Genomic DNA, 288358 nt, shown 5'->3' on the forward strand with positions numbered 1-288358 from the left:
ATAAGGTGGATGCACAACTGGTTGAAAAAAACCGTACTCCAAGAACTATTATCAATGGGTCACTCAAACAGAGAGGATGTATCTAGTGGGATCCCACAGAGTCTTATCCTAGGGCCAGTAATATTCAATATTTTCTTTAATTTTGGGTAATGGAGTAGAGTATATGCATATACAATTTGCAAAAGACACCAAGCTGGGTGTGGTTGTGAGCACTTTGGAAGAAAGAATTAGAATTCAAAATGACCTTGACAAATTGTAGAACTGGTCTGAGATCAACAAGATGAAATTCATTAAAGACAAGTGCAGATTACTACATTTAGGAAGGGAAAATCAACTCTACAAATGCAAAATGGAGAATAACTGGTTAGACTGTAGGACTGCAGAAAAGGATCTGGAGTTTATAGTTTCTCACAAGCTGAATATGAGTAAACTGTGTGGTGCTTGTTGGAGGGCTTTCCCTTCATCCTTTCCCCTGGTTCTTGTCACACAGATAGAAAGCAGAAGACCAGAAGTCCGAAGTGCAGACAACTCAATGTTTTTTGGGGTTGGTTCCAAGCAAGCATATTCCTAGCTCTACACACCGTCTGTTTTCCCCGTGTTCCGGTCCCAGCTCTGACGCCGCAGAGTGTTTACTCCATGTGCCCCCTCCCAGCTCTGATGCTGCAGAGCCTAGCCTGTGTTCCTATTCCAACCTCCTCCTCCTCAGCAGGCCCAAATATACCTGCAGTGCTTGCCTCTAGTCACACTCCTTACAACTTATGGTCCTGTTCCATTTTTTAGGGTCGTGAGTTGGGGTCTTCGTCCCACCCCTTTTGTACCCATGGCAGGGGTAAAGAGTGAGGTTGGGTTCTGGCCAAGGCCAGGCATTTCTTTGGCTTTTAGTGTTTCTTATGACTCCCCCCACAACCCCTCCTAACTGATTGCTTGATCTTGCCTTGAGGTAAGGAGTTGAGGCAATTTTCAAGTGTGTACTCATATATTACATTCTCACCATGCCCAGTAACACTTTAGCTGTATCCCTTATCTTTTCCCATCGTACTAAAAGTCTCAGCTGGTTGTGGGAAATACAACACAGTCTTTTTGTCCATTGTTCTTCACACATATTAGTATAAGAGTATCAAAATGTCAAGCCCAAAATTCTCTCTCAGGGTGGCAAACAAGCCTATATACTAACAGTGCTGTTGCATAAAGGACTAATAACATTCTGAAATGTAGTAACAGGACTATTGCATAACAGACGTGGAAGGTAATTCTGCTCTACTTGGCGATGGTGAAGCCTCAGCTGCAGTGTTTGATCAGTTTTGGGTTCCACACTTTCTACAGTTTGTCCACCTCCTGCTTAGAGTTCAGAGGAGAGCAACAAAAATGATAAAAGTTTAGAAAATGCGACCTAGGAAAAAAGGTTTTTTAAAAAAAAATAGGTATATTTAGTCTTTTAAAAAAAGACAACTGAAAGGGGACCTGATCACAGCCCTTAACATATCTAAAGACTTATCAATTGTTTTCCATGTCCACTAAAGCTAAAACAAGAAGGGGCTTAATCAGCAGCAAGGAAGATTTAGGTTAGACGTTAGGAAAAATCTTCTAAATATAAGGGATAGTTAAGAAATGGAATAGGTTATCAAGGGAGGTTGTGGAATCCCTGTCATTGGAGGTTTTTAAGAACAGGTTAGACAAACATCTGTCTGGGATAGTCTAGGTATTCTTTGAAAATAAGATCTTATAATTAGAAATGTTGAGAATGTTAACTAAAGGCAGCTCTACCACTTCACCTATAATACAGAATACAAGGGATTTTCTTGGACTGTAGTTAATCCTTGGGCCACAGCTGAGAGATATGTGCATTACTTAACATATAACAACTTATATAGGCAATATTTACCACCTAATCAGAATTGTACGTCAATCTCTGGAGATAATCATTAATGTTTTCCATTGCACATCATTAGAAATTTAACAAATGTAACTGATAAATCTAAGGGCAATATTCAAACATTAGCTTTCATGGCTCTACTCTCCCCTTAGTTGTAGTACCCAAAATACCTAAAGAAATTGACCTAAACAAATATCTACAAATTGAGTTGAAAAATAGTTCCCTTTAGTAGAGCTGGTAAGATAAACTTTGGAATCATGTTGTCAAAATATGCAGTTCCATAAAAATCTAAATGCTTTGCAAAACTGGATTGATTTCGCCAGTACTTTGTTTCGGAAGGAAAGTGAAGGAAGAAGTTTAAGTTGCAGGAATGAAACATTTCAATTTTTTTTGTTTTCAAACTTTTCATTTTGATTTGTTATATTGTGTATTATATAATACAAGATTAAAAAGTCTAAATCATAATTAGACATTTGTCAACCCAAAATAAAAATTTACACAATTTTCCTTTGGAGAATTTTGCATTTTGTTTAAGATTTAGATAGAACAAAGAGAATTTTAAAATCTCAAAGTGTTTAAAAACAGAGCTTCCATCCACTGCAGTTTGACTTTATAGGGCCAAATTCTGCCTTCATATGTGCATGATGACTCCCATAAAATTCAAGAGACACTTAGTGTGAAGGAACACACCCTCCCACTGGCTGGGAGGAGGCTAACAAGCTCTTCTGAGCCTGTGCTGCGCTAACAAGACACACCTGCATAACTTGTTCCTCATAAATAGCTCAGTGGTTTGAGTATTGGCCTGCTAAACCCAGGGTTGTGAGTTCAATCCTTGAGGGGGCCATTTAGGGATCTGGGGCAAAAATCTGTCTGAGGATTGGTCCTGCTTTGAGCAGGGAGTTGGACTAGATGACCTCCTGAGGTCCCTTCCAACCCTGATATTCTATGATTCTAGCCTATGAAAGGGCTTAAAAGGGAAAGCTTAGCATAGAAAGGGGTGGTGACCCAGAAGGCTGTTCCTCGACAGGTGTGCCTCTATAACTAGCAGTCCCGATGTGGAAGACACAGCCCCAGGACACATTGCTTCCAGAGCTGTCCCAGCTGATAGCCAAGCAATGTGCCTCAGGAAGAGGGGTAGGAGGTAAACCCTATGAAGGGGCAATAGATGCTCAGAGACTGAGCCCATAAAGCCCTATGCAGGGGCTGTCTGAGAGGCTGGCCCATATTCCAGCCAGACTCTCCTCTCTTGCCGGGGAAGGGAGGAAGAAGAACCAGCCCTCCTCCAGGGAGCGATGACCCCAGAGAACTCCCCCTAAGTCTAGCCACTGGGAAAGTACAGAGGTAAATGAAGAAGAGTGGGACTGCAGGGGGTGGGAGTGGAATTCTAGAGAGTTCCACTTCCTCTTACACCTAGAGGGAACATCCAAAGCCAGACTTTAGCCTCTCTCTCTATATATATAGGAGAACCAGGCAGAGGAAAAGACGGGCCAGCGATGGAGAAATAGAACTCAGGAACAGGTTTGCTGGGTTGGAAAATGAAGATGGAGCACAGCAGGTGCTCGCTGAAGGAGAGAGGGCAAGGAAAAAGAGGCGAGCGAGGCTAGTCCTGCAGAAGGAGGGAGGAGTCAAGTGAGGCGACACCAGTATGAGCCCTAGGAGGATTGCCGAGGGCGATTACGAATCGAGAGGACTTGCGGCCAGCTGGTGCGGGGATAGACCGAAGAATGCACACTGTCGCCAGGAAAAGGCAAGTCTACGTGATTGGAGACTCTTTTACTGAGAAGAATAGACAGGCCTGTAACTACACCTGATCGGGAGAACAGAAAGGTGTGTCTGTCTACCGGGGCTAAGGTACAGGATGTGAACTGAGGCTGAAAAGGATCCTAGCGGGAGGCGGGAAAGAATCCGTTGATTGGGTCTTCATTGGGAACGAATGATACGGCTAGTCACTCGCTGGACTGTATCAAGGAGGACTATGGTCAGACTGGGGAAGACGCTCAAGGAAATCGAGGCTCAGGTGATCTTCAGTGGGATTCTGCCGTTGTTCTGGAGCGGGGCGACAAAGGAGCGACAAGATTATGATAGATTAACAATGGCTCAGGCAGTGGTGCTATAAGGAGGGCTTTGGGATGTACGGTCATTGGGAAGCGTTTACGGACAGACAACTGTTCGCTCGGGATGGACTTCATCTAAGTAAGGAGGGAAATAGACTTCTGGATGGAGGATCGCCGACTTCATTAAGAGAGCTTTAAACTAGGAAGTTGGGGGAGATGGTTGGGAGATGTTCAGAGATCTCCACGCCGGATTTAACCTGAGAGGGAAAGTAACAAATGAGAGGGGATACCCTTGTGGACCGAAGAATTGACCCAAGGAGGAAAAGCGGAGTTTGAAACTAGACTAACGGGTGATGCTGGTGGTAAGAGGTCTGTGCACAGACGGGGAAAGAATGTCAACTGACCCAAACGCCAAAATTAAAATGTCTGTACCATAATGCGAGGAGCCTAGTAACAAGATGGAGGAATGAGCTACTGGTGCAGGAGTGAAACCGGATATTAAGAGGATAACAGAAACCTGGTGGAATAGTACTCATGACTGGAGTAACAGTATGAAGGCTATGTGCTGTTTAGAAAAGACAGAAGAAAGGCAAGTGGGTGGAGTAGCCTTGTACATCAATGATGAGGTGAACTGTAAACGAATAAGAGTGATGGAGGATAAGACGGAGCCTGTCTGGTAAATCAACGGTAAAAGCTACTAAGCTTTCCCTGAGATAGTGCTGGGTGTGCGTGCGGCGGGATCTGATTGGATATAGGACCTCTTTAAGAAGAAACACAAAGGGGGTGATTATGGGAGACTTCAACTTCCCGGATATAGACTGGAGGACAAGTACTTGCAAGAATAATAGGGTCAGATTTTTCTGGATGTGATAGCGGGATGGATTTCTTCATCAAGTAGTTGAGTACCTACGAGAGGGGATGCATTTTAGATTGGTTTTGGTGAGCAGTGAGGACTCGTAGAAGAAATGGTGGTTAGGGAACAAACCTTGGTTCGAGTGTCATGAGCTGATTCCATTCAAATTAGATGGAAGGATAAACAAACGTAGATCTGGGATTAGGGTTTTCGACTTCTCGAGGCGCTAATTTTAAAGAGTTAAGGAATTAGTTAGGGAAGTGGATGGAAAGGATTATAAATGCGGAGGAGGCCTGAATTTACTTAAAGTCGCAGCTGCGGAACTGTCGAAGCCTGCATCCCAAGAAAGGGAAAAAAACCATGGGCAGGAGTTGTAGGCAAGCTTGGATGAGCAGCAACTCAGAGAGGGATAGGAAAAAGCAGAAAGCTTACAGGGAGTGAAGAAAGGCGGATTAGCAAGGGAAGCTACCTAGTGAGGTCAGAACATGTAGGGATAAAGTGAGAAAGGCTAAAAGCGCGTAGAACTGGACCTTGCAAAGGGAATAAAACCAATAGTAAAAGGTTCTACAGCCACATAAATAAGAAAACAAAGAAAGAAGAAGTGGGGCGCCTATACACTGAGGATGGAACGGAGGTTAAGGATAACCTAGCATGGCAATATCAAATAAGTACTTGCCTCGGTCTTAATAAACTAGTGAGGAGTTTAGGGATTAATGGAGGGATGATAAACGGGGATGGATATGGAATGTGATATTACCGCATCTGAGGTGAAGGCCAAACTTGAACAGCTTAATGGGAACAAATCGAGGGCCCGACAATCTCCATCTGAGGATATTAAAGGAACTGGCGCGTGAAATTGCGAGCCGTTAGCGAGAATTTTTACATCAGTAAACTGGGGGTTGTACCGTTACGTGGAATGCAACGTAGTTCCTATTTTAAGAAAGGGATATAAAAGTGATCGGGTAATTATAGGCCTGTAAGCTTGAACGTCAGTGTGGAAGGTTTTGGAAAAAATTTTAAGGGAGAAAGTAGTTAAGATCATTGAAGGTCAATGGTAATTGGGACGAATTGCAACATGGATTACAAAGGTAGATCGTGCCAAACCAACTGATCTCTTCTTTAGAGTGGTCGGTTACTTAGACAAAGAAATGCGGTAGATCTAATTTACCTTCATTTCCGTAAGGCGTTTGACACGGTTCCGCATGGGGAACTGTTAAGTTAAATGGAAAGATGGGGATGAATATGAAGTTGTAAGGTGGATAAGGGACTGGTTAAAGGGAGACTCAGCGGGTCGTACTGAAGGGTGAATTGGCAGGAGAGTTACTAGTGGAGTCCCTCAAGGATCGGTTTTGGGACCGATCTTATTTAACCTTTGTTAACTGATTTCAATAACTCAGTCATGGGTTAGGGGTTGTTATAAATGTGTATGGGTAGGGTTTTGTGGCCTGCCTTGTGCAGGAGGTCAGACTAGATGATCATATTGGTCCCTTCTGACCTATGAGTCTATAATAGAATTTTAAAAAACCTAATTCCATTCTGGTAACAGCACCACAGAAACAGATGCGGGTGGGCGGGGGGAGAAAGTAATTCCCAGTAAGTACTTTATCTTTCAGGTTAGCATTAAATACTTTAAAAGTTCAACATTTTTATTTGAGCTGCAAACTATTTAGGTTCATTGTTATTTGTTGATCCTATTCAAGATACAACTCTGTCCAATTATAGCTGATAATTTTCATAATCTAGTGAATGCAATATCATATGAACCTGATTCATTTTGTGCAGACTTCACTCTTATGTGCTAATCTTTACTGTGGTTCAGATGTATCTAAACATGCTCTTAAAAGAAAAAAAATTCCTTTAAAGAGAAACTGTCAAGTATGTTAATTCCGGGTTGGAGAACATGAGGATTTCTGCCATTCTTTTTAATCTCTGTGTTCTCCTTCCCCACATAGCAATCTTATACCCCACCACAATATCTTCATTCTGCTTAAAGTAGAACAGATGGGGCTCTCCCACTAAAATTGACTGCTGTCACAAGAACTTGTTTTTATTTGGAGTGGACAGAGGCAAGGGGACAGAAGCAGAGGGATTTATGAGTGATGCAATTCTTGCAAGTATCATTAATACGACTCCCATCTCATCCATGCTCACGATCCAAACTCTGATCTGGACACTAACAGAGTACAAATTTAATTTTGTTTCCCCCACCACAGTGAGCAGTTGATGCTTCTGAACTACATGCTACACCAAAATAGGAAAATGCAGTTTAATGTTGAAATGACTCAAGACAAAGCATTTTGGGTCAAATGAAACAGCTTAATTTCAGAAATGTCTAAATATTTTGTTCTGATGCTTGCTAACTTTTTTTTAAAATTTTTCACTTAACAGAAATGAAAAATTTCAGGCTGGTTTTTTTTTATGCTGATTTGGGACAAAAACAATTCATATTCTGTGTGATAGGTTAAAATTACAGTAAGGGACACTATACAAACATAGAACCCAACAGTAAATATAGGAACAAAGTGTGCATTTACACCAAACCTCCACAAGTATCAGGAGAACTGCAAGGCACAAGAGCAAAGGCTGAATGCTTTCAGCCACTGAGAAAATGTGGGTAACTAGTGCTTTAGGCCCCAATTCATGAAACCACTTCAGCATGTGCTAAAGTTCCACTGGAACTTTATGCACTTAAGTACTTTCCTGAAAGGAACAACAGTTATTTTTAACTTTCTGGTCTTTTGGAAGCAAACTATAAAAATCCTTCCTCTAGATAAGAAATCTTTAAAATTTTGGATGGATTTCATCTGAAAGTTTCTTAAAAGTTCTTCTGCAGTGTCTCACTTTAAGCCACTCATTAGCACACATGACCTGTGTTCCCTCTAAGCTGCATGGCTGGGTGGCCGCCTAGGAGAGATTCGAGTTCTGTGCAGTTGATTAGCGGAGCCACACACATCCAGCAGGGTGTATTCAGGTGCCCCTCCTGCTGCTGCTTTGTAGCCACATTGCTCCTGCAGCTGCTCCCAGGACCCTCCTGTTGGTAAGTCGAGTGAGGGGTGGAGGCAGGTTCTGATGTCAGGGTGTCCCCCTCTCCCTGCACACCATCTCTGCAGAGCAGGGGAGAGGGGAAAGCCTAGCTCAGGACCCGGAGCTGCTGAGATCTGAATGACTCAAGCCTCCGGACAGTGCCTTTCTTAGAGACAGTGCACAGTCTGAGACTTCCCCAGCAGCCAGCTCACAGTCAGTCTCTCTCTCTCAGGGTCTCACACACTCATCTCCCAACACATATTTCTGTTGTTGTTACTTCTTGGTACTTCCTGCTAAACAATGCACACATTTTCTGTAATTTTATTCTTTCAAAGTGTGTTATTTTAGTGTTTGACTGGTCTATGCATTTCATAATTATTTCTCTTACATTTTAATTCTTTGAGTAGAGAGTTCTAAAATGCCTAATCTGTCCTGGCTGGAGTAATTATCCCTATGGTAACTTTTTAAAAAATGATATCTAAGTTTCTTTGTTTCTACTGGTGGTGCACATCCCTCAGTGCACGTAACAAATTATTCCGCACATGGATGAAAAAAAATTAGAGGAAATATTGCTCATGACTATTTCTTAGTAGTCAGTTCCTTTCTACCTTTTTTTTTTTTTAATATTTTCTCTCTCTGCAAGCCATTGCCACCTCTTTGCCACTTTATTTTTATTGAGAGTCTTTTCTTCAAGTTTCATCCATTGAAACTGGTGATATGTTAAGTGAACCAGATATTATCTCCTGCTATAAAACTGTTTAGACTGCTGAGAAAGTGAAGAAACAAATGTATTACTGGGATGTTACAGGAAAGTTGAAAGTAGTCCCAACTTTTGAATTTGTCAGTCTTTAAAAAGACTTCTCAGAATGACATGTGGGCAGACATACATGAATATGCACTGTATAGGCACACACACCTTAGGTTAATCAGTGTCAGAGACAATTTTACTGTCCATAGTCTTTCTATATTACGAGAATTCCATAGGAAAACCCTTTATGCATTTCTCACCACTTCCCCCCATCTTGAGCTACAGTCAAAACAAAGCACTTTTTAAATTGTCACTACATCAAATTATCCCATTCTGCTTCTCATCTAGATTAATACCAGATTCTGTCAGAGGACACAATTTAAAACATAGCTTTCAATTTTCTCTTGTTTTCAGATTTCCTTACTTTGAACATCTTAGTTATAAAAGGATGACTCTTGTTTGAGGGGAGACAAATCCATTAGTAACACAAAGTTCTAGAAGCACAATTGTGATTAAGCAACAGCACAGTTTCCTTTCTTCAGCATTGCAACTTTTCACAGGGATGACTTACAGCGGAATAAAGGACAGAGGCAAAATGAATGTTGAGATAACTGGATACTTAGAATTATTAATTTTATTTGTATTCACTAGTGCAACACAAAGAAAGAATCTTTACATATAGGTTTTTAACTCAACTTTACAAGCAAATTCCAATATACAGTATTTTCTCTGAATTGATTTTAAAAAATAAAACTAAGAAAACCAACACTGTAGATATTAAGGATATTTTTGTAGATAATACTGAATTTAAGACTTTAAATACCAACACTGGAGTTAATGTTTTTATTGTGGTGCTTTAAGTAGGCAGTGAGCAGCTTTACCACAACAGTGATTGAAGTACTCTTGAATTTCCTTGATGGCATGGTTGTAGGTTACAATACTCATGCCTACCAACATGATCATCTATTATAATTCACTCTCCTTCGTGCCAGCCACTATGAGATGAAAAAGAACAGCCATGGAAGCCCAGTTCAAGAGTGGATTTCCATTTTAATGTTACGAGAATGTCCATATTAAGAGTATGATGTGCTGTGCAAAAACTGAAACTTCCCCCACCCCACACATGAAATAAACCAGTATATGGATGTCTTAGAGTAATGACATGCAAATAACAAAATAAACCACTCAAATGGTAGTCAACTCTTCTAGCTTCTTTACAATAAGTCAGCAGTTAAGACCAAAAATGGACTGCCTTTTACTGATCTATGATGCAGTCTAGTTGAACCTCTTTGCAGTCTGATTTTGAACTCTAGAACCATTTTTCTATGAACAGTGTGAAAAGACTTTCAGCGGCAATGGTAAATGATAACTTTCACCAACCCCCTGCGTTAGTATTGCATATGGTTCTTCATTAACATCTCCACAATATATTCTAGGAACATTATTCTCCAAGGGCTAAATATTAGTCCCATGAAAGTTTTGCCATTGACTTCAAATGGGATTAAGGAAGTACTGGGTGGGGGTGGGGTGGGGAGAAAGGGTCTTGAGTTGCATTGGTGTTAAAATTCCATGATTAAAAAAATAAAATCAATACACAATGAAAACGTGCTACAGTATATGGATATTCTCACATGCTAGAGTGTATATTAATTCTGTTAGGTGATATAAAGATTATCTTGGAAACAGCAACACTTGCAGGAAAATTATGTTCAAACAAAAAAGCCACACACAACAGGAGGCATTTAGATTATTTTAGGCACAACTCCAAGCAATAAAGCTCATTTAAAGTGCAATTTATTTTTTCTTCTCCTTTTGTGTTTTCACTTGTTAAAATATGCAATTTGTTTTGTTTCTTCTTTATACACATATATTGAACAGTAGTTTAATACTTTTGTGAGTACTGCACAGAAGAATGTCTGAGACCTGAAACGGATGAAAAAGTCAGCAATAACCAATTTTAGAAACCTAAAAAAGTTCAGATACATCTAACCCTTAATTTTATTCATTTAGAATCATCTACACCACTACTGATGAAACATCTCCACCTTTAAATAAAGTAGCTTCTTTCATTTCAGACCTGAAGAGTTCCACACAGCACCAGCACTTTTTTCCCTTTCACAGGAGTGAGACTTCAGTTTCACCTCATTACCTCTCTTCCAGTTGTTCATTAACTAATAAGCTTTACCCCATACTCTGGACTTTCTGTACATACATTGGAACCATCCTTGGTAAAGTCATGATAGTAGCAGAAATATGTACTTATGTTTAGGTGAATGAATGTTTAGCAGAATTTCAATTTAACACAACTACAATTTAGATTAGCATCATGGTCTTGAACATATAGCAACTCTGCTACCCATGGATCCATTTCTTATTTACTAGTCTGTTAGGATAAAAAAGGGAGTGTGAATGTGTGTATATATTTTTCACATCAAGGAATACATGTTATTAAAGTTTCTGTAGAAACAGAAAGAACCACAACAAATTTTTTTGGCAAAAAAAATTTGATCGTAAACCATTTTGTATTTCTATGAAAACCTTGATGGGCTCTTTTCCTTGTAACTTAAAATCAGTGAAAGTGCAGATTAAAAAAAAAAAACAACTTTATTTTACTCTCTCTTTAAAAGTAAATCAGATTGGTGAAAACTTGGTCGGGGGGGGGGGAAGGGAGGAAGAAAAGGGGAGTCAGATAACCCACTCTGAAATCTCTCTACACCAACAGCATTCCTTTAAATGAAAATAGTTGCTCCATAGACAAACTGTATAACGTTAAAAATAAAATCACCTTTCCTTTAAGGAAAGTCAGCTTTCAAATTTCCATAAAAATCTATACAGACCTGAAAATGAACCAAGAACCTGACCATTTCATCAGCAGTTTCAGACTCTGGAGAAACAGTCAACTGTCAGGAATTAATTTTATGAATATATACAAAATCAATTTTATTTACTCCTCACATATTAAGGCCTATTCTGCTTCTGGACGGCAAACAAGATACTCAGGACCTTTCTAGAAAGAAAAAAACTTAATAATCATTATAACAGTAGTGTTGTGCTTAGCCTTATTTTGATCAATTTATATAACAATTACTGCAATATTAATGCCAAAGTAGATTTTTTATATGAATTAACAAAAAACGTGGTTCAGTTTTATTTCAGAACTGTATAACCAGATGTGAAATGAACAGATTAAACTAAGTGTACTTACGGATTTCTTTTGCTTCACTGCTGATTAAAAGAGAACAATGTTAGCACTTTGCTTGCATTGTTCATGTTCCATCTATTCAAAAGTTTAGGTCACTTGTTATTTTTTCACTGGGGATAGCCATTCTTGGCTTAAGAAGGGCCAAAGTTTATTACTGAAGATTCCTGTGGACATATACATACACAATATATTCCCTGGAAAAGTGTACGGTAATACATCTTCCTTCAGCAAAGGCCTAAAACTGTTATTGTGTGTTGTTTCTCTGTTTTATTACACACTGGAGAGTAAGTTTTTGAAAATACTAATTCTGACAGTGTTCTGCTGCTTGAGTCTCAGGCACATATAAACTGAAGAAAACAAGATGCTATGATTTTGTGGGATACAAGGGTAAATTTTTGGAACACTTTGCTGGATATGCACTTAATCTATAGTGTGTGCATTTACAAACTTTATGCCCCCACAGCTGCCATCTGACAATATTTAAAGACCACCTTCAGAGAGAATACCTACCCAGAGAGAGCAGAAATATCTTACCTTATTTTATTTACCCACCGAGTTCCTTCCCAGGGGGGAAAAAAAAAGTACCCTTCTCTGAAATACTCAGAGTACCAGATCTGATTACGACATCACAGGATTGCTCAAAGCAAAGTCGTGGGTTTCAGTAAAAAGTAGTTTAAAAAAAGTTTTATTATGTAAAATAATTTCAAATCCCTACATCTACACCCAAGTTTTGTGCAAACATTTCAAGTCAGATACTTCACAGTCTTCCAATAGTAAACAGGAAGTCAATAAATACAAAAATACTACAATAAAGTTAAAAGTTCTTAATTAAAACGTATGTTATGAAACTCTCAGCATAGGTGTCATGGAGCCTCTATCCCCAAGGTGCATAATGAGCCATCTCAAAAGCACCTGCATTAGCAGGTTTTTGCACAAGTATCCTTAGCACTCTGTTTCAAAAATTTACCCAATAACGGCTATTAAATAACACAAAAGCATATTACACTTTCACTAGAACGCATGGATGGATTGATATTTCTGTGCAGTAAGAGCCATTTCACCCTGTGAGATCTGCTTGCCATCTGTGAATGGTGAAGATGAGCTCAAAAGCAAATACAACAACATTCTGATACCGGTAGGAAAATGAATCTAGATTAAAACAATATTAAATACATGTCACTAGAGTCATGAGATAATTTTGAAAATATGAAGATTTTGCATAGACCTCTGGAATACAGAGACAAATTATGGCCAGGAAAAGATATGCTAATAGATTAGGTCTCTATATTATTTTCCACTGCTATAAACCTAACTGGTAGTCAGAACCAAAAGATTAGATAGAATAGTGATTTCCTTCTCTGATAGTCCACATTAATAAAAACAAGAAATGATTTCTGCAAGCAACCTGCTCTCTTCAAATGCTTGGTGAAGCACCCTGGAGAAGTGTTTAGTGGTCATCACAGGCTTCAGCATTTGTTAAGTATTGAGAGAGAAGGGTAATGTAATCAAGTTGCTAATGCAGGCCACAGGTATAGTTAAATATAAATCATTATGTTCTCTTAAGAGAAGCTGCAGAGTTTTTGATAGCATCAACTTCCAAACAGGTCAGATTGGAATAGGCAAATATTAATAACAGATTCCACTTTTAATATTCATTCAGGATTTGGATAAAGCCATAACTAAAGCAGTCAATATGTGCTAAGCAATTGATGTACGATTCATTCCAATGAGACGTGCATATGGATGTCATGTTTTTAATGTGTCTTTGGTTTAGGGAGGCGGGAATGCCGATTAGAGACCAAACTATCCCCAGTACGCAAACCAGTATTCTGATTTTGCACATTTTCCTTTCTTTGTACCAGCGGCCTTGGGATGTTAGTCTTGGAATGGGAGTTCTGAGGTTCCAGAGATATAAGCATTGGGCTGCTTATTTGTTTAGATTTAACAAAGGAAACAGTTGGTGGGCGCAGTTTAGAAATTCTCTGACTCGGTTTACTCTTTAGGTGTGTCTGACTAGACGTTGGTTGTCGCTGTGTTGCACTACTTGGTGATGGTAGCTCAGCCTTGGAAGCAATGGAGCAGTTTGGGGATGATGCAGTATTGGCTATTGAAGGAGGCACTAAAGCATTCTGGTTTGGGGGCTCTGAAGCTCTTAAAGTCTTTGGCTGAGAAGCCTGGTTTGGGGATGAAGGTTGACTTTTCGCAGCTAACTTAGTCTGCACATCCATTTGGGTAGGTGTCTGACAAGAAGAGGGAAGAGATTGTAGTGTACTATCTTTATTACTAGCCAGCTCTCCAGGTTCTTTCGCACTCTTTTTAATCTTCAAATTGTCCTCAACAGGTTCACTCTCATTCAGGTCTTTTATATTTAAACGTTTACTCAGTAAAATGTTCAACTCATTCAGGCTATTTGTGTGAGAGCCATTTGCAGCATTTTGGTTGTGGTGATCACCGTTTTCATGCAGGCCCTGTTTAGGGTATTCACTGTGGGCCTCGATATGTGGTATTTTTATTAATTTTCCCTGGGCGAGGTCTGTGGAACTGGGAAGGCTGCTGGAAGGCTGTAGTACTTGAGGCTGTTAAAAAGAAAATACATTAACATATTAGACTATGTATAGTGTTAACATTTTAAACTCAAGATGTGCTGATCTGGTGCTTGACGCTTACATATTCAGTTTTTGTGTTAAGACGTTAACTTCGTCAAACCAGGGGGATCCATGGGATACATACAAGTTGGACTGGTAAATTATGCACAAAAGAATTATGCCAGCATTAAAATATACATATCAAAACAAAATGAAAGACAAGGAAAGAAACATTGATTGATTTAAAGCAAAGGATATGAAAGAGATTGTCAACTAACAATTGTATGTTTTGTTCTTTAATTGTATTGCACTGTAGTAACAGAGCTATGTCTGAGTACTAGTAAATTCAGATGCAAGTGCCTTTAATAGCTAATAAAATTTGTTATATTACATCTATCTTATCTTCTGCTCAATGCACATTCCAATTAGCTATCCCAAGCCTTTCATCAATTTTAAAGATTTTTAAGAGTAGGTAAGGATTTTACTGGAAAAATTTGTGTTTGAAGTGCATTCTAAAGACACCACTTCTAAAGATTTAATTTTCTTGGCGAGCTGAGGACAGAAGACTTGATATAAAGCTTGTCCTAATTAGGTTATTGACTAGATTTATATAGCTGCTTCATCCTAAAGGCCATTCAAATGAACTGATGGAGATACACCATGTAATATCTTTTTGTTGAATGTATTGCATTCATCACCAGATAAGCAGGGTTTAATGAAGACTCTACATTTTATCTGAAGGGAGAGTCTAGTATTATAAACAATAGAATTGCCAGTATCACTTCTGGGGCTAGGGTGACCAGACGTCATGATAAAATCGGGACTGTCCCAATTTTGAGGAGTTTGTTCTATGTCCCAACCAGAGTACAGTCGGGATGCTATTTGTCTTGATCCTTTGTTTCCTCATCTTTGGTGGCAATTCAGCGAAGAGTCCTTCAGTCGCAGATGGTCTTCAGCATTATTTCAGCAGTGGGTGCTTCTGTTTTTGGCAGCAAGATTTATTACCCACTGCCAAAATACTGCCAAAGACTGTCCGTGACTGAAGGGCTCACCGCCGAATTCCCAGACGGGTGAGTGTTAAAAAAAACAAAAAAAACCCCACAACAACAACGGCCCCCCGCGGCGGTCCCGATATTTTCCCCTTAACATCTGGTCTAAACTAAACTCTTCTGTATGGAAATCAACAAAAACCTCGTCAACTTTGTACACTGATTTTAAAAGAACTGCTCAAGATTCTGTAATTCACAGCATTTTTTCCCCAACAAAACCTACCATACTGCCCTTAAGCTATTAAAATTCAACATCTGATTTGGATAATTTTCTACTTTTCCTTTTTAAGAGATGAACTACAGTAAAATCTCATTTTGAAGACGGCTTAAACAGAGAAGCAGAAAATCATTCTTCCAAAACACACTTGTTTTTGTCTGATTCTATGTACATAGTAATAGTGTCATACATACACCACTACAATGAATCAATAAAGCAGGAGCAACATTTCTCATTAGGCTACCTTGACTGAACTTTTTAATCACTATTACACTGAAGACGAGGATTATTTGGGGTTTTTTGCCTTTATTTTTAATACTTGCTCAAACAAACTAAATACATTGCAAAGATAGTTCAGACTGCTACCCAGATTAACAAGCACCTCAGCTTTCATTGGCTCTCTGACATGTACTTGGTAGGCTCACTCTTCAATGGGGTACAGAGTACCTCCATTATAATTCTCCATAAAGAGCAAATTTAAGGGGAAAAATAGATCAGTAGAATTTACTAATCTAATTCTGATTTACTGGAGATTTTTCCTTTGGATTCACGAACTCCATCTTTAGCCAAGGTTAAACTAGAGATTGGACCAGTGACAACAATGACTGAAAAACAGATAAATACAGAGACACTAAACACAGTGAAAACTGGTACTTGTATAAAGAAGAAAAAAGTGCGATAAATTGGAGAGAGATGAAGAGCATCAAAACATTACTGTCACAGTAAATTATTTTTCCCTCCACTGATTAACATCACCAAATTTTAGAGCAGTGTAGTAAACTTCAGCATTATCTTTCCTACCAAGCAATTCTACTACAGATACAAAAAAGGATGTTTCATAAGCTATTAGCAATTTTTAAATACACAAATTAAAGTTTAAAGAATAAATCCTGGCAAATCTGTCAGTTTTTCAATCTTAATGTAATGGATATGGATTGGTACCTGTACCTCAAACTAAAACCTGTTATTCCAGAGAAGACTTGCACAACAAAGAGGGAGTGATGTTAGCCCAATAATTCATTGTTTTGAGAACCCATTTATAAATTTTAAAAAACTTGAGAAAATTCTTGAGCACAGACACAAGTAGTCAGAATAGAACCATTCACAATGCATGTGTGCTAAAGAACCAAAATACTTGAACAAAATTAAGATTTTCTAATTCAATTTAGAAAAAAACAAAATGATTATTTTTTAATGGCACAAAGTATTTTGTCAATGTTTATCATACCCAAACAGCTGTTCACATTTCCCCTGCATTTTTAGTAATAAAGGAAATAAAACCAAATATGTTATGCGTGAACATTAAATTACATACTGAGCTATGTGCTAAACTATCCTAAAATAACTGATAGTCAAATGTTAATCAAAAAGTGTAGTCTATGAAATGTAACAGTGAAAGGGACAACCTTCATCCCCCACTTAAACTTACATTCTTACAATGTGTGTAAGCATATCTGAAATACTAGTTAGAAACTGACCTTTTATTTGTGCTGTATCTGGGCTGCCATTTTATAAAATAACACAAAAATATTGCTTAAATTGAGTAATGGCATGGTAAGCACTTGCATTTGGGATTACAGAAACTGCATGGAAGATATTAGCTAAATGCATAAAGACATACATCCCTAAGACATCTTTCATAACAAAAGAATGCCAACAGTTGACCCAAAAGTGCAAAGCAGCATTAGATCTCAGCAAACTATGAATCTTATGACACAGCTTTAACACAGATGGCTTTGACATCTTCCAGTAAATTTCCAAGTACTAAAAATGTGGCCCTCTGTTTAAAATGAATCACAAGGAGCCTAACACTGATCTCACAAATATGACTTCAGTGGTTACTCCTGATTTATACGACTGGAAGATCAGAAGAAGACTGAAATCAGCAATAAATAGTTGATCACAGAAGGGGAGGTTACCTGTAGCTGGAGATTCTTCGAGATGTGTGATCCCTATCTGTATTCCACTGAAGGTTATGCGCCTGCACCATGCACCTGGAGCCAGAGCTTTTCAAAGTAGTAGTGTCTGTTGTTCCAGGCATGCACCCTTGCATTACCTGGTGGTTTCACCTGAGGTGATAAAGGGCAGAGTGGACTACCAGTGTCTCCAGTTCCTTCTCCACTGCAGATCTACCAGATCCGCAGCACAGAAGGAGGGCGAATCTGGAATACTGATAGGGACCACATATCTCAAAGAACCTCCAGTTACAGGTCAGTTACCTCTCCTTCTTCAAGTGATGATCCCTATTGTATTCCACTGAGTGTGATTAACAAGTAGTACCTAGCTAGGAGAAGAGTGTGAGAAATATGACAGAACTGTGGAACGGAGAACCGCTGCGCCAAACGAGGCATCCATTGCAGAATCATGCACTAGAGCATAATGAGAAAAAAAGGCGTGCATTGAACTCCACGTGACTGCCTTACATGTGTCCACAATGGGCACATCATAGAGTGCGACAGTACTTGATGATGCCTGCACTATTGTAGAATGGGCCTGTATCTCATCTGGTGGGGACAGTCCTGAGTAATGCACCCTGAAACCCACTTTGAGATTCTCTGGGTGGAAATGGCCTGTCTAAGTCTCTCTATGGCCACGAATATCCTAGGAGACATCCAGAAGGGCTTCATCCATTGTAGGTAAAAGTCCAGGACACTACAGACACTGAGGAAGTGAAGCTGCTGTTCCTCATTTGAGGCATGCGGTTTGGGAAAGGAGGTTGGCAAATGTTTGGGTTGGTTGAGGTGGAAGCAGGAAACCACTTTTGGTAGAAATTTGGGATGCAACCACAGCAAAAAACTTTATCCTTATAAAACACAGTGAAAGAGGGGGTTTGCCATCATGGCTCCCGGTTCGCCAGCCCTCCTTGCATACTAGGAAAGCGATCTTTATGGAAAGAAGGGAAAGGAGGCTAGGGGTTCAAAGACAGAGTTCATTAATGATGTAAAGACTAGGTTGAGGTACCTCTGTGGAGCAATAGGCTGGATTGGCAGGCTTTTAGATACCAGGTCCTTCCAGAACCAGGAAGTCAAAGGGTGGGTTAAAACGGAATGACCCTCCACCAGAGGGTGGAAAGCACTATTAACCACTGCATGCACCCTGCTGGAGTTGAGAGCAAGTCCCGACCCCTTCAGATAGAGGAAGCAGTCCGAGAGCATTGGGATGCCAATAGCCTCATGAACAATACCTTTTCGTTGGGCAGAAGATGAAGTGTGCTCACTTAGCTCAGTAGGATAATCTTCTGTAGTCCTTCCAGCTATTAGAGAGGACCTCACGTACTGCTAACGAACATTCTCGTGCCAGCAGAGATGTCCATCCAAAAAACCAGGCTGTCAAGTGAAGCGTCTGTGGATCGGGGTGTTTGAGTTTGTCGTTGCATTGTTTGAGCACTTCCAGAACATTAGGAGCAGGAGTGGAGGATGTTTTGATATGCAGAAAAGCACAGGAAACCAGAACTGGCGAGGCCAGAATGGAGTGATCAGGATGATGGTTGCCCTCTCCCTCAGAGTTTGCGAAGGATTTGCAGTATGAGTGGTAGAGGAGGGAAGGCATAGTTCACCTGGTTCAACCAGTTGATGACCAGCGTGTCAACAGTACTGAATGCACTTGATGCTGGTGTGAGATTCAAAAAGAGGTTCCTGCTTGAAGTTCCCCATTGATCAAAAATGTCCATGATGACAGTGTTGTGCAGTTCCCATTCATGGTCGGTTGCAAAGTTCCTGCTGAGAGCATCAGCAATCAACTTCTGAGTCCCTGGTACGTAAGCCACTGGCAAGAGGATAGTGTGCAGCGTGCCTTTTCCAGAGGTGCACTGCTTCTGCACACAGCACTGGGGACCTTGTGCCTCCTTGCTTGTTTATGTAGTGGTGTTATACAACATGACAAGAGTGGATGGATGGTAGATAAAAATATGTGGCATGCCTTGCTTACTGCCTGAAGTTCCAAGATGCTGATGTGAATCTTGGTTTCTCAAGCGGTCCAAGTTCCTTGCATCATGCGATCTCCCATGTGTGCTCCCCAGTACATCAAGTGAGGCATCTGTTATGGCGGTCACACTCAGTGAGGATAGAAGGAAGGGCATTCCAGATCAGACTTGGAGAAGGAGGTGACCTCTGGAGGAATGATGAGAATGATATCCATGGGTTGGTGAATGGGGGAGTAAGCACCTTGCAGCCATAGTTGTAAACCGCGGAAGCGCAGGTGAGCAAAGGCTGTGATATATGTGCATGCTGCCATATGGCAGAGGAGGGAAAGGGAAGTTCTGGCTGAGACGTCACTGAAGCGATCAGGTCCAGTAGACTTTGGAACCTGTTTTTTGGCAGGTAAGTGCATGTGGAGACCACACTGATGCATGTTCCAACGAACTCCTGGGATCATGTAGGGTGAAAAGTTGATTTTTTTTGATGTTCAAACTCACCCCTAGAGCTGGGAAGATCGATTCCCCAACTTCTTTTCTGGATTGCATTGTCAGTAGCCAGTCATTCAGGTAAGGGAAGACAAGGATTCCTTGCCATTGGAGGTGAGCTGCTACCATGAAGAAAACTTCTGTGAAGACTCGTGGACCAGTGGTGAGTCCAAATGGGAGGGCTCTGTATCAGAAGTGTCGCAGACCCACTGTGAATATTAGGAACCATCTGTGGGTTGAGTGAATGTTGATGTGGAAGTAAGCATCCTGTATATCAAAAGCTGTAAAACAATGGCCATGAGCAGTACAATTTTCATTTTGGTGCTGGCGTATATATGCCTAGAGATTGTGGTGTGGATCTACAGAGTCTTTCAGGGAATATAAGGAATCACTCATCTTCTAGTTGAAGAGGTCCTCTTCAAAAGGAGGTCTTCAGTTGTGCTCTGTACCTTTCTAGGGAAGCCTGAGGTATGTAGCCAGGATTCTCTCCTCATGACTATTCCAGTCACCATTGTACATGAAGACATGTTTGCGGAAACCACCACAGCCTGAAGTATAGTCCTGGAGACCAACTTGCCCTCCTCCAAAATAGCCTAGAAAATGTGCATGATCCTATTGAAGTTTATCTGTAAAATCTGCCATCTGCCCATAGTTCAAAAAGTCATATTTGGCCATCAGTGCTAGGTAGTTCAAGATACAGAACTGGAGGCTGGCTGAGTAAAAAACCTTTTTACCCATAAGAGACAGCCTCTTGCCAGTCAAGGGGCTGGAACACGGATGCTGTTGTCTGGCCTGCTCCATAGCAGCCTGGATCACCAAGGAATTAGGCAGAGGGTATGAGAACAGAAACTCGGACCCCTTTTCTGCCTCTTTCGGGGTGGAGATGCAGGTGTCCATGGTGTGCCATTTGGACAATGGCGTTGATCGACATGCAAGATGTCTAGTAGTTGGTGCAGAGGGTCCTGCACCTCCTTCAGTGGGATCTGAAGAGCACTGTTCATTCTCCTGAGCAGCTCCTGAAACTGACAGTAGTTGTCTAGGGAAGAGGAGGGCGTTGATGACACAGCTGAATCTGGGGATGACTAGGGGAACCTCTCCAGATCTGTCAGTACCATCTGAGCTGGGCTGACTGGCTTATCGTCCAGCCCCAGTTCCAAACATCTACTCGATAAAGGAGAGGGTGGTGAGACAGGGGATTCTTCCCAGGTTGAACCAGATGATGGCCAACCTAGTTGGTCCTGCTGTTTCTGCAGTGATGCCCATGAAGCCAGGCACCAGTGGCTCCTGTGTTGAGGCAAAGAAGGGTATGTCATGGTGCCATTGGAACTCTCTGATAAGCATGCCTTCAGAATGGAAGCAGCGGATCATGAGGAGCGTCCAAAGCCTTAGACTCAGAGGAACCAGAGTCTTGTGCAAATGGGGGTGTCTACAAGACTGATGGAACAGGGTGTGCTGCAGGAACAAGACCAGAGGGCGGCAGATCCAATGTCGGAGAGAAGGCCCTCTTAGCAGGTGAATGGACTGGAACTTGTGGAGACCTCATCTGATCTCGGGCAAACCATTCATGAGGACCAGGAGCACATCAGATTCACCACAGAGGGAACTGGGGAAGATAAAGTGGCCTGCCTCAATATCGACGATTCATGTTGTGCCAGAGGAGTCGATGCAGGAGAGAGGAAGAATTCAGGAACTAGGACTGTTGAATCTAGCAAACAATGCGACTACTTACTTCTTGCTCTTGTGAGCCTTGGAACATGCCACTCCTTAGTGGCTAGAACTGGTGGACAGTGCAGTCTCTTTCTTGGATCTGGAGGAAGACTTATTGCCATACTTATGTGCATGCTTCCGTGTTTCATGGCTAGGCCCCAGTGTGGGGTCCATAACGCTGGTCCCGTCGGATCCGGACTGGAACTCAGTGATAGGAGGTGCACTTCTGGATTGTGCAGGCCAACTAAAGGGGGAGGGAGTTCACCAGCCAGGATCAAACTGCCATCCCATGGAGACCTCCCTTAGGTGTGTAAGACCCTACCTTCCTGGGTATGGGCAGGGAAGGAGAGGCAGATACTGCACCTGGATACGATGTGAGCTTCCCCCAAGCAGTACAGACAGTATTGGAGCTCATTGCTGAGCAAAAACAAGCGAGGGCAGGAACTGCAGACCTTGAATCCCAACATCTTCAGCACAATCCAGTATCCAGACACTGGGGCAGGGGAGGGGGGGAAGAAAAGAGGGTTAGCAGGAAACCGACAAAGCAGCATCCCAAAGTCCTTACTCCTACAAAAATTACCTCGAACACAAACTACTACAAAACCAGTAAAATCTGAATTATATACAAGAATAAAAACAGTTTTTCGGGAAAGTTTGGAAAGCAGAAGCTCTAACTTGGACCTTGTGGTGGTGAGAAGAAAATGAAGCCGCAGTCAGTCCTCCACACTCTTTAGTGCTTCGAGTGAAATCATGAGGCAATGCATGGGCGCATGCATAGACCAATGGACTCTACTACTCCAAGTTCATGCAAGTAATCCTCAGTGGCATACAATAAGGATTATCATTCAAAGAAGACTGATGGACTTCAGTCAGAGAAAATTCAAACGTATGAGTGTGTGTGTGTGTGTGTGTGTGTGTGTACGTACACTTAAAGTTAATATATATCCAGTAGCATAAATAGTAATGCTTAACTTTACTCAGCAGATTGACTTATCTAGTTAAAAAGTAAGCATCACATTTAATCTGCTAATACAGGTACTTGTAGTGCAATGACCAATTAGGTCAGAGAAAAGGAAAGATACCAGTTTGAATTAACGTTAGGGTAATTGAAAGCAAGGGTATGGGGCAGCCAAAATATTTACACATCACTTTGTAATCTATCTGGCTCCAACAGCAACTACACTTTTCCAGTCCAGAATTGCTTCTTTTGTGCCAAATTAAAGAGTATACCTTAGGCTTCATCCAAAATTCAGCAGTCATTGTAAACAACAGATGACAGGTTCTATTTATGTATTTATTTTACTGGTATCCAACAGAATTATAACTGGATGTCACTCAGATCAAAGTGTGTTAACATTCAAGATAGTGTGTAAGAAAACTATATATAAATGGGCGGGCTACTTTTGAAAGGAGTTAAGTAATGTTCACAACATTTTATATATTTGCATGTTGTTCCTTTGTAGTATAAACAGAGGGGGAACATTAGTATATGAAATTAGTAATAGACTGTGATTAAGTGATTAGCTACGAGAAGTCTAGTACCAGTCTCCCAATGAAATACGAACAAGAAAAAAATTCAATGTCCTGTCCATTAACAATAGTATTTTACTGCATAGAACACATTCAGAAGCTTTCCATTGCTCTACATGATCACAAATACTGGAGTCTATTTCAGGCAGTGATTTATCATGACCAAGTATAGAGGATTATACTAATAGGCTTTATATTTGTTTGATGTACACAGTGGCCAAGTGCATAGATATTTAATTACTACATTATTTTAGCCTCCTATGAATGTCATAAAGTTACTATGTAACTGAAGAAAGTCACTCCTCAAAACTTCAAGTACAGTATGTAGTAAGATTTGTGCACACATTCTATTATAACAACGCGAGTGAAAGACTTATTTCTGTAATGGCAAGAGTGTCTAGAATTTTGCACCCATCAGTGCATTGTTAGGTGCACCAATTACAAATGATTAAATGCAATCTCTGCCACAATAGCAGAAACATATAAAGCACAATTACTCTTAACTCTTCCAGAAGAAATCTTCATGGTGTCACAGCCAGAAAGAAACATTTAATTTATTCAATGAAAAGAATCTCCACTAAAACATTTGTATTAACTGAGTGACAATGATATTCCAGCACTGAGACAATTTGCAAATAAGCTTAGTGTCATTTATGAATACAAAATATTTAAGACAATGTGAGCACGAAAAAGACAGAAATAAAGCACCATTACTTTAAGAAGTGACAGAGTCCTGTAGCATCTTATAGACTAACAGACGTATTGGAGTATAAGCTTTAAGGTTCATTGTGCTAATAATCTTATTATATTTAAAAGACGTAGTGGTATCTCTGATCTCAATTCTAGATATAATGTTTTTATGGAACAAATAAAGCAGCGTTTTTCTCATTAATATTTTGAAGTGGGGAAAATGGTGCAATAAATAACTTGACTGCATGCACGGCTTTGATAGGCATGCATCATGCTGGGAGCGAAAACAGAGATGTGCGAGGAGGAGATGGGAAGAAATCTGAAGTTGTACTGTACCACGCTTTATCACAGAAGTAATGGACTAACTTCTCAACTCCTTGCCAATGGCAAAATGGGAAAGCAGAGACAAGAAAAAAGACAAGGACAATGATGTCAGAGGACCAAGACGCAACAATGAGCACTTGCCATGACTGAATTGTAACTTTTCCCCTTCATTTGCATGTCCCCAGTTTCCAACAAAGATAGTAGTGTGGCTTAAGAGACTGCTCTACACGTAATACCCATAGTAAGACATTTACCAAAAAAAGTCCTTACTCCTTGAACTTTAGGGCTTTCATACATTTAATCTCTTATGGTGAGTATTTAATGTAATGTGTTATAGTGAATGTGCATGCTTATAAATTTATACATACACATGCACATCTCACACAAAGTGATCAAGTACATAATGTGATAAATTGCAGACCCATACAATAAACTCCATTTACCACGTAATTTTGACTATGTTACTTTCACTGCCTATTAATTTATCTTCTTGGGGCCTCCCTTGTAACATTCAACTCCTTTGAGCAGATTTAACTTTATTTTGGCTGTCTAAAATCAAATTGCCACGAAAATGTTTCTGCCCAAATGAGGAATTTCCTTCCTTCCTGTTATCCTGGGCCAGATGTGAAATATATTCTCTTGAGAGGGCAAATATTCAATATTTTGCAACCTTTCAGGTGAAGAAATAATTTTACACCATCAGGAAGTGGTCATTTACAGCTTCCCAGTGAGACAACTTCTGCTTCTATCCATGGAAAGAACCACAATATCAGATCTTAAAATCAGGACATTTTTATCCATGGAAAAATGTTTAGAGTTTGTTTTTTTTAATTAGCTAGATTGTGTACCATAGTACTCAAGGCTATAAGGGAGCCTCACTTTACAGACATATAAAAAACACTATCCCAATTTCTTTAAACCTTACCAGAAAAATTATATTAGAAATCTGTCAGATGCGTAGCATATGCAGAATACTTAATAGTATGGTATAATAAAGGTTGCTTGGAACAACATTTGGGATGGTTTCTGTAAACTCCATTGTTTCTTCACCTGAGAGCAATAACACCACTGCAATGCATAGCAATAAAACTTTACCACGTCACAGCATATATTTTGTGTATCTGGCAGATGTGTGTGCACATATAAAGGATTTGATTAAATCTTTGTTTGTAAATATATGTTACGAACAAGTATAATCACATTTTAAATGCTTCCGAGTCTCTTGCTCTCCAAGTTTGACACTTTTCTTAAAGAATACCTACATCACATTTTCCCTTAAAATTAATGTTTTAAAAAGTTATTTTCACAATACTAAAATCAAGGTATAGACAACATACACCCAAATGCACTGTAGTATAACCGTGTCACAGAATATTTACAGTATTTAAATTATTCCCTCACTATACCAAGCAGATAGCATCCAGGGTTCAGCAGTTTTTTTAAGCAGTCTCATTTTGCTAAGAGTGTCAGTTTGTGTAGCTTTCAGAACTGCAACGCATCCTAAATGGCTAATAAGGATTAATACTTTTAACCTGGCAAAGAAATTTACTGTTTTTTGTAGAACATCTCATGAGGTTACATGTGCATTTGTTTTTTAAAATTAGGGAAAAAAAATCAAATCTTGGCAAAACACTATTGAAATAATTTATAATCAAAATGCACATAACTTATTCTTGTTGATGGAATAAAGCCCATATTGCTTAGCTTTCTTTCACCTACAATTCATATAGAGTCTAAAAAAAACTCTGACAAGTGTCTAGTAACTAAAGATGTCCTGAGAACTTGTGCCCTGCATCAGTACAATGTTATCTGTGTAACCGACCCCCTTCCTTCAAAAAAACCCAAAACTCTGGCTTTTCAGTTAAATGTGCTCCTGTTGCAATGAGTACTTAAACCAGTTGCCTCGAGAAATTACAACAATATGCTTGGGTTTCAAAATGCTCTGTGAATCATTACTCTGTTTTAATCCTAAAAACTAAATTTCCAGTGTTTCTGTCATTAATGATATGCTTCTCTGAAATCCCCAAATTCTGATAACATTTTTAAACTGGATTGGGGCGAGTTCACATAAACCACCCCACAGTAGTATGCCACAGTAGTAGCAACTGATTGTATGTTATTACCAAGAAAAAAACGCTGTAGGGAACATGTAAGATTTGAGCACTCACGACACGCAGTATTGGGAGCTATAGGAATATAATAAGATATCCAAATTTTGTTCCTGGAAATGGCATATAAACAAATAATCTTTTACTGGACAAATGATTACACAGTCTAAAATGCTAAATTCTATCACAGAATGTGGAAATGATATTCAGAGTTAATGATTCTGAAATATTTACTTTCACTTTAGTGTTAATTTTCTGTAAAACTCAAAACATACACCCAACAATATGTTCATTAACATTGTGCAATATTAAGGACGGTACATTTGGCAAGTTAAGCACTAAAGTCTGTTAGCTTGATTGTTAGCGCTAACCATCTGGGTGGACTGTAAACGTAATTGGATTGCAAGATTTTTGTAGCAAAAACTTATTTGTTCTATAAAGTAGCAATACACTGGAACTGTGTAAATAACAGACTATTTCATAGCTTTATATATCCTGATAGTCTAAATTGTATGCATCTGCAAACAGACTGCTGTCATTATCAGAGGGTATACTGTGAAGTTCTGAAGGTTGGTAAAATTTTGAAACATCCACAACTGGCAGTAGATTGCAGATGATACTTCTAAGTTAGCCTCCAGAATAAATAGTTACTAAAAGAAATTGTTTGAAGAGAACTATGGGAATCAAATATCTCCAAACAGAAATACAGCTGAGTTAAACCAAGCGTACATCATGTTCCCCTACAATTTATGCAATAGAACAGTGACACTAACTGCAATATAGGCTCTATCTATTGGTGACACCAAGTCCCATACCTGGTCTTATACTACCGCTTTTGGAATTACATCCTGGCAGATGCTATGTTCTGGAAATAACATTATTGTGCTACAAATAGTGATTAGATAGGGCTACAAATGTTATTCCTGGTAATGTTGTCTTCTGGATGGAATGCTTTCAAAAATTATGCCAGAGAGCACTGGTTTGGCAAGTGTGCTGGCAAAAACTGTATGCTTTAAGATATACACAGAAACATGATTATTTATCATCTCCACACTTCTAGTTCCAGTATATACCTTCCTGACCAAGCCTAACAGTAAGACTTGCAGCAACAAAGCCAGGAGCACCCAGACAATTATAGAAAACAGATTTATCCTTCTGAATAATATGCCTATTACCCTTCATCCTAATTAGTCTATTACTGACTTTCATCTGTTGTCTTTGCAGAAAGCAAGCAGCAATGTGTTCACATGTAACAACAGAGCATGTAACCTAAGATCAAAGCACATACAAAATTGATTCTTTTAGGGCAGCTTCATACAGCATTACTGATTTTGTTAAAAAAAAAAAAAACAACACACAAAAAACTCCGTGCTAATGTTAAAGGAGAAAAGATATGGGGCTGAATTGCACAGAGAACAGGTAATGGAATACAGAGCTTTTCATCACTAGTTAAATGATCAGTATGAGTAGCTGATAGTCTTAGTCCAGTTCCTAATGCGTGAGTTCCTGGCACTTCAGAAGTCACCATTCACAGAACTTGACTTCCTTGTTGGTATGCTCAGAAGCATTGTGAACTGAATACACGGAGTCAGATCCATCCCCTCACTCCTACAAGTGATCTTTGCAGACTCTGGCGGACACATTGGTGGGGCAGTACAAGAATCATGCTCTGCTACTGCTTGTGCTACACCTGTGAATAGAACATTTCAGCCTACTGCCATTAGCAAACTTGACACCTTCTGTGAACACTAAATTACACAAGAAAAATATGAGAAAACAGGTCTGACTAGCACCTGGAGAAGATCTGTTATGAAGAACTTAACCTTTATTCATGCTGAATTGTTTAAATGAGTATTTTTCACAAAAATGTCAAAATAGTATTTTACATTTCTTTAAAATATATTAAATGTCATAAGATTTTCCTTGTGAACTATTTTTTACAATTATTTCAGTAGATGTTTAATTTAGATTTAATAGTTTTCCAGGATGTAATTTACTTTTAAATTTCACAGAAATTTAAACATTAATGTGTGTTAATAACTATATATATTTGTTTACTGTATTTCGGATCCAAACACACTCTTGGGTATAGCTGAACATCAAACTCACTGTAATTTGCAAATTATAGTAAATTTGTATGAATAAAGTGTAATCTTTAGTAATTGGTTATATTTCTTTTGCCGCATCCAGAAGATCATTCAAAATACTGAAGCTCAAAAAGATTTACCATTTTTCTATTATCTATGTAAGCACACAGTTGAAAATCAGTTTTGTTTTTTGTATTCCAGATTCAAGGCAATAGAACAATTTTAGCTTGTACTTTAGCTCAAGCAGTAGCTAGCACAAAAGCAACATTAGTAAATCATGCATGGTTTGGAACAGCCATTCACAGCCCGTCAGATGTCTTTACACAACAAACATTTTAGAGAAAAATATTAGTTTCGAAAAAGCCATCTTAAAAAATTATAAAAAGCCCTCTCTTGGGTTACTGTGAGAATGACCCTACTTTTCTCACCAAGATTTTACTAAGGTACACATTGCATACATGTACACATCTGAGTATGGACACATGCAGAGTTTATGAGTGAAAGACCACACACAAACAGGACAGCATGATACAACCATAGAAAGGAAAGGAATACAGGAAGCAAGATATATGTTAGACAAGATTTGAAAGAAGGGCTTAAGAACAAAACATATTAAATCAGCCTTGAATAACTTCTATAAAGCTTTAACTTGTAGCTGCTAGTGACTGCAGGAAGCACTTAGGTTAGGTCACAGACTGTCATATATGCCTGTAAATTTCTGCTGGGAAAGAAGGACATGATCAACAGTGCGTGCAAAGGGAAAGTTTCTACTGGAACACAGTGAGGGAAATGAGTGAGAGGTACAGACTCACTCTGTCTGCGTTGCGGTGGAACAATCCGAGGGATGCCCTGGAATGAGCCCTGCCAGGGAGAGAAGGAGGGAGCAGAATACCCACCCTGTGCAGAAAAAGAGGGGGAAAAGGTATAATAAAAAAAAGAGAACAGGGGAAAATAAGACACCAAAAAGCCACACTGGTCCTTTTTCTAATAAATACAATGTTATTGTCATTTACAATTCTTCTCTTTTGCTAAACTTAACACCACAAATTACTAAAACCATTAGCTAACCTAGACAAGTTACGATTCCCTCATTAGACTAGGCAGAACCCTTACTCTCCTTCTGTATGACAGCGTATCAGTGATCCTGTGCTTTAGAAAATCTATTTAAAAATATATATATATATTGGCATACATTTTGTGTAACATGGTTTTAGGAGTTAATTTTTTATGCTGAAAATAGCCCCAACTCAGACAAGACAAGGAAAGAATAGTTTTTTCTTATAACATTTATAGACAAAAAGTTCTATTTCAAAGCACCTCGATGTAAGTCACAATAAGCCTGTTCAACCATTTTATTTAATTGTAAAGACATATGAGCTTTAGCTTGCAACAAATATACTAATGGAGAGAAGGTTTTCTGACATGCTTAACAATGGGCTTTAGTCCGCATCCTTCAGATCTGGGTATGAACAGTTTTTACTGAATGTGAAAGAGCATGAGCGAAGTTTGCCAGCGTCTTGCCTGAATCCTTCATTACCGGATCATAATGTCACAACATAATGTGACATTATGATCCGGTAATGAAGGGTTCAGGCAACATAATGTCACAACATATTATATAAAGCTATCTTTAAATGTTCTCTGAAAATGCAAGATTTGTTCTACCATATCCCTAGATGGTTATTTATCTGGCATGCAGCTGTAAGTGTTATTGATGTATTTCAGTTCAAGTTCTTTGTGGACCTAGATGATATGCTAGTGACAGCCTATGACAAACATTTTTTTTTAATGAAGCTCAGCATTTTCTCCACAACCTTACCTTTAAAAGAAATCCATCCAAACTGGAACTTCCCTCTCCCTCAAGTCATGAAATAATCCAGGCTTCCTATCTCATCCCACAAACCAAAGTAATTTTCCATCAACTACGTATAAAATTAAAATTTAAAACTTTTGTTTTCCACAGATTGTGTAGTATGGAGACATTCGTGTTATGACTTCGAGAAGACTCGCCACTATGAACTGGTAGCTTTTACTAACAGACAATGGATACAAGATTATGAAACTGGAAAAAAGAATTTGTATACCGGAAAGAAGAAAAGTGATTTCCAGAATGTCTCAAGGCACAGATTTTTTTTCCCCCTGAAAATCTTTCCAATTTTTGAACTGTTGCAGTACGAGGCATCCCTTTCAAGATATTTCTACAAAAATACTCTTCTTTATTTAGTCCAATGATAGTCTAATTATGAAGATGATGATCAAAAGGTCAAGAAACATTTTGACAGTCTCATTAATTTCACTTATTGCTATTCAGATTTCATTATAAGAATGTCAAAAAGCTGCAGGTTGAAAAGTATTGTGATATTACCACACATGTTCGATCAATTTAGAATTTGCCAACAATAGCATCTTTATGGTCTGACATCAGACTGTAGATTATTTTTCAAGAGGTGCTGCCTGAGTATTCAGAAACTGATGAGATAAAAGTATCTAAGAACTGATCAAACACATTTTAACTTACAAGGTCATAGCTAGACACACTGAGTATGTAAACATTTATGGAGCCTTCCATAAGTGGTCATTAAGGCCCACACATGTTTTGGCCAAGGAGTAGACTTATATGATGGCAACTTCTGCTTGCTGCAGGTCCAGCAATGTTATCAGCACAATATGGACCGTATCCACTGACGTTGACGTTGGAATGAAAAAAATATTCACATAAACAAGGTACAATCAATGACAGAAAAATTACAATGTTAAAACACATGATGTCCAACAGCTGCACGCAAAAGAATGAAACATTTTCTACAATCACTAGGAAAAAGGCCACCTAAATACACAGTTCAGAGCTCACTCTAGCTGCTTCACATAGGTAGGCCCATGAAACAAATTTTCACTGACTCCTGTCTATGGTTACTATAATCTCAACACTGTTGACAGGGCTGGCCTTTTGAGGATCTTCGATATTGGTGGAGGAAGGTGAGATACATCCAAATGTAACTAACTTGAAAGAAATAACTCATTTAATATAGAGTTGGGAAGATTTTGGGGCCCCAATTTCTCCAGGAGAAATTAAGCTCAGCTGTTTGTGTGTGGTTAACAGATTTAAAAGTGAACTGAGCCTCTGTAGGAATTTTTAGCACTAACATAATACATTATAAAAATGAATTGTTCAGTTTTGTAAGGCAGGTAATTATTATTAATCCCTATTTTACAAATGGAAAAACTAAAGGAAGGTTAAATGATTTGACTAAGGCACAACAGTTGGAGTTACAGTTAGTCTATTTTAGATCTGGACCTCTACAATAAAGATTTCCTGTTTTGAGTTATTTACCTACATATTTCTGGTCCTCTGCTGGAAGTGGTTATTTAAAGCATCTTAGTGTGCCAAACAGGATATTAATCTTGCTCTGGGAAAGAGCCCGCTGGGTGTTGTTATGCTAAAGGTTTATTTTTGGGTAAAATGTGCTTAATCTCATGAGACGGGACAGTCTACTAACTCCAAATGTCACAACATTTATTTTAGTGTAAGTAAATATATCTTGCTGTTTTCTAATGTCCTTTTAATGGGTTTATACATTATATTGTATACACCAATCGTCCAATTTTAAATAAAGATGGAAAATAGCAAAGAAGATATTTTAAGGGGACATTGTCAAGACAGAAGTTGTGTAGGGAGTATTTCAATAGCTAATGGGAGAAGAATTTGCTTTTTAACAATAGCGTTTACAACTAAGATGTTTCAGCAGGCAACTATTTAGCCATACTATCTACATAATAATTCACTGGAGAGTGGGAAAAAAACAACAGAAACAAAGAACATCTGCTAAGATGACAATGCCTCAGGCAGCATAGAACAGGGAGCAGAAAAGATCAAAAAAGCTGCTGATAAACATTTCTATTTGTATTACAGCAGATTTTCCAAAATAATAACTTAGTCTGGCAGTGCCCCATTAAATATGGAAAAAAGTCACATGCGGGCTCGCAATCCGTGTCCCAGGGTTTAGCCAAGCAGAATTATCTCATTATAAACTTCTTAAAACAAGCATGCCACACTGAAAAAGAAAAATGGAAACATCACTTACCTTAGCTTTTCTAAACGTGTTTTATGGATTTTCCCGGATCACAGAGCCTTTGTGTGAGACTGGTGAAACTTAAGCTACAGTAGCTCAAGGTTTCAGGGCAGTCATAGCAGATAGAATATAAACCGAATGCCTTATGGGCTGTCACGTTCCTCTCCCTGTTGAGTAAAATGCTGTTCTCCGAAAGCACCAGATATGTTCATTGATTGCATGGGAGCAGAAACATCCAGAAAAAAAAGGCAAATTCAATGTAATCATTGTAAGATAAGTCTCAGAAAAAAGCAAAAGGTATGAAACAAAGTAACCTACACACTCTAAATTGAAGGGAGTGGGCCTGTGGGAATCCTCCCCAAAGATGCTGCTAGCTTCATCCCCTACTTTTCACAAAAGACCTTGGTCTTGACCACTTACGAGATAGGGTAAGCTGTAAGGGATTTGCCACATCCTCACAAGTCAAAAACAAGGTGTAAGGGCAAGGCAACACTCTTGAATGGCAATTCTTGGGCCATGTAATTTTCAGTCATGCGCCTTGTACACTTCTGGACCAATATTAACTGAAAGCCAGCTGTTTTTGGCAAAGAGCTAGGGAAAGTTAGGATCCTCTCTTGCAGAGTCACTACTGTGACTCTTCCACGTGAACATTCACTTAATATCTGCAGAGTCCTGGAGCTCATGCACACTCAAACTATATATAGTCACCACTCTGATGCTTAGCCTTTCCTCACTCAAGGGACTGGAATAGCTGAGGGGATAGGGATGAGGACCAGAGCTTCTTAAGGAAGCTTTATGCAGCATGGATACTGGCTGTGTCGGAGCCCCTTGAGCAAGAGATGTCAGGGTAAAGGTGTCAAGGGCAGAACTTCCTGCACATGAGTGCCAAGTCTCGGTAATGAGCCTCAGCTTCAAAACAAAAAAAGGACTTGAGCGCTCCAAGAGAACATACGCCTGTTAATACAGGGCAAGAAGAATACTTAGGAACTTCTATTGTGTGGTAATCTCACAAAGGAACAGAAGTTACCGACTCTAATTTCCAAGGCTATAGCAATATCCATATCCCCATCTCTGTTTCAAGCACATGAATACAGGAGGGGAAATACAGATGTACCAATATTGGGCTGCCTGGAATCAGGGCCTTCAAGAATATCAGGGAGCAACTGCCCCCCCATGTGTCTCCTAACCCAGTGAGCTCCACAGAGTCCCCACCTCGTATAATAATTAGTGCCAAACAACCAGGAGCACCTGCTTGGTGGAGATGCAAGATGCTTCAGGGGGCAGCTTCCCTTCTTAGCTTAGCAAGGAGGCAGAGCCTGCACTGATACAGGTAGTATTGGCATTGCATCATGATGCTGAATGGCCTTTAGCTTTGAGAGTTTATCCTTCAAAGCACTCCAGGATGGCCTTGGTCTACACTTACAGTGGGCTCCATGAGTTGCCTAAGGAGGGCTTGAAGGACTCTCCACATTTTTGAAGTGCTGGGGATGACATCTGCACATGCACTGGGCACTCCTGCACATTGCAAGTGACTCAGAGGCAGACATGCAACATACACGATTCTGTTCTAAACATTGTTCTGATTCACGAACAAGATTTGAAACTGCTGAGTAGTCAATCTTCTTTGGACACCATATCTAATAGAAGTATAAGGAAGTGATGCAACAAGGGAAATAACAGACAACCAGAGAAACCAATGTTGAGCATAAATATAACCACTGAATTAAGACATATGCTGAGCTACAAAACAGAAGAGCAAGTACCAATACACTCAGCTTTAATCCTACCTTAAATCATACCAAAGTGTCCGTCTCTCCCACCCTCAGAAAAGATCTAGATGCCAACCCAAAAAGCAGGCACCAAGATATTGTAGAGGTATGCTGAGACAACTAATTCAAAGGCTTCAGGAGACGTAGAAATCTGAACCAGACCTGACTAGAAGGCAAAGTCGGAACAGATAAAGGATAGGATACCTCAGCTAGGATCTAGAGGAGAATTGGAGCAATAGCCAATGTTGTGCTTGTTCTTATCAAGACTTTATTTGCCAGCAAGAATCAACAAGAGACTGATGAAAAAGTTTAGAAGGGTGAATTTATTCTTGGCAGAGGGAAGCACATGGCTGCAAGTTGGGGAAGTAGCTTCTATTCTTCCCCATCTACTGCTTCAGGATAGAAAAAAAAATACTTGAGAGCTAGAAGAGTTCCTTCCATCAGTCTTATGCCAAAGAGCTGAGACCCACGAGTGATAATCGTACACAGATTGAATCATTAGCAAATTTATTTTTTCCTGTTTCTTAGGAAGTACATATAACTGTCCTCATAAATACAAGTCAAACAATTTGTCATCAACAGATTTTAAAAATGATTTAATGAATAGGCTTTTAAAATTCAGTAGCTGTTTAACATTACAGATAGTAAGACCACAGTGTCTTGAATCAATGCATGCAGTGGGTAGAGACCAATATATTTAATCAAAGTATTTCTAGTAAGTTTGAACTTTCATAAGTCAAGTGCTGAACACTTTTTTAAAAAGGTAAACAAACTGTAAAATTAATTTTTGTCTTTGTTCTCAGGGACTGAATACCTATCGCTACTTTCAACAGAAAGTTACCTTGCTCTGACTCCAAAGCACAAAGTTCATTATAAACCAGCCTTGCAAAATTCTACTTGCCCACTTCCTTGAGGCATGTAAAATGTTTTGTTTTTCTTTTTCATTATTGTTGTAAAACAAATCATAGGTAAGGAGATTGCATACCTCCAGTGGTAACCTCCCCTGATAGTTTTTTGAAGTTATGAACTATCCTGAAATTATGCCAGGACATGGACCAGCCCATGTATCTTTAATAACCAGAGATCAAACTACACTGAAGTTGTTGGCCATTACCCCAATCACAGTTTTTAATTGTGGTAGCTAACATCAAATACAAAAGTCTTCAAACATACACAAGACTAAAAATATAACTTTTCTTTGTTGTGCCTAGATGCACCAAGATTCATAACAGTGATCTTACATTATATATCACATCTGCTGCAGTATCTAGGCTTTAGGCAGCAATCTGAAGACAGCAGAAGCCTAACTTCCAATATATTTCTATCTTGTGCATTAACATCAAGCCCTTTAATATTAAACATAACTTCCTATGAATTACTGTATATACTCGTTCATAAGCCAAATTTTTTTATAGTAAAAAAGGGAAGCATCAGAGAATGGGGTCGTCTTATGAACGAGTGTAGACAGGGAGAGGTGGGACACAGCCCCTCCCCCCAACAGAGGGAGCAAGGAGAGGCAGCACAGCCAGAAGGGAAGAGGTGGAGCAGGCTGCGGCCGCGCCGCCCAGTCTGGTCCGCCGGAGCAGGCTGCAGCCGCGCCGCTCAGCCTGCTGGAGCAGCTTCAGCCAGGCCAGAGACATCCTCTCCAGATAAGGTGGGAAGAAATGGGATGGGGAGAGTATGGAGGTCCCGGGCTAGGGGTGAGGTCATGTGGGGGTGGTGACAGGGGTTACTCCCCTGACCCCCAGCTTCTCCCCACCCCCCAAAATTTCCCCACCAGTTGCTGTCCTGGCCCTTCAGGGTAAGCAACTGGCACACTGGGACATTTTGTTTCACTTAGGTTTACCTCCGTGCTTATGGACTCTCGAGGTAAACAAACCATCTTGGCCCACCAGGAGCTTATCCTAATGTCCCGGGAGCCAAAGTTTGCTAACCCGTGAATTATAGGGTCGGCTTATTTTCCATTTTTACTTATCCATGGGGGGAAACGGGGGAGGGGAGGGGAGGAGGTCGGCTTATATATGAACCGGTTTATGATCGAGTATACCTAGGGGTTTTGTTTTACTACTTAAATGATAGTTTTAAAAGATAAAGATTAATGGAACAAGTGGATAAGATACAGGAGATCATCATGGTAGCTCCTTAAGGAACTACCGTGATCTACTGCATCAATGAATATGTGGAAGGCTTTATTCTATGGATTATCAATATAATACAGATAGTAATGGTTCTCTCTAAGCAATTATGGTCTACTGCGCGAATTGGGGCCTACATTGGTAATATAATATGCTATATAATCAGTACCCTATATACCATGAATGCAAAATATGTGTGATAAAAATCATGAAAGTGACCAGGCAGGCACACTAACTGCTTTTTAAATAGTGATGTTTCAGTCCTTAACTATTTTAAAGAAAAAGTATTCCAAGTCTTTATGCCTTATGAATGAGTTAGAGGTGAAAAGAATAAATTTAAAACTACAAACCTTGAAACTGATTGTGCAACTTGACTTAGAAAACAGAAGAACTAAATTTGGTTTCTGAAAGTGTCTTTTAGTAGAGATCTTGAATGAATAAGCCCGGCACAAACAGTGATGATCCCTAACATGCTAATAGAAACAGATATGCTATAGTGAAATGGCCGTGGTAATGGTCACCACTCTTTTAAAAAGGAGTTTGTTTTTACGTTGTCTTCAGTAATTACATTTTTAGGGTTAATTTAAGATGGTTTATCCTTCAGTGCATTCCATCCTTCCACTTTTTATTTTTTTATTGGTAAGTGGATGTGTCGTCTGATTAAACAAAGTTATTTAGCAGTTCCTTGTTAAATTAGAATTCTGTTATGCAGTACTTTAAAACAGGGAGCTGCAGCATCACCACCACTGCTAGTATAGTTTATTCTTTTATTTATTCCTTTTATTATTTTATTCTTACACCTACGCTTTGAGATCCTCTACACTAATTAAATGTTTGATATTTAAGTTCTATTTCCTAAAATATTGCTAGGGACTGTGATTATGATTTCAGATTAATACTCACTCTATAGCAGTGTTTCCCAAACTTGGGACGCTGCTTGTGTAGGGAAAGCCCCTGGGCCGGGCCAGTTTTTTGTTTTTTTTTGTTTTTTTTTTTTACCTGCCCCGTCTGCAGGTCTGGCTGATCGCGGCTCCCACCCGCCACGGTTTGCTGCTCCAGGCCAATGAGAGTTGCTGGAAGCGGTGCGGGCCGAGGGACAGACAGCATCTCCCATTGGCCTGGAGTAGCGAACCATGGCCAGTGGGAGCCACGAACGGCTGGACCTGCGGCCAAGGCAGGTAAACAATCCGGCCTGGCCCGCCAGGAGCTTTCCCTACAGAAGCAGCATCCCAAGTCTGGGAAACACTGCTCTATAGGAGCTGTTGTAACACAGGACTACCAGAGTTGCCAGGATTTATAAATCAGTATTATAATTTTAAAAGTCAACGTACACTGACAGACGGAGCTCTCTGACCTTCATATTTGACAACATTAAGGATTTGAGAATTAAAGTGTCCAGCGGAATTATACTTTTGCTACAGGATATTCAAATTTCACTCTGTTCTGCAAAATATAGTCCATTTGAAAAAACGGAATTTAGTAAATATTCACAACATTTCACAATTAATACCAGGTTTAGCAGTACTGAATTTGAATTCCAGGAAGCAAGCATCATGCATTTAAGGCTATTATTTCAGGCTGAATATGAAAGTTAATAAAGCAAAAGAAGTTATTAAAAAACTACACTGTTTTGTGATGAGAAAAGATATTTTATTATGGTCTCTAATGCCATTTCTTTTTATTGTATTCCTCCATCATGAAAATACAGCTTATTGTCTCTTTCTTTTGCAAGTGATATTTTTATATAATTTGGTTCCAGCTCAATTGTGATTTTATGCCAATATTCTATATTTATAATTCAACTTAGCCATGCAAGGGAGTACACAAACATTCATATTAACAGAGGGATTATAAAATTGCTGTCACTGTGAAATCAAGCTAAAAAAGTTTTGCACGCACATCTTCCATTGTAATTGATACAGTCACTGTTTAGCAAATCATTCCAATGCAATAAAACACAAGCTTTAAAAATGTGGGTTTTGTACTTGGGTTACAATGTGAGGGGAAGAGGAGAAAATGGATTGAGAATATTTATTTTGAATTGACTTATCTAAAATGAGGGGGTCAAAAAAAATTAAATTTCAATGAAATAGTGCCCTAGTGCTTACTGTGGCCATGTCTATTTGTATAGCTTATCTGTTTCCTATTTGGTTCCAAGGACAAACATAGAAGGTAAAGAACATTTTATTGCTAAGCTAAGATAGGCCTACATAGATTCCCAAAAAACTAAATTTAAAAACCAACTTTGTTAGGAATTAGAATTTGATTCACGAAAACAAGAAAATTACAGGTAAAGTGGGGTGGTAAAATGTGAATGGTGCATAAGGACCACAGGCTGATTTTCACAATAAAAAAAATGGTGCTTAACTCCCCTAGGCTCCCTTGAAAATCAAAGCTATACAGGATAACCGTAACAAAGGATTCATCAGAAGATATCAACTTACTTAGTTTTGGACTGATAACCAGGCCATCAATATATGTAGACAAATTTAGTACAAAAGTATTTAGTATTAGTTAAATCTGTTTTTTCCCCCCTGCTTCGCCTTTTCATCCATTATATACATCAGAAAATTAAACTAAAAGGCAAAATTCAGTCAGTGTTTTCCAGTTACAAACCAAAAGCCACAGGGTGCTGTGCTATTGCTAGTTAATATTTTAACAGAGTGGCACCCACAATGTGGCTCAAGAACCATGAATTTTCTGTGAAACTTTGGCTGGTGACCATCCATCTCACCAAGGACCAAAGGTACTTGCTCTCTTCACTTCCAATTGCTGTAATTAAGGCTGCGATTCTGTCAGAGAAGTCACGGAAGACATGGATTCTGTGACTTTGCGTGACCTTCACAGCTGCAGCAACCTGTGCAGTTGGCTGCGAGGCACCTGAGCAGCTGGCCCCAGGGCCAGCCACATCAGCCCATTAGTGCCAAGATCTAGTCACATCTTTCTTCACGTCCTCTTTGACAACATAGAGTTCCACTTGGCGAATATCCTTCAGTTTTAAAGGGCCTTTCCTTCAGAAGTAAAAGTCATTCATAGGAACCACTTCATCCACAACTGAAATGCAAAAATCTCCATGACAGACTGTAGAATGTATCCTATGTAGTGCTGATGTGTGTTAAGCAATACATCAAGACAAGAAGAACCCCATCAACTGAAATTACAGAGAATATAGGTAAACAGAAAGTAATTACCCAAACTGGAATTTGGCCAGGACACCAAGGTTAACACCTCTCTTATAAGAAGTGCCATAGTCGGCCCTATAATCATTGTGCCAATTTCTGTCTCATTATAGAGAAAGATAGGCAGTGTCATCATAATTGTGCACATCAGAGGGATACGATCTTTTCTGTCTAAACGTTTTCTACCCAATAGTTACAAGTAACAGCAAGGTTACAAACACTGAAAGTTAGCAAGAAAACTTTTTCTGGCTTACTTTGAATATTTGACAACACATTGTGAATAGTCATTTTCATTTTTCCCTTGGTCAGTTTTCCCTCTTCCTGTTAAGATCCTTATAAATATCAAGAGGGGAGCTCAAACTTATACTATTTTTTATTATTTTATGGCTAGAGAGAAATATTCTTTAAAAAATAGAACATCCTATTTAATTCATATTTGATTAAAACTGGAATTTTAAAAAAGTTTCCAAGAAGTTCAAGCTGACAGCCTGTCTTTAAAACACAGAGTATTACACAACATTTCCCTTCGCTTCTGGGCTCACTCCTCAGATCCTGAATATTAATATTACCTTTAGAGTTTAATTTAGGCAATAGGTGAAAATTAGACTACAAATGCAGTTCTACGCCCAGCAGTTAATTGTGGAGACGTTGTTATAAAGGAGAAACCATTGCATTTTGCCCTAATACGCACTCATTCATATTGATTAAGGATATATACAGTATCTGAGCCAACTCTGACACTATATTACTGATTTGTCTGTGCTATTAAAGTCTCATCAATGTTCCTATAAACATGCATCAAATCAAAAAAAGTATACATAACTCATTTTTTATTTGTTTTTCAAAATCATTAGATTATAGATTCTTTACCTGCAAGATTATATTAAGACATTTGATATGTAGGATCATTGAAAATGGTTACTTCCTACAGGAGTGGGGCTCATTGAAATGACTGTTAATATGGATCCCCACTCTTGGAATCAATGAGCTTCTAGTGCAGGAGCTTGGATCCTTCTAGGTAACAGTGTCCACTGGACCACTCACCCTCCACCTTCTCCTCTGGGTCCAAATTTTTAAGGAGCATGGTCCCAACTACTCCTGCAGTTTCTTCCACTGATTCAGAAATTTTCATAGGAAAAACTCTAAAGTAGCATGGAATTGTTGATCCTTATAATAGATGATCAACTCAAACAGCCACATAGCAAGGAACTTCCTTTTTTTGTGAATTACCCATATGATTCCTCCTTTTTTGAAGATTAACAAGAAGTTATGAACTGCCAAGAGGAAGGTCTGAAAAGTATTAATTAAAAGTTACTGCAAGATTGCTCCTCTGAATTGGGCATCTAATGTACAGCCCAAAGCAAGACTATAGCGTTGCAGAAGTGTGTACATAGCATATTTCAGTGATGGGCAAAGTGCACATGTATATTGTAGAAGTTGCCTCAAACTTAGCCGAGTGTGCTCAGATACCTTCATGTGGCTGAATGCCTGCCAAGTACCAACAAGCATATAAATACAACCTAATACATTTGGACTCCTTCGAGCAGAGAGGTCACAAAAACGTCTAGAGAACTTACGCATAGATTCAGTACTAGAATTTGATCTCCCTTCAAGTGAACTAGACTTGGCACAATTTACAAGTAGATTAATTATGGGAGTGTGATCACAGACTACTTTAGAAAGGAATTAGGAGTGAGCACTCAGGACTAAAATTTTTATGGACATGGTACAGAAAGGAAAAAGCATGAGGACTATAAATCACTAACTTGTGGTTGTGATATGAGTATGAGGAATACTGTCTTCAAGAAAACAGTCTGACAAAGTTCAGATTCAGATCTCATATGAGAAGTACTGTATGCATCAGAGGAAATATCATAGAGTTACCCTTTCAGAAACTTAATTGTTATACGGTGAATGAAGATTGCTTTCCACAGTCTGATGCAAAGATGGGCAGACATGGCACCCAAGTAGAGCCTGACAAAACTCAAAGAGAGCTTTGACTGTTCCAAAAGTAGTAGCCTGCTCAAAATGACTACAATAGGATCAAGAGATCTAGTATACTAGGAATTGAGACATGTGGTTCCAACATTACTTCCTGAGAGTTAAAGAACCAAAAAGTACTGAACTCAGGCCAGAGCTAGCAACAGAATCTTGCTTTCAATCTGCCTGAATTAGCAATATCTTTTGGGAGCACCAAAATTGGAGAGAACATGTAGGTGAACTTTTGATCCCAGTCCAAGAGATAATCTGCCAGTGACACTGGGTTGAACCCACACTAGATTACTCCCTTAGTGAGCTAGCAAGATTGGGCACCACATAACGGCTGGGGTAACATCAAGGTGGTGTCTTGACAACTTTGGATCAAATCGGAGGGAAAATAGCCCTGCAAGACAGAAACTAATCCTGTAGAATCCACAATCCTGAATAATTGGATTGTCTCTGTGAAGACCTTAGATCAGTCCTGAGGCCTCACTGAACAATACTTCAGATAGCAAAATAAATGAAAAGGGAACTACTTCTATGGGATGGTCATCCTTCATCTGCCACAGCTGAAAATCTCAAAGTGACCTGAGAAAGCACAGTTATAGACAGGAACAACCATCAGGACTATAAATCACTGTCTCTGGGAGGACACGCTAAGGCATCCATACTATCACCATGGGCACAGTACACCTTCTTTAGTCAACACTTCATAGGACTCAGACATACTCTGAAAACAGTATCACAGAGGTGCATGAAGCCACAAGGCACTACGACAGTAGGAAAAATCCTCAACATACTCAAGCCTACAATATAAGAGTATGTTGTGCCCTGGCTGCTATGGTACCTATGCTCTGGCAATGTAAAGGAGTGGATTTCATCCTGACCAAAGGAGTGAACAGGTCAGGAGATTCATAGGTGGCCTGAGAATTTTTGATTTTTCCTAATGTGCCAGATACATGCCTCGAACATGGACATTTGTAATGGAAATTTTGTCACTGCACGAAGTGCACAGCTTGAAGCCAGCCTCTCTTAGCTACCTTATCCATGCCAGTGGCCACAGACAACAAAAACACATATAAGATAGAAGTAATCAACCTAACAAAATTGAAACATGGAAAAATGAAGCCATATAAGAGGGCTAGATTCCAACCTAAATACAGACTAGACATTTCCAAAAAACAAGTTCCCAAAGGGACAGAAATATGACACACCCCGTAAGTGGAACATCAAGGATATTGATGATTCAAGTAGTGAAAAAGTCAGACGGAAGTGAAGGGTGGTTAAAGGTTATACTCTCTTTTCTATCCTCAGTACTTAAAGCAAGGAAGAAGAGGGATAGTGAACATAGCCCCAGACACTGCTTGCTGGAGGCTTCTCAGCTTGCACATTGGTGTTGTTCCTGTCCCGGTAATGGGAATCTAAATTGGCAATTCTTAGAACTTTTTTTTATTTTGTAATCCTACACCAAATTCTCCTAACAACTTTTACAAATGTAAAAGTGATTTGTGTCTAAGTTGTATACACTGGTGTCAGAATGAAACCTGAATAATTGTTACTGAGCCATTTAAGAAAATTACTAGAACTATCTAGAGCAGTGATTGACAAACCTGTCCTTGGGTCATTTGCTGGCAGCTCACAGCGCTAGCTGGTCACATAGTGCTGCCAGCGCCTCATTTCTGGGTGTTAAGATGGCAGAATACAACATTAAGTACATTCCTAAAATTATTGGTATAGCTGCCTCAAAAATATAATGCAGTTGGAAATGTGAGAGAAGGTTCCTCCATGCACTTGCACATGGGAGGGAAGATTGTCTCTCTATTACCATAACCTCCACCCTTTAAATATTTGAAAACCCATGATGCTAAACTCTTCAGTGAATAAATGAGAAAGAGGACAACTTCTGTTACATTCATGAATTAAGTTCAGGTCAATACATTGTTACTGTTTGTCAGGACAAGTGAGCACAGAGACACTGAAATTTACCACAAAGAAATTGGATCAAATAAGAATATCTTGTACTATAAACATTCTGTTTTAAAAAGTGTTTTAATGTGTGATCAGAGATAAAGCGTTGGCCCAACAGAATTAAATTGTAATTAAAATTAAAAAGACGTATTTTCTATTATTGCCTCATTTTATTTATTAATTAGTAAACACATGCTCTAAAATATGGCCCAAATAAGGAGAAAGAAAAGACATGATTGGAGACTGAACTCTGAAAAGAATGTCAAATACCTGCTGCAGAATTACAAGGATATAAAAATGCAATAATCAGTCTTACCCAGCAGGGAAAATCTTTAGAGAAGACCAGAGGCACATGGAGTGGTATAAAATAAGAATGAATCAGAGAATGAAACACACAAAATCTTACTTGAGAGGGAGAATGCAAGTGTTACTCACAGAACTTCTCCTGCAGGAGGTTTGTGTGAATTTGTCAGCATATGTGCACATCGTCCCTTTAGGATTTTGGCCATCTTTGTGACAGTTACACCTAGTGGCCTTAGCCCCCATCAAAGAAAAGAAAACAATGAATATATTACACATTTTTTACAATGAAACACAAAATGTGAATGGTATTTTGGTAATAAGACTCAAGTTTAATGTTCAACCATTATGTGGCATATTGCCAAGTGATGTAATGATTTTAGTTGGGGAACTTGTATTTAAAGTCCTACACCACTGAATCTTTTCCAAAATAATTCTTTTAAATAATTTAGAATTGAAGTTCAGGTTTTAGGTGGGGAAGTGGGTTATGTTCACTTAAATTTCTAAAGACTGCCCACACAGGGGATTTAATACAGAGTAAGCTAAAGTGTGAATTTAAAGTACACTAACTATTCTGCATTAACATGTCATGTAGACAGTCTTATAGAGTACTGAAAATGCCTGGGTGTGGTACAGCTTGGTACAAACTTCTACTAGCTCAGTTGCTATTGTATGAAGCTAAACTGCACAAAGGTACTTTTATAGTCTACATGGAGTGTTAGTGTGGAATAGTTAGTGCACTTTAAAATTCACACCCTAGTTTACTCCGCACTAACTTCCCATGAACATAAGCCCTACATTACTATATTCAGTGCATCTTCAAATAATTATGATCACAAGATCTGTTCTTCTTTAGAATACAGTTCCCGTCTACATCCCAACATTTGTCAGTTGCTGTAACAACTAGGTACACAACTCAGCAAGAAGGTAAATATAATTTGAAGGTCTAACAACTATAGGTAAGTCTGATTTTTTTTTAAAATTTTATTCATTTGTTTCTTTGTTATAGTATTACCTGGAATTCCATGATTTAAAGTGAAAAAATAAAAATAAAAAACTAACTTTTCATTTCCCGTTCAGAGAAAGTGAATATATTCCACATATACAGGCCAGGGCAGTTTCAATGTGCATAGGTACACACACACATTTGCAAACAGAGATGGAGATACTATCCATGTGAAAAACTGCAGAGTCATATGATAAATCAATACATCATGCATCTTTGACCACTTCCTTTTCCCTCAACCCACCAATCTTTCCCCTTAGGACTTAGTCTAAAATTATAAAATCTGTGAAAGTCTTTAAACAGCCATAATTTCTTGCCTCCCTCCAATTAACCTGCTACAGAATTATTTCTTCCTTCTCTTCAAAAGGAGAATCCCTCTCCAAAATGACATGTTCTTAACATCTCATCTTCGAGGACAAGGCTGGTGACAAGTTTAAGATCAAATACCTTGAAATTCTTAACGGCTAGAAATGGGAGCTTTATATCATCTGAAAGTAAAATATTTCTATGTAGCCCAGTGAAGTTTCATGATATCAAACCTCAAAGTTGGAATACTTATATATTCAGAAATGCTACTGTATTTATTAGGTTTCTGTAATGTTATCAGTCATTTTTCTCCCTCGGCCTGAAGTTTTGTTCTTATTGTAACTAAGGGGCCTGACTTTGCAGGTGAAGGAATAAGACAAATAGTCCTGATAAAATTTTAAAAGCCTCCAACATTTCTAAAGAAGTTCCTCTGAAATATAAGGAACGTACAGAATGTGTGATAGTGTAGTATAAATTTTATAAGCATTTGCTTGGAAAAACTCATACTTTACATATATAACAATATGAAATATATGATGGTATGGTAAACACACACACGCTCCTTACTTTAAGTTTATCTCCACAAGGAATTGCATTTATATGATAATTAAAAATATAAAGGATGTTATTCTCCATCAAATTCTATAGGGTTCTATAAAAACATCTCTAAAAAACTTTGTTTCTCCATATTAAATTCTGTTAATCTTTTTCATAAGGGCGTGGTAGGTGTATCAGTGCCTAGTTAGATATTTTTATACAGGGAAGGGATGCTAAAAATCTTCCACTGGTTGACAAGACAAATGCTTATATATCTCCACCCATGATAGAAAAAATAAAGCCAGATTACAAAGCTTTCTGCTGTGTAATCTGTACAGAAAACTATGAATCCCTAAATAAACTTTTAATTTGACATCCAGTGTCAACCTTAACGCATCCATGATCTGAACTATCACGGTTAATAAGAATTATTTTTTCCTTACGAAAACAAAAGCTGAAAGTGATGATTAATATAAAATCTCCCTCATTATACTCAGTCAAGGCAAGTGTTTTGATTGCGTGAAGATGGAGGATTTGAAGACTGGACAGAGGTTCACTCACTTTTTACTCACATCACAGAAGTCTCTTAAAAAAAAAAAAGTTCTAAACAAGCCAAGCTTCCATCCTCTCTTGAAAGTCTTCCCACCCCCTATTAAAGTATAGCTGGACTGGTCAAAAATGTCAAATCAGCTAGGCTCATCTGGGGATCAAACAGCTGATTATTTACCTAATTATTTAAGCAAATAGCATCCAAACCTATAGGGATCCCCCCTCACCGCCCAACAATAAGAGCTGTGTAAAACAAGATAATTGCTATAACCTGGCAATCTGTGCTGCAGTGACAGGCAAAGCATAATCCGGAATTAGCCCAGAACAGCAGTAAAAGAAAAAAAAATAGATGTACTGAACTTTTACTAAGGAGTAGCTGTTTTTTTTTAAATCATGAACAAGGTTGTATTTACTGCCTACTTAGGAGCCATTAACTACACTGATGGCCTAAGATTAAAAATTAGTGGGTGTCTTAATATGCACTTTAGTAAATCTATGTGGGGAAAGAACATAATTTTTCATTTTACTGTTACACCTGTTCATTGCTTTAAAAAAGCCTCAGAGAACAGTTACAGCTATATTCACTTTCTGTAACTTCAGTCATGCATATAACAAATACTCTTAGTTTAGTGAGGCACTTTTCAATTCCAATATTAGTTGAAAAATTATTTAAAAATTACTTGGCCAATCATTTTTTAAATTTTCTTTATTTAAGCTGTGTGTGTTATTAATCGGGTTATCATCCATTACCATCTTGTTTATCCTTCATCCTGCACCAAGCCATAAATAATAAATAAGGCTATGTTTTAGTCACTGGTATTTTTACTAAAAGTCATGGACAGGTCACAGGACAAACAAAAATTCAGGGGCCCATGACCTGTCTATGACTTTTACTAAAAATACCCGCCCTGACTAAAACTTGGGCGAAGGGCAATGGGCGCTTGGGGGGCGGGAGGCAGTCTGGGGGCGCCATGAGTGCTGGGGCCCAGGACCCCCATTGGTGCTGGGGGAAGGGTGGGTTGACAGGGCTAGCAGGGGCTTCCTAGCCAGTTCTACATCCCTGCAGCTCCTAGGTGGCGGAGGCAGGGGCCAGGGTCAGCGGCTATGATGCTCCCGCCACAAGTGCGAGCTGCCGCAGCTCCCATTGGCCGGGAACCTCAACCAATGAGAGCTACAGGGACGGGGCCTGCAGGCGCAGACAGTAAAGAGACCTTCCACCCCTCCACCACCTAGGAGCTACAGGGGGGCCATGCCAGTGGGAGCAGGGGAGTCCCCTGCCCCGAGGTAAGCACCAACCCTCTGCCCCTAGCCCTGAGCCCCCTCCCACATACTCAAAGCCTTGCTGCTGGCCCAGGGGCTGCCCATCTCAGGCAGCCCCTGAGCCAGCACCAGCCGCTGCAGAAGTCATGGAGGTCACGGAAATTCATGGAATCAGTTACTTCCGTGCCCTCCATGACACACTCGCAGCCTTAATAAACAACATCTTTGTGATCGTGTAAGTATAAACACTGAAGTCAAAAATCTAGCCCACTTAAAAGTCTTCAGGAAAATTACTATACAAATTATGCTCTGCAATGCGTACACGTCTATTATTAAAATGTTTTCATTAGCAAAACACATAGTTATACTTACAAGCTGGTGCTCTAATCGTTTGATTGTTTCATCTTTTTTCTTCAGATCTTCTTTAAGCTGCCTGATCTCATTTAGCAGATCTTCAGTCTGACATATGAAGTAACAGAAAAATAGGTAACATGAAGTTTTCTACAGGGGGGATAGATAACTATCTAATTTAACATCTCCCCAGGAAACAGTCAATCAAATGCTGCTGAAGCACCAGCAGGAAAATATGCATTAATCACGATGAATTCCTCCTAAAATATGTTAGACTCTGCTTTCATCTCATTGTCCACATGCTGACATGGGCTATCTGTACATAAGCTGAATGTTCAGCTAAAAACAGTGGAGAATCTTGGCTGAACTGAACTTCTTTATTCCAAGACACAGGGTTGAGTAAACACACTGTCTCCTGTTAAATTTTTAATGTACGCAAGTTCCAATAAAAGTATTTTAAGCTCCTTTTTATTCACAATGGCTTTATGATCTTTCAAAATTACATAAGCTGTTGAGAAAGAAAAATCAACACTGAGAATTACTGCATATTTATAACCCTGTTTATCTAACAATAAGCAGCAATACTGTAATTTGTGTCAATTGCAATTTGAAAATTATCACATGAAAGTAGACTAATAGAACAGAACGAAAATAACAATAAATCACACTTTATAAAAAATTAGCAAACAAGGATAACTATTTCTTGCACTGGGTAGAAACTCCTGTTGAGCTGAATTTTAACTTGGATCAAACAGGAGACATAAGACTTAAAGAGAAAAATGTTTATGCAATGTTTTCAAGGATTTTTAATCTTGATAGCTATGAAATTGAGTTTTCTTAACTTCTTTTCCTTTCTGAGGTATTTTTAAGTATTTATCAGTGAATTAATCACAGTGTTCAGCTACACAAGGCATTGTGGGGGCATATTTTCAGTTAATATTTGCATATGATTTCAATTTAGTAAAGACTGTTTTTATCTGCTATGGTAGGATGAAACACTTAGATTCAAAGATACATTATGGTAATGCAAACTAGACGCAGCTACTCATTAAAAAGAAGATTATTTAAAAGTCACAAGAACTGAATGTCAATTAAACCTGGTGTGGTTTTGAAAACAGAAGGCAATACTTTCTTTTTCTAGGAATTATTCATGTTTCAAGACTATATTTCTGAAAGACCCGAGATAGTAGATGCAGTGTAACTAGCTCAAAAGATGACCACAGTACAAGCAGCAGAAATACAATTATATTGCATGGAGTGCCTGAAACATAAGTATTTTATGTCCCAGTCTTGCTGTTGGTGACTCCTTGCAGCCATGACTTAAATGGAACTTTACAAAGGCGCAAGAGTCCATCTGTGCAGAGCCAGCTACAGGACTATATTCTAAAATGCAGGCCCTTTCCAGTAGATAGCCAAATCTAAAAAATAGTCCTCTAATTTTATATGTTTCTTATTTCTGGTCCATTTTTAAAAATGAATCCTACACTATCAGTTTCTTGCAGCTGCTGCCTATAGACACTGGTGGATTTTATATCAATTAAGTGAAACATACTCAAATACTACAGCGATGGACAACAGTATAAAATATTTTTTTTATAAAGCAGCACCCAAAACACATACCAGATCAACTGAAATGGAAAAGGAAAACCAGTTCTCTTTTGGGCCACTCAACTTCATCAGTGTTCCTTTTAAATATCTATTGCAATCAACTCACATCCTTGATTTTATTGTGTTTTCAAAGTTCTTCCTGTAGAAAAACCTGCACTAATGACTGGAAGACCCCACTGCAAGTTCTAGAACTTTGCATATTGGTGGATAAGTGAACAAAAAAAAATTGTAAATATAACAAAATACATAGATAAGTACTTTAATTGCACTGTAATCATACTTCAAAATAAAATAGAATATTATTTTACAGAAGTAATAAAAGCTTAGCAATGTGACTACAATTTAGCATTCATGAAAATGCTTGCGGAGAAGGAGAGAGAGGACCATATTTGGGGAAGATTCTCTGGTGGTGTAAATTGTCATAGGTTCTAAGGCCTGGCTCGTTTCTGTGAAAATTACGGGACATATAGATCAGTAAATATTTAGGATAAAGACAATCTATAAAATTAAAACAAAGAACTTCACATGCTGTTATTGTAACATGTCAACTGCAAATATGAAAAGGAATTATTGAAAAAATGATCAACTTGTGTCAATTTGAAAAAACTTTAGATAGTATAAAAAACAGGTCAGCAGCTTTTGGGGTTTGTTTGTTTTGAAGTGTAGGAACCAAGGTGTAACAAAATACTACACAAGAAATGGTAAAAAATATACTTTGTAGCTTATTTTCAAGATATATTGCCATATGCAAGAATATAATTTATCCATCTGTGGCTTAGCTATTAAAAAATTAAAGAGGTAATTTATTACAATGTCAAAGAATGTATTACCCCACTGAGCTGATAAGACCATTATAAATATAAGAACGGTTTCTCACCTCAGTTTTATACTGCCTTATTTGATCTGGAAATACTAACTTTACAGTCATGTGCAGTACTGATAAACACAAAGTTATGCTATTCTGCAATACAATCAATGTTAATTTACCTTATATATAGGCTCAACATCCTGTGGTTCTGGGCTTGATGGTATTGAGAGAGGGATATCCTGAAGACAGACATTCTCATCATTCTGCCAGAGAAAAAGAAAAGAATGAAGGCCCATTCAGTTTGTTTGCTGAATAGCTAATTCCCAAAGTCAGTTTCAGACACCAAAGTATAAACACTGTGAGCTTTGCTATTATATTAAAAGAGTTGAGATTAACTTTTTCAATACTACCTAGGATGTCTGCCATAAATAAGAATCAAGAACAACATTTCAAAACTAAAACAAACTTTATAAAAATAAGAGAAACCCTTAACATGCTTTTTTAGATCACATTTTCATGACATTCTTCCTTGCTCTTCTTGTACTACCATTTGCATTGCATTTCCACTATTCTTACAAAGCAAAATAAACTGCAGTTATGCAGTTCTGGAACAAAATGTATTTTTAATGCTGTGACACCGAACTTATATTTACTATTGTATTGTTTAGCTGGTACCATCTCTTCACTTACAATCTGTGCCTTATAGAAGAATGGTCTGTCAAAACATCTCCCTAATATTACAGTGAACCACATACATGTTATTACTCAGAACAAGAAACCTGTCCCCCAATGGTTCCAAATACCTGTCCAGAAAAATAATTAGTGAGAGGGACACAGTGGAGTGGTAGACCAAAGAGCCCTGAACTAGCGTACCTTGTTATTGAAAACCAGGCTACATTTGCAATGTTTCACTTTTCAGAATCCTATGCATCCGAGTTCTGTCTCCATTTAACAGTTGCAATAATTAGGGGAAAAAATATAACACGACTAAGCAATATTAAAATGTGACTCGCACCTAAATTATACTAAAATAGTTCTTACTTCAACTAGAGATTATTTCTTAAACTCAAAAATATTTTTGCTTCTTAATAGGTTGACTAACACAGAATGAATCTACAACTATCAGACCCTATTTTTTTTAAATGAGCCCAATATGGTGCACAGTGAAAGAGCACATTTTATTTTTAGCACTGCATTCTGAAATTAAGCACAGCCACTACAACTGCAAAGATCATGAAAAGATGACAAAAGATAATTGCATAACTGCTTCCTGAAGCATTTAAACAGCCATGACAAACAGCTGATAATGTGAAATGTTCTGTACCAGTGATACTGTCTTGAAAAGTCAGTTATGTCAAAGAATAAATCAGACAAAATCATTGGAGAGAGATTCTCATGTCACATTACCACTTTTGTATTACAATGCTTCATATGTTGCCTCAAATCATTACATACCACCACAACAAACATTACAATGCAACACCCTATTTTAAGATTCTTCAAGGCTTCACTCCTGCTCCCGTGCTATGGAGAAAAAGGGTTCTCTTTCTGCCTAGCTCACTAGCTTCTGAAAGGGATGGAGATTATTTGTGGTTGCTATCCCAGTCACTTGGAAGGATGAAGAGAGATCCTGTCTGTTTCTCAATATTTGCTCAGTGATCCCCACGTGCCCAGGTAGCATTTGGAGAACTGTAATTTTCCAGGTTATCCTTCAATTTGCTTGTAACCAGGCAAAACAAAGAGTTCTAGTCACACTACTAGATTCCATGAGTGCAAATGTCCCTCTACAGCCACAGACTGATTAAAAACCCTAATGGGTCTTACTAAAATAATTGCCATAGATATGCGTATTTTGCCCCCTAATCCATGTGAATTACTTCCCATAGAATTTTACAATTAAATTACACAGGGCACTTGCCACTGAAGGAAGAGAGATCTTCAGATGCTTTTTATAAAAAATAGCGAAAAAGTTATATGGAAGCAATTACAATGTAGTTTGAACTGGTAAAGTATTTTAATGAGAGTCCCCTTTACATGTTTGCTTCTCCATTTGCCAGCATCCCTCTGGCAGCAACAGCCATATATCACAACCCTCAGCATCCTTAAACACTGTAGAAATTACCACATATTTTTTGTAAAAAATAGTTTTGCTATAATAAAGTTTAAACTGAATTTACGCTCACAAGATACACCTGCTCCTTACAATACCCTCTCTTCTACTCTTTTTACCATCTGACTATTGATTCTCCACAGGGTCAAATTTCATGTCAGCTTTTCTTACTGAAGGTTTTTGACCACTTGGTGGAGACTAATTTAGCTTAAGCATCACAGGGCATATAGAGTGCCGTTCACTTCATCAGCTGCTGCTTGTTCCTTCTGCACAGCTTGCTAATACATGTGCAATATGCTTATATGGGCAGATGAGAGAGTCCACTTTGATCAAGATATTTGTAAGATGATTTTTATTGTAATATTATTGTACAAAAACATTTTAAAAGGAGTAAGGTACTGCTAGGCCTCAGTAACAAGCAAGCAGTATCTGGTGAATTTCATTAAAAGGCATTTGCAGTGTAATGCTAAGTTAAATGGTTATGCTTTTTCAAATAGTTATACGCACTTAGAAGAAAGGGTACACACAGAAACAGGTATCAGTTGACGCCTGGAAATGAATACTATTTAAAATTAGATTAATTTGCATACATTTTAAAAAAGACGGTCACAGGGGCCTGGAATAATGCTTGCCACCTGCAGATCCAGACAACTAAAGAGGAATTCTAGTTAAAACTACTGACTTCATTACAAAGGGAATTAATGTGCGTAGGATATGTCACATCAGCAACAAGAGGTTTGTATGTGTTCTAGTAGTTATCAATTTTGTAACCCTTATCATACACTTTTATATATTCAGAATCAAAGCACGATGCAAGTTCATTTTCGCTGCTCTTCCCATGATCAGGTGAATCACTTCCAATGCTTACAGTACACAGGTCTAACAATAAACACCCATTGGAACCTCAGCACACTATTCTGCACAATATTAATGACTACAAATATAGTTATTTTAGAAGGAGTTCCACGTTTTCCTTCTTTCCTCTTTCTTTTCAGCTGTACTGTCAATATGAAAAGTTTAGCACCAGAAGGAGCACCATTTTCCCTATGTAAAGGGAGGGAGCTTCAAATAGGATTAGCAAGAATAACTATAACTAGTATTAAGGTATACTGCATTTTGACTGGCTAGATATAATATTTAGTCATGTGTCAACTTTTGGGAAATTTGAATAACGGAATATAAACCTTTATTTTCAGAAACGTAATAATGCATTAAATAAAGCTGTTCTCTTATGCTGTCATGTGACAGTGGACCTAAGTTTAGTAAGTCAACCACCAACATATATCAAACAGCAACATGCATACAAATATTAGTTCTTTATTCAACTGACGTTTTCTAAATAACTGGAATATTTTATTGCTTATCTAGGAATGTCAACAGGTTAAATGTACATTTCTACAATAGGCGTGTGTAAATATAATTGGGATAGTCGCATTTGTGCCTAATGTAGCTACTCAATAAAACACTTCTTTGCAATGAGGACAGCTTCAGTACAATTTGATGTAAATTCAAAGAAACTGGAAAGCGCAGCGTAAAAACAAATACTTTCCAAATATGCCTAATTTGAATTTTACAGAGTAAAAACCAAATCAGCAGCAACACAAGACAATTTTACCTAATTCTTAATTGAAAGTTGATTCTGGAAAGCGGTGCTGTTAGAGAGAACAGAAAATTAATCCAATACTATTCGTAACTATTTTCTAATTAATTTAAAGTGTGTGATAAACAGCTTATAAGTCTCAAATTCCAGTAGTCCTATTATGATTACTTCTGACATTTATTCACGTTTAGACAAGGAAACACACTAATTGTGCTTGTGTTCTACACAGTGGAACATCTCACATTTAATTAGCCACGTAGAAAGCTGAAAACTAAACTTATAACAGAACAGTTTCTACACAGCCTATTGCTTGGTTTAAATATCAATGCAATCTGTTTTGACAAAAGAACGATCATTGCTGCTTTAGATCCACATCCTTCTGTTTAAGGATGGTCTTTTTCTGTTGACTATGACTACCAGTAATCTGAGACACTAGTTTTCCATACACATTTTCAATTTCATTATTTTTGTTGGAATTTTTCTCTTCCGATTTGTTTCACTGGACTTTTACATCCTGACTCAACAAGGTACTTAAGCATGTGGCTACCTTTTAGAAGCCTCGTTGTAGTCAATTGGACTAGTCACGTGCTTAAAGTTAGGTATGTATTAAAGTAACTTGTTGAATCAGAACCTCAGAGCTGAAATCAGAAGTAGTCCCAAGTAAGTCATGACGCTTGGAAAAGTATCCTATCCACACATCTTATTTGTAGCGATAAAATCATAATACATGTGCTCTCCCACGCCATCTTCCTGCTGGAAAAACTAACATAGTTAAAAGACAAAAGGCTGCCCCCCGCCACCCATCATAATTGCTATATTTTTGGAGAGCAACATCCATATTTTCATAAGTAACTTTTACCACTTTAAACGCAATGTGTTTATTTTGTACAATACAAGTTTGATGGCAACAGAGTAAGACTCAAAAGACAGTTCTTTTTGCAGTGTCCTGGGATTAAGTCTAAGCAGTCAGCTCTCATCAGTTTAAATTAAGAACTGAGCTCACTACAACATTGCAGTCACAATGGCTATTACTTAGAGTGACATTTGAATTTATTCATGACATTTTAATTTCAGTTTTAAAGTGGAATATGAAGCAGAATGCACACAAAGTTAATTTCATTCCAAAGAAATCTGCATTTTTGTTACAGATTACATTACAGATCAGCTGATTTTATTGTCTTAGAATGGCCTTAATGAATGTTATGGGTTTAATTTTAAATGCTATACACCTAGATATAATACTTAATAGACCTTTATTTCAGAAATTAAAATTTTCTTTAATGCAACTTCTGTCACTCTAAATGATTTAATGTACTTTTATAGTATATTTGAAATAAATATAACAAATACTGAAGTGCTTATTTTAAATTTTCAAGCCTGCATCTGTAATGGTCACATCTATACTTTAGGGTGGGAAGAAGTATTCAATATAAAATATTGACGGTTAATAACAGAGTACTTCACTTGCCTCTAATTCTGATTTCCCCTAAGATACTATAAAAACCTCATTTGACTAAAATTGTGCAGGTCAGATCCCTGAATAGGCACTAAGACACAGTAAGAAAGATTTGGCCTCCCATTTCTTTTTTTTTTTTTTTTTTTTTTTTTTTTTTTTTTTTTTTTTAAGAGAAACAAGGTGGGGGAGGTATTTTGTTGGATCAACTTCTGTTGGTGAGACACACAAGCTTTCCCCATTTTATATTAACAATATTACAGTTCAATTTACTTGACACATGTCAGAGTGTGACTTCTGCTGTTTCATTTGGTACTTGATATATAATTTTTTACTTTTTTTCACATGCATCTACACTGAGAAACAACACATTTAGTAAGAGAGAAAAAAAAGTACTTTAAAAACATTTACACTGTTATTCCATTCCTTTCAAAAAGGAAAAGAATGTAATCTCTAAAAGACCAGGAGAGTTAAAAGACAGATGTCGTCCTCCTCATAATAAGCCATCATAAATGACTAGATCTCAGAGTCTGTACTGATTATTACCTCAGTCAGGTAAACTAATCATTACACCTTGGGGATTCTCTGCAAATATTTCATTATACCAATTAAAATACAGGACTGAGATTTGCAGTTTGTACAGAGATTAAAAATGTTTGTCAGTTTCCTGCTCTTGAGTGAGGCTAAGCTTTTGAAGCTTTCAGCAGAGAAAGGCAAATATAGGGCTAAGGTAAAATCTAACTACCATCATCTGCCTTAGTATTTCATATATAGTTTCACTTGGACTATTTACCCATTTTCTCTTTGCGGCCTACAAAAGAAGAGGAGATCTATGCATTAAGGTTCCAATTCAGCAAATCAATGGGACTAGTCACATGCTTAAAGATAGGCACTTGCTTAAGTATTTTGCTGAATCAGAACTTCAGACTGCTAGAGAATAATGATCCTATTTAGTATCACCAGTTAAAATCAAGAATTCTTTGGAAAAGATACCATAGCTAAATACATTACTGTTCCCCGAACTTTTCCTATTTACCAATCACAGAAGTCTTGTACTCCACTAAAATAAATAAATAAAACTTAAACTGGTGACTTCAGTTTAAGTTTTTAATTTATTTTTTGCTAAAATTTCGCCTCATTTGTTAGAAATAGCAGTGGTTGAGTTCATATTGATATCACTGTAAACTTAAAAATTAACCAAATAAAGTGTATCTCAAAACTCAATTTCTTCTTCTTTTGTGTGACATTTATTTATACATACATTTCACTGCATTTATAAAAATCAACTGCATATAGTCATTAAAACCACTAGGACAAAATCATTCCTATACTAACAAAAATACTCTGCTTGTAAGAATCTACCGGGACAGATGTGATTCTTATAAAAGGAGTGCATTGTATTTTTAAACAAACAGAATGGGGCAAATTAAATCAGGCTTAAAAAAAAAAAAAAAATCTTACCTCTGACTAGTATGAGTTCTGTCCAAGATCACATTGTGAAAATGAATTAAGGTAAACTAAATTCTATTTGGATGAGTCACCACTAATGAGAATCCCTAACCCAAATAACGACCTCATCATTAACACCTTAAAAGCTAACAGTAAAAACATAACAAAACCCACATCTGTGTTTCTCACAACACCAAAGCTCAAGTAGAACTGAATAAAGATACTTATACTGTTTATATATAATGCTTTCATGAAAAGTGTTTCATAAAATATTTTAAAATAATTGTTTTAGGCTTTTGGCTCCTTTGTTATTAATGCTGTCTGTACTGTGATCTTTCATGCATATTAACCAGTGAATGAAGGTAAAAATCTCTGTGCCACTCCTGGGTTGCGTATTTTCTCATAACCACCTCTAAGTTTCCATACAAACAAGAATCTACATCCAAAAACAAACAAACAAAACTTAGCACTAACAGCACATCTGAATTCTCTCATCCAACAGTTGAGAGAAGTGAAATAGTCAGTAGCATTTTGTGGATCTAACTAGTCCAAAGTACCACACCCTTAAATTTGTTAGGAGTAGGCTTCATAGCTCAAATTATGGGGTTTTAAGACCGTTGCTGACATGCAACAACAAAATAGCAATACTTTTGAATAAAAGCAAGATTTCATATTACTGTTACTTCTGATGGATTGTTTTAAAAGAAATTTCAGATCTCCTTTATACATCATAAAGTAGTAAAAACAGGGCTCAAACCCATTCTCCCTTTTGCAGCTTATATGATATCTAATTTTCTAAAGTTGTTTGCTTATTTTAAGGCTTTTCAGTATATATGGAAGGTCCAATATAACTGTAATTTCTAACATTTAGTCGAATTATAAAATATTGCCTTCAAAAGGCAGAGAATAGCAGTTATGTTGTGCGCAATCAGCAATGAAGTTGATATGCTCAGCTACTACCCAAAGTAGCAATTATTTAACATAGGGGAGAATTAACAGAAAATATTGGACTCACTAATAGGAAAAGTTAATGTAGTATACAAGTTCCAGTTACTGATTTCCATAGTGCTATTTTCTAACAAATTCTGAAGTAACCTACGGCTTTAAAAACTAACATCAAGAATACCACCCCTTACCCAATTTACTAGTTTAACTAAAACCACATACAGGTTTATTTAGAGAGCCAGGCTCTGAGGATCTGTGAAGCCTGTGATGTTCCCTGCTTATCTTGAGAGCCAAAAATATTAGGGTTAATCTCAGTTTTCCTTGTGAAGACAGCCTTGAAAATAAGTCAACCATTGGAGTTGATGGTTTGCCTCATCTACTTCTAGGTCCATGAAAAACTCAACTACCAGTCCGTTAATCTGAGAGGAACCCAGACAAATTCACAGCTGAGAGGACAGCATTGCTCATGTTTCCTGCTGAAGGCTATGAGCTTGTTGCAAACTACTTTCCAGCAAGCCACCTTCAGCCATTCTGACTCTAGAACTGACCAATCAGCACAGTGTCTGGCTACAAAGAAGGGCAGCTTGATAACAAGTAATCTACAAGACCATTTTACTTTCATAGCGCAAGGAATTTAGCCATTCTAATCCTTGCTCTGTAGCTTTAATCCAATCCAAACCTTTCTTAGTTTCCTCCATCCATAAAATGGGGATAGTTACTTACCTGGAAGGGGTGTTATGATCAATAATTTGCAACATGTTTTTCCAGTTAGTTACTGTTGTTCTGCCACTTAGTTATCATATATAAAGTACTACAAAATCCTTCAGTGGCTGGGGGCTTATAGCTCCCAGTTCTATCGTTTATTTGAACATTTATCCTTGTAAAACTCTAAATGTTTTCACTTCTACTGCTGTGTTTACCTGAAGATTTCCTAACATTTTCACATTTTTGATAGTCAAATTTCAAATTGCCCCAACATATCCACCTGAAAATTCTGAAGCCTAGCCCAGTCCCACACATAATAATGTAGATCGGTAGTGCTCAAGTTTTAGCAACCTGAGGACCCCAATTTTGACTTAAAATTTTCGTAGACCTCCAAGCCCCCCAACTCAGCCCCAGGCCCTGCCTCCACTCCACCCCTCCACCTCCTCTTCCCCACCTTTTTCTAACCCCTGCCCTGAGCACACCACCTCCCCACTCCTTCCGCTCCCTCCCAGCACGTCCTGCATGACACTGAACAGCTGTTCCCCGGTGTGCAGGAGGTGCTGGGAGAAAAGGGGAGGAGTTGATCAGTGGGGCCTGTGGAGCCCTTGGAGTGCCATCTGCGGACCCTAATTTGAGAAACTCTGGTGTAGATGATGGATAGGCATCAATTATGTTGGAACAGAAGAAAACAAAGGCCCTTTCAAAAACGCTGAAGCTAGTTTTTTTTATTTTTATTTTTATTTTTTTTAAGTGGGGGAAAGAAAAGTCTCTTGCCACAGTCTGCAAGAGAGACAAAAACAGCCATTACAAATACAGCAATTCTTAACTACATTCACCCCAATCCTTAAATAAAATTAACCTTTAGAAAATAAACACGTGTCCGTTAAAAAAATCCAAACTCAGAACAGAAATAATTATCTTTGCCAGAATTGAGCAGCATCAAAGGAGCTCTGGGCATCTCATGAACAGGAGGAAAAAAAAAAAAAAGAAAAGAAAAAAAAAAAAGGTGCAGCATTTCTGCATTGGAACGTCTCCTGTTGTGCATTGGAACTTCCTCCTACTCCTGTTGTGGAGGATATGGTAGCTTCATAGGACATGCCTGGTCTCCCCTATGGATCCTCACCAACCCCCATTCTATTTTTCTGTGCATAAGCTGTAGAGACCAGTTTCAGTTTCATACTGCCATTGCTTAGAAGGTTGAAGGCTCTCATTGTGCAGTGAAGGGGAATCAACATACGGATAAAAAAACCTCCAGAGAGAAACAGAGTTCTGTTAATTTGTTCTTCCTAGGTGTTTGAATCTCACACTAACTACAGCAAAACATTCTAGACTAGAAATGCAGATTGACACAAACACTAAACCTTTGTGCTTCTATCACTGACTTGTAAATCAACAGTATGCTCCTACTTTGCAGTCTTCCCAACTGAATAATTTATCTAAAAGATTCTTTTTTCTCTGAAGAAATTTTTCAAAGACACACAAATTATGACTATGCTGTCATTTCAAACCAAAAAAAACTCGCCGAACTTTTCCTCTGCTCTGACCTGTCATTCTGCTTTAAAACTGCCATACCACTTACTTGTGAATGCCTAGATTCCGGAAAAAAATGAATATGAATATTTTCATAAGACAAGAGATGTACTAAGGAAGTGTTATAAACAGTATTAAAAGCATAATCTCAAAAAAGTCATTGGAAAAAAATGAACAGCAGCAAGGGATCCCATTTAAGTAAAAATATAGAAATTGTACCTAAGGAAAGCACATTTTGTGGATTCACAATACGGATAAAGGACATACATCTGACTAGACATAGGGCTGAATTAACACAATAAAGGAGCCTAGATACGTCTCCATATGTGGGTTTCTCTTTGACCTGTCACTGTGAGGGGCTCAAGTCCCCCTTACCAATTCCATCCTTTGTCCATATGGCCTATATTGAATTCTTCGTATGTTTTCCAGTGAAGCTGAAAAAGACATGACTCTTTTGGTAAATCAGAATTTCATTTTACACAGTGCAGTGTTGTTATCCCCCACTATTGAATCAGCATCTGTGAGGTCACAGACTAACTCACACTGAGTGAAACTAGTACTGGTATCCCAGAAAAGTGACTTCGAAAACTTCTTGTTGAAATGAGAATTTTAAAAATTGGAAGTTTTGAATCTAGAGGTGTATCCCCAGCAGAGTACACCAATGTTTCTTTTTGGAATTTTATTTTTATAATTAAAATACTTAAACTTGTTTTAAAATAAAGGTATTTGGCTAGACCACAATTGGTTGTTAGAGAAGAAACCAAGGCAGTAAATTAATATAATACTATATTTAAGATGAAATTAACTGCTGCTACTAGTCTGTTATGATCTAATATATATACATAGGTGTGATGGTGTATGCTTCCCACACTCACCCTGAAGGGGTTAACATAGGCCAGATGGGCCAATTAACCTGTTAGGCTGCAAACAGGAGGACATTTAGGCTGAGAGAAAAGCCCTAATCTACAGCACATGTTCCACAAATACAAAAGATAATGAAAATAAGCCATTTTAGTAAAGTACATTGAACAACCTGTTTTTCCCACAGAAAACCCATTTCAGATAGTTTATAAATACCAGCATTGTTATTTAGCAATGTTGTATTTTCTGTTGCTTGTTTTCTAACGACTTTCTCAAGGAACAAGTCTCAAAAGGGCGGGGGGGGGAGGGGAGGGGCTAATACATAGGAATTGAATGGTTTTTGGTTTTGGTGGTTTTTTTCAGAATTCTGCTGGGAGGCAGCTAATCTAACAGAGAACTCAGATTAAGGAAGCATTGTTAGGTAAGTAATCAGGTTTAGGTTTAAGTAAATCATAGAATGATAGTAAGGACATTTTCAAGCATAATACATTCTCAAAGAAAATTTAACACTTGTTCATGTTACTAGTATCTAAAGGTGAGCAGAAAGCAAGTGGCAGTTCTGTTTATTTCAACAATAGGAACAAACAGAAAGGCATTCAACACCAACAACCCAAAATAAACACTTTTAGCTACCCCCAAAGACTGGGACAAAAGTCCCCACTCTACCTAAAATCCTTGTATACCCTAAAGTCACAACGAGCAAATCCCACATTAATCAACATTTCCCATAAATCTTTCTTAATATATTACACAGTTTTTCAAAATTTTGACAACACAAAGGATAATAAATTGATCCAGAAGGGTTTTGCAGATGCTATGGCTTCACTTTTTTGTTGGGTGTTTCAATGAAGTGTGCACCAGGTTTTTTGCAACAAGATTATGTGCCAACCAGGAACTGAACTGAGGCTATAAATTCACTTCACAACTGCCAAAGAACAATTAGGCTATGTCTACATTACAGACTTTACAGCGTATCCCATGTAGCCACTCTGCCAACAGGAGAGAGTTCTCCCATCAGCATAATTAAACCACTCCCACTGAGCAGCTGTAGCTATGTCGGCAGGAAAGCGCTGTCCACACAGGTACTTCTGTCGGTGCAACTTTTGTTGGTCAGGGTTTTTTTTTTTCCCCCAACCCCTGACCAACAAAAGTTTTACCCACAAAAGTGTTAGTGTAGACATAGCCTTAGACTATTGATTCCTACCTATCAGTGCCAAATCTGAAGCACTGCTTTTAGAGGTTTACCGGTTTCCCATTAGCAATCTCTTGAAAATCCAGGAATCATTAAAACCATTTTAAAGGCTTTTCAGAGTCAAGGAATGCAACATTTTAGACAGCATATCACATTTTCTTAACTCCTTCACAAATTTATATGTGTATGTATTTTAAATTTTATATTTGTAATAACCAAATGATTACCCTTTGGTACAACAGTGTATGTGAAACAACTAGTGGAGCCTGTCCTACAAGCCCAGGTTTAGAGTGATAATTAAATGTGATCAGCTGTAGTCACGCAAAAGCCATGTTGGAAGTTATTACTCTTACAATCAAGTAGACTTCCTATGAATGACGGGAAATAACTTTCAGAAGCGGGGGTGTGACCCAAGTCTAAAGTCAAATATACTGTTGTTGAACTGCTATGCAATATGCAAGCTTAGCCAGGGAGGGGCAACTAAGTAAATCATCTCCTGTAAACTGAATCATAGTAAAAATGGAAGCTACCGCCTTGTTCACAATTCACACAGCTTAGTCCATAGAGAACAAAAAGTGTTGTATTCTTTTATACAGCTTTGAAGAGCCCAGAGAGATTTAATTCAAAAGCATATATCCCTGAACGATTGCCACACCACTCACAAGGTATAATGAGGACACTTAAAAGGGGCAAAATTTTCCCTACACACCTAAGTGACTTAGGACCCTGAGTCATAGTGAAAGCCAATGGGCACTTTTGCAAATTTTGCCCAAGAAACCATTTTGAGAGGACTCTGACACTTCTTAGATCTGTAGACACAGCCACATCTGAGAGTTTACTGTGAGCTTTACCTATGTCTAAAATGAAGACAAACTTTCAAATATTAAAACTAAATGGAGAAGTAAGTTAAGAAAAGTGACAGTATTAAGCTAATAAAGTGATATTTTCCCACATTTCAGAAAAGTTTCTGGCAGATCTCCCAGCTCTGCTAATCTCTTCACAAGATCTGTTCCTAAAACTTTGCTGAATAATTAATGGGAGCTGGAGTAGGATGAGAAATGTGGGCATGGGAGGCACAGCAGCCAGTCAAGGGAGCTGTTGAAGGTGGTGGGCAACATTGGTGTAAATCAAAGGGTTCTAGTATGACACATGCTGCAATCCTTTGTTTACGTAGCTGTTCTAACACACCAGTTCAATGGTATATCAGCGTTAGAGAGTTAGTTCAGGGTGACGAGTGAAGTAATAGAAAAAATTTGTTGCTAATGTGATAAATAAAACTTCTGTTTACTCTTGGGTCTGAAACTAGGTTAGATAGGACAACAAAATCTAAAATTTTCTGACAAAGTCAACTACAAATGTGAGTCTTCAACAGCTCTCTTTACAATGCATCTTAAAATGTAACTGGAATATTGTGAATGTGTGATACAGTAGTTGAAATCGTTCTTTGTAAATAATCAATCAAATGTCTTTAAATGAAATAATCTTACCAACAACATCTTCTTCACAACTTTTAACATCCAATTGGGGAACGCGCACACACAATTCATGTTTAGAGCTAATGCAATACTACCTCAAGGAACAAGGAGTTTAACTTGCACTATGTAGAAATCTTCACCTTGGTAAGAGTATCATCTAGATTTTGATCCCCAATTTAAAAATGGCATTGGTGCTAAAGTATTATATGCGACTAACTAGTTGTGAATTTGCATACCATATGTTCTGCAGTAACTCAGCAGAAAGTCATATTGTTATGGATCAGATAAAAAGCCTTAATTTCCATTTGTCCAACCTGCTGTTTGACAGGCTCCAAACCTTACCATCTGCTCTTACCATTCAACCTGTCCCTTTTACACCAAGGGGTAAACTGAGCTCACATAAATGTGTTTTAATACAGCTAAATGTAAATGTATATATCTAGGAACAAAGAATATAAGCCATACTTGCAGGATAGGGGCTTCTATCTTGGGAAGCAGTGACTGTGAAAGAGATTTGGAGGTCATGGTGGATAATTAACTGAACATGAGCTCCCAGTGTGATTCTGTGGCCAAAAGAGCTAATATGATCCTGAAATGCATAAACAGTGGAATCTCAAGTAGGAGTAGAGAGGTTGTTTTACCTCTATATTTGGCACTGGTGTGACCACTCTTAGAATACTGTATTCAGTTCTAGTGCCCGCAATTCAAGAATGATGTTGATAAATTATAGACAGTTCAGAGAAGAGCCACAAGAATGATTAAAGGATTAGAAAACATGCCTTATGGTGATAGATTCAAAGAGCTCAATCTATTTAGCTTAACAAATAAGGCTGAGGGCTGACTATAAATGTAAGTATCTACATGGGGAACAAATATTTAATAATAAGCTCTTTGACCTAACAGAGAACGGTATAACACAATCATATTGGTGGAAGTTGAATCTAGACAAAATCAGACTGGAAGCAAGATGTACATTTTTAATTGTGACAGTAATTAACCTTTGGAACAATTTACCAAGGGTCATGGGAGATTCTTCATCATTGATGTTTTTAAAAATCAAGACTGGGATGTTCTTCAAAATAATCCCAGAGGAGATATTTTAGAAGTTCTATGACCTGCTATCCAGCAGGTCAGACTAGATGATCACAATGGTCCCTTCTGGCCTTGGAATCTATGAACCCCTCATTGCCTTTACTTCCTCTTCTAATTCTCTTCTTGATCCATCCCCAAATTGGATTCCATCTTCCAATAACACTGACCTCAGTGAAATCAGTCAAGGAGTCCAAGATACATCTAAGGAACTCTTCTCTAGCCTCATCTTCTATATCTCCCTACTGCTTTAGGATATGGATCACCCTCGTTTCCCAGCTTCCATGACCCTCTGCTTTATTGGTCCTCCCACTTTGTGGAGCATTGCTTCATTAGATCCATTATTTGCACCAAATTCACTTATCTTCCCTGCATTTGTTGGTGTCCATTAAGCTTCCACACTCTCTCCCCTTTACTCACACCTAATCTTCTCCTACTGTTTCAACTACTATCTCTGTGTTAATGAATCTTCCAGTCTCTCTCTGCCTAGTCTCATCTCTAGATCCCTCTCAGACATTGTCTTGGATATTCAGCTGCTTCTGACACCCGACCTGACCTCTCCAAAGCAGAACATTCAGTTTTCTGCCTATTCCCTCTTTTTTGCCTTTCATTTCTTTCTCCAATATTGATTCCCATCCTCTCTGTCTCCTAGACTCGCAATCTTGGTGAAATTTACAACATCTCTCCTACTGAAGTCTGTAACCTGCTCCTATCTGACCTCACTGTCTCACTTCTACGCTCCTAAGTCTGTCCAGAATTAAAAGTGATATTGCCAAAGTCACCACTGTCAGTGAAGAGGGTTTAAGTACAAATCAACATTTAAATATATGTATGCATATGTCATAGCTTTCCTACTCAGATCTGAACCTTAGAGTTCAGAAAATAAGTTGCTAGCATGAAACCTGCAAGCTTAATTACCAGCTTGGATCTTATAGCGCTGCCACCAGCCAAAAATTCCAGTGTTTGCCTCACTCTGGTCTCCCCAAAACCTTCCCTGGGGACCCCAGACTCAGATGCCCTGAGTCTCATAACAAAGGGAAATACCCCACTTCCCTTCCCCTCTTTACCTCCTCCCAGGCTTCCCTCCCTGGGTTACCCTGGAAGATTACTGTACTTAAACTCCTTGAATTACAAAACAGAGAGGACAATTCAGCTTCCCCACTCCTTTCCCTCCCACAATTCCCTGGTGAGCTGCAGGTTCAATCTCCCTGAGCCCACTAGGAAAAAAATCCAACAAGTTTTAAAAAGAAGCTTTATATAAAAAAAAAAAAAAAGACATAAAAATGGTCTCTGTATCAAGGTGACAATAATACAGGTTATTGGCTTAAAAGAAAAGATGAATAAACAGCCTATCAAAAAGAAATACAATTTAAAACATTCCAGCAACTACACACATGTAAATACAAAAAAAAAAACAATAAAGGCCTATTGTTTTTCTACTTTTGATCATCAACTTTGGAAACAGAAGATTTAAGAAACCTGAAGGTAGAGAGATCCTCCCAGAGCCGAGAGAGCACTAGAACAGAACAAAGAACACACACCCCAAAACTTCCCTCCCTGAGCTTTGAAAAATCCGGTTTCCTGATTGGTCCTCTGGTCAGGTGTTTGGTTTCCTTTGTTAACCCTTTACAGGCAAAAGAAACATTAACCCTTAGCTACCCGTTTATGACAGCATAACAGGCACACACACAAACTTCTGCTTCCTTTATTATGGTTACCATCTCACAAGTGATATATAAATTAGTAATGGGCATTTGCATTTTCAGCGAGGGCCTGTCCCACGCCTAGCTGCAATCAATAAGCAATCCAATAGTTATTCTGCATTTCAAACTTACTAAAGCTAAGAGTTGAGGTGCTTGGCTTCTTGTAGGAGGGAGCCTGTAATGTGATACGGGATAACTATTACTGAATTCCCCATAAAAACTGTATACTTTAAACTATTTTTTATTAAAACAGTAATCTCCTGATGACATCCAAACTTTCCATTAGCCTTTCACAAAGGAATGAATTAGGCTAATTGAAGTTTTCTCCTGAATTAGTGGCATGTAAATATAAATCAATTCCTTTTCTACTAATTTTCGCACATTTGAATTCAAAGAATTTTAAAAGTTAAATACCCAAGTTCTTTGGAGTTTAAGAACACTTGGCAAATGTAGACAGGTGCTAAAGTAAAAATCTTAAGAGGAAACTTGTCTTCCTTCAAAGTTTGCCTGAATTTCTCTTTCCTGTCTAATTTTTAAGAGAGTATCTTTGAAACTGAAGATTCATGCTTTTGCAGAATCATCTTCTAGCTTATTAACTCTGCCATTTATTTGTCAAGCTTTGTAGACATGAAAGAAGCCTCTTAAGAAGTTTTAAGCAACTCATCTTTTTTCATGTACTAAAGAGTAGATCAAATTTTAGCACTGCATGTGAACTGATAATTAGCCAGCGGTCGATAAGCACATTGTGCTGACATATGGATAAGGTGAAAAGCAAGCAGGCAAGTGAGTTCTTAAGTATTTTACCCTGGGCAAAAAGCTGAATTCTTTGATGTGCATTTGACAAAGGAATTGAAGAGGAAGATTTTACTCTTTGCTGCCATCTTGGACTTCACCATTAAGTAAAGAGATCTATCTTACCTGCACTGAACCCCATGCTTTGTTTGAATTCACAAAAATTAGAAGATCACTTATTTACCAATTTTCCCTCAATAAAAAAAACTCCAACAGGATAGCTGTGTCTATTTTGTGGAAACGAATAGACAAGGCTCCTAACTAGGACACTTTTACAGTACTAGGAAGGTATAAGTTACACCTCTACCCTCACATAACGTGACCCAATAATGCGGCAAAGCAGTGCTCAGGGGGGTGCACACTCTGGTGGATCAAAGCAAGTTCGATATATTTCGGTTTCATCTATAATGTGGTAAGATTTTTTGGCTCCCGAGGACAGCATTATATCGAGGAAGAGGTGTACTTTTTAAGTATAAATTAATGAGAACAGAATCTTAAATATTGCTATAGTTCATTATATAATAAAAGAGAACCATGGCATAATAAAACAGACACACCTTCTCTCTCACTTTTCTTCTCTTTATAATACACTAACCTGGTGCAGTAATCTTTTCAGTTTTAGTAACTGAGTTTTTACAGCTGTGCAGTCTTGAACCATATGCCGAAGGGTCATTTCATCAAGCATCACTGTGTTCTCCCGTAAGCCCACCAACTGTCTAGGAGTCTGGTAGATGTTTGGTGCTCCATAGCCTTCAAAGTGACCAACAGCAGACTCTAAGTGGCTGGAGCCCCTGAAGGAAATATTTTAGATAAAAATCAACAGCAGTCTTAATCTAGAGCTAAAGTCTGTGAGCTCTGTTTTTTAATGAGAGAACATTTTAGTAGTGTGTGTATTATTAATGCTGTAAGCAATTTTTAAAATTGCAGAGCACTAAATGGCATAGGCTACACTTATTTAGATTGTCAAGTGGAGAAAAACGTTCACAAAACAAAGCCAGTGTTATCCTGATACAAAATTCTGTATGTTATTACACATCTACAAGAAGTGTCTCACAAACTAATTCAGTTCCCTGTAATCCGGGATCAGTTCACACCTGCACCATCATACAAGCAAGCTTGCAAAAAATGCAACACTATTTACTTCTTAATAAAATAGAAACACTTTTACTTGTCATGTGACATGGGCTGGAACAAAGAAACCAGCAAAGCATTTTCCCTTGAGCGCATATGCTGAAATTGACTGTGCACTTATAATATTAAACACACAAACTAGTTAGGGAAAAATATTTGCATCTGAATTACAATCCCCTGGAAAAGATCTGAGTTTAAAGAAGGGAATATTAGAGCACTACCAGTATAAGTGTCATCTTCTCTCAAAAAAAATCTAAACATGGGCACACCACTTCTCTGAAAATGCTATAACCTCTCCTTCATCAGAAGAAACCACACACCAGAATACATTAATTTCTAACAACTCCCTCAGAAGAGGTGCAACACAGTCCTTACCTGCTCAGGTCATTTTTACCATGTGGAAAGTGGCCTGCATGGCCCAAGTGATAGGGGTCTTGTGCACTCCAATGCTGCGGTGTCCTCTTCCAGAATCCATCTTGCTGCTGTCGCGTATTTCTGTCTTGTCTATCATAACGATTCATATTTTCACAATCCACTACACAGATGTTAAAAAAAAGTTATGTACATAACATTCTAAAGGCATTCACTACACAAAAAAATACAAGTAAATGTTAATCAGATATTACTAATAGGTGCACAACTACAATCTGAAACATGAATTCTCTAACCTGATCATAAAAGTGAGGTAAGCTGAGCACACAAGGATCAGGATTGTCATAAGAGACCACCTGTAATGCCTCACTTTTCATCTCCACAATCTTTTTTGTAATAATGTCAGAAGTTATATTGTTTAAATAAAAATAAAAAGTGATCAGAACCTGCAGCAGAATCTACAAAATGTAAAACTTAAGATTTAAAACATTTTTAGAAGACAATTGGATATTAGAAAATATTTTTTCTCTTTTTACTATCGGTATCATTAGCCTTTTAAGACTTAGGAACAATACTCAAAATACAGGAAGACAATATTTTAGAAAGTGGCCAATACAATGTTCTGCAATAAAGAACAATTTTTCATTTTAAAAAAATATCCCAAACTGGCTGTAGCCTAATTTTTTTTTTAGCTTCAGAAAAAATCCTTAAGATTTTTAGAAATCTTTTAAAACATTAAACTTCTTCAGATTTAAACAGCTTTTGTCCACAAACAATTTGAGAAGACTGAATTTGGCAACAGCTTGTAAACCACTAGAAACAAAGCCAAAATTCAACTACTATCTTGCAGTCAGACGCAGCAAAAAAGTTAAAGTTATAAACTACTGTTCTGCTGCTAGACTTCCCTGTCACTTACCCAAAGAGTTTTCCTCACATTGTCAGCATGTCTCTAGAAGAGGAACTTTACACAACAGAACATTGTGTTACTCAGCTGCCTACTCAGACACAGTTGTACGTAAGACATTGATAAACAGGCCTTCCTTCCTGCTTGGTTCCCAGCCTGCATTTTGTTGGGAAGCAAGCCCAGTTTTACCCTGTGATTTAAAACTACCATCCTCACTCACTGCGTACATACTTGTTGAGCTAGAACTGTTTCTATATATAGCATTTAAGCACTATCCCAGACTCCGGAATGGAACAAGCAAAGTTTCAGTATGCTTATGAAGTATTCTGAGGGCGTTGATATCAATTAAATTATGTATAATCCTAGGCAGTAAACTGCATTTGAGGCTCAAAGTAATCCTAAATTAAGATAGTGTTGTAATAATTCATTGTACCTATGCTCAATTTTATGAGCTACTTTTATAATCAAAATAATCAAGATACAAAGAAAAAAATCTTTTAAAAAGTGAATGGTTACATAAACCAAAGTATAGTAAACAATTATTTTTAAAAGCTGCCTCCTATAGCTCATTATATGAGTACATTATAAATGTATTTGTTTATACTTTTGTAAGTAATTTCATTATGATTCAGCTTTGCAAACAAAATTGTGACTCCACATAGAGTTGCCAACTTTCTAATCACACCCTTGCCCTGCCCAGAGGCCCCACCCCTTCTCTGAGGCCCCACCTCTGCTCATTCCATCCCTCCTGCTTCCCCACCCTCACTCCCTTTCACTGGGCTGCGACAGGGGGTTGGGATGTAGAAGGGGATGAGAGCTCCGCCTGGCGGTGCAGGCTCCGGGGTGGGACCACAAATGAGGGGCTCAGGGTGGAGGAGAGGGTTCTAGGCTGGGGCAGGGGATTGGGGTGAAGGAGGAGGTGAGAGCTACAGGTGAGGCCACAAATGAGGGGTTTGGGATGCAGGAAGGGGTCAGGACTGGGGGAGGGGGTTGGGGTGCAGGACGTGGTGAGGGCTCCAGGGGGAGGCCAAGGATGAGGGAATTTGGGTGCAGGAGGGGGCTTGGGACTGGGGCAGAGGGTTGGGGTGCAGGCTCTGGCCAGGTGGCGCCTACCTCAGGCAGCTCCCAGAAGTGGGAAGCATATCCGGCTCCTAGGTACTGGGGTGGCCATAGGGGCTCTGCACACTCCCACAGGTGTGGCCCCTGCAGCTCTCATTGTTCACAGTTCCCAGCCAATGGGAGATGCAGAGATGGTGCTTGGACAGATGTAGCATGCAGAGCTCCCATGCCTTCCCCTGCACCTAGGAGCTGGACATACTGGCCACTTCCGGGAGCAATGCGGAGCTGGGTGGGGAGCCTGCCTTAGCCCTGAAGCGCTGCTGACCGGACTTTTAGCAACCCGGTCAGCAGTTCTGACGGGAGCCACCAGGGTCACTTTTTGCCTGGGCGTTTTGGTCAAAAACTGGACGCCTGGCAACCCTAACTGTACGAAATAGTTGGAGGTGAGAATGAACCTTTTCAAAATATGAATTTTGCTTATTTAGTTATTCATATGTGCAATGGTGTTTCCAATTTCTCCTCACCAGCACCATTCTGGTCTCTGTATTTGAAATTCAATTTTTGCATTTGTGTTTTAAGAGCTTTATAAACAAAATATTTTTAGTACCAAATGATATTCTATTAAGGGATTCCCATCAGTTTTCCAATAAAATTCCCAGCCACTATTAGTGGAAGACCACTCCCATTGGGGAACAGTTTTTTGACCTTTTTCAATACAGGTGTCACAATAAAAAAAATGGTTATTAGCTTTCTATAACTGTTGTTCTTAGAGATACGTTGCATATGTCCATTTCATTGTAGGTGTGCATTCACTTTGTTCACTAGTCCCAGTGAGTTTTCCCTAGCGATACCTGTAGATATGGCCCCTCCAATCGCCAAGTTTCTCATGCTGCACAGTGAAGGTATAAAGGATGGAGTTGTCCCTCTCATCCCTTAGTTCCTTCACATTGGAATACTCTAGTAGACTCCAATGCACTTGGGAAGGAGAGTGGGTCACATAATGGACCCATAATGGATAGGGATAGATACTCCCTATCTTAAAGAAGAACAATTTACAGAAAGGTATGTAACCATTTTTCTTCAAGTCCTTGCCTATGTCCATTATACTGTAGGTGACTCCCAAGCTGTTACTGTAGTTTGTGATGCTCAGAGTCTCATCAGAAGAGAGGCTACAGACCACCTTCCTACATTTGAATCCTCTTAATTATGCAGACAGTGCATAATGTCTAATGAAAACGCATAAATGCTGCTGAGATTGACTGAGCTCTGGCTGAGTGCACCATGAGTTGGTCAGAAAGTGTTGCGCCTCTGATAGTGTTACAGAGTGTAATACAATCTGTGATCCATTTTGAGAGCCTTTGAGTGGTGACTGGATGATCCCTCAAATGTTGTGCATATGAGACAAAGAACTTGGATGAAATTCAAAAGGTCTTTGTCCTATCCAAGTAAAAAGCTCAATGGACATACAGGGTGTGGAGCCTTCACTTAACCATATATGAATTTGGTTCTGAAAGAACACTAGCACACAGACTGATTCAGGTGAAAGTCAGAAATAATTTTCTCAAAGAATTTGGGATACGTGGTCTCAGCTGCACCTTTTCCTTGTAGAAAACAGTGTATGATGGCTCAGTGACCAATGTATTCAGCTCACCTATCCTCCCAGCAAAGGGGACGGCCCCCAGGAAAGCTACCCTCACTGACAGGTGTAAAACAAACTCAAAGGGAGAGTCCATAGGTACAGACAACAAGATGCACCGAAGAACTAACACTGACTCCTATAAGTTCAGAAGAAATCCAGGATCATTTGAATTTTTGTCTGAGTAGGGGAACATACCGTGGGAGGCTGGCCAGATGAAAAAAATATTTCCACTTACTCAGGTAAGTAGGTCTCCTGGATGGTTCCCTGCTATGAAAGAGCACATTCCAGACTGCAGTTGAGCCTCCTCTGTATTCAACCATGGAGGAGCCATACCAGGAAGTCCACCACATGGTCATGTGACAGCAGGTCACAGCACGAGTGGTCACAGCAGGAGTTCTTGAGGTGTTAGTTTGCAGACATCTGAATACCACATCCTTATAGCCCAAGACTGGCCACGATGGATCATTCAGCCATGATCTTCCTTGAGCTTCAGGAAGACCCTGGCAGGTATATAAAGGAGCACTTTGCTCCAAGGAAAGAGGAAGGTGTCTGATATTCATCCCAGGCTGCAATCCGGCCTAGAGCATAAACAGGAACACCTCCTATTCTGACAAGTCACAAACAAGTCCACGGACAGAAAGCCCCCTATGCGAAACAACCAGGCTAAAATGTTCGTGCTGAGGGACCATTAAAGGTCCAAACTGAATGATCTGCTCAGACAATCTGCCATGGTGTTTTGGACCCCGAACAGGTGATACACTTTGAGAGAGACCAAGTTCCATAGCTCGACTAACTCTCTGCAGTCTGATCTGATTCTTCCTTGTTTGTTCACGTAAAAACTGCAGCAGTTATTGGTAAGCACATGGACAGTCTTGCCCTGAATGCAAGGGGAAAGTGCTAGAGCACCTGGAAAACTGCACATAATCCTAGGACATTCATGTGCAATCTGGTCTCATTTGTAGTCCACAAACTTTGAGCTCAAAGGTTGCTGAGATGCACTCTCCACCCCACAGCTCAGGCAACTGTTACCAGAATCATGGGAGGAAGGGGAAGAAAGAAAGGGACTTCCCTGCACAAGTTGTCTTGGCTCATCCACCAGGTCAGAGACAACATTATCCTATCCGGGATTTGCACTGGCTTGTCAAGGTGATGAATTTGAGGGCAATAGAGTGTGACAAAGAGCCATGCTTGTGAGAGGTGCAACCTATCATGAGGAATGACACATGTTCATACTGTCATATGCCTTAAGAGCCTCAGACAGTTCATCACAGTAGTCTGAGGGCAGAGGTGAAAGTAAGTCGGTATGCCAGTATGCCGTACCGGGGCAAGAGCTGGTACGCCGTAATGGGGTGGCCCAGCTTCCCCAGATGGCAATTTAAAGGGCAGGGGGTCCCAGCAGCAGCTGGAGCCCCAGGCCCTTTAAATTGCCACCAGAGCTTTCCTGCTGGAGCCCTGGGGTAGCAGCAGTGGAGCTCCAGAGGCTATTTAAAGGGCCTGGGGCCCCCGCTGCCTGAACTGACCTGGGCCCTTTAAATAGCCGCCGGAGCCCCGCCACCGCTACCCCAGGGCTCCAGGGGCTATTTAAAGGGTCAGGGTGGTAGAGACAGGGGAGCCCCCGGGTAAAAAGCAAAACGGTCCACTCTACCATTGATTATAGACTGACCTAGCACTTGAAGAATACACTTTTCCCCTCATGACAAAATTTCACCCTTTTTTGCAGGGGAGCAATTCCAGCACAAAAATATGGGGTTACAAGTTGAAATTTGGCAGGGAAATAATTCTCATTGATAAGCATCTTTCATTTTACTGTTCTTTGAAACTGGATGTGATGGTTATGATGCTATGAAAATTGTTCTTTGTACAGTCAGTCATTTTTTTTTAAAAGTGATCTACCAGTTGCATGCATTTGTGGTTAACTTGCTGGGGATGTGTATATTCACTGCACAGCTAAACACTGATATGTACATTCAAAAACAACTTTTCACCTCAAGCAAAACGTTTTCAGCTGCAATAATGTATGCACTCAGTGAGGCAGAAGCTTCTCCTTCACTAAGCTGAGGAGCACAGTCAAAGAGGCAGAGCTCTGCAGAAGTCCTTGTCTTACTGAATTGTTTACTTTCACATGACTGGCCATTGCAGTCATGTCTAGCCAACGTTTCTACAGTAATGTCTCACTTAACATTGTAGTTATGTTACTGAAAAATGCAACTTTAAGCAAAACGATGTTAAGGAAATCCAATTGCCCCATAAGAATTAATGTAAGGGTGGGGAGAGGGTAGGTTCCAGGGAAATTTTTTTCACCAGACAAGACGCACTATATTATACATATATACACACACACACACACACACACACACACACACACACACACAGAGTATAAGTTTTAAACAATTTAATATTGTACATAGCAATGATGATCGTGAAGCTTGGTTGTGGTGGTGAAATCAGAGGGTGGAACATTTCCCAGGGAGTGTCTTACTGCTAAATGATGAACTAGCACTCGACTGAGTCTTCAAGGGTTAACACTTTGTTTTTAATGTAGCCTCACACTCTACAAGGCAGCACAAATGGAGGGAGGGGAGACAGCATGGCAAACAGAGACAGACAGACACCGTGTGTGTGTGTGTATGTGTGTGTGTTGCACATTGCCCCTTTAAGAACGCTGACCCCACTCTAAGTACACTGCCTTTTTAAGTAGATCAGAAAGTTGAGACAGCAGCTGCTGCCAGCAAGCTCTCTCCATCCTGGGACCTGTCATGTCCCCCCTCACCCCTGCTCTACAGAGATGGGTAAGCGAGGGCCAGGAGTAGCGGGGAGGGGGACACCCTAACATTAGCCTGCCTTTCCCCTGCCCCTGCACAGCAAGCAGGAGGCTCCCAGGAACAGCCGCAAGGCAGAGGGCAGGAACAGCACAGGGAAGTTGGGGGAGGGACAGCTGAACTGCCGGCAATTGATAGTCTGCTGGGTGGCTGCAGCACAGGGAACTTAGGGGAGCGGGGAGCTGATAGGGAGGCTGCCAGTCCACCCTGGTTCCAAGCCCCCACCATCTAGCTGCAACGGGCTGCACTTTCTGCAAGCAGTGGACAAAGCAGTTGGCTGCCAAACAACGTTATAAAGGGAGGATTGTGCAACTTTAAATGAGCATGTTCTCTAATTGATCAGCAACATAACAATGAAACAACATTAACCGGGATGACTAAGTGAGGAGTTACTGTATTTATTTATTTTTAAAACTATTTTAAGTGGTACTGGCCATCTCAATTAAAGCTGAATTGTGGGACAGGGCTGAGAGGGCAAAATACATATCTCCATGATGCCCTGGCATCTGCTGTCCAGGCCCTAAAAGTTTTTCGCCTTCCTCTGCAGCATGGGGAAAGGGTCACTTGCTGGACGATTCTCTGCAGTTTAAGGTCTTCAAACCACAATTCGAGGACTTCAGTAACACAGACATTAATGGAGGGGTTTGATACAGGAGTGGGTGGGTGAGATTCTGTGGCCTGCATTGTGCAGGAGGTCAGACTAGATGATCATAATGATCCCGTCTGACCTTAAAGTCTATGAGTCCAGTGTCAGCCCTCTGTTATTAAAAGGGTTGGTTTTGGTCAATTTTAACACCCCAAAGTCTTTGCCTACACTAGGATTTAAGGGTGCAATGTTACATCACCTTCTCTAACTCAAGCAATACATTCTAAAACTTTAATCAAGACAAACTGTATTAGAACATACTAAGCTGGCCAAGTTAAAGATGACTAATGAGATCTTTTAAAACTTTGTTTATGTAAAGCAATTACAGGTAGCAATCTGCCATAAAGAGCAGTGCTGGCACCTGCAAATATTTCTCTTACCCTTGTAAGCAGCTGGCTGCACAGGCAATGTCAAGTTTAAATGTGTGTGTTATGTGCGCCTGTTGGTCCAGGGTTCTTTGCATTGCGTTAGGTTGCCTGGTACCATCTGGACTTTAACATCATTGCACAGGTCATGTTGTGCAGGCAAGAACTTCTTAATATATACATGTGCCTGGATATCACATTGTGATGTCTGTTTGTTTCTTCAATAGGATTAGAAATTTGGGAAGTTTGTCCAGCCAGAAGGAGTTGGCATGGAGATGGAATAATATGGAGGAGAGTGGAGAAAAGTGGTGGGGTCTCCTGACCTAACAAAGATTAGAAAATGAAGTAAAACCCATTCCTTAAAACCACCCAGCTTCTGTGCAGAAGGGAACTAGAATTGCATTATCTCCACCACCATCCCCCCACTACCCTTGGCACCATAGGGGTTACCATCTTTCCTAAGGGAAGTTTGGCTTCACTCCCAATAGGAACAATAGAAAGTAGTGGCCATTTCAAGAGATGGCATCTTAACTTAGCATTCCTGTGACCTCAGTCTCATTTAAAACGGAATATGGAAACTATGTTTAAGATGGCAGTTCGTTGTGAAATTCTCTGCAGAGGATGTTATTTGTCAGCTGAAGGAGAATCTTTCAGTTGTAAAGAAAAATGGCAAAAACTGATCACTGACCCTAAAATGTTTCTTCAAATGTAGCCAACACATGAGAGTCCAGTGAGTTAAAAAAACTAAATGGAAAGTTTGAATTCACTGTTATTCTGTTAAGAAAATTAGGACAAAAAATGGTCTGAGACCAGATGATAATTTTCTCAAAGGAGCTAGTTTTAAAAAAAATTAACTCAAAATAACTAATTTGTTTGTAAATTCCCACAAAATTCATTCTGTAAGCCCACAGTTTGGAGGAAGATATAATTCTTTATACATAGCAAAGTAGTTAAAACCCTGCTTCAAGTACAAAACTCTTCTCAACCTTAACTGGAAGAATGACTGACACTTCCATAATAGGACAAGGTGAGTGATGTAATATCTTTTATTGGACCAATTTCTGCTTTGCAAATTTCCATAACAGATACATAACACTGGGTTGAGTTGTGCATCTGGAGTATTAGGTTAAGTTGTTAGACCGCATTCAACCAGGCTTAAGTACTCCACTAACCATTGTCACAAGGTGTGTCCTCAGGTAGGTCCACATCAAGCATGAGATCATCATCTTCGAGATCACACGAATCAAGGTTATTCAAGATATCCTACAAGAAAAAGATGAATGAGGGGAAAGAACTGTGTACATAAACAATGTTCTCACTTACATGATAGTTACTTTACTGCCCTGCCAAAGTGGCATATTTTTATTTTACAATATACTTATACTGTATTTGTGTTCAAGACAACACTTGTTGGCCTGCTAAACCCAGGATTGTTTGTTCAATCCTTCAGGGGGTGATTTGGGGAAAAATCTGTCTGGGGATTGGTTCTGCTTTGAGCACAGGGTTGGACTAGATGACGTCCTGAGGTTCCTTCCAACCCTAATATTCTATGCTAACACATTGCCTCTTTCTCCAGTTGCAAGATCAGTCAACAATACCCAGTGCAATTGCTTTACAGTAAGGCTAGTAATTATGGCATCTCTGGCAGCCTGATACACAGTAACAGTAAAAATCTAATAAATGCATATTTTCTACCTGGTGTTTGAGGTTTCTCCAAAAGGTTTCTCTGTTCATTGGCTTAATACTTTTCATAAGATTTCTCCAGTTAGATATTTTTAAATCTTTGTGCAACTCATTTGCTCACTTTAACGAGCTGATATTAACTAAAAAATCAGTTTGTAGAGAGTTAGCTCACTGAATTTTTATTAATAAAGTTAGACAGTACAAATGTTGCCACTTTTTCCATATTGATCAAAAGAATGAAGTCTTGTATGACTTCATAACATTCAATACCAAAAAAATCGGTAAAAATAATCAGTCAAAACAAAACTAGCACAATCTTATTTCAAGTATCAGATTTGTCTGTCCCAGCCTCAGTAAAAGTACAAGTGGCAAAGGAACAGCTCTAAATTATAAATTAGTCAACTAAAAAGTTTCAGTAAAAGTATAATTTTGTAGGAAGTTGCATTATGGGTGACTCAAAACTCCTTTGCCACTGCCAAAACAGGAGGCTCATTGGCAACTGGAACTTAAGTGAGTGATGGACCCTGCACATGGCAAGCAATCCTACTTTTCCCCTTCTATAACCCACAATCTGTGACTAGATTACAGAAAGAACAATTAACACTAAAATAGGACATGCTGATGCAAAGATCAAAACTATGAAATCAATACTAATATAGAGATTTATATTTACAGGGTGAAAACTCAACAACAGTACAGAGTAACAAACACCCTAAACCAGCGGTGGGCAACCTGCGGCCCATCAGGGCAAGCCACCAAACCATTTGTTTACATTTGCACAGCCTCCCGCGATTCACCATTCCCAGCCAATGGGAGCTGCGGGAAGCGGCATGGGCCTGGCCGCCGCTTCCTGCAGGTCCCATTGGCCAGAAACAGTGAACCATGGCTACTGGGAGCTGCGAGGGGGCGGGGGGCTGCAAATGCAAACAAATGGACTGGTGCCCCGTCAGAGACTTGCCCTAAACCATCCCTACTCTCATTGATGCAAACATCCAAACAGTGAACCAGAGGCAGGTAACGCTCTGTATCTTGCCTTGATTGAGAAGGTGGCAAAGTTGTTTAAAATAAATAAATAAATAAAAAGAAGCTTCAGAGGTGCAGAGCAGGGACAAAAGGCAGGACTCCTGCCCTGTGTCTGCTACACCTCTCAAGAGGCCATGTGGCCAGTCAAGGCCTAGTCACCAAGGTATCTTATCAAGGGGCAGCAGTCAATGACATCACAGCCATAGTACTATCCTTTCCCGCAGGCAGATTCCAGTCCCCCTGAACCAGCCAGCCAATCATGTTTAAAGTCCAGCATTGCTTGCTGTAGTAGATAAACACTGAGCTGAATTGCAGAGTACTACTTCAAGTGATATTTTGTGTTGTGACCACTTACTTTTATTTTAAACCTAAAAGGTGAACAGAAGTTTTATTTTACTGATTCTGTTATTTGATCTTATTACTTTAAGGACTATGATATATGGGAATGACATGGTAAAATCTTTACCGTTTGATGGATTTGGTTTTGGATCTCCATCTGTGCCAACTCCAACAGTTTACATTAGTTTGCCATGCTTTTAATCTGTGTTTTTCTCTTTAGAATAGAGTGGCAGGGTGTGGCATCTTTAAATCCAAGTGGCAGGGTGTGGCAAATTTAGTTCCGTGTTCTATTTTGTTGCTCAAAGCATCTACTAAGTTTTAGCAAAACACAAAATATGGACTTTTAAAGAGAAGGGAAGCAGATCTGAATAAGTTTATTGTTGTTAAGCCAGTTGTAGTCTGGAATGCCAATAAGTGAACACCTACACTCCTTTAATATGCTGTCTTTAAATCATCAGAAGTTGAAAGCCCCAAATTTTCAATGAGAATTTAAGGTTTCCCAAAGGTTTTTTTGACCAACAAAACCTAAAACAAACACTTATTGGCATGCACAGTTGTCTCCTGTCTATTCACAAGAGGATCTCTATCTTAAGAAGTGGGACAAACAGACTTAATAAAGGTTTTCCAACACTAATTTTACATTACTGTGTTTCTGCATTTGCTTGAAAAGTCTTGCCCAAGAGCACCATTCTGAAGCATGAGTCATGATTCTGCTGTTCAGAATATCTCCAAGATAATTTCTTTATTGAATGGGTTTTCTTCCTGGAACCTTGGCATAAAACTTTGGCAACAGCACACATTGTCAATACAGTCCATATGAGTGCCTTTAAGTAGTTCTGCAAATTTGATTTTTTGGTTGTGAGGCAGATCCAATTTGTTGCTGAATACATATTTTATGCAGCTCCTTCATCAATGTTTTATCCACTGCAACATGAGTGCAAATGCACATGTACATTTTCAGAAAAATGTGTTAATTACATTTCTAGATTTACTGCTTTTCTATGGGACACTTTACAAGCATAAGACTACTTATACTACAGTAAGAGATACTGAATAACCATATACAAGATTAAATATCTCCCAAAGGTAATGGGAAACAACCATCTTTGACATTCTAGAGCAATATCCAACAACACATTTATTAATGTGCTGTGTGTCTGAATGATTGGGTGTAAGCTATGAAACCTACATGACGCACATCAGTGTTACTATGTATCTAAAGTTTTAATTGCATGTCAGTAGCGTTTTAACATCTTGAGTAGCCACACCTATTTATAGATGTTAAGAGATGTTTACTGAACTTCCAGCAGGTTGTTCGAAAAACTTTATTTTAATAACTTCATGCCAGAGACTTTAAATCTGTCTAATAATTCTATTTATGACTACGTTCATTATTCTCCCCTCTTATTCTCTTGACAATCGGTTTAGTGTTCATGAAAGTAAGGGGCTATTAACATTGGCTTGAGACAACTATATAGGCATCCCCAACATAGATCTTTAATACAGCCAAATACAGATTTGCAAAACATATGCAGTATACTATTCTCATTAGCACACATTTTTACTCTCTCCTTAAAAACACCAAGTATACTGGATAAAAGCAAGAATGAACCCTTTTTGAAAAAGTAAATTACATAGCAGTCATAAGTTGCAACTTGCCCAGAATGTAGCAACCTTAGCAACTTATCCAATGCATACGTTATAGCAAACCCCAGCCAGAGACTCTGCCTGGTAGGACCAGAAGCAGCCAAAGCAGAGACGGCTGACTAGTGTCAAAATATGCCAAAAGTCTATTTACAATTCACAAACGCATCCAAAAACCTGTGACCACTATTTTATAACACCACTAGTGTTCACCAATATATATGGGCTAGCATATAAATTATATTTCTCTCTCTCTCTCTCACACACACACACGTAGTTATGTAGCCTAATTGGCCCGTATCTTTACTATAAACCTTTTCACTTATGCTACATATCTCATAACTTCTTCCATTAGGTCAAGTAAGCTCTGGCTTAAAAAGACAGTAAATCTGTCAGGACCAGGACAAATGATTATTTTACCAGAGCAACAGGTAGGGAGTTTCTCACAGAACACTTGAATGCTAGTATCCAAATCAAAAATAAGAAAAGGAACTGGGACAAATGGATGGGATGGATATTAGTGACTTGTAGGGAGATGTGTAACTTAGAAAATCATCCTATAAATACTACCAGCTGAAATGTGTAACTTTGGGAGCATACCTTCCAATAAGGTAAATGTAACAATGGTGCATGAGACAGCTTCCCAGAGTCTGGTATCACACAGAACCTTTTTCCTGTACTATATTATTGGTGGCTTACAGCAATAAACCTGACTGATATTGGCCATTTGGTCTCTTGAATATATTTTATAACAAACTAAAGTGTGGTCAAGCAACTCACTACACAATTTATCAACACTAGTAATGCAAGTAACAAATCAATAATTTTAAGGATACCATTTAAGGATTAGCTGTAAATGTAATTAATCAACTTTCTCTGAAATCTACAAATTTTTAAGTTTTATTTTAAGTTTTTGTCCTGTAAGCACGAGAAAGCTAGTCTGGAAGTCACTGAAATCTTCTTTCACTACAGCAGTGGTTATCTACCTTTTCCATGCCATAAACCTACTTAAGGGGAAAAAATATTGAGATCCCCTCCCCATCTAGCCATAAAGAAAGGAAGCATGGTCACAAACCCCAAACTGAAAATCTATGCTCTCTATGAATGAGAATCACATTTCCTAGCAGTTATGCACTCATGAAATGTTTTCTACTGTTCCACATTACTACTATGGACATAATTTCCTACGTACTTTCTATTCTAATATACCAATCATCGTGGTATCTAATGCTGAACTTCTGTAAACAAATCTGTAAACAGATGGCACTGAGGTATGAAAAGTGACAATCTGAATCCCAACTGACTTCATGCAGATTTAACAGTATTGGACATTTTTTTTCCCTTTCTTAGAACATATGTTTTTTGTGACAATGTAATTGAGCCTCCATTAAATTCAGCAAAGGTCTGGTTATCAGATAAAGTGTGTATGGACTATTCACATCAGTATGATCACAGCATACACAATTCAGCAAACTGAATACTATTTTGCTAAATCATCTTAGTTGTAGGATATTACAACTGTGGTGCAAAACAATATAGTTGAGATAAAACACATCTTGGCAGGAAGATAACTGATTTAAAATTCTTAGTGACTTAATTCCTAAGGTATACCATGATTAGAAATCTTGTTCTTCAGAATTTACTGCTAGCCAGTATCTAGCTAGTCATGGTTTTATTTTTGTACATCAGCTTACTGGAAGTTTAAAGACTAAACAGATTTATTTGGGCATAAGCTTTTGTGGGTAAAAACCTCACTTCTTCAGATGCCTGCATCTGTAATGTTCACTCCATGCATTATATAATCACACATTAAGAGAAGGGAGTTACCTCACAAGTGGAGAACCAGTGTTGACAGGGCCAATTCAATCATGGTGGATGTAAGTCCACTCCCAATAAAGATTAGGAGGTGTCAATTGCATCCAAGGAAGTGGGTATTCACTCTCAAAAGCTCATGCTCCAAAACGTCTGTTAGTCTATAAGGTGCCACAGGACTCTTTGCTGCTTTTACAGATCCAGACTAACACGGCTACACCTCTGATAATTACAGGAGATGCAAAGCTGCTTTTGTAATGAGCCAGCCACTCCCAGTCCCTATTCAAGCCCAAATTAATGGTGTGAAATTTGCAAATGACTTTTAGTTCTGTTTTTCTTTAAAGTCTGTTTCTGAAGTTTTTTTGTTCAAGAATAGTTATTTTTAAATCTGTTACAGAATGTCCAGGGAGATTGAAGTGTTCACCTACATGCTCTTGTATGTTACCATTCCTGATGTCCGATTTGTGTCCATTTATTTTTTTTATGTAGGGACTGTACGGTTTGACCAACGTACATGGCAGAGAGGCATTGCTAGCACATGATGGCATATATAATATTGGTAGATGTGCAGGTCAATGAGCCCTTGATGGTGTGGCTGATGTGATTGGGTCCTCTGATGGTGTTGTTAGAGTAGATATGGGGACAGAGTAGGCAACGAGGTTTGCTACAGGGATTGGTTCCTGGGTTGGTATTTCTGTGGTGTGGTGTGTAGTTGCTGGTAAGTATTTGCTTCAGGTTGGGGGGGTTGTCTGTAAGCGAGGACTGGCCTGCCTCCCAAGAGAGTGGACTACATCCACCCTGATTGAATTGGCCATGTCAACACTGGTTCTCCACTTGTGAGGTACTCCTTTCTCTTCATGTGTCATTATATAATGCCTGCATCAGTAACTTTCACTCCATGCATCTGAAGAAGTGAGAGTTTTTTACCCACAAAAGCTTATGCCCAAATAAATCTGTTAGTATTTAAGGTGCCACCAAACTCCTTGATGTTTTTGTGGATACAGACTAACACAGCTACCCTCTGATACTTGACAGTATACTGAATAGGCTCCAGTATAAATTTAACAGTTGAATCTTTACATAAAAGACTTGGCCATCAACTTTTCCATTTCTCAATTTAATTAAACTTTATGCTATTTGCATTGGAAACTATAAAATACTGTGGCCAAGGTTTTAAAATTTGTTTTGTTTTTTTTAATTTGTTGGGTACAAAGCATAAAGGACACAGAGCTGTTCCGTAATAATTTATTAAAAATGTATAGGACATGGTTATTAAGATGTTTACTGTAGGACTATATGGAGTTAAATTAACAAAGCTGTAGGGAAACAAGAAGGCGGCAAAACAAAGGCTCCAGATAAAACACCTCCAGGTAAACACTTGGGGAAAAGGGGAAAGGTGGAGTGTTGCTAAAAGACAATGCCTTAGCTAATAACTGCTAAGACCTATTTTCTTGGTCTCAGCCAGATATAAAGCTCATTCTTCCATCAGATCAAAAAGACTATAAAAACCAGCTTTAAAAAAAAAAAAAAAAAAAAAAAAAAGACAGTTTCTGTGGAGAGGCAGCAGTGCTTTGGGAACTGTTTGCAGGGGAACAAATGGACACCCGCTTCCGGGTCTGAAGAAGCTAACCTTCCTAGGTATCCAGGGGGATGGTAAGCCTTTTGCTCGTGTTATACTTGGTTCTCACTGTTAAGATTAAAACAATATTTTAGTTTAAGGCAGCTGTCTGATCACTTTATTTACCACTGGTCACTACCTCAACACAGCTGGACCTGAGGAGGAAGGCATAGTTGATCAACAATGCACTGTAGCCCGGGACCAGTTTCAGAGGGGTAGAACTGCATGATTCTGCCCCAGGAGAGCACAAAACATGAGATCTAACACCAGTGAGGGTGCATTTAGAGAGACTAGAGAAAAGGCCAGAGGTGCAACCATGAAACTAATCATTTTTGAACATCAGGCCATCTATAGTGGTCTAATATGGACTTAGAAACCTAACATTAAGCATTCATTTTTTAAAATCTTAGTTTGCATGTATCAGCACTTGCACAAGCTTTAGTGCTAAGAAATAGCAGCAGTGCATTTTTTTCAGCATAAGTGACCGTGGTTGACAAAAAGAGATTGTATTCAAGTAGTCATGGGTTTACGATGAATACCGTGATTCAAAATTTAGAGTTTTAATGGAGGAGGCGGCAGCAGTGATGGAATTTTTTTGGTTTGTTTCCACTGAGGCTTCTAACCTTGGAATGTTGTGAAAATTTGTTTGCTTTTGTTCATTATCTGCTAATGCTTTCAATGTGGCATATATGTAAAGCAGACGTTTAAATAAATTTTTAATTTGAAAAGAAGAAACTTTTCCCCCTCAAATGTAAAAAAACCAAAACATTCAAAGAATTTCCTTTAAGCAGCAGTATTCTTCCCATGCTATATGTAACAACTTCTAGCAGTATAGCAGGTAGCACTGAATTATTTCTAAAATGGCTTCACTATTACAAACCTTAACAATTAAATAGATAAGAAGAAGTCAGACCAAATATTTTGATTATTTTCTTCAGGACAAAAAAAGCACATCTATTCATTACTTTTCATATACACTTCACCAATTATATTAAATATCCTGCAAGTTATTCTTCAGAAAAGAAACCATTTCTGAAACAATTATATTCACATTGTATGTGAGAATGCGAGATCTTTCATATAGAAAATTGCCTTATGATAGCCTCTATTTATTGAGCACAGTTGAGGATAGCCGGATAGTGTGATGACTTCCAAAAAGTTATCACACTAATTGGGATATTTACTTTCAGACTTGACATCATATTTATGGAAATTTCAGCTTTAAATTGTAATTTGCATATCCATTCAGGTCTATAACAATGCAAAGGATTTGCGTGTCAACTAGTAATGAAAACTATAAAACCAACACATAAAATTCTATTAGATTAAAGGTTGTGAGACAATGCTTTGTAGCAGCTTGTTTTCCTCTCAAATTGAAGAAAACCCTAGGCAGGGCCTTTCTTCTTTTCTAAAGATCGTGTTTTGTTGATTGCCTAAGTTTTTTGTGATCTCTACAACTAAAACCTGTCTGCTCTCATTTCTTGATATATGTGCTGATCTTTTTCAAAAAAAGATTAATTGATCAAAATGTGAAGCAATATCACTTCAAGAAAACAGCCCTGTTGCATTTGGGCATCTGTACCATTTGCTAACTTCCCTTCTTCTCTGAAGGAGGCACTGTATTGGGGAGGAGAGGGGGGCTAAATCCAACCAGAACATTTATCACTTCACCTCCACCAATGAGAGTATAATAAGTTTAGGGATGCAACTAACACTGTAGTATAAACTGGGTGGGGGGAAGTCTTCAGTGTTTGAAAATTCCTAACACTACGAAGAACTAGAATATCTAACAATTCTTTATTGAAATGGCAGTAGCCCCTCCACAGTTCAAGTTGAACGAGCTTCCACTTGAATCCCTTATATCAGCAACCCTATTAACCAGGGCTTGGGAAAACTCATTTGGGCTGAAAAATGCCAGATTTCTTCCAAAGCCAAAGGAAAATGTTTCTATGATATTTGAAGGCAATTCAAATTATGTTTGGATTACTGATCATTAAAAAGTTATCCTGCTTTGTTATTGACATATGTTTAACATTTCTCTCCTGCTTGTTCTAAAAGGTATCCCTTTGATTCTTCCATAAGATGCAGTCTTTCAGAACACTTCATACCTCAGGTATACTCTAAGACTGTAATTAAGAAAAGTTATTGTTGATTTTTGCTGTTGAGTTAGTGGGTTGAATATTAATAATTTTGTACTTTTGACTTCGAGTGGATGCAAGATTGGATACTATATGCATGAGTGAGCACATCATCCTCTATTGACTGGTTGTAATTTCACAGGAATACAAGGAAAAGGGTCCTTTTCTATAGCTTATAGCTAATGCAAATCTTCCTTTAGTGCTCAAATGGAAGATGTCTGGATTTTGGAGCTTTAGGAGATGGTTTCTAGAATCACATTGACATGGATGCAACAGAAAGATGACCAATATTTATGTCCAACACTTGGTTCTGTTGTCTCATCAGTATTTTCCTGTTATGCATACTATATATGATACATTATTTTTTGAAGTTATGAGATAACAGTAAATCATGTATTTAATAAAAACTATTCATATTGTATTGCTGGGATGTTTGGAAGTGTGCGATATCTACACTTCCTGTGGACAAATAATGACCAAAGATTTTCAAAAGAGCATGTCTGTTGAAAAGTCAGGTGTACTTTTTAAAAGTACATCAGCAACAATTATTCATGCTTATTTATGAAAATTTGACTTGTAATGAGGAGAGTAAACTTTAGGCTGTTTTTCTGTTTTAAGAAAATGTACCCTAAATTGTAAAACAGTCTTGTATCCCCTACACTATGACAATGCTGAATGGAGACAAAATAATTTACTGTATACTAGCAAGGGAAGTTTGTGCATCTGTATGCTTGGAGTGAGACCACTGAGAAATTTAGAGCACTCTGACTCAATTCTTTACTGCCTTGTCAGATGCAGTTTTAAATCAGTATTTCCTCTGTAAACAGATCAGCCTGCCAGAACTACACAAAGATATCCCAGGTGCTTGACGTGGACACAGCAGCGAAATGACAGACACATGCATGGAATGAAGCAGCAGGCAGCAACTTTTATTAAACTTTAGCACAGGGGAGGGGCACTACCTGCCCATTACTCTCACTCTCCTATACCAGATATTTAATTGGTTCCTTCATGGTGGTTACACGGCTCCTTACAATATAACCCGTATCTTGGTGTAGGCTCTCCTCAGCCTACCTCCCCACAGAACTCAGCTCTCTCTGAGTCCTAACACCTTCCCTCTGCTAGGGGTACAGAGGGTGCAGAAGAGTGGGGACCTCAGCCTGTAAAGGCCATAAGGTCTGACCTTGGCCTGGAAATGCCAGAAGTTCTCACCCTACCCATGAGCCCAAGGTCTCTGAGAATCGTTAAATTTTATCCTTTTACCCATACAGGAAAATGACTGCAAGTTGTGATGAAACAACTCACACCAAGCACCTCAGTTTGGAACTAAGTGCATCCCTACTTAATTCATTGTGGCTTGGCCCATGGGTGAAAAAATTCCTTCCTGATGCCCAAAACAGGTGATCAGCTAGATCTGCAGCATTTGTCAGGCCAGATTTCCATTCCTAGTTCAGGGTGAGGCTGTTGGAATGGAGCCAGGAGATGCTACACACAGCCCCTGCTCCAGGTTAAATCCTGGAAGCTGGGGAATGCTGTCAGGGGAGGATGACAGGGGAGCTACAACACTTATATACACTGCTTACAGAGTGGAAAGAAACTTACATTCAACAGTACAGATGTGCAGAGCTTAGTCCCTGAAGCCTTTCATTAATCCTTAGCATTACAGACTCATAGACTTTAAGGTCAGAAGGGACCATTATGATCATCTAGTCTGACCTCCTGCACAATGCAGGGCACATAATCTCACCCACTCACTCCTGTAACAAACCCCTTACCTAAGTCTGCGTTACTCAAGTCCTCAAATTGTGGTTTGAAGACCTCGAGCTGCAGAGAATCCTCCAGCAAGTGACCCGTGCCCCATGCTGCAGAGAAAGGCGAAAAACCTCCAGAGCCTCTGCCAATCTGCCCTGGAGGAAAATTCCTTCCTGACCCCAAATATGGCAGTCAGTTAAACCCTGAGCATGTGGGCAAGACTCACCAGCCAGCACCCAGGAAAGAATTACTCAGATCCCAACCCATCTAACATCCCATCACAGACCACTGGGCATATTTATCTGCTGATAATCAAAGATCAATTGCTAAATTAATTGCCAAAATTAGGCTATCCCATCATACCATCCCCTCCATAAACTTAAAGTTTAGTCTTAAAGCCAGATGTCTTTTGCCCCCACTACTCCTCTTGGAAGGCTGTTCCAGAACTTCACTCCTCTAATGGTTCTCTCTCATATTTAAGGAAAGAAAGATAGTTTAAAAAAGGACAAGATTACAAATCTGCAAGTAGCATTGCATATTAAATTTGAGTTTAAAGTAGAGCATTACTATTTTAACACTCATTACTATGTCTAGATTAGACTCCACAATCGACCAACTGTGTATCACAAATACAAAAAAACCAAACCGTGGTTTTAAGACAGCTGCAGAACATTATTGCAATACTGGATATTTGATTCTGTGACAGAGATACACAAAGTCTTGTGGATGGGGGGAAAGCAGTAGATGTGGTATATCTTAAACTTTAGTAAAGCTTTTGATACTGTCTCGCATAACCTTCTCAAACAAACTAGGGAAATGCAACCAAGATGGAGCTACTATAAGGTGAGTGAATAACTGGTTGGAAAACCGTTCCTAGAGAGTAGTCATTGGTGGTTCACAGTCATGCTGGAAGTTATAATGAATGGGGTCCTATAGGGATTAGTTTGGGTCCAGTTCTGCTCAATATCTTTATCACTGATTTAGATAATGGCATAGAGAGTACACTTACAAAATTTGCAAATGATACCAAGCTCGGAGGGATTGCAAGTGCTGTGGAGGATAAGATTATAGTTCAAAATGACCTGGACAAACTGGAGAAGTGATCTGAAGTAAATAGGATGAAATTCAATAAGGACAAATGCAAAGTACTCCACTTAGGAAGGAACAAATCAGTTGCACGCATACAAAATGGAAAATGACTGCCTAGGAAGGAATACTGCAGAAAGGGATCTGAGGGTCATAGTGAACCACAAGTTAAATATGAGTCAACTCTGTTACACTGTTGCAAAAAAAGCAAACATCATTTTGGGTTGTATTATCAGGACTGTTGTAAGCAAGACACAAGAAGAAATTCTTCCGTTTTACTCTGTTGATTATGCCTCAACTGGAGTATTGTGTGCAGTTCTGGATGCCACATTTCAGGAAAGATGTGGACAAACTGGAGAAAGTCCAGAGAAGAACAGGAAAAATGATTAAAGGTCTAGAAAACATAAGACCATAGAATCTTAGGGTTTTGCCACCAGTCCCTAATGGTCCCCTCAAGGACTGAACTCACAACCCTGGGTTTAGCAGACCAATGATCAAACCACTGAGCTATTCCTAGAAGTGCCACCCTCTCTGTTCCGCACATGGAATGGCCAGCATGGGGCTTGAACCCATGACCTTGGCATTATTAGCACCATACTCTAACCAGCTGAACTAGCCGGCCTACAGACTTAAGACTATTAGGGTTGGAAGTCACCTCAGGAAGTCATCTAGTCCAACACCCTGCTCAAAGCAGGACCAATCCCCAGACAGCTTTTTACCTCAGTTCCCTAAATAGCCTCCTCAAGGATTGAACTCACAACTCTCGGTTTAGGAAGCCAATGCTCAAACCACTGAGCTATCCCTATTTCATGACCTATAAAGGAGGACTGAAATAATTGCGGGGGGGGAGGGGGCGCATAACAATTTTCAAGTACATAGAAGGCTGTTATAAGGAGGAGGGGGAAGAATTGTTCTTAACTTCTGAGGCTAAGACAAGAAGCAATGGGCTTAAATTGAAGCAAGGGAGGTTTAGGTTGTGTCAGAGTGATTAAGCACTGGAATAACTTGCCTATGGAGGTTGTGGAATCTTCAACATTTAAGAACAGGTTAGACAAATATAGTCAGGGATGGTATAGATAATACTTAGTACTGCCATGAGTGCAGGGAACTGAACTAGATGACCTCTCGAGGTCCCTTGCAGTTTTATGATTCTATGAAACACCTATAAATATTACTTTGACCACTATAGTTTTCCACTTAATATAACCTATTAAAATTATATCTTGTTGTGTTATGTCAATATGATTTGTTAAGGAGGAATTCTGCTATGTTAAAATGCAAGAAAACTTTAAAGTAGATTCAGATACTATATCTACTCATTCCTTTCTGCCAATTATTGCAGTTTTGAATCATTTTTTAAAATCTTCCTTTAGCTCTGAAATATCCATATAAATAAAGAGAGAAAATGAACATAACAGGGAAAGTATGAAACTTTTGATACAGAAAGCGCTGCTAAATGAACAAAATAAAATGAAAATTATAAAGATCTTTTCCCCTAACATTATGCTGAAGTTTAAAGTAAAATATTTTCAGACACGAGAGTGATTTTGAAATAGGCGCTAATACAGTTTAGAGCCACTAAGTCACTGCATCTAGGTAGTTTAACTGGGATAGAGAGTCTTCATAAACTAAATACTCTTCACTGCCACTGTATTTATATTACATATTTCCAAAGCTGTTTGCTTAAAGATGTAGCACAGTAGTAACTATAAATATACTTGCTGAATTACAGTAAATTATTCCATTTACTATTATTTTAGTCTCATAATGCAACCTAAGATGTCAGGATATAAGAATTAGTCATTTCTGTCGTCACATTCAGCTGTTCTTACGACACATCATCATAAATTGTCATCACAAAGAGTATCATAGGTGATGCTGGTAATGACACATAGTGAAGTCACCTAACATTTTCCACGATAAGACTCAGTTTTAAGTTGCTTATATCTTTAGCACAGCTCACTCATTCAGGCTAAAGAAAAAATGTATGCTAGATGTCTGTCTCAAGATGAATTTGGGAGGGAATTTTTCAGCAAAAATGGTTCAGTCATTTCCAAGAAAGCTATGGAAAAATAAGTTTTTGTCTGTCTTAAAAAGTCGTACAAAATTTATGCTGAGAAGTTTTAGTACCTATATCAGTTCCTCCACCTTGTGACTGAGAAATTTAGAAACAAAACATTCTAGATGACCTCATCTTTAGAATCAATCCTGGAGATGCTTACTTGGCAATCAAAGGCTTCTTTTTCAACAGTCTCAGTCAAAGTCCTCATTAAACTCTAGAGCAACTATCATTTTATTTGGACTTTACAAGCCTTAATAGCTTGGCTGTACCTCTACCCTCATTCTCACAGAGATGCCAGCAAAGTATAGTTTAGAGATTGTAGTTAATGCACAGTAAGAATAGATAGTTTTTTTTGTTTCTGTGGCTATTCATGGAAATAGATTTGAGAGTCAAAAAGTAGTTAAGGACAAACAAGTTTCTATAACACCTTTGCATAAACTACTCATTTGCAACAAAACTCAAAAGTTTATTCAATAGGTATAAAAAAAAATTGTTAATCTACTTTGAGAAGATTCCAAGAACAAAAGTAAATTGAGTGTAGGACAGCTCACAGCCACTGGTTTTACAGCTTGCTCACAGTAAAACAATTCTAACCCAGGATTCTCTAGTCCCGGGGTTCTCTCAACAAAATTTGTCGTGGCATCAGAGTGTGGCCACCAACTCTTGAAGGTGGCCGGGCTGACAATTTTACCTAAAGTACTTAATGAACTTTAGGAAAAACAAATAAATATGCATATATACATGTTGAAATCATGGTAATTTATTTATGTAGGGTTTTTCCCAGACCCAGTAATAAAAATAATATACAGTGGTCTGTATTCTTTACTGGCCCTAAACAGAATAGAAACACAAATAAGGTGCTTTGCATGTTCCTCTCTTTTTGTTTTTGTTGCTTTTTTTAAAAAGTAAGTCTTTAGTAAGTCTGCTGCTGTGAAAAGTGATATTTGTATGTTTGTTAATATTACTTTTCATAGCAGACTTAGTCAGCCCCGGCAAGCCCTGGGAGAAATTAAGCCCTGGATGTGGCGGTGGGCACGGAGGCCACACGGCCCAGGGACGATGGCATGGATGGTGATCCTGGGACCAGAGCCTGGAACCAGAGCCTGCTACTGCATGTACATAGCCCGAAGCCCCGCAGCTGAAGCCTGCCCCCCTGCCCTGGGAAAGTGGAGAATTCATCAGCTGCCTGCACCTCCAGTTTATGTGTCTCCAGAGGGGAGTAGTGCCCGAGGGGCCACTGCTTCTCCCCTCCCAAATCACAGCCCAGGAGGCTGTAGCCACAAGAAGAGCCCCTGATGACTGCATGCAGTCACAGTTGACACATTTGAGAAACACTGCTCCAACAGCACCCATTTTGTTTAAGGGAAAAGGAGATAAAATTGTATTCAAGTCCTATCAGATATTGAAACAAACTTCAAACAAAAATGGTGAAATTTTAATATAGCTCTTTAGATCATCACCATGACAGAATGAACACGTTATTTAGCAGTTTAAGATAAACACAAGTTTAAAAAACAGTAATGAAAAATATTTTTCTCCTAACATTCTTATGCATGCCTTCAAAGTACAGCCTCTGAAAGTGCTGACAATCCAGAAAGGCAAATACACAGAAATTGTTGAAAGTCGACTTTCGAAGATTTTTAGTTTTAACAGTTCATAAAAATGACAAATGATTGGCCAGTTATTACCTGTATTCCTTTTTCTGATTATTGAAGAAGTCTGTATTTAAATATAAGCTTTGCCTCTGGTCTAACATAGCAATGAAGTCATAATCCCACGTTTATCAGTCTGTTGCTATGGAAATATATACATCAAATTCAGCACAATGACTTCATATCACATCAAGTAGGAAGAAAAGAGTAATTGCAAAGCAAGCCATTGATTTAGGGGATTAATAATAGGAGGGGAAACAAGCTTCAGTTCCATGGCTCAGCCAGCCAAGGAGAGTAACTGTCTGTTTGATGATCTATGTGTATCTATTGGTAGTTTCAATCCAGTTCCTTGTGGAGTCGTCCACATCACAGACTATCACAACTGCAGACACAGTCTTGTTGGCAGTTTCAGAAGAGCTCAATCACTGAGTGGCCATGACACTTGGACCTCCTCCTTGTCCCTAGAGGAGGATCCTCCAAATGAGAGGAGGTCAATGAATGAGATGACAGTGGTGCATTTGCAGTACCATTGTCTGTGCTGTCTTTGTGATTCCAGGACCTTACTCTCCAGAGCCGTCTTTCCAACATTTTTCCAGGACAAATAGGCCAGCACCTTTTGTGAGCAACACATACTTAAATAAATTATGAATATTTTGATAACTGGCTAACATGACAAGGAAAGCTATGACAAAATGAAAGGTAAGACAAATGTAATCAAACATGTTTGAAAAAGTTATTCAGTAGGAAATTGCTCTTTCCTTCTTGTTACTTTCAAAGTTAAGTAGAATTCCATAACAAAATATCAAGGGGTAGTTTAGCAATCCAGTGGAAATGCAATGCTGCTGCTACTCAGGGGATTAGAGTTCCAGACTGCTGAAGTCTGAAATACCCAGGCCAGATGGATAAAGCCCTAAACACACCATACTTAGCTCCTAGTATTTCATGGGTGAAGGTGGCAGCAGAAAAGGCAGGACAGAGAGTGGGGAGGTTGTAAGAAACCTGAAAAGGAATGGCATTGATTAATTCGCTAGGGAACAAGATAAAAAAATGGAATGAGTTTCAATATTAAGTGTCAAAAAAATTGTAAACAGCAACCTGGAGAAAAATACATCCATTACCTTTACGGTCAGTACAGAGTCCCTTCTAACGCAGGAGTTTAGTCCAGATAGGTTATTCTGTCTACAGAGAAGGATAAATGTAGAACAGTGAAAGGCTTACAGTGCACATGACCAAAGCCCCAATCTTGCAGACATGGAGACCTGGGCACACAGAGTTCTACTGACTTCAAGGAGACCTAGTACAGGTGCAGGATTGGAGCCCCAAGACAATATTTGGGTAAACTCTATAGAGTGTGAATCATCACAAATAAAATCATCACATATAAAAACAGATATATAGCTATTGTTGCCATTAATGACTCTAAAAATGAGTTTAAATTCTATGCTTAAGGTTAAAAATCAAGAGCTTCAAGAACACTTATGATTTCAGATCTCAAATATGTTTGGAAAGTTCCATTTGTAAAACTGCCAGTGGAAAAAGAAAAGAGCTCAGGATTTTTCTAGAGTTATGTGAACAAGTAAATTCTCCCCTTCCACATTAGGTCAAAATAGCACATTTCACATACATGCTCTGTTATAGTCAAAGCATCCTTTCACCAAATAAGGGTTGCACTTCATGGTCCTAGACAACTTGGGCTGAAACTTTTCCTCAGTCTACTCTTCTGCCAAGGGAGACTGTTTCTTGGCCTAAGACTTGTCTATTATGATGGGCAAGAGGATGCCTCACTGCCCACTTTAACAATAGCAGAGAGATTTTCTTTAGGTTGGAAATGGTAAATGTTATTTCTTCAGTGGCTCATAGGATTTCATGATAGATTAAGTTTATTTTTCTTACATTAATTCTTTTCTTTGGTGAAGCCTTTTTTGGACAATCACTTTTCGACAATTTGGGTGATTTGTTGTTTTGTAAGGCTGTTTGCTGTAAAGTGAAATATGCAGGAACTATTAGCCTGCTTGACAGGAACTCTAAAGGTTTTTCTAAGAGAGCTCATTTCTCATTTGCTTTTGGCTGAAGGAGCACTTTGAAGCTTTTTTTTCTGATTACACTGTCACTAAATACAAAACTCTATCTGAATATTTTCTCCACTGAAGCAACTGGCAGGGCAGTGTTAATGTCAATAATACTCAGTCAAAATGGCAGTGATGCAATCAAAACATACAAAAATATGTAAAGTAATCATCTTTCTTGCATTTTTTCATATTTGTCATAAAATTGCTTTGGTACCTCTTATAGGATAGCTGTAGAAGCAACCAGCATGTTTTATCTTTGCAATACTGTGTTTAGCAAAAGTATTTTTGTGATTTTGAACATATGACAAGAATATCAGAATTTTGTATCGGCATGCTTTGGTGTGGAGTTTGTTATAAGACCAAAATATACCTAACCAATAAATTTTGTGGCATACTTTTAAAGTTATTCACTTTCTTTGGTAGTCTCCATTGCTTTATTTCAGATTCAGCTGGATGAAGGCAGAGATCAATTCCGGTATGGATAGTGTACTTTTTTTGGGTGGGGGAGAGGAGGGAGAAAAAATACCTATGTTTGCACAGATCTGTACATCTTAGTACAAAGCCACACTCTGAGAAAGGAAAATATCTATTCCATACTCAAGGAATTTATATCTTTGCAACTTAATTTTAACATGTTTTGAAGGTGGACTATATCATTATGAAATATTAACTAATTTCACATACAATTTTACATATAAAACTGGAGAAGACTAGGGCTAACATGTCCCTTCAGCTGTGCTAGGCACTGAAAACAAGGAGCTTCAATGCAATAGACAGTTTGAGAAGGACCATGTCAGGAACTTGAGGGGAAGAGTTGGATGAAGTGGTAGGTGAGGGAAATTTTAGAGGCAACATGTTAGATAGATGTGAGAGGTGCAATGTGAGAATCTGAGGCCAGAGAGAAAGTGATTGGTTCTCTAAGGGAAAGATCAGAAAAATGAACCAGTGCTATAGCAGTTGAGATAGAAAGGAAGGGTCAAATTTTGAAGATACAGAAGAAACACTAGCAGGATTTGACAACAGACTGGATGTGGACAGCAGGAAAGGGAGGAGAATCTAATACAACTCCAGGAAGGTGAACCTATAATAATAGTAATATAATATATAGAGATATACCTATCTCAGAGAACAGCAAGGGACCTTGAAAGGTCATCAAGTCCAGTTCTCTGCCTTCACTAGCAAGACCACATACTGTCCCTGACAGGTTTTTTGGTTTTTTTTTTGCTCCCCAGATCCCTAAATGGCCCCCTCAGGGACTGAACTCACAACCCTGGGTTTAGCAGGCCAATGTTCAAACCACTGAGCTATCCCTCTCCCTCTAACCTGAAGAATGGTAGAATTCTTGACACTGATACCAAAGAGACTGGAGGAAGAAAATCAGTTTTTTTTTCACCATTTCATAATAGAGTTTGAGTGAGCAACTGGGCATCCAGAAAGAAAGAAACTGACAGATATTCCCTCCTGCAAGACTGATAAGAAGAAGAGAAGTCATTGCAGAAACGGTACTGCAAAAGCAACAAGTGCTGTTGAAGTCATCCAGCATCAGGAAGATAGTATCAAGGAAGAAGAGGAAGGAACAAAAGAGCCCTAAGAGACACCAATAAAGTGCAGAAAACAGGAACAGAGTTACTACAGTATATCACAAGTCACACTGGATATAATTAAACCACACATAACTAGTATTTCCTATAAGGAGACAGTTGCCATGGCAACAAATGCAACAAGGCTTTCCTGTTCAATAACAGGCAGACATTTTATTTTTTAATGATCAGAAGCAACAGTCTCTTAAAATCTCTATTATTCTGGAAAACATTTTTAAAATCCATAGTGTTCTTCCTGGGTGTATGATATGCAGACAGAAAATTATGATTTTATTAGGTTAAGCTATTATTTTTGTAACACATTTAGTCGGCTATGCTTAGTGGTTTTTTATAAAATGGTTTACTGTTAGTTTTGTATTTTGATATATGATAACAAAACAAAAAAATTAGAAACAACAGCATTAGAGAAAAATACCAGAAAAATCAGCAGCAATCCTTTTGAGTCAAGCCTTCACCAATTGTTAGGTTACAGCTGCTTTTGCTAATGTGCAATTCAAGTTCACGCTTACAGCAACAGAAAGTGTTCTTTTACTGCCATCTAGCCTCCATTAATGAATTTACAAAATAGCTGCATGAAAAACTGACCATCGCCATAGGGAATTAAAGTAAAATTTTCAACACTTCTTTGTGAAGTACACAAATCTCACCGTTAACCTGTTGACATTTTTAGTAGTATAATGTAGAACTTAATTAGAACCACAGCCACTAGCAGAATGGCATCTTGGTACATAATTAGGGCTCCATGACACCATGGTAATACAAATGTTATGTCTAAATAAATCTGTGGAAAATAAAAATTCTGATCAATGTTATAAGACTTTTTCCAAAGAAAAAGCAAGGTTTTTACTCCAGAGGAAAATCAGCGCTATGTTTGCATTTTAGCTACAAATAATACAATACTTTAAACTAACAAGTAATAAACAATTTTCTTTGATACTCTTAACCAGAGAGCACTCACAATATGGATGATCAACTCTCTTCTACTGTCTACCAGACTGGAAGCTGGATGAGAATTGGCTACCTGATGTTCAACCTGGAGGGAAACTGCGGCAGACTGAGGTAAAAGCCTGGATAAACTGGCAGAACTTTTATCATCTGCCTAAGTTAAGCAGTTTTAACACACAGTGTTACACAAATTAACCACTCCAGGTAGCAGCAGAACCTATGGCTCTCTCCTAAAATGCAGTTGGCAGGAGGCTGTAATCTTTTCTTCTGGAGATGGACCTTGCCAGACTTTGAGAACACTTAATGGATGAAGAACTGAAAGTAAACTCTATTATAGAGCTCACCTACACTAGAAACATCTCTAAATCAGTCAACCAGTGAACAAATAATTAGAAGTTGAGGATAGAACTGAACCATGTGCCCAGTTCTTACACAAATTGTCTTGCAGTTTTAATCTGCTCAACACACTTTTTCCAAATAAAACCAAGTAAATCGATTTCTCCTGGATTGAAATTTTTGCTGCAAAAGTTGCTACCACTATAGAAAATTTCCTATCACTACATATTTTAAGGGATGGTGATATAATTACTTGCAGAGTCAAATATACTCAGTCACTGTTTATCTTAGGGATAAAATGAGAGCTGCAATTATCTTTATATACTGTTACTGACTTTGAAATGCAAAGAACACCCAAAGGAAAATATTGCTCCCTTGTGACAATTATGTACAATAAAGGCACTGAACATATGATGTGGTGATATTCTAATTGGCCACACTAGCTGACTCCCTGTCGCTGAGGGAGAAAACCTGACTCTACTGAAGTCAATGGGAGTTTTGACATTGACTTCAATAGGGCTAGGATTACACTCTGAGTTCTCTTAAAAACCTAATCAAATTAAAATTCATTCAATTTTTAGAGCTGAGGGTACAGAGGAAAACAAAATGGAGACTAAATCTTTATCAGTCACCAAGAGCACACAAATGAGTATTACAAAAAGTAAAGATTTATAAAACGCTGTTCGGCAGAACAAAGTACACACACACACACACACACACACACACACACACTCTTGTGGCTTTCTAGTGTTTTGTAAGTATTTTACATTATGCTGTAATTTTGTGAACCTGTCAACACACACATAGCTGAAAGGAACACTGATGATCTGATGGTTTTTTAAACTGACTGATTTATATTCAGTTTTCTGATAGAAGAGCTTAATTTTAAGTCCTAATATATTTATCATATTTCAAAAAGAATTTAAAGATTTTCTTGCTCCCTAGTTGATGTTTGGAAGGGCCTTTTGTACAGGCCAGAGAGCAACAACCAAACAAACTAACACTTGCATCTCTACCATTTTCTCTGTGTACACTCCTTCCTTTTCTCTTCAGTTTCAATTTATCTGCTACCTTTACTAGTACATACTCTATGCAGGGTCTGAGAAAGGTCATGTATCATATGTAAAATATTAAAATCATCAATGCGGATGACTGTGTACAAAATCAGAGACTTTTTTTTTAAATGTTATAGAAATGTTAGAGGCCACTTGTAATAGTTCGAAGAAAATTTTCAAATAGAAAATTTTAATTGCAGAAGTTCATGCTACAAACCTCACTTACAACCCTTTGAAACAAAAGGAAATACTAATTACTGTTTCTGCTCATTTGACACCTGAATTGACAGCACCATGTCAGCTATTTTATCCCCTACTTTGCGAATTTAAGAAGTGACTAATGGAAGGAAGACTGGAACTTATTAAGCAGAGATGCTATGCTAGTCTTTTTCACATCAGCTTGAATAGTAAAGATTTACTCTGTCAGTTCTAATTCAAGCTACTGCATCAGATGCACAAGCTTTCCCACTCTAAAGGAAAAAAGGTTATTTGCCAAAATAACTTGTTCACCAAATGTCATGCTTCATGGAACACAACTACAAGAGTCTTGCACCTGGTCATATAGCCATACAACCTCTTAATGCAGTATTTGACAGTTTAGGATGTGCAGGACTTGTGTGATGCATATGTTGTTGTAAAAGATATAAATACCACCTCATATAATCATCCTTCACTTTCTTCCATGCCAGGCTACAAACACTACTCAAATTTGGCTCAGCCACGCCTCTGTCACTGTACTATGTCCTCCTGCCCCCCTCCCCACTTGTTCAATTCACATCCCTTTTCAAAAGTATTTGGAAACACATCCACATAATCCTATTCCCTAAAGCAAGGAAATAATTTGGACCTCATATACTTTTCCTGGTAGGTGGCACAAACTCCCAATTATTTCCTCACTTCAGGGAAGGCGATGAAACAGATGTATTTCTAAATTCTTCTGAAATGGTTGAACAAGGTTGGGCAGGAGGACATGGTACAGTATCTGGCTCCATCTCTCAGATTAGGGTTTTACTGGTGCAATCTCCATATTGAGCTGATATTGATACACGTTCTCCCTTTCCTCTGTCTGTATGTCCCTCTCTCTCTAGAAGCTATAGGACTGATGTGTAGGGGAAGTTCTCATGAGCCCAATCTTACCCCTGTCCTCCAAAAATCTCTGGGAATGAACTTAATACCTGGTCCTCCCACTTCCACCTCCCATCCCATTTCTAGGGCATGCACATGGATGTCTTTAAAGTATCTGCTTCCCTGGCCATGGGTTTACGCTCCTCCCCCCACCCCCACCCATTCCCTTTGAATATTCCAGGAAGCCACTCTTTGGAAACAGAAGAAATAAGGTAGGGCTGGCTCCCTGTGAAGCAGCTCTTAACCATGCACTGCTTTTAACAGAAGAAGGATCACACTTACTTTAGAAATGCGATCTGAACTAAACAAGGTGGCTCAGAAGGACATGACACAGTGATGGAGTAGCTCCTGGGGCAAATATGAGTGAGTGGCATTGCAACTTAGCACACTTGCCATAAATTTGAATGATGTGAGCAACTATAAAAAGTTGAAGTGTATAATAACAGTCGCTAACTGCATGGCATCTTGATTAAAAACTGGAATGATACAAAAACAAGGCACTCGTTAAATGAACTTTAACTGATACATCGAAAAATATAATTAAAAAAAGGGAAATAGTCAAGTGGATGAGTTTCTAGTAAGGTCCCGCAGGGATTAGTTCTTGGCCCTATACTTTCTTAATACTGTTAGCACTGACTTGGCAAAAACAAAATTAACAAAAACTGGGGGAATGGTAAACAATGGACAAGTCACCAATATAGAGCAATATGGATTTTTTTGGTAAGCTGTTTGCCTGCATCCAATATGCATTTCAATATGGCCAAATGTAAGGTCATACATTTAGGAACAAAAAATGTAGGGCACACAGGTAGGATGGAGAACTGTATCCTGGGAAGTAGGAACTATGAATAAGATTTGGGGATAGGCAAGAATGGGACTGCAGGAGGGGTGATGATGGACAAATCGGCAGATGGTGACAAAGTCCCAGAGCAACGCTGTGGCCAGAATGACTAATGCAATCTGTAGACATATAAACAGGGAATCTCAAGTAAGAACATTATATTGCCTCTATTTGACATGGATTTAACTGCTACCAGAATTGCATCCACACGTCAACAAGGATGTGGGTATATTTGAGATGGTTCAGTGACGAGCCACAAACGGTGGATAAAAATCAAGTCAGATTTTTTTTTATTAAAAAAATTGATAATTAAAACTATCAAAAAAAACACATAATAGCTCAAAGATATCTCATCCTGGAATAGGGATTATAAATTCTAATTCTATAGTATGAGACAATATATTGAAGCAATGTTTAAGAAAAGTTTTGTAAATAAGTTCCAATAGTTCATGGATTAGGGACCCAATCTTATGGGGTTCCAGGGGCATCTGTATAGATTATTTAGGTTAATCTTTCTATCTACTCAACAGGACTCAGTGCTCAGTCTAGAAGATACCATCAAAGATGATTAGTTTTGCAGCTCTCAAACTGTGGATTTGTGTATCCAGAGATGGCAAAAATGTTTTTAAATGAACAAGCAACATATAGAAGTGAGAAATAACAGACCTCAACCTTATTGTCCTGCTGCAAGTTTGTGTACACACAGTCAATCCCTTACCGCTATCTTCTTCTACAAGGCCATTTCCTGGTTCATACCAGTTCCCTAGAACATGGTCTTCTGGCCCTCTCTACTCTGACAAGGGCCAGTATACCCCATTACTTGCATCCCTTTTGTCATATGAAAGAATTTCACTAATGTCATGCCTATGAAACTTTAGTTCTGTAGTCCCTTTAAACAGGACAGGTTCAGTAAAGAGGCTATATGAGTTCATATGATAAGGTGTCTTGTCACAGCATTCCACTAGGTGAAATATCCAAATGCAAGTCACCAAAACACCTTTGTCAAGGTATTTTTCCCCCAGTTTGAACTTTAGTGTCCAAAAGTGGGGACCTGCATGGACCCTTCTAATTCCTAGCTTAGATCTGATAGCGCTGCCACCAGCCAAAATATACTGTTTGGCACACTTTCTGTTCCCCCAAAACCTTCCCTGGGGAACCCAAGACCCAAACCCCTTGGGTCTTAAAACCAGGAGAAATAAACCATCCCCCCTCCTTTCCCCTCCCAGACCTTCCCCTCCCTGGGTACCCTGAAACTACACTATCCAAACTCCATGATCTAAAACAAGAGAATAACCTTCCCCCACCAATCCGGGTATTCATACATATCCCCTTGGTCTTAAAAAGGGGTAAAAAATCAATCAGTTCTTAAAAAAAGAAAAGCTTTAATTAAGAAAGAAAAATAAAAATTATTCTCTGTAAAATCAGGATGAAAATGTTACAGTATCAAGATCATATCTCTAGAGACTCCTCCGCCTAGCCTGAGATTCAAAGTTACAGCAAACAGAGGTAAAAATCCTTCCAGCAAAGTACACATTCACAAGTTAAGAAAACAAACATAAGATTAATCCGCCTTTTCTAGCTAGTACTTACTATTTTGAACATGAGAGACTGTTTCAGAAAGATTGGAGAAACCTGGGGTGCACATCTGGTCCCTCTTAGCCCCAAGAGCTAACAACGAACAAAAAAAACAACACAAACAAAAACTTCCCTCCACCAAGATTTGAAAGCAGCTTGGCCCCCGATTGCTCCTCTGGTCAGATGTCAGCCAGGTTTACTGAGCTTCTTAACCCTTTACAGGTAAGAGAGACATTAACCCTTAACTATCTGTTTATGACAACCTTTATGAACAAATATAAACCAAATACTTGGTCAACTGTTCTCATAATGGATGTATATAGTGCACTAAGTATTTCAGTTTGTCCTTTTCTATTAGGGGATGTTTTAAACAGTTCTAGTTGCATTTCAAACATTGAGTTGTTCATATTAAGCCATAATTGTAATGTATATAATTTACTTGAAAGTATTAGCTGTAATAGAAAAGGGTAAGTGGAAAGGGAGTCCCTAGACAATTTTAATATCCAAAGCAGAAAAAGTAAAAGTACACATTTTAAAACTCTACATACATTTGACCAAATAACACCATGTTACTTGATTCTTGCCTGCAGTTTGATGTACCTCTTTCTCTCTCTCTTCCCCATGGTTTAAATTAAGCAAGGATATAGAAAAATTTAGATTGAACACAAATTGTACAAAGGTGTTACATTAAACAGCTCTTATTTAGATTTATGATGGTATCAATTTGAAATGTCAAATTAAAAATTGGGAGTTTGCTTCCCAGAAGGATCTTACAGCATAAGTGAAATACTTTTAAAAATCTAAGACAAGCTAATAGATACTAAATGATTTGTAAGTAATTAAGTTACAGTAATGGAAATGTAAAAAGAGTACCATGGCTAATTAACCTTACACAATATCATTCATTTTAGTAAGTTACTTTTTTTGTTTGTTTAATTTGAGGGGAAAGTTTAAAACAAGTAACTTTCTTCAACACCATATTTCAGCCTGATCATTTAAACCTTTAAAAAGGTGGGCAATGTTTAACTTGAAAAGGGGTTTGTTGCATCTAATAGATGCTAATCTCTTTCCAACAGAGATTTAGTCACTGAGGAAATCGAAGTATCAGGAGATTCCAGAGATATCCTCAACCTGAGCCAGTACAAGATCTTCAACTAGAATTTACTCCTCTTGGGCTTCTTTGCGCGGGAAAATGATATTTTATTTAAAAACCCACAATATTAAACACAACTTAGCACTCAGTGTAGATAAAAACTGGCATTTAATATTGTGTCTGCTGCTCCTGACTGACAACCAGCTGACAACATTAAACACAGTCCTTATATACAAACATGTTAACATTTTTTCACACAGTGTCATCTTGCAGTGTAGAGAAACCATTTTAGTCATCAAAAATTTAATCTTTATTTTCAACATATTCAGGACACAAAGTAAAACTATTAATTATCTCAAGCTTGCCAAGGTAGAAAGGACACAATAATTTTAAGGATGGTCTGGGGGGTGAGTGGGGTGATGTTTTGAGAAACCTTTTAACACTAACAACTACCCGGTTTTTGTTTAAGTGAAAGAAGTCAGGAAGAATGTCCATTTATGTTGTGTATTTCAGGCTATTGTTAATTCAATTAATATTTTTAAAAGGAGTTTCCAAATAAAATACTCAAAGAATTAGCAATTTTTGTATGTATTATACAAGACTAACCTTATTGGGAGGAAAATATTGACAGTTCAGTCCAAGGTCATATTTCAAAGGAGGAGATAATGAGAGGTTTTGTTTACTGTGCTCCTATGAAATTACATGATTTCGCTTTCAATAGCTATTACAAAGGTCACTGTGGAATCTGTCAGGCAGTTAACCCTCAGTTACGTGTGAATACCACATTCTTACTGGGGAGAAGCTAATTCTTGAAAGCTGATACTTGAATAAGCATAATAAGCAAATCTGCAATAAAATATGTTACCAGGAAAAACAGGGGTACAATGAACTTGTTAGAGTAATAAGCACCCAAGCATACCTTCGTGCTTAGTACTATAAATTGAAAATCTTGTCTTATCAAGTTTACAGAGATATAATAGTTTAGAACCACATTTAAGACTTTTACGTCTATTTTTGTAATCACACCCTTTACAAATTTCCCGTCTCTTTTCTTAATAACAAGCCAGATTTTTATTACAATTACTTGCCCAGTGACATTGGTATCAGGAGGCCCTTTGACTATAGGAATATCTTGGTCCCTATTTCCAAGCCTGCTGGTGACAGGACATACGTGAAAGCCCACAACAGGCAAGAACCTTAAATCATACCCCTCAGTTCTTTTAATAGTCAACACATTAGGCAGGATCCCATCTCCCATCAAAACAGCAACTGAGGGGTATTTAAGTGAATGTAAACTTTTGTTAGCAAGTTGCACAGTTCAACTTGTGATATTACACAGTTTTTAATACTGTCTTCAATATTGCCACCAGAACTGGCCTTTGACGCATCAATTTTCTCTCACTGAAATAAAGTGAATAAAAAAAGGGACAGTATCAGCACATTGGTGCTATCACGGCAGTGAGGATCAGCAGCTGTCAAAAGTAACAGAGATTGTAAAAACCGCTTTTAGTTGTTTTAAAAAGGCATTTGTTGAGAAATTCATGTAATCCGTTGAACTAAATTTGCAAATAGTCCATGTGGGCTGATTTTTAGTCTAAATGTGACTAGTTGGGGAAAATCTATGTACAACTTATGAATTATAGTGGCAAAATCGTGGTATCATAGAAAATCTCTATGTGGATGTGCAATCACACATTTTGTGACATTGGCTTTAGCACATCTCTGCCAGACCAGAAACAATAGTCAGTTGTTAAACTTTAATGGCCACCTATTCGTGGCAACACCTTGAGACAGCTAGTTGGCTGAAACTGGAAGAAACTAGTCCCTCCAATTTCTCTGTAGGAAGGGAGCAGAAAATCCTCAGCAGTAGAACAAAGAAACCAGGTGGGGACATATAAACTCAAGGAACTCAGTCACACAAGAAACCTTAGACACGAGAGAGGTGCATGCTTTCATAGTAAGGGTGTCCTGTTTAACTGCAGGACCAGCCGAGGTCAGAGAAATCAACCCGACCAAGAGAGGCTCGATGATTCTGAAGCAAAACTGCATGAGAAGGATCCCAGAAGACTCTGTACAAGCCCCAAAAAACCTCTCTAGAGTAGTGAGAAAACTGAGGCAGAGAAACGCATATAGGTGTACTTATTATTTTGTTTAGATCTGTCTCTCTCTCCTGCTAAGTTAAGAGTAATGATGTTTAGAATCCTGCATGAAGTAAGTCTGTCTATCTGCCTTCATTATTGCATGCCTCTGAATGCTATATTGTAAGCCCAGAGTACCCACACAGCTGGAATTATAGGAAAGGATGTGCTTAAACTATAGAAAAGCTGAGGGGTTAACACTGGTCCCAGGAATTAGGCAACTGGACGGCCGTGTCTGAGCACGGAATGCTAGACATAGGATCTGCATGCCAAGAGTGAGAGACCCCAGCCAGAGGCTGTATCTGGACTCTGTTCACACTCAGGAGGCTTAAAAAGCACACAGCCTGGTGAGTGTCCAGTCAGTGAGGGAACTATAGTGTGGAAACAAGAGGAATTTAGCTCATAAAAATGTAATTTATCCTCAGATACTTTGCAAAGTATCCAAGGAGATCAAAGACTTTATGAACATTCATATTAGTCTGCAGGACAAATTTAGAAAACTTCACACTGCTTCTTGTAACATTAAAGTATTACAACTTTTCTCCTATCTCACATAAAATGGAGAGCCTATACTAGCTACAAGCACCACATCTGTCACATTCTAGAGAACTAATGCCACTAATCTGAATGTTCTCCCAAGAATCAAGAACTTGTGATGTGCTGGTCAGTCAGACATTTTATTCCCACATGGTGCATGCTGTCTAAACTTGGATTTTTCATCTTCCTCTGTCATGACAAAGATCAGCAGAACTGAGAAGTGTTTCAAAGTCCTGCAATGGCATTGACAACCACCAGCTTGGAACCACAGAGGTGCATATATCTAGGACCGCTAAATGGACTTATTCCTTTTTTTAAAAAAGAATTAATGCAACATTAACTAAGGGAACACAGAGAAGATAGTTGCAGTATTGGTCTTCTATCTTAACACCTGTTGCATATAAACAAGGAAACCAAAAGTGGTTGCGTCACCAACTTACACAGCCTTGCACCTAACATCCTGATCCAGCAGAGGGCATACACACAGACAGCCCCTAGAATCACTGCTTTCTGGATGGCTCACATATATTCTCACTCAAGAGCACAGTTCTGCAGAACAGAAAACAAAGGTTTTTCTTCAAATGATCATGGTTACTTCTGCATTTTCAAGCTAAAAATAATTAGTGGTTTATCCTGAAGTAATAGAGATAAAATTTAGTGCTGTATACAGTAACTGCAACCACAGCTGGCAAACAATGACCACTAAAAGGAAATTCAAAACGCATTGAGAGTTACAACTTCTCCCACAAATTCTAAGAACGTGGCTGAAAATGTCTATGCACTGCAAGAATAAAAGCAGCATTATTGCTATTTCCCCCTTTAAAGCTGAAACTTCAAAGTACATGAAGCACTAAAATTGTGACAAAGAACTAATTTTAAAAAGGAGGTCAAACCCAGAAATAAAGAATATGAAAAATGACATGAATATCTAAATTCAGAGATGAACCCTGCTCAGGGAACAAAAGCCTTGTAATAGCTATCAAGCCCTAAGCAGCAGCAATCTACTTACAGCAGATACAGGAAAGGAGAGAGGAAAAAAAATCTCATTACATTAATGCCACAACACTCAAGACACTCACCACAAGGAATTTTTATAAATTAGTAAATGATCTTATTAATGCCATTCACTACTTCTCTTCCATTGTTTTCATTGAAAGTGTGTGTAAACATGCTTCTATTGAACAAACACTTCAGAGTATATTTTCTGTTCAAAATTGTGTACAACTCCCACTGGCAGTGATCCAAGTTATACATATGCATCAAGAAATTAGCCAAACAGATCAAAGACCTAGGGAAGCAGAATTCTTTACTTCAGAAAATATCTACTAGAATATGTTAAGTTTCTCAAAATGTATATAATAAATAAGTATATTCAATATTTACTACATCAAGATGTATAGAGCACAGGATGTAGTATCAGGATACCATTTACTTGTTTAACAGCTCACACATGACTAAGATTTTTGAAGGGACACTATTTTACTCAGGACATCTTTTGGACTGTCTTAATTTTTTTGATAAATTTTTAACATTAACAGTTACACAGCCTCTTTCATCCACAGAATTTGAAAGTGCTATATATGATCGTGCAATTCACCACAGGAAATTGGCAGCTGTTTAAGAGAGCCCAGAAACATTACACAATAGGTTAAAGATACATAGTGAATACCATCATAGGTAGATGAAACTTCTCAGCGGAATTTGGCTAGGACCACAGCGGTCCTCAGTGGAACCAGAATAGAGCACTGACTATGCAGAATCACCAACTACTTATCACCAACACCACTTCAACATAAAAGTCTTCCCTGGATGACTCCCAGCCTAGCACTGATCAAGAATGATCCTGCTTACTTTTTGAAGTATGACTAAGTCAGTCAAAGATGATGATCTGGCTGAAGTTTCTGTATTTGTTTAACATATCAAAAAATGTAATCCTACTGGAGACATAACAACAAAAATACCAGTGGATACTAACCACATTTGTCACACACTCTCCAACATGGAGGAAAATTAGTGCACGTTACCTATTCCTGCTTACAGCCCTATAGACAAATGTGACTCTTCTGGAAAGGATCAGTAAGTCAGGCCTTCTCAGTTGAGTGACATGTCACTCTTGTTCCACAGATATGAAACCGTGAAGCAAAGGATGAGCAAGACACGGTGTGCCACAAACACAAACATTTCTCAAAAAAAATGTAACGCTTTTGAAATGCCTCTTTAGCACACTAGGAAGTCTGAGGCTGGCTGCCTGAACGTAGGTGGAAAGTCAGTAGTGGTTCTGAACCTTCCCACTGATACTGAACAACATTTCAGTTCCAGACAGACACAAGTAAGAGCCATACTACCAAGCACGCCACCTTCACCTGCTCTGGAAATGGAGTCTCAGATGAAGGCAGATGATCCCTCCTACTACATATTAAGCCACCAATCACTGCAGGTGTTTAACTCATACACAAACTCTAGACATTAAAGCCCTGTCCTAGTGAGGCAGCCAGAGTTGCAGTCTCCAAAAGAGGTGTCCTATGATCTAGAAAGCTTGCTGACAGTGAGATGAAATATAGGTTCGAAGGGGATTTATTTAACAGATTGACAGGCCAGAGGAACTCGTTATTCCTGTTCCCAAGAACAAGCTTTACCTCAGGCTAAAGGGACTGAGATCAACTCCTCATCCTCTATGCTCCTAGGCTGACCGGAAACATTGAACATGCCAATTTGAGGAAAATAAGCCCGTTGTTGTGTTCCTTTAGCACCACATTGGAGGAGGAAGGTAGTATTCTAACCAAGCTCAGTCCACAATATCAGCAGTATGTAAATATTAAATATTTCACTATTACTTTTAAAAATGCACATTAGCTATAATACACTCCCATTTATTTACATTCGGAGGGCATCCAAAACTTTTGGAAAACCAGGTATTCAGATAAACAGAAGTGCTATTAACTAACATAGTGCTACATGAAGGATACACTGTGGATTTGGATAGCTAGGATTTTCAGATAAAGGGAATTCAGATAACTGGAGTTAAAGGTTATTCTTATTGTAAATCCTTCATCATTAGGTAGGCTCAGAATTTCTAGATTAGGATATATTTTACAAAAATAATTTAAGGAGTAATGAGGAAACAAAAATTCTGTGAAAATGAACACTTTCTGCAATATATTAAGCTAACAAAAATCTCAAAGAGCTGTAAGAACATATACATACTATGCTGTTCATTTCTGAAGACTCATAACTTCCACATGGATGGACACTCCCAATGGGCTCCAACCCTTCTTCGTCCCACATATATGTTCCATCGGAACTATCAGATGGAGAAAGTTCAAAAGAGGAGCCAGCTCTGTAGTCCATGTCTGGAGAAATCAAGTTGTTCCCAATAGTATGTTTTGTGTTTTCATTCTTGTCATCTACTGCTTAAATAAAAACAAAAACAGTCAATAATCCAAATAATTTAGATTAAAATTAGCACTTATGTTTTGTGTTTTTAGCATGTAAAAGGATCTGAATGGAAGCGGTGGCAATGAATATTAAAACATTCTCTTAAGTCAGCAATGCTAAGCTTAGGGGAAAAAACAACTTTTCCTCCCCTAGTCTTAGGATGTTATAAACTCAATATACCCAAAAGTACCTTCTACCAACTTCCCATATTTTTCCTCTTCCAGCCCTGTAACAATTCTAACAGAGTGAAAAGCATTTCTTAAAGAGAACAAGTGACTTAAAACATTGTTAATTACTCAAGTATGCTGAGCCCAGACAGAGATTTCAACGGGCAGAATAGTAATACCTCTCAAGAGAAAGGAAAACTTGTGCAATGAAATGCTCATTAGTAAGCAGAATATAAGATATTAAAAAATTCAATAACTGTGCCAAACAATTTCTCCTTATGCAAAAGAACTTAACAAAAGTTGTTTTCCAAGAGCTGGAGCAACCTTCCTCTACCAAAAAAACCACTTCACTGACATTGATTATATTAGGCTAAGTTACATATCTACTATACATTTTTATTAACAACTCTGTGATTGAACTGACATTATAAACCCATGTTTACAGGCATTTAAATGTGGTTGAGTTAATTTTTTTCTGAGCCTTCCTTAAATAGCAAGGTTCAGAAATAATTAGTTGCCAATCGTGATTTTTTAAGAAGTTATTTTACTTGATCTCTCTCTTTTTTCTGTTTGCAGGAACCCTGCAATCTGGCAGGTTCATACATCAGCAAGGTACAGGGCCAACTATGCAGCTTCTGCTGCAGAGAAAACGGCTTGCTGATAATTTTTCAAAGACCAGCACCCCAAAGAGACACATGGGGGAGCAAAGAGAAAAAGGAGTAACATGTACCTCACCAAGAGTTTGGTTAAAAGAACAGAGAGAAACATCACTTCCTCTCATCCCAAAAGAGAGGGATGTCAGGAGCCCCGAGCTATGCTCGATGTTCCTCCCTCAGCCATCTGTGGAGAACCTGAAGAACGATTTTTGTTCTCCCCTCCAAGTAGCCTTTAAACTCCCACCAGGAACAGAAGAGGAAACTGGGCTTGTCTCCCTCTCCATCCCCAGCCACTCTGAGTGGGGCATTCACTCACCCCAAACTCAAAAGATATGAGAAACTAAAACTGCCATGCATTTAATCCTCAGTGTGAACCAGCGCCTCTGATTTAAACAAGTTTGTTTTAGAAATCATAGTCTATGTCATTAGAATAGTATCTCTCTTTTTTGCTTGTATGCATAAAAGCACTTGTGCAAATCTACCTGGGAGAAGGGGTATGCCACCTCTATGGCATGTTGATTTTACCCTGGCAGATGTCAGCAGTGGGACACCTTCCCCTTCTGTAGGTGCTATATACATCTAAGTTACTGCTATGTGAAGAGGGACTGGGGAATCTCTTCTGAAGATTGGAGATTTATAAAAACCATGTACAATGTGGTGGAGTTGTTTGCCACTGGAGCCACAACAAAATTCTTAACTTGTGTAAATTCCTAAACATAACATAATACAAAGTTATCCTTAGGAATTTAATGTTATGGCTCCCATGGCAAATAGCTCTGCCATAAATTTATAAGCATGTATAGCCATAGGTCCTGGAACTAGGGGTGCTGCTGTATCCCATCTTGAAGTGGTTTCCTCAGATACACAGTTTGGTTCAATGGCTCTCAGCAACCCCTCTATACAAATTGTTCCAGCATCCCGTGTATAGCACATTTATCTTTTAAAAGTGCTCTGATGATGTTTAGACTATTATATTAGACACGTTTAGAACTTACAGTTCTAAGAAAGAGGGCAGATCAGGACAAAGTAGTAAATGATTCTCAGTATCATGCAGGGTATAAGAGGCACCTATCATGCACACAGACCTAAAGTGTGATGCAATCTTAGCTCTGAAGAAAGGTATTTCCTAGTATATTGCAACAGCTGCAAAAAGCAAAATAAATGAAGTAATACCACTGCAAAAATAATGGATAAAACAATAGGAGCAAGGCTAAAAGTGCAGCTTTTTAAACTATGTTTAGCTTTAGTGACAAGTGTCAGTTTTTACCAAAAGGAGTTTTCATTAAGCTCCAGCAACACCTAATGGACCAGTATTTCATTGGAGTCCTACCTTGTATTTCAGCATTATATGACAATTGACATTTACTAATACTGCATTGAAATAAATGTCAAAGATAAGCATAATTCACTCTTGAGAACCATCAACTGAAACTTAAGTTCATTACATTTAAAAAAAATTAAAACATGAATTGCCTCTGTCATCAGTTTTTCCTTTCTAAAAATACCTAAAACAGAACAACAGTTTTCCTTTGGAGGACAACTCACTTTAACATCTTATATTAGTAGTATTCAATGTTTGTACAGAAGACTGGAAAATCCAGTATACGAGGCCAAGGATCATTTATCAATATGGGACTCAATACAACTAATCTGGGAATATAGAAAAACTAGTTTTACTTTACTATGATTCAGATAAATTAGGAATACTTACAAACAAGGTAGTATTTCAAACAGAAACTTGCTTCTCAACATAAGATACTCCTGAGGGAATTCTGCGCCACTGCGCGTGCGCAGAATTTATGTCTCACACAGATTTCTTTGCTTCCCTGCAGAAAAATGACTTTCTGACAGGGAAGCAAAGGGAAGCTGCAAGAGCAGTCACACACTACTCCGTAGCTGTGCAGGTACATCGTTTCAGACACACAGAGCAACCAATGGAAAGGTAAATCACTGCAGGGCTCGGAACACTATAGACAGTGGCTCCTACCTGAGCTGGGATCAGCAGCTAGTCCCAGCTGGGCTGGAGGTAGGAGAGGACAGGACTTGTCAGACCCACCCCCAAAAACCTCCCCCAGCTGCAGGAAGCTCAGCATCTTCCCCTACTTCCTGCTCCTCAGCTGCAGGGGGATAGATCACTGTATGGGAGCTGCTCCCCCATCTGCCCAACCCCCATGCATCTGGACCTCCCATACCCAGACACCACCACCAATCCCCATCCTATACACTCAGAACCCCATAACCATCCATACCCAAACCCCACCCCACTGAAGCTCAACCTCCACCCCTTAACCCAGACCATTCCCAACTGAGCTCCCTGCTCTCAAATCCTGAACCCAATGTGCACTGTGCACCACTCCTGTGCACCACAGGAGCCTCCACACCATTGACCCCCCAAGTAGCTGCACCCAGACCCCTCACTCCACCAAGCCAACACCGCTGAGCCCCAACAACTTTTACCTGGAAGCATCTGCAGAGTCCCATTGCCCCTGCACCTGGGCCCACCCCCTTGTGAGCCTCTATGCATCCAGATCCTCCCACACCTAGACACCCCATTGCACTGCCTGCACCCACACTGTCCCACACAGAACCCTCTCACTCTACACCTGGATCCCACACACACACCTGCCTGCCCCACACCTGGTGCCCCTGGAGGAGACAGGCATGGCCCCAGGGTGTTTCTGGGGCAGGCCCAGGCCTTGTTCTGTGTCAGAGTCAGGGACAGCCTCACCGCTGAGTCCATGTTCCAGGGGAGGGGGAACAGGGAGGCTGCAGAGTGATCTCCCATCTTTGTACAACTAGTGGCTTGTGCTCCCTACTGCCACGCTAGAGCCTCTTCATTTATTTATTCATAAATGAAATGAAGAATTTTGCATAATTTTAAAATATTGTGTGCACAATTCTTAATTCTTTGGCACTTTTTAATTTTGGCACAGAATGCCCTCAGGAGTAATAAGTTAAAAAAATAGAATACAACAAAATATTTACCAGAAACATCTATATCTAGCCATTCATCGGTGTTACAATGAGGTCTTTCACTTTGCTTGAGAGAAGTGACTGGATAGACTGGTGTTGCACCTCCATGCTCTAACTCCTCAATAGAGACTCCTTGCTTCACTTGTATTGTTCTATTTGAATCTTCTAGATCTATAAAGTCATCACTAAAGTCTTCACTCAGGTCATTCTTCTCAGAAGAGGACAAGGAAGATATGGATATTTCATCCACATCGTCATTCATGCATATGACTTTAGAGCCATGCTTCCCCAGACTGTCACGAAGGGCTTCACCACATTCTGTTCTTTGACTGTCATTTTCTATGTCTTTTTCCTCAATGGCTCCATTGACATTTACCGTAATCTCAGAGACCTTCACTATGCACATGTCAGTACTTGTACTTTTGCTGTCATCCACAATGATCTTTCCAGTAAACTGCTGTCTGGTAGGTTTCAGTAAAGAAGGACGACCCATTCCATACCCCAAAGAGGGTGATACCCTGGATCCATTTGAGACCGGTGGCTTCCTTAAACCAGAGGTTGATATAGCAGTGTATGGCCTGGTAAATCCATATCTTAAAGGTTCATTTCCACTGGGTGCATCCAACTGTTGGGCATTTCTTGACAACAGAGCTGACCTCTGAGATGCTTTAATAGCCAGGTGTTGTTTTTGATAAGGCCTTGTAAGATCTACAGCTTTATTAAAGGAATGTGATCTGGTTAAGGATGCAGCGGGTAGGAAAGAATTCTGAATGGAATGTGAAAAGCTTTGTGATCTAACCATTTTTTCACAGGACAAAGATTTAGCACTGTCTGTGGATTGTGCCAAACTTTCTCCTGAACTGGTCCTGGAGGCATTGGAGTTAATTCTACACCTCTGCAAGTCTACAGATGGCCTATTTCCATAAAATCCATTTAAATGTGATTTTGGAGCACTGAGTCCAGAATACGAAGTCCTGCCAAATAACGTACCTTTGGTGAATTTCGCTGAACTAGACAGTCCAGGCAAAGACTTCTGATTTAATTCTTCTGTAGAGGACACAAACATGTTGACTTGCTTTGCTGTTTTTGATGCTACTGAAGAGGTGCTGTTCAAACCCACCCGAAGCACATCTTTACCAAATCCACCTTGAGAGGGAGAATACTTCTCAGAATCAACTAGTTTTTCATTAGAATTCTGGGCAAAGATAGACTCACCACCACTTTGATCACCAAGTTGATATTTATTTGATTTTTGCCAGCTAAAAGCAAAGGAAGACATACGAATAGTGCCATTGTGCTTGCTGCAATTTTTGCTACCGCTGCTATGAGAATTCCCTGACAAGAGAACAGCTGTCCTATTTGGCATTGGCTGTAGGGTGCTCCCTAAAGATTTTGTTCCATATTTTGGTAACTTGGAAACCAAGGTTGTTCGGATATGATTTTTTTCTTCCATGAGCTATTGGGTACATTGGTCCTTGAAAGTTTCTTGAATCTGTGGAAATGAAAAAAAAATTACACTTGAATTAACAACTCAGGACAACACAATACACCTAAAAATTATAAATGATCACGTGACACATGGATGCCTAATTATACTAGAAAAATACAGTTTACCTATACATATTTTATGAGTTTCTAGAGATGTTCTAACCACCATTAGTCAATTGTGCAAACAAAATGTTTCAACAACAACTGGAAACAGTTTGCTAATGGTAGCCATCTTACTAAAAGGGTGGGATCATTTGCAGGATTACCAACATCAAGTGTTAAAACTCAGTGTCAGGCCACACAAAAAACCATGATTGATTTAAAAATAAGTGTTGCATGTTTTTAATTTGCCCTCTGGTTTCTAAGCCTTTAAGATACACTTATTTTAACATTTCAAGCTTTTCTCTGCATGAAGGCAGGCTAAAAACTATTATTTTAAAATGAAAGCTGAATTTCTCATGCAATCATTTGATTTCAGCATCTGGAGCTTTATGAAAAAAATTAAAATATCCCAAGACTCATAAATAAGTTACATGAACTGGCAACACTGACTTGTGAGAATGGCAGTATAGATTCTGATAGGAATTAGTTTTCAAAACCTTCCTTCTTTCTCACCCACCAGCCCCAGCTCCCTGTTAGACTCCAGACTACATGGACAACTTCTGTGCTCTCCAACTGGAAGTTAAATACCCCTGACTCTTTCTGATCCACTTAGTCTCTGGACTTCTATCTGAATTAAACACAAACACAAGCCATTTGTACCATACTGGAGACAAAGCCATCGCTGCCTGGCTTGGTGAAGGAGGGACATTTTCTGAGTTCTCCGTTCTTATTCCACGTGCATGGCTTCCCTCTCAATAACCTCAGAGTATATAGGACCTACAGCTAGTTGTCCACTCAAGAAGCTGAACAAAGGTCCCTATGGTTCAGTAACAAGAACTCCAAGCACCTCATTCAATATTTCAGAGCTTTGAGCAGCATGAGCAGCCACCCAAAATTGCAGCACTTGTAATATCACAAATCACATTTGGCTAAAGGGTAATGAAGAAAACTAAGTGAAATGCAAAGTTTAAAATTGCAAATATGTTTACAGTAAAATTGAACCAGAATTGAGGACAAGAGAGTCAAAGAGAAAGGACAATATGCTGAAGTACAGGTACTGAGCTCACAAATCCGACCAACAAGTTATTTTAATTCTGTAGTGTATCTTTTGTGACTTTGTAAATGATAGCAGATGGCATATGCTATGCATTGCAAATGCCACCTGTTATATAGAATTTTTTGGCATATTAGTAGTTTTGGAGAGATCACTGAAAATTCTTTGGCTATTGATCTCTGACATTACTTAATTTTTATTCCGGATATGTGCAATTTTTTTTAATAGCAGTCCACAGGGTTTAACATTAAGATTGGCTGAGTGTGATGTTAATACTTGTGAATGAGTTGCCTGCAAAGTCAAAAACTAAAACTTATGCCCATTCTTGCTTTCTCATTATGCATAAGATTTTATTTATTTATTTTTAAACAAACCGAAGACAGGTTCCCCATACCCTCCTTTAATATTCAGTTCTAGGACATCATTAGAAATTCTGTTCTACAGCATGGCCAAAACATCAAAAGACACCAAAATTTGAGAAACAGAAGAAAAATATTTAGTGCACTTAAAATTTTTAATATCTATTTAAATGCATTTAATGCCAACGTTCAACGAAAATTTAGAAGCTTCTGTTGGTTAAAGATTCAACAACCTCTGCCCACTAAACTAAGCAGGATTCATAACATACATCAGATCCACGGCAAATCCTGTACCAACAAATGCCTTCAGCAAAAGCAGGAAAGTCCAGAGTTAACATCCTTGATATTTCAAAAGGTTAAAAGTGAAGATTTTTTTTATATTTTTTGGAGAGAAGAATTACAAGCCTCCTTTATTCATGATAAGGAAGTAAAGCTAAAACAACCACCCTATTATTTTAAGAATCACTTGCAAATCACCTGTAAGACTGTTTTCCATTCTACAGAATAACTGAACTCCTCTTACTCAACTCCTCACCCATCCCCAACCCAAAACCAAAACAAGTTCTTTTCAGCTCCAGTTTCTCATACGCTCTGTGATAAATGTTCTTCCCTTCCCCTTCCCAGACAATTTTAACAATATGGGACAGAGGGATGTCAAACAGTCAAAAATACCTAGAAAATTCTTCAATCGTTTTTACCCCATTTTACCTATAAAACAGCTTGTTTGTATGACTTTGTGACTCAGGGTATGTCTATGCAGCTGGAGGCCGGGCCCTTGGACCCCAGGGTGGGAGGGTGCCAGAGCCCAGGCTCTATGACTCTGTGCGGTGTGAGGCTTCCAGAGTTCAGGCTCCAGCCTGAGCCTGAAAGCAATGAAAACAATCTCGTAGACTCAACCTCACAAGCCCAAGTCAGCTGGCACAGGCTAGCCATGGGTTTGGGCTTTCTTTGCTGTGAAGACATACCCACAGACACCCCTTGACAAAGGGTCATGTGGTCCTTGCAAACGTTCATCTCAGACCTGACAAATTCACTACACCAAACATATCTTACAGGTTATTTTTCCATAATGAGTATCATGCAAAGGTATCTTCAGAAAGCTCGTAACTTGTCAGGGATCAGTCATTGCAAGATGTATGTGCGCATTACATTTAAGGAATAATGTATTTATACTGAAAAATATGCTTTATGGTCTGGACTAGAAACTGGTCACCAGGAGATAATGTGCCTGAATGATGGCTCATTCAACTCACACCTCCGTAGTCAGCTGGTGAGGTAATGTAAGATTCTGTTATCTACCCTTGCCACATCCCAGAACAGTCAGTCAATGAAAAGCCATGAGAAACAACCACCAATCAAAAGCTCTTAAATATAGAAAAGAAACTCTACAACAAGGCAGAGATTCATCCAGCTTGTGAATAGACACGAAAGACTGTTTTCAGTATAACAATGTAAAGAAAGAATCTGAATCCATTCACTGAGGAAACCCCTAATGGAAGGGGAAGCTTTCATGAACATTTGTATCCTAGTTATTTATAAACCAGCCAGCTTCTAAACAGACTGACTTTGGAAGGGGAAAAAAAATCTACTTTATTAGATAAAGTTAACTATTGATAAAATGTAGAGACAAATTCATGCGTTATGATTTTGTTTTGTAATCGCATGTTTCCACCACTCTCTGGTTTCTAGTTAAACCTTTATTCTTTCACATAATGAAACAAAAGAAGGTTCATTTAAGGGCTCACAAGTGCTGCGATGTTTACAGAAGCAGTGGTTTAAAGTAAAACTGGTAAATTAGGGTACACAGCACCTTTGGGTGCAGAGGATCTGGAAATTCTGTGAGTAGCCAGTGTCAGAGGATGGACATCCCAGGGGAATGATCAAAGAGATTTGGGGATTGGAGGAGAATGCCTGAAGGGCTGACAGGTGTCAATAAGCTGATACCCAGCTACCACAAGAGAGACTCCCTCTTATTGGAGGCAGGGGGTAACAGGGTGACTCACAGTCCTGAGAACCATCAGACTTGAAGTTATGTTTGTTTAAAGGATTGTGACAAGATGTAAATGTAGGGAACAGGAACAGTACAACAATGAAAAGCTTATTTAAAAGTTACTTATTAACAAATTAAGACCGTCACAATGACATGTCAAAGTCTGGGGTACACATCATCTTCATCTTGTATTTAAAGAACAGATGGGGTAGGTAGACAGGATTACCATTATAACAGTCCAAATTAGCATTATGAACAATAAATAATAGATATGGAATACTGATGGTCAGAGCAGGTGTCCTGTTGCTGTTTCTGTCACCTCCATCACGGAAACGAAGGACAAACAATCAAATTAATCTCCAGCCATGTCATTTATTGTAGTTTCCAGTTACCATGTCCCAGATAACAAAATGTAGGTCACTTTAAACGTAAATCAATTCTGTATTTTAACATACTCAAGCTTTAACTGTCTTACCGTACATACTATCCATTCATTAACAACCAGGGAAAAGGCTACCGAGTTCATTTTTATAAGTGATATTTTAAGTGAAACAGTATTTTTAATACTTCATAAACTAAAGGGTCCTTGGTTCAGCAGCTGTGCATAAGCTTAATCAGCAATTCAATAATCAGCCTAAAGAAGCTGCCAGAGTATATAGATTTTTTCTAAATGCAAGGGCGGGAGGAGGGGAGGAGGAAAAAGAGACTCTGGAGGTAATGGCAGCAATATGCAAGAAACTAAGGTCAGAACTGACCATGAATTTTGGTTTTCATAACAAACAAGTTATGAAAAGATTATCTCAGGTTATTGCTGGAACAAGTGTGTGTGCGGAAAGGGGAATAGCACATCTCTCTTTTGACTCTTCCCATTCTCCTCTCTATTCAGGACTGATACAGCAGCAGTACATCCTCAGAGCCAGATTGCTTTCTATATATGCATAAAAAATTGATAGACATAAATAATTGAACTGTATAAGACTAGGGAATTTAGGTATGACACTGCATCCAACAAGCCTCCTTTCCAACACAAGATTATAAATGATGCATTCAAGAAATGAATGGGATTGAAATTTTCAGCAGAAGTCAAGATATAGTAATATGTTTCACAGCTAAGAGAAAGAAACAAAGCCTGTACAAAACAGTTCTGGAGTTCACTGTGCTGCCCTAACACATGAAGATAGTAATTTGAGACTGAATGACATGAACTTTGTACATTCATCTCTGACTGTCCTCTGCCAGATAAAGGAATGACATTGCCTAGTCTCATTAAAGAAATTTTACTGAAGATTAGTTATGTTTGCTTCAAATATTTTTTCATTTTAAAAAAAAAATCAAGGAAACATTCAGAATAGTGTTTCTGTTCATCTATTTTAACTTTTGATTTGCAGAATGCAATATATTTTGATATCAGCAAATGGAGCCCAGGTTTAAAAATATCAAAGTTGAGAAAAAATATGTTTATTAGTAGGCAACACAACGAACAGTCTGGAAATGTTAAACAAAAATATATTTATAAGATCTCCAACACATTGGAAGACTTCTGTAACAAATCCTAAATATCTCCATTTGTTGATTTTTGTTTCTGTTCATTTAAATAAAGATACCACACTCCATCCCAAGTCTTTCCTACCTACTATTGTAGCCATCACTAAGAAAAAATACCTGCAATAATTTGCACAAAAAAAGTATTAGACTCACATGTCTGGATCTTGTCCTAACAAGCACAGGACTCAAATGGAGGCTCCCAAAATAATGATGTTTGGAAAGATGTTCCTCTTATACATTCCACCTCCAAACACAAGGCCAAATATAACAGTCCCTTTCACTGCCACTACCTTTGAGAGCAGGAAAAACATTTACAAGAGTCAGCATGAATTCTATTCTACAAGAAAGGTGAGTGCATGAGTGAGAATATTAATATTTCATACCTTAAAAAAGAATAAGGAGAAATATCATGTTGTTTCTTTTCCTCAAGATCTATTATTAATACATTCCTACTCTTCAAGATTTTGGGGAAGTTCCTAATAATAAGCTCTACAAGGATCACAATAAAATAGCTATTGAGCACAGATTTCTAACAAGAAAATAGTGGACTTAATCAGTGTTCATATTGCTAGAAGCTAGTCAATGAAAGGCCTACTTGTTATGAAGTTATCACACCAGCCTTAAAGTATGTTTGTGAAGAACAACAATAAAAGCTCAATAGCTCTACTTCTAATGTGTATTCAATGCCATCCGTGAGATTAAGTAAATTTACAAGTTTACTGCTCTATTCCTGTTCATGCTGCAATGCCTGAGAGAGAATTCCGTCGCTACATTGTATCACCAAAATTGTTTTCTAAATTCAAGTCAGTTATACTTCTACAAGCCCACTGAAGTCAATGAGATTGCTCAGGGATCATGGATAGGCAAGTTCAGCCAGCAAAATCTTTATTAATGATGGACATGCACAAAACAAGATCAATTTGCTTCAAAAATCCATGTTATGTATGCAAAGGGGACAGTTGGAAATAACATTTTAATTGAAAAATGGGTACACTGATAAGGCTCTAATGAGATTCATCGTGGATCTCAAAGTGTTTTAAGATCCATAGTCATCTTTCAGTCCAGAACTGCTTTTTAACCAAGATGAAAAATGAGAGAGTCTGGTCTCAGTGAGAACATTAACTAAAAACCTAAGGATGGTATTGGATGCATGAATCCACATAATAATGCTTTAATTAAACTTAAGATTACTCCCCTGTCACCATATTTTGAGCGGGTAAGCAGCCTAATGATTATGGTAGGTAAGCATAACACCTTGTTATTATGGAAGAATTCTGAAAGAAAATTAGCCATATCTAAATAGACAAAGTTAGGATGTTCCTACAGCTGAAGCCTGTTCCCGATGAGGATTCTAGGAACAGTCAATAGTTAGGCTTTAAGATTCAGTAAGCTAAATTAACATTATTCTCACTGCCATAGCGTACAGATGTATGACGGATGTGTGTCCTAAGACATAAGCCAATGAATGCTAATCCAAGAAGTTCAATCAGTGAATGTGCCAGGTATAAGGATAGCAATAGCTTTTGGCAAGACAGTCCATTGAAAATGGATATTAAAACCTAAAATTAACAGGTATGGGGTTAGTTTCCTGCATGTGCAGGGAATGTCTTCTGAGAATTAACATCTGTGATCAAAGTTGATCACTAGGAATGACACACAAGCCAGCCAAGGGAGGATCTGTGGAGTTCCTTCACAATGTGAGACCTATACATACACTCGCTAATAGATGCCTTGCATGGGCTGGCTATTTACAGGTAAGCTGTGTTCCATATTTATGCAAGTAAAGGGAAATCTTGTACAACCACAGTCAGCCTTACTTTACCAAAATTACACCCCAAGAATTATCAGAGGGGTAGCCATGTTAGTCTGGTTCTGCAAAAGCAGCAAAGAGTACTGTGGCACCTTATAGACTAACAGACGTATTGGAGCATGAGCTTTCGTGGATGAATACCCACTTCGTCGGATGCATGACGAAGTCCTCACCAGCAGATCTGACTTAAGCCAGAGTCACCCCAAAGTTTATGTAATCCAAAGTATCATCAGGGTGGTCATAAATGAACGGACTGTTGCCAAAGATCGCACTTCCAGAATTAATTTCATGTCAAACTTATTAGGCAAAGTGTAATTGCCAAGACAAGTCTCCATTTTGCATTTCTAACAGAAGAACAGTGAGAATACATATATTGCTGTGACCAGTCAATCTGTCATGTCTCTACATAAAATGTACAACTCCACCATTTTGGGAGACTCTCGCAATGTTGAGTTACTCTACACAGATAGCAGAGACCTCTCCAAGTCCTAACTGGTTGTACACAATAGGAAAATACAAAAATGTATAACTTCCCACTGGACAAAATTTCTTAAGACAGGGAAGAGAGCCAAAAGTAACATAAGTTTAAAGTATTTCTGTGCTCATTGAGAGAGCAGGAAATTTGCAGACCAGCAGAGGCAAAATTAAACTCTGTTCTCACAAAAGAAGGGCATGAAACCAAGTATTTCTCCTGACTCACAAGTGTGGTCCTCCCTTCTAGCCTACCATAGCAGAGAGAAAAACATGTGCAATGGGAAAACTGCATGGGAACAAGAAATAAAATAAAATACAAGGAAAATATTGGTTGAGTATACAGGCAAGTCTTATCTTAGGTGGGGGTTCGGTTTCGTGGTTATCGCGTAAAGCGAAAACCGCATATAGCCAAAATTATATCCCCAAGTCCTTTAAACCCCGCCCACAGCTCCTGCAGCCGGGGTGGGGAGCATTTAAAGGGCTCCACTGGGCTCCCCGCCGCCCTTTAAATGCCGCCCCCCCGCCCCAGTCACCGGAGCAGCGGGTGGGATTTAAAAGGCTCCGCTGGGCTTCCCGCCGCGATAGGGAGCCCGGAGGAGCCCTTTAAATCCTGCCCGCAGCTTTGACAGATGGGCTGGGGCTGTCTTTTAAAGGGCCCGGGGCTCCACGGTGGCTAGAGTCTTGGACCCTTTAGTTCACCACAGGGTCAACCAGCCACTTCTGCAGCTGGGAGCCCCTTGGGTGATTTAAAGGCCCTGGGACTCCCAGCCACAGCTGGTGCCCCAGGATCTTTAAATCTTGAGGCCACGCCCCCCGGTTGAGGCCATGCTGCCCCACTCTGGTCGTATACATATAGTTGAAATCGCGCCTGTTAAATGCGTATAAGTTGTGAGAGACCTGTATCCACTCATTTACGATGTTTTTTAAAGGCATGCAACAAAATAAGCAGGAATACAGGCACTCCATATATCCACATGCAAGTTTCATAAGGTTAGGCATTCCTTTTTGATAATTTTCCAAGCATCTTAATGGCTAACTGTATTAATCGTAAATATTCAGTGCCCTGTACTTCATTTTTCCACATATTCTATTTCCTTTCATATATTCACATTTTCACCTTAAGCTTTTCATCACTATAACAGAACAGTATATTAAAATTAAAAGAAGATGCTAAAGCTAACAAGTTGAATTCAAGATGTTTAACTGAACACTGTCATATTAAAAAGTGGACTTGGAGCAAGTAACTGATACTGCCAAAATCAACTCACATTACACAAGATTTATGAGAAAGAAAATCACTGTACTCTAGTGTCAGGCACATTTTCTGTTAATTAACAATAAGAAACTTGTCAGCATCAATTCCCACTCAGAAGTGTCTTACAAAGTGATATAAACAAAAAATTAAGACTGCCTTCATGGTGGTAAATTAAAAGAAAAAAGTTGAAGAGGATTCAGGATATTCCACCACTGCAGAAAAGGTACAGCCCAATAAAAAAATCAGCAAGTCTGAGTACACTAACTTAGATAGCTCCAAACAACACGAGACTTCAGATTATTACAAAGAATTTGTCCTGCTTTGGCTACTGAATTTAAAAAAAAACAAATTAATAGCTCAGCAGTGATATGCATATTGATTCACTAGATACTTGGAATACCAATGACACTGAAAGTACCCAGAGGTTTGTAATTTGTATCCAGTATTTGGATTTATTTTCCAAATTAAATTTGAGCAACAGATGTCCAATTTAAGTGTAAGAATATAGTTACTAAGAGACATATATTGACATACTATAAAATAAAGGTTAAATATTAGCCAGTAAGTATCCTATGTCCTATGAAGACAAATACAGTAGAACTTCAGAGTTATGAACGCACTAGTCAATCACTCCCCTTATTTGGAACCAGAAGTACACAATCAGGCAGCAGCAGAGACCCAAAACCAAAAAAACACAAAACAATACAGTACTGTGTTAAACTACTAAAAAAAAAAAAAAAGGGGAAAGCAGTATTTTTCTTCTGCATAGTAAAGTTTCAAAGCTGTATTAAGTCAATGTTCAATCGTAAACTTTTGAAGGAACAACCATAACATTTTGTTCTGAGTTACAAACATTTTAGAGTTACGACCAACCTGCATTCCCAAAGTGTTTGCAACTCGGAGGTTCCCTTGTATGCGTTTGACAGACTGTACCACATCACACAGTCATACCAGATTACATGATGCTGTGATAACACAGACTATAAAAATGAATCAGATGCCATTATCATCTTCGGGGCAAAGATCTGATAATTAATAGAAAATTGCCATATACTTAGTCTTATTGTAGGATTGCTCTCCTGCTTGTTACACTGGTTTTAACAGAAAATTCTTTTAAATGCTCAGCATATTTAATCTCTCATATTAAGCAACAAGGTAAAAGAGTTCCTTAACAGGAGGAATTCAAAACAAAAATAGTATTCACAAGATTTCAAATACACATGCATATAGCTCTGTTTGTGTACATATTACATTTGAACCATATTTACAACTAGATTATTCCCTAAATCTATATCAATTTTTGTCCTCTGATTTAGGATACTTTTCTTTTTTTTTTTTTTGGCATCTACTCCAATCTCAACTACGCAACTTTGCAATAGAAAAACAAATGACATGTTTCATGTTCAACGTACTTTGGAATCTAGCAATAGTATATAAATTGAAAAAGGTTACTGTTAAACATAGTTCAAACATAGATTTCTATACTTGTAAATTCAACCTTTTTCACATCCAACACCTGTCCCAGAAAAGGAGGAAAGCTGAAGTAAACTATTTGAATAGGAACTACTCTCCCAAATTTGACTTCTAGATCTGGTACCCAGTCAAGAGGGCAAGCAATAAAAAGGATCAAATGAGGTTGAAGGGATTTACATCTCCCCATGAAGGAATTATTATGAGATGTGGCTAAAACTGATTTGATGTGGCCTTCTAGAACTGCAACAGCCACAATGTTATAAGTCTGTGTGCACCGTCTAATCTAGTTAGATTATCTCTGTGCAGAGATATTACCTTCCATATGTCAAACAATTAAGACTTAACATATTGACAGTCTAGAGGTTGAGAGTAGTTCCCTAGCCAAGACTATATAACCTCACTTCTCCATGCAATTATCAGTTTAGAGAAGAACACAAGTTAATTTATAGCTCGGCTGAGGAGGAAGAATCTTGGTTAAAAATTTGTGTCAGCAAGTAATCACTATCCTTATGAAACAGAGATATTATGGAATAGTAGCACTCTGGCAATACAATATAAAATTCTTAGCAAGGGTAACCAAAAAGGATTAGAATTGTTGTTACTAATTATAAGGAAACATAGCACAGCCAGGCATCCAGCATCTGGGTAAAGACACAAGAAGCTCAAAGGCACAAGATCCTGAACAGAAAACCAGGCCAAAAACAAAGAAAAGCAATTTAAAATAATTTATGTACATAAAGGGATGATTTCAATACCAATCACTGTAAAAAATATTAGTAACTCAGATCTCTGTACAAGGAGTAATATTCATTGTCGGAAGAGGACAGCATATAGAAAAAGCAGCTTTTAAGATGATAAAATAGACCCATCGGGATTTGCTGTTTACACCCAGGTAAGCATTGGTGGGACAATTTAGTCTTTACTCAGCAAAATTCCTGTCACTCCAATAGGATTTTTGCCAATATATAATGGAGTACAGCAGTATATTTACTAGGTTTACAGATGCAGATCTCAGAAGACTATTCAGAGAATAGTTTTTTATGACTGATGAATTCCAGTTTATATTACTAAATACTGAATCTTCACAAAACACACAAACTTGCTCTTTCTTAAAACTTAATGAATAACAAGGTAAAGTAACACTGGCTAGAAAATTTAAAGTCTGGAGAAATGGCATTCGACACTTCCATTTCTGAATCCTATAATACATCTAAATTTTAACATGCATACCGAACTTCAGCCCAGTTGCGGTTCAGTAAATACCATAAACATACAAAAACTATTCAACTGATTTGCAGCCAAAGTCACAACATTTTGTCCTTACATAAAGCAGCTTCCTGAAATCTTTAAATCCAGCATATCATAGCACTGCACGCAACAAAGAAAATACTGACCAACCACCAAAAGTTCTGGAAGCATACATTTCAAACTAAATGACAATCACAAGACACATTGTCACCTAACACTTTGGTCAACTTTAGGTTGGTTAAGTGGTTTGAGGGGAGCAGCCAGAGATAATGGCGCAGGTAATAGTCCCTTTGAATGGAGGAAATATATCTAACATTAATTAGCAATTTACGAGTGACTTCAAACCTCCCTCTAGGGCATTTGGCATTGGCCACTGTCGGTAGACAGATACTGGGCTAGATGGATCTTTGGTCTGACCTGGTATAGCCGTTCTTATGTTCAAGTTCATCTTACACCAGTAGCCCATTCTGCTTTTAACTACCTGTGTCTGACTAGGAAATTGCAACTTTTCCTTTCAGATGTAATCCATGTCGCCATTATCCATGATCTTGTTACCTCAAGATTAGACTATTGCAATGTGCTCTTCACGGGGCTATCTGAAATCATTTTGAGGCTGAAGCTGAGGCAGAATGCAGGTGCATCTTGCTGGGAGCATATGAAACCAGTGCTCTAGGATCTGCACTAGCTACCTGCTGTTCTATAGGTGGAGTTTATGGGGTTAGACAGGTTGGTTATGCCTATAATGCCCCCAAAAGCCTGAGACAAGCTGAGACAAGCTGACCCAAGGGATCATCTGTCTCCATGCTGTACTGCCACAGTTGATTCAGCAGAGACACTCAAGCTGGATTCTCCTCATTATAAAAGAGAGGAGACAGATGACCTCTTGAGGTTCCTTCTAGCCCTACGTTTCTATGATTCTCTGTGTGGGCTCAGACTCTGGAACCTGTTTCCTCACCTAGATCTGATATAGTCAATCTGGTGACTTTCCAGGCATGTTGCAAACAACATCTGATAGATTTTTGGAGAGGGCTCAAAGTATGCTTCCCAGAGGCATGAGAAATAGAAAGGCGTTTCAGTAGGCTGGATGACTGAGTTCTCACTGAAATGATTATTTGAATGCTGCTGGGGTTTTAATGTGTTATTAATGATGTTTTGGAGCATCTAGATTATTGAACAGCCATCTTTTTTATTATATAAATTTAAGTTACAATTATAACAAAGGCTATACTGGGTAATGGACAAGGTGCTAGGGCTTTACTTAAAGTGATATTCAAGCCTGAACTCCTACTATGGGTATAGTTTCTGTATTGTTTCTCAGCAAAGCAATATTTAAACACAAAAGCATACACACTATTGGAACACATTTCACGTAATGGTATGACATTCCCTACAGTAAACTCAACTAGAACTTCTACCATCCAGTTTAGCTCAAAGCCACTGAAGTTTAAGATCAGGCCACATAAAATAGGATAGCTCTCCAAACCATGAAAGTTCCATTCTCCCCACCAAACCTTAACTATTTCATTTAATTTGTTTAAATACAGATATATTTCAAAATAAAGAAGTAAGGATAGGATGAGCACAGAATGTTTCCAACAGGTCAAATAACCAACCACTGAGTGTAAAGTTGTATAGAAAATATGGCAGAAGCTCATAAAAAGTAGGCCAATATTTTCAAAGACAGAAACCCAAAGTTAAGCTTCTAAACCAGGGGTCGGCAACCTCTGGCAAGCGGCTCCCCAGGGTAAGTACCCCAGCGGGCCAGGCCAGTTTGTTATCTGCCGCATCAGCAGGTTCAGCTGACCGTGGCTCCCACTGGCCGTGGTTCGCCGGCCCAGGCCAATGGGGGCGGCAGGAAGCCGCAGTCACATATCCCTCGCCCGTGTTGCTTTCCACCACAAAACTTTCTATACAACTTTATACTCAGTGGTACTTACCCTGGCGAGCTGCATGCCAGAGGTTGCCGACCCCTGTTCTAAACCCATATTTAGACATCTATGTAGCCAGAATTTCTGGATGGCTGAGCACCCAACAGCTCCCACTAACCTCACTCATCTAATCTGTGTGTCTAAATATAGCTTTAGGAGCCTAACTTTAGGCTATTATTGAAAATGTTGGGCAGTTTTCTCTTCATAAATTATTATTGTGGGAACTCACTTGCATGTTCATGTCTCATACCTGTAAAAAGTTTGCCTTTGATGTGCTTGCGTGCATTACACATAAAAACCTACTGCATTTCAATGTCAAACATTCTCAGCTCTAATCCATCTTCCTCACTACCTCAATCAATTCTGAATGGGAAAGGAGAAAAGAGGATACCCTAGACTGCTTTTAAAACACACACACAAAGTGCCCTTTAATTTCATGTTGCATTCGGTCATAGAAGTACCACATTATAGTATTTTCCAAAGATCCCTTTAAATGGGAACATTTGTTCCTAACTCTTACAATTAATGAGATCCTCTAAATATAGGAGAGTTGAAAAAGGTGACTTAAAAGTCATTTAATGACTGGCTGCTGAAAATGAAGCCACAAAAAACAAACATCCTCTTCACAGACCCACAGCTGAAATGTAACAAGATACCATTCTTTCACAGACAAGCTATGTGTAACTTTAACCAGTGTTGGCAAAATTTACACCAGGTGTCAGCCATCAAATTACTTTTTTAAAAATAAGATTAAGTTGTAATTCAAATTTTACTTTAAGTTAAGGAGAATCCGATATACCAAACTGTTTTATTTTCCACACCAACTATTTCCATTTTAGATGCTTTTCATGTTTTAATGACAAATTTACCAGTTACCAAAGTTTATATAAGAAATTGATCCCACATTCTGTTTTCTCACATATTATAACTCTCCTCATATTTGGCCTTGTCTACATTAGTCTTCCCTTAAAAAGTAATCCACCACTGGTGGCTATACAAGGAGTTCTAGTCCTGGCAAGGCAGCCCATCAGAGTGTATTTTGAGTGTAGTCAAAATACCAACGGCCTATCTATGCTAGTGCTCCCTCTTTAGCCAGCACTGATGGAGCTGTGTCAAAGGTAGCAATGGTGGAAAATGTTACGGTGGTGGTGCAGTGTAGATAGCCTTTGACACTACTTTAGAATCATGTTTGATTTGTGGAATCAATTTCCATGACAAATGTGATATCTTAAATACAGGATTATTTCTCCTGCCTTAGATCCCACAGCGAAGTACTTTATTAAGTAAGTATCTTCAGTAAGAGACTACACCCAAAGATACTACACCTCTACCCTGATATAATGCGACCCGATGTACCATGAATTCAGATATAACGTGGTAAAGCAGCGCTCCATGGAGGCGGGCTGCGTGCTCCAGCGGATCAAAACAAGTTCGATATAATGCGGATTCACCTATAACACGGTAAGAGTTTTTGTCTCCCGAGGACAGAGTTATATTGGGGTAGAGGTGTACTAAAATTATTTTGTGTAAGTATTTTGGAGGGTATTCTTGTTTGCTCTTGCAAGAGAGTTTAAAGAAAGTATTCAGGGTCTCTGTTCAGAGTCTGTATGGGACAGTTAGGTGGGTTAGTAAAAAGGGATGGATGTAGTGTTTTCAGTTTTTCACTCCATGCATCTGAATAAGTGAGCTTTTTACCCACCAAAGCTTATGCCCAAATAAATCTTTTAGTTTTTAAGGTGCCACTGGACTCCTTGTTCTTAGTGTGCTGATGATATCTAACTGTATCTCTATCTCATCCAACTCAGACAATGCAGCTCAGCACCTCAGCTATGGTCTAGTTGAGATTGTGGCATGCATAGAGTGAGCTGGCTGAAATAATGATGGTGGATTGGGGAAAGCAGGGAGGAGGAGAGAGTGGAGGGAGTATCAGTCCCTTTGACTGAAGGAGCACCTCTGCCATTAGTTACTAGGATTCAGTCTAGGAGTTATTCTAGACTGCTGCTCAGCAATCACATTACAACACTGTCTGCTATTTACCATGTACATCTAGCTAGGAGGTTAAGACTTTTCCCTTCAGACGTGGACCCTGACACAGTTATCCATGCCTTTGTTACCTCCAAACAAGACTACTGACATGCACTTAAGATGAGGCTATACCTTAAAACCATCCAGCAGCTCACTTACTGAGCAGGGCATCTCATTGGGAGCATGACACGAGTGCTCTAATATCTGCACTGGCTGCTCACAGTTCTTCTGATGGAGTTTAAAGTTTTGAATATGACCTATAGAAACCCAAATAGCCGGCGACCAACCTACCTACCTGAGAGCTTGCATCTTTTCTCTCTCTCTCCCCCCTCCACCTCTCCTTCATCTGTGATCAACAGAAATGCTCAAGCTGTTATGAGAGACAGGAGGCTGCTGGCAGGACATTCTCTGTAAGGGCTCCAGAACTCTGGAACTTGTACTGCCCTTGGCCCAAAATAACTTGAATTTGGGGACCTTCTGGGCAAACTGCAAAAGACTTCTGTTCGACAGGGTTTTTGGAGAGGGCGAAAGGTATGCTTCCCAAAACCATGAAGGGGTGTGTCAGAAACATACAGCTAAGGGTAGCATAAAATTCCTCCTTTACTTGTAAGGGTTTAAGAAGTTCAAATAACCTGACTGGCACCTGACCAAAAGGACCAATAAGGAAAGAAGATACTTTCAAATCTGGGGGCGGAGTTTTTATTTATGCTCTCTCAGGACAGGGAGAGGGACCAAGCAGGAAAAAAACCTCTCTTAAAACCCTACCTGAAATAAGCATCTAAGATTACAAAAATTGTAAGTAAAGCAAAGAAATGCATTAGATTATCTTTTCTTTAATGTGTGAATTTTCCCTATGCTAAAAGGGAGGTTTATTCCTGCTTTTTGTAACTTTGAAGTTGAGCCTAGAGGGGAATCCTCAGTGTTTTAAATCTTATTACCTGTAAAATTACCTTCCATCCTGATTTTACAGAGGTGCTTCTTTTATTTTTTTCTTTATTATAAAGTTCTTCTTTTAAGAACCTGATTAGGTTTTAGTGTCCTAAAAACCCAAGGGTCTGGTCTGTGCTCACTTGGTTAACCTATTGGTTGGTATATTATTCTCAAGCCTGCTCAAGGAAGAGGGTGAAAGGACTTGGGGGGATATTTTGGGGAAATATGAACTCCCAGTGGTCTTTTTCCTGAATCTTTGTCTAACTCACTTGGTGGTGCCAGGAATAGCATCCAAGGACAAGGAAGGGATTTGTGCCTTGGGAAAGTTTTTAACTTAAGCTGGTAAACATAAGCTTAGAGGGTCTTTCATGCAGGTCCCCACATCTGTACCCCAGAGTTCAGAGTGGGGAGGGATCCTTGACATGGTGGCAGCGCAGTGGAATCATTTTGAACCAGAAGCACAGACCTCAGGATTTTAAAAACATTTTTTCTTTCGGCTGATTGAAAACCAGGGTAGCGTTTTTTTGTTTTTGTTTTTAAAAGGACACTTTAAAAGCAGCTGGAGTCTTTTTTTCTTTGCCTAGATCCAGAGGAGTTAAGTTACAGCAAGGGAATTCACAAGCTAAAACAAAAGATATGGTAATCTAACACATTTCCTTGCTTTACTTACAATTTTTGTAATCTTAGATGCTTATTTCAGGTAGGGTTTTACGAGAGATTTTTTTCCTGCCTGTTCCCTCTCTCTGTCAGAAGAGAGCACAAGCAAAACCTCCCCCCCCAGATTTGAAAGTATCTTCTTTCCTTATTGATACTTTTGGTCAGGTGCCAACCAGGTTATTTGAGCTTCTTAACCCCTTACAGGTAAAGGAGAGATTTTATGCTACCCTTAGCTGTATGTTTATAACAGGGTGGGGAAAAAAAAATTGTAAGCTGACTGGTTGAATTCTCTTTTTGCAAATGATTATTTTAATGCTGCTGGGGTTTTATTGTAGTATTAATTAATTATGTGCTAAGCTGTCCAGTGTTTTGTATAGGCATCTTTTTATTATTTAAATTGAAATAAAATAAAGTATGCATTTTAGCCTCCGAACTACAGAAAGCACCACTAGTTATTTGATATCCTTACCATCCTTTTTGGCAAAGGGTCACCCAATGTAAACCTAACATGGATAGCTTTTTTTTGTTAAAAAGACAGCCCTGTTGATTACACTTCAGCATATTGACAGTATCACAGTAGAATATGCAATAAATTTATCCACTGAATAAAATTAAGGTTATTTCCAGAGATATGAACTCTAGACATCTTATGCAAACAAGTTTTATTATTCAGACAGCATGATTTTTGCAAGATGCTTCTGGTTCTACAGAAGTTCTGTCACCTCTTCACTGTCAGTGGCAAATTCTAAGTATCTTAATCATTTAAAAAGGATATAGCCAGATTTGAAAGTATTAGGCCCCATTCTTGAAAATAATTACACACGTGTAATTCCATTACACTTGGACTATTCATGAGCATAAAGTTACTAAAGTGTGATTTGGCCAGACTGAGGGGAGATTCTGGGGGAGAAAAGATGGTAACTACATTACTAACTCCTTAGATAAATAGAGTTTCTTTTTTAAAAAAATCAAGATTTAATAAAAGACAAAAATAGAAATTTTCCAAAGTAAAAATATTCCCATTATTTGTTCAAAGTAGTTTTTCACCTGTATTTACAAAACAATACCCTATAATGATGGCAGACAGAACACTGGGAACCTAATAATGAAACTGACTATGAACAAAATGAAATTGACTAACCAATTTTTATTATCTACCCTGACAGAGCAAAGGATGAAAAAGAGCCTAACAATGGTTTTAAGTTCTTTACATTAATAATAACCAAACCGATCCATATTTAGGTGCCTAACTTTAGGCATTCACTTTTGCAATATTTAGCCCATGTTTAAAATATATCAATTCTACCTTCACAAAATTCATTACATTTTACAATTGTTTAGATTTTGAATTCCTTTCAGTTTCAAGGGAGTTTATTAGTTTCACTTTTGCTTATAAAAGTTACTTTTTTGGTTCTCAAACACTATCATAACACTGAACTTTGGAGTGTCAAGTACTAGAGAAGAATGTTTTTTAAAACCGTTTCTATTGGAATTTACAAACATTTCCATGGTCTGTATTGGGTTTTGGTTCTATAAAAATGGACCAGAATAAAAGCATACATTTTGCACCAGAATTATTATTAGTAGTAGTAGCAGCAGCAGCATTTTTACCACTGTATTTAAAAAAAATAAATACACCTCTACCGCAATATAACGCTGTCCTTGGGAGCCAAAAAATCTTACCACGTTATAGGTGAAACCGTGTTATATTGAACTTGCTTTGATCCATCGAAGTGCGCAGCCTCCCATCCCCCCCCCGAGTACTGCTTTACCGCATTATATTCAAATTCATGTTATATTGGATGGCGTTATATTGAGGTAGCAGTGTAATTTAAAAAAAAAAAAAAAGCATCTAGCCTAGACTCCAGTTCACACACAACATGAAAATACGTGGATTGGTGCTTAAGCTCTTACCAACAAGCTGACCCATGAAAGTGGACCTCTATGACTGCATGGGAGATCTACTGGCTTCAACAGGAGTCTTTCCACAAAAATATGTTTGAGGCCAATTTAAACAATGAACCATACATCAAATGCATTCTTTTCAACCCCTGACAAATTGAAGCTGGGGAACTAACAACCGAGTTCAGCGTTTGTTTTCAAAAAACAAAAAAACCTTTACAAAACTAATTCCAACTTCAAAGACTAAGTTTCACTCCCTTTTCTATGACGAGCAGCCTTCTAATATTCTAATTGCCACTGACTTTTTTTTTTTTAAATCTACACACCCATTGTAGACAATGAGTAAAATATTTTTAGTTCTCTCATTATGGGAAGAGATGAGAAAATGTTGTTTGTTAAGTGTTAAATATAAATTTTACATAGTGATGTAGGCAAGCAGCCACCTCAAGTACTGGTCCACGTATCTGTCATGTTTTAGTCTTCCCCTCCTTAACTTATGTCTGCATTGGATACTAGTATACTGCTATAGCATTGTTCCCATTCAGTTTTGCAATCTTTGGCCTGTTCTACATTACAGAGCTAGGTCAACATAAGGCAACTTACAGTGACCTAACTATGTCAGTGTCTACACTAAAATGGTGCTCCCACCGATGTAAGCCACCCACTACATCGGCCTCATAATTCCACTTGTGCAAAAGGCATAGCACTTAGGTCAATGTAGTTAGGGTGACACAATGTAGACACTTCATTACTCACATCACCTGCTGGCAGCCCAGAGGCCCCCTCCCCCGCCCAGCCAGGCCTGGCAGTCCAGAGCCCTGCCACCAACTCCTGATGAGGAACTGGGGGGGCAGAAGGAGAACCCAAGCCCAGCCACTGCCCAAACTGGGCTCTCCTTCCCCTTCCTCCCCTCTCCCCCACCCAATCCCTCACTGGGAGGCATCTGGGCTCTCCTTCTCCCCTCCTCCCCATGAGGCTGCAGCAGAACTCCAGGCCATCAGCCCAGCAGCAGGGCTCCTGGTGAGAGTGCCCCCCCGCTCCCTGCCCTAGGGCTGACAGCCCAAGTTATGAGCCCAGCACAGGGTTCAATTTCACAGCAGGGAGCCTACCCACAGTGAAAGTGACATTCAAAAATCAGAGAGGAAATATGAAATAATAGCAGCTGTAAAACTGACAGGCATGTCAATTTCACTGCTGGTAGGCTCCCTGCTATGAAATTGAGCCCTTGCCTGGCTCACAGCTGGGGCCATCAGTGTCCCACACTCCAGCTGTCAGTGCCTCACAATGCCCCACTTCAGTCAGTGAAAGCACTCCTGGTGAGGACACACCCCACCAGAAGAAGGAGCATAATGTAGACACAACTGCTGATTTAATTACTGCAGAAGCTGAAGGTCAACCTAATTTTGTAAAGTAGACAAGCCCTCAGTTTGAAGACAGAGTCTGAGCTGCTCAAAATCAAGGTTAGGGTTTGATCTTGCCTAACTTCATTGGCACATTAAAGTACATTTGACTGAATATGAAGTTACAGGAGGCAATGGGTCATACAGGCAAAGCCTTACCCTGGTTAATGGAACGTGAACTTACTTCTTTCAAAAAACCATTTTCCTGCTATTGTTACAAACAACCCCTAGAGTAAAACCGAAAAACAGAGAAAAAGATTATCTATTTTTTCAGGTTTACTTCAGGCATATGCATTTCCCATGTTAGACCCCAACTCTACAAAGACTCACACTTTGCACAGATTCTTTTCCTTCAGCAGGGCCTTAACTAGCAGTTTCCCCTGCTGTTTCTGTAGGTGTTACTCAGAAACAGAAAAAAGTCATCATCCTGCTACATTTGCCCCCGAAGGATGCCCCACACAGGCATGGTGACCCTGGTGTAGATCCCTGCAGCCCATGACAGCCACACCTGTAGCACAGCAGTGAACCCTGCAGCAGCTGATGGCTTTGCAAGTGACATTCAGACAAGACGAAAGGTTAAGGCTTCGCCTTGTTATTAACGTATCATGCAGGGAGAGCCTCCCCCTTCCCCGGGCGGCTCATGTTTTTCATGACACATCCCCCCGGCCTAGGAGCCTGGTGATGCTGCAGCATCCTCTGCACAGCCAGCAAATCACAGCCAAGTCCCAACCCACCCAGGCACCACTAGATGGGGTAGCTGCATCTACAGCAGGACGCCCGACCAAGGGGTGGGGAAGAGACCTCCAGCCGCGCAGCCCAAGGGAGGCGTCTAGCCCCGCAGCCCGGAGGAAGGGTTTAGCCCCCCGGTACTCTCGGCCTAGGGGAGAGGGGTCATGCTGCACTGGCCGCCGCACTCACCGCAAGGTTGGGATAGGATGGGGTGGAGAGTCTCTTCGGTTTCCTCCTACGGGGCCCGGGCTCTGCGTCCCGCTGTCTCGGATGAATGCCGGCAGCCGGCGGCCCCTGGCAGCTAAGGGGTGAGATGGGCAGGGCTCCGCGCGCACCCGGCCAGCGTCCTGCGCTCTGGCCCCTCCCCCGCCCCGGCGCACACGCCCCGGAAATCAGACCAGGCTCCGACGCCGGTGCTGACAGCTGAGAATGAGGTAAGCGCCTGCTCCTGCGCACGCGCAGCCGCTGCCGGAAGCAGCGTGCGCGCGCCCGTCCTACTCCATCCTCTCCCTCGTGCCGCCGGTGCGCGCGCCGTTCTTTCAACGGCTTTTCCCGCGTGCCCTGTCTCAAAGCTGCGCTAGGAGAAGGAGTGTGTGGCTAGGCCAGGTCTCTCCGTAGGGGCGGGGGCGGTCTGCATTGGACACACACCCGACCGCAGCATGCGGATGGTTGCGGGGGGCACGCCCTGCTCCTAGCGGGGAGTTGAACAGCCGGGGTGGCACACCCGTGCTCGCCCACGAAGCCGGCTTGTCAGTTTCTTGGCGCGCCCATTGCTGTGCCGGCTCTTCATCGGTTTAGTGCCAAGCCTGGTTCGGCCGCCTTGCCCTTGCCGCGCCCAGCCAGCTCCGTCTCTGCACTTCTTAATCGTAGTTCCTGGACTTTGCTGGCTTTTGGCCTCTGCAAACTGGAGGACCAATGGGATTTCAATCTCTAGGCAGCCTAGAAGGACCTCTCATTGGGTTTTTGTTTAGATATTTCTACATTTTCACCTCCATGCTTTGCCTAAGTGCCTGTGTTTACCTCAGTTCAGGCCTGTGATTCAGCAACTATACCTCAGTGGTTGGTTTTTGTCATCAGTATCTGTATTTCAGTGCTTTTGCAATTTATTTATTCGTTTATATGCACTGTCTCAGTTTTATCTGTGGTTTTGGAGTACCAAAGTGTTTCATTCTTAGTATCTTACTTTTCTGCATGTCAATTTCTTCATACCCTCCGGAAGAAGAAAGACTACTGGGAAGCTTTGAGGTGTGTCCATGTAGAAGAAAAACATGCTTATAATTGATGAGCACATTTGCTGCAATCTCTGCCTAGAAGTTGAACACACTGCACAAGAATGTCAGAGCTGTTTGTAGATGTTAGTCCAGCTATTGGGAATGTCTCCAGCCAGGGCTGTCTGAGCTATTTTTACAGTGGAGGTGCTGAGAGACATTGAACCAAACCCTGTATATAATGGGAACTGCTTCAAGCCAGGGTGTGTGGCAGCACTTCTAGTTCCAGCACCTATGCCTCCAGGTTCTCCTGGAAACAATCCCTGAAAATACCAGTTATTCTGGCATGAGGCCAGCCCAAAGTCCTTCCAAAAAAAAAAAAAAACACTTGAAGCACTTATATATCACTTATTGTCATAGTTTGAGTGCCTCTGAAACATTAATAAATTTAACCTCATCTCAGAAGCATGATTACCCCCATGATGTAGTGGGGAAAAATGAAGCAAGAGGGAGTGTCATTTAGCAAAGTCACAAAGATAACAAATCCAGGAAATAATCCCAAATTTCCTGACACCTAGCCCATTGCCTCACCCACAAGACCATTCTTCCCTTGAGTCAATGTCAACCACTAAAAGCATAAGGACTCAGCAAACCTACTACCTGCATCAGAATAAACTTAGTTTTCCCCAATATGTTTAGTAAAGCAGATTTACTGTCTCCACTAAAGCATTCTGCATCATTCCCTTCACACACAGGAGAGCATGGACTACTACTTTGTGAAAGAGAGAAGGTGTTTTATGCCATGCACTTCCTGAAAATCAAAAAGACAAAAAGATTCTGGCCCATCCTGGATCTCAACCTGAGTTAGTATTAAATCAAGGAAAATATGGCTACCCTACAAAACAAAATATCTTTTCTAGAAATAGGTGACTGGCTAAGCACTCTGGACTTTGCTGATATATAAAAATAATTACATCCCAATCAGCAGTAGTGTTTCTGGGTCATTCTAGCTGAGTGTCCTGCTATGCTCTCTGCACATGTGCAGAAACAAAGAGTATACAGTTAAAATCCATGTCTCCTTCCCACTGCTGCTCTCTTTTTCTCGGACCAAACAAAGTCAAATACTGCAGTATAAAGCATGTTGATTATATGAGGAGCAGATTTGTTGTCTTCTCTCAATTTCCTGTAGGGGCTTCACTGCAGTTGAGGTAGTTCAATTAGCTATTCACAGATCAACACCTAAACAAAATAAATTATTTCAAAAGTTTAACTAGAAACTATTCAAGTTCTGTAGTCTTAATCTGATTTTTTTAAAATCAAAATTAGGTCCAATTTCATCAAATATTTAAGATCTGGATCAAAGACCCTTAACTATAGAAAAAATGGGAAAATTCTAAGAGAAGGGATAATAAAGCACAAGTGCAAAATGGGAGTACTAAGAGCCTAGTTCAAAGGCTACTGAAGTCAATGTTAAAGCTGCTATTGACTTCAGTAGAGTAAAAGTTCTAGATCTCTAGCAAGATTAATGAAAAATAATGTTTTGGTACATGAGAAAATTTTGTGTATGGAAAATTTTGGAGTACAAGAATATTAGTTATTCCAAAATTTTTGGCAGTGTCTGTAAGAATTTTCTCTTTATTGAATTCCCTTGCAAAATTTGACCTCTTGTTACATATTCTAAAAATATTTCATACGCTACTCAAATCTCTTTCTCCTTCACCTTGCCCCATCAGTGCAGTTTGGCAGTTCTTGTTCCTCATCAAGCATTTTTGTCAAGTACATCTTCTAAGCTGAAACCAACTTTCTTCAAGTCTTCCTTCAATTTCCTGAACCACCTTTTTCTAGGTCTTCCTCATGGTCTTTGTTCTCTGACTACTAGCTCTTGTACTCTGTGGCCAACATATCCCACATCGCATTGTCTCACATGACCCAGCCATCTCAGCTAATACTCCCTCAGCTTTTCCATGACGGGACCTGCCTCCATCATGGGTCATACTGTTTCACTGCATAGTCTGTCAGCTCTTGTCTTAACCAACATCCACCTGCACATTCTTATTTTGGTAGTGGATGTAGTTGCTCTTCTGTCTTCCTCATTGGCCAGCATTCTGACCCTTATGTCGTGGCTGGCCTAATCGTGAACTTATACACTTTGCTCTTTGGTTTACATGGTATATTCTTATAGTATAAAATTCCCATCAGTTCCTCTGTTTACACCAAGCACTCTTCATTTGCTCCTGACATCCACATCTACGTTTCCCTGACTCAACATTGAATCAAGATATTTAAATTAGGGCTGTCAATTAAATACAGTTAACTCACGCGATTAACTCAAAAAAAGTAATCGTGATTTTGAAAATTAATCATACTTTTAATCATAGTTTCAATCACACTGTTAAACAATAGAATACCAATTTAAATTTATTAAATATTTTGGATGTTTTTCTACATTTTCAAATATATTGATTTCAATTAAAACACAGAATACAAACTGTGTACTGGTCACTTTATATTATTTTTATTACAAATACTTGTATTGTAAAAATGATAAACAAAAGAAATAGTATTTTTCAGTTCACTCATGCAGGTACTGTAATGCAATCTCTTTATCATGCTAATGCAACTTACAAAATTAGATTTATTTGTTACATAACTGCACTCAAAAACAAAACAATGTAAAACTTTAGAGCCTACGAATCCACTCAGTCCTGCATCTTGTTCAGCCAATTGCTACGAAAAACAAATTTGTTTACATTTACAGGAGAGAATGTTGCACACTAATTATTTACAGTCTCACCAGAACGTGAGAACAGTTCGCATGGCACTTTTGTAGCCAGCATTGCAAGGTAGTTATGTGCCAGGTATGCAAAACATTCATATGCCCCTTCATGCTTCATCCGCCATTCCAGGGGACGTGCTTCCATGCTGATGATGCTTGGTAAAAAAATAATGCATTAATTAAATTTGTGACTGAACTCCTTGCTGGAGAATTGTATGTCTCTAGCTCTGTTACCGGCATTCTGCCATATATTTCATGTTACGGAAGTCTCGGATGATGACCCAGCACATGTTGTTCGTTTTAAGAATACTTTCACTGAGATTTGACAAAACGCAGAGAAGGTACCAATGTGAAATTTCTAAAGATAGCTACTGCACTCAACCCAAGACTGAACAACCTGAAGTGCCTTTCAAAATCTGAGAGGGACGAGGTAGGGAGCCCGCTTTCAGAACTATTAAAAGAGCAACACTCCAGTGCAGAAAATACAGAACCCAAACCAGCAAAAAAGAAACTCAACCTTCTGCTGGTGGCATCTGACTTAGATAACGAAAATGAACACACGTCAGTCTGCATTGCTTTGGATGGTTTTCGAGCAGAACCAGTCGTCATCATGGGCGCATATCCCCTGGAATGGTGGTTGAAGCATGTGCAACTGGCATGTAAATATCTTGTGATGCCAGCTACGACAGTGCCATGAGAACGTCTGTTCTCACTTTCAGGTGACACTGTACACAAGAAGCAGGCAGCCTAATCTCCTGCAAATGTAAACAAACCTGTTTGTCTGAGTGACTGGCTGAACAAGAAGTAGGACTGAATGGACTGGCAAGCTCTAAAATTTGTCATTGTTTTATTTTTGAATGCAGTATTTTTATAATAATTCTATATTTGTAAGTTTAACTTTCATGATAAAGAGATTGCATTACAGTACTGATATTAGGTGAATTGAAAAAGTTTTACGTTTTATTTTTGAATGCAGTTATTTTTTGTACATAATTCTACATTTGTAAGTTCAACTTTAATGATAAAGAGCATGTACTACAGTACTTGTATTAGGTGAATTTAAAATACTATTTCTTTTGTCTTTTTACAGTGTGAACACTTGTAATAAAAATAAATATAAAGTGAGCACTGTATACTTTGTATTCTGTGTTGTAATTGAAATCAATATATTTGAAAATGTAGAAAACATCCAAAAATATTTAAATAAATGGTATTCTATTATTGTTCAACAGTGCAATTAATCATGATTAATTCTTTTAATTGCTTGACAGTCCTAATTTTTATCATATTTTATACATCAAAATTGACTAATAAGTTTGAGGTCAGGAACTGGCTTTATCAAACCAAAATTAATCTAGTATGTCTCTGTATTTAAAGCATTTAAAAATATGATGTGGAGAAATCATTCAGTAATGCAATAGTAAAGAATTGCTTAGCTTTGCTTTTGAAAAAAAAAACTGATGCACAAATTAGGAAGAAGAGAAAAGTTGCCTGGAATTCAACAAAAATCACTGAATAGTTCAATAAAAACATTCAAATGTATAAGTCAGTAAAAAAAAAAAGGTCTATCTCAGTGTAATCAGTGTTACATGGAATCCGACTGTAAATAAATCACAACCCAAACTTATTGATGTGTGGCATTTTTAATTTGTTAGTAGTTTTGTTAATGAACTATCCTTTAATAGTACAATCTTTGTATGTGTTTAAAAAGACGGAGTACTCTTTTTTTGTCTGTTCAAAAAGCCATTTCTAATTGTGTCACTATTGTTTTTACTATGTGATTATAGATTTTTAATCCTATGGTTTTCACAGGCAGTAATCTCCCTGTAATCAGCATAGAATGCCTACAACAATGCAGCAGCATATAGCAATATATGCCTCTTATAAGCACATTGTATTTAGTTCAATGGCAAGCAGTAATTTTATTTTTTTTAGTTTTAGATAAACTGATTAAAGTTCAGCATTCATATTAGCATTCATCCATAGAGAGGAATTGTCACCATCACTAAGTTGTTACAAATGAAGGAACAGAAATTATCCCTTTGAGGCTTGTTTTTTAAAAATATGTTTAGTGCTGATGAAAAGTGTTTGACTAAGAGCTTTGTAGTCTGAAGTTCTTTATATGACATGGTCACAGAACAGGTACAACATGGGGATTACAGCTGTTCATGCTTCCCTGCATTGTCCCACTAATAAGTCTCAAACCTAACTTGAACTGGAAAGAGAGAGGTGGCAATTTGACTCCATTCACATTCAGTGTTTATTCTCTCTGCTGGGACTGACAATAAAACTGCTAGTTGTAACAATGGTTTAATTATAAGATGTCCCATCAAAACTCTCATAGGCCTGCATTCTCACACAAGTGTAGTCTTTCTGGCAATCTAGACCTGCACTTCATATATGTACCTTCTGCTTTCTAAATAGTCTTTCTTGGAATATTTAAGTAGTATATCAAACTTTATGAACTAACAGTTTGGCTTCCTTAGCTATTATTCCCTCTCAAAATGGCTAGTAAGTTAAACACTCAGATAGTATGGTGATGGACATTATAAAAAGCCTTGGTTAGATAGATTTTGTAGAAAGTCAAATATGCCATTACTAGGGGAGTTTGCCTGACTAAGGACAGTAGGATTGGGGCCTAGGCAATCATATGAAAAAGGACATTATGTAGTTACTAGGGCTGTCAAGGGATTAAAAAAATTAGTCATGATTAATTTTGCGATTAAAAAAGTTAATCATGATTAATCACATGATTAATTCCACTGCTACACAATAATAGAATACCTTTTATTTACATATTTTTGGATATTTTCTACATTTTCAAATATATTGATTTAAATTACAACACAGAATACAAAGTGCTCAATTTATATTATTATTTTTATTACAAATATTTGAACTGTAAAAAGCAAAATAAATAGTATTTTTCAGTTCATCTAATACAAGTACTGTAGTGCAATCTCTTTATCATTAAAGTTGAACTTACAAATGTAGAATTATGTACAGAAAATAACTGCATTCAAAATTAAAACAATGTAAAATTTTAGGGCCTACAAGTCCACTCAGTCCTATTTCATTTTTGAAGGGTTGGTGGTTTGAGTTCTGTAGTTTCTGCATCAGAGTGTTGCTCTTTTAATATTTCTGAAAGCATGTTCCACATCTTTTCCCTCTCAGATTTCAGGCATTTCAGATTCTTAAACTAAAAATAAAGCAATGTCATAAGGGATTGTCCTGGAATGTTGTTGTCGTCCTTTCTCCTGCACCACATTGACTACAAGGGAGTTTGGAGTAGGATGAGAAAACAAGATTCCATATCCTTAGCAGGGACATAGAACTTCTTGTCTGCTCATTTGCAGGTAGGTGTTATAATGATAATGGGGTCTGCTAGATTACCTTGGCTGGGTCCAACAAGGCCTTGTTGATTGAGAGTGCGAACTTTGCCAATGTGGGGGACTGTACAATGTCAAACTGTTGTGTTGTTGCTCTCTAACTTCCTCCAGGGTGCTTTGGAGAGAATCTGCAATCTTGCGGAACAGTTCTTGAAACTGTTTAAAATCATCTGCCGATGTTGAAGGTGATGGCATTATGGCCTCATCAGGGAGGACAAGGAGATGTGGGCTGGAGGTGTAACCTCTACCTCCATTTCTTTCTCATGCTCCTCTAGCAATCCTGGTTCAGGGCCAGGAGGCCTACAGAGTGTATTGTTACCCCAAATCTCTGTGTAGAATAATAAGGAGGTGACATATACAACAGGTTCGACTCCTACCAACATTTATCAACTGGGAGAATTAGAAATCTGTGTGCCTCCCATCCATGTTGCATTGAAATAAAGGATAGAAAGAATATGTCCTTAAACAGAAACAAGATTTATTAAGGGATAGATACAACTGGGGGTAGATTCACTATGGGGAACACTACAAATACAACTACCCATGAATAGATTACAGTAAGGGAGTGGGGACATAAAGCCCAGGCCTTTAAACTCTTCCTTGGCTAAACTAATAAATGCCCCAAAATAATTACTATCTTTCTTCTAACTGCAGATGGAGGACACCAGCAATGGATGGTCCGTCTTAGGATCTCTGGAACATAGGAGGATCTGGCTATCTTACTGCCAAAGCAGGAGATCAACAGATCTGAACTGACAGCAAGCCTTCATTGGATCCTTTGGTGGATTACAGGGATCAGGTAAGTATCAGAGTCCTTGACAGATGTTAGTAGCCAAAGTCTTGATCTGATGCCGTGCAAAGAACCTGATCATCGCTGTCTCGATGGTGGACAGCCCCTGCGTCACAGCTGAGAGTCCCTTATATGCTGTCTGTGGTGTGCCTTTCTGAAGCACACACTGACAGGCACACACTGACAGGCTCTGGTCCCAACAGGTTCCAGCCAGTTCTCAGTCCCTCAAGTTCTGCCTGGAAACAGAGTTTTGGCAGGAAAATGCCATGAAGAAGGGCACCAGGATGGAGTGCAAACCCTCCCTAACATATGCACCCACTTGAATTTCTAATCTCCATTTTGAATTGCAGCAACATTCCTAACAGAATATAATCATGTACCAAAAACACCTTACAGTATTCATCCCTGCAGGCAGTTTAGAAAAGCGTGACCTATATGCAGGCCAAGGGTCCCAATGAGGCCAGTGTGGGGGAACAGGCATCTGGGACTGCATCCAGAGGTGTCCATACCAAGGACCTGGGTCACTTCTGGTCCCTGGGTATCAAGGGCAGTAGTATGATTCTCTGTGTGGAGCCCTTTGAGATGATTGTGGGGTGTGAGTCATGATGGAATACTTCTCCTCTTCCTCCTCTCTGGAGAAAGGTGGAGCAGTCCTCAATGGTGAAGGAGAGCAGTATGTGACACGATGTGTCTGTGGGGTAGAGGCATGGACTTTTGGGAGCTCAGTACGGAGGAGCAGCAATTCTGGAGTGTCAGAGACAATCAGGTCTCTCAGGTAGCGGAACTCTTGCAATACTAGCATGAGCATCATCAGTATCAATGGTTGTGTATGTACTGGTGCAGACCTAGTGGATAGCAATGGTGCTGATGTTAGAGTGCCTTCTGAAAAACAACCAGTAGATGACACTGAGAGCTGCATCAGTGTTGAGGGCTTCATCTGCATCCAGGACTTAATCAGTGCTGAGGACTTAGTTGGTGCCGATGCACTCTGTCAATAAGGGAGTCAGTGCTGAGTTTGAGATTTTTGATCTGTATGTCTTGGTCCTGAGTGACAGTGTGCCTATTTAAAGTCTTGCCCTCTTGTCAGCCGAAAACAGTTTAACTATGGCCTATACAGATCAGAAGATGAGCTGTCTGCAGATCCCAACGCATCCCGCATCTATCATCAGGTGATTTATTAAGACAGAGGTAGAATAAGATGTAACACACATACATTTATTATGCCACTGTTCATTAAAGTAGACAAGGACCCCCTTCAGACAATAAACAACATAAGCAAGACACACTCAGTTAACAACAGTGGGGGAGGGATAGCTCAGTGGTTTGAGTATTAGCCTGCTAAACCCAGGCTTGTGAGTTCAGTCCTTCAGGAGGCCACTTAAGGATCTGGGGCAAAAATCAGTACTTGGTCCTGCTAGCAAAGGCAGGGCACTGGACTCAATGACCTTTCAAGGTCCCTTCCAGTTCTAAGAGATAAGTATATCTCCAATTATTTTTTTTTAAACAGTTACCAGAGCATGAAGCTCAGACCCCTTAAACCCCTTTAACCTATTGATGTAAAACAGATGAAACCACAATGGTTATTATAATACCATATCCCGAAGACAGGAACGCAATGACAAAAACTCAGGATACCGACAGCGATAGTGGTGAATATCAGGGGCTCTGGACACCAAACAGGAACTCAGGAACTGGGTATTCTTCTCCCTCTGGACAGGTCCTCTGGGCAGGTCTTCTCCCTCTTGGGCAGATCTTCTCCCTCAGATAGGTCTTCAGTGCTTGCCTACACAGTCTCTGCTTGGCCTCAGAGTCCAGTGCAAGTGTGCACTCACTAATGTTGTGTAGCAGTTGATTGCAAGTATGTTAATAGAGACCAAGAATCCAAAGTCCTATGAGTCCTGGTCCCTCTGGGGCTCCTGGCAGCTAGCTGAACTGTGTGGGACTGTGGCTGCCACTCAGATGGACAGCCCTGAGTGACAGGCGTGCCACTCACTAAATAACCTGCAGTTGCTAGGTAGATTATGGCTGTCACATGACTCTAACTGCCCTGACCTTTTCCCTCCTTGATTTGAAAAAGGCTGAAAGGGCACTAAATCATCTGAGGAGAAGGGTGTCCAATATGGAGGCTTAGCTGTCCTTTTACAAATCCAAGATGGACATTACATAAAACAGGTCAGAAACAGATTTTACCCAACACTCTTAGGGTCCTTGGACCTCTCAACAATGCCAGTACTGGAGGTTTTCGGATGGTCTCAAGAAGCCGGGTCTCACCCCTGAGAATGTTGAGGGGGATGCCCTTTTCCAAGGTGATTTCTTGGTGGGTGAGCTGGCAGCCTGTCTTTTCATGTCTTGGCGGGAAAATGAAGATTTTTTTTGTGTTGCAGAGCAAGTGAGGGTTGGCCGATGACCGTACCAATGGTGACCACCACAGGGTCTGAGGCAGGTCACAGTGAGCTCTCCATTAGTAAAAGTTTTAGCTTCAGTTCACAGTCCTTTCTGGACAGAGCCTTCATTTTGAGGCGGTGGTGCACTTTTGTGAGATGTGCCTCTGACTCAAAGAGTGTATGCACAGTGAATCACCGTCACACACTGGGTTGGTCTCATCACAGAAGCTCTGGGTAGGGAGAGCTTCCAGGTAGGGAAAGGCATAGAAATGGAAACCTACACTTATCTAAAAATAATGGGGGGGAAACAGCCAAAGACGTTTTTTAAGAGGGGGATAAAGGGAAGAAAAAAATTAAAAGAAACAGCTACTAAGGAATAGTAACAAAAGCACTAGTATTTACTAAGGGCAGTAAATACATATGCAGGGATCTGCTAAGCATTCCATCCCAGACAAAAGTATTTGAGAAAGAACTGATGGTTGGACTGCACAGCTCTATATAGATGCTGCTCATGACACAAAATGAGGAGGAGCACATGTGTAGCTCCATAGGCACAGCTATCAATGATCTCCGATCCCAGGTGCATCCTCAGGGACACTACTCAAAGAAAAAACAAGGATTTAGTTCACCTGAATGCAGAGATTTGGTGCCCCAAGTGGCCACTCTGATTGCCTGCCTCTAAGGCCAGCCCTGAGTGCAAGGGACTACACCACATCATAGAATTTGGAAGAAATATTTTTTCCTATTGACATAAATGTGTGGTAAATTCAATTGCACTTATTCCAAGTCCTTTGTACATAACAGTGTAGATGAGGTAATTTTGAGTCATTTACATGCTGTGTCCAGAGTCACAGTTGAATCAATTTGCAGAAAGGAATCATGTACAAATAATGAATTTCAGTGATCCTAGAGACTGAAAAATACAAGCCACCTAGTTTGACTACTGAACAGAATTTTTAAACCATTGTATTATCCCATGCATGTCAACTAGTCATATTTGACCCTAATCTTTCTTGTTTGTGCATATGAAAGCATCAGAATAAAATAAATAGAGTCTGAAATTTCATTTATTGGTGATTATATTACATTTGTAGGATTAAATGACAAAATAACTGAAAGCAAACTCTTTCAAAGATGCAGAGTAAAAGATTCAATCACATGGTTGAATCACATACTTAGTCCTGCTTTGAGTGCAGGGGACTAGACTAGATGACGCCTCAAGGTCCCTTCCAGTTCTATGATTTCTATGGTTATTGCATGTGCCTACAGAAGAGTATAGACCATATACAAGATTGTATATCCAGTCAATTTAAAATGAATCTTTAAATAATAACATTTGCACTTGCATACATTCTTGTTTGATTGCTTGCTTGGTGTTTGTTGTTTTTATTTTGTTTTTCCTTGAAGATCTCAAAGTAATTTAAGAACATTAATTAAGCCTTGCCGCTCCCTGTGAGATAGGTAATTATGGTATTGCCAAACCCGTACATTCAAAAATCATGAGTCAGGTCTCAAATAATCATGAGGTTGGCTTAGAAATTATGAGATTCTAAAAAATAATACGTTTTGGGTATATTTATTTGTCTTACGGTTTTTGAGCTTTTATGGTATGCATTTTCAAGCTTTTCTCTGCAACCAAGGGGTTTTTTTTAAGTGACACCTGAGATGTTCAAGAAATAACATGGCTCTAGATGTAGGAGTGGCTGGGCCAGACTACTATGGGAGATGCAATTCTGGTGCCTGACTCTTGCATGGTCCTGCTGGGCTGTTGCAGGAGTCTCTTATAAAGCTCCCTGTGGGCTACTCCTCCAGGTGAGGCAGGCTAGCCTAGCTCAGGTTATGCTGCAGAGTAAAAAGCAGCCCTCGCCCTTCATACATAATGAATAGATGTCTTGCTGAAAAACTCCTGTCAAGGTATATATGGTCTAGTTGCAATAAAAGGGTTAAATACCTGCTTTGCTATGAAGAGAGAAAAGTTGCAGCATCTCAGAGATAAACAAGGAAATGTTGGTTCTTACAACTTGGTGCCTACTTCTGATTCATAGGCTTAAGAAATCATTACTGAGTCATTTGGCACTTTTCTAGAATACAATTGCTCAAAGATTCAGTTACTGATCTATGCAGACTTCTATTGTATTTGTATTGTTGAAGGTGTTTTCTCTGAACGAATAATAATTGACTGTAGGTGGCAGCAAGTTTTTAAAAGATTAAACTATTTTAGACATACGTGCAATAAATAATATTGAGTATATATGATATGATTGTTAGATACTGAAGTGAAGTCTAGGGCTCAATGACAAGTTCCAAACAGTATAACTGCTGTTCATCTTATAGGCTGAAAATATGGCTTCCAAACATGCATTGGGAAATCAATTAGAAATAGCTAGCAGACTAAAAGTCACGCACAAAGATATGAATTAAGCAACTGCTCTTCATTCTCACTATGTTCTATTATATATAGATTCTTATATCGCATTCAGCTGGTGACAGGAAGGTTAAGAGACGACATGACTTCTCAGTGCACAGTTTACTTGGAGATACAGCAAGAGAGGACACAACAAAAAGCTATTGTATTGGTAATGGGGGAAGTTATGGAGAAATCTCTTTACAGAGTGGGTAATTGATGTGCAGAAATTACTCAAAGGCAGCAATAAAAGCCACAATCATGAATGTATTTGAGGTAGTATTAGATAAGCACTTAGATGGAAAACAGTAAAAGATACAAACTCATGATAGATGGGTGGATGCCCCTAGATAGATTGTTTGGCTTTCTTCCATCCCTAAATATTACTCTAGACTGTGTATTTGATTGAAAACTATTTTGAACTACAGATTATTTTAATTCCCTTCATTTTTATATAATATTTTTATAAAAGTCACAATGCTCTTCTTTCAAGAACAGTGTGATTTTCTGGTAGACTTGACTGTGTGTACACTGTAGAGAATGGGAGGAGGAATATTTCAGAGTGAATATCAGTTAATAATCTAGTGACAGCTGCTGAGTTTGAGCATGATATGTATATGCCAAGGGGGAGTTGGTGGGAAAGGGGAATGCATTCCTGAATTTTTCATTTATTAAGTGAGAACAATGCTGCCTGGAATAAGGTTTAAAAAAATAATGCTTTTACACTGACATCTGTTATGTATAACCATGGTATGTAACTCCTACTAAGACTTCAGGTTGGCTGCAGTTTGAGTGACACGGAGTCTTACATACCAGTGCATTGGTAATCAGTTGTTTCATACTCATCACAAAATGTTTTTTAAAACCTCTCACTTTCAAAGTCAGAATTGCTTGATCATAATTAGCTCAAGCCTCACTGATGTGTCTCAAGGGCAAATGTTCCTGTGGCTTTTTCCATTTTAAAGGAGACACCTTATTAGTCATGTGAAAGAAAACAACCCATATTAATGAGAAAATTCAGCAACAGAGAATGTCCTCTTAGTGCAGCAGAAATGCATCACAGGAAGGTAACTAGCTAACAAAGGAAGAAGCTTCTATGGCAACTTTCTTTTAAGGATAGAATTCTTTAGAGGAATAATCACCCATAAACATGGTCTGCCTCCCCTCCACCATCCAGATGATTATATAAGATTAAAGTACCATATTTCTGTACCACTAAAATAATACAATGCAGTAATAATAATAATACAGATACAGGTGGTATAACAGAAACATGAGTAATGGTACAGGCTAAGAACAATGAAGATCATTTTTTTCTGGAGTTGTGTTTTACATAAAATTAAGTCCTTCACCTTCTTCCCATGGGCTTATTTAATATCTTTAGCATTTTAATTGCACAGTAAAAGGGTTGCTGGTCTACATGTCCTGCTTTTGAAGAGAAGAGTCTTGAGTCTGAGAAAGCAGTATGAGAAACAACAGGAAAAAATATCAGTATATTTTTAAATCGTCCAGATTCTTCCAGATTCAATAGAACTAGAAATAGCACAACATGGGGAAAAGCAGAGCAGGAAGGGATACAATAGAAGAAGAGATTTCAAAGTAATAGGAACAAAAAGTACAGGGTGGGAGAAAGAGACAGAGGCCACGTCTATACGACGCGCCATATCGGCGCATTACAATCGATTGCTCGGGGATCGATATATCGCGTCTCATCTAGATGCGATATATCGATCCCTGAGCGCGCTTACATTGATTCCGGAACTCCACCAAAACCAACGGAGTTCCGGAATCGACATGGCGAGCTGTGCACATCGATCCCGCGCGGTGAAGACGGGTGAGTAGATCGATTTTAGATAATCGATTTCAGCTACGCTATTCTCGTAGCTGAAATTGCGTATTTAAAATCGATTTTCGCGCGTCGTGTAGACCTGGCCAGAGATTCAAGGATGAGACAGATTGATAGCAAAACAGGCAGAGTAGCAGCTCAGGCCCCCAGAGAAAGAGAGGGGCAATAAGAAAAACAGACGAACAATGTGAGGAGGAGGGAAATGGGACAGAAAGGGTAAAAGTATTTTATGAAAGTCATTTACTAATAGTCTATGCATTCAAAATAAGTGCAAATTAACACATGCCCCTATGAACATTTTATTCAAATTGTACCTTAGGCTTCCTTTGGGAACCATTGTAGGCAGATTTGACACTCATATAGAGCCATGCTTGCAGTGACTTTATTAACAACAGGAGGGAAAATCAGTACACAAAGTAGCATCCTGTAAATAGCTAAATATATAGGAACACCATTGTGGGAGCTCTGTTACTTAAGAACATAAGAACATACTTATTCCAATACAATATATCTGATATCCATTACAAACTGTTGGCTAAGTACTAGGACTGTCAAGTGATTAAAAAGATTAATTATGATTAATCACACTGTTAATACTAGAATACCATTTATTTAAATATTTTTGGATGTTTTCTATATTTTCAAATATATTGATTTCAATTACAACACATAATACAAAGTGCAAAGTGCTCACTTTATATTATTATTTTTATTATAAATATTTGAACTTTAAAAAACAAAACAAAATAGTATTTTTCAGTTCACCGAATACAAGTACTGTAGTGCAATCTCCTTATCAGAAAAGGTGAACTTACTAATGTAAAATTATGTACAAAAGATAACTGCATTCAAAAATAAAATAATGTAAAACTTTAGGCCCTACAATTCTCCTCGGTCCTATTTCTTGTTCAGCCAATTACTCAGACAAACAAGTTTGTTCACATTTGCAGGAAATAATGCTGCTTGCTTCTTGTTCACAATGTCACCAGAAAGTGAGAACAGGCATTCGCATGGCACTGTTGCAGCCGGCGTCGCAAGATATTTACACGTCAGATGCGCTAAAAATTCATTTGTCCCTTCATGCTTCTTCCACCATTCCAGAGGACATGTGTCCATGCTGATGATAGGTTCTGCTCAATAACAATCCAAATCAGTGCAGATCGAAATATGTTCATTTTCATAATCTGAGTCAGATGCCACCAGCAGAAGGTTGATTTTCTTTTTTGGTGGTTCGAGTTCTGTAGTTTCTGCACTGGAGTGTTGCTCTTTTAAGACTTCTGAAAGCATGCTCCACACCTCATCCCTCTCAGATTTTGGAAGGCACTTCAGATTCTTAAACCTTGCATTGAGTGCTGTAGCTATCTTTAGAAATCTCACATTGGTACCTTCTTTGCATTTTGTCAAATCTGCAGCGAAAGTGTTCTTAAAATGAACAACATGTGCTGAGTCATCATCATCTGAGATTACTATAACATGAAATATATGACAGAATGCAGGTGAAACAGAGTCAGAGACATACAATTCTCCCCCAAGGAATTCAGTCACAAATTTAATAAACAGATTATTTTTTTAATGAGCGTATCAACATGGAAGACTGTCCTTTGGAGTGGTGGCTGAAGTAACCCTCCCAGTCCATCAGGTAGAAAAGAGACCTTGGATTCACTTAAAATCGGGATTCCTCAGGCTTTGTATTTTTCCACAGGAAGGGGGCAGTGGAGCCAGAGTGACCCCAAAATGGATTTTCCATGTAGGGATTCAGGAGGGACACATGAAAAACTATATGGACTTTCAACTGGATTTGGAATGCTACTGGTTTGACTTGCTCAGCAATCTCTAATGATCTCAAGTATTGGTGATCTAATTTGGCAGATTGATGGGAGGATTTGAGATGTTTAGCAGATAGCCAGACCAGTGCAACTTGGCAGTCTTAGTCAGCATGGCATTAATACATTTCCTTGGCAGCTTCCAGACGCTCCATAAGTTTTTGTCAAGCTTGGTGAAGGAGGTTAATGAGGTCTGTCACAGCAGGAACTTGCAAGCCTGCAGCTGCAGCCAAATGAAGACAAGGGTGGAAACTGTAATTGGCATACAATGGGCAGTGTCGGATGGAGGTGTGGGTGGACTTGGTTACAGGGGCCTGCATTCTGTGAAAGTATGGCCCTGATTGCAAAATTTGAGGCATCTGCTTCCAATGTAAAAGATCTGGTAGCATCTGGATGCACATCTGCAGGGAAAGCTTTCTTTAGCTGATCGAAGCCAGTTCGTACCTCCACCAACCAAACAAGGGAAACCCGTTTTTGAAGGAGCACAGTTATCAGTCCTACCAGCTGGGATAAACCTTTAATGAAGTGCTGATAAAAATGAACAAACCCGAGAAACCACTCAACCCCTTTACATCTTTTGGGTGCTCCACTCAGTGATGGCAGACACATTCTGTGGGTCCATTATTAGGCAATGATATACCTAAGGAACTCAACAGTGTCTTTATTGAATTCACATTTCTCTGGTTTGGCATAAAGGTGATTCTAGCAGAGTCTGTCAAGGATAAGGTGAATGTGTTGCTCATATAGCTTCTGGTTTTCAAAGAAGACAAGAATATATTCTAAATAAATAACAGCTCAGTCCAGCATGTCCTGGAAAACATCATTCATAAATGGTGAAATATAACGGGCATTACGTAGCCCAAAATGCCTGTATCAAAGGGAGCACCATTTTCCACTCCCCACCTTCTCTGGTATGAACCAGATTGTGAGCTCCACTGAAGATCCAGTTTAGAAAAAAAACAGCTGAGCAAAGTCTTTAAATTCTCCTGGAGGTATTTCCAGAGTGTCTGGAGTTCCAGTTCCGAGAGAGAGTAAATAAGGCCAAAGGAAATGTCGACCCTGGGCTGTAGGTCGATGGGACAAGTCTCATAACTGTGATGAGTGGACTCATATAAACCTCTATGTGGTCCAGCCATGAGAGCCATACTTTGTAAGGGTAGATTACATAAATAATGGTAAAAGCAGAACTGGATCTAGGTTTTGTGGGTCCTTCATGATCTCCCCACCTACCTCACCCTACCTGGTTCCTGATCTCCCTCCTGCCTTCTTGTAACCCCAGCTCTATAGCCGGATGTAGCTGCTTTTTACACACACGCGCGCGCACACACACACACACACACCCCTGTTTATGTGAGACCAAAGCCTTTAGTGATCATGCACACTCTCCTCATGTGGACAGGGAAGCCAATAAGGGAAACCGAAGCACAATTTTCCAGTTGTGATAATTCTCTCTCTTCTATGGCTCTCTGGAGCGGTAGAGCATCCAGATGGTGGTTTGGATAGATTCATAGGTTCCAAGGCCAGAAGGCACCACTGTGGTCATCTAACATGAGCTCCTATATAACACAGGCCACAGAACTTCCCTAAAATAATTCCTAGAGCATATCTTCAGAAAAACATCCATCTTTGTTTTAAAAACTGTCAGTGATGGACAATCCACCATGACCCTTGATAAATTGTTCCAATGATTAATTATTCTTATTGTTAAATGATAGAGGGTAAAAGTGTGGTGTGGGACACTTGGGAAATCAAAAGCCTTTGTGGCTATATAGGTTAGAGAGGCCCAATACCACCACTGATTATAAGTCAATGACATATGCAGCAATGTTCTGTTAGGTTATTCCTGGATATTTAAGCTTATAAGAATTGTCCTGTAGGTGAGTGGTAGGTGATATTTCTAGATTGCCAGGTAGCATGTTATTACCATTTATATAGAACAATAATGAGCATAGCATAAATACACAGACAGATCACTTAAAATTATATAAAGTTCACTATTCAGTCTTAGAGTTGGGCTCCTTTTACTTTTAAAATGTTAGCACTGGTGCTATAGTAACAGTCTGAATACCAAAATCATCCATTTATCTGCAATTCAGGTACAGCCTAAGAAACAGGAGTGCGAACTCCCCTAAGTTGCCCTAACGATGTACCTCTACTTTGACATGGAGGATCATCTTTAAGTGAAAGGAAAGTTCAGTCTTTTGATGGAAACTGCCAACATTTCACTTGGATGCCACAGTAGCAGGCATTTAGAAATACAGGCAGAAATACTGATGAGTGTTAAGAGTTTGGTGGTCTTAGTCCAGTTCCTAGTGGTCAAGTGTCCACATCAAAAACTGACCGCTAGAAACTAGACTAAGACCAGCAAATGCATAGGCCTCTTACCAGCTATCAGACTATAATGTTTGTGAGACACAAAACATCTTCCTACTTAAGATTTGACTCAATAGGTAACCCAGAATTAAATCCCTCTATGTCCCTTTGAGACACGGAGCCTATTATCCAGTATCTTTTTCTGCTGAAAAATGTGTCATCATTTCTGGCAAATGTTACAAATCTGAAAGACTAATACATTTGGATCTGTGTGTTACCTGTTCTTTCCCCATAGTCAGACTGCATGAAACAAGCTCTAAAAATTAATCTATGTATGTAATAAATACAAAGTACCAAAATAGATTAATCAGCATGGTTTTTGTATTTGCTCTACAGTATAAACTTTTGGAGTGAAATAAATACAGAACAGAAGAAATTTCCACATCACAACGAGATCTTCTAGATAAGCCATTTTATTCTGGTTAATGTAGAATACTGTGTTTTACTGGTTTGCCTTTACAGGGAAGAAATATGTTAGACATCGTCTATCTACAGAGACATTTTTGTCCTCCTTGGGGGGAATAAAACAGGAAAAATAAATTAATAAGCTGTCAAGAGCCAAGAGGTCTGGCCTTGATTTCTTTGTAGTCTCTATTTGAGGAAATCATCTAGATAGCTCTCATATTTCTATGCTCATATTTTTATTATTACTGCCCTTGCCTTAAAGAATGAACTGCAAGGACTCAGAGAAAGGATTGGAAGCCTGCCTGTATTGTCAACTCCAAAGTAATTCTCCTAGCCTCTGCTACAGTGCTTTTCAGAAATTTTCCTCAGCAATAGTATCCAGTGAATCACAACACATACCACAATGACTCCTAGGACAATAATGCAATGACAGAGAATTCCCCCCCCCCCCCCCGCCTGCTTTCTTACAGTGAAAGAACAATATTCTAACATAGATTACTGACACTTTTTTTATGGTTGCCAATAGGGTCGGTGCTTAATAGCAAGTCTAAAATTATGAACCTCAGGTTGTGAGGCTATGATGTGTGGATGTCCTCCTCTGAAGGGTTAATTTTGTTTTGCTCATTTTAAATTTTATTGAAAACTAATATGATTACACATTCAAATTATTTTGCCCTGCAGACCTTTAACAGCATTTAAGCAGGAAAAGTATTATTGTGCTGTGTTCACTTTGACAAACATCTCACCTCTGGGTGTTCCTGGTACAGCAGTCATTTCCATATAAATGCCACTGGTGTATTCATCTCCTATGTGCAGCATATCAAGTCACTCTTCCTGTTCACATTATGTACTAATTAAAAAATTAACATGTATTATGACAGGCTGAGTTCAAAATCTCTGAAGGACAGGCTTGTATATTACCAAATCAACTGATCTCTTGTGCCCTGAAATGTGGCATGTTCTTATTCTCTTAAATTACTGTCCACAGGCTGATCAGTTCATAAACTAAATGGACAACTGCAGTGAAGAGCAGACATTTTAATAGCTGAGTAGTGTAGAAATGGAGTTGTGCCAAGGAACACAATGTTAAAGCAAGCAGCATAAAATGAAAAATTACTGGCACTGAGACCTATTGGGAAGAATGAGAGTCAGTAAAGGGCATTGCAATAATCTAAAAGATACTTTTACACTAGACTGAATTTAGGACAGCCAGAGTAGTCTCTCTTCTGAGAAGTGGCTTAGAGTGCTGGGAACTGTGGTGAGCCTCAAAACAAATATAAAAGACTCGGTTGTCTTGGCTGCTGCAGCTTGCGTTCTTGGCCAAATATCATTTTAACACATCCCTCTTTATTGCACAACTGTTCCAGTTGGATGTAACTGCACTATCCATACTTCATTGGTCTCAGATCTGTTCCGGAATTTAGTCTGTTGGTAATCAATGTTCATTTGGAGATTTTTTATTTTGTTTTGTTGTGGGTTTTTTGTTGTTTTTTAATAGTCTTAACAGTTCCTTAAACATGGCATCTGGCTGAAACAGATGCAGCATGACATCAGCAAGCCAGGAAAAAGCATTCACCTGAAACTATCTTCATAACTGCTGCATTTATGAACAGTATTAATAACACACATTCCATAAAAAAATAAATTGAGACATTATAAGATAGCATAGTTAAGCACCCAAAAGTTAGAAGAGGCCAAATTTCTGCTTGCATATGGCCCTTGAGTGTATACATTATGATGAAGTCTTTAATTGCTCAATCACATACTGTTTCTCAAATAACACCGTGCAATTTTTGCTACTGCCTTGTACATTAACCATAAGTATATTCTATAATAAGAGAAGGTTACTCATCCTGTGCAGTAACTGTGTTTCTTCCAGATGGATGTCCCTGTGGGTGCTCAACTTCAGGTGAACAGGTGTCCCTGCACCTTTGATTGGAGAATTTCAGCAGCAGTGCTCGTCTGGGTTATGCATGCGCTCTCCCCGTCTCGTGCCACTGGCAGCAACTATCTAGCATGCACAACCAGACCCCTCAGTTCCTTCTCAGCTGTAGAGTCCGGAAATTGAACTCCGAAATAGAGGGGAGGAGAGTGGGTAATGGACCACCGACTGGGACACCCCTCTTGAGTTACTGCACAGGGTGAATAACCTTCTCTGCTTCGAGGAATGTCCCTTTGGAATCTCCACTTCAGCTGACTGTCAAGCAATGCCCTTCATTGGATGGAAAGGACTTGGAGTTTCACAAGTAATTGATGATAGCGCTGTAAGAACTTGCAGTGCGTCCGATGTTGAACCCTGGTCGATTGCATAATGTTTTGTGAATGTGTGTGGGTGGATGCCCAAGTGGCTGCTCTACATATGTCCATGATTGGTACATTGTTTAGGAAGGCTACTGCATTTGATAGGGATCTGGTAGAGTTAGTTCAGATCTCCAATGGAGGTTGCAGATCCTTCTGTTGGTAGCAGAGGTGGATGCACCTGGAAATCCATTTCTCTGTTTGGAAATAACAGAACCTTAGAGCATTCCACGATGGAAATAAAAAGCCTCAGTGATTTTATGAAGGGCTTAGTTCTGTCAAGGTAGAACGCTAAGGTGCACCTGACATCTAGAGAACTGAGTCCTGTGTACTCAAGGTTTAGGGAAGAAGGATTGGTTGGTTTAGGTGGAAGGAAGAAGGTACTTTAGGTAGAAATTTTGGGTCAGGTCTTAGGGTGACCTTGTCCTTGCAAAAGATGGTGTAAGGTGGGTGTGCCATTAGGGCCCCTGGCTTGCCCACTCGGCAGGCTGATGTGATTGACAGATATGTCAGAAAGCACATTGCTAAGGGTTCGAATGGGGGCCCAGTGAGGCAGCCCAGTACTAAGTTCAACTCCCAAGGAGGGGTAGGTATGCATAATTCAGGGTAAACATTTCTGATACCCTTAAGGAAAAGTTTGATGATTGGATGGGCAAATATGGGTCCTATCAACCTTGTGGTGGAAAGGGGTAATAGCCCCAAGATGTACTTTGATTAAGCTAAGGAGTATTCCAGAAGTTTTTAGCCCCAATATTTATTCCAATGCCATAGATAAGGGGGCAGAAATGTCTCTCGTTTGTTTATTTTGACCGCATATGTTGAATCTCTTTCATTGATGCAGATAAGTATTATTTATGGTTGCCCTTCTTCTGTTTAGTAAGATGTCCTTCACCCGTTCTGAGCAGGTTCGTTTGTCATGATGGCACCATGTAGGAGCTATGCTCTCAGGTGAAGCCTCTCCAGGTTCAGGCATCCTATAATAAAAGATTCTGCAGAAGTGGAAGAGTGCACATTGTGTGTACCACCATCTGCAACAGATATGAATACCAAGTTTGTCTGGGTCATGTGGGGGCCACCAAGATGACTTTGGCCTTGTCAGTTCATATTTTGTGTATAGCCTTCAAAAGAAGAGATTAGGAGAAACATGTATAACAGAGGTGCATCCCATTTGAGAAGGCAGGCATCTCCCAGGGATTGGGGCCCCAGCACTGCTCTTGAACAGAATTGCAAGCATTTGCAATTCTGGGATGTCACAGATAGGTCAATGGATGGGTGACCCTAGTGTTTGAATAGGTTCTGTAGGACCATGTTGTTTAGTTCCCACTCACGATCCTGAGAAAATTCTCTGCTTAGAGAATCTGCTGTAGTATTTTGACAACCTGGGAGGTATGATATGCAGACATTATGCCGGGTACACCAGTTCAATAGCTTCATGGCTTCAGTGCATAAGGAGTGTGAGCTTGCCCCTCCTGCTAGTGTATATAAAACATGCAGGCAATGTTGTCCTTCATTACCCTTATAGTCTCGTTGCTACTCAGAATTGCAAAGTGGCCGATGAGTAGGCCTTGCAGCCAAAAAGATCTAATAGTTTCTACACCTTTTCATATGGGGTGGATTAAATTGGTGTTATCTACTGTGCTGATTGATGGTGTCAACAACTAAAGAGTTTGTTGTGGAGTGAGAATATAGAGACTCTATCCTTTTTGAGGGGACATAATACTTTTTATCTCCTTTTTTGCAAGTGGGCGGTGTTGTTGCTGCCATCTGCCATATGTTTTTGTCTGATCGTTTATCAGAAGCACTATTTTTGATGATGATGAAGCTTGTAGAATGTCCAGTAAATTAAGTTAGGACTGTGGGACCTCCTCTATAGGGATCTTTAGGGAATCTGCAATTCTTTTCGAAGAGCTCCTGGAAATGTTTGAAGTCATCAGCAGCTCTGGGTTGTGGAGGCATTAAGCCTCGTCTGGAGAAGAGGCGGAAATGTTGGCTGGTGGTGTCATTTCCTGTTCCAGGGCTTCCTCCTGTTTCTCAAAGCTTTCCTGTGGGGGCTCGGATGCTGCAGCCGCTGATGGTGGGGGAGATCTAATCCTCTTCCTTTAGGAGCTCAGGGGCCTGAGGAATTGTCTCCTGTATGCTGCCTGGGTGTCCAAATGGGGCCACTGCATGGGAAATGGCATAGGTGGTGGAATCCATGGGTGGCCATATTGGGTCTGGGTGTCAATCCTGGGATGAGATTTAGGCTGTATGGGTGGACCTAAGGTTGCAGTAGTTTAGATAGGAGAGGAGTGGTATGATGAAAAAATGCCCACCTCCTCATTACCTTCCTTCTCGCTAGAAAACGGAGGAGCCAGAGGTTAAGCAGGTTGACACGGTACTGTGTGTACTGGAGAGTCATTGATACCAAAGAATGATGATTCCAGCATCGATGAAACAAGTAGATCTTTGTGTTGCAGGAAATGGCATGGTACCGATGGTTTTGGCACCAAAGTGGTTGGTGCTGACGATGCTGTTGCAGGTGTTGGTTCAAACATCTGAGTGCTCTGCACTATTGAAGCAGGTGGTGGTGCCAGATCCTGCAGGGAGCACCTCTTTAGGTGGCTCCACTGGTGCCGTAGCAGAGGAAGTGGGCTCCTGATTGCCTCTCGACTCCAAGCATGCCCACTTGGGATCATTAGTTTTCACAGAACACACAGTACCAGAAGATCCCAGTGCCTTGTATGTACTCAGCTACAGTGCAGTTGGTACCAACAATATAGAATGAGCTGGAGACTGTTTCTTCTTCAATGGCTCTTTAAGTAGGGAAGTTCATGCTCTTTTCCTCACTACCTTTTTGGAGGAGTGAACCTTCCTCTGTGAAGAGGATGAAGTCTCTGGAGATTGTTCTCCAGAGGGGTCTGTTGGCCAGGATCTCCATAAGTATTCGTTTGAGATGCAGGTCTCTATACTTCCTGGCATGAGCCTTTAAGTTCCTGCAGTAAGAGCATTTTTGTGGGATATGTGTCTCTCCTAAGCATCGGACACATGGAGAGTGTCCGTCCGATACTGGAATCGCCTCCTGGCAGGAAAGGCAACACTTGAAGGCCAGTAAACGGGGCATGGCTCCAGTTCTGACAATTCATGCTTCAGGATGAACATGAACTATTCTAACGGGTAGGAAAATATATGGATTTTTTTAACAAAAAAATTAATGAGTAAAGAAAAGGGTAAGTAAATCTAACTAGTATACTAAGATTACTCTAAAAAATTATTCTAAGCACTAAATAAAGCTATCAGTTTTCACACTGCTGGGAGCTCTGTATCAGGCCAAGGATGGTTGAGAAGGAACTGGGGCGGGGCGGGACGAGAGCTAGTCATGCATGCTAGAGAGTTGCCACCAGACAGGGATCACACGTGCGCAACCCAGACGAGCACTGCTGTTGAAATTCTCCAATCAAAGGTAGAGGGACACATATTCATCTGAAGTGGAACACCCACAGGGACACTTCTCAAAGAAGTTTTCATTCTCTTTCACTAATTTCTCTCTCACTGATCCAATATCTCTTTATTGACTCTGACTTTTTAATATTAATTCTTGTCTCTTCCAGTGAGGTATCTGAATGGTTTGTCAGCATTCATATAATTTATTTTCTACCAGCAGTACAGCTTGCCTTAAAAGCAATTTATAGGTGGAGGCAAGTAGTAAAGCAACCAGTTGCTAATTCAGATTGCTTATATATTCAAGCAAGTTTTTACTATTACTCTATATTGTATATTTAATGTTGATAATGTTGTGTTAGTATGGTTTACTGTGTACTTTACATGTAAGTTTATTTCATGGACTCTGTGTGACATACAGATTGTGGAAATCATCCAAAAATATTACTTCCACCACGATTTCTCCACCACTGAGAGGACCACTATACAATCTCTGAAATCCAACAACCAGATAGCAATAAACTAGCACACAAAGGAGGTACCATCATAGTCCTTAGTCATGATAATTGTCACAGCCAGGACAAAGGTGGTCAGACAGCGAACCGCGGCCACTGGGAGCTGCAGGCAGCCATGCAAATGTAAACAAACTGTCTAGTGGACCTCCAGTGGATTACCCTGATGGGCCGCGTGTGGCCCACAGGCCACAGGTTGCCCACCACTGGCATACATCCAAAATTAAGGTATAAATAAGAAAAACACAAAGGGTAAAGTTTTCAAAAGCACCCAGGTGACACAAGAGTCTAAGTCCCATTGACTTTGAATGAGTTATAGGTTCCTAAGTGCCTATGTCACTTTTGAAAAGGAAACAAACTCTTAAGTCAGTTGGGCTCCTCTAAAAATGTCCCAACCTAATTTTAATAGAAATGTCTTCATACATTAAAAAAATAGTGTTTGATTGAGATGTAACCAGTATTCTGCAGTTTACAACTGAGACTTCCCAACATTGTGCTAGTACATAAGAAACTGAAAGTGAAACTGACTAGGGACAGATATGATACTCATTTGTCTATTTTTATTGTCCAAGAAGAGTGCAATGCAAAAAAGCAAGCAGTATAAAAAGTTGGAAAATAATCACATTATTAAAAAAACATTCAGTTAAAATCTATGGTGTTATTAGTAATGAAAGAGGGTTTTTTTTTAAAAAAAAAAGAAGATTAATCTGCCAGTGTTTCTTTATATTAAAAGCAAAGAAATGGTTTTATTGTCATCCATCTATCCAGACATTCAAATTGTACTATCATGCTTAAAAGCTGATGTGCTCAAAATTACTGTTGCTCCTCCATGTGCCTGACAAAGCCCTGAGGAACCTTCAGTTTTCCACACTTTGCATCTACACCTCTTTGAATCATAATCCTAGTCATAGAGTTTAAGGCCAGAAGGACCACTATATCATCCAGTCTGACATCCTGTATATGAGACCGAAGTACTACAGCCCATAGGCAGAGAATACGACAGACCAAGGTGCACCAGTGCCTGAGGATTCTGAAATGGCAGGGAAATGATTGAGTGTGAGAATTGATACCCTTATAGATCATTCTTTTTACAAGACTATGATACAATTTGTACAAAGTATGCTTTGTGAAGTATCATTTGAAAACTCATAATCTGCTGAATATTATGATCCTGGTAAAACATGCATGGCAACATTGTATGTAAAGTTATAAAATACTATTATATAAGAAATTTTCCCAGTCTGGGGAAACAGTTTCAGATGAGTTCCCCAAAGACAAAAGGCTAGCCAGCACCTCAGCCAGGTGTCAACATAATCAAATGGACTATCACTTGATTAAGCAGCTGTTCTTTGGCAGGAAGAAGGACATGAATGAGATATTTACATCTTGGGAATAGAACAGCTGTGGATTCCCATGTAAACAGACTAGCTGTCACCTGAACCTCAGCTAGAGATGATTTTCAAAGAAAAAGTGAGCTATAAGAAAGGAGGACAGAGGCCTCAAAATATTCCTCCTTTCTCTCTATCCACAGCAACCATGATACCTGAGGAACAAAGAAACAATTTTGAACTGGGTCGGGGTGTGATCCTGTCTGAAAGGAGTTCAGCCAGTAAGACTGCAAAAGCTTTGCATTGAATTCACTTAACTTGGTAAACTAGGTATTAGTCTGCATTTTACCTTGTAACCAGTTTTGATTTTTATGCCTCATTGCTTCAATCACTTAAAATCTTTCTGTAGTTAATAAACTTGTTTTATCTAAACCAGTGTGTCTGGGGACTTCCTTTGAGATAACAGGGTTTGTGTATCTCATTTTCTATTAATGAAATGGTGACTTTTCTATGAGCTTGTATTGGCCAGAATGAGAGAGTTGGGCAGTACAAGATACAAATTTCTAGGGATAAGTCTGGGATTGGGAATTTTCTGGTATCACTCTACAATGTAATTCATGGATGGCTAGCTAAGCACTCATGCAGTATAGTTGGGAGTAATTTGCATGCTAAAAACTGTGTGTGAGCAGGCCAGGAGTGTAAAAGCAGTTTAAAAGGCATCCCAGGTTGGAGAATTGAAGGGACACAACTGTTCAGTAGTCTTGATTATACCCTGGATAATGTCACAGTGAAATATATCCTGATAAGCTTGGCTAGCAGCTCGCACACATATGCTTCACAGGAAGGTAAACAAACCCAAGGTCTCTGTCCTGGGGGAAAGTCCTTCCTGACTCCAGATAGGGCAATCAGGTCAACCCTGAGCGTACAAGCAAGAACCAGCTAGCCAAGCACCTGAAAAAGAGAATTTTTCGTACTACTTCAGAGACCTTGCCTCCCCATCTGATGTCCCATTTCTAGCCATGACCATCCTTGATGCTTCAGAAGAAGATGATTTTTTTTAAAAAACCACTCCGGGAACACATTGGGGGTGGGGGAGTGAATTCCTTCCCAATCCTTGCATGACCTTGAGGAAGATAAGACAAAAAACAGAAGTGAACCACACGGCTGTTGAATCCTGCCTTCTCCTATTACAAGCAACCCTATCATACAATTGCACTTATAAATTTGTCCAGTTCTCTTAAAACAAACTGTCATTTAGCTCCACAACTCCTAGTGGGAGTCTGTTTCAGGACCTCATCCCTCTCATTTCCAGACTGAATGTATTCATGGCCAGTTTATATCCAGGTGTTCTTGTGCTAACATTGTCCTTCAGCTTAATTAGCCCTTCAATCTCCCTGATATTTACCCCCTGGTAATTGGATGGTCACCCCACACAGGATTAGAAGGAGTTAAGATCGCTAGTCAGCCAGGCAGGCCAATTAACTCTACAGGGTGCCCCTGGAGGAGGAGCCAGGGAGGAGAGAACTAATTGAAAACAGGCTGTGCAAGAACAGGTGGGGTCTGTATAAAGCCAGCTAGTAAGTAATAGAAAGGGGCTGTTATGGAAAGTTTCAGCAAAACAAGCTGTAATCATTCTCTAGGAAGGAGAGTTTTTGAGCGAGTACGCCCAGAGAGAAAAGGGTAATAATTAAGCATAGTAGGAAGTAGTCCAGGGAAGAATTAGTGAGGGCTGAGTGAGGAAAGCCCAGAATTGCTGAGCTGAGGGTTCCTGGACTAGAAACTGAGGTAGAAGGCAGGTTCAGGTTCCCCTATCAGCTCCTGCTAGGGTAACACCAAGGGAGTGGAAGGGAAGACTGTCTAGAACTGTTAGGGAGAAAAGATTTTGCTACTCCAGAAGGGGGGTGACATTGAGTGACCTAGCTAGAGGGCTGAGTTATGAAGAGGACACTGTAGTTCCTAGGGCTGAGAGAGGGGCTGCAGACCAGAGAGACAGAGTGATTGTGTCCAAACACCGTACAGGGGTATTCATCTCAAGAGCTAAGTCCTGGAATGACCAGGAGGAGGCACCTGATCAGGGGTGAGTGGTGTACCCCAAGATACCCCAGATGTATTTATAGAAAGCAATCCTATCCTCTCTCAGCCTTATTTTTGCTAGACTAAACAAATTCTGCCAGTCTCCTCTCCTAAGATAGGCCCTCTAGTCTCCTGATCATCCTAAAAGCTCTTCTCTTCACCTGTTTCAGTTTAAATTCATCTTTACAGAAGTTCTCTGTCATGGCCACCATTCTTCTAGCCAAAGAAGACTGGGGTGGGTTCCTTTTGGAGCTCATCAATACTGTTATTTAATCAGTTAAATGTACTCTCACTGTCCAGTGGATTAGAAACTGAGCACAGTTGTACTAAAGAGCTCTAGGTGCTAAGCAAGTGAGTCAGCCTTAAAGAACTGTTTTCTATTTCTGCAAAAAAGTGCTGGTGTTTTGATGGACTACAATTGGCTGAATTATCCATACAGGTGGAGTAAGTTGGTTAAGAAAAATCTGGGTACATTACAGGCATGGGGTTGATCTGGTGGATGAACCTAAACTTCTGTACTTTTGGGTTTGGCAGAGCTAATATCTCCACAGGATGATATTAGCCTGGCAAAGTCATCATATTGTGAAACCAGTCAAGGAGCCCATCACCAGAGAGCATGTAGCAAGTGAAACCAGCTGAGCTGGGAAGCAGCTAGCAGAGAAAAGTCATGTATTTTAGGGTTGTAGCTACACTATAGAAATGCGCTATTGTGACCTACACCACAACTGGGTATCACTACTAGCTGTCTGACTTCTGATGCACAGAGCACACCACGTTGACATCTATCATTAGTTTCAGGAGTTATAGGGCCTGTGAATTGTTGCACCTATACCACAATGCCTCACACAGCTTCCTTTGATCAAATGCATGATCTGTATGGTTTATAACTCAAATATGAACCAACTATCTTGTTTTTTCCAAAGGATGTTTTCAAATGGTTCTGTCCTGCATAAGGGGAAGGACCTATATATACCATTATATTTGCTCATGTCAAGGGGTGGAATCAGCCCCAAGCCAGTGTTGGACTGACTTTGGGTTCATTACAGTGAACACTGTCACATAGGAGAGACTTTACTCTATTTAGTAACTTCTATGGTTTGAATTATGGTGTCATTGAGTTTTTGATTGTTGCTTTTGTTTTATATGGCTGAAGAAATTAATACATGACTTTAATTGTGAATCTCAAGATATTTTCTGTGTTTTCTTAAAGCCCAAGCTCCTGGATTCATATGAGAATCCCAGCTTCCATTTAATATAAGAAGTTTCTAGAACTCATGCTTTTGTAGAAAAGCTTGAAAATGTGATCTCAGTGTACCCATAAGACTCGGAACACAGGAGACAAATAAAACAAATCCAAAATATATTCTTTATACACCAGGATCTTTAAACCAATCACATCATTTTGGGGGCTTGACTTGTGACATTTGAATGCTTGGGATTGGCAATACTTCAATAATACTTGTGTGATGCATAGTACATAGTAGGCATGCAACAACAATTGCAATTCTCAGTGTTTCCATTTCAGGCAGTTTCTGGCAGTTCATGGAGAAGAACAGCAATCATTCTGTTGTACAGCCAACCTACATAATCACCCTGGGTTGAGCTCCTAACATGAAATCAGCCCCACTGATGGCCCCTGCCCCAAGGAGTTTACAATCTAAGCAGGCTCCTTGGGGCAGTAACAGTCTTTATTTCTGTGTTCGTGTGGCACTTAGCACAATACTAAGTCCTGGTCCATGAATAGGGGTCCTAAATGCTATGGTAATACAAATAAATAATAGATGTTAATTGGGGGAAGGGGTTACTATGGATTTCAACTGGGCTAGGGTTTCACCTCAGAAGTGTAAACTACTAAAGTTGCTGTTGTAATATCATGACACACACTCCACATATGGCTCTTGATTAACATTTTAGCTATGAGTAGAACACTAAGCAGAATTTCCTTGTGCTCTCCTCCCCCTTCCCTCCGTTGTTTCATGGGCTACATGTAGGTCTGGTATTTTTCCCTTGCAACCAAATTGATGGTGCTACATTCTAACAATAATAGTGTTTTAGAGATGAGGACTCCAGGCATGATATGAAAAATGTATTATGCATAAAACACATGTAATGAAGGTTAAAGTAACAACAAGCCAGATGAAAGGGTTGAATAATCCAAAAAAATCCTTCCTCTTAATCTATACACTCCAGTAACACCTGCTGTTGAGGACCTAATTAAGTAACTTGTTTCAATTCAGTATATAGTCAAATGCCTGTACCTTCAATGCAAAGACCTCCCCCAGGCAAGGGTTCCTAGTGTCTGACTCTGTTTGTGAAGTTCTCTGCAGCTAAAAGAGTCCTTTAGCCTGATCAGAAGCCCTCACAGACTAAAGTCTTCCTTGCTGTTTCATTTAGCCAGCAAGCTATTCAGTAGCCCCTTCTGATTTATAAAACAACAGAAACTTTCCATCACCCCACCTCCCACTTCCAATTTCAGCGTAGTCAGGATGTAGAAAATTGGCACACAGCATGAACACACAAGGTTAATGGCAAAACATGCCATTCCTAATATGTTCAAATCCATCCATAGGATAGAGTGCTTGATCAAAGAGCAAATGTTAGGAAGAAAGGGCACTGTAGGGAAACAAATCATTTGCTTTTTACATGGATGATTGATTATGTACTCCCACAATGGCTATTGTGAAATAAAATACTAAACTAGATATCCCCCCTTTAACTAATCTATATTTGTATTTTCTGCATCAGTCCAGCTACATGCATTCTTCCAGAAAACAGAGCTAAAGTGTACCACTGTAAATGCCCTGTGGTAATTCAATGCAAGGGATGCCATGATGATCTCTGAAAGAATTTTGGTTCTTCATTGATGGAGGGCAAGGAACCATTTTGTTATATTAACACACGGTATTTTATTCAGCCAACACAAGCCTTAAGAGGGCCTTGTATAACACAACTCAGTCAATTCTCAGTAACACAGAGGCCACTTTTTTACTATTCTGGTGCAATAAAGAATATAACAGAGCTCCCTTCACATAATGGTGTTGGAGTGTCCCTCGACATGCTCCTCTACTGAGGATTCAGAGGCTTGTAAGAGGAGGCCAAGGGAAAGGATATGATCACAGGAGACCATGAGAAGCTGAGCAGAAGCTAAACTGCTCTAGCTTACACCAGAAGCTAGGCAGGCTCCTCAACAGCCCTAGTATTCAGGAAGTGGAAAGGTCACTTAAAATGCCCCAAAGTCCCACTTCTTTGCCCAGAGAAGGCATAGAGGAACTTCCTCCTTCCATTGATACAATTCTTTCCAGCTTGGGTGGTAATATAGATATCCTAATTTTTAAAAAATACGTATTGTGCTAACCTAATTATATTACCAAGGCATGACCAATCAACACCGTGAGCACTCTGGTTACATGTTCTACCCCTGTCCCCTGCCCTCTATCTGGATGAAAACCAGGTGCCAATAACTTCAATAGAACCAAGACTTAACTCTGGTTTTAGATGTGAGCTCATCAGAGCACAGACCTTGCTTTCCTTTCTTCTTGGAAGCTGCCTACTGGATTTGTCATGACATTGCACCAGTGTCAGACTAAGTATATTTTTTTAAAAAACTGTCTCATTTTAAAGCTTAAATATATCTAATGGAGAGTTTATTTGGAATTTTCTTCATGTGTGTCTCACTTCCCTCATTTGTGTGAATGGATAGACAGTGCTTGGTATGAAAGTCTGCATTCAGTTTCAACCACTTTATTGTCCAAATTTGCTGTGATTGCAGAATGTCGTCATCTTGATGAATTAGCAGTGCAAGGGGGATAATATCGGTAACTTCCATCTGCTCTGATCTGTATAGAACTGTCTACCTATCATCTACCCTTATCTGCCACTTTTAAATCACTAACTGGCTGAGGAGCTGTTCATTGTCCTGAGTGCTGTCTGATCATCCTGGTGGTTTTGGCCGGATTTTGCCATAGCATGTCAGGTTTGATAAAGAAGGGGAACAGATGACATCGTCAGCCATGTTCTTCTTCCCTCTGACGATGTTATAAACAATGAATCTGGCAGAGACTATTGCCTCTTAAAGCACTGCTTGCAGGCATGACTGGAGCTAAGCACACACCATGTATGCTACAATATAGTTTGTTTCCTAAGGCTAAAATGTCTTATTACAACAAGCAGATGCTTTCAGCAGGACTCTTAACACACTTGTAGATGTATACTTTGAGAGAATATGGCTGAAATTTTCAAAGCTGCTTTGGGAATTTAGATGCTCAAGCAGCACCGGAAAACTCTGCCTATAACTATAGTGTCAGGAGGGGACTAGGTTAGCCAGTGTGTGCATCAATTTCCATTTTCTATCTACATCACTGCTCAGAGGGCCTTTGTTAGATATATTTAACTAATTACATATTAGGATCTTTGACTCCTTCAGCAGCTAGAATCACATTGCACTTTTATTCACTAAGGAATAAAGGATTGTGTTGGGGTTGAGGCACAGGACTTGGACTTGAGTTCTGAGTTCTGACCCTTCTTTGCTACAAAATTTCTGCATGATCTTGGGTAAGCCTCACTGACCCAAACTTTCAAATGCATCTTACACCTTTAGATATCCTACTTCAGACACCTGGGGCTTGATTTTCAGAGGTGAGGAACAACAACTAAAGTCCGTGGCAGCTGTGAGTGTTTGGCGCTCAAAGTATGTCAAACTGGGCATCCAAAAATGGAGGTATTGAAAATCAGAGGTTGCTCTAGAAAATGGGGGGCCTTAGTCTCTGTGCCTCAGTGTCTCCTTCTGTAAAACAGTTGTAATACTTCCTTATCTCAGAGGTTTAGTATGTCTTCATTCATTAATGTTTGTGAGGTGCTCAGACACCAGTTATGAGCACCATCGAAGTGCCTATGAATAAAAATGAATTATATCATAATTGTTTATTTTATTCTTTAAAAGAATTCAAAAAAATAAGAGACTAACGTAGGATTGAAACCTGCTGCTGCGCCACCAGAGCAAGAGCTGTAAAGCCTGTGGAATGTCACCAAAAAGCTTTTTGGGGTTCTATCTGTGATTTTTAAACATCTCTTTTCCCCAGCAGTCTGATCTTAGGATCCAATAGCAGTAGGCAAGACTAGTTCAGTTTAATATTTTCCACCACCGGCAGGGCTCCACTCCAGACTTTAGTATCTACCATTAAAATTTTAAGACTCTCCACATGGCTGCCTAAACAGGAAAGTGTACAAGACAGTGAAATATAACAAGATCACGGAGAGAAAGCCACAACGAGGTAAGTCTTGCCAATCCATAAACAAAAGGAGCTAAACTCAGCTGTCAGAAATCTAAACTCAATTCTAATTAATCCTTTTAGGTATAAATTATTAACTGTCACTTAAAACAAAATGAAGCAGAAAAACAAGAGGTTTGACTTTTCACTATTTCCAAAGAGTTCTTAATGTGTAATCTGAAGTTTGAGTATAGTATAAATTCAGTTATATATCAGGGCAATTTTTTCCCAAACTTCTCATATAATTTTCATAATACTTTTGTTGCGTAAATTTTTGATCAGTGGAAAGAAGAAAGTTATCTTAATAGGAAAGGTTAGTTCAATTATTACTTTGTCTCTAACTGACTCCAAAATATAGAAGTGCTTTTATCAGTGAGAAATCCCTTTGACATGCAGAAATTAAATATTGTGCAGCTACTGTTTTGACCTCATCATTTCATTAGCAAAGTCACTTGATATTCAGATATGGCTATATTATTCCTCTATATCTATTACTAAGTCAGTCTTGGTAAAGAATAAAAGTCAGAGGCATATCTGCTGTAATCTTGAATTTGTTCTTCTTCTGATGTGAGGAGTCAATTTTTTAAAAAAAATTCTCTGAATTACTTGAAAGATCATTTACAATCAGATTTAACGACTAAGACTTGCTGGCCTGGCTTGCTTGCTTTCTGCAATACCAGTGCTCACAGAAATGGATAATTAAACATGCCCTTTTCCCTGTAATTCTGCTATCTTGTTTTACATTTTGAATGTATTTGTCATAAGACTTGTTATTAAAAATTTTCATTAGGGGTGAGGGAGGGGAGAAGTTGTGTTAAGCCCCAGCCCTGCAAAAAGTTGCACCATGAACGACTTCAGTAATTCATTAGTGAAAATCAAAGCCTAGAACACACAAGAAGCTTGGATTTTTCTAAATGAAAAATTGTTACCTGATTGTGCAACCCCTGCTGAAGCTAGTGAATGTAATTAGTCCAATTGAAGTCAAGGGCCCTGATCCAGCACATACTTATGCACATCCTTACCTTACTTATGTGAGTGCATGTTTGCAGAGTAAGAGCCAGTGGGACTACTTATGTGAATCAGGGCTCGCCACCTTGAGTAAGATCTGCACGATCTGACTAGGGTTTCCTGTTCTCTTCTGCGAGACATGGAGAGGACAAGAACTGGGCTGGTAGACAATTTTTCCCCCCAGGACTGACTGCAGTCTGACCCTAAATATCGCTGTTGGTTTGGTTTTGATTTTTACTGGTTTAAATGACAGCAGATTAAGCAAAGTAGGTTCAAGTTTGATCATTTTTCTAGCTTCTTGACACTCCAAAGTAGAATTTACAATCCTTAAAAATGTGCCTTACCGTATTTGAAACTATGGGTTGGGGGGGGGGGGGATATATTTAATTTATGTTAAGTTTAATAGTCAGACTTCTCAATATGTATTTTTCCAGCACTAAGCTTTAGAAATGGAACATTTCATCCATAAAAAAAAAAGTTACACCCAGATGCTATGATTATCTGTAACATTTTGACGGACAAAAACACATTTTAATAAAAGCAATTTAAATAGGTTGAGTGGGACCTAAGAGAGCTAATATAAGATTTAATGATCTTTAATATTTGGTTACATTTTCTCAGGAACCTGTGGGATTGATCTTGTGAATACCTAACTACACTTCATCATGTATCTGATTTAACATCCTCTTGCACTTTGACATAGAAATCCCCAGGCTACTTTATTTCATTGTTAAAAGATTAGTAGAACCAGAGTACCAATAATTCTTTAACCTCTGAAAGCTGCAAAAGTGCAAAGTATGGAGATTAATACTGCTGTAAATACCTTGTTCTCTTAATCTATCCTGTTCTCCTTTAATTATTCATACAGTTGTTCTGGGCATGCATTCTGCAATTCTGGACCTATGCTATTTGATACAACATCTACCATTCGCCTACCATTGCTTCCAAATTATGTTCCAAAACCTAACCTTTCATTTGAAAGATGAATATATTTCTAGCCTTCATGGTTGCAAACTTCACCTTGAAAATGTGAACAAAAGTAATAAAAAATATATACATATAACATTTAACTGTGGGACACTATAAAACTAATTTAATATCAGAATAAATAAAATAGAGAGTAAAGAAAATGTATTATTTATTCTGATATTTAATTCATGGAAGACCTCCATTTAAAAAGATGCAGAATCTCCAGTCTGCTTCCCTGGAGTGTCACTGTAGCCAGAGACTTTGCAGTAGAATTTCCTTCCAGGTTGCAAGGCAATATATGGAGCCTTTTATAGTACATGGTACATCATGCCTTACAGTATGTTATTTTCTTGCATTCAAGCAGAAACAAAAAATGCAGGTCTACTGGCTTCCCATGTTCACACTCTTAATGCTTTAGATACTTTACTTAAGTAAGTGAAAACCTCACTCTAAAATATTAAACAAGTGTTTATGTGGTTCTACCTTCCTTTGAGCCAGATAGTCCCTGATCTGTCAGGTGCATCCAATGAAGGGCACAAGTAGCCCATGACACCCCCCATCCCTCCTTCCCTGCACAAGAGGTAGGATCAATCAAATAATAGTCCTTGCTTTCAGAAGAATGTAATGATTTCTTTCTGTATGCACCTTCTGGGATAGAATCCATTCCGAAGGGCAGGAAGGTGGCAGAACCCCTCTGCACAGGCTCATATACCATGAGGAGCTAGCTTAGGCGTGACAAAGCCTGTACCCTCCCCCTGGAATAGTGTGACAATGCAGACCAATGTTTTAATTGCACAGTCAGACATTATATGAGTCAGATGGGGAGTGGGGAAGGGAAATCTCAAAAAGAGATGGCGGTACATCATCAGATCTCATAGGTGAAGTTTCTGCTAAGATCAGAATGCTATTTTTCTAGTATCTTTTTTAAAAAATATTTGCACTAAAAGAAATAAAATCTGATCAGTACATTGTTTAAACAGGCTAAATCTGCAATCTTTGACCCATAATTAATACATATTTGTGATACTTGATTGATTTGAAGTAATCCATGTAGCATCCTGAGTGCTGTGACAGGAGTGGAAAATATGACTGAGTGCTTTATTTATTATTATTAAATTTCAGTATGCAGGAGAAGTTAAAATATTGAACCAGCAAGCTCTGTTTCATTTGATTCGAAGTTTTTTTTTTTTTTTTTTTTACTTCTAGCTTAAAATTTACTAGTTTCCCACTCCCTATGCTGAGAATTGCACATACCCCAAAGTGAAGTTGAGCTGGATTTGAAGGTCACATGGACATACCTGTTACCCTGAAAAAAGGACTGTGTCATCACTAGAATAACGGCCTATCACCACCTTAGTCTATCCCTCTCGAGGTATAGGTTTCTGGGGCAGTTTAGGAAATACACTAGAGGACACGGATATAACCTTCTGATAAAATGATCGACACAGACAGTATTATTTTCCAAAAGTCTCTTTTTATTAATGTAACTAAATTCCTACTACAGTATAATCTAAAAGTAAAAATCAGACAAATCCATTATTGCAAGTTAAAGAGCATCTGAACCACAATAACATACAGTTCAAATGATACTAAGTGGATACAGCAGTTCTTACTTTGCACTTTAAAGTTCACATAGGAAAATTGCAATTAATAAACATTGTCTCACACACACACACTTATACACCATACTACTCCTCCTCCTCCTGTGCTATACTGTGATTGAATAGTAAGCTTACTTCATCTGTTAGTTATTTGTATCGCTGCTATAGATGTTATGGGTGCTGAGGCTAGGAAGCTGTTGAAGCAGCTGTGGGTGCTTTCTTCAGCAGTGTTCTTAGGATTCTAAACCATCACTCTCTCCTCAGAACTCCTAATGGTCATCGCTCCCTTCTTCCAGCAGCTCTTCTGTCTTCTCAGTCTCTCTCTCTCAACTATTTCATTTGCCTGCCTTATATACTATTCTATCGGCAGCGACACCTTTACTAAGCATGCTACAGATCTGATCCTTAGCCTCATGTTATCTTTAGCCTATTTTTGCTCTGTGCATGCCCATCAGTTTGTAACCTTCAGTAACCTTTAGCATTCTATGCTGTAACCTTTAGTGACCCATAGCTTTTGCTATATGACCCTTAGTAACCTTTAGGCCTATAGTAACCTTTAGCTGTTTACCATTTTAACTTTCTATTGGGCATGCTCAGTCCATAGATACTTTGTGGCCACACCTCATTCAACTTGTAGTGATTATGTGCTCCATAGCATCCAATTAATACACATCCTGCAATTTTTCAGTGGTGAAATGATTCGTGCTTATTTTAAAATGAAAGCTAGAGATGTAAAATGGAGTTTATGAAATTTTCCCAGTATCATACCATGGTCCAATCCAGACTAATGAGCAGCTGTGTTTACAGCCTTGGGTGCCTTACAATACTGTGCTGAAGGAGTTCCCACTTGGCTGCTCATAAATAGCCTTCCAGCATGCAAGCCACACCCTGAGTGTTTGTGTGTAACTGCAGCCTGCCAGCCATACTTGGATTACACTCTGGCTCTCGCTAGCCTTGGTTATACTGCAGGGTGACCCCAACACACTCCCCATCTTAGGTTTCCCCCCAGAAATGTATGTCCTGTACTGCACAATCCTCTCCTGGACAATATAAGTTTATATAAAGTCAGTTATTTCTTTAATAGAAACAATTTGTACAACTTGCCACCCCAAATGGCATTTCCTAGACATTTCAATTTAAACATACAGGATTAGATAAAACAATAGAACAAATTTATTAACTACAAAGAGAATTTCAGTGAGTTCAAGTAATGAGGTATAAAAGTCAGAAATGGTTGCAAGAAAAATAAACATAAAATACTGCTGGTGCCTAACTTATCAAACTGTGTTAAACTCAAAGTTTTCTCATCACATACTTTTAGCAATCTTACTGACCAAACTTCTTAGGTGAGGACCCCTTGTCTCAAAATCCAGTGAATGCTTCCTTTTGTCATTTCAGGTATCGTGAATGATGTATGGAGGGAGATGACTCTCTTTATTGCTTAAATATAAATTAAGCAAAGCTCACATGCCTTTGTTTAAGACAGATACGTTCCAAACTGAGGTGGCAAACATGTGCCAATAACACCATACTAGGGAATTTCACATACTATGTTGCCCCCCATTATACCAGGACAACAATGACCAACAAATTGAATTTTCAACTGATTCTTCACAGGGCCACAGATGACTTCCTGAGGTCCCTTCCAACCCTGATATTCTATGATTCTATGAAGGCATACTTTCTACAGAGATTATTGCAATAGTGTGTAGGGTGTGAACAGAGGGGTACATTCGGTCACACATCCCAAAGTATATACACTACAGTGCTCAGATGCACACTAGCACCATCTCTGCTTATTAAAGTGGACTGTTACTGACATCATAAGATCCTGCCAGAGTTTCCATTAACATTCAGTAGGTAAATCCAATCCTATGGTAGGAATTAGAGAATAAAGAGTCCTGTTTGCCAGACTCTTCTTTCACAGTAAAATAGTGAAAAGTAGGAGTAACCCCATAGAAGTCACTGGAGTTGATGCTTTCTCACAGATGAAAGTGAAAGAAAAATTGGGTCCGTTGAAGTCCAATAGTACTCAAATAATAGCAACATTTTTTTTCTATTTCCAGGGCATGAATTTCCCCCCGAGTCTGTAACTGTTATCAATTTAGTGCCAGTTTTAGACACTGGGATTAGAGGCGGATTGTGGTTTTGTGGGGCCCTGGGCCAGAGCAAGTGGTGGCCCCTCCACACCCCTTCTCTCTGCAGTCCCTCCCTGCCCCCATCTCCCCTGGCACTCCTGCCGAGGTGCGGAGTCAAGACACGGGTGCTTGCCTGGCAGGAGCACCAGGTGGACAGAGTGGGGCAGGCCTCCACACCCCAACCCCACTGTCCAACAGATTTCTGGGTGGGTGGAATGGGTTAGGGCATTGGGGCACTCCATTAGCTGGGGCCCCTGGGCACGGGCCCTGTTAGCCAAATGGCTAATCTGCCACTGACTGAGATATATACTGTATGTGACTGGAAATTTTATGGCTTATCACCCAGTGTGGATCACCAGTGAAATGCACCTCATTTTGGAATCTACAAATGGAAACATCTTCCCTTTCGTTGTGGACAGCTGGAAAAACATGAGCATAATTTAGCCTCAGAGCAAATATACTACATTACTTTCCTATAGCTCCACTGCAACCCTGATTGAATTTCCATAGTCACTCCACCAGTGAGGTATAAAATGTCTCTAACTGCATGAAAAAATGCTATTGGAAGAAAATGCAAGTTGGAATCAGGTATTAGTTTTTCCACCTAAACAGTTTCAGAACCAAACATGTTTGCAAAATCAATACTCTAATGAAATACACTAACATACATCCAAATTCAGCAAGGTTTCTCTAGATGAACATTGAATGCCGCTAGCAAGCTAAGAATGTTGTAGTGATATCACCTAACCATTCTTCAAACTCTTAACTCCCTTTGCATCTTACCTCCTTTACGTATACCACAACACAATCTCTAATTTGTTACAGTAGGATTACATAAGAGGTGATGTCAAGGATTGTTTAAAGGGAAAAATTAATATTGACGTGTTTGTTAATATTGACAAATAGACATAATAAATAATATAAAACACAGATCATATTTAGGACCTTATTCCAACACTGAGATTATATAACGTTTGTATAGTACTTCCAGCATGTCAGCGCTAGCTAGTATTACTATTTACCTGCAGTACCCGCATGTTTCTGTAACCAAGAGTTTCCTGCCATTTCACACTACTCCATGTGCCTTACCCCTTTCTCATATCTTCTACCTCTTTCCTGCTTTTATTGACTCTGCTTTCAGCTCCATCAACTTAGCCATGACTAACGGGGCACCATGTGCATGTGGTGTCATCTGGAACGATTCATGTGTGCCTGGGATTCTGTTTATTGGTTTTGCTGGAACGGGGTATTGAGTATTACAATGTTTTTAAAAACAACTAATTTGATCACACTCAGCAAACTCAAGCACATTCACTCACATCTTTGTGGTAAAATCTGAAGTAAGGGTGAAACAAAGCAGTCCTGAGGAATCACCATCTAACATTTCCCTTTTGTTTGGATGTAAGAAGCAGATGGCTTTTGAACTGTACCTCTACAGTACTGTCAGAATGATGAATTATTACATCACCAGCAGTACTGAGTGGGGTCAGATCAATTATATCCCTTAATTCACCCTGACCAATAAGTATTTGAGTTACATGTCATTATCCACTCCTAGAGCACTGGTAACCTATTGAACTTCAATGAATCATCTCTATCTGCACTGCAATACAGAAATCCATCCCCCTCCTTGCTCAGACTCAGAAAAACTTTTTATGAAATACAGTCTAGGAATCTGGAGTGCAATCATACACACAAATGCCATTTATTTCAATTGAAACTGATCAATTGTTTTAAGATATACAGTGGTTTTCCCCAACACTTCCTTATCAGTTTGTGTGAGCATCTTATATGTTGGCTCCTATTAGCAGTATCAATTATGTTTAGAGGCAAATTTACCACACAATACAAAAGCAGGGCCACAGACTTCCTTGCCCTCTGTGTTACCTCAAAATCTCTGTTAAAGAATAATAAGGAGGTGACATATAAATTACAGGTTCGACTCCTACCAGCATCTATCAACTGGGAGAGTTAGAAATCTGTGTGCCTCCTGCCCATGTTGCATTGAAATAAAGGATAGAGAGAGAGAGAGAGAACCTTAAACAGAAAGAAGATTTATTAAGGGCTAGTTACAACTGGGGAGGAAGATCTACTAAAGGGATCACTACAAATACCCAAGGATAGATTCCAGCAAGGGGCATAAAGCCCAAACCCTTCAACTGTCCCTTGGTTAAACTATTAAGTGCCCGAAAAACAATTACTGTCTCTTCTTCACTGCAGATGGAGGTTACCGGCAACTGATGGACCATCTCAGAGTCTCAGGAACATCAGAGGACCTGGCTCTCTACCGTCAAAGCAGGAGATCAACAGATCTGGGCTGATGATGAAGTTTTCACTGGATCCTTTGATGGAATACAGGAATCAGGTATTGGGTAAGCGTTAATGTCCTTGGCAAGTGTTAGTGGCCAAAGTCTTGATCCGATGCCAACGCAAAGAAACTGGATGTGGCTGCCTTGATGGTGGACAGACCCTGCGTTATCATTGACAGTTCCTTATGTGCTCTTTGTGGCACGAATTCCTGAGGCACACTCTGGCAGACGCTGTCCCCAACTGGTTCCAGCCAGCTCTCAGTCCCTCACGTTCTGGTGGGAAACAGAGTTTTGACAGGAAAATGCCGTGAAGAAAGTATACCAATGTAAGCGGAGGAATGGGGAACTTTCCTGGCTTCTGTACTACACCGGTGAAGTGGGCTAGCGAAAGGATCTGAGTCCTCACTCCCACTTCCTTTACCTGGAGACCTCCCTGTCCTCGAGGACTCCCCTTCCACTCTCCTGTCTGGCAGAGTCCTTGTAACCCCAACAAGGCTGGGCCCAGGATTCCTGGGGGGCTCAACCCCCAACCCTGCTGTGGTCACCTAGGACAGGGGTTAGGGTGTCCCTACTCAGGGGTATTCTCTCTGCGCTGGGCACTTCCCTGATCCACTGATCATTACATATAATTTAAAACAAATACAAGTTATTTAATCAACAATTAATTTTAAAAAGAATAAGGAAAAATGGGAAAGGTTAAAGTAAAACACATCACCCCATTCTGTGGCAGGGAACATCACAAACAGTGTCTCTGGAACATCAGGGCAGTTCAATCTGTTCCTTGTAGGTCCCAGGCCTCCTTCTCAGACCTCCTTCTCAGGTCCTGGCTGTGCTGCAAGGATGCTGCAGGTTGGACACTTGCTCTGGTGGTGGCCACATACCTCCGGCCTTTGGGTGGTTGGACCCTTCTTCCCAGCGTCAGCTGCCCATCAGGTTAAGATCCATCTCCAAGTTGGGCCTACAAGGGCTCTTGGCTGGGGGTGTCTTTCTGTGCTGGACCCTTTGCCCAGGGTATCCTTTGGCTGGCCCCAGTTGCTCACCACACCTGGCTCCAGACTGCTCCAGCTCCCCTGTTCTAGCTCCAGCTCCACTCTGCCTTAGCACTGATGCTGCTGCTCTGCCTCCAGCCCCCTGGGCTGCTTCTCTGGCCCCTCTGGCTCTGTGGCTTGTAGCCCTGCTCCCAGCACAGGATCTGCTTCCTAAGCTGCTTTTCTGCCCTCTCTGGTTGGCACAGCTCTGCTCCCCAGCTCAGCTTGGGCCCCTGCTATCTCCTTAGCTTTGCCCCACTCTGTCTCACCCAGGCAATTCCAGCTCACATGGAGGATGGGACCCATCCTGGCCTCCTGACTCCCTGATTAGCCTGCCCACCCTGTCAATCAGGTTGACTTGGAGTGTTGGCCTCTCCCCATTGCCCCTGGGGACTGTCAGTCGCAGGGTCCTGATTTCACATTGATCCTTCCCCTTTTGGTACTGGGAACTGGCCAACCAAAACACCCCCACTGAATGTTAGTAAGGGGACAACATTTCTCTTACACCAAGATGGAGTTCAAACCTTTCCTATCACATGCACCATCTTGAATTTTAGACTCCATTTTGAATTGCAGCAATATGTATTATAATACATAGCAAGTATAAACATACACCAATATCATCTTACAAGTGGGTAGCAATTTGCGGGAGAAACCCAAGTAGGGAGAGCTGCTCCACTCTATTCTCTACAGGTTCCCCTGAAATTGTAAGAGTCTCTTTCTAGAACTGAGACCATGCAGCAGTGGGCACAGGGCTGTTAGTGGGACAGGAATGAAGCTAAGGCATGGTCTCTGGACATACAACCTCCTCTTGGGTCCAGGTTTGCTTCCCAATGGATAAGTGTCCAGGATTCATATATAGGTTTAGACTCCTCTAATGCCCCCAGCAAGCATTCCTCTCAGGGTAATGTTAATGAAGCTTTTGGCTGAGCAGCCAAGTTGCCGTGAGAGAGATTGCACATTGGACAGCTATGCAAATCCCTGGGGGTTTTGCCCCTCACAGTGTCTGAGTCCATGTGAATACCAGGACACCCACATCTCACAGGGTGTGCGTATGATAGCTACCATCCAGAAGGAAACTGCAGGTAGAACAAGAGAAAAGCAGAAAGGTCTCTATGCCATGGAGTACAGGAGTACAAATAAGAGAGTAACAGATTTCACAGGGTATTTTTAATTGTTATTTTTTCTGACTATTCTTCCCTCACAACTTATTCTCAGCTTTATGTTAAGTAATTCACTGTTCATTTAATAAAGTGATATGCACACAACAATTAGCAAATTAAAGCTAAACTGTTAAATACAATTATAGTTAATTACACACAGGCTCACACTTACCATGCAAAGAACTAGATTTATGAATTTGAATCACAGGTTGTCCACTTACCCTCATAGTTTTTGATCCCCAAAATTTAACCCAGAACAATTATTTGACGCTGTTTTTGTTTGTTTATTCTACCTTTAAAAGCACTTTTCAGCTGTCTATTGTAATTGTCATGTACTACTAGAGAATCTTCTTACATGGCACAGACCTCAGTGGAGAGATAAATATACTAGTTAAGCCTTAGATCAACCCCTCCTGTGGGAGGAGGCTTGAGTTTTCCCCAATCGCACTGGCAAATGAACAAATGGTTCTTCTTCATACCCTGCAGACCCCTAATGTCCTCATGAGACATCCATGAGGCTGCACTGGAATCTTATGCACCCCTATCCTAGCTTCCTTGAAGTCTTCTGAATTGGGGGTTCCCTAGTGTGGATGGGGCTTCCCCCACAAACCGCTCCCAGATGCATCTTGAGGTTGGAGTAAACACTTCAGCAAATTCATTATTATTGGCATGGGGGGAACAATGTGCATTCCCATAGTTCCTCAGCCTCTACCCTCTCCTGACACATGTGGGTCCTTGGTCAGCATGGAGTTGCCTCTGAAACATTCAGGTGGGGCAGGGATAGTGCTGAGAAGCTGACATGACCAGTACCATGTGGCCTGAGGCACATAACGCTAGGGCCAGACCATGGCCCTAGCTGAACTGACTCAGGAATTGTGCTTCTATAGAGTCACTGATTTTTAAATAGTAGAAGTATAAAAACAGGATTATAAACCTACTGCCATCTGGTACACCTAAGCTAAAGCAAGATCAGATCAGGCACAAATCCCATATTAATGTGCGCACATCTGTAGCTTCCTCCATCTGAGGATCTCCAAATGCTTTTGCAAAAGTAATCAGTATTAAGCTTCTGCACTCTCTCTAAGGTAGAGAAGTATCACTCGGCCAGATCCTCCATGGCAGTCAAGGAATTTCCTGCATAGGGGAGGAGGTTGTGGGCAAAAGTGGCTTTAAGCTACCTTTGGTCCTGGGGTCTCTGTGTGCTAGACTGGTCCTCACCTGGCTGCTAACATAGCCAAAGGTCTTTATAGTAGCTAGATTGCACTGGAGTATAGGGAAGCCATGGCCAATTGTCCTTTCCCCCAGCCACAGACCCTGCAGCTGCCATGCAGAAGGAAGTGGCATAAGAGCTGTTATAAGGTTTATGTGTCACCTGAGGATTCCCCTGAGGCCAATTAAGCTAGTCTTAGGGCAGCCCAGGATCTAGACTATTTTACCAATGGAAAAATGTAGACAAGTAAAGGGCCAGATTTTCTGAGGTGCTGAGCATCAACCCCTTCTAGTGACTTGCTCAAGGTCATGATGTTACAGCTTAAAGCATTACATTACTGGGGATCAGATTCATCACTGGTGGAACTCAATTGACTTCAGGGACAATTTAGCACCTAGAAAGTGAAGCTAAAGTAAATTGCACCTGTCTAGCAGCCATGATAGAGCAAAGAAGCAACGTGAGCTCAAAAAAAGATTTGCACACTAGGGAAATTTAGCCTAGCAGACACCGGTTTCCACCTGTTGACTTGTGAATAGGCTTGCAGAGTCCATGAAATGAACTATAGTGAATTTGTTCCCTGGCAATGTGCCCAGTTAAATGGGCACGCTTTTTACCAGGTGGCAGATTAAATGGATTTAAGTAGACAAACTAGTTTGCTGTGGCTCTTTCCTACAGAGGCAGGAAAAATAACTGGATGATTTTTTAAACAAACTGGAGCAGTGCTTACAGAGTACCACTTGCTGAATAGATGTACATCCTTGTCCCTAAACACTCAATGAGAAATTACAATATTTGCCTTTTTTCTAAGGATCTCCCATTCCCCATGTTTTAGCTAATAAACAACAGATGTCCTATAATTTAAAAAGATATACTTTTTTAGGTCATGGGATAACCTGGGTTTTAGGATTTTAACAGTAAAGAAAAATGATTTCACATCTCCAGATGAGCTATTATGGAATGTCACATTTATATAAAACTTGGTACACTGCATAAAGCAATGAAGAAACTCTGCTTCAGGTCCATTGGCGAAGATTCCTCTTTCCTTGACCTCACTCATGTTCCTTAGCACTCAGCACCCAGCCCAGTCCTCTGTACTGGGGGTAGGATTTGCCCTTTAAAGCACATCTCTGAAGTTGGATTAGAATGTGGCAGTAGTTGGAAGAGAGCATTGATTAAGCTGAAAAGTTGCTTTGGTTCTAAGAGACATTCATTTGCACTTTACATGCATCTAAAGTTGAAAACAGAAAAAAGAGGACTGCTATTTTTAAGGGTACATTAGTGAGATCTTAATTTAAAAGTAGGGGGACATGTATTCATAAGTGTCCTCTACATTTGAGTGCTTAACTTGGGACATCTTGGATGTCTCAGACTGAGCACCTACAATTAGAAGCTTCTTTAGATAAATTGGAAAAAGATTTGGGTGAGTCTTTTGATCATGTTATTGTTGTCAAACACTGTCATGAAAGAAAGCCACATTAAATTTCCAACCTTAGACCCCTGTGTCAGGTTCAGCAAGAACAAGGGGCCTGATTCATGATTGCTCAATGGACCACTAATTACTCTCCAACAATATAAAAGAGCCATAAAGCTAGCAGAAGGACCTGGGATTCTCTGCTAGCACAGTGGAGTTTCTTACCTGATGCTGGAACTCATCCATGCCAACCCCCATCCCAGGATCCCACATAGGGAGTGCACCAGGAGTACGTTAGTAGAAGGGATGTGGCCTCAGCATACTACACTCTCACCACTACACATTGTCACATGACTCAAAGAGTACCATGTGTAGCCCAAAATCTAAGGCCATTTCAGGATCTGGGGTCCAACCAAAAAAACCCCCAAACCTGTCAGGGACAGTACTTGGTCCTGCTAGTGAAGGCAGGGGACTAGACTCAATGATCTTTCAGGGTCTCTTCCCATTCTATGAGATAGGTATATCTCCATGTATTCTAACTTTCATCCCTGATGGCCCTATATTTAGGGTCCATCAAAGATGGTTTAAAGACAAAGATGGAAAATTGTGGTCTAGGACTAGCAGCCTCAGTATCTGGGCACAGAATTCCTTATACTTCTCAGCAGTAATCTCTGTGACTGACTAGGAAATTTTCTTAATGAGGCTCAAAAGGAATCCTGTTTGGTTTTATTTTAATTTTGGCTAGCTGTTGCCCTAGGATTCAGTGGAGAGGATGTAAAACTAGGGCACTCTCGGGGCTTCAGTGGGGTCATGGAGCAACCTCTAAGGAAAAAGTAGAGCTGTTAGCAATCCAGATATCTGTATCAGATATTGTAGATTGCAGAGTTTCAATGTTTGCTGAAACTCCCTATGCAATTAGCAGGTGTCGATCCTGCCCTGAAAGGTTATGTGGATTGCTACTGTACTAAGGCAGGTGCTTCATCACCTCATCAGAATACAAGGGAGGTAGGAGTGGCCCTACCGAGAGATAATCTACGGTGTGGGCTGAGCAATTTCTCTGGAAGACCCATAGACACTGCCAAGCCCAACAAGAAGGTTTGAGCTGATCTGTATCTGTACTTTTTAATAAAGCAAGATCTTAGGAAGGAGATGCGTTTAGACTTTACTTATTGTGTTTATTAAAATTTATTTTCTGAGAGGCTCCATCAACACTGGACTGTGAGTAAAGTTTGGAAACTTCTTAAACTGAGTTTAAGCAAAAAGAACAGGACTACTTGTGGCACCTTAAAGACTAACAAATTTATTTCAGCATGAGCTTTTGTGAGCTACAGCTCACTTCTTCAGATGCATAGAATGGAACACACCTGAGTTTAAGCAGGGTTTCAGCTAAACTGGTTTTCAGTATGGTTTGGCCAGCCAGGTTCTGTCAAGCCAAAATGGGTTAGATCTAAAGATGGGGAAATAGAGTTTGATTTTAAAGCCCACTGCAGTCAGTGAAAAACTCCTACTGACCTATGTGGGATTTGGATCACCAGGAGGTGGGACAAAGAATTCTGTGAATCCTTCTTTAAATTCAAAATAATTTTAATTAGTATGATCATAACACTTCCTATAAAGATTCCAGAGCTTGAGCTTACTCACTATGCAAATACAAAAATCGTATTTTAAATTTGAATGCTCAAATGTTCACTGAAGCAGAATTTTGTACTCTATATTTGATTGCAATAGTCACAGTTCCCACTGCATTAGTTGATTACAGAAGCCACCCAGTGGAGTGGAGTGGGGAGGGAGGAAAGAAATCAGTTGAACCAACTGTTGAGGAACTTTTCATGTGGAAAAAGTGCCATAAATAATTTCCAATAATTGATACATTCAAGAATTATATTAGCTTGCAAATATTTTATGAACAGAAAAGAGTGGTTAATTAGCTCCATTACAGTAGTTGTGAAATATACACTCAGCTCTAATTGGAAACATGTTTAGAAACTACATTCTAGGGCACAGTTTCAGAATGAGTTGGTCATCTTCAAAGTAGCTGCCAAAACCATATTGGAAGGCAGGTTAGCTGAAAATGAGTTAAAACTAAGGCAGATTCCTATACAAGCACAGTACTTTAATTATCTCAACGGATAGCTGTGGTATGATTTGGTCTTTTAAGACAATTGAATATGAAGAGGACATGGAACCTTAAGCTATCCAAACTCCACTCATAGTGAAGGGAGCTTTGTGGATGGGTAGAGTCACCTTCTTTAGACTGTTCTAGTGAAAGACTAAATGCAATATACAGAAAATTAAAATTATTTTTATAAGAAATAACTAAGAAGCAAAATTAAAATACAATCCCTTTAGTATTCAGAATGGAAATGTAACTATTAAGTGATTTGCTGATAGAATCAATCTGTTACAATACTCAGATTGATATACTCCAACTCCCCACCTGAACCCTTTCTCCCTTTTGTCAAATTGGCACTAGTGAAAAGTGTCTCTTCAGAAGGCACACATCTATGCCTAACTGAAGCATCTTGCTATCAATTGCCCCTCTGGTTGCTCATATGTGACATTCATCCTATATGTTGTTCTCTTCTGCCTCTAGAAGCCTTATTGTGCCATCTGGTGGTTTTACTTCCATAAATATGGCAGATTAATTATCAGTAATAAACTCCCCAATATTTCCTCCATGTTTGGGGAGGGAAAAGGAAAGACTGTTGGTTGAGTTTTTTACCTAACAGAAGCCAGTTTACAGAATGTGATCTCTAGAATGGCAAAACTGAAAAGGGGTCAGTTCTGGACAAACAGAGCTTTCTAGGTTACTGCCATGGTAACAACCTTATGCTTGAGTTCCTTATGAAACAATAAGCTATGGAACAGAATATGTGGGCTATACACCAAAGGTAGCAGACATGAAAGATCTCTACTGCAGCTGAATTCTGTGTAAGCAGAGAAGATGTATTTAACTATGATTAAAACTCAAAAGACGATATTAATAACAACATACAACTCTATTCCATTAGGTGAACAGATAAATCCCTTATAGGGAACATTCAGCTGAAGGATGTATCCAGAAAACACACTCTGACAGAGAAAAAGTGCAACAGAGCAACTGAGCTGGGCACAACATTGTGACATAACTACAGGGTCAGTGTTAAGGTTGCCTACAGTGGCTCTTAAAAGTTGTTTGTATTACTGAAATATTAGTTAAACCTCAGAGTTAGCGGCTCTGTCAATCTCACATCACCTTTGCCATTCCTCATCAGCACACTTCTGTAGTTTTTAAATGAACTTTTAACAATTCTTCCCTGTCTTCTCTGAGCAAGAAGAGACAGAACTGCTGTAGTATGCCATCTTCATATCGTATTAGTGAGGGTGGATTGCAAAGACACCAGCAAGTAGTTTGACAAAATTTGCCCTGTCTTTGAATAATCATGTAGAGAACATCCTTTGCATTAAACATTTCTAAATATTTCTATTATTTCTGGGGACAGTTTATTTGATGAAAAATGCAGTTTGTCAACCCCAAACTATTCACAAATTTGGTGCACATAGTTTGGCCAGAATAGGAGGAGCTGGCAGTGGCTGCCGCCCCTCCTTCCCAGTGCTTAGGGCTGAACTGAAAGCTTGTCTTCACTACCAGTGTAAGTTAACCTAAGTTATGGTACTCCAGCTATGTGAATAACATAACGAAGCTATGTGAATAACGTAGCTGGAGTTGACGTAGCTTACGTCAATTTACCCCGGTGTTTTCACTGCACTGCGTCCATGGGATACACTCTCCAGTTGACTTCCCTTACTCTTCGTGGAGAGTTGGAGTACCAGGGTTGACCGAAGAGCACTCTTTCCTCGATTTAGACCCACTAGATTGATCCCTGCTGCATTGATTGCAGCAGCATTGATCTCCCCATAGTGGAGACCAGCCCTGAGATGTGGAGACCTACATGTGAATCCTTGCTGTGAAATGGACACCAAAAATTCTGAAAACTTTCTGATTTGGTTTGATCCAAACTGATTTTTTTCTAATTGTTTGGAATTGCCACCGAACCACAAAATCATTTTTTTGCCTAGCTCTACTCCTAGGTCTGATATCCCTGAATGTCATAATCCTTTTTGTATGGCAACATAAATCATCTCTGGCATCATTCAAGTCATTTTGAAGTCACAAATAGGGATTACAAATTCAGGTGGGGAATAAGCAGAAGAAGCAGATGAGTTTAGAAGAAGCCAAGATTTTGGCTTCAAAGAAGTATTCATAGTACTAAAGACAATTACTGAGAAGAGAAATAGAAAACTATATTACAAACACAATTTTTTTCTAAACAAAACAGTTTTCAAAGTTTAATCAAAGTACATAAAATAAAACACTGATTTTTAATTAACATGGATTGTAATCGATGTTATACTCCAATGTGAAGTTGCTTGTCTAGATTCTGTGAAATACAGAATTTAAAAACCTTGATAGAGTAATTATTTCACTTTATAAGTTTAAGTATAATTCTCATCATTACTTAACTCCTTCTTTTCCATAGGGTTGTGTGCGTGTTGCAACTTTGTTTCTCTTTGACAGATACATGGACATATTGATTTAATTAAATCCCCTGCCTTCCTTTACAGATTTAGAGCTTATAATCACTAACCACATTTCAAACAATCGATGTGATGCTTGATAGCAACTCCATATATCATGGAGTAAATCTAATCCAGTTAGTCACTCATGGAAATAAAGCTTCAGGTTACTTTTGACATAAATAACCTGGCATCAGTGACTGAAAAGGCTGATTACAATTCAGTCTTGTGGTAGGAGCTTGATGGAGCTGCATTTTTTCCCCGGAGTCAGCTCCTAGCAGGAGCCACATATTATCTTCTGAAAAGCAGCATGTGGCTCCGGAGCCACAGGTTGACCACCCCTGACATAGAGGATGATAGGGTTATAAGAGAGCCAATGTGAATTTGTCAAGGACAAATCATGCCAAACCAACCTAATTTCCTTCTTTGACAGGGTTACTGGCCTAGTGGATTGTGGAGTGGCAGTTAGATGTAACATATCTGTATTTTAGGAGGGCTTTTGATACAGCCTCACGTGACATTTTCATAAGCAAACTAGTCCAATGAGATCTAGATGAAGTCACTAACATGTGGGTGCACAACCATTTGAAAGACCATACTCAATAAGTAGTTATCAATGGTTCAATGTCAATTTGGGAGGGCTTACCTAGTAGGGTCTTGCAGGGATCAATCCTGGGTCCAATACTAATCAATATTTTCATTAGTGACTTGGGTAATGGAGTAGAGAATATGCTTATACGATTTACTGATGATACCAAGCTGGGAGGGGTTGCAAGCACTTTGCAGGACAGGATTAGAATTCAAAACAATGTTGACAAATTAGAGAATTGGTCTGATTTTAACAAGATGAATTCAATGAGGACAAGAGCAAAGTACTTCACTTAGGAAGGAAAAATCAAATGCACAGCTATAAATTAGAGAATAACTGGCTAGGTGGTAGCACTGATGAAAAGGATCTGAGGGTTATAGTGTTGCCCAAATTGCATAGGAGTCATCAACATGATACACTTCCACAAAAGGCTAATATTATTCTGGGATATGTGTACAGGAATGTCATATGCAAGACACAGACGGTAATTGTCCTGCTGTACTCAGCACTGGGGAGGCCTCAGCTGGGGTTCTCTGTTCAATTCTAGAAGCCATGATTTAGGAAAGATATGGACAAATTGGAGAGAGTTCAGAGGGCAGCAACAAACATGATAAAAGATTTAGAAAACCTGGCCTATGAGACTGCATTAAAAACACCGAGCATGTTTAGTCTTGACAAAAGAAGACCGAGGGAGGACCTGATAAGTGTTCAAATATATTAAGGGCTATTGTTGTGATTGTGAGTAATTGTTCCCCATGTCCACTGAAGACAGGACAAGAGGTAATTGGCTTAATCTGCAGCAAGGGAGATTTAGATTAGACATTAGGGAAAAACTTTCCAACTATAAAGTTAGTTAAATTCTGAAATAGGTTTTTAAGGGAGGTTGTGGAATATCCCCATCATTGGTGGTTTTTAAGAACAGGTTGGACAAATACCTGTCAGGGATGGTCTAGGTTTACTTGATCTTGCCTCAGTGCAGGGGACTGGACTTGATAGCCTCTCGAGCTTCCTTCCAACTCTACATTTCTGTGATTCTATAATTTTATATCCCAGTAACAGCATTTGATATTAGTCCCCTTTACAGATGTTTTGGAGGAGTTTTATTACTGGAAGAGGTAGTAAGGGAGATATAGGAGTCCCAAGAAAGAAGAAGGGGGATGGACTATAGCTCACACAAAAGTCTGGGACTCTGGCAGGCGAAAGCAACACTCAGTAACTTCCCACCAGTAAGGAGCAGAACAATGAAGTGAAAAGAATAGTTTAGGAAATTACAATGATCAGAAAAACAGATGTCAAAGTGATGTTAAACAATGATGTTAATTTAAGGTCCTGTGGCTGACATGAGGAAATTCCCAAATGCCTTTTCAGACTTCTAAGAAATCTATTGAGATTTCTACAACTTCCACATTTTTATAATAGGTGAGAAATGGAATGCAATAAAGAGCTGTTTCAGGGCACATTCACTACATTGCTTAAAGTCATTTCCCTCTCATTTGGGGCTGCAATAGGCAGACACACATTTTTTTTATTTTATTTTAGCAATAGGAATAAGAGCCATCTGGAATTAGCACAGGATTTCAAGTGAGAAATTATGTCCCTATTTACGCAGAGACTATGAGTTTTTCTTTCCCTTACAATGTCTTGAAGGGTATCCTATTGTGATTTCCATCTGTTTTCCACAGAAACTTAATGGTGTATTTCTGGTTTGATTTTACTATCTTAAAAGTTATCTTTAAGTTAAAAAAAATTCCAATTGAAGTTTTGTTTACTGCTAAGGACTTTATCCTGAAAGATGTTGAACCCCTGCAATTCTCACTGAAGTCAAAAAGCATTGTGGAGCCTTGCCAGATGTAAAGAATGGTGCTTGCCCTCTCAAGGCTAGATCTTCTGAGGATGTCAACACCCTTTTACAAGTATAATTAACTCTCCAACACTCTCTGTGAGAGGAATTAATAAACCCAGAGCACAGATGAATAAACTAGCAGAGAGGTTAAATGATACAAGTGAGGTGAGAGAGACAAGGTGGGTGAGGTTATACCTCTTTCTAAACCAACTTCTGTTGGTGAAAGAGACAAACATTTCAAGCTCTACAGGGCTCTTCTTCAGGTCTTCAGCTCTGTGGAGCTAGAAAGCTTGATTTTTTCACCAACTGGGTTGATCCAGTAAAAGATATTACCTCAGACATCTTGTCTTTCTCATATCCAGGGACCAAATCTTCACACACAGGAGATGGTGATTTAGGCCGGTTCTACGCTAGGAGTGCTTGGTCAATACAGCTATACCCTGATGAGGCACTACTCGTGTGGATGCAGCTTATTTTGGCAACACTGTGCTTTTGCCAGAATAGTTATCCCAGCCTCCCCTCTCCTTCTAGAGTGAAATAAGCTATTCTGGAAAAAGCACAGTTGTGCCAGTGTAATAGTTTACTCTAGGGGCTTTTGCTGGCACAGCTATGTTGATCAGAGATTACACCCCTGATTGAGATAGCTATGCCAGAAAAAGTATACCTGGCTTTAGCTGAAAGGTGACAGAGGTCTTGATTCAGCAGCATGCTGAAGCATGTGTCTAACTTTGAGCATGTGAATTGTTCCAATTAAGTCAGGGAAACTACACATATGCTCAGTCTAAGGCACATACTTGTACATTGTTGAATCAGGGCCACAATTAGGAATAATAATAATGTATTTGTATTTTCATAGTGCCTAAGAGTCCTGGGCATGCTGGGTGTGTGCAAAGACAGAACAAAAAGACAGTCCCTTGCTCACACAGCTTATGATCTAAGTTAGTGACTGAGCTGAAAGTAGAACCCAAGAATCCTGACACACAGCTCCTTGCTATAACTATTATAAGAGAGCACTCAAAAACGTGCAATTAAAAAGAGCAATCTCTTTAGATTCTGCAAAGTCTCACCATCTGGCTGTGATCTGCTGCAGCACCCAATATGCATCATTCTATCACATCACAGCTCCGACAGAAAACTTCATTGACTCATGAAGCTAGCCCAGGGGAATGACAGGGAGTTGTTAGCATACGGTACAATTTTCATTCTTTTCTTCTTATTGGAGTATTTTATAGCCCTAAAAATATAAACTAATATTTTAAGACACTTTCAAAATTGCGACACGTACTAAAAACTCCACTTACTAGAGCCACTGTGGATTGGCTGCTTGATTCAAGGGATTATTTTACTAGCAGTGATTTCACAGAACAATGCGTCATGGGATGACACCATGAAGTAGGGCGCCTGACTCTATGGGATCTAAAAAAGAATTGTTACAGTATCTTGTCACTCTGATAATTAACCCTTAGGGGTCTAAAAAGCACATTAAAATGTCTATATGCCTGGACTTGAATAACGAAATCTAGAAATGGAAAATGTCTTTTGGGTTATTTCACTGTCAGTGCTAGCAAGGGTATCCAGCATTCACTGCAGCAGTCCATACAATCATGGGTTTTATTATAGGTCATTTTAAAATAAATACAGTTCAAATTGAAATTTAAGATATAAAGGCTACAGAAATCTTGGCTTATGTTTAATATCAGGTATAGCACCAATGGGCTTTGATGGAAAGTAAATAAAAAATGTATAGAGTCTTTTTTTCCTCCCTATCTTTGACTGCCTTCATGGCTGAAATGCATTTCAGCACAGCTCCAGATCGCTGCAGATTTGTAGTTCTTCTTTTCTTTTTTTACTTTAAGTGTTTGCCTTTTGTATATACATTATTGGAGAGATTAAGAGGCTATGTGTACATTTAACTGAGTTAATGGCCCAGGCTAACCAAACTCTCTCCCTCATGGAAATTAAAATATGTTCAGGCAGACCTGAGAGATCAGACAGAAATACCTCCACAATGGCGGTCTTTGTGCATGCCCGATGAGCAGCCACTTACATCACGTGTGTTCTGGCAAGCTGGGTTGAATGTGTTTTTGTACTAGATCTGAATGGTCATGGTAATTTTTTTCCAGTAATCTGCTGCTCATTTGACAGCCTCCAAACTAGGACAGAAAAGGGGGAAGGTTTCTCAGGCTAGGAGCTTAACCTGGACAACTTAATTCAGTTATATTCTCTTTCACTTTCCTGGCTTTCTTTTCTGGGGTAACACCTTTAACGGAGGCAGAGAGCAAGCCTCATTTGCCTCCGATCCACATACAGTTTAAGACCGTGGGATAATTGTTGCCTAGTAACTCGAGATGGATCACATGTTAAGTGCTAATCACATAAAAGTCTTTGGGCTCAGAAATGTGCAGGCTTGACAGTTCAGAACTGTCAGTCTGTAAATGGACAGTTAGATCACAGCATATCCAACACTGCACAGACAGGTAAAATAACACTAGAAAGCTAGAGAAGTGAATGGCATCAGGGACCTTCCTGAATGTGAAATACAGACTGGATGAGTGCTGCAGTGAGTTTGATTATTTTTTCATTAGACACTCTGTATGTAAAGCAGCACCCTGGAACCACCATATTCACCACTGTCAGATAATTATGATATTTTTTATACAAAATATGCCTCTTGTGAGGTATCATCTAAAAGCCTTGATCTGTTGAACATTAATATCCTGTTAGATTGTATGTGCTATCATTGTATGTGAAATTATGAAGCAATCATAGAATAATAGAATATCAGGGTTGGAAGGGACCTCAGCAGGTCATCTAGTCCAACCCCCTGCTCAAAGCAGGACCAATTCCCGACTAAATCATCCCAGCCAGGGCTTTGTCAAGCCTGACCTTAAAAACCTCTAAGGAAGGAGATTCCACCACCTCCCTAGGTAACCCATTCTAGTGTTTCACCACCCTCCTAGTGAAAAAGCTTTTCCTAATATCCAATCTAAACCTTTCCCACTGCAACTTGAGGCCATTACTCCTTGTTCTGTCATCTGGTACCACTGAGAACAGTTTAGATCCATCCTCTTTGGAACTCCCTTTCAGGTAGTTGAAAGCAGCTATCAAATTCCCCCATTCTTCTCTTCTGCAGACTAAACAATCCCAGTTCCTTCAGCCTCTCCTCATAAGTCATGTGCTCCAGCACCCTAATCATTTTTGTTGTCCTATATGTGTTACTGAAATATGTTCTGAGGTTGGGAGATGCCTATAGCCAATCATTTGACTGCAACAAAGGACCAGTCAGACGTGCTGATGGCCCATTAAAGGGAATCCACTCTCTCAATAGCCATCTAGAGACTTCTTAAAGACAGTACCTGTGCAGTGGGGGCTGCCTGATCCCCATGTCACATCAAAGATCTTTCCAACAAGCTGGAAGAAAATATAAAAGAGGGGACATGACATTATCAGTTGGCTTCTCCCCCACCCCATCTCAACACCTGAAAGCAGATCTGGAAGCATACTGTGAATATTAGGGAAGGGTGCTCCAAATATTGAAGAATACTGGAATACTTTGAACTGGGGAAGGGTAGTCCCAAGCTGAAAAAAGGAGTCCAGTCTGTGTATTGGGGAACTGTAATTGACTTGTACCATCTATCAGGGTGAGACACTACTTGGTTCAAATCCTGCTTAGTTTCTAGAACTTGGACTGCATGTTTACTTTTTATTTTCTTAAGATAACTAACTCTGACCTTTATGCCTGCCACTTATAATCACTTAAAATCTATCTTTTTGTAGTTAATAAGCCTATTTTATATTTTATTTAAAACAGTGTGTTTTGGTTGAAGTGCTCGAGAACTCTCAGCTCAGCTTACAAAGGCTAGTATGTGTCCACTCCACACTGAGGAAGCGGTGAACTAATGAACTTGCAGTGCCCAGGGGAGCCTTGAGCAGTGTAAGATGGTACCATTCTGGGGGCAAATGGTTGTAGCTGGAGCGAATGGGTTACAGCCTCTCTCTTGATGGTTCATGAGTGACCAGAAAATTATTAATTTGAGTGTGTCCCTGCCTGTGGATGTCTGTGTAAGTGCAGTGCCTATCAGAGGTTTGTAGCTTGACATCAACATCACAGTGTTAAAGGCAGCCCAGGCTGGTGCGTTCGGCGAGCTCAGCAGTCCCACAGTCAGGTTGCATCCTGGGGGCCCCATCACAACAGCTTGCTAGGGCTGGGTGTAAACAATTTGGTGAATAAATCCAAATGTGCGACTAAATTCTACTAGTTCAACTATGCAAATCCCAATGGAAGTTTCCTGTACTTGAGGGCAGAATGTGGACCTCGGTCTATATAAAGGAATACAAATTTTCTCAATAGAAAAAAGCCTTTCGCACAGTGCTTAGCAAGATGATGGAAAAATAACTGAGTGTGGTCCACAGCCACTGGAATGACATTTATAGCTAAATTGCTGTCTCTGAGCAGTGATGTTATAGTATGGTATAGAAACCACTTCTATTCTGAATAATTGTTTTCAACCTTTTATAACTTTCTCAAACTGTTTAATTGTCTGAAATAGCTCAGGCTTGATCTCAGCCCAGAAATGCATGTTCATACTGTAGAAGGATTCTAAATGATGTGCGCAACTATTTTTGAATTATGTGAGTGTGAACAAACTGCTTCTATATCACAGAATTTTGTCAGACTAGTACCCTTCCCATGTCTGAGAGAACTTGTTTTTGTTCTAACAGTAGACCAAATCCTGGCCATAATCAACTGTAGTTTAGATGCTGCTCAAATGTGTTTGGCCAGCTGGGCTGTGTCCCAACAGACACCTAAGCTGATCTTATTGGGGAACCCTCCTGCCAGGAGTAAACCAGAGAAATGCAATGTGGCTTTCTAATGCTGGCCTTGATAATCTTTGTTTCTTCTGGATAGCACTGCTCATTCTACCCACCTTCTCTCCCTTGCACAGATGCATTACAATATGGTCTTATGTGATCACACACTAGTTCCCCAATAGCAGCAAAGAGTCCTGGGGCACCTTATAGACTAACAGATGTATGGGAGCATGAGCTTTCGTGGGTGAATATCCACTTTGTCTGATGTGGGTTGCATCCGACGAAGTGGGTATTCACCCACGAAAGCTCATGCTCCAATACATCTGTTAATCTATAAGGTGCCACAGGACTCTTTGCTGCTTTTTCAGATCCAGACTAACATGGCTACCCCTCTGTCATAAGTAGATAGGTAAGGGTTAATTTTCTTTTACCTGTAAAGGGTGAACAAAGGGAACCAAACACCTGACCAGAGGATCAATCACTGATACTAGTTCTCCAATGGCAGTGTATAATATTGTTATGACAGGAGTCACTACATTGAATTGTTACACAATCTTACGCTTCTTTTCTCTTACTGTGAAAACAATGTACAAGGTATAAAGAAATGCTTCATTGCTGTGAGATTTGTGGTGCATATTCCTTTGGGGAACTGTTGCAAACAACAGAAGAGTTTGTTCTCTGCCTTAAACTCACAAAGTTAATGAGGGGCGAGAGTTGCTTCCTGGGAAATGGACTTTTGATGTTGGGTCTGAGATTTCTGAAAGAGGCATTACCTGTATGCCGTTTGTGACCACTGCAGTTCAAGGACTTATATAGTGTCAATAAAACAAGTTACACTAAGAAACTATCTAGACTTAGTGTCACTGGCTTATCCTTCAAAGGAAACCAACCTGAAATGCACCCGTATCTGCTATCACTTGGCAGAGGATGAAAATATAGCAATTTTTTTACATCTTAAATAAACCCAAGCATAGAGCTAGCACCTAAATGATACAGTGGGGCCCAGAATCTGTCCTGCGCTTAACGGGTAGGGGGAGTACAAATATATCTTTAAATCATCTTTGTGCTTCCAAAATTCTGGGCTGACCTGGTGGCCAGCACACCCCCCAGAATGAGTTGGAGAAGTCTCAGAGATTATTGTGATCTACACTTGCATTGCATAGCTGCCCTGCAGCCCAGAATAGTCAGTGAAAAGTGCTTCAGCTACTCCCACTTCTACCCTTGATGATTTTATCCCCAGTACCCACCCAAAGTGGGAGCTGTGGTGGTAGGATGAGGGTTGCAGTGTAAGGTCATATGTGTTGGCTTTACATTGCTCCGGTACTGGAGGAATTCCCCAGAGTCTGTTATAGCTCCTTTATGCTCATGCATGGCAAATAGGGCAATAGTGGAGATAACAATCTGGCCCTGACCCCCACTCACCACCCCCCAAGTTACTTAGAGAATGCTAGGATTCAAATATATATCATAGGTCTGAAATATTAAAGTATCTCTCTAATGGGCTGAACCAGAACACACACATGCAACTGGAGTTGGGTTTTTCCAATCAGTCTCTCTATATAGTCATATGTAATATATGGATATTGTTTTCATAGTGATAGTGAAATATGCTCAGAGGTTCTGACTTATTCTGTATCATAATTTCTCCTCAATAATGACTTATGGTTTTTAGTCATTATGGGCTTGATCAGATGTTCCTTAAAGTCCATGGAAGATTGCTATTGACTTCAACAGGTGTTGGTTCAGGCCCCATCTTAGACCAAATTGTGGGCCCTATGAAGCCAATGGGAATTTTGCCCCTGAACTTGGTGAATCAAGATTTCGCCTTGGATTCCTTCATAGATATCATTCTTTTCTTCTAGATAACATTTCTTCCTTGTGTGTGTGTGTATATATATATATATATATACACACACACACACACACATATATATACACACACACACACACAAATAACATTTTATTATTGTATTGATTCCTCTGAAGATTTTTTTACTTAAGTCATAGACCTTTTAGAGCTGAATTATCAGTATAAATTTTACCCTATATTTAATGTTATAATAAGTCCTTTGTATGCGATTTGAAATTAATTCTACAATTGCTGTGTGAGTGCTCCTTAAATTTTATTACTGCTGTTGAAGCATTATTTTCACAAAGGACTGGACATTCTTCTCTGGAAAGATATTTAAACTGTTTCTTTAATTGTAAGTACAATTACAGTGTTACTAGAATTATTAGGTATATGTTACTCAATTTAAATTGTGTCATATTTTCCCATCATCATATCTAAAATTGAAGTGAACACTGACTTTTCTCATAAGCTCATGCAGAAATTACATTGTTTCCAAGTAGTAGGTAGTCAACTGTGTTGATTTGTAGTCCTACTGTGCAAATAGATATATCTACAATAAAATGGGCTAATGAACTTCACCTGATATGCACTACTTCACTTATTTCTTATTATTAGTTAAACGTGAAACATTACACATGACAGCCTATAATTTTTATTTATACACTGCATGCAGTTTAATTATCCTACTGTGTTTCCCATATAATTAAATAGATCTTTTTTTCTTTTTGGTCTTCTGTGCACCTGCAGTGTTATACAGTGCTACATCATGCTATACAAGTGTATCCAGGACTATAAAGAAATGCTACCGTTTGGCAAAGGCGGGGCCTGTGCTCTCAGTTAGACAGCAGAAAGAGGCTTGGACAACATGGCTTTAAAGCCTTCTTTGTGCTCTCCATATTCTGGGACAGTCAAGATCCTGCCCAGCACCTAGTGTAAGTTAGAGCAATCTTGGGCTCTTATAACTTACACTTGGTTTCCCAAGACCCCAGTGGGTCTTGGGAAGCAGACAACAGCTTCAGTGCAGGGTGCTCTAGACCCTTGCCTTTCCTCTCCCCTCTCCCAACCAGAAACTCAGAGCAAGGTTAATGCCTTACACCAACATTATACCAAAGGGGAGCCCTTCCCTCCCCTGCCCCGACCCACTGTTCTCTGAGGCTGTTTCTTCCCCTTTATACTGTCAGACTGATGTAAAGAGATCATAATTACAGTGGTATTCAGGCCCAGAGTTTATAATGGCTGGCAGGAGGAAAGTTAACTTTCTCCCCAAGGAAAGAAAAGATCACAGCTTCTTCAGTATAGGCTTTATCAGGGACCATGAAGATGAAAAGCTTGCTTCAGCTGTAGAGTTATTTCATCCTGCCAGGCCAGGCACTGTAAAATCTTCTCTACAGCTTCTGTGTGTGCTAGCCACTGTTAGGAATCAAATCTCTGTATAGATCAGGTCTCTCTTTTTGGGGTGGGGGATTGGCTAAGTCCTTGAATAATGGCTGCCCATGGTCATCCTTTTGTTGATTTTGTTGTTGTTTAGAGTTAGACAAAGGAAAGTTCTGTTTCAAACTCTTAACTCAGGCTGGTAGCTGTGAATGTACGTTTTATTTTGTCATGTATGTTTGGCTGCTTTCCCAGGGTAATTGTGAGTGCAGGTCACTTGACTTGTCACAATCTTTCTGAGACACCAGGGGCAAGCTGAACTCTAGCAGCAAGTTATTTTCTTGAGAGAGAAAGGAGAAGATATTTAGTTATAATTAACATATAGTTCCTGTTATTGCTTTGCACAGGACTAGATATTTGCAGCAGCAAAACTTGAAACTCCATGAGCTGCAGAAGGTGGCCGTGTTCAAACCTTCAACCAGCAATTTCCCCATTTCAGCTGTTGCATGACTGTTAGGGACATACTCAGCCCAGGCCTAAGCAGAAATGTACCTGCTTATATCTGGAATGAATGTGGCCCTGCGTGTTTTAACACCTCTGCAAATATACTAAAACCTTTAGGAGTAACAATCGTCACATTTCCTACTTTCTGATGCTAAGCCCCGACCATTAAACTAAACAATTATTGCCCTGGAAGGTCTGCAACAGCTTTTCACCTTTTCTGTGGAGGGAGAAATCAAAGAGTTTCTCAATATTCAGTATTTTAAGTTAAGCATTTTCTTATGTGTTGCTGGATGGGAGCCTGAACTAACAGAATCTCTGATCACCAAACTCGCATCAGGTCAAACTATTACAAAAAAGTAACAAACTCTGCAACACAACCCTGCCCCCGCCCCCAGCCCCTGCATTCCTTCACAACCACCCCTCCAAATGGAGTCATTATGTGGGTACATGCTAGTGATATATATTTAATTGTTCTTCATTTTTGCTTTATAGTCCAGCCCCTTAGAGAAGTTTCTTAAGTCCATTAGGCCATTTGTAGACTATAGAAGTCCAGTGTACCTTTAGCAAATCTTCGAAGGTCTGTCAGATCTTTGACAGACTTTAAAAAAAATCCATGGGAGACCATTCTGATGTTCCTAATTTGGCAGTGGCTAATAGGATAACTTCCAAATTATGCAGCTTGTTTTAGTGAAAGGATATCAGGATCAGAAGGTACTGAGGTGAAACTAGTTATTTGTATTACACTAGCATCTAGTGGTCCCAACTGAGACCAAGACTCCATTGAGCTAGGCATTGAACAAAACTCATAGTAAGAAACAGGTCCTGCCATAATTGCTTAGTATCTAGAAAGACAATACATACATGGGGTGGAAGGGGAAATGGCCTGCCCAGGGTCACACAGCAGAGCTGAGAATAGAACTCATGTATCCTGACACTCAGTTCAGTGCTCTATACATATGCTTTCCATACTGGAAGCTTCCTTTTTCACTGTTATATGACAGCTGATTGCGAGTTTAGGACTGTGTCTAAAGAGGGATGGGCTCTGGCCTGAGTTTACTGAAGCAATCAGAAGTATACCACATGAATCCTTTAAAACAATTATTAGGCACACAACAAACAAAAAACAAAACAGAAAAATTAAAATATTCACACTTCAAAAGTTAAAAAGATGTGTCCTAGAACTGTTTCCTTTTCCTTCCTTTATATTAAGTAAAGTCTTTCAGAGGAAAATATAGTGACTAAAAGATCTTTTGATGAATACACTGTACTTGAGATACAGCCTGACAAAACAATGAAAGATTTCTTCAGATATAACCTACACCTAATCATTTAGTTCCCTTATCACATAAATTACTATTTCACTTTTCCCCATATTTGATCCAAATATTCTCCTTAGTCCACAGACCCTTCATGCAATATTTGCAGCCCAAAGGACTGATTTTGTACATTTGGTGGGGAGAGCAAGACAAAAATGGGTTTATAATGAAAAGTTGACTACAAACTTTGTGGTGGACAGGCTGCCATCTCTCCATAACAAACTAAGCCATTACATTTTAAAACCATATACTGGAATAGAAAATACTATTGCACGTAGGAGTAAGGAAACTAAATTAATAGTTGCTGAGAGAAAGATTTGAATTTCCTGACTTTCATGCAATTAAAATCTCACCCTTAATGTAATAATAAAATATATTTCTGCTCCTAATTATGTATAAGAAAGCCTTTTCTAAGATCAGGAATTTGGAGTGGGAAAAGGGAAATATGCTTTTTTTTGGTTAGAATTTCTTACTGATAATTGTTTAATTAATGATATGTTGGAGCATTTACATTTTGTAATGCTGCACTCTGTAACTGAGTTATACACAATAAAACTGTTATTTTAATACAACAGGGATTGTTTAGACAGCCATATTAAACTGTTTTCACACTCCTGGCTAGCTGTTGGAAATCAATGTGATTTCTCTGTTGCTACAAATCATCACTAAATGAATTTTTCAGATTACCAAACAGAAAAATATTTCCAGGTCCACACTAGCAATTAGCATTTAAGACTACTCGGTGGGTTATGCTTGTTCAGTTCCCCAAACATGTTCTGTAAGGGAAAATAATTTAAAAAGCAAACAAAACCTAAATTATTCAATTTTAGTTGTCGATACGCTGTTGGATAGTTCTGCAGTTGATAGACCAGGCGATACTTTCAAGCTAAGCATTCTCATTCGTGAGCACTCAAGAAAAATCGACTGAGTTCCAAACATTGACTGGCTGTCTGAAAGTTTGTGTGTGTGTGTTTGTAGAAGTGTTTGTTTGAAATCTGAGGCTAGAGAGTTGCCCTACACCCTGTGTAACCGGTTAGCACACAGGCAGTACACAAGGTACAAAACCAGGGCTCTACTGAAACAGCTGGTACTGAAATCTCAGGGGCTTTGTAATGGGATAGTAAGCTTTTCAGCCCTGCGTCAGTGGTTCAAATCCAGTGAAAGTGATTGAAAGTCATTGCCAGATGGCCAGTGACCTATGAAATGAATTTGTATTCTTAGTCTAGTTTTTAGTGGACAAGTATCCACATCACAAAATCAACTAATTTAACTGGCAAGCACTGGCACAATTGTTAGTCATATGAGGGTGTCGAAGAACTGAATGGGAATAGAAAAAGAACTACATGAGGCCCTGATCTTTCAAGTGGCTCCTCTCCTAGAGCCGCAGTGAAGTCACATTCTAAAGATCTGCCTTCATGGATCCAGTTGCTGTATCAAGGCGTAAGTTCTTGTATCAGAGACACTTTGGTGGGAGAAGTGGGAAACCCATACTACCCATGTTGCACCTGTTGGGTAGATAAACAGACTACTTAGGTTTCCAGGGCTGTCCACATTCAGTTAACTTAAAATAAACTAGGAACAAAGAGGAGATCGTGCAGTATCTTAGGAAGAGATGGGTAAACAGTGTAAAAAAGTATCTGTGACCCATACTTTTGGTCACATTGGGAGATTTCCAGCAAAAAGTCTTAAGTGGAGACAACTAATCTGGTCCATTGCCTGTAGGCAGCTATCCAGCCTTGGGCACCAGAAACTACAGAATACTTATCCTCTATCAACAGGCTTTGATTCTAATCACAAAGGGTGTGGAGTAAGAATAGCCAGAAGCCCCTCCCTGCTGAAAGTATATAGCTAGAAACAAATTTTCTGGCATTTTACCAAGCGCTGCATTGATTCTGGTATTTGGTATTTAGTTTCTTGCTTCCAGAGTGCTGTAAAATGAGTATATTACCCCTGTAATCGTGTTATACTGTTTGTGAGAAAAAAATTCACAGTTGTTAAATTAATGACATCTATATACATAGCTTTGTGTTGCCTTCTACCTAAACATACAGTGAATGCCCATTAATTTTCTATATTGTTGCATGAGAAAGGCTGTTTTTTCACTAGCCTTGTTAAATCCTGAACCATCAATAAAGTTAATCATTTATTGAGAACAAAATTTACAGTTTAATAAAACTGCATCTGTACTAAGAACCAGGAAGCCAGCCAGGACATCCCTGCTAGAATATTAAAGGGATACTTACTGCTATATTTTCAGAGCATTGCATGGAATTATAACCATGCTTTGCTCATTGATTTCTGTGTAAAAGGGAGTCATGGCTCAAACCGTATGTAATGCCCTGAAAATATAAGAGTGAAAAGAATCTACCTAGCTTTCTCAGCTCAGTATTGTGAACATTCAAAGAGGTAATGCACACTCGTTAGCCTGAATACGCTGAGGAATATATTGAAAAGCGTTGCTCATGCCAACATAAAAAAGTGTCATGGAGAATAGACCATTAATTTACAAAGACATTGTTAGGGAGTTGTACAGTATTTACTGGGGAAAAGTTTTAAAGTGAAGAATTTAGAACAAAGCAATGCAAAAAAGGATAAATGCTAATCTGGAAATACTCAACTAAGAAACCAGCAGTAAGTGGGCACTTCTGACCCTGGGTCTGGTTGGTGCCAGCTGGCAGAGGGCACAGGTGGGGCATAGAGTTTTACGAGGATCCCCTGGATCTATATATGTATATAGTTCACTAAAGGGCAGCATGTGAGGTAGCCCATTGGACATCATCATCCCTGCTCAATATATGAATGGATAATATCTAAGGAGTTATGTATCTATACTGAAAATTATGTCCGTAAGGCAGTTAACCTCAGGTTCCTTTCAAGCAGAAAGTAATAAACCCTTATCCCTCTGTCTGTCACATGTGTATAGGGCATTGTATGTCTCAAATAGATGCCTGTTTGCAGACTAAACCAAATGCTAATTGAGAGATTATGTATGTTTTGTTTCTGGAAGATTTCACAAAGAAATAAGCAGTGGAAAAGAATCCTGTTTGAGTAAAGACAATGGATTGTTGGGATATGGGTGGGGAACAGATATACTCTCTACATCTTTCATCAAAGAGGCAGGCCAGCAGCATGACTTGTCTCATGAATGAAAGATCACAGCCAAGCCTGGCTGTAAAATGCTAGGACTACTTTGGTGAGCATTGCTCTGTAAGACATGACAGTATCTAGTTAAGTAAGTCTAAGTTCTACGGGTGTTATGGACTATTTTATATGTAACCATTTATTTCCAATACTCCTACTGGCTATCACTCAAATCTCTATACTTTGTTAAATAAACTTTTACTTGTTTTCACTATAAACATATCTGAGTGCTGTGCGTTAAGTGGAGTGGTAATCTGAGTTGAAACTGGTAAGCTGGGGTGCATTGCTTCTTTGGGAGCAGTGAATCCATGAGTTCTGAAAGTGTCGAGTGGATCAGGGGCTGAATGTTCCAGGGAGACTCAGAAGACTCAAGGGTTGGTGTGTGCATATTTATATCTGTAAAGAGAGAGTGGGGCCTGTGTAGGCCTAGAGGGAAGTGATCGTGTTGCTCATGGCTGGTGGAGTTGGTGAGCTGATCTCTGGTCTGGTGGGCACAGACAAGGCATCGTCATGCTAAAGGCAAGTGCTAGCAAGGTGCCTCACAGCCCTGGGTACCCCTGGAAATGTCACAGTGCTTCGACATCCTTTCAATACACAACAGAATAATGCTATTCAATAACATCTGTGCTATCTAACATTAAACATTACCCACCAGTGTAATGGCCTGATTCTGCAATCACACATATGCTTAAGTTCTCAGGGGCATGAATACTCCCATTAAAGCCCAAGGGGTTACTCACATGATTAAAGTTGAGCACTGAATTGTGTTTTCAGGATGGGGAGCTTTGCAGCATAAAATCAACAACAAATGTGCTGTCAAATTTTTACATTTACTCTATTCATTATCCCTTCACTTCTCAAATGTCTGCTGCTCTGCTCAAGCTGATGTCAGATCCTGTGAATTGGTGCAAGACAGTGTGAGACACGTGGAGCTAAATTATGCCTTGTCTCACACTTCATATTCAACCCCATTGAAACTGATGAGAGTTTTAATCATGTGAGTGAAGGCATAATTAGGGCCATGGAGTCACATAAAAATAGTGTATATTGTCCTACTCTGATCTAAATAGATTCCTACTGTCATTTCATAACACAGATGTAAATTAAGACATGTATGCACTCTCTGTGCACATATATTATAAAATAGCTGGCATACATGGTTCACACGATTGTTAAAACTGAGTTCCAGCTTCCATGGTTGTCACATTCTGGGTTGCAGTCCAGGCCAGTGGGAGGCTGTGTCACCATCTGCCCTGTAACCCTGGGTGCCTCACATTGCTTTCCTGTTGTAGCTCCCAACCTGGGCTGCTCACAAACAGCCTAACAGTATCCGGGTCACACCCTGAGTGTCTGTGTATAGCTACAACCCTGGCCCAGTAGCCTATCGGCAACATGGCAGTCACACTCTGGCATCCACCAGCCTTGGTTACTACTTCCAGGGTGACCCCCAACACAGTGCCAATCCTAATTATTCCCCAAAATGTGTTCTGCACTGTCCAGCCCTCTCCTGGACAATTCAGATATCAGAGATCTGTTGCTTCTGTAATGGGTCAATATTCAACAGTTTGCAATTTCGGTTTACACACAACAATGGATTAGTTTTTGTTAAAAAAATAAAACAAGTTTATTTAACTACAAAAGAGACTTTGAATACAAGCATAAGGCATTAAAGTCAGAAATGGTTACAAGAGAAATAAAGATAAAATGCTTCCTAGTAGCTAAAACTTAACAAAGGGATTAAGTGACTTGCCCAGTGTCACACACAATGAGCCAATGGCAGAAAAGGAATTTAGGAATTTCTGCCTCCAATTGTGTTCATTTCACTAGACCCTCTGCCCCTTCCATTTCCATACATGGCCTTTCACTCCTCCAGCTGCAATTCAATATCCATACACTATAACTTGTGTCCCCTTATGATGATGCTGATTATCATCATCATATGTTCACTTTATTTGAAGGGCTCCAGAAAAAGAGTAACAAAATGTACAAAGGAGAATGAAAATAGAAACCAGATTATCCAGAACATATGGAGCAATTTGGATGAAAGCAGCTATTTGTTTTTCACTTTCTGTGGTGCTATATATCTTTCCATCCATCTTACTGTTACTGAGTTTCACATATATATGTATGGTCAACAGAAAGAAGAACAAAGCTAGGAAAATAAACACATTCATGGGGGCACAAAATGCAATATTTAGAGAGATCAGGCATTACTGCACATTACACAGAAGTATAGGGGACTTAATCAAGGGGTCAGACTACCGCCTCTGGCTTATCTCTGAGCAGGAGCCAGTCAAGTTTACTAATGGTCACACCTTGCATTATAGACCACAAAAATTTTGAAATAAGCCCCATTTCTGATCTCAGATAAACTGACAGATACTGCTGTTACCAGATGGACAGTGGTGCATGCCCGTATAGCAGAGTTCAGAGTAACTGCCCAGGCTGTAGCCAGAGAATTAGTTCAAGCGTTCAGTCATGTTGGACTCCAAATTTTGCTAAATAGAAACCTAAATGAAACTGCACCTTTCTCACAGTAAGAGACATTCTGTTACCAGCTTCTGGTTTGGTGTCCTGACTCCACTCAGACATTCGTGCTCCAAACCAATATTTTGGAGACTACCCCGGAAACAGTGCTATCCAGGCTTTTAGGGATTACTGAGTACATAGAACTGGATCTTCAACTGCTGTATATTGGTATAACTCCATTGAAGTCAAGGGAACTACAGTAATTTATACCAACTGATGGTTTAGCACCCAGTATTATTACACCTCTTCCCCCAAGAAACCAAATGTTATGCAACTGAGAAGGACTGCCTAGTAATCTGATAGTCCATGCCATCTCTCAGGCATTGCCTTTTATGGAAAACCTTTTGTCTTCATTTCAGCTCATGCTCTGTGCTGGTTTTATATTATGAAGGATTCCTGGATGGCTCAATGATGTCTGGACTTGCAGCCTTATGCCTTCCAGGTGCTGCACCAGCTGCAGGCCAACCTCTTCAATGAACCTCTCCTCCCCCTTGCCTGGCTGAGATCCCTGGCAAGGAGAGGAAGCATCAAATGGAGGATAGGTGGTTCACATCTTTCAAGACCCAAAAGATGGCCCTTGTGGTCCTGGTATTCCCATCGCACTTCCTCTACTGTAGGGGAGCAATGTCTGCCAGAGAGGTGGGATAATCTAGGACTCACAGCAGTTTGCTTGAGAGCTCAAGGGAAGGAGGCAAGAAAGCTGCACCTGATTTTTCAAAAGCGCATATAAAGGAGGAGAACTTCACTGACAGTGACAGGTGTGATTCCTCTCTGGACGCTGGTGTGACAGCTTGTCAGCCTGAGAGACTGGATCATTCACAAGCTTTCAGAATGAGAGGATTTTATTCTTAGGCCTAAATTAACTGTGATGCAAGCCTGTGCTCTTGCTCTCTCTAGCAGTGGTGTCAGGCAGGCCTTGGGAGGGGGAGGCTATTTAACTCTGAATTGCTTTGATTTTCCTCTCCATTTTCTAACAAACAGTGCTTCCATTTAGCTATTGCTGGGAGTAAGGCTGCTATGGGGGCTCTCCCTGAAGTCCATTTTCAGAGACAAGAAACAAACTTCTGATCTGAGCCCTCAGTCGAAGGCAGGGGGCAGATAGGAGCCCCTGCCCAAAAGATGCTCTGCAATCACAGCAAGCAAGAAAAGGCCGATGACCACCAAAGGTTACACCTTGGCAGGGCAGGGCAGGGCAGTGTGGGCAAGCACTTCACATTGATGTTACTCATGCTGTACCAAGTATGTGGCTGGAGCCTTCAGAGTTAGTGGTCTTAGACCTGTCACCATCCCCAAGCTAATTTTGAAAATAAGAAATTGAAAATCCTACATGTGAGGCGGTATTTCTGCCTGTGTGACTGACTACTTTAATCAGTGAAATTGCTAAGGGCTTTTCTACACTAGCAATTTACAGCGCTGCAGCTTTCTTGCTCAAGGGTGTGAAAAAAACACCCCCCATGAGCACAGCAAGTTTCAGCTCTGTAAAGCGCCAGTGTAGACAGTGCACCAGCACTGGGAGCTACACTCCTCTTGGAGGTGGTTTATTTAAAGTGCTGGGGAGCTCTCCCAGCACAGCACCGCGACCGCACAAGAAATGTTAAAGCACTGCCACGGCAGTGCTTTAGTGTTGCCAGTGTAGACTAGCCCTAATTTATGTAAACGCACCCATCCTTACTGTTACCTTGTGCCCACTACCATCCTTTTTTTCTGTTTTTTGCTGTTGTGTGAGGTCGCCATCCTGGATTGTGAGCTCTGAGGCAGCAGCTCTCTTTGTTTTACTTGATGAACAATGACTAGCATAATGAGGGTCCTGTGCTTTTGCAGCATAACTTAAGAATAATGAAGATCTAGGAAGGGCAGTGTGTGCTGTTTACCCAAAGTCTGGCAAATGGTCTGTTTGAAAAGAGGAAGAACACAGGTAGTCCAGCTCCTCACTAGAAGCTGGATAGACAACATCTGGCAGTGAGGAGATTATAATGAATGTGACATCACAGAGAGCAATGCACCAGAGGGACATCTGACCTAAGAGGATAAAAACTGTGGGTAAAGCATCAGTATTAATCTCAGTGGATAAACATGTTATATAGGTGTTTTCATATAGCATGATGTCTAGCTTTACACATTCTGAAAAGGTGATTCAGTTCTATTATGTGTATTTTATTATGATTTATAATGAAATTACTTTATGAATGTTGGGGGCTTTAGTTGTGCTAAAAGCCATATGTTAAAATGATTAGACTTTAAACATTTCTTCAGAGAATACAAATAAAACCATCAATGTCCTGACATATATATCCCATGTTACTAACCGATCATTGAATAAAAACATTAATTTACATGATTAAATAGTAAATTTTAATTCCGTCAACAGTTTTAATCGTAAATCACAAAGCCAATTTGCACAGTAAGGCAATTCAGAAGTAACGGCATTTCCAGTAATTCTATTTCTCTTATTATATGCATTTCAGTTAGCAGAAATGTAGCTTTTACCTTAAGCTTTTAGGACAATCTGATAAACAGAGTGACAACACAAAACCAATTTTCCCTCAAAATGTTAACTTTTCATTGAGTACCCTCTGCTGGCCAAAACAAGAACAGCAGTTGGAGCCAGGCAAGCAACAACCGACAATGCTAAAAACACAAGCACAGTTACAGTCATGCTGAAAAAAGAGTTGATGCGCTCAGGGAAAGGTGACCTACTCTGAAATGGAGAAACCCAGTGTAAAGTAAATGCAGTATAACATATCCTCCAAACTTAAGCAAATTTTAAAAGTGCAAGAAGTAAGATCAGATCGTAAAGAGGTATCATTAGCATGGGTTTTTTTTGTATTAGCTGCTATGAAAGATGATAATGCTTGTTCAGGTGACACAGGAAATCACAATGGCAAAAGCCTTTGAGTATCCTGTCCTTCATATTAGATCACCTTTTCTTTTCAGGTAGTTGTGTCCAGGAATCCTACAAGCCTAAACTGGCTTTTTCCACCCTCACCAGCTTCTCCCACCTTTTCTTTTTTTTAAAATTAGGAACTGACTAGCAAAATAAAACATCTCTAAATGAGATTAGGAGCATGCTTCTGTTGCAGTAACTATTCAAGGAGATTTTTTCCCCAGAATCGTGCTCTCTCACCTAGTCACTCGCTGAGCAGGAAATAAGCATCTTTGAACTCCCCTGTGTTCTCTGTGAATCACTTGTGAAGCAGTAGCACCCTATTGACTGTGGAGCGGGCCATACTAAACTTTGCACATTGTCTTGCTTCACTAGATCAATAGTTCATTGCTGTGATACGTCTAAAGGCAAGACTTATTGCTGGTCCACTTTAAATGAGCTTCACTGGGGAGATGCTCTATTATTAACCTGATAAGGATTCCATCATGGAATCAGACTTGGCTGCCGCTGAGTTCAGGATGCACACATAGCCAGTAGATGTGGGGTGGGAGAGACCTTGTTAAGTCACTAAATCTGCTCTAGTGTCTGGCCACCTATTGGAAGAAGCAATTGTATCATTTCCCAGATGGCTAATAAGCAAAACCAATAGCTTCCTCTTCTTCCCATGCACACAGTAAGCAGCATTTTAAATGGGCCTCAGAAAAGTGACTAGATCAGCTTAGGAGGGAGCTGAGAGTAGCACATTTGTCAGGCTTAGTTCCTGATAAGCTCAGTCTTTCTACACAAGCTTATTGATTGGCTCCAATAGCTAATATTACAGAAGATTTTTCCCTGTACTTGAAAACAAGATGTTTCATTCACACATTAGTTAAAGGTGATGACACATTGTTAGACTCAATCTGAGCACTGTCCTCTTGCATTTTCTCACCCACTCCAGAGGTGCACTGCAAGATCAGGAAGTGCACGAAACCTGCCAGAGCTTGGTGTCAATTAGGGGAAGAGGATGGATGAATGTCCCAAAATGTATGTGTCCACAGACCTGCCCAATGATAGGATCTGGAATGAAATCTAATATTTAGTGTGAAAGCCTCTGTTTGTGTCATAATGTAAGAGTTATTTTTTTGGTTGTAACGTGGATGCCAAGAATAAGACGTTCAATATTCAGCAATTTATTGTTATGTGTAACCTCAATGTAATCTCCATCCTTTACAGAGTGAGTTAATCATGAGTGAAAGGGAAAAAGTAGTGTTTTAAGTGAAGATACAAAGAAGAGAAATGAGCAATTTCCCCTGTTTACTTTGCAACTATTACCAAGGGCATGTCTACATGACAAAATTAAGTTCTTGTACAGCTACTGCAGTAATTAAAGCAGTGTTTCCTGTCCACACTATAGTCCTGTCAGCAGAGCACATCCTCACCAGGAGCGCTTCCACTGACTTACCTGTGTGGGGCACTGACAGCTGGAGCCCTACTGCCCCAGGGCTTGGGCTGTCAGCCCAATACAAGGCTCACAGCTGGAGCCGCCCCCCTCATGCCCAAGGACTCCAGTTGTGAGTCCTGCGTGGAGCTGACAGCCAACAGGCAATGTAAGTAATGCAGTGTCTACACAGACACTGTATCACCCTACCTACATGACGTAAGCACTACAGCTGTCGCAGAGGTGGAGTTAAATCCATGTAGTGAGTGACTTATAAATCGGTGAGAGCTACACGTTAGGGTAGAAATTTATAGAGTTAGGTCAATGGAAGGCATCCTACATTGACCTAACTCTGTAGTGTAGACTAGGCCGAAGTTAGGGGACCTGGTTACAGCACGATTATTTCTTGATAGAATTAAGCGTAGTTAAAAGTTGTTATGTAGATAGAATCTAACCATGGTCTGTTAAGTGGGTTAAAATTCTTGGGGGCTTAGTTAAGGGCCACCTACACTACAGTTTTAAACAATTTTGTAAATAGGGAATAGGACAACTGTGTTGTAAACAGGTTGCCTAATCAAGTAATTGCTGTAGAGCAGCGTCTCTCAACCAGAGGTCACTTTCTCACCTACTCCAGAGGTGCACTGTAAGATCAGGAAGTTCACGAAACCTACCAGAGCTAGGTTGCCCCTGGGGGGCCATGAGCAGTTTTCAGGGAGTCTGCCAAGCAGGGTTAGCATTAGGCTTGCTGGGGCCCAGAGTAGAAAGCCAAAGTCCCACCGCATGGGGCTGAAGCCCAGGGCCCTTGAGCCCCGCCACCGAGGGCTGAAGTCAAAGCCGAAGCAGCTTAGCTTCGCAGGGGCCTCAGGCAATTGCCTGACTTGCTACCCTGTAACGCTTGCCCTGGGTTTTATATACAGAACAATTGCTGTGGCACAGGTAGGCTGTAGAGTTTTTGTAGCAGGTTGGAATGGGGCCCTCAGAAAGAAAAAGGTTGAGAACCCCCTGCTGGAGAGTAAATGGAGCCGGTGATTTAGTAGGAATTAGATTAACTGGACAATACTAAAGGAAGAGTGATTCACACACACACACCTCAACCAGCTGTGAAAAAGGACAAGGCAAACCAGACAGCAAGAGAGGAATGAGGTGCCAAGAGAGCAGGCTTCTGTGAGGTCAGAGAGCTAGATCAGAACAGTACAATGGAGTTCTGAAAATGAAGAGAGCAATTTCTGATTGAATTCTGAGATAGATAGGAAGAGGACGAAAGGTGATGGAGAAGGTGGGTAAAGTTTATGGCCCTGTTGTCTGGAGCTGCTACACTGTGAACTAACTGAAGTTTAGAGAGTGTGCATTTAAGCACAGTCAGCATCAAGGTAAGGACAAAGCCTGGCAATGTAATGAAGGTAGTGATAGACAGGACAAAGAAGATGTGGGAGAAAGGAGTCTGATAAATGAGAAGGGGTTTAGGGTGTAACAAGGAAGGAGTCCCTGGAGATGAATCAGGGGGAAGAACAGTTGCATACAAGCAAATGGTAGAGAGGCTGGATTGGATCCACTTGCTAAATTTTTAAACTTCCATAATTAGGTATCTGCATAGATGGCCTGGTTTTTCAGAGGTGTTGAACAAATCCTGCTCCCAGACAGTATACATCAATGTGGAAAATCAAGCCACTCAGATGCCTAAACATAGATTTAGGAGCCTGACTTTAAGTACTCAAGTTAAAAACACTTCTGAAGTGGTTCATATATCAGACAAGATCAGTGAAGGTTTTAATGGTGAAAGAAGTTGGGGCAGAGATGTGAATTGCAGGTGAATTAAGGAAGAATGAGGATCCAGGGCTCAAAAAAGCAACAGTATCTTTGTGCTCTTCAGAAGGAAGAAGGTAGTCAAATATACCGTCCAGAGGAGGAAGCAATGCCAGGAGATCTCTCTGGTGGGTAGAGGAGGGAACTGATAATGCTGACTGAGTTCTTGTTGATGACAAATGGGAGAAACTGGAGTGTTTTTCCACCATGAAGGGAGGTTCAACATCAGAAAGACTGGGACAAAAATACGTTCCCTATTGGTCTGGTCAGGTTGTCCCCATCTCTCTTGAAACTTCCGGTACCTCCAGTGACAGGACTCACTATATACACTGCCAAACTCAGTCAACAGGCTCTTCAACAGCTGGGTCTACTACTTACCACCAGGAGTAAGGACTTTTGCCAGGAACTGTCCCAAGGGTTGAGCTCATGGAGCAGAGGGCACCGAGCACAAGCAGTAACTAACCCCTCCTTTGAGGTTTGTCAATCAATATAGGAGATATTCCATGGTGTAGGGTGAGAGGCAGGTCTTACCACAGTCTCTGCCTGTTGCACTAAGAGGACTGCCACAAGAAATGCAGAATGGGGCTGGCCCACCTCAGGCCCTGCAAAGGTAGCATCATATCTTCTCGTTTCAATGTTCTTATATTTGTCCCTATGATAGAGTGCAGGGAGTTAACAGGTGAGCTTTGCACTCTGACACCAGTGAGTTCTGGAGAAGGCTGACTGGGGCAATTGAAGTTAATCATCTAATTTAGGTGGGGCATCTGAGTGAGCTAAAGAGCCAATTGGTCTATAAGCTCAAAACTGACAAGAAGAGCACTGGAAGGAAGTGAGGGAGAAAAAGGAACAGGGCTAGCTGAGCCCATTGTTAAAGCTCTCAGAGAAGGGAGACTGTCGATCCAGCAGGTAATGTAGACAAGCCCTTAGGTTCCTAAAAATCTCATGCTTCAGGATTTCTGCTGCCCATCAACAGGGATCAGGAAGGAATTTTTTCCTCCCTAGTGTATTCTGGGAGGCTTTTTCAATCTCATTCCTACAAAGCATATGGGATTGCCATGGCTAGAGATGAGACAATGGACGGGGAGGTCCCAGTGGCAAGCCTGAGGCAACAAAATACCTAGAGCTGCCCCTGGGCACAGGAGGTCAGCCACTATGTGTGAGGAGCCTTTCCACAGGAGTTGTAACAGAGCACACTCTGCTTCTGCCTTCTAGCTGCACAGAAACCACTTTGACTCCAGTAGCTGTATATCCACCAGGCTATGTATTTATGTTCCCTCCACTAACATCTTTACAGTCCCATGCAGCTGAGATTCTCATATAATCACTTGACTCCAGGAGCTGAGGCTTGAAATAAAACACCAAATATTGTGAAACTCATGGTAAAATTGCAAGAGTTAGAAATACTGATGTCTTTCCTTTTAAAATCACACACCTTGACATTTACCCCACATTGTGTTACAAAATGCAGGCACTTCTGATTGCCATATAATTACTCAAGAAACCCATCCTAATATTTGTTTTTCAATCTAATTTTTAATCTGGTAAATCCTGTGACACAGATGGAATTAAGAAAGTTACCCTGGATGAATGGGGTCATCTGTTTGGCCAGATCTCTCAGAAACCTGGCATGAGGAGTTTGTGTAAGTAGCAAATCCCTAAAACATTCTGTTAGTACAGCAATGAAATACATAACACCCTCTCCCCTGGGAGAAACATGCACATACTTATGCTGTTGTTTTTTTTCCAGAATAGAATGTGAATTTTATATGTATATATTTGCTAAATTAGCACATCATAACAACAGCTGGTTGACTGCCTACACAAAACCAACAGCTAACATTAATCCCAGTTCAATGACTCTCAGACACCGGTTAGTCTAACTATCAGCAAATAGATAGACAAAAAGAAAAAGGACATTTTAGTAACAGTTCATTAAAATGGTCAATGATACCTTTGATCACCTGCAGTGCCCTCCACCTTGTCTCACTTTTGGTTACACGAATTGTTAACAGTTACATCTCTGTAATAGATCTGACTTTGCAAGTCATCCCTGAATGTCTGTAATCAACACTGCATTTGTTTAGCAAATCAGTTCACTGCAAAGTTTAAATGCAGATAGGAAGAGTGTGCCCTCTTTATATAAAAATAAATCTTTTCAATTCCAGCAGCTTTGCATTTCCAGCAGATTATCTTTTTTTAAAAAAGATGCTTTAAAATACAGCTGAAATCTTTAGGCTAGAGAGAGATTTCAGAATGTGGAACCATGCAAGAGGATTAACTCCTAATATCATCCTGCTGAACAGAGTGAGCTCAACTGGGTTTAACCTGCTGAATTGGCTACATTTGTAGAATGGAGCCAAAGTGAAAGAATAAATCAAAGCTAAAGTGCAGGTGATTTTTATTCTGCTGGGAGTCATAAAAGTATGAAGAGGATGATAACTTTCCCTTACTCACCTTTGGGGGAGCACAACTCCTGCTAAGGCATGTTTAGCTCTTTACTACTTCTGTGTTCCCATTAGAGCTGGGTGAATAATTTGTAAGGGATAATTTGACAAAATTTGCCCTTTCCTGCTCACAAATTGTCCATGAACGGACTGTCATTTTCTCCAATTTATTTGTAGTTCAGATTTAGGAGTGAAAGTCTGGATCACTGAGTTTGCAAGTAAGAGGTTAGCAAGGGATGGTGTGTAGTTGCCTTGGCCCAAGGGAGCATGGCAGAGGCACCAGGCTTCACAGACCAAAATCCCTGGTTGGGCTGAGGGTAGGGGAGAAATTTGTGGCATCCTTTAAAAATGGCACCATTCTTTCCTGCCCACCTTCCACTGCAGCCATGTGGAAAAATAGAGTCACAGGTCTGCCCCTTCCCACTCACTCACACCTCAGTTGCTCCTGTGTGGCCTCTTGTCTTCCCCTAGCTGCCAGAGCTAAGAACCCTTCCAGGGCTGTGCAACAGACAGAGGAGTCCTTACTCCCCTGTGTAGCCATGTAAGGGCCAAGCACAGTCAAACCCTAGTCATTTCTGTGAACAATTCTTGGGCTGCAGCTTAATCCCAAGAGAGACATAGCGAGTCAGGGCCTAGGGTTTTTGCTGCCCCAAGCAAAAAAAAAAAAAAAACCCACCCAGAGTGCTGCCCCTGGAATTGGGCTGCCCCAATCATGTGCTTGGTTTGCTGGTGCCTAGAGCCAGTCCTGCAGTGAGTGGGGTAGATACAGCTGACTGAAAGTGCAAGTTGGGTGAAAGAACATGTGAGACCATGGGGCTGTACACTAATTTCTCAGCAAGTGAGGAACTAGACTCCATGAGAGAGAAACAAGGTCTAGTCTGCTGCCTCCACCAACTTGTCTTTTCCCTGCCTCAGACACTTTCAGTGCTTCCCTTACCTGAACTATCCACTCACCTGACTTCACTGGTGTCCACCTGCCTGTCTGCCTGCCCACCTCAGGAACTCAGTAGGTGCCTGCTTTGCTGCCTCTGTCTCAGCTACCTATGATCTGCCTGCTGGGCAGCTGCTGCCTCAATCATCTCTCAATAGTAAGATGCAGCTGATTACAATTTTCTTTGTAAAAGTTATAATTAAACAAGCTTGTCAAAATGAAACCTAAAAAAAACAGGGACAGCAGGGCTCAGGTACTGGAGGAACAAACTGTGTCTGAGATGGGGGTGGGGAAGTGAGAGAAATGTTGGTGGTAAAAAGCCAGAATAGTGCACGCCATTGACATTTTCCCCTGGGCCTTGTTTGTCCTGACTGTGGCCTTGTTTTTGTACCATCCCTTAAACCTCAGAGTTACAAACTCCAAAGTTAAAACTGACCGGTCAATCATACCTCCTTTGAAATGGGAAGTACACAATCAGGCAGCAGCAGAAACAAAAAAGCCATACAGTACAGTATTGTGTTAAATATAAACTGCCAAAAAAAAATAAAAAGAGAGTTTGAAAAACAATTTGACAAGGTAAAGAAACAGTTTCTATGCTTGTTTCATTTAAGATGGTTAAAAGCAGCATTTTTCTTCTGCATAGTAAAGTTTCAAAGCTGTATTAAGTCAATGTTCAGATGGAAACTTTTGAAAGAACAACCATAACATTTTTTTCGAGTTATGAACATTTCAGAGTTGTGAACAACTTCCATTCCTGAGGTGTTCCTAACTCTGAGGTTCTACTGTATCTGATCCTAGTCTATGATTTTGTCAAGTGTCATCATCTCAACAGCTTCAGGCCTGAGAGGTACACAGATAGGAGGCTCCAAGGAAAACTCAAATGTGGAGCAGGAAGTAGTGTTGCTGTGTTTCTGTGAATCATTAAAGAGTTTCTGGGTTTTCCCTTAAAGATGGCTGCACTTTAGCACTGGGTGAAGGGATTTATAGAGACAGAGTTTGTGAAGTGCTTAGCTGTTCTTCCTGCTGAAAGTAACTAGGGCCCCAGAGCTACCAAGGTATTTAGGCTCCTAATTTGAAATCAATAGAAGTTAGGAACTTAAATACCCTTGTGAATCTGGGCCTATATAACAGCAATGTACTATTGTTCCAGTCAAACAGAGGTAAGTACAGCTCCTTCTGGAATCCTTCAGTGGCTCTTCATGTACCAGTGGGAGCAGACTAACTGTGGCACTCCCTTTTCTTAAGTATCCTGCATTTCTTCTTGTCCAGTCAGCCTGGGCAAAGATCAGAATAGAACTCTGATTCTCTGTGTCAGCAGTGTGTTGTTATTTAACCTCTGGGAACTAGACTTAATTGACTAGACTGATCCGGCACCATTCTTGGGTACACCTAGTATGTTTAACTAAAGTACTAATGAAGACTTTGGGGAATAGGGAATAGAGTATTGAAGTTAAAAGGGATTCGTTTTCAGAATAAGGTGAAGGTTTAGTGCATATTACTACATATAGTGGTGACAAGTCAGCTAGCTTTCAAGCATTGCAGGAACATAATTGCAAATCTTTTTCTTTTCCTTTTAAAAGCTAGTTTCAGGAAAATTGGTGGCACTTGTGCAGTCAAATGAGAATGGGGAAGGTCATCAGAAGGACAAACTGTATTGTAATGAAGGTGACATAAATGGCTAATGTAGACACTGGGCATGAAAAATGTGGATTGGGCTATATATAATAAAACAATCCCTCAACCTATCTGCTCACCTTTGCCAGAAAGAAGGGATATTTGCCATGAGAAACATTTTTTTAAAATGTTCTCTTTGTCAGCGTATCTTTCTTCATTTCACACACGCCTTTGCAATTACTTCCCTACTATCCTAACCAAATCGGAAGAGATCCCAGTTAGAATTCATAAAGCCACCCCTCCTCCTCTTAAAAGTCTCTCTTGAAAACTCACTTTGGCTATAATGCTTCTGAGGGGCTGAATTTCGCACACGTGACAGGTATGCGAAAACAGCTGGTTGTTTGTATTAACTCCATCCTCCCCAGTCTATTTGTTTGTCTCATTCACCTGTTATCTTGTCTTGAAAAGACACCCCCTGAGCACAGCAAGTGTAAAGCACCAGTGTAGACAGTACACCAGCACTGGGAGATGTGCTTTCTTCCAGTGCTCTGCCGTGACTACACAAAGCATGTTAAAGTGCTGCTGCAGCAGCGCTTTAACATTACCAGTGTAGATTAGCCCTTAGGCTGTAAGCTCTGTGTGAACAAGGCAGCCATTATTAGATGTATGTACAACAACCAGCCCAGCCTGCCTGAAGTTTCTAGGTGCTACCATAATGTGAGTGATGATAATAATTCAGTTTCCTCAATCTGTAGCTTTTGCATTAACCATCAAATATTGCAATTGCAAATGGCAGAGGAACAAGAGTGATACATTTTAGTTACCACTGTATAAAGTATATCTCTTGAATTCCAGGAAAGCTTCCCAATTTCCAACTCACCCAAGCCTCAAACAAAACACAGAGTATAGTCTAAAAGTGCTTATCAGCTTGATAAGAGTGTTTTTCCTCAGGCCTCATGGAACGGCAAACACAAGACGACACGCGTGCCACCTAGTGAGGAGAAAGTAGAAATCACAGAATTATTTTTTTGAGTAGAGCTGAAATAGTATTTAACAAATAATTGATGTGACTAAAATTTAGCTTGTTCTTCTGCTTGTAGCGTTTTAATGATCAGATCACAGTGTTCTTAAAAATATTTGTTTTGAAAATATATTGAGTACATGTTTTGGGGAGTTTTAAAAATATGATGGCTTGATCACAAAGAGTTCTCAATAATAATTCAGTGTTTACTGATAAGACTGAGTTGGTTAGTTGTGAATGATCAAATACATCACATGATTTTTTGTTCCCTAACTGGATGACTGTGCGAGCATATTGAACATGAATACGCTCAATTTGAAACTGAATTTCAGGAAATACTCACATGTGGCTGTGACATTCCCTTTTTTGGTGCAAGCTGGGCTGGAAGTAGTAGGGGTGGAGGACGGACCCAGCTAAAAAGTCTAGCCAATGTTCAAAAACATTGCTTTGCAGTATTTCCTGGCTCTTTACAATTCTACCTGCCTGGCAGGATGAATTGCACTGAGTAACTCTGAGTGGCTGTAAAACAGACATTACTTTCTTGTGAATTTCACAGGGCTGTGATTGTGCACTAATTACTCTCAATTAGCTATTAAAAAAGAGATTCCAAGAATGTGTCATATCAGTCTGATGGGGATAAGCAGCAGAGAGAGCCACTACCATCCTTAAAAAGCAGCAGAGAATCCTGTGGCACCTTATAGACTAACAGACGTTTTGGAGCGTGAGCTTTCGTGGGTGAATACCCACTTCAGTGGTCAAGGACGCAGCCCCATGCCCTGGGGATCCCTAAATCTCCCACTGCCAGAAGCTGGGAGTGGACAACAAGGAATGGTTCACTTGATACTTGCCCTGTTTTGTTCAATTCTTCTGAAGCATCTGGCACTGACCACTGTCAGAAGACAGGATACTGGGCTAGATGGACCTTTAGTCTGACCCAGTGGGCCGTTCTTATATTCTAATGGGTATGATCTTCAATCTCCTCTCATTCTGGCAGCTTGCAACCTTAATTTAGGAGCCAGAACTACGGGTTCTTAATTCCAATCACAAAGCGCTGCACAGGTAGTGAAGATAGTTGAAACAAAGAGACTAATCTTTCACATTTTAAATGTAAAATTCTCTTAAGGACCAGGCAGTTAGTTATGGCCCACCTTAACAAGTAATAGTAATATGAATTAACTTATGGGTGCCATTGTTTGTTGAGGGAATTAATGCATATTTACTGCAAAATGGCATTCAGTATCTTGTGGTAACTTAAAAAGTGCTGTGGATCAATATTGAACTGCTCTAACCTCCCTCTGTCCAATGCAATGTGCCTCACAATAGGATTTGCTGCCCACTGATGATATACTGATGTCAGTGGGAGCTGGGTGTATAAATCTGAAGGCAGAATTTAGCACTAAATCTAGAAGGAAATAGTAGTTTGAAGTCATTTGATGAGAGAGAAGTGATTTGGGGCAGTTATTTACTTCCATTGCTACCTTCCTAAATGCACATTAATGAAGGGGAAAAAAGGTTGGCTGCCATCACAGATCAAGGTGTAATGATTGTTGTGTCTGCTAAGTGATAGATGCTAGAGCACACACAACCATTTAGCAGAATTCCCTCCCTCATGGCTTGATTCATCAGGTGTATTTCATACATGCTGCTGAAGATAGAGTTACCCAGGACTTTTATTTTATTCATTTATGTTACTTTGAGGCCCTGCATAGGAGCACCAGTCATGGGCCAGGACTCCACTGTGTTAACAAAACAAAAAGACATTCCCTGCCCCAAAGAGCTAATGATTTGCAGGTATCAGCTGCAAAAGGTGATTCAAAATGCAAAGTCTGTATGCAAAGTTTGTCTCAGGGGGCAATTGTCCTTTTGCATACTTTATGGTATTGGCACAGTGGCTCAAGATTCCAATAAAAAGAACAAGGAGTCCGGTGGCATCTTAAAGACTAACAGATTTATTTGGGCATAAGCTTTCATGGGTAAAAAATTCACTTCTTCAGAAGTGCAAAGCTTATGCCCAAATAAATCTGTTAGTCTTTAAGGTGCCACCAGACTCCCTGTTGTTTTTGTGGATACAGACTAACAAGATTCTAATGCAACTACAGCAGTGAGGGCTAGAGCAGAATTCATTTTTCCCTTGGCTTGTCTACAGAATGCCACCCATAACAGTTCTTCTGCCTCTACTCCTCAATCAAAATGGGATCCAGCAAAGTCTGTCAGGAAGAAGGCAACCAGTAATGAGAAAAGCTTACTTCCTGGGAGCACCGCCAACTAAGCTTCACTTGAGCCATTCAAACAATAAGTCACTAACTTGAGTCTGCCCTGTCATCACAGTTTCATCAGCTGACCAGCATCTATTAATCTCAAAAGTTCTGAGGTCTAGAGCTTCATCTCTTGCAGTACTCATACTGTCTGGAGCTCCGGACTGGTTGGTGAAGAGGTTTATCTCAGTGGAATGTTTGGCTCCTTTATGAAATCTTCACTAGGGACATTCTCCCAGTAAAGTGCAACACCTGCAGATCATTCCTTAATGTATGCATTAAATACTGCAAAAAAGAGAATTAAAATCACTCAGTGGTATCTGTTTAATTTACAGCAGAAAGTTACTGCATGTGTTAGAATGGTTAGCTGCCCTTGTGGAGTAAAAATAATGAGTTTTTGTACGTAAATACCTCATGCTGGATTAGGTCAATCTATCTGCTATCTTCCTCTATTACATTAGTGGAGGAGGTGATATGTACCTTCCTTTATAAAGTTCTCCAAGATCTATGGGTGAAAAGTGATTATAGAACCATTCTATTTTTGGAGTGAGGAACAGAGGAAAGGAAGCCATTTATGGGAAGTGTCAGCACACTATTCAGTCAGCCAAGGAGAGATCTTGTAATGTACTGTTCCAGGTTGTCTGTGCTTTTGACCAGTAAGACTATTGTTATAAATGAAAGAAAGTGGTAGGATGGAGGTGAATAAGAAGATTTATGTGAGGAACTTTAAACAGCTACTATGCTTTCACCATTGTCAGACTGGCTCTGTTCCTATTTTAATAACCAATGAAACCTCCACAAGATACCACTCTCCATAGGCAACTTAGGAGACTCCTCCAAAGTTACCCTGAATGCACTGAACACAATCCTCTATAGAAAGCCACCTGTCTAAAACAATCAGACCTTCCCACTACTTTGAGTAGTCACTAGCCACAGGTTTCATCATAGCACCTACTCTCAGGAACAGAACAGAGCACCCATAAGATCACATTTTTGGCTTATCAGCCTCAACAGCATCACCTATAATGCTGGTGCACTTAGAATCTAATCAACTATATGCAGGAACCTAAAAAGGACATGCAAATCCTTCAGTCTGCCCATTTTACATGTCTAAGTGATGCATCTAAATCAGGGCTGGCTCCAGGCCCCAGCGCGCCGCCGCATGCTTGGGGCAGCATGCCTCGGGGGGCACTCTGCCGGTTGCCGGGAGGGCAGCAGGCGGCTTTGGTGGACCTCCCGCAGGCGTCCCTGGGAGGTCCTCCCTGGGAGGTCCACCGGAGCCACAAGACTGGCGAGCAACAGAGCGCCCCCCGCGGCGTGCCACCGTGCTTGGGGTGGCGAAATGGCTAGAGCCGGCCCTGATCTAAATGTGGCATTTGGATCTCCAGTTAAGGCACCCACATTTGAAAACTGAGCCTAGGAAGCCCAGTTCTCAAATACGTGCACCTATGCTACTGTACCCAGCTATGGATTTGGCACATAGGTGTGAAGAACAAGTCCAAAATGAGGGACGGAGCCAGGCTGTTCCACAGACTACCTGAACATACCCTTTGGCTTGCTATGATTTAAATAGTCATTTGCATAGTTAGTACAAACTTCATATTCATATTTAATTGAAGGAGGCATTTCCTTCTGTAGCTTTCATTTTAAAAATCATAACTCCCAGCACTAAACGAGTTACCCAAGATGGCACTTTAGTTTGCTTCATAACAATACCCAGTAGAGTACAGTCAGATCAAACCATCCCATATCATGAGAGTTCATCCTATTAATGTTGTGCCTTGATGAGAGCATTCTGCTGAGAACTAACTAAAGCCTCATTTACTGGGATGTTATTAAAGAGAGAATCATTACTGAGGGCAAATCAAATGAAACATGCTTCAGATTTTGAATGTTGCATTAATTCCACCTATCCTTGGATAGTACTAAATGCTTTTCACAGTTGTACAGGGTGATATCAGAACCTGCTCTAGAAACAGCTTAGGTATATTTAATAAGGAAGAACAAACAAGGTAGTTTATTTTTAATGCTCTGGGAGCAGGAGGGAGTTTTGTGAAGAGACTCTTTGGAACAGTAGCCATTTACAATTCTTTGTACAGTGACCTTACTTGCACAAGAGTAAAATTCATGTTACTTCACTGAAATCAAAGGAGTTACACTGATATAATACCAGTGTGATATAATACCACTGTGCAATTACTCATTAATTTTCAGTAGATTTTGCCTTTGTTTTTTAGAATGTTTGTAATCAATAGAGTTTGACACAGCTATGAGTGTTAATACAGAAGTGTGTCAATGACGTTTGTGAACACTTCAGATAATTCCAGGGGTTCTCCTTTTGCAGCAATCTAGCCCAGGGTCCAGGTCCCTGGCTAATGCTTGCAGCTGTAGCTGTCTATAGTGGTCTGAGTAAACTATCCAGTGATAGTTTTACATCTGGGTATGACAGTGACTAGAAGCGTAATGACTGGATATCAACGAAGTAGCTCAGAACCATATTGATAGAGAGATAATATCACAAGGTTCTGAACTAACTTACCGCCTTCTCCTTATCTCCTGGAGCAATGTAATTGTTCTCTACCCTCTAAAAAAAAACAAAAAAGTAAAAGCAGAGCTAGGGAAAGTTATTGATTGGCAGCTCTGGAGATTGATATCCTGTGTTTAGCCACAGGACGGATACAGCACAGACAGTGCTAAGTCAAATACAATGACAACAGGTACAACAAGACAGTGACAAGCTTCCCTCCCATATCCCTGCTGATCTGCCTTAGTTCTGTCATGGAGGATCTGCCTGTAGGGCTGAACAGGCAGTTTAATTTCCATGCTCCTTCAGGCTGCAGCCACTCAATTCATTTTCAATTTGATGAGACTGTATTGGCATGACAACTGTACTGTTGCCAAAGTATAAAAAAGTGATTGACCTCTCTGGTATCTGTGAGAGATAAGTAAGGCCCATACACTCTGGGATGACATGTTGTTTGGAGTGTGAGCTTCCGTGTCCATTGGTCATTACTGTCCGTGCTGATCCTGAGGCAGATTCCCTTATAGCATGATGCCACTCTATGAAGTTCCCAGCAAGGATGCCAAATTTGGTCACAGCTACTGTGATTACAGATACCTCCCCCCTGGAAACTAGAGTGAGACTTCTTCACAGAGGCCGCAGCACGGACATCAGCTAGTAACCACTCTCAGCAATCATCAACCTTAATGAAATTCAGAGAAGTGACCTAGAGGTCAAAAGCTCAGTATCCCATTACCAGTACCCATAAACGCTCTCAGCTCCAAGATAGTGAGATGCTCTTTAATCTAACCACTCAAACAACATCTACACATTCTGGTGTCTCTAGAGAATCACCGTACTGACAACTTGTGAGTAAGGGAACAGCTTAGACAACTTCCAATCAAGCCATCCAATGGGCCACACAGCTGATTCCTGGTTGCAGGACTTTTTGCAAACTAAGTCGAATCTTATTATTAACTCTTCAGAGTACTGCTAAAACTGTTTGGAGTTTGAAGACATGGTTAAATTTCATTTATAAGCAGATTTTTTGAAAAATACAATTGTAGTCTGATGTCTCTGCCTTGGGACTTGCAACACTTTTACAAATTCTATCCTTAGGGGAAGATTATTTTATCACAACACAATCTTCACAGCATATGATAAATGGAGTGGTGTTAAGAAACCCAGCCACTATTGTTAGATATTATGGATGTGGATGGGCACCAAACTGAGCTTCAGTCCAGATCTCTATCCACATCCAGAATATTATTTTGACACCAAAAAATCCCCTCACCTCTTGTTCAGATAGATTCTCACTTTCACTGGGACCTCTGCAGCTCTGATGACATCTGCTGGCCAGGGACTTCTCCAGAATCAGAGGGATGAGCACGGTATTTGGGATTACCACTAGCCTGAATTCTAGCATGTCAAACCTGAAACCCCCCGCCCCCCACATGTGTATATTAAAGGTAGGGACTTACGGGTAGTCACACTGCCTATTAGGGGTCAGAATCTTGGAATTAGAAGGTGAGGGTCTGATATGTGATCAGTGGATTAAAGGAATTCAAGATTCTGATGGAAGTCAGGAGAATGGAAGAATGGAGTCCGCTTTTTACAGCAGTATCTTTCTCCAGATGGCAGGTTTACTTCACTTTGAGTCTGTAATGGGAATAGATGGATGGTGCACAGGCAAAACATACTTGGTTGTTATAAATTGAGGGATGCACAAAGCCTGCCAGCCAGATTATTTTATACAGTACTGATAATTGAGGGATATTTGTGGAGCCTTTTCCATAGCGGGATCCCTCCTCCCAAATGTCCCTTTCCCATCTAGCTGGAATCTATCCACAACCCATTCCCTCCTCTCCCCCACGCTCACGTTCCATTCAGCAATATGGACAGGGCAAAGTTGTCAGTTGCCCCCATCCTTTCCTGGAGGAGAACTCCTGGCTTAAATCTATTAGAAGCCACACATTCAAACAGTTGAATTTCTCCTGCTTAACACATGAAATCATCTGAAAGATGGAACACATCCTCCATTTCTGCTGTCCCTCCATTCCATTCCTTAAAGAGATGAAAAGTCCCTTTTGAGCAGGTGACTACACTTACTGCTCCAGTCACCACTTCTCATTGCTGTCTAAACAGAAGAATCCCTTCCTTCAGCAGGTTTTAACCATCTGCCCAAGAGAGCCACCTCGGGACTTCTGGGTACACAAACACATGCACGCTCTGGGGAATATTCTCCTTGCCATTGCTCAGGGGATAAAAGCCACAAGACTCAGGAATGGAGCTTATGCCCCGCCTGTGACTTCTCACTGTTTAATTCAAAGTTATGTGTTATGTCATGTCTCAGAAATAACAGAATAGGGGTTGCAACCTCATTAAAAGAAGGGAATATTATCTCATTTTATTGATTTTATGTTTTTTTTTAATTAAAATCAGTACTCTGACTGGCTAAAATCCCAACTCTGACTGGCTTCCTGCCTCCTTTTCTTTTAGATATATATTTGCTCTTCAGTTTGTACAAGCCTGGGTGAGTGTGTGGGTGGCAAGGCTGAGTCTGACAAAGGAAATCCTTCTTAATAAAGGGTGCCTTTATGCTGATACCTAGAATGGAAATGCAAAAGGGTATCAGTTATGCTGCCAGGTGCACGTGCAGAGATACAGCTGAAGCCCTCAGCTATCATTCCAGCTAATAACTCTCTTGTTTCTTCTCTCTATCCATGAGAGTGAGGTGAGATGACTTTGCTGTGAATGTCTATATTGCTAGCCCACCCACAGGCCTGTACTTCGCTGCGTGTTGTGAAGGAGGACTAGGTGAGAGGATGGAACAGGGACCCTCTTCCCCCGAGAATGTATAGACACAGTGGGTTATACAGGAATACAGTCTGGTCAGGTCTTTAGTGCTAGGCTGGAGCAGCAGTTATCAGTGAACCCTGCCACCTTCCTGAAAGCCCCTGATATGTCCCTCCCCCACCCTATTTCAGAGATGCTTGTGCAGGAGGCTACTGAAAATGTCCCTACACAAGGGGAATTCCCCACCAGCCACCTCTCAACTGACTATTTGAAGGCCACTCTGCACTGCCCACATGTGTGTTTCTGTGGTGCAAAGTGGCCTCAGTGAATAGGAGATTGCAGGCCAATGGATCTGATTCTTCCCTGCCTTGAACCTTGTGTGGTCATTTACACTCACACACAGGGAGTGCAAACTGGGTGTAAAATCTTCCCATTCTGATTAGGAATGGAGGGAGAAAACACTTCTCGGCCTCATGGCTGAGGGGTGAAAACATTATCTAAAGTTGTATCTATTTACTGTTACTATTCCAGCAGTATACATTGAGTACTATGACAGTATATACAATGAAAGGTGGAATATTACCAGAAATGGACTGACTATAAGGGACTCAGGTCTAATAGATGTGACTTTCTCTCCCCTCTCTACATAGTTTGTTTCCTCTAGAACAGCTAGACATATATATCATCATACATGATGGTTGCACATGAACAACCTGACTCCCAGCTGTTACCTACGCTTCCCCTTCAGTCATGTCATGGGTGAATAGAGAAACCATTGACCAATTGTGTATCACCTTCTGCCTGAATCCAGCACTTGAAGCAGTGTTTCAGGGCCTCTGTGACTGCAGAACCCAGATCCCAAAGATCATGGTTTAATCTGGCTCTGCAGAATACACTGTACAATATAGTAGAACTAAAAAGGTGCTACCCCACATCTGATACAGGTATCTGCTATTCTAAGTAGAAAAACAGTGGTAATCTTAGATTCTACCATGTGCTAGTTGTTGGCAAATGTTGCCTTTTAAGGTTGACTTCTGCACCTTACTCTGAGTCCGCCAAATCCAGAAAACAGAGTGTGCTGAACTGGGATGATCAGCCGGTGTCTCGCTTAGCATTTTTGGACATCCTTACATAGTCAGAATCTTGCCTGAACTTCAGGTAGCTCAGATCACATTGCAAGTCCTTTCTCAGATGCACAGTTAAGCTATCTGAATGTGCACAGATGTTTTCATGGCCATAGAGAGCATAAAGGAAACAAGCCCATGTGCACAGTGTGTGTCTGAGATTCATGGATGATGCTTCCTGCACAGGCAAATGTCATCTTGAAACTGGTTTTCATGTGCAAAAATCAGATTCTATGGATGGCGCACACAATTAATCATTCCCCTTTTGTGTTCTTACTTATAACAAAGTCTTCAAAATCATCACAACCTGATCATGTCAGCAAGAAAGTATGTTGCAGTCTTAGAAATCTACTGTTAAATGTCATTTGTGTATTAATTGATGAAGATCCAAAAGGAGGAGGAGGGGAGGAGAAAGAATGGGTACTCTGCAGCCCAGGATGCACTGAAATTTCAAGGAAAACATACAGGATTCAGTCTGCTCGGGGGCTGAGGCTTGTACCAGGAAACAAGTGTCTAGACAGCTTTATGAGGGGTCATTAGCACATATGTGTTTCATATAGAAAGTATGAATTTCATGTATACATTTTAGTATCATCTAATATTCTTAGTATGGCTGAAACTTCTAATATCATTTCTCCATGTCATACGTTAATATGCATCACATATTGTAACATAGACATTTAATGCTGAAATGCATACAAGCAGTTAGGAATTTACACGTGCAGAAATTCATATACCACAATATGCTGTATAGTATATGACACATACATTTCGGCATCTGGAGCCACATCCATGCCCACTGTACATGTATTTCAGATTCTGATATATATTAATATGGGGAAATCATACTGGCAGCTTCAGCCATGCTAAGAAGGTTAGATGTTATATTCATATTATACTTAGAATTAAAAGTTTTATTGCTATTATTGGTTCCTGGTGGTTATTTAACCATCTTATATCTCAGGCATCTATACAGTTGAACTTATGTAGACATTTACAAACATTAATTAATGTTCACAATCGCATGTGAGTCAGAAAAGTGAGCATCACTGTTCTATCCTTGTTTTATAAACAGGGGAAGCCAAGTCACAGAGAGGTTATATGGCTTGCCCAAGGCCATGCACTGAGTCAGTGGCAGAGACAGAATTAAAAGTCAGGAGTTCTTGACTCCCAGGTCTATGCTCAGTCCACTAAACTACAGATCCTTGTGATTCCATGTCTGAGATACATTTATGGTCTGATCCAAAGCACATTCAAATCAATGGAAAGACTCCCACTGATTTCAACAGAATCCGACCCCTAGGGATCAGAAATGAAATTAAAGCAGCTGGAACAGGAATGTGTGAAAAGAACAGGAAGTTGGGATAGTAAGAAACTGGGTTGAAGGAAAGTATGTTTGGGCCTGATCTATCCCTGTGCCTCAGGCTGCTTTATTTTTTGGTCTGACAGTGCAAGTAACAAGGCTTCAGAATCTGTCAGTCCTATTTTGGTGTGTCCTAGCCTGCACAGGACAGTCCTAAGCACACTCATAGTTCAGAAGAATAAAAAGTCATGCTTTGTTCTGGTAATGTGTGGTTTGTTGGTGGTGTCATAGGACTTCCCTTGAGTGCCAGATGTTTGTGCTATTTGCTTAATTGAGTACTGAACAGATTGTATGTGTAAAGAGGATTAATGAACCATTAAAAACGGTCAGAACCTGTTAGAACTTTGTTCCAAGGAACCGGATTTACAAAGTTTGCACCCAGAATATGTATGAACAGGAACTTTGAACTGAGTTCTCAACAGCCTTTCATACAAACTCTTACCACGTGGGTTTTCTTGTGAGATGAGTCTATTGACGTCCCACCTATCACCATGATACACTCACTCTCCTGATCATACTCACTCTCCCTGAATGCAAGGCTGTGCTGCATTAGATGAGTCCCTAATATGCCTGCAGGACTGGAAAAACCTGAAAAATCATAGTATTAAAAAGAAAGGCACTTTCTCCAATTCACCACACAGCTTTGTTTTCTTCTCCTTTTTGGTAGGAGGCATCTCCATTACTGGAGGTTTGCAACCAGGGTAGCCCATTTTGTACATTCTCTGCTCATCTTTTTGTGGATGAACCACCCTAGTTCAAATCCACATCTTCTATCTATTGTCTTCTTTTTTCTGCCCCATGTTCTTTTGCCTTCAAATTTCCTTTTGGTGCCCCTAAACCTGCATTGCTCACTGAACCTCTTAAAGGCTTTGCCTTCACTGGGAAATACAATTGTGTTTTAACTCAATTTTTAACGACCAAGTTAGCTGGCCTGATGCTAAATGGTCAATGTAGACAGATTCAACACCATGTCAGCTAGTCACACAGGTGATGGTTTGTGGGCAACCAGCTCAGCTGATGCTGAACGTGACTTGTCCTTGCCTGCACTGACCAGAAGGTACAGTATCACCTCACTTGACTGTTAAAAATCAAGGTTAAACACAAGTCACCTAGTGAAAAAGGCCCCAGGGTGAATCTAGAGAAAAACTGATGGTCTTTCTTTTCAAAATATTGGACTTTAACCGCCAAATTTTCATAAGAGGTTTCTCAAACTATTCTGTGAAGTTCTTGCATGTGCAATTTCCATGCTTCTGCTTCTGTAATACACTGTGGCCATGTCTCCCTCCAATGGCTGGCCCACATCCAATAAAAAAAGCCTGCCTGGGTCATGGTGGAGTTACTCCATTAGCTGAAGTTCATCTACAGCAGCCTACGCAATCAAGTTGTGTGGTGACTCGGCCTGGCTCCTTCACAGTGCTGTGGTTTAACAGCCTCCATGTAGCCCTCAGTCTTCAGACGCTATTCTTAGCACAATCTGCACCCAAACTCAGAGGTCCAGTCTGCACTAGAAAAATGAGCAGTTTTTGACAATGGATGTCAAACTATTTCCTCCTCCCCAACTCCAGCTCCCCTTCAGGTTATGGGGAAAATGTCTAACCCGCCAGTGTGGACAGGTCAACAGAGTTCAGCATGCATTGTATTGTAGTGAAGTGTGCTAGATATCTGCTAGCAGGAGGAGTCTCAGATGCATTCCTTCAGTGAGTGTGAAGATGGCTGACCCTCTCCTCATCAACATTTGTAACATGAATTGAGGTGGGGAAGCTCAGAGGGAGCTGTTTTGACACTTGTGGTCAATGTGATCTCATTTTCCTAATGTACACACAACTCTCACCTATGTTGTCTCACTTCTAGCCAAGGGGAACAAAGTAGCTCATATGAACAGAATTGGGACTGGTGAGAATGGCTTGGAAAGAGAGAATATAAATGCTCTGAACATTTCCTCCTAACCCCCAGTAGTTAGAGACTGATTTATGCCCTGAGATGCAAGATTTATAAGCCATAGCTCTTGTTTATTTACTTTTTAAGTATTGACTATTATATAAGAAAACAAATAAACTGAAGAATAGTAATATTAAAGTAACTCTGATTTTCATTTCTGGTTATGTATTAGAGAAACAATGTTTCAGAGCATTTATATTCTTTCTCTCCAAGCCATTCTCACCAGTCCCAATTCTGTTCCCATTAATGGCCCTCTGATGGACTTCAGTGGGGGCAGGATCAAGGCTTTATCTTTATTTCAAAAAAAGAAAAAGGACAGGAGCCTTCTTAGAGCTAAAATATCTTCAAAGCACCTTTGGAGAAGTAGCCACACATCTTTCATTAAAATTAATGGAAAATATGTGGGTAAACTGTCAGACTCTTCAACTTGTCATCAGTGCTAAGAGCAGCGTGTGTCGTATAGAGGCAAGCATACAGGCTTCCTGTCTCAAAGACAGTGAGCTTACTTCCTGTTACGTTTCTACTGCTATTAGCATTGCTATTAACTTTTTTTCATCATTGCAATTATAAATGAATTCTTGCCACTTTTCTAAAGACAAAACAGTTATCTGTTCCAAGGGGTTCACCTTGTAACCTTTTACCCACCCATGTAACTGACATGAGTAAGCCCATTAAACACAATGGAACACTTTACGTGCATCTGTTCATAGGACTGGGCCTTAAAGCATTTTCTGTACCAAGTCACAGTAGGAAACAAGGAGTTGGCTGCATAAAGATGTGACATTTATGAAAACAGATACATTTGAAAAGACTTACAGTATGTAGATATGTACAGTGCTGCAGTGCATCTGGTGAAGACGCTCTATGCTGACAGGAGAGAGATCTTCTGTTGGCATAAAAAAACAAGCTCCATGAGCAGCATAAGCTAATATCGGCGGGAGAGACATAGCGCTGTACACACAAGCGCTTATGTGGGTGTAACTTACGTCACTCGGGGGGAGGGGCTGGAATATTCACACCCCTGAACAACTTAAGTTTTGACAACAAATGCTGTAGTGTAGACATAGCCTTAGTCATTAGAATGGCCAGGTTATAGAAGCACAGCAGAGCTAACTTGGTCACCAGCCCTCCAGTTCAGAGCTCCCCTCCAGTTCAGAGCTCCCAGGTGTGGGTTTATGAAGACCAGGAAAGGAGCCACTATGTCTCAATCCATCACGACCATTTAAACCACTGACTTTTTTTAACATAGCTGTTGTTATTGATTTCAAATCTTTCTGTGAATGAAATGTTCATTCTTGAACTTGGCTTTCCTGTATGTGTGTATCAAGACTGGGGGTATGTCTACACTACCCTCCGGATTGGCGGGTAGCGATCGGTTTATCGGGGATCGATATATCATGTCTTATCTAGACATGATATATCAATCCCCGAATGCGCACCCGTCAGCTCCGGAACTCCACCAGGGTGAGCAGAGGTACCAGAGTGGACAGGGGGAGCTGCAGACGTTGATCCCGCACCGTGAGGACGAGAGGTAAGTCGAAATAAGATACTTCGACTTCAGCTACACTATTCATGTAGCTGAAGTTGCATATCTTACATCGACACCCCCCCCTAGTGTAAACCAGGCCTGGCATGCTGGAATATGCAGGTATATTTAGGTCTTATAAGCTAAAATGTTACTGGGGAAGGAGAGTTTTTTCCTTGGAATTTATTTCTCTGAAAATGTGCTGTGTATTCTCTGAACAACTCCTTTGAGGGAAATCCAATTTCCCCTCCCTGCCTGCATCCCCCACTTTCTTTCAGCACCTTTGTCTGAGCCAGAATGTTTATCAGCTGCTTTCACTCCCTAAAATAAATAAGTCAGGTGCATACTGCAGAAAACGACCATTTTAAATCAATTAACAGCCATCTCCTGCTGACAGCAATGTAATCATCCTGCAGCTGAGACCTAGGCACACAGCAGAGGAGATTATAACCAGTTTAACTCCTTTAGAGATTTACTGTTGCTTGCCTGACACTAGACATAGGAGCAATTTTAGTTCAAAAGGTATTTGCTCAGTGTATACATTCATCAGCATTTGATTTGCCAGCAGTCACTTATTTGTTAAAATCTACAGCTCCATGATTCTTTAAATTTGGGTCACCATATGTCAGACAAAGTCATCCCATAGGGAAGAGAAACACATACTTACATTTTCTTGGCCTCATTAGCTCTGGATTGTGAAAGCTAATGAAATGGGTAAGAGGCTAATGTACATTGCTGTGACCAAGGAAAACAGATAAACCAAAATTGTAAAAATAAAAAAATACCCCTGCATATTAGAGCACTGGACTTAGGAGCACAGGGCCTATAGATAAGGCTGTGTGGCTGCTATCCCTTCCCCCAGTCTCTCTGACCACATGGCTTGCTGTTCCACTCATTGCCTATGCTCCTTAAATATCAAATTCTAGCTATTTCCCTCTTCTCCTCTCTCAACAGTGGCTGGTAGATAATGCTTTTGTGCTGCCGTACCATCTGGAACAGCATCCCTGTTGCTCTGTGCCTAATTGCATTTGAAGAGAATCAGGGCATCTGTCTCAGAAAAAGCCATCTCTTAAACCCTGGCTTATGATTCCTCCTAACTCTATGTCTGTTGAAATAATTAAATCCCACCCATGAGGCTCACAATTCTGCTCATTTATCCTCTTGCATTTATACTTTTTAACGATCACCCTGTTTATTCCATGTCCTACCACATCTTCAAATGACACACACATTCTATACCTGATTTGCACTGTATTCCCATGTGCAGAACAGTCTAAGCTGCTGGGTAGGGATTGTGATACTTTTATATAAACAATGACATTCATTCAATGGCGGGGAGGTGAGGGGTAAGCTACATTAATGCAAAATTAAGGTTGCTTGGTGGTATGCCAACTCTTTGCAGAACATTAAGCTAAGCAAAACTCAAACTTCTGAAAACCAGAAAATACAGAGGGAAAGTTGGTCATGCAGTCGTACATATCACATCTCACAATTTTCATACCATGGCCAATCAGCCTGCACTCAGCAATCCCCATGCCATGATGTACTTCTTGATCTCCTATCTAAAACGGGCCATCTTGATTATCACTACAAAAGTTTTTTTTCTCCTGCTGATAATAGCTCATCTTAATTAATTAGCCTCTTACAGTTGGTATGGCTACTTCCACTTTTCCATGTTCTCTGTATGTATATATATCTTCTTACTATGTGTTCCATTCTAGGCATCCGATGAAGTGGGCTGTAGCCCATGAAAGCTTATGATCAAATAAATCTGTTAGTCTCTAAGGTGTCACAAGTATGCCTGTTCTTTTCATGATATCTTTAGTCCACCCTTCATAATATGGGACTAGAGGAAGAAATAGAAATCATGCTGTTTACTAGACAGTTTTGGTTTTGTTTGCAAACTCTCTTTACAAGCTGCCTTCTGCAACCAATGTCTAAAGATCAGTTTGCTGCATCCTCTGATGCAGGCTGCAGCTGCCTTCGCCTTCTGACTGCACGTGGCAGAATAGCCTGATGAATGGCATGTTGGCACAAACTAAAAGGTTCCTAGTTCACGTTAACATAGTCCTCTTCAAACAGGATTACATTAAAGCAAACTAGAAACTTTTTAATTCGTGCCCACAGCATCTACATGGGGGAGTTACAGCACAGCACTTTGGTGCGCACTGCTATTCAGACCCCCGGAGTCCAAACTGTGAGGCAGTTAGCCTTAATATTTTATCAGAGGATCCACAGCAATTTGCAAACATGCAGCCAAATCTCACAACAATTTTATTATTAATACAATAGCACCTACAAGCCCCTAGCTGAGATCACAGCCCCATTATGTTCAGTCCTGTACATACAAATAATAACAGTCCCTGCCCAAAAGAACTTGCATTCTAAATAGACAAGACAAATGAAGAGTGGCAGGGGAAGTAGTGCCATTGAGTAGTGACTTGCAATCAGTCACATAGATTGGCAGCCATGTGGGGAAGAGAACCCAGTTCTCCTGACCCCCTCACTAGCACCCTATCCACTAGATCAGGGGTTCTCAACCTTTTTCTTTCTGAGGCCCCCAACATGCTATAAAAACTTCACAGCCCACCTGTGTCACAATGACGGGTTTTCTGCATACAAATGCCAGGGCTGGCATTAGGGGATAGCAAGCAGGGCATTGCCTGAGGCCCTGCAAAGCTACATTGCTCAGGCTTCGTCTTCAGCCTCGGCGGGCAGGGCTCAAGGCCCTGGCTTCAACCCTATGTGGCAGGGCTTTGGCTTTCTGCCCAGGGCCCCAATCAGTCTAATGCTGGCCTTGCCTGGGGGCATCCCTGAAATCTGCTCACGGCCCCCTAAGGGGCCTTGGACTCCTGGTTGAGAACCACTGCACTACATCACACTACCTTGTGTGAGTTAGGTTTGTGGTTGGTGAACTCTACCCACCAGTGATATCAGGAAAATACGGAAAAAAAAGTAAAATTCTGTGCAAATCATAAGCGACACTCAGACTCCAGCAAGTTGCCAAGATGCTGACAGTGTGCCACAATATTCAACAACTTCTCATTTTAATTGTCACTCCTCATATTGTACAGATACCAATGAAAAAGGCCCCAAACTGATATACATGTCTACATGGGGAAAAGAGTATCAAAGCAAGAAAGGAATTCAACTGAGCCTCACAAAACACAAATCTGGAGTTTTTAGCAATCTCCCTTCTTTTGCTCTGAGGAGGAGATTTTGACCCAAAAGCTTCTTGCCATCACCAGAATCAAAAATAGATTCTTGGCCCTGCTAGGGAGCAGTGCAAAGTGGCATAAAGTCAGTTTAAGAGGCTACTTGCAGATTCTGCTGGTGTAAAGGGAAGCCCAGGGTGGCATAAAGCCAGTGCAGTGACCCACACCATCCATCTCCAAACTCCTGAGGTAAGGGGCATGGCCAGAGGAAAAGGGTATGGGTCTGCAGTCCAGCTATCCTTGGCTATTGGAACAGTACTTGGGGGTCATAGGCAGCTGAATGCAATTTCCAGCAGCCCTTTAAAACAAACATCTAGGTTGGACTCTCCAAAGTGTCCTCTAGAAAAAAGACTTTACACTAGTTGAAGATACACTTTGATGCAAAGTACCCAGTCAAACATCATCTGACATTCTGACTGCGTTTTGCCAGCCTATTTTTTCAGCCCATAGTATGGTTGGTCTGCGGCGGTGTTGGCAGCCAGACTGTCACATACTGATTGGCTGCAGAGACTTCCCATGCTGCCACAGTCAAATTCTAATTGGCCTCCCCCATGTTCAGCTTGTGTCCTGATAGGAAGTGCTAACTGGGTGCAAATGTCCCATTTCACACTGTAATCTGAAGAGGAGATTTAGCTCAAACCGCTGCTGACCAAATCATAAAAATAAATGAGTGTGCTGTAAGGGATAAATCTTGAATGTCAGGCGACACCGGAGTTAATCTAATAGCAGAAATGGGGTTTAAGGCAGACTGAGTTCAGCACACATGCATCTGGGTCAGCAGCGGGAAAACACTGAATGAGACTGATGTGATTTTGCTGTTGTGCTTTCTTTGTGTATATTTGTATCAGACTTTATGTAAATTCTATCCCAGTAACCACTCTACAGAGGGGAAATCTCCTAGCATCCTGTACAGGAGTGGGTGTGAGTTGCCTCCACAACACATTACCCTCACTCTAATCCAAAATAAGACTTTCTAGAGGGTCTGCATGATGTCTGGGATTTGCATGTGGAAATGGAGTTGGCTGGCATGGAGCAATGGACTAGGGAAAAGTATATTATACACACACATACACGCACATACAGAAAGCATCAGTAAATCCATTAGAGTTAATGCATATTGAGTCATCATTAATTGTCTACAATCAGTCTTCATGCCACAGAACCTTCATGGGGTAGCTTAATAAAGCAATGGTGGAGGCAAATGGAAATGACCCGCACTGCCAGGGACCAGAGATGAGGGCAAGAGGCTCTGTAACTCTGGTGGATACCCTGAGCTGTGCAGAGTTTGGAGACAAACAACTGCCTAATTTTCAGGTGAACATCTCCCTTTCCTGCCTCCCCTTCCCCCTCCCATAAACTCTCCAATGGAATCATCTGAGAAAAATACTGCAAGGGGACCTTTTCAGGCATTTCCTGCACCCCACCAAACTGAGAGTTACTGCTGCTGAAAACAGGTTTGAAATATAAACATAAATATTGTGCCAGATACAAAGTGGAAGTAGGGGGAGAGTTGTTCCATTTCATCATAAAATGACACAGAGCACCAAGAAGGGTCAGTGTTCAAATTCATAACTGATAAATTGTGTAAATAGCCTGTATGTGAACTCCACTCCAGTGACACATTTCTCCTTCCCCATGAAAAAATAAAAACTCTATAAAATAACTTGTAAATTTAGAACAATTTAGATTTAAAAAAAAAACAGTGCAAATCTCCTAGTAAACTATCTGGCTCCGATTTCTGTAGTTAATTGCCGATGTTAGGTGTGCAGTTATGCCATGATAAAGATTTTTCATCTTCCTCTGAAGTTTCTGGTATAGACCAATGTCAGAGATAAGATAAAGCATGAGACAGATAACTCATGTGTCCTGCTACAGCAATTCCTACTCTCTCTAGCCTGCCATACTGCTTAGTGTTATGGATTGTTTAGGACTACAGTATCTTAACTGGGCTATCAGTGGTAGGGAGCTGAGCTCAACAGCGCCAGGACTCGGTTAGGGAAACCAATCTAAGTTACACAACTTCTGCTACATGAATAACATAGCTGAAGTCAATGTACTTGGATTTACTTACCATGGTGTCTTCACTGCAGTAAGTCAACAGCTGATGCTCTCCTGTCAACTCCACCTGTGCCTCTTGCCCTGGTGGAGTACAGAAATCGACGAGAGACCACTTGTCATTGATTTATTGTGTCTAGACTAGACATAATAAATCAACCCTGGATTGATCGCTGCGAGTTGATCCAGCAGGTAATGTAGACAAGCCCTTAGGTTTCTAAAATCTCATGCTTTAGGATTTCTGCTGCCCATCAGCAGGGGTCAGGAAGGGATTTTTTCCTCCCTAGTGTATTCTGGGAGGCTTTTTCAATCTCATTCCTACAAAGCATCAGGGATTGCCATGGCTAGAGATAAGACATTCGACGGGGAGGTTCCAGTAGCACTGAACATTCACTCTCTCTCAGATGCTTGGCTGGCAAGTTCTGGTTCACATGCTCAGGGTCTACTTGATTACCATATATGGGGTTGGGAAGGAATTTTCCCTCAGGTCAGATTGACAGTGACCCTGAGATTTTTCACCTTCTTCTGCAGTGTGTGGGTGCAGGTCACTGCTATGTCTCAATCATTTCCCTGCCACTGCATGGGAATCAGGATGTGGTGCACCCTGGTCCCTCCTATACTCCACCCGTGGCACATAACAGTCTAATCTCCAGAGGGCTGTAATACTTGGTCTAATTTCAGTTGTTGGGTTTAGTGTGTGGGAGCTGGGTGATATTGGTGGCCTGTGATATCCAAAAGACTCTAGATGATCAGGTGGTCCCTTCTGGTCTTACACTCTACGACTTAATCACTGAAGCTTGGTGAAACTGCAGAACAAAACAAGTACTTCTCTATGTGAGAAACCCTCCCCTTTGTCCCCACCAAAACACCCAAAGCAAAACTCTTATGCTGAGGCTTTTGTGGTAGAGGCAGGGAAGAGCTAGCCATGTCAGCTCGGTGCCTGCTGGGGACACCTCCTCTATGGGGGTATTCCCCAGGAGGACCTTATTACTATTTTGTGGCCCCTTTGCACAGCCACTGGGCAAGGATGACTTCAGCGTCCCAAGAGTTGTAAAAAGAACAATATTTAAGATATCGGTATTAGAAATGGTCTACTGCTGACTGCAGGCTTTGCTGCTGGAGCAGCTGCAGGGCTAAGCCAGAGTAGGGTTACTACGTTTGAAATGCAAAAAAACTGTCACCCACACCTGGCAAGCCTACCTCCAATGACAAGGCAACTCCACAACTCCCTCTTCAACAGCCACTATAGTATCTAGAGAGAACACATATAGATAAGATGAATAACATTGCATATCTCCTCATCCTCGCATGACTCAAACCCTCTCTCACGCACATGCGGGTTGCGCTTCCATGTTGGTGGGCAGACAGCTGCTGTATTTTCACCAGTTTTGATTTGTTATCAATTAAACAGAAGTGGGAACACTACAACATTTTTAGCTGGACACCAAAACTTTTAACATTAGATATTCCAGTCTACTGTGATAATAATGCAAATCTTTAGACCCACATAAAAAATACTGACAGATTAAATGATATTTCTGGCAACTGGCAAATCCATAAAAAAAACTGGCCAGGTGGTAACCTCAAGCCAGAGGTGGGGACCATGGACCGGGGTGGATGTGTCAGGGCAGAAGGTCAGGAAGGGGCTTAAGAGGAGCAGCCCACAGAGGAGGAAAGCAGACTGGGTGCACATGGGGGTAGTATGGAGCTGTGTTTTTCGGAATCAGAAAGAGGAGATTTGGAGAGAAGCAGGAGGAGGGGCACACAGAGGTGGGCAGGACATTGGTGGGGAAAGAAACACTGTTGGGGGCCAGTATAGAAGCTGGGATGGGGGTGAAGAGGAGGAATGAAGGAGGTGCAAAGGATTGGATCCGGTGGAGTCTGATGGGTGAGCCAGGGGAAGACACAGAGGGTGTATGGAAGGGAACATGGAGTGTAGGCCCTGGAAGGGAGCAATGCGCAGGGAACATGGAAGTGGGAGCGGGAGACAGGAGGTATGCTAGGGAACAAGGTAGGGCATATGGAAAAGAGTGAGAGGTATGGAAGGACATCAACAGGCATGGGGAAAGCGGGGAAGGGGAGATCTGGTGGATAGGGCAGTGGAGTGTAGGGGATCAAGGAAGATGTAAGGGAAAGTTGGAGTCTTCAGCCTCTTTAACCAGTGGTGGATTAGCACTGACGGGGCCTGTACCCAGGGGCCCCAGCCAATTGAGGGGCCCCAGAAAAATGAGCACCCCCAGATTCCGACCCCACTCCTCAGCAGAAGTGCCAGGCTGTGGGGGAAGCCCCAGTGCCCAGACCCCAGCTGCGGCCGGGGACTGGATGAGCTCTAACTCCCTGCCATGGCCTGAGGGAGCTCTCACTCCCCGCTGTGGTTCTGTGGGTGGGACAGAGCTTCTCCAGTCTTAGGGCTGCAGTAGGGGGACAGATGGGGTGGGATGTGGGTGGAACAGGGCTGGGTCACAGAGGGGAAGGGGCAGAACAGGGTGGGGCCATGAGCGGGGCCACAGGCGGAAGGAGTGGAGAGCCCCTCCCCCCCAACTTGCTTTGGCCCAGGTCCCCAGGAAACCTTAATCCACCTGTCTTTAACACCTCTAAATGCTTAAAATCTCTAGAAATAAAACTAGGAGGACCCTGTATCTGGCTGGCTGAGTTTGCCTGGAGCTCCCCACCCTGCTAGCAGGTGTTACTGTTGATCCTGATGGAGGAAGGTATGTGGGGTCTGCAACTCACTGAGGAAGCAGCTGGTTTGGTACCCCCTACAGATATAAGGGCAGTGAGAATGGAACTCTAGAGAAGTTCAGGGTGTGTGCTCAGTAGTTCAGATAAATGAACAGGCCCTAGGAGCAGAGAAGCACAGGAGAAGGCTTGAGCTAAGCTTTATGTTATAGTCATTTCTTTGTTAATGGAAAGGTCAGGAAGGGAGTGCATAGGCTTGGTTTTAGATCTGTTTGGGAATCACTGTGTGATTAAGGTTTTTCACATGAATAAAGGCACCCTTTTCTCCACCTCTGTTCCTTTCCACTATCCATTACCCCAAGCTCCCTGTGGACCATATACACTAACCCAGTTCAAACCTTCAAGCTCACTCAAGAAACTGTAAAATCCCTTACATGAAAATCTTTGCCAAAGTGACCAATTACTAGTCTGCTTGGAAAGGGATTTTCTTGAGTAGGAAATGGGATTTTATCACTCCTAGTAATTTGTTTTTTAATGTATACCTTTTCTTATAATCTAATCATTTTGCTCCATATGTGGCCCCCAATCTGTTTAGGATTGTTAAAATTCCTAGGTATTGTACTGCCTTCCCTGGAGAATGCTGGGAAGAATTACGGACAGCGTCTGGAACAGATGGGATGCCAATGACTCAAAGCCAGCAAAGACTAAAAAAGAGGACAGTTGTTAACTCCTTCTCTGCCAGCTGTATTGGAGGGTTTGGGACAGACAAACTGATACAAAATATCCTGAATATCAAATGCTATTTAAATTTTAGGGCTCTTCAACAGCTACTGTCAGTGAAGCTAAATGATGGAAATATTGGCTACAATCAAATTGTCACAGCTCCATGAAGAAAGATGCTTTACACAAAGTCTGAACAAGAGGTTAAATGTCTCATTGAAACACACACAAAGAAAATATTTCTCCTTCAGAGTGGAGGTGCTGTAAAAATGTCTTCAGACTAATGCAAAACAAAGGAGTCTCCCTGCAGATAAATGAGATTTGGCAGCCCTGTACTTGAATCAAATGAAATAGTCTGGTTGCTCAGAGGTGCCTGTTTCTTTCCAACTTGTTAAAAAGAAGCTCATATCAATATTTGAGAACCTCTGCCATATAAAATACATGGACATTCCTCTTTAATTGTGTTTTATGGTGGATTAGCTCTATTTATAATAATTTAATCCCATGACATGTATGAGTGACACACTAGCTAAAAACAAAATATAGGATTACCCAATTAAAATGACATAGATTATGGGCAAAGTTGCCTTTCTCTTTCTGTGACCTTTTCAATTGAAGTTCCATGGAGTTGCTCAGATTATGTTAAAATGAAAAACATCCATCACTTTTGCACATATACACAAAATAAAGGTTTTGTTGCTTTTGTTGGCTCAGGCGGGAGTTTTATGTACGTTTCTAAGGCATGATTTAACAGAAATTAACCTAAAATACTAAGCACTCCAGGGTGGGAGAGAGGAAGGGAAATGAATATAGCAGTTGCATCTGAAGAAGTAAGGTTTTTTACCCACGAAACCTTATGCCCAAATATATCTGTTAGTCTTTAAGGTGTCACCAGACTCCTTTTGGATACAGACTAACATGGCTACTCCTTGATACTTGATAGCAGCTGAGGTCCTTCAATATGTTTTTCTCTTTAATTTATGAAGAAGCTGTTAGTATCATAGTGCAGGACTTGAATTCTGGCTGGGGACTTGGCACATTATTCTGCTGGACTGACTTTACCCTTGTTGAGGAACAAAGTCTGTCATAAATAATAAGGAATTTTCCTATTAAATCTGATACAGCGAGTCTGAGAAGTAATCTCCCAGCTTCTGTTAACTCCATACCTTGCTCAGTAACCCTTTTCCTCCCTGTATCTCCCAGACTTCCTCCCTGTATCTCCCCAGGAGGGGAGTGTCTGTTAGATAGTTTCCTACTAAAATACTCTTCAAAGCTGAGACTAGTTGTGTGTGTGTGTGTGTGTGTGTTTGTGTGTAGTTTCCTACTAAAATACTCTTCAAAGCTGAGTTTAATTTCCTTAGTTAATGGGTCAGACCTGAGCAGAAAAAAAATCATTGTAAAATATAAAAACAAAGATGAATTCTTCAGAAATGAGGCTGCTGAAAGGAAAAATCTGCACTCGTATTTTTAACAGCTATTGTAGTCAGAGCCACATAATGCCACAGGCAACTTTACACACAGCATAGGCATACCTTGGAGTGGGCACATTAGAGCCAGAACATGAAAAAGCAATGAGTTCCGCTCCCACAAAGCTAATAGGGGATGCCAAGACAACAGCTATGCCAGTCAAAACAATCTACACTTAAAAAAAATCTAACAAACGGACACATATGACAAGAAAAAATTAGTATCAGACAGTCTAGCTTGTTTCCTCTTTTCTACATGAAGCTTCCTATACCTACAGCATATTAATTTCTCTGATCTGGAACAGGCTCAGCTTGCCCTTATTGGACAATCCTCGGAGTGCTTAGGCATTGCCAGCGTTTGACGAAACATAAAAGAAATAGGAACAACTGTTCCAGTCATTAGGACCATATACTCCAAGTCCGACATTTGAGTGCTTTTTAAGCACCAGAATTTCGTTCACACTTCCCTGTCACAGCCTCACAGGGAGATATAATATTTGCTTGAGCCCTAGAGGGTATCTAAAATGATCTTGTTTCTGAACAGGAATATTAATCATGTGTGTTAACCATCCAAGGACATATTAATTCAGGTAGCTGGCAGATGCTGATTCCAACCAGTTAGCAGGTGGGAATTCTAAAGAGGTGCCTTCTTTCTATATTCATTTAAACAAGTTGAAAGTCATATTTCTTGCCAGAAACAAAATATGGTAGCTTGCCAGACATGAAAATATCAGGTGTATTAGATAATACAATGCCACAACCGATCAGGCACAGAATTAACCCAACTAGGTTAATGTAGCAAAAATATGAAAAAATTTCCCTCTCCCTCCATTGCAGTCTGACCCAGGCAATACAGAGCAGGAGTTTTTGGAAGGGAGAATGACCATCTGAGGGGATCAATAACATAGCACAGAACTTTCCTCCTTTAGATCTTTAAACACAGGTTGGAAACCACTCTAGAGCATTCTCATCAGGTGGCCGTTTGGAGATCTATGTAAACTGGGTTAGGCAAGTCTGTGTCAGGTAGCCACATAACAAAAAGCTCCACCATGTTTTGACCTTTGTTAGCAGTAATCCAGAAGGGGAATACCCGAACATTTAGAGCAAGCCTCACTCACAGGTATAAATCAGCATAGCTCCATTTTGCTGATTTGCTCCATTGCCAGTTCACACCAGCGGAGGCTCTGACCCTTAGATTCCCAATCATTAAATGAGCACATAACATGGATACCTTGCTGCGAAAACCAAAAATAATGGATTCTCTATTTTACTCCCCCTCTGTTAAGTGTTGTATCATGATCCTTGACGTTGCTTGGAACTGGGGAGTTCTAAAGAAACACAATGTTTTATGTGTGCCCCTTCCAGCCCAGTTGAGATAATTATGTAGTTTATTAGAATTATTATACTACAACTAGCTATAGCACTTTGCACCCAAGGATGAAAGTAGTTTACAGATATAAATACTCACAACACACCTGCCAGGCATTAACTGAAGAGCTAGATTTCTTTTTTTCCCCAAAACATTTTTAATGTGGCGACAGATTTTCATGAACTATAATTCTCAGTGCAGAATGGGAATGGTTCTGAAGGACTTGCCTATACTTGGATAATTACCTAGAGTATCAGCTTGTCTATTAAAGTGGCATAACCATCTGTCATCCAGGAGGTGAGTTGCAAGTTGGGGGCATTGTCCCTCCAGAAATTCATAGGACCAAACTGTGGGCCCCTAGTGTTTTTATGTCTTCCCATAGTCTGTGCCTCCACATAAACATTCACATCCACTCAAAGACTCCCATTGACTTCACTGGTAGTCCTATGTCAATAGCTCTGAAGAGGTCTGAGAGAGTAATTGTAGTGGACCCACACCTTCCTTGCTTTTGTATCTTCTGTGGACATTGAATTGACTTAATCAACATGTCTGTCCTTTGGGCCACTGGGCTCTACTCTGTGCTGCTCCTACTTCAGGCTAGGGCGCATCTCCTTAAAAGTCTATATAGGCCTGGTCTGCACTATGCGTTCAAACCTATTTTAGCAGCGTTAAACCAATTTAACGCTGTACCCATCCACACAACGAGGCCCTTTATATTGATATAAAGGGCTCTTTAAATTGGTTTCTGTACTTCTCCCCAACGAGAAGAGTAGCACTAAAATCGGTAGTACCATATTGGATTAGGGTTAGTGTGGCCACAAATCGACGGTATTGGCCTCCGGGCGGTATCCCACAGTGCACCATTGTGACCACTTTGAACAGCAATCCGAACTCGGATGCACTGGCCAGGTAAACAGGAAAAGTCCCACAAACTTTTGAATTGCATTTCCTGTTTGCCCAGAGTGGAGCTCTGATCAGCACGAGTGGCCGCAAACATGCAGCCGAATCTCACAACAATTTTATTATTAATACAATAGCACCTACAAGCCCCTAGCTGAGATCACAGCCCCATTATGTTCAGTCCTGTACATACAAATAATAACAGTCCCTGCCCAAAAGAACTTGCATTCTAAATAGACAAGACAAATGAAGAGTGGCAGGGGAAGTAGTGCCATTGAGTAGTGACTTGCAATCAGTCACATAGATTGGCAGCCATGTGGGGAAGAGAACCCAGTTCTCCTGACCCCCTCACTAGCACCCTATCCACTAGATCAGGGGTTCTCAACCTTTTTCTTTCTGAGGCCCCCAACATGCTATAAAAACTTCACAGCCCACCTGTGTCACAATGACGGGTTTTCTGCATACAAATGCCAGGGCTGGCATTAGGGGATAGCAAGCAGGGCATTGCCTGAGGCCCTGCAAAGCTACATTGCTCAGGCTTCGTCTTCAGCCTCGGCGGGCAGGGCTCAAGGCCCTGGCTTCAACCCTATGTGGCAGGGCTTTGGCTTTCTGCCCAGGGCCCCAATCAGTCTAATGCTGGCCTTGCCTGGGGGCATCCCTGAAATCTGCTCACGGCCCCCTAAGGGGCCTTGGACTCCTGGTTGAGAACCACTGCACTACATCACACTACCTTGTGTGAGTTAGGTTTGTGGTTGGTGAACTCTACCCACCAGTGATATCAGGAAAATACGGAAAAAAAAGTAAAATTCTGTGCAAATCATAAGCGACACTCAGACTCCAGCAAGTTGCCAAGATGCTGACAGTGTGCCACAATATTCAACAACTTCTCATTTTAATTGTCACTCCTCATATTGTACAGATACCAATGAAAAAGGCCCCAAACTGATATACATGTCTACATGGGGAAAAGAGTATCAAAGCAAGAAAGGAATTCAACTGAGCCTCACAAAACACAAATCTGGAGTTTTTAGCAATCTCCCTTCTTTTGCTCTGAGGAGGAGATTTTGACCCAAAAGCTTCTTGCCATCACCAGAATCAAAAGATCTGACATGGAGCAGCTGTGCTCTCTGTTCTCTGATGACACTGGTTCTCAGTACACTTGCCCCATATTCTAGCAGGACTGACTCTATTTAGATCCATAAAGGAGGAATAACTCGGGGGTCATTCTTATTTTTGTCTTTAGCGCCTCCGCGACCTCAGTCAGGGGCACCCATGACAGCAGCAGACGGTACAGAATGACAAGATAACCGTCATTTCATTGCCAATTTACAATGGGATGCAGCAGACTAAGAATGACTGATAACCGTCTCTGCTGTCATGCAAAGGCAAATGAATGCTGCTGTGTAGCGCCTGGCAGTATCGCCTCTTCAGCGCATCTCAATACACAATAGGTGAAGTAAAAAAAAGCTGAACAGGATCCCATGTTGCCGTGTGTTATGGCGTCTGCCAGGCGCAATCCAGGAAAAAAAGGCCGTAATGATTGTCTGCCATTGCTTTCCTGGAGTTAAGGAATGACTGACGGACATTTACCCAGAAACCACCCGCGACAATGATTTTTGCCCCCATCAGGCACTGGATCTCAACCCAGAATTCCCAAAGGGGCGGGGGGGGGAGACTGCGGGAACTATGGGATAGCTACGGAATAGCTACCCACAGTGCAACGCTCCAGAAATCGACGCTAGCCTCAGACCATGGACGCACACCACCGAATTAATATGCTTAGTGTGGCCGCGTGCACCTGACTTTATACAATCTGTTTTACAAAACTGGTTTATGTAAAATCAGAATAATCCCGTAGTGTAGACGTACCCTTAGACACTTCTGTCCAAGAATCTCTACAGATCTCAGGGAAAAGGCCCCCCGATTCCTTTGATGTAACTGATACTCTCCCAATGTCCTATTATCATATATTCCTTTCACATGTTCCCACTATCTGGGCAAACCTCATCTACCTGGATTCTCCCTTGCCACACCTACCACATTTCAGGAAATATCTTGTTCTTTAGAGGCTTTCTCTTTCTTTATTGTGCCTCTTTTTCACCACGGGAACATTTTATTGGTTACTAGTTGCACAATGCTTTCTTGGCTTCCTCGTGAGGTGTCTTGCAATTTCATTAATTCAGAGGGGTGTTCCTATTGCATTGCCTGTTCTGGAGTTAGTGCAGACATTAAACGTGATTTTTTCTGAAAGCTCCTTGTTTAAAATGATCTCTCATGTGTTCTTCCTTACCAATAGCAAAGTCACAATATACTGCTTGTTCATATAGTGCCACACTTTCTCTGCATCCCTTTAGTAAAAGCAAGGCCATTCATGGATTCTTTGTGGAAAGAAATGTTCATTAAACATGTTAAGAACAATACCATAGTTATAGCTTATTGGCTTCCACCATGAAGGCAAACAATTTACACATATTTTTGGCTTTGCTCCCTATTGCATAAATGAATGGGCTGACTTGTATTTTGTCGATTTCTGTGTTAGGCTTCTTTGTTATGCAGAAGCTAGTAAACATGGAGAGTAAAGTGCTCTCTCCATGTTGACCACTCCTCATTTAGCAATCTCAGAGTCTTGCAGAGGGTTGAATTTTGGCCTTTTCTTGACTTCTTATTTATGTTGGCTCAAAATGACAGTGGTAAAGAATAACAGTAAGAGTCACTTCCTGCAAACATTGAATAACTTTAGAATAAGGAAAACCATATTCTCCCTAAATCTTCTTTTTCTCCCTCTGCTTTACTACATAGTTCTATCCTAAACCCTCATCCAGCTTCCTACTGCCTGACTTCCTTCACAGATTTTAAGAAACAGTACGTATATCCTCACGAAAGAGAGCAACATGCACTCCCCTCCACTCAATGTCTGCTGACAGATGCCAACAAGTACAAGCAGCCAGGAGACCTAGCCATGCCTCCGGCCTCGTGCAGATGGACTATGCCTGTTTGGGACCATGAAGTATCACTGGGCGCGATATCTAGTCCCAATAGCAAAAGCAATTTTTTTGTGTCCTATATGAATTTTTCCCCTGCACCTTTTCTCCCCTGGCTTCCCAGCTAGAGTTAGCCCATAGACTTCTAGAGTTTCTTTCCCACACAGCTTCAGGAATCCAAGTAAGCTGCACATCTCTGCACAGAATTGTTCTTTCCAGACTGGTTTTAAAAATTTCAGAGCAGTCCCTTCCTCATAACTTTTCTCACTTCCTTTTGTGTGTAAATTGGCACCCTTTGGGCCATAAAAATACAGAAATTAAGTACATCTGAAATAATATGGAACTTCTCCAATGCTGGGGATAATGCTAAGAAACTGCACATTCCACCTTCTATTTCAAGGGATGCATTCAGTTTGAATGAGATTATGACTATGAATTGATGGGAATACTCAAAGGGCAGTTTAGAAGGATCACAGAGCCATTAATACAACACTATAAGTTTCATGCAGAAATAGCTATGCCCCATAGCTGGCTAATACTGTGGAATAAAAGGAGTTAAATGTGTTCACACTCTCTTTCTCTCTCACCCCCTCCTCCTCTCCATGCATTTCTGTCAAAGACCCAATCTCTGGCCAGCCACCGGTGGGATTAGGCTGCTCTAACAGTCTGTCTGACACCTTGTGCAAAGAATAAGGTCTCACTGTCTGAGGGAGAATACATGCATGCACTTTTTTCCACAGAAGACATTTGAGAAAAGAAACAACAACTTCGACTTTGAAGATTTCAGAATTACACTGGTTACCAAAAAACACAAAAACTCTCCCCTTTTGAAAGACTGCAGGCATTTTAGTTAGTCTATCTGGGAGCCATATGGAAAAATCAATTCTGTCCTGTTAAACTGGTGTCACAGTTTTGGTTTTCATCTATCTACAGAGATCTGAAAAGTCTATGTTGTTTTGTTTTATTTTGCTTCTGCAGATAAGAGAGTGGTCTGAGGAGCATCTGTCTATAAACTCAATAGGTAAGAGCAGTTGCTTTTTTTAGTTTTTGTTTCGTTTGTTTTTGCGAAAGGTATCTCCAAGAATCTGACAGTACGTTGAGAGAAATCAGCCTTTAGGATGCCGTTCTATTAAGGATAAGCTGATTATGTATGGTGTTTGTTTATTTGTTAACTTCTTTGTTTTTCTTTCCTAGACAAAAAAAATCTTGTAAAAAACAAAAATATTGCAGACACTATGTGAATGTTGTTTGCAAAATACCATTTAAACAGCAGCAAGAGTGAAAAACTCTGAAGTGCTGGGCAATTTGGATGCCTTATTAAAAGGTAAAGAAAAATACTTCCATGGTTAAATTTTGAGCTAATTAGCTATAGTTAGAACAAAAGAATGGCAAAAGTGACAGAGAAACGTTACCATCAGAAGAAAAGCTTTATTGTAAAAGAGATTTACACGAGTAATCAAAAGGAAGAATAATCTTCTGAACACTTGCTAGACTTATTAGCATAGTTCTATAATTAATTCCTAGGGTGTTTTAAATGTTAACAACACATTTTCAAAGTGGAATGGAACGGGATATTAAGATGTTAAATAGGATGTTCTGTGGTATCATAGCCTGTGAGATATACTAGTTATTTTGGAAATCACCAATGAAAACAAGTTTTCCACATGATAATCTGCAAATAGATTCAGAACTATACTTAATGTACAGGACCAAGATGGAAATATTAAAACTCTGCTCCATTTATAAATATTATTGTTTGTTCATGAGCAGTAGCTCAGCTAAGCTGTAGACTTTTTGACTTTCTGAGTTCTTCTTAACACAGGCTACAACATGAAAGTGCCAGTCACAAAAACTGTACAGATTATAAATCATGGATTCATCAAGTCCCAGATTATTTTTCTTTTATACGCTCTTCTTTTACTGGCTAATCATCACATTTGCTGGTGTCTTTACTCCTTCCTATTGCTTATAAATTACAAGAGGTTGTCTTTTTTCAAAAGAGATACTGCTCACAGAGCACCCCCTCCCTACCAATGCACTGCCCTGCATTTCACATCAGTTTTGAAGAGACTTGTTCTTCTCCCCTTCTCTCAGGTCCAGCACTTCTCTCTCTCTCTCCCCTTAGATAAATGTGAGGCAGATGGAAGAATACTATGAGGAGGATGAGCAATCTAACACAACAATACACTGAAAAAAGTTCCAGTGCTTACTTAACCCTTTTATTTGTGTAGCTCTGTACAACATAGGTGTACTGTTCCATTTTTAACAGCATCTGCATTTTCGCAGACCCCATGCTGCAGCTCCCTAAGCCTCAGACGCTCCTTGACTACATCCTCTGGAGATAATAAAGTGTCTCAGCAAAGGGGAAAATATGACATTTTAAAAGTCTGAATCAGAGGGACATGGGTGCGAACTACCATTAGTTTAAAACTGAGATACTGCAGAGATTGACTGGAAACATCCTAAAGTACACCTGCTGAGAAAGAATGCTGGAAGGAAGATGATATAAAGTGCTGGAATTTCAGAACTATTTGTCCAAACATTGCATTATATTACAGGCTTCCTCTAAATAAAAGACACAAAGAATTTAATATCTACTAAGTCTCAAAACACTGTCTTTCATCTGGGATCTACCACTTTCTTCTCCATATACTCTTCCCTATTTATCATTTGTTTTCTGTGAGCATACCTGTAATCCTGATGAATTTACAATCAGTATGAAATAATAATAGAATTACAAAAAACACAGGTGGCAGCAGCATTAGGAATACAATAGATTAGCACAAATTTGTGAGTAGGAGACTCCTTGCAAATGACTGAATCTGTAAAATTACCAAGTGAACTAATGCAATAAATAAGCCAGGAGAAGGTATGTTCAAATGTATTTTGTCTATTCATTTGTCAGCTGTTTTTAGTTTTATTGATAATTCTCTTCTTTATATTATACTCATGCAATATATACACTGTTTTATACATATATTTGGTCATATGAGACCTTACTGTAGCTTCTGTTATTTAATCTTTGCTGAGAGCTGGGACAAGACTGAGACATTTCTCTATGAATATAAATTATTTAGCAAAATGCAAATTAGTAGCATTCTGCAGCACCCTGATTATCTACCATTTGTGACAATAATGATTATTGGCAAAGCACAATGAGAGGTACATGAAAGGAGAGGTGTTTGTTGTTGTTTGTTTTGTTTTGTTTTTGTTTTCCCCCATGGTAACAATCTCTATACGTTTTTATTACCCCATCTTGTAGTGCTGAAGATGTTCAGATTCTGGATTGACCTGCCTTTCCATCTTCTCGTGGCCATGTGTTTGTGTCATTCGATAAAGGTGCCCATCAGTTCCCAACACAGCTTCAAGAGTGATCTCTTCAGTTGTAATCATTCCCTGATTCTTGCAGATGGTAAGGAAACCACAGTCCACCTGTTGAAGGATATACCTAAAAGGTAGGAGCAAATCATTCAATACAAATTTGCATATGTTGTTTTTCATTTCCTGCCTTATGGCACAGGCAGACTTGCTACCGCTAATATCAAGGAAATAATTGCTGTACACTGCCTACCTGCAATGCTCTGGCAGTGCTACCTTTAGTATCCTGAGCCAAGCAATGCAAAATTGCTGTCCCTTGAAAGTATCTTCCAATATCTCCCTCTGGCCCTCTCTTTCTTTTTTTGCCTTCGTAGTTGAAAAACTTAGCTAGAACCTGGAGTGATTTTTAAGATAGATTTCAGCTATGTATATTCATTGTAAGATTTTTCCCTATTTGGCTATCTGGCAGACCTCTTAATTGATGCAATTACTGCTGAGTTTACATTAGGCTCCAGAAGTGAATAGCTATTGCTGCATATCCAGGTGATATCTTAATCAGTTGACCTACAAAACTGTAGGAGCACGAGGGCCTCAGGCCAAAGTCAGTTGCAAATATTTTTCCTCAATAAATTAACTACCCAAATCATTACAATAAGTGTATACTTTTAAACTGAAAATCAGCTTTCAGATGTACTGCATGCTTAGTTGTGTATTTGGTGAGCAGTACTAAAGCTTGCATAGATCAAAAGAATTTTTAATATAGAAATTCCTTTGAAGGTTAACCTGGACTTCCCAAAACGCCTGTGAATTTTGTATGTAGTCAAATCAGTGTGTGTGTCTGTGTCTGTGTCTGTGTCTGTGTATCTGGTACCCTGTATCAACCTCAGATAGATATCTGGGAAGAGATTTCCTTTAACAAGATTCAGCCCAAATACTCTCTGGACACTAACCAACATTATTAGTGTCAATAGATCTGATATACATTCCAGCAGACTGGTCAAAGAGCAGAGGGTAAGCCAGATGGCTCAGTCCTTAAGGGCACTGTGCAGAAAGAAAACAGGACACTGCACATGTAGTTATATAACAAAATTATGACTATAAGAATGAACCTAAGAATTCTCCTTGTTAAAGGGACATAGAAATTGAAATTCTAAGAGAAAGAGGGGTTTATAGCATGTGATTTAACAGGTACATATCGATTTTCAGATTTTTTTTTTTTAACTTGGTTCAGCTGGAATAAAGGCTTGAAGTACACACTTAATTATAAGCACTGAAAGCCTCACAAGAACCTTATCGTTTTCCAAAGATCAAACATAAAACCAGAAAATTCAGAGCCCTGGTTTAAATTAAAAGAAGATAAAACATTTGAAAAATATGGAAATACTCAGTGGGAACCCAAACTATTTTAGTTCTGGCCTAGTAGCAATATCCCGAAAATAAGTAAAAACTCTCTGAGGTGACCTTATGTGTCCATAACATCTCACCAATGAGTATAAAACTAAAATTACTTATATTTTATTGTACTGTGATCTAACTGAGTCCACCTGTCTTTATGGCCATACTCAGTCCATTGAGAGACTGAGCAGACAAAGAGCAAAGCAGTAAAGCTGGAGATTAGGCTTTACTGGAATCAGTCAGGAACCGATGTCACTTTGTACCAGTGATACACAGTGGGCCAAATTTTCAAAGTAAATATGTTAAACTGAACTCTTGTTAGGTTAGATTAAGGATTCCAGGGAGGATTCAGTATGCTAGCAGAGTGGCAAGTACATTTGTGGTGCTACTCAAGTGCATTTTCACCAGTAGGCAAAAGTAAAGTTAAGAAATTGAATCTCTGTATAATCATAACTTTTGGAGCATTGAGTGGGAATTACTTTCCATATACGTAGGGGGCATTCACTGCCCATATAAATTTTGTATTGAGTAGCTTTCATGGATGTCTCAAACTGTGTACAAGCCTCCAGATGAGCAGAGTAGACTCATTGCAACTAGAAAGAATAGTGGCATGTTGGGATGGAGAGCTGAGAAGTAGCATCCTCACACTGCCAATCAAGAACAAGTAGAACTAGGTATGAAATAGATCCTCTTAGTCTCAGACCTTTGGAAGACAGAGTGATGCTCAGACACCCATTGTTGGTTGCTCCAGGCAAGAAACCTGGGTATCACATTTTGGTAAAACACATACTTGTTCCCCTAGTGTTAGCCTGGGAATGGAGCTCTAATAGAGGTCACTTTCCTAATTCCATTATACCATAGTATTTACTTGTCCCACAGAGTCTAAAAAGTCAGTATTGTGGAATACATCTACCCGGTAATAAATGGACAATATTGAAGAAAACCTTTGCGGTGTAGAAAGAAACACAGTATGTATTCTTTTTACATAAGAAAATTTAGAGCACTCTCTAGGCTATTGCCTTAATGTACCAAACAGTAGAATTGTCATTATTATCTACAGTGGAATGTAGTTTTTAGATCTTCAGTCTGAATGGCTAATTACTTTACCTGCTGGGATTCTGCAGTATGACTGTGTTTCTTAATGCCTTCAGTTCATTTTTAATCCACATTTTCAGGTACTGTTTCATGCTGGAGGAAGACAGAGCCCCTGCTCCTTTCACAGTAACTGTGACACCCTGTGATGTTCCCATTGAATGGAGTATACTGGTACATAAGGCATCAACAAAATTCCTTGGAAAAGCAGCACGTGGTAAGAGCTAAATGGGAGGAACCTTCAATCGGTCTGATCAGTGCAGGAGGGAAAGTAGCCCATTTGTAAGAAGTGCCACCACCCTAGGAAATCTCACCACCAACAAAAATGGCCTGGGCAAACTTGAAGTTATAGGTCCAAATCTCCCTTCCTGTGGACTTACCTGTGGGTTTGGAAAAATATGACGCACAACTCCACAGGTGAAATCCTGGCCCTATTGGAATAAATGGTATTTTTGCCATTGACTTCAGTAGAGTCCTGCAAGATAAAATTCAGTTTCTGCCACATTCTCTTCTCAGGGTAGTGTAAGGAAAGGACAAGTTTATGGCTACAGATGAGAGTGCTGGCCCTTGTTCCCTCCACCGTATTCTTTTGGAAGTGTAAGAGACGCTGGGGGAAAGGGGGTGGGGAGAGTTAACAATGCAATGAGCTTTGTTAATCTGGAATCTCACTGGGATATCTGCCAGGCTGGCAGGGGAGCATGGAAAATAGAGTGGCTACTCCCCAGTTACACTATTAACAACTAGAACCCACCCCACCCCAAAACCCAAGGACCCTAACTACACAATGTTCCAATGGAGAGTGTTCCATAAGATCACCAAGGAGGGAGGGAAGTGCACTTAACAGAGCAGTCTCACACCCTTCTTTGTGTCTCAGACCTCCTGGGCTGGTATTTCCTCTTTTCTGCTCTTCATAACAATGTGCAGCAGAGGGAAGAATATGGGACAGATTCTAGTTCCCCAGGAATACGATGTACGAGGGCAATAGGCATAGAATAATCTGGAGCTATGTTTTCCTCAAGTTAAAAGAAAACGTAATTCTCTTTTATAATTTCCAGAAGCATTTCATAGGTTTAAAAAAAATAACATTTTTTTAATTATTAAAAAAGCTAGATGCTGCCAGAAACAAGATGTTAATTAGCAGGGAGATGCACTTGACTAGTTAGCTCAGTGGGCATTCCTTCAAAGCCTCTGGCTTTTTTTGTTCATACAAGGCAGGGAAAGACACAAAATTACACTAAAGGAAATTCATTCTGCACAAAATGTCAGTGTCCTAAAGTAAAGTACAGGAAGAAACACTGACAGAAAGCGGAATATTGCAATGCCATCCAGTACTATATAGGTCAATATATTTGCAATTTGGAGTTTAATTATAGTCTTTTTGAAAAAATTAGTTCTCTCTTGCAGTATTAAAAGAATAGTCACTAAAGCATAAAATACTAGTAGCAAGTGATGAATTGTTGTGGAGCATGAAAAGAAAAACAATTGGGTTCTGCTTTTCATGTGCAGGTGATTATGACACTCTTGAAGCCACAAAATCTCAGAAGATTCCGAAGTTGGTGTCCATGATATTTAACTATAAAGGAAATTCTGTGGAGACTTATATGGGTATGTCTTCCTATTCTGCTTTCTATATGCTGGAGTTCCTATCAGTTGAACGAGACACACACATTACTGTATACTTAACAACTGACACAACATCTGGGCATTTGTATCCAGAACTCCCAATAGATCCACGCATAGATATTATCGGTATTGACCATGCAACTGTGACTCTAGCTTGGAAACACAGCCCATCAGTCTTAAAGCACAAAGAAAACATCCAGTATTGTCTTCTAGTCAATGAAAAACACAATTACAAGAGTTTATGTGCAGCTGAGACAGCTATCAGATCATCAGGTATGAAATCACCACCAGCACTAGCTCTTTCCCTCTTTCCATATTTTCTAGACCATCAACAGGTGATGATATTGTCCAATAGTGAATTAAGTATCATCAACAGGGTTAGTAACAGGGAAGTGAGGCAGATATGCATGGGCACCAAGAATACTTATACAGTGCCCAACCTTAGACCCAGCACTCAATATTACTTTGATGTTTTTGTAGTCAACCTCCTCACTAATGCAAGTGCTGCCTACACTGGAACATTTGCAAGAACTCTTGAGGAACCTGAGCCTAAAATTATTGAGCTGAAGGATGGGAAGGTAATTCATTTAATCCTGGATGGGAAAAAGCAGAAATTCTACAGCTTGCAGTACCAGGCTAGACACAAGAAGATTCAATTCACCTTTCAATCTTGTAGTGGCCAAGTAGGGGTTCAGATAGCAAGGAATGGCAAAGTATTGGCCTCAGAAAACATTGCAGGCTTCAAACATTTCTCACTGACGGGAAAGCTGCTGGACACGTATTTGGTGCAGCTAAGGTCCATGGACCCTACTAATTCTTCTGTGAAAGTTCAAGTATCCTCTCACTTCTACAAGCCTTTCTTCCCACTTCTTCCAGAAAGTTTAAAAATCAAGTCCTTTAGTAAACTGAGGACCTGCAATTCAGTCACCATTGCCTGGCTAGGAACACAAGAGCAGAGCAAGTACTGTGTGTACAAGAAAAGGATCGAAGAGGATCAAGTTTGGATGGAGGTAAGGAGCGCAGACAGGTGCTCCGGGCCCAAATCCAGACACAACTCTGAGAAAGTGCTGTGCAAATATTTCTATGATATAAATCTACAACGAGCAGTCACCACACAGACCATCAAGGGATTGGAAGCAGGGACTCTCTACCTGTTTGATGTTTATCTAACTGGACCTTCTGGGATCCCGGTAAGGTATCACAGTAAAGTTGTGAAGACCAGGAAAAAATGTTGAGGGCTTTTCAATAAATGTTTTCTGGTAGGTAAATAAGGAGCAAAATGAAAAACATGCACAATAAACACCAGTGCTCTGTGCAGTTCAAAATATATTGGGGCATAACACACAATTATTAAAGCTGCAAGATTTGTGGGAAAAGAATTTTTTCAACTGTCTAGAAAATTAGGCTCACTCTGGCATCTTTTTTCCAATATAAGCTTCTCTCTCAATTGTCTCACATTGGCAGCAAAAACATGACTAAAACAAATAACACTTGGAAACAATGGATTCACCCCCTGACATGCAAGAAATCAGTCTGCAGTGAAATGAACTAAAATGGACCTGAAATCAAATTCATATTGTGAAATACCTTTCAAGGAGTATTGAACTGTTACTTTAAAATCCAACATTGTTTTTTCACTTTGCATACCTCAATAACTGTCAATGAGGGACTGAGCGATACCACCAGAGTGACAGATTGGCCTTTCCCTGCCAGTTGAGAGATTTGCTCGTGAAGGCAAATGGACAAAGACTGGTATGGCTGCAAAGCATCTCTCATGCACAAAGGTGCAAGACTGATAAAAGCGGTGGATTGGGAGGCTAACTGCTGCAGCTCCACATTCTAGTCAATTGTAATTACAGGAGATTCTCAAACAACTACGTCACAATTACCTGCATATTTGCTTTGCATTCATTCCTGTGGAGAAATTATTCTTCTTTAGAGATGGACCTGACTCACAAAGTTTGGACCAGGAATTGGATCTGAATTTCCTCAAAGTTGAGGGTGTTTGAATACAGTTTGCTGGCTCTGCCCATATACAGAAAGACCCGAGTAGGGAAGTCTGAGGAGAAGGAAGATAGTTCTGATCCAAACTGTTCTAGTTCAGGTCCATTGCTACTCTTGTTTGGGTTTATGTATTCTACACATACACATACATTGTATAGACAAGGTGCATCATCTTTGGAGCTTCAGAAATAAAATATTTCTTGGAGCAAGACAGGAAGGGCTGAGAACATTATCACTAATCCTTCCTCCTCCCTACAGAGAGATTCACACATTAAACCTCTCACTGCATGTATTATTTTACTCTTACAATGGGATACACGAATTCCCATCCCATAATTTCTGATCCTGGCAAACACCAGCACTGTGCCGAACTGCATGAGGATCAGTTCCCCACAAGATCACGTTCTGGTTGCCCAGGGCTGGCTCTAGCCATTTCACCGCCCCAAGCACGGCAGCATGCCGCGGGGGGCACTCTGCCACTCGCTGGTCCCGCGGCTCCAGTGGACCTTCCGCAGGCGTGCCTGCGGATGCTCCACCGGAGCCGCAGATGCTCCACTGGAGCCGTGGGACCAGCAGACCCTCCGCAGGGATCCCTGCGGGAGGTCCACCGGAGCCGCCTGCCTCCCTCCCGGCAACAGCAGAGCGACCCCCGCGGCATGCCGCCCCAAGCATGCGCTTGGCGCGCTGGAGCCTGGAACCGGCCCTGTGGTTGCCCTTCCCACCATGCCCACACACACACAATCCTACGCAGGCACCTCACTTCCTTCCATGCAGCCCCAGCACAGCCTATTTCAAAGAATGTGTTGCTTTTTAAAAAATGTGATTTTTCCTATTGAGTAGCATGAAGTAGTATGTCTGTAGTAAAATCTGACAAGCACAGGTGTTTTTATTATCTCTGATTCTCTGATTGTCTCTTTTAAATTTTGGAAAAGGCACAGTATGAGGAATATTTTGAACAAAATATCTCCTCCCTCCAAAAAAAATCATAAACAATTATGCTTAGTCTCATCTACCGACAGAAGAGATTTTTGAACACAGACACTTGGCAAATCTGGATTTCATATGTAAAGTAATGTGAAACATTAACGGACCCAGATATCTCTGAAGAAAATTGATCTGCTTTATTTGTTTTTCTCCAAAATTACACAAAGCCAGGTATAAGTGCGTAATTCTACTCCACATGTATTTATTGTACATGGTGCACACTAGACCTTCCTTTACCTTACTGGAGCATCAAGGTTTCAACTTATTGTTAATTATTATTATTCATATTTCAACAGTGCTCAGAGGTGCCAGTCAGCACTGGGCCCTCACTGTGCTAAGTGCTGTACAAACATATAGGGCATGTCTATACTTAAGGCTAAGTCAGCGCTGCCGCGATTGATGCGGAGGTGTCTATTTAGTGGGTCTGATGAAGACCCACTAAGTCAATGGCATAGTGCTCTCCCATCAACTTCTGTACTCCAGCTCTCTGAGAAGCGTAAGGGAAGTTGATGGAAGAGCATCTTCTTTCGACACAGCGTGGTGTAGACACCACTGTAAGTCAACCTATGTTACATAGACTTGAGTTACATAACTAACATAACTGAAGTAGCATAACTTAGGCTTACTAACAGCTGTAGTGTAGACCAGCCCCTAGTATGGAACAATCGCAGCTCTGAACAGTTAATGTAGTTTAAGACAAGACACAAGAGTAGGCAAGAGGCACTTGCCCAACAGCTTCCTTGTGGTTCCTGAATATGAATGCCAATGCCAGCCCCCCTGCCTGCTGCAAGAAGTGGGAGGGTCCCTGGCACCTCTGTAGGATCAGCTGAAGAATCATGACCCTACACTCCTAAAGCACTGTGCAGGAAAACATCTGGGGATTCTGAGCAACACAGAACATTCGGGGCCACAGACCTAAGGGTATGTCTACACTGCAATTAAATACCACAGCTAACCTGCGTCAGCTGATTCGACCTCACAGAGCATGGACTGCGGGGCTGTAACACTGTGGTGCAGACAATCGGGCTCAGGCAGCAGCCCAAGCTCTGGGACCCAGCAACTGGGGACAGTCCCAGTGCCTGGGCTCCAGTCTCAGCCCGGCAAAGCAGAGTCAGTTGGCATGGGCCAGCCATGCGTGTTTAATTGCAGACATACTGCTGAAGACCTCTCCCTTTGTGACCTGTAGCCCCACCTGCATTCATCAAGAACTCTTCAGGTAATGGTCTAAGGATCTAGAGGCACAGCATTCTCTCTGGCAGGCCTTTATGTCTAAAATTTGCTTCTGCCAAAAAAAAGCCTGAACCCAAACCTGGCCATGTTTAGAACATGATGCAAGACTCATCCTTTTGCCCACCAACAGTACACTTTGAAATCCCTACATTTTTCTCTGTCTCTTGAAAGTCTCAGTGGTGTGTAATTTATCTGCTCATTTCATCTGAGTTATGTTAAGCATGTAAAGAACATTACAGTGCTATGGAGATAGATGCCCTCTACATGATTGCAATAACAACCTAAGAAGAGGAGAATATGATGATCTATCCAGTTGTTTATAACACACTCTTAACATGCTGACCTTGAGCTAACAAAACTTTCATTGAGATCTCTGTGTTTGCAAGCTAGATCCAGGGCAGTATCATAGGTGCTGGAACAATTTTTACTCAGGGAGGTGGTGGGGGGGGTGCTAAAAGACATTGAACAAAACTGTAACCTCTGTATAGGAGGGAAACCATTTCAAACCAGGAGGTGCTGCTGCGCTCCCACCAGCCCTAGTTCCAGCACCTATGACAATATATGGCTCATAAATAACGTCACAAAACTCCACTTACAATAGGTGCACTTAAAAGTCATTCAATTTCCATCTCACTGTTGCTGTTACATAGAACCATTAGCAGTATAGAGATTAGATGTGTCAGAAACATTGTTTGCTGTCATTCTTTTCACTGCTGTTCCACTTTTATGAAGCGCAGCAGGGAGCGGACCTTGAAAACCTTGACTACATACCCTCCCTGCCCCCCCCCCCATTTGGCTCTGTCTCCTCTTGCTCTCTTTCTAAAGGGCCTCAACTACTTTGGCCCACCCCATCTCAAGCTGCAGCCAGCACTTTCCATCTCCTAACAGTCTACTAGCCTGTGCCAAGTAGGGAAAGTACTGAAACAAAGCCTTGGAGGTTTAAAGTTAGCCCTCTGTGGCCTTAAGGAAGCTACACAGCCTATGTGTATTTTGTCCTCTCAAATGATTTAAGCTAAGCTAAGCCCTCCGTGGCTTTGCTATGCCAAAAAGTTTTTCAAAAGCCTGTGGTGAGCTTTTCCCATATGCTGCCAGCTGCCACAACCTGGATCCTGACAGGGCCGTCCTTAGCCATAGGCAGAACAGGCAGCCGCCTAGGGCACCACTAGGTCTGGGGGCACCACTCTGCCAGGAGCCTGGACAGACGGGAAGCAGTGGAGAATGTAAGAGCAGGGCTGCTGGGTCCTAGAGAGAGCCAAATGCAGCACAGTCTTAGGGAGGGGATTGGCTGCTGGGAAGTCTCTGGGAAGAGGTGAGGGAAGGAACTCACCTGTGAGTGTGACTCTTTCCCCCGGCGTGAGGGCTGTCAGGTCTGTGTTGGGTGAGATGCTGGCGGGGGGTGAGGCTGGCTGCCTACCTGCTGCAGGAATGACAGTGAAAGTAACTCACTTCCTCGCAGGCAGCCAGGATTGGAATGGTCACACACGGCTGGGCTGGGATAGCCAGATAGCATGTGCGAAAAATCAGGACAGGGGTTGGGGTAGGGTGAGCAGATGTCCCACTTTTATAGGGACAGTCCCAATTTTGGGGTCTTTTCTTATATAGCTCCTATTGCCCCCCACTCCCGTCCTGATTTTTCACACTTGCTGTCTGGTCACCCTAGGTGGGGAATTGGTGCCTATATAAGACAAAGTCCCAAATATCGGGACTGGCCCTATAAAATCAGGACATCTGGATCTGGTCACCCTAGCTAGCTGGGGGAGCGTGCGTCTCTCCCCGGACTGGCAGTGATCCATCTCATCCGGGGGAGCTGCACAGGCAGGATGAGCTGCTGTGGCTCCATGGGTGCCCCGTCCCTGAGATCAGATGCTGTGCTAACTTCACCATGGTCCGTTGGGCTGGCGGTGGTGCCCATTGGCGTGTGATCGGACCTGAGGTTTGCTGCTGCTGTTGCCACTCTGCACCCCAAGAGGTGGATTTTGGGGTCCTGCAGTTTTCCACCTATCTCTTCTTCTACTGCAGCTGTTGAACCAGCAGGCTGGGGGAGAACGGGTGAGCCAAGCATGAAAGCAGTACTGTGTTGCCATTTTGATTGTCATTGAGCAAATTTGTTTGCCAAAAATGCTTGCTAACAATCCTGAATTCAATTTCAATATTATATATATATATTTAAATCAATCTTAGCCAAAAACAGAAATTAAGTTGTTGATAATTATTTGTGACAAGTTTGGGTATGGGGAAGGGAGTGGGCCAGTTTTTTCATCAGAGAAACAAAAAATGTTGACTGACTTTCCTATAGCCCTGTTACTGCTAAATAGAGCCCTCCAACAACTGTAATATGCTCATCTCCTTACTAGTGTATAGAGCAGGGGTCTGGCAACCTATGGCACATGTGCCAAAGGTGGCATGCGAGCTGATTTTTGATGACACAGCAGCGGGGCTGAGCGGCTCAGCCCACTGCTGCTCTGGGTTCCGGCTGCTGCCCCATTGCCACTCGGGTCCCGGCTGCCAGCCCACTCAGCACCCGCTGCTGGCCTGGAGACCCCAAGGAACCCCAGGCTGGCAGCGGAGCTGAGCAGGCCGGCAGCTGAGACCCTGGCTGAGCCACTCAACCGCTGTCGGCCTGGGGTTCCATTCACTCAGCTGGCAACAGGCTGAGTGGACTAAATTCAACGAAATAGGAAAACAAGAGCAACTAATGACAAGTGCAAGAACCTAGAGCAGTGGTCCCCAACCTTTTTTTCGTCTGGCAGGCGCCAGACGAAGGACCATGGTGGCAGATGAGCATCCGCCGAATGCTTGCCGAAATTTGTTGCAGCAAGCAGTGTCATCCAGAGGCGTCGGCGCCGAAATGCCGCCTTTTTTGAATTTTCAGCAACCATTTCGGCAGATGCTCCATCCTCCGGCCAGTACGCGGGTGCACTGAGAGAGGCCCCTGTGGGCTCCATGGCGCCCCGCGGGCACCGCGTTGGGGACCCCTGACCTAGAGAGCCTCCTGAAGCATGGTGATCATTTTGATTTAAATGGACTTGAACTGTACGAAGAATTGAGTTGTTGCCACATGCAAAAATCGATGATGGACATTGTACAGTTTATTCATACCAGCAAACTTGCCCTACTCATATATTCTACTGACAATTCCTGTAACAGTAGCATCAGGAGAACGGAGTTTCTCAAAACTAAAGCTCATTAAAAACTATCTCCGCTCTACAATGAAGTCAGGAACACTTGACTGGTCTTGCCTATTCTTGCAATCAAACAAGACATCACTTTGTCTTTGTCATATGATGACATTATTACTGATTTTGCAGCCAAAAATCCAGAAAGATTGCTTTTAATTAAAAACTAATCCTTGTTTCAATACCTCTTCATATAAATTTCCAATAAAATGTTGAAAAATTAAAAAAATTATATTATTTGCATCATTCTGTCAAATCAGAATTTTTTCTTTTAGTGCTAGTTCATCAGCATTACAGTGTGCTTAATTAAGTTAAACTGGTTTTAGTCACATGCCTGTGGCAGGTTTTCCAGTACTGTAAGCTTATGTTCATGTTGCTAAGAGCAAGACAGGCACAGGGGCACTAGTTTAAAAATCTTGCCTAGGGCACCATAAATCCTAAGGACGGCCCTGGATCCTGAGGATGATGGACTATCCAATCCTGAACCAATAAAATTGTTTCCCAGAATGGCTTGCTGTGTATTTTCTGTTGCAAGGACACCGCTATAAAGATGGAAGAGAGATGCAGATGATCAGAAAGGGTTGGTAATACTGGGATTCAGGCTTTGCATGTATTTCAGCAAAGCCTCCCAAAATGGCGTTCAGCTTTTCCCATGAGCACTTGCTCTGACAATCACCAGTTGAACCCTGAAGGTGAAAAAGCGAACAGTGGGAGATTGAAACAGCAAAATAAAGGGGCATAGGTTACAATTCAGTGATGGGTGATAAGTACAAATAGCAACAATCTAATTAAATGGTCGTGTAGTAGAGTTTAGTGCCTACAAAGTGACCAAATTAAAGCTTTCATTCAGATTTAATACATTTCCTCCCGGCACCACAAAAGCTGCATAAATGAACTCCTCGAGCATATCAAGGATGTAAGTTTTCCTTCCACCTCATCACAATCAGCTGACACTGGCAAAACCATTTCTTTAAGCAAAACTTCATAAGCATCTGTTTTACACCTAGTCTCTTTAAAGAGCTCATGGGCAGACTTGGAAGAATGTGATTTTTATTTTTTTCTACTTTTGACAGTTAATATTGATTTTTGTTTCTAATGTGTTTTATTTTATTTTATTTTCAGTGGTTTTAATTGTTACAGCTGCAGGAAATTAAAGGGGAGTTGGGTTAGGGCAGTACTGACAGAGGGCCTCTAAGGGCTTCCTGCATGGCCAAGAAGCCTGAGACACCCCCAAGCACAAGTTGTGGGGGAGGCTGCGGTCCTGGCAGGGCAGATCAGAGACCTTTGGTCAGGGCCATGAGGAGAAGAGCCCCTGTCTGTGAGAGAGGCTACCCCCTGCCCAGGGACAGCTTCCTCGCTTCCAGCTGGTGAGAGGAAGAGCAGGTCTGTTCCAGCAGCATTGGAGAAGGCTCCCTGTGCTGCTACAGGGCCAGCAACACCCAGTCCCTGCAGGCACAAGGTGCACGGGGGAGGCTGCTAGGGTGACCAGATCTCCTGATTTTATAGGGACAGTCCCAATTTTTGGGTCTTTTTCTTATACAGGCTCGTATTACCCCTCACCCCGTCCCGATTTTTCACACTTGCTGTCTGGTCACCCTAGAGGCCACACTGGCACTGACTGTTACCGATGGATTCTTTTTTTCATGTATTTCAGTGTGCAGATGAAATTAACCTTTACCAACACCTATCAATTTAAATTGAATCCTGCCAAGCCTACTCAGGGATAGGACTCATAGTCAGCAGGGTAACATCATGCCACAGCGGTTAGTGGGCCGGCCTGCTGCAGCCCCATGTGATATTCCATTCACACTGATATGCTATGAATGCTGATGTTGACAGCACCAGTGTGAAGTGCATGCATGTGTCTCAGCCGGAGTTGGGCAAGCTGCACTGTGCCAGCACCAGGTCCAAAATGAGAGGACAGTGCAAATGCACAGCAAGGCAATGCACCAAGCACAGGTTAACATACATCAGTGCAATGGAAATTACAGGGAACTATACTTGCATGCTCAAAATCCACAGCTGGACTGTCTACAAGCAGCAGTGGTTTAGACCAGGCTCCCTTCCCAGATTCTCACCACAGCATTAGGTCAGATGTAACATAACACAGGGAAATACCGTTTTAGTGGCGTTGGTCTGGTTGGTATACACTAGGGAATTAACACAGTATTGGACAAGTACAAAGAGCAATAGTGGTGCTTACTGGTATGGGAAACTCTTTCACCGCATAATAAGAATGATGTTGGTCAGTTCTTGCTGATTTGCTTATTCCACAGGCAGAAGAGATTTTTTTTTTAAAACAAGGCTGTGATGTCATTGACATGAACTGTGACTGTATAGAACATTGTTGAAACCAAGGTCCTATAGTTGCGCCAAATCTTGTACAAAGGGGGTCAAGTGAGCTGTCTATGAAAAGGTTATAATTTGCTGGTTATAATTATGTTGTCTGTCTGTGTGTATCATTTTGGTATTTGAAGTTATGAATATTGGCTATGTACATGTATTTCAACATGTTTGATTCTAAGTAGCATAAGTGAAGCATTTGGTCAACTTCTTGAGAAAGGACTATTCTGAGTAAGTGCCCAGTCAAGAAACACTTAACTGACAATGGACCTGGGAGACTCCAATCCACATCTGAGGAGCCTTCCTGGGAAAATTTAAGGTAGCATGTGAGCAATGGCTGCTGCCTGCAAACTGAGTCATGCATGGACATGTGACTTGCCCATGTGACTCCAAACTCCATCTTGCTGCTATAATTTTTCACAGTAAGAACAAAGGGGTCCTTTCACATGGTAGAGGATATAAAAGGCCCTGGAAATCTCTCCATTTGGTCTTCAATCCTGCTTCTGAGCCCTGGAGGAACTGTGCTTAAAAATTAAGCCCTGAACAAAGGACTGAACAACTCATCCAAGCTAGGATGTTTGTACTCCAGAAACTTGATTGATTTAAATTAGCAGTAATCCCATCAAGCCTGAACTAAGAATTTTGCAATTGTTGTATTTATTTGATTCTATTTAACCAATTTTAACTCTCATCTATATTTCTTTCTTTTGATGAATAAACCTTTAAATTTTAGATTCTAAAGGATTGGCAACAGCGTGATTTGTGAATAAGATCTAATTTGTTTATTGATCTGGGTCTGGGGCTTGGCCCTTTGGGATCAGGAGAACCTTTTTTCTTTTACTGGGGTATTGATTTTCATAACCATTCATCCCCATAAGGAGTGGCGCTGGTGGTGATACTGGGAAACTGGAGTGTCTGAGGGATTTCCTTGTATGACTTCTAGTAAGCTAGTGGGGTAAAACCGAAGTCCTCTCTGTTTTGGCTGGTTTGGTGTGCCTTAGTAGTGAAGGACCACCAGCCTTGGGCTGTGACTGCCCTGCTCTCAGGGCTGGCTCTAGGCACCAGTGTTCCAAGCATATGCTTGGGGTGGCACTTTTCAAGGGGCGGCACTCGTATTTTTTTTTGCTCCAGCAGCGGCACTCTGGGTTTTTATTTTATTTTGCTTGGGGCAGCAAAAACCCTGGAGCCAGCCCTGTCTGCTCTAAGCAATTTGTCCTGAATTAATACTCTCAGAGTGTCCCGCCAAAGGCCGCTTTGTTAAAGCGGCTAATAAGAATTCTAAGAGGTGGTGTGAATAAAAATATGTGGCTTATCTGCAGGTGTAAAATGAATAAACATGTCTGCTCTGCCATAGACAACAAGATGAAGCATGTCTGCACAGCAGAGCTGGAATCTTTCAGAGGATAAGTGGACCATGATCACCTCCTACTGCTCATTAAAAATCACAAGGGATGGAATCAGAGCAGAATTTCTCAAACTTTTCAGGTTGGAAACTCCTTAGCTGAAGTCAAACATTCCCACAACCTCCTTTCATTTACAATAGAAGTAAGAGTAAAAAATGTATCAATTATAATAATAAGTCTACGTAATATATGTGTGTGTGTTTTGAGAGATTGACAGAGAATATTTGTCCTTAACAGGTGAGGGGATGCGGGGAGTGAGAGGAAGCGAGATTTTCTTTGCTTTAGATTGCAATAATATTTCATTGTCTTGCAACCCCGCACACTCCAATAGTCTTTTATGACCATTCCACCCATGGAGGAACACTGAATTGAACCAACAAAACACACACTGAAGAATATTGAAGAATGATGTGAGATTACTGTGAGAACTCATTTGCAAATGAATTAAATTAGCTACATATTAAAACAACCATTGTTCAATAAAATCAGTAGTAAATATTATTAAAATCATAGGTCTGGAACACTGAATCGAGAAAGAAATGGGTACGTATTTGATAATTTGTTTAACTGTCACTAATGGTTCCCAGACCTGAATAAGAGCTCTGTGTAGCTTGAAAGCTTGTCTTTTTCACCAGCAGAAGTTGGTCCAATAAAAGATATTGCCTCCCAAACCTTGTCTCTCTAATATCCTGGGAGTGACATAGCTACAACTGCACCACATACAACTAATGGTTACACTAATATAATGGTTCGTGTTGTTAAAAATATCATGCACTGATATGATTTTATTTCATTTTTTATTTAAAAATAATGAAGAGACAGAAAATAATGGCTGTTTTGGTCAGTGGCCAGTGCAGGGGGCCAGATGAGGCTCCCTGATCCCCAGTCCTGTTAGTAGTTAGAGCAGAAAAGGTTTAGCTTCCACTTTGGGGAGCATGGAGGCTACGTAAGTGTAGTGGAGCTCAGATCCATTACATCCCCTGCCATCCCCACCCTAACACCACCACACCCTCTCCTTTGGATTATACTACAACTGACACTGGAGAAAGCTATGCTGCTCCACTAGCTTTTTGCTGGCAGATTCCCCCCCGAACAAGGGAGTTTCCAGGGGGAATCAGTGGCCAGTTTAGGTTCACTTTGTGAGGTTTACATAGTACAAAATGAATTTAGCAGACTAAACAATCTGGCCCACAGTCCCAATAAGGAATAGAGCACAACAGAAAACTGTCCATAGCATGCCTTGCTGTGATAGGGTGTATGAACCCAAACTGGCCAGGAAGGAGCTGATGCGCTGCAGTCATCCTGTCAGCCCCACCCTGCTGCACTTGTGTTAGGTGTCAGGCCTGGAAGAAGCAGTTAGAGGCTGGCTAGGAAGGGGAATGAGCATGTGAGAAGCCTGGAGCTGAGTGAAGATTGTGGGCTGTCATAGCCTCCCTGTGGGAGGGTAGAACTGATAGGCTATCAATGTGATTTGTTACCAGGTACCTGTGGGTATGTGTTAAGGGAAACTGCTGCAGCTGGTGTCCATCTGAAAGGTAGGGGGCATGAAAGCTGAGTGTAGTGGAGTGGAAAGTTTTTCTGGTTTGTATTTATGTTAGCCTTTGACATGGGGGCTCTGCAGCTCTGGATGGGGGTTGGACTTTCTCAGTGCCTTGGATGGAGGACTAAGGTATATCTGCAAATTAAATGTGCTGAGGTATCTGGGGAAACTGAGGGAAGAGTCTGGAGAACCTGAGGCAGAGCTACTGCAGTGCTGTGCCTTGCCCTAAGGGGAGTGTGCTGGGATGGCATCTCTGCCACACTAACAATGTTCTAAAACACCAGATCCAAAGGCCCTTTAAGCCAGTAGTTGTTATCTTATTAACTTCAGTGAGCTTTGTACCAGGCTCTTTAGCTGGCTGGGAGAAGGGCAATAATTGCTGTGACATGCCCTGCTGTACCTTAATGCTTTATGAAACTGAATGATGCGTTAAATAAGGAGGAAAGTTGAACCCATTCATTTTGGGGAAATGTAATCATAGAACTGGAAGGGACCTCAAGAGATCCTCTAGTACAGTCCCTTGAATAACAGAATATCATTCACCAGAAGGCTCCTACTTGTGCAGTGCCTAGAGTTTGAATGTGATTTTGTATTTTAATTTTCAAAGGGGTGGAGTGTATGTGTTAAAGAACTGCATAATAATTTAATATTGGCCCTTAGAGGATTCTGCTGTTATGGGAACCTTTGCTGCTAGACATACACAAATGGTTGCCTTCATGACTAATATTGCAGTTGCAAATAGAAAAGGGTGCATGGAATCAGTCTCAGTCTATCAAAGTCACATTTTCAGTTTTTGACACTTAAATTCAAAGCATCTGGGGAGAATAGAAAAATACTTTTCTATCATCGATATCCAGTTTTCTGCATTCTTAATACCCAGGTAAACTATGAGGAGTGGTTTCAGAATAGATCCAAGCTCACACATAACTACATCAGCTAGCTTCTTAGTTTATTCATTGATCTTAAATTATGACTACAATATATAGTGCATTAGAGTTGCTAGGTAACAAGGTGAAAGGCATGCTGGGAACATGCTTGGTGTGGGTTTTGTTTTGTTTACCTTTTTTCCTTTTATTTTATTTCTAATACTGGAGACATTTGATATTGTAAAAACAAAAACAAAAAAAAAACCCTAAATTGATATAGACATTGCTTAGAAAACATATTAGTTGTAACCCTGCCAGGGTGGACATTGTAATATGGGTGGCTACTCAGGCTGCAGTGTAGACATACTCACTGTGGTAGGAATTGTACAAACATGAAGTCAATGACAGTCCCTGCCCAAGCAATCTTACAACCTAAAAGACAATGTAACAGGCTCATGAGACAAACAAGCAAACCAGAGTCAGGCATGGGCATAACAAAAATAATAGGATTTGACTAACATGTAGAACTGATAAATGAAATTGTTTTTAATTGTTCACTTTATTAATGTAACTTCTGTTCACCATTCACTACACTTGCCTGCATTGTAACTTCTGTTCACTGTTTGCCATATTGTAATTCAAACCCCATTTTAAAACGCTCACTCCATTTTGTAAAAGCTTCCTCCAACCTTCATTTTTTGCAAACCCTGCTGTAATCTTATTAGTTAGTTTAGATGTGTGAATGAGGCATGTATGGATGATAAAATCAACCTCCAGCCCCAGCCTGTCCTGATGAGGTGAAGTTCAACTACCAACGGCTGAAGACCTAGACAACAGTGAAACAAAGTAAAAAGCATCCACCCTAAAAAGAAAAGGACAAAAGAACAACAGAAGGAAGATCAAAGCCAGGTTCAAGGCTGAAAGTCACGCCTGCAATTGACGGGTGATCAATCCAAACCCAAAGGCAGTGTGACACAGCAAGACCTATAGACTTTGAATCCAAACTAAAAGCCTGTAAAAAAGAAGGGTGAGATGAGAGACTTTGGGTAACATTCTGCTGCCAACATGGAGCCAGCCACCTGCTGATTAATTTAACAACAGCAGAATGAAGCAACTCCCATGAACTAACATAGGGAAAAATCCCTATAAAGCTGGACTCTGAAGACTGAGGACTTTGAGTCTATGGTTCTGCTGCCAGCCTCCAGGAGCATCAGGTGCACCTGACCCGGACTCGGCTCCACTCTTGTATATAAGGTACCTGGCCAGTATTCTGTCACAAGCAACTTTAGGCTGGTAACTATAATATCCATACAGAACTTGTATGAATGATTGTGTGAATGAATATATATATAAGTAATCATAGGAATAAGTAGCCAAACAACGTTGTTTGCTGTTATCTTTTATTTTATTATGGTATTTACAATAAATGTGACAAATGTCTTGTCCCCTTTAATAAGATCCTGCTAGTTTTTATTGGTATAACAAACATACAGCACAACCATCATAGAAATGAGAGCTAGAAAAGACCTGTTAAGCCATTCAGCCTCTCTGTGCCAGTTAGGATTTTTCCCTTCCATTTCCAGCTTGGGGACCTTCTATTCCGTATTGTCAAAGCGATCACGCTCAATTGTTTAGAATACTGAAAAAAGAGAATACTATGGGGAACATTAACAATGGAATATTAACCTTCACTTATTTCCTGTCTCTTTAATAAGTTTATTACAAAAATACAACACATAATGCACATTGGAAAACATAATCTCAACTATACATACAAAATGATGGGGTCTAAATTAGCTGTTATCACTCAAGAAAGAGATCTTGGAGTCATTGTGGATAGTTCTCTGAAAACATCCACTCAATGTGCAGCGGCAGTCAAAAAAGCAAACAAAATGTTAGGAACCATTAAGAAAGGGACAGATAATAAGACAGAAAATATCATATTGTCTCTATGTAAATCCATGGTACGCCCACATCTTAAATACTATGTGCAGATGTGGTTGCCCCATCTTAAAAAAAAAAAAAAAGACATATTTCTATGCTAGTGTAAACCAGTGGAGCTCCTTTTATTCCAGCAAAGAATTTGTCTCACTGGACCTGCCACTACAGCATGTTAAACCAGGATATCACTATGCTGCTACCATGCTGATGGTCACCTGAGGGCAGTGTCATACTATACCAAGTGAGAAAAAATGGATATTTGATCATGTTTATCAGAAGCAAATACTTCAGCAAGTTTAACAAGCCAAACACCTTGCTGATGTAAGATTATTGAGGTAGTATGCACAAAAATTAAAAACCAGAAAACTCTCTCAAGCTTTCCAAGAGTATTTAATTCTTTATCTAAAATTTTATTTAAATCTAAAATTAAAGGACATGATTATGGACAGACAATGGACAACCCAATGAACATTTACTAATTCCTGGAAGGATTTTAGCTCTACAGCCTACTGTCAAGCAATTTGAGACACCGAAGACCGCAATCGCTGCAGAAGAGAACCAAGCTGCACTAAAGCCCTTGCAGCCAAAGACACCAGGAAACTTGAGGAAGTAGTCACAGAGTTTCAGTTTTGACATACTCTGTGCAATAGGTTATGAACACAGGCTCTCTGCTTGGGAATTATGTAACTTGTCCACTACCTATCTTGCCCCTAAGGCAGGGTGCCCTCATATGAAATGTTTGTCTCACATCACAGCTTAATGTGACACAGTAGTAACTGTGTTGGGCTCCTGGGAGTACAATATGGAACTGGGGCACCACTGTGACCCCTTAACTGTCTGACCTGGGATGTCTCTCACAATGATTTGCTAGTGACATGCAGCAAAACCCTCCAAGTGTTATCACTCAGTACTACAGCAGGTGGAGCCCCACACCCAGCTAAATTGCATGAATGTTCCCTGAGCCACTCACAGATCACACAGAGAATGGCACCAGCCAGTTCTCTTCAGCCTTGCAGAATCCTGACCAGTGTAAGTTTACTACCCAGTCTGCCTCTCCCTCAATGTGGAGAGAACACAAACAAGCTTTTGTAAATTTAGCTGAGATTTCCCAAGCACTTCAACCAAAACACACAGTTTTAAGTACAATATAAAATAAGTTTAACTACAGAAAGATAGATTTTTTTATTGATAGGCATAAAAGGTCACAGATAGTTACCAAAGAAAATAAAAGGTAAGCACACAGTCTAAATCTTAAATTGCATTATGCTAGGCAGTATTTGGATCAAGCAGTTTTCTCATCCCACTGGATGTTACAGTTCTTAATACACAGGCTTCCCTTTCTAAGCCTGGGACCAGTCTCCTTAGCTGAAGTCTTTGTTTTCCCAGCACAGATGGGAGAGGAAAAAGGCCAAAGTACAATGCCACTGTCCATTATTTTATACCCTCTGTTATGTGCGTGGAAAATACTAGCCCAGATATGTCCTGGCGGGCTTTGCTGAGCCTCAGAGTTGATCAATTCCCCATTGTGTGAGGCTTGGGCAGCCCTCATACAATATTATAAATCCCTTGATTACAACTGCTTTGTTGATTTATGGTCACTGAAAACCATCCTGGGAGTGGTTCGCCTCCTTTGTATGTCACTAGCAAACTGACAACATATCTCAGTAACAACCGTAGAGCAAAATCTCATAACTTGATAAACACTAACGGTATACATATTTTGACAGAACAATGGGTTTCAACAAACCATAACTTTTCATATGATATCTTACATGGCATACTTTGTATGAAATATAATTATAAGACGAGGGTGGATATGGCAGTTCAGGGTGTTGCTTTGCGTTTCACAGTAACCATTTAAGCACGAACAGTTCACACACTGGGATTAGAACACATTTATCTAGGGTGATGGCTTTTTCTTGCAAGAGATGTGACGGATAAAGCTCCATCATGGCAAACTGTTTTCTTTAGATGCCAAGTCAAAGTTTTGTGGTGGGAGGGGACCAAGGTGAAATAGGTCCCTCTGTCTTCCAACATACAAATACAGAAAGCACTCTGGAAGATTAGGTTAAAAATGGTCAACATAAATCCCTTCTTGTGATAAGGATTTGCTAATTGGATATGTGGTAACTAGGAGAACCATTTGGTGATGCAGCTTGTGGGAGTAAAGATATTGTATCTCATGAACTAGCTAGAGAAACTGCTAGCGAGTGCTGGGGAGGAGCCCCTGGTGGGTGTATGTATGGCTATCAGTGACACAGGGAGGAGTATTAGGAGAAGTCTTGGAAGCTAAATTTCCCTGCTAGGAAAAAAGTTAGGTCCAGGGCACCTATAATAACTTCCAGGTCCCATGTGCAAGACCAGCATGAAAAGTAGCCCTTGAGAGTCTGACTATGTAAATAAGAAAATGGTGTAAAGAGGACTGTGACGCCTGCCCAGAAAGGGTTAAGTATCCTAAAGAATAAATGACCTAAATTCAACCCTTAGGGACATTTTGGTAGATAATGTTTGTGTTTTTGTGTGTTTACATATATATCGTTAGAGGTTAACAATATACTCAAGCAGTCCCTGTCTGTGCAGTATTCTGTTAATTCAGATATCAAAAGGAAATATTAACATTTAAATGAACATAGTGATATCACTATATTCATCTCTCTTTGAAATGTATAGCAAATCACCTACCAATGGTGGAAAACAGGCAATTGCCTTATGCTAATGTGTGTAGCTAACGGGTGGGTGATACTTAGGGCTTGGCTACATTGGCATTTTACAGCGCTGCAACTTTCGCGCTCAGGGGTGTGAAAAAACACCCCCCTGAGCGCTGCAAGATGCAGCGCTGTAAAGTGTCAGTGTAATCAGGGCAGCAGCGCTGGGAGCGCGGCTCCCAGCGCTGCACGCTACACCCATAAGGGATGTGGTTTACAAGCAGCACTGGGAGAGTTCTCTCCCAGCGCTGCGGCTCTGACTATACTCACACTTCAAAGCACTGCTGTGGCAGCGCTCCCACAGCACTGCTGGGGCAGCGCTTTGAAATTTCTAATGTAGCCATACCCTTAGAAAATCTACTTTAAAGTATCCATGATTGCCTGTTGCAGGAGTAGGCAACATATGGCATGCGAGCTGATTTTCAGTAACACTCACCCTGCCCAGTGTGAAGCTAATTGATCCCCCCACCCACTTTGTGTGAGTGTGTGTGTCTGCAACTTTTTTCTAAAAACTTGAGTCTCAAAAAAGTCCTTAAAATAGTCTCTACAAACTCAAAAGGATTGCATTAATAGCCAGAAACAGTATTCAAAGTATCCCAGACCGTTCTGAGATAGCCTGAGAACTGCCTTACTTTTGAAAACATTTTTATCCCCCTGAGCTCCAAAAATCATCTCTAAATGTCCCAAATCTGAAATGGTCTCAAATGCTTCCCAGAAAGGGCCAGAAAACACCCCAAACTTATACTAGAGAGCAGGGCCAGCTCTAGGCACCAGCTAAGGAAGCAGGTGCCTGGGGCGGCAAATCTGAAGGGGCGGCACTCAGTCCCTTCTTGGGGCAGCACACCAAAAAAAAATCCGCCCCCCCTTCTTTGGTGGCAGCTTTTTCCTTTTTTCTTCTTCAGCGGCACTTTGGCGGCAGCTTTTTCATTTCTTCTTTTTCAGCAGCAGTTTGGTGGCAACTTTTTCATGTTTTCATCTTCGGCAGCACTGCTGCAGCCACTTTTTTTCTTTTCTTTTCTTTGCTTCGCCACTTGGGGACGGCAAAAAAGATAGAGCTGGCCCTGCCAGGGAGGCTTGTAACTGGTCCCAAGCAGTGACTTCTAGATACATCAAAAAGAAACGAAACAGTCCTAGCATGGCCTCTAAAATGCATAGTAATAGGCCGAATCTGTGAAGTTGGCACAGGTGACTTGCGCTAGAGAGCACTTTATAGCACAGTAGAGTGTTCTCCAAGGGTAGCTTTAATTCCCACAGGGGTCCTAAAACTGACCTGCTATAGGGACAGGCTGGCGCAGGCTGGTTCCTGCACACCATAGGCCTTTTCCAGGCATTGTCACCCACTTTGGGGGACAGGCTGGCCTTCCATTGTTCTTTTGCCCTCCCCAGCAGAGAAGAGGCTGTGGTCGCTTTCTGTCCCCACAACTTGTGCTGGTGGCTGTCTGTACCACCGGGACGGTCTGCCAGAGCATAAGCCAGCCAAGTTTCTAATGTTCACTTAGCCTGTGACTTATAGAAATAGCCAGTAAGAGTTCTTGATTCTAAAGAAATCCTCACTCTTTCTCTTCTGAAGCAAACTCGGAAAATAGTCAGCTGTACACTGAGGTGCCAAACCACTCTGCTGTGATATGTGGCATTTCAGTATTACTAACTGATTAGCAACATATCAGAATAATACCAGAGGAATGCAGCAAATAAAAGGCGAAGCTTTTTTTATTTTCTGAAAAGTGAATGTTGAAATCAGCCTGGCAACAAGCAACCTGGTATTAAACAGCACAACTGGGCTGAGGCCATTACTGAGGAAAAATGCCCACCTTAAAGATAGAAAGTGTCAGCCTGTGTACTGCCTCCATCCTTCCTGCAGAGACCTGAGAAGTTCAATATTTTTGCTTTTTAAATAAGTTTAATGCATCCCAGTGTGAAGTTAGGTTAATGATCTGTCTGCTTCTATTTGCAGAGAACAGAGCTAACTGGTAGTTGAGGCTATAGCTAAGGATCAGATGCACTTTCGATTAGTACCCACCTTTTTAAGTGATATAATCTACTCAAACTTTCCAGCCACTCCTAAGCCCAAAGTTGAATTATTTTGAAAGTTTGAAAACAATTTTCAATCAATGTTTGAGTCAAGTGTAGGAAAAATGTCTCTTCTGAAATATCCAAACAGAAAGTTTTACTTACACAAGTCAAATGGCTGAAGTGAGAAACTTTAAGCTTGAGGTGTTTTATAGGCTCCATTGAAAAACTAAAAAGAATCCAATGGTTCCGTATTGTTGCAAATTCTGCATATTTGAAGGAAACATTTTCATATACAAATAAAACGAGGATATTGTGATGTGGTAACAAAGTTTGCAGTTGATCTGCAGAGCTCACTACTGGTTATACAGCCATCCCAAATTCATGCTGATAAAACATTTACACCAAACCAGTATTTGTGGGTAAAGAAGAATGATCCAGTAATTTGGGCACTAGCCTATGACTTGGGAAACCCAGATTTGATTCCCTAAACTGCTGCAGAATTCCTGTGTGACCTTGGGCAATTTATATAGTCTTTCTTTGCCTCGGTTTCACATCTGGAAAAATGGGGATAATAGTGCTTGCCAGGAGTGGGGTGAAGATAAATATGTATCCATATGTAGCCATCTCTCTTAACATTTTGTTATTTGTATTACCCGACTGCTCAAAATTGTCTGAATAGACTTACAGATATAAGGCAAGACTGTCCTTGCCCTGAACAGTACATGGATTAAGATCTGGATCTGCAAGCATTTATGCCTATAAGTTATATTATGCACATGTACAAATCCTGTTGCACTCACTGAGACATCACAGGAACAGCTGGCCTTGAGGAGGGATTTGAAGGAATGCCATAAAGACCAGTTCAGGAAGGGCACCCATTGCATAGAGAGTGGCAATGAGAAAAGCTGTGAGAGGAGTGGACAAACAGGAATTGAGGCTTGCATTGTTTCAGGGGGAGAGGGTGGGCAGCAAGAGAGTATATACGGTGTGCTAATTCTTGTGTTTTTATTACAAGATTCATGATCTTTGGGGTGAAAACAACTTGGTTGAAGCCAGTGGGTGTTTTGTCTCAGGCCATGTCTAGACGACGCGCTGTATCGGCGCGTTAAAATCGATTGCTCGGGGATCGATATATCGCGTCTCATCTAGACGCAATATATCGATCCCAGAGCGCGCTTAGATTGATTCCGGAACTCCACCAAGACGAACGGACTTCCGGATTCGACATGGCGAGCCGCGGACATCGATCCCGTGCGGTGAAGACGGGTGAGTAAATCGATTTTAGATATTCGATTTCAGCTACGCTATTCTCGTAGCTGAAATTGCGTATCTAAAATTGATTTTATCTCGTCGTGTAGACCTGGCCTCTGACTCCAGCAGGACCAGGATTCCACCTTTGATGTTTCTTAAAGCTTTAGCTCCTTCAATCATATCATTATGTGAGAGTCTAATAGTTTATTTCATGGGTGTGAGAAAAAGCTTAAAAACATCAACGCCAACAGCTCACAAACAGAAGGGTGAATGACAAACCCAAAACATATTGTTTTTAAACCAGTTCCATGATTTTTGAACACTTGGAGTTGGCAGAGCTGCAATAATGGATAATTAGTGAGGAGCACAGATCTGAAGGGACTTGAAAATCAGGACAAAGTCTGAATATAGTGAAGATTTGGAAGTTTCTGAGAAGCTGAATGGGTGGTAAGAAGTTCTGGTGTGGAGCATTCTCCCTGTTTCTTGTATATAGTGGGATCCAACTAAAGTAATCTGGAAGGCTTTTTTATCAGAGACCACGTGTCCAGGGCACAGCCAGTGTTAATCAATCATAAGCAACAGAAGGAAGTGTTTGAGACTATGCCCTTTAGGACAGTGGTTCTCAACCAAAGGTCTAGGGCCTCCTGCGGGGCCATGAGCAGGTTTCAGGGGCTGTCAAGCAGGGCCCTCATTAGACTCACTGGAGTACAAAGTAGTAAGTTGAAGTTCCACCACATGGGGCTGAAGCCCAGGGCCCTGAGTCCAGGGTTGATGCAAGGATGTTTCACGCCCTAGGTGAAACTTCCACTTTGCACCCTCCCCCCCGTCACGCCCCACCCTGAGGCACCCTCCTGCAGCAGCTCCCCACCCTCTGCCCTGAGGCACCCGCCTGCCTCAGCTCACCCCTGGTCCGCGCACGAGAACCCCAAGCACGCCGTGGCTGCTTCACTTCTCTGCCTCCCAGGATTGCCATGCCTCAGCTGATTGGCACCGCAAGCCTGAGAGGCGACAGAAGTGAAGTGGCCATGGTGTGCTCAGGGAGGCGGGGCAGGAGTGAGCTGGGGCGGGGAGTTCCCCTGCATGATGCCCCCCCCCCCCCGTTACTTGCTGCAGGCGGCCCTCCCCGCGCTCCCCTGCTCCAGCTCCATCCACCTAAATGCCGGTGGCGACCGGGGTGGCCGAAGATCCAGCTGCCGCGGTCACTGCTGAAGAAAATGGCGCCCCCCAAATGCCAGGGCCCTAGGCGACTGCCTAGGTCACCTAAATGGTTGCACTGGCCCTGCCTGAGTCCCACTACCCAAGCTTAAGCCTGAGCAGTGTAGCTTTGTGGGGGCCCCTGTGGCATGGGGACCTGGTAATTGCCCTGCATGCTACCCCCTGATGCTGGTCCTGGCTTTTATATGCAGAAAACCAGTTATTGTGGCACAGGTGGGCCATGAAGTTTTTACAGCATGTTGGTGGGGGGGTTCAGAAAGAAACAGGTTGAAAACCACTGCTTTAGGAGACGTCTCAGAAACAAAGCTCAACTTCTTCCTTCCCCTGCAGAACAGGCACTGGGACCACAAGGGGAAATAAACAAAATTTCATTTTTTTTTTTCTGCCCAAAAAAATCGTAAGTTCAGAAAGCAGATCTAATGTATAGGGCCAAATCCTCTGCTGTTGTAAAAGTCGTGTAGCCACAATAAGGGCCAACTTTCCAAAAGAATTTGGGAGCCAGTTGTTCAAATGCTCAGAAGTCACAAGTTGACCAGATTTTCGTATCCAATATGTGTCCCTTTGTCAACAGAGCTGCACTAGCAGCAAAAAGTCCTGTGGCACCTTATAGACTTAACAGACGTTTAGGAGAATGAGCTTTCATGGGTGAATACCCACTTCGTCAGATGCAACTACACTTCGTCAACGAGCTGCACTAGTTCACACCTACAGATAATTTGATCCACTATGTCTTCCATTTTACTTATACCTACGTGGCCAAAGAAAAGTCAATTATATGAACTACCTCTACATGAACTAGCTATTTTACCCATTTTGTTCATGTGTACTAATGCTCAGCACTTTCCAATACAAAACCATCAGTGGCAAAATTCCCTTTTAACGCGTAGTATAGAAATTTATTTATCTGAATAGAAAAAACAATTATTTCTAACCACATAATACCTTTGCTATATAGAGGTCGACAATATGTGTAAAGTTTTACACATGTAAAGTGTAACTCTCAACCAGAAAACAGTGGCCCAGTCCTAGAACACTCATATAAGTAGTCCTTATTCACATCAGTAATCTTGTGCCCATGAGACTTCATGTGAGGAAGGACTGTGAGAATAAACTCTAGAATTGAATGAACTGTCTATGCAATAAATCTACCTCACAAAAAGTGGATATAGTGAAAATTCAGCAACTGTTTAGATCAAGTAGCTCTGTGGTCAAATAACGGACTAACGTAGCTGATAGTTAAATTAGACCTTTAACATTATTTCAACACTTTTTTCTAAATTTAGAGTCATTGGCAGCAAACCTAATATTTCAAATATTTGGATAAAGCTTTTCCTCACCTCTAAGGCAGTGCCTTTTATTTGCCAGGACTCTAACTCTAATTTAAACAAGGTATTCAGAAAATGTGAGATAGCAAGACTGATCAGTCAAAACATACTGAACATTCTTTGCTAACGCATTGGGAAATAATTCATCTTTTTAAATAGCTCTTTTGTAATATCCCTAGGTGCCCCCTTCCTCGCATTTGTTTCAAATGGGGCTGAAGAATTAAACCTATTTTTTTGTTCAATAAAGATTTAAGTAACATGTTTCCCTACCCTTCTATTCCATTTAATATATTTGAGTAGAAAATTGATTTTGTTACACCATAAAAAGTATATGAGCAACCATCATTTTCAAAGGATGCTGTACAGCAATATAAGTCCAATACTTATTTTTAAAAAATAGTTTTACAAGGTCTGGCAAAATGTTTTTATGAACTAAGAAAATCCAAGACAAACAAACTGTTTAAAACATGGTCGTATGTGCTAATGTCTGACAACCAAACAATGAAACGGCAAACACTGGTGTAGTTCCATTACTGCAGCTGAGTGACTCTACAAAATGTAAACAAACTCCATGAAAAAAGTGCCATGTCTCAGCTTCCTTCTTCTCACACAGCAAGGTGAGAGCCATGTGCAGCTGCCACCCAGAAGGAGTGTGTGATCAGGCCTCCTGAAAGCTATCACTACCATTGGCAGGGAAAAGGTTTGTTTGATTCTGGGCCAAGGTCCAGAGCCATCTCAGGGGAAGGATCTTTCTGGTTTTTGAGGGACTCTTCAAACACTTGCATGTTTTCTGCTTCTGCTGTGCTTTACGTCTGTTCCTCTCTCACACCCTTTCAAGTTCTCCCATCAGCAGCAGGAATGTGGGGGTCCCTCCCACATAGTCAGAGCAGACAGCATGGTGGAAAGGAGTGGGTATACCACTTTTTCCCATAAGCAGAGATCCAGATAGCAGAGGAGACTCAATCCTTCTGTCCCAGTCCTTCTTTTGTGAATACTGCCCTTCCCACAACTGGAGCAGCCTCTGCCTTCATTCAGGAAGTATGGACAGGGTCTGCAAATTGATGAGCTATCATCTGAAATATAAGTGACTCTAGCCACAAAATTCAGATCTGAATCTGTATTTTCTACTCCCGATATCTAAGGGTGGCTGGCTATGGAGTTTTGGGGTTAGCCCATTATAAAGGTAGTGGCCACTTGCAAAATTCAGATTGGGTTTCAGGTTCTTATCTGGTGTTTTGGTTCTGATCTGGAAAGCAGTTTAGGATTTACTGTATTTTTTCTTTATAAATGTAAAATGTTTTGACTAAAAGCAATTTGAGGCAGGAACCATCCGTTTGTTGTGTGTACAATGCTTAGCACCAATTCTGACTGACTAGGTCCTACTATAATGCATTTGATGGGTATCACAATTTTTGATCCCTGCATTTTAAAGTATCTGGACAATTTCACCACTTGAGGGCACCAAAGAATACTGTAACATGCAACAGTGAAGGCCTTATAGAATTCATGAGAACTAGAGACTAGAATAGTTTTAAGTCAGACGTAGGTTTTAAATAAACTCAACAGTAATCTATGCTGTACATGTGAACTCTAATTACCTACTTACCAAATTTTAGATCTACAAAGCTCAGATCTCTAATATCAAAATCCATGATTTATCTATTAGCAAGGTTTCTATTCTTAATCGAATATGAAAAAAAAATTTAATATTTTGTCATACAGTTTAAGTTTAAATAAGATGAATTGCTTTGCAGTGTTTTGTTTGCCTTGCTGAAAAATAAAGTTCTCTTCCTCAGCCATTCCAAATGTACTCTAATAAAAATAAGACTTTTAAATATTCCCTGTGCATGTGGTACAATTTCAACCAGGTCTATGAATACTTTACCATCTAACGACCTCTTTTCTGTTTATGAAATTATACTCTAAAGAATAGTAAAGCAGGACATAAGCAGTAGCCATATGTTTCTTCTCCAATTCCAGCTAGACAAATGACCTGAAATTGCTGTTGCAAGAACTTCTAAAACATATGGCTAAGTACAGGGAATTTGTTAACTTTTTGTATTGGATCCAAAAGTTTCCAATTATCAACAAAAGATGGCATACCAACCCAATTACTCCTGATATATTCCAGTCAAGACTGATTCCAAGTAACCATAGTTGTGTGGGTGTATGCGGTTTGAAATAACAGGAATCACTGAAAATTTAGTGTAAATAAAAAATGTAGACCATTTACATATCACATCCAGACAAATGTGTCCCAGTGTGCTGAATGTGCTTTCAACAGGAAGTAAGAATTTTTAGGCAATCTACCAACTTTGATTTCAAGCCATCATAAACTATTGGAGGTACGTTTACTTTCCAGCATTACAGAAAACTTCTGCAACAGCTTATTTGTTTCATTTGTCAGAGTAGAACAAATAATACATTTTTATAATCTTATATAAGAAATGAGTATCAAATCATTTTCAATTACATTTTTGAAAATGATTAATTACAGATGTCTTTTGATGCAACATCCTTGTAGTGCCGGATAAATATGAGGCTACAATTAACAGTTTGAACACTGGTACACTATGCATGTTAATGTATCCAGGATTTAAGAACATTTGACCTAATCCTGTGTTCTTACTGGCAGAAAGAGCTGAACCCCAAACCCCGCAAAGACGTGAATGTGATTCTACAGTGAGTTTCAGCCAAAGGATCTCTAAGTATTTTCCTTAACAGTGAGTGATGGAAAAATAATGATATAGTGGTAGCAACAATATTCCAGAATTCATGGAACTGGTAGGGGGGAAAATGCATGAGAAATACATTGTTAAAAATCTTCATTTCTATTTCATATTCAGACTAACAAAGTTAGTCCTCTTAGGACTCTGTATAAACAGAGCCAAAGATCATACTCCCCTACATTATGTCAGCATGTCAGACTGGGTCAATGTGTAGTATATTTTGTAGTAAGGCTTTTTCTTTTCTAAAACACTATTAGTTATTTAAATAGACCACAGTCTCCCCCAAACGGAACATAAATATTTATATCTCTTGATATTGCACTTATTCTGAAAGTCAGAGTGTTGAGAAAGCCACTGATTAATACTCTTGTATTTAGATTCCATCTGCTGCAAATGTTGTAAATTCCTGGGTTTCTGAGAGATTAAATCACACCAAATAACACATGCACAAGCCAACTACTGAGCTGCATGCCCTTTGAAAAGGCACAGTCCTGTAGTCATTTCTCAAGCATAATTCCCTTTGGGTCAAAATATTCAGTCTTTAGTGAAGCAAAACTCCATTACTATATTAGAGAGCTCAGAATTTTATCCAGTGGGAGTTTTCCCTGAGTACTGACTGCAGGAATAGACCCTTAGGAAGGTTGTGTTCAGTGAGGTAGGCCCAAACCAGCTACAATGAGGTGGGTGACAACAATCCCCCAAAATCCCTGGAGCTTTTGTTTCCTTGGTATTCCCTACTAGTGAACTCATATACCAAGGACGTATTCTAGCTCTCACTGAAATCAATGGAAGGCTTATCTGAATGGAAAAGATTGACTGAATCCTTAACAAAGAGCAGGTGTTAAGCATAACAGACCAAAACAGAATGTAGCAGTTCAACTAAAATCCCTTCTGCCAATTGCTTAACTTTCAGTTTCATGACTCTTCTGAGCTCACAATTTCCCTAGCTCTCCATTTACAACCAGTCTTTAATGGCAGACAAGACCTGAATTTCTACTGTAAAAAAAACCCCAAGCTTTTAATAAACAAAATCCTCTCAGGCCTTCTCTATATACCATAAAGAAGCAAAACAGGGGGACACCAACCCCATCCTTTTGTAGCTTTGCAGATCACCTTTAAACACAACGTGCCAATTTATCAAGGTAAAGGTTGTTCTGATGTCTGTATCTGTAGTTATTGAATCTGGCCGAATGGGGAAATGGGAAATAGTCATAATGATGCATTTCTCCTAAACATGAGATTAAAAACTAAACTAAACTGTTTTTCCTTATCAGAACAAACAGTGATGTATTTCAACATACATAGGAATTTCCAATATTAACCTACCTGTAAACCAAGGGAAACATTTTCTCATAGCTCAGGAATCACTGCCATGGCAGCTCATTTATAAGACAAAGGAATGTTGCTTGTTGAAACTTAACCCTTAATAATAACCATGGAGGGGTCAGATAGAGAAGGTTGTTCACCAGCGCTATTGTTTTGTCAGTTCCCCAGTTCATACTTATATGGTTTGTTTTCATTAGAATATTAATGGCAACTAATAGAGTGACACTGTTTCCAAACCATTCAATAAACACTAACGCTTCAGCTTTTCTTTGCCATTCTTACCTTACCCCTTCTTTCTACTAAGCTGCAATAAAATTTTGAAAAGGTATTTGTTTCTGTTTCTATTTCTACACACACAAAAAATGATCAAAGGCACGTTTGTTATGAATTAAGATAACCAGTTAATCCAAATAAAGCTAGCCACAACTGTTCCCAACAAACACTGCTCCATTACATTAATTTAGATGGAATATTAGGGGCAAAAGAGTCAACAGTGTGAGTATAATCCAGTCACTGTCCAATATTAAACAGTTTCAAATGAAGATTCAAGGTTTGGTATATAGAAACCTCAGCCTGCTTTAGTATACCTGGCAAACACACCATTAAACATCCTTTATTAAAACCCTTCATTAACACAACACAAAAGAAGAGAAGACTGTTAAAGCCTCTGAAATATGAAGTGTCTTTCATTTTAGTAACATGCCTTGTTCACTTTCCATTTAGCTGGAGGACGTTTTTAAAAGGAAAAAAACCCTTGTGTGACAATCTCTTAGATGGTACTAAAGAGGGCAATAAGTGTCCTTTTGGGGGAAAAGAGAAGTTAGATAAAATGGGCTGGAGCTGGCATTGTTGCTATTGTTGTTATAATCTACCAATCTAGCTTGGTTCCTAGAAGACAAATACATGCAAAAAGGGGAGAGAAAAGAATGGCAAAGATAGAAAACGCAAGCTTCTGGATCTGGTCATAGAATCAGACTTTAATACCAAAACAAACCCCAGAAGGGACCATCTAGATTGACCTCCTGTGTATCACAGGCCACCAACTTCATTCACACACTAAACCTAACAACTGAAATTAGAGCAAAGTATTGCAGCCTACAGGAGATTAGACTATTATGTGCCACAGGCAGAGTATAGGAGGTACCAATGTGTACCAATACCTGAGGACCCTGCAATGGCAGGGAAATGTTTAAGAGAGAGATATCCAGATAATCTGGCAAGTAACTCACACCCACATGCTGCAGAAGAAAGCAAAACAAAAAAAACCCCAGGCACTGCCACTCTGACATGCAGGAAAATTCTTTCTGAACCTCTCATATGATGATCAGTTAACCCCTGCTCATGTCAGTAAGAACCAGCCAGCCAAGCCCCCGAGAGAATGCTCAAGGCCCTGGCCTTCCCTGCCCAATGTCCCATCTCCAGCCATGGTAATCCATGATGCTTCAGAGGAAGGAGATCAAACAAAACCTCCCAGAATACACTGAAGGGTGTGGAATATCCCTTCCAGGCCCCCTGAAGGTGCCCCACTGAAAGTCTGAAGCATGCTCTTTTAGGAACATAAACCAGAAACATTTGAGTGCTGCCTCCTCCCATCACAAGCAATGCCATCATACAATTGAATTCATAAATTTGTACAGCTCTCTCTTCAAACCAATTAAGTTGTTTTCTCCCACAACTCTTACTTCACCCCTCTGGTGGTTAGAAATCATCTAATTTGCAGCCTGAATTTATGTGAAGCCAGTTTATATCCATTTGTTCTTGTGCCAACATTGTCCTTTAGCTTAAATAGCTCTTTATTCTCCCTGTATTTTCCCCTCTTTTTTACAGCCACATGACGTTGGTGACTTATAGTCATCTTGTTATCAACCCACACAGCCAGGTCTCTACGGTGTTACTTCTAGCTGATGAACCTCCAACTTGCAACAAAAAATCTTATTAATAGACCCTAAGTACAAGACCTTGCACTTTGTATTATTGAATTTCATCCCATTTCTGCCACTCCAGCCTTCAAGGTCATCCAGACGTTCTTGCTGTTGACTCTCACTTGCAACCTTACTGCTGGAAAAACACAGGCACAGCATACAGTCTCATCAGCCACTCTGAGACCTTGCAAACTTGCATCAGACTATTTGGGCATTGCTTTTAGCTGTCTCTTTCTGGTCACAGGCTTACAGCAGTGTTGCAAAATATGCAGTCATGACTGGCTAAGCCAGACTCTTGTTAGACAGAAGGAAAAAGGAGAGAGAAGGGAAAGGAAAGAAATAAGATAGGGAAGGAAAAGGACACAGTGGGTGGGATGGAGGGGGAGACAAAGTCTCACATCCCAGGTAATGTCTGAGAATCAGCCATAGCCAGTAGAGATAGTAATGTCATCTGTGTCCCGCCCTCTGGCTCTGACTGGTCAGGACATCTTTCAGGATCTGTATGACACAGGCCCAGGGTCTCTGAATTTGCAGGGGGTGGCAGCTATGATGGTGAAACTTGATCTAATTTTTTTCCCAAAAGCTTTCTTTAGGGGCCCCAAAATGGAGTGATGGATCAAATAGCCCATCCCTTCACTATTTTGTCCACAATAGGTCTAATTTCTGACACACCAGTTTTGGGTCATTGATTTTCAGTCTCATACTATTCGTATACCAGGCATGTTCTTAATGCAGTCCTTGTTTTTCATCAACAGGCCTTTGAAGGCCTAATTCAGTCTTCTGTCTCTTTTGTGTACCTTTTCCCCATAACATTTGTTGTTATAGATTATTGTGACATCTTATGAGCTTACATACACTTTTTACTCTTAAGCACTTTTTATCTGCTTAATGTGCTGTGGCAGTCAAAATAGCTAATTATGTTAGGAACCATTGGGAAAGGGATAGATAAGTCAGAAAACATAATGCCACTGTATAAATCCATGGTATATCCATACTTTGAATATTGCATGCAGTTCTGATTGCCCTATCTCAAAAAGATATATTAGAATTGGAAATGGTCCAGAGAAGGACAACAAAATTTATTAGGGGCATGAAACAGCTTGGAAAAGAGATGACTGAAGGGGGATATGATATAGGTTTACAAAAATCATGAATGGTGTGGAGAAAGTGAATAACGAAGTTTTATTTACCCCTTCACCTAACACATGAACCAGGGGGGATTAATAGGCAGCAGGTTTAAAACAAACATAAGAAAGTACTTCTTCACACAGTGCACAGTCAATCATGGAATTTGTTACCAGGGAATGTTGTGAAGGCCAGAAGTATTACTGGTTTCAAAAAAAGAAATGGGTAAGGTTGATGGAGGATAGATCTATCAACGACTATTAGACAAGATGATCAGGGGCACGAACCCATGCTCTGGGTGTCCCTAAACCTCTAACTGGTAGGAGCTGGGAGTGGATAACAGTGGACAGATCACTCAATAAATTGCCCTGCTCTGTTCACTCCCTCTGAACCATCTAGCACAAGCCACTGTCAGAAAACAGGATACTGGACTAGATTGACCATTGGTCTGATCCAGTATGGCTGTTCTTATGTTCTTGAATTTATATTTATATCTGTATTTTTTCTGATGCCTAATATTGTTGCTTAGCTCACTTGTTCCCCTTGATGCTCACTGTGAATTAAGGTATATGACCCCATTCCCGCATTTATGTATGTGCATAAATTAGAGCACATTAGTAATTCCATTGATTTCAACAGGATTACTCACATGCTTAAAATTAGGCATGTGCTTAACTGCCTTTCTGAGTCTTTGCAGGCCACCTGTCCACTACGGCCACACTGAATGGGAAATATCCCCCTTGACACTTTATCCACCTTCCAACATCCCTGCAATGAATTACAAAAGCTCATATGCATGCATAATCTTAGTAGTTCCTTGTATTCCAAAGTGATTGTATCTGTGACATTGCAAGCATAAACCTGGTCAACTAAACATCTTATGCTGATGTTATGGTGTATAGATTCTTGGAGCCAGTTTAATGTTCTGGTATCTGTAATCTGCCTGTCTATTTGGAGCCTGAATACCACAGTGATCCTATTTGGAGTGCCTACTACACCCACAGAGGAAGTGGAGCATGTATATATTGGGCCAGATCCCTAGCTGGAGGAAATGGATGTACAACCATCTCTATCAGCTGAGAGTGGCCCCATGTTCAGGTTCAGAATCAGTACAGTAACCGTTGATGCACTGCCAGATTAGTGGTTCATTTTGCATCGTCATATCTGTGCATTTCCCCTTATTTAAGTACAGACCTCCTCAGGCTTAGCATTACCCCATGCCTTTCTAGCCTGTTGCATCTCTAGCACTGCTTATTTCCTGTGATATGTGTAGGAAATGTGTAAATTAGACACTAAATGCAATCTAAAACACTTTTTTTATACCAACCTTTATATTGTACTTTTGTTGTGCCTTAGAAGAATAAAGCTTTCTAGATCAACCTTCTTAAATCACTCTCATCTTCATCTTTGCCTTAAATATGTTTAACAAAATTGTGTGTGTTTGAGAAAGGGAGATGGTTACAAAAGGACCCTTAATGAAAGGCATTGGGAAGATTCATCCTTCATCTAATCTGAATGGAATCAATGGTGCACTCCCAGAATGAATTTGGCCCACTGAGTTCAAACGTTACATTTGTATAGTAAAGTGAAAGATATTTGTATTTGAAATACCAAGGTAAAATCAGATAAAATGTCCTTAGTCTGTTTATTTATAAAATGCATAACTAATTTTCTTTGACCAGAATAAGTAAAACTCCCACTTACTATTTAAGTTAATAATTAAAAGACCTTTCCCAAAGGTTAACTGAGTCCAGTTAGTTATTCATCTTAATTTAAAAATCGATGTACTAGGGATAAAAAGATATGGGCATTTGTTTAACTAGTTCCTCTTTCATCCATATATAGTATGTCATTATATCTACAGACACTAGCATGATGAATCAAGACTAGAAAAGTAAAATATCACCAAACTTTCATGGCTGCATTAAAAAAAAAAAAAGTATAATTGGGCTTCATACCATTAGCCATCTAGAACCCTCTCAGTGCCTCCTCACTTTTTTATCATGTAGTTTTCTGTGGAAGTTATATCTATACAACTCATACAAATCAGATGAATAATACAGTTTTGCAAAACCCTGTGACACTGCTTCAGCGGAAGACTGTAGCCTTAGACATGTCTAGATGCTAAGGCACCAGCAGGGTTGCTTTCACTGTCTTCTACCTCCCGTAAGGACAGAGATGAGTTGTCAATGAGTCTGTCAGCCAATAACTGCTCCCACACAATTCTCAGGAACCCAGATTAGAGCATTGTCAGCACAATCATTAGCAATCTTGATCAAAGATAAAATCTTGGGAAGAGAAAGGTTTGGGGGAAAGTGACACAGGGAAGTAAGGTGCCTGTTTCCCATTGACTTTGAATGGGAGTTGAGTGCCTAACTTTTGCCGTCTCTGACTCAAGGAATATTTTCAATACACCATTGAACAGTGCACTAACCTACAGGAACTCTCCTACTTACCTCTTCCTGACGGTCGAAATGACAGACTGGACTTCTACAGAGAGTGCTTCCACAGATGTACACAGGCTGAAATTGTGAACAGCATCACTTGCCCCATAACCTCAGCTGTACAGAATGCCATCCACAGCCTCAGAAACAACTCTGATATTATAATCAAAAGGGCTGACAAAGGAGGTGCTGTAGTCATCATGAACAGGTTGGATTATGAACAGGACGTCACCAGACAGGCCACTATCCTGCAATCCCACTGAGAAGTACCAAAAGAAACTACACCATCTACTCAGGAAACTCCCTGCTACAGCACGGGAACAAATCTACATGGACACACCCCTAGAGGTCCGACCAGGGGTATTCTATCTGCTACCCAAGATCCATAAACCTGGAAATTCTGGATGCCCCATCATGTCAGACATTAGCACTCTGACAGCAGGATTATCTGGCTATTTGGACTCTCTCCTCAGACTCTATGCTACCAGCACTTCTAGCTATCTTCAAGACACCACTGACTTCCTGGGGAAACTACAATGCACTGGTGATCTTCCTGAAAACACCATCCTGGCCACCATGGATGTAGAAGCTCTTTACACCAATATTCCACAAAAAGATGGACTACAAGCTGTCAGGAACAGTATTCCTAATGCAGCCACGGGACACCTGGTGGCTGAGCTTTGTAACTTTGTCCTCACCCACAACCATTTCAGATTTGGGGACAACCTATACGTTCAAGTCAGCGGCACTGCTATGGGCACTCACATGGCCCCACAGAATGCCAACATTTTTATGGCTGACTTAGAACAACACTTCCTCAGCTCTCATCCCCTAGCACCTTTCCTCTACTTATGCTACATTGATGACATCTTTATCATATGGACCCACAGGAAGGAGGCGCT

The 288358-nt window shown here is 40.3% G+C and overlaps 2 protein-coding genes, 1 long non-coding RNA gene and 1 other non-coding gene across 5 annotated transcripts; 2 read left to right on the forward strand and 2 right to left on the reverse strand.

Annotated features, from left to right (window-relative positions):
* Positions 1-9200: 9200 nt before the first annotated feature.
* CCSER2 (coiled-coil serine rich protein 2) lies at positions 9201-136189 on the reverse strand. Of its 2 annotated transcripts, XM_032796649.1 has the most exons (10): positions 136032-136189; positions 113486-114965; positions 109447-109652; positions 77291-77381; positions 68690-68849; positions 67779-67974; positions 50459-50542; positions 47885-47971; positions 43990-44088; positions 9201-14330 (listed from the first exon to the last, which is right to left on the reverse strand). In XM_032796649.1, exons 2-10 carry the CDS (start codon positions 114924-114926, stop codon positions 13509-13511), a joined length of 3186 nt encoding a protein of 1061 aa, XP_032652540.1. In that variant the 5' UTR covers positions 114927-114965; positions 136032-136189; the 3' UTR covers positions 9201-13508. The 2 variants fall into 2 exon arrangements, with proteins under 2 accessions (XP_032652540.1, XP_032652587.1); XM_032796696.1 differs by lacking the exons at positions 77291-77381; positions 109447-109652; positions 113486-114965; positions 136032-136189 and adding an exon at positions 69603-69739.
* TRNAI-AAU (transfer RNA isoleucine (anticodon AAU)) lies at positions 89762-89835 on the reverse strand. The gene has a single exon. It is a non-coding gene; the product is annotated as a tRNA-Ile (tRNA).
* Positions 136190-136207: 18 nt separating the features above from the next.
* Positions 136208-178719, forward strand: LOC142047793 (uncharacterized). Its single transcript, XR_012657042.1, has 3 exons — positions 136208-136276; positions 143870-144014; positions 178072-178719. It is a non-coding gene; the product is annotated as an uncharacterized LOC142047793 (long non-coding RNA).
* Positions 178720-249588: 70869 nt separating this feature from the next.
* Positions 249589-255378, forward strand: LOC116834549 (protein NDNF-like). The gene is made up of 3 exons (XM_032796730.2): positions 249589-249941; positions 252375-252508; positions 253798-255378. The coding sequence occupies exons 1-3, from the start codon at positions 249757-249759 to the stop codon at positions 255147-255149; spliced, it is 1671 nt and encodes a 556-aa protein (XP_032652621.1). The 5' UTR covers positions 249589-249756; the 3' UTR covers positions 255150-255378.
* The last annotated feature ends 32980 nt before the right edge of the window (positions 255379-288358 follow it).

The sequence above is a fragment of the Chelonoidis abingdonii genome, chromosome 15, assembly GCF_003597395.2.
Source record: "Chelonoidis abingdonii isolate Lonesome George chromosome 15, CheloAbing_2.0, whole genome shotgun sequence".
Classification (NCBI taxonomy): domain Eukaryota; kingdom Metazoa; phylum Chordata; order Testudines; family Testudinidae; genus Chelonoidis; species Chelonoidis abingdonii.

What these genes read in the sequence shown, in the direction of transcription:
- CCSER2 (XM_032796649.1), bottom strand. Translation starts at nt 114,926, where the DNA reads ATGGAAGAAAAAAATCATATCCGAACAACCTTGGTTTCCAAGTTACCA. An exon ending in GGACACACCTTGTGACAATG is followed by an intron (nt 68,850 to 77,290) that starts GTTAGTGGAGTA and finishes ACATCTGTGTAG; the next exon opens with TGGATTGTGAAAATATGAAT. An exon ending in TGAAAAGATTACTGCACCAG is followed by an intron (nt 50,543 to 67,778) that starts GTTAGTGTATTA and finishes TTTCTCTGGCAG; the next exon opens with AATGATGAGAATGTCTGTCT.
- LOC116834549 (XM_032796730.2), top strand. Translation starts at nt 249,757, where the DNA reads ATGTTCAGATTCTGGATTGACCTGCCTTTCCATCTTCTCGTGGCCATG. An exon ending in TTGAAGGATATACCTAAAAG is followed by an intron (nt 249,942 to 252,374) that starts GTAGGAGCAAAT and finishes CCACATTTTCAG; the next exon opens with GTACTGTTTCATGCTGGAGG. An exon ending in CCTTGGAAAAGCAGCACGTG is followed by an intron (nt 252,509 to 253,797) that starts GTAAGAGCTAAA and finishes TTTCATGTGCAG; the next exon opens with GTGATTATGACACTCTTGAA.